Source organism: Zeugodacus cucurbitae, chromosome 2, assembly GCF_028554725.1.
Source record: "Zeugodacus cucurbitae isolate PBARC_wt_2022May chromosome 2, idZeuCucr1.2, whole genome shotgun sequence".
In the NCBI taxonomy this organism is placed as follows: Eukaryota; Metazoa; Arthropoda; class Insecta; order Diptera; family Tephritidae; genus Zeugodacus; species Zeugodacus cucurbitae.
The window spans coordinates 2,118,576-2,359,961 of NC_071667.1; the positions used below are offsets into that span (position 1 = coordinate 2,118,576).

Sequence of the window (241,386 nt, forward strand, 5' to 3'; positions counted from 1 at the left end):
CTCAAACGAGCGTATATTAAAAATTTCATTTGACTCACTTGTTCATTGGTCACGATGAAAGTAAACTTGAATGAGCTCGCTACGCTGATCGGCATGAGTGGAATTGTGACTTCGTAGCTGAGCACGAAAGTAAAGATACCCAGTGAGAACTTTGTCACATTACATGTTTCATTATTTCATTGAACATGCATTTTCGTGCGTCTTTATTTATTTTCAATATATTACTATTAAAAGAAATATATTAGAACCTAAAATTATTAACTTTACTGTCATTAATTAACTTAAAACATTAAATGTAATACACGACATCAAAGAACAAAACACATCGTTAGTCATTTCCCGCAGGGCACTTTTGCCTAGCGGCGGCACAGCCTTCGTCAGTTTTACTTTGATCCTATTCGTATCACTTTATTTATTTAGCTATACTATTGGTGTTATTTTGGTGGTATGGCTCATTTTTGTTTAACTTGACTGAATTATTGGCTCATGAGACAATTGAGCACTTCAACGATACGTATGAAGAGAAACTTACTCATTTTTCATGCTCTCGCTTTGTGTGCTGTGCGTAAATGTGTTTTAGTGGATCTTTGTGTTTGATGATTTTTGACTTATATGCACTAATACTATTTTTTGTGTTACTCAAGCAATGACTCAAAAAAGGGAATAATTGCAGTTCTCTGGTACGGAGTCCATAGAAGACTCCAATCACGTACTTTTTCACTGCCCTCGATTTTTGAACATAAGGGACAGGCTGAAAACTGCACTTGGGGGTAGTTTTACGGAGGAAGCCTTGACTGCACTTATGTGCCAGTCCTCTAATAAGTGGAAAGCTGTTAGCGAAGCGGCAGCTTCAATTATAACAGAACTGAGACATGTACAACAGGTTAGGCGTCTGTCTGGCCGGGCCATAGAGGATACCTAAAATTGTCTTGTCACTCCCACGAAGTAATACTTAATCCGGTGGTTCCGTGGGAGAGTCTTGAGTTGGGAGTAGGTTAGGTAAAACCGCCCAGTTTGTATAATATGTAACCACGCAACTAATTAAACTCGTTTAAAGCCCTTGCTTCATGCTCGTTTGCGGGACAATGAAATACCTTTGACAGTCGACTAACTAGGGCTTTGGCACAACTTGAGAACATGCTATGGGCAGTTAGCGTGAATTGTGTGCATTGCACATATTTCACTCAATTGAAAAGGATTTTTATTAATTCGAGAGTGAATTTATTTTCACAATTCTGCCGATGAAGCTTAAACTATTAATTTTGTTGCTATGAATTGCTTTTGTATCTTCCCACATGTCTCTTCTTATTTCTTACTTCTGAAAAACAATATTTTATTTTATTTATACACCTGGGTGTGGCTTTATATTAACAAGAAAGGGTTGAATTATTTATTAGTTTCCACTTCCCCATGCAAAACAGAAGTGGCAAACTGCATTTTAAATTACGCATGAGTTATGAAAATATCCGTCAAAAACAATTTCTAAAAACATATCAATTCGCAGAACACTGCCACCAACTGCTGCTATTCACATTTGACCTAATTGATAATAATCATAAATATATGATAATTTATGGCTTAGTTTGAGTGTAAAAAATTAGAATAATGACATAAGTAATTATTTTTTAGCTTTGGACAAATGTGTAAACTATTTAAGCGGAAATTCAATACGCCTACCGCAATTATTTAATTATACGTTTTTTGTGTTTTTTTCTGCAATTTATGAATGTAAAAAAGCAAATATGTACATGCATTCAGCAGGCCGGAAGTCAAACTACACTACATACGGTGCTGTGAATGAAAAACTTCAACAAAAAGGCTAAATGCTACACAATTTTACTCTAATTTAATTGGCTCGTTTTTCAACACTTCCAACAATTCAACCCATTGACCCGCCGGATATTGCCTCTACTGAATTGTTAAAAATGAGCTTGTTATATATGAGTTCAAACGAAACTTCAAATTCAATAACAAAAAATATGAAAAGATAATTCTGGTGCCCGAAGAAGAATAAGATAAATTTATTAAAAAATTTTAGAAAATAACAATTTGTTAAGTACCTTTTCACATTAAACCGTTATTATCGTAGAGAAATTCGAGATGCTTTATCCTCATTCTGAGGATTTTCGCTGCCTTTGCACGTTCAGGCGGCCGACAAAGCTTTTTCCGACAAGTGCTGAATTGTCAGATTGAAGTACAAGTGTAATACGATAAGGCAATAACAGCAACTATTCCATCAGAATTATCATTTTTAAATAGTAGCCATTAGAAACTAACATTAACGATTTCGCAGCAATCGCATTAAATGCGCCTTATTCGATACAGATAACTGTACAAAGGCACAATGAACAAAGCAATGACGACGAATGATGGTATAAATAGCATAGTGAGCATAAATACTAGTCAAATGGAGAGCACTAAACCCCTAAGTACATCCAATTACGTGAATGCTTAAAAGCTAAATACTAAAGTACTTGTTTGAGCAATCATCCAAACTACAAAGGAAATAACAAATATACATACACATCTATAAGAATATCTGATTACAAATATTTAAATATAATATTTATTCACGACTTCTTCTTTGCTTCATTGATCAAACCTCCATCACTAACTCTAAGCGAAAATTCCGAAGAAATTGTGTTAAACTTTGCCCCTAGTAACGAAATAGTAATTCGCTGCAGGCACAGCATTGCGCGATTATTGACTACAAACGGGACTCATAAAGGTAATCGCTCAGTACTGCACCTCGAGCCCGAAATGATTATATGAAATGGATTCGCTTTCCGCAACAGTGGAACGGGAAACTCAATTAAATGGAAATACAGTTGAATCAATTTTGAGAATAAATTATCTAAACAAGGCACGCTGTTGCGCACATATAATCTAATTTATGGCTTTATTACTAATATTGGCTTACATTTGTTCCTACACCTCACATGAATTATGAGCTTTGAATTATGGATGTTAACCAGCACTTGTGCAGAACTATAAAGTGCTTCACCTAAATTCGATTGCTAAACGTTTGCATGCGTTCATATTATAATAGTTCCGTCAACTGTTTGCCGTTATTGAAGCCAATTTGTAATTTATGATCAAATACATATGTATATAAGTGTGCATGTGTTCGTTTGTTCATTAGCAGGCATTTATATGTATTTCATTGCATTCGTCAGCGTTAGAAAGGTCTTTCCACCGGAGTGGAGGTCGTCCTCTTCCGCGGCTTCCTCCAGCGGGTACTGCATCGAATACTTTCAGAGCTGGAGTGTTTTCTTCCATCCGTACAATGTCGTCGTATAAATCGTACAGCTCATCGTTCCATGGTCTGCGGTATTCGCCGTTGCCAATGTTCAGAGGACCATAAATCTTACGCAAAACCTTTCTCTCGAAAACCCCAAGAGTCGTCTCATCGGATGTTGTCATCGTCCACGCTTCGGCGCCATACATCAGGACGGGAATAACGAGCGACTTGTAGAGTTTGATTTTTGTTCGTCGAGAGAGAACTTCACTTTGCAATTGCCTACTCAGTCCAAAGTAACTCCTGTTGGCAAGAGTGATTCTGCGTTGGATTTCAAGGCTGACATTATTGGTGTTGTTAACGCTGGTTCCCAAGTAGACGAAACTATCTTCTACCTCAAAGGTATGACTGTCTACAGTGACGTGGGAGCCAAGACGCAAGTGCGCTGACTGTTTGTTTGATGACAGGAGATATTTTTTCCAGCAATAGATTGAAGAAGTCGCACGATAGTGAGTCACCCTGTCTGAAGCCTCGTTTGGTATCGAACGGCTCGGAGAGGTCCTTCCCGATCCTGACGGCAGCTTTAAAATCGATAAAAAGATGGTGAGTATCGATTCTTCTCTCTCGGGTCTTTTCCAAGATTTGGCGCATGGTGAATATCTGGTCCATTGTAGATTTTCCAGATCTAAAGCCACACTGATAAGGTCCAATCAGTTCGTTGACGGTGGGCTTTAGTCTTTCACACAATACGCCCGACAAAACCTTATATGCGATATTGAGGATATAAGTCTCCACGGTAGTTGGCGCAAATTGTGGTGTCTCCCTTCTTAGGGATTGGGCAGAGCACACTAAGATTCCAATCGTCAGGCATGCTTTCTTCCAACCATATTCTACAAAGGAGCTGATGCATGCACCTTATCAGTTCTTCGCCGCCGTATTTGAATAGCTCGGCCGGTAATCCATCGGCCCCCGCCGCTTTGTTGTTCTTCAAGCGGGTAATTGCTATTCGAATTTCTTCATGGTCGGGTAATGGAACATCTATTCCATCGTCATCGATTGGGGAATCGGGTTCGCCATCTCCTGGTGTTGTACTTTCACTGCCATTGAGCAGGCCGGAGAAGTGTTCCCTCCATAATCCCAGATTACCTCCTCGGTCCCTACATGATAATTCTCCGGTTTTGAAACCTTCTGTAAATCGCCTCATCTTTTCATAAAATTTTCGAGCATTACCCATGTCGGCCAGCTTTTCAAGCTTTTCATACTCACTCATTTCGGCCTCTTTCTTTTTACGTCTGCAAATGCGTATCGCTTCCCTCTTCAGTTCTCGATATCTATCCCACCCCGAACGTGTTGTGGTCGATCGCAACGTTGCGAGGTAAGCAGTATATTTTCTCTCCACTGCGGTACGACACTTCTCATCGTACCAACTGGTTTTTCGGCGTTGCCGGAGACAAATTGTTTCGGCCGCAGCGGTATGCAATGAGTTTGAGAGTCGAGTAGAAAATCGTTCGGCTGTCGGTTGTGATTGTAGCTTTTCGACGTCGAACCTTCCTTGTGTTTGTTGACTGGCGTTCTTTGCTGCACAGAGGCGAGTGCGTATCTTTGCTACTAGATAATGGTCCGAGTCAATGTTTGGTCCTCGGAGCGTATGCACGTCTAAAACACTGGAGACATGTCTTATGTCTATCACAACGTGATCGATTTGGTGTCTGGTACTACAGACACATGTACTTTAAGTTAAATTCCCTCATTAATTTTGCATAGTAAATATTACGCTGTTCAGTTCAACCTTTTATAGAACCAATCCATAAAAACCACTTGTTCTTCACTTTAATCTCATTATCTTTTATTTATCCTTACAGAGCAACAACCGCTATGCAAATCAGAGTGCTGCTAATAGTGAGAATGCTTACGTCAACTTCAACATTCGTTATCCTATGTCAGCCATTGATTAGCACACGAGACATGCTCCGACCGCATTACATAGCTGTTAGCATACAAACACACCGATATCCTTCTTTTAGCATGGCGCCGTCAATGTCATTGCCAACATTTATGCTAATGAGCTTTGACATCCGATGGCATCCAAACGTCAGCTTAGCTACTGGTCAGCTAATTAAATTTGCTAGCGCGCCTATTAAGCAGAAGTAGCTGTGTCTGTACCTATGAGTTCGAGAAGTTAAAAATGAGCGCTTGCGAGAGTTGCTAAGAAAATTAAGCTCACATAATGAAATTAAGTAGAATTATCATCCGATGAATTTTCCAATCTTTTTATGGATTTGTTAAAATCAGCTGTGGATGACAATTTTAGAAGCAAAAGCTTCGACATTTTTGACGTATATTTCTTCTAAGGAGCTCTTGACGAGCACAGTTGTTGTGAATTGTGATATAATTCAGATTTGTAATAGCGTAATAATCCAACCTAAATCATTTCGAACAACGACACAATAAATCATTAGGTATCGCCAGCAAGGAGTTGTTTCCAGCGAAGCTTTCGTTCTTTTCTTGACATTATTAAAATTGCGCTTCGAAGAGCTTGTTGTGCGGAATTACAATATTTCGCGTCTATAATATCCTGTTGTTGTTGTATTCTTTTGTACTTTGCAACGTAGAACTTTACCTTGTTAGCGTGGAAGTTGCTTACTCTTGGCTATTATTTCTTGTTTACACTTGTCTCTTCACTTTGTTGTTGCCCGCGATACTCAACGCGTCCGCACCAACTAACTATGTTTTTGCGCCATTAACTGTTACGGCACCTTGTCTTTGTTGCCATTACAACTTTTGACGCTGCGGCAATGAGGGTTCGTGTAATACTCAACGAACATTCGGACAAGAGAATGAATGTTTGTGATAACTATAAATGATTCGTTGATGCAGTAATTGAGATATGTATCTGTATAGGCAGCAAACTTCCCACACTCATCCTTTCCTCATATTTATAGTTAAGCGCTCTAAATTAATATCAAAACTTCTTTGGCTGCTAAAGAATTACGCGTAATTTTACTTTCTGTGCATTTTTACTTAATTTTCTGTTTTCCTCAACCTTGAAGTCAGCGAAGTTCATTATCAAGGTTCAAATAATTATAGACCTTTACCCTCATTTTTCCATTCAGGAGTGAAACAATGCAACTATAGAGTGTGAGTATGTAAAAGGCTGAATTTAGTCCACTTTGCCCAGCTATGACTACAGGACGAGGCGTGAGTAACTAACTCACTTAGCCGTGATGGCTTCAAAACCAATAATGTGCTTAGCGTTAACATGAGCGCTCTCCACAGCGGCTGCCCTCATTGGACCCGCAACTGTAAGTGGCATCGACGAAACCACGTCAGCCACCACCAATGACACATTTAGCGCCGCTAACGCTATTATCCAATGTCAGGAGTGGCAGCTAAAACTACACACATGTACGCAGTTGCAGTAGTTGGCGCGCTTAAGCACACATACTTACGCAATTACAGCCAGGCTGATGACATTAACGAGCGTCAACGCTAACGTTGAGTGTTTATCAGGACTATATGATATATGGCAACATCCACTTACCTATACATATGCAAATATAGTATATGTATGTGTGAAGAGTAGCAACAATGCTTGACTGAAAGCACAGGCGTGTAATATACAATCTGATCAGTATTCACACAGCGTTATTGCGCAGCGCAATATATGTATGTCCTTTACCAATCGGCGGCGTTGCTTTCTCTATCTCTCCCCTTTCACTTCGCTTACTCTATTGTTGTTCACAAACGCACACACTGTCAAGCCGAACAGCCATCAATGACAAAGGGTTAATGGGGTTGGGTTTACGGATGTAGAAGCACAATACCTGAAGCTCATTTAAGTATGTGAATGTATAGACTATATAATAAAGTGCCATCAAAGGGTACTTTTCGCATAAATTTATGAATTAAGTGTTTTGATATGCAAGCGATATGAAGCATTGTGAGCTGTATCGAGTACCAGCTTCATTGTATTATACTTTTGTGTTGGCTTTGGGGTGCAAAGAATCGAATATTTAATATGCGTTTTGTTAAGCAAAAAAGTCAATGTAAAATTAAAAATTGTCAGAAAACTTACGCAATATACATTATCCCCCAGATTCGTGTCATTGCAGTAGAAGATAACTCAATACTGGCACAAAGCAAAGACTATCTAAAGATTCTAATGACTTTATGTACTTCAAGGTCAATGCCCAACAACCACAAATAGTGATAGTCTACTACACTCTTGGAAATAGGAGCCCTACAGGAATTTTAATTCCGAATTAATTATGAAGCAAAAATTCGAGTGTTTATCGCTCCCATATCAAATATCTCTATATTCAATATTCCTAATCTAAATATTTATACCAAGCTGTTTTCTAATATAGCCATTGGAGTAAATAATTGCTTTTGTCTAATTGTTCGCAACAATCCCTTTTGTCTTATCCCCTTAACAACTAATTGCAGCACTACAAAATTATATTTCGTATTTCGTATAATTTGAGTGTAAATGAGACAAAAAGTGGAGGAATAGAAGGATTATTTCAGATAAGTTTCTCGAGGGACACAATTCGTTGCATTGTTGGTTTCTTCCTTTTAAGTTTTCTTGCACCCACTCAATTTCCGTATAAAAGAGTTTTCTTCGCAACCAAATTAATAAACAAATAGGAGAGCATTATGAATAGTTTCTTCAATTTCCTGCACACAGTTTTTTGGATTTTTTCCAAATCGTTTTGCTCTCTTGTCTAAAGCGGTAAAATAGGGCAGCACAAGGACAGCTTGTTGCACAGCCAAACTACAAGTAATGAATGTAATATAATTAAGGATGAGCTAAGTTCGAAAAGAAGAAAAACACAACAGAGTATAGTATTAATAAACATTTTGGGGTGACTCCACCAGTTTATATTCAAACAAATATTAACTACACTCTATGCAGGCATGATTTATTATTTAATTTGGGACTGTCATAGAGAAATCCATATTTTTTCAATGGTCCAGCTCCCTCAGAGTATCAGGAAACGCATCAGACCTTGGTATATCTCAATTATTACCATAAGCTACATTTGGGCGGGCATTACTGTGCAACCGGCAATTAACTCATCTCATCACACTGATCACTTCGATAAATGGACCCTTTATCTATCTCGATTAAAGATTCCATTAATAAGAAACTATAATACTTCATGCAACATGATGCCAGAGTATAAAGCTCAGCGAGGTGAAAACATGGTGGAACATCTTCCAATGCGGTGGATGCATTTATCTTCTTTCAAGCTGCAGCAATTCAGTTGCTTCATTGTCCCTTGCAGGTTTCCTCTCCCACCTACGACGGTGTTCTTGTTCTTCATGCTGTGCTTGGTGGTTTTTGCTTATTCTTTGGTGTCACGTCCTCGTTGTTGTCGAGAAAAAATTACAATTAATTAGCGTTGATTTTCATTCAAGGTAAAGCGTTCAGCGTGCTGTTCACTGCAGGAAATTACGACTAAAAACGAAACTTTTTACGTTTTTGCTTCTCCAACTTCTGAGAAAAAATCCGCACGGACATCGTTAGCATGGAAATTTTGCTTTATTCTCTCAGCTGGATTAGATTAGATTACTTTCGCTAAATATTTGCAGCTTGTTTGTCGCTTAAAAATTGCGAGGTTTCTCCTACTTCTTATGTAAACAAAATGTTGAGTTTAAAAGCTCGAGTGAGGCCTTACATTCAAAGAATTTCAGAAAAGTGTACTCAGTAAAATTGTCGTTGCCCAGATATACTCTCAATTAATCAAAAAGTCGTTCAAGTTACTGATTCGAATCAAAAGCACTTGCATAACCTGTTTTCCATGCGTATAGTAGACACATGCAAGCAGTGTTTACTTGTCTCTGTCTATGATGAATAAATGTGTGCAACAGTGTGAGAAATTTTTACAAAACTCCAGCGCTTAGTATTGATTGTACTTTCCTTCCATTCGACATAGCATAAAAAACAGTCAGGCCGCCCACCGAGCTCGGCACGCTCCTTAAACATGCATGCAAACGTTACGCCTGCCGACCCTAACAAACAATCATCCGGCTTATCAGCTACTCGGCAACAATTGTGGCGCCTTTTATGGCAGTGAAAACTTTCTAAACTTCAACTCATATCTCACCACAAAGACTGTGCCGTTTGCTTGCCGCAAACAGCGGGGAAGTAACCGTCAGCGCGTCGGTAGTGATACACGCATACTCAAAAATTTCCACGATTCCACGCACGATATGTGTAGCTGATGTGGATGTGTGCAAAGACAGCAGCTTTCAATATGCCACAACAAAAGGTGCACTCGTTGGAAAAGTAAAAAAAATTGCAGCGGCTGATGATGCGGACACGAGCACTTGGAGAAGTGCTCATATGAATTTCAACAATATGTGAAAAAATGTTCTTGTTATATGCATGGAGGAGCGCCACCAACCAGCCACCTTTTGACCTATCAGGGCTGTAAAGTGCCCACTAAATATTATCCACACAATTAAGGGGGGCGCGGACAATGCCCCCTGCATCTGGCGCTCAAGTGCTCAATTACGAATGTTTACATGTGTCTATTCGAGTTCTAGTGGCCGGCTGCATCGTAATTCAAGTACGTAACGGATAACGAACCAACGTTTCTAGTTTTAAATTTTTTGTCTCTGCAACAGTGGCAAACTACTATTACTATTACTAGACGGCACTGATACACATAGATTTTCCGACTTTTTACTTTTTACCCAACAGCTGTTAGTAATTTCACGAGAAGCGCGTGTGAACTCAGCGAGCCTTGCATTTCAACTCACCCATCGCTAGCTCGGCGGTAGCTTATTAAGAAACCAGCCGACCGTTCCGGCTTCGCACGGGTTTAAACAAACATTTCAAATGTTATAAATTTGTATGTACTTCCCGTTTCTTGCGTGGGTTTATTTAAAAAAGTAAAATGAAGAAAATTCGAGCATGGAATTATATTTTATTTGTATTGAGCTAAATCTTGATTACGATGTTTGGTGTCCGATGAAGATAGCGGAATAAAACTTTACACCAATATCGATAACGATTACAGGAAACGGAAGTCTCATAACGGAAAACAGAAGCTGACGCTGCTTCCGTCACTAAGCACTTTCTGGAGAAGGGACGTTAACTGTCCAATTTCCATTTCCGTCATCCTCTATATCGAACATCCGTTTCCGATAAAATATTTCCGGTTGCTTCATTTCCGGGTCCGGCACATCATTCCCATATCTGGTTCCAGTTGGCACATTCTGTTTCCCGATGCCACACTTCGAGTTACTGTGAACAATATTCAGCCACCCCATTTCCGGTCCCGGCAATATCGTTATCCATATCCGTTTCCAGATGCCCCATTTCCGGTTCCGGAAACTCATGTGCGGTTTCCCAATTTCCTGTTCCTTCGTTCATATCCCGTTATCCCGGGTTGCCCGATGAGGTCAATTCGAGTTCAAATGATATTTTTGTTTACAGGTCAATGACCCTGCCCAGATCACGTGATGTCACATCAAGGTCACGTGATATTTTTGTCTACATTTTTGAGTGAGGTCATTTCAAGGGCACGTGATATTTTACATAGTTTACAGGCCATTGACCCCGCCCAGATCACGTGATGTCTAATATTTTGACGATTGAAGGTGAATGTAGTTTTCGAATGGTGAAAGAATTTTTGAATTCGGCACAATAGTTTTTGAGTTTATTCATTACAAATATACATACAAATGTTTCCTCTTTATAATAGTAGTATAGATAAGGGGCAGGTAGGTTCAAGCGAATCTATTAAAATTTTGATTTTTGTATTTTGAATTAGGTATTTAAGTTTCTCCTGCTCGACTGGTAGTATGTGGCGGAGTTGTTGTGCTCAACATAATTAGTAATATTGAAGACTCGAACGATATATTATTTCATGTGTCAGAATAATAGCCTACCCGTTACATGTTTCAATTAAAAATGTAATTAAACAATACTTGAACAAGCTCAACATTTGCAACCCCTTTCGGGTGAGCTGTTTATCAGCTTCAGAAATCTGTTCAGTGGATAGTTTTACATTTATGGCTATACAACCAAGCTATCAACAAGCAAGTGTGCTTACATGAGATCTCAATCTTTAACAGGAAGCCGTAAAATTGTACGTTTAGCTCATTTAAAAGCACAGGGTCAGCCTGAATAACTGCAAAACCGGCGGAGGTTTAAACTGAGCTAGAGTGGGTGTATACCGCAAGTTCAAGTACCTGAGCCGGGTTAATGAAATGCCAACCCTTCTTAATGGAATTAAGCAATTTTGGATGTGCATTGTATACCCAAAAGCTTAATAGCAAATTCAGAAGATGACTCCCTCCTTCAAAACTTCAATACTCACAAGCGCTAGCGTCAGTGACTAGGGCAGGTGAGTTGAAGAATAAAACAAAACACAAGAAATTATGGTGAAAATGTAAATCATGCTAATAACCTGGGCAGGATGGGCGTGCATAAAACCAAACAGAGAAACAATGCAGAAAGCTAGTACCCTAACAGGGAAATTAAGCAGTCGGTGGCTATTGGGCGAGCAGCATGGAAGCAATTAGCTTTCATTTCGTTGCTGCTTACAGTAGCTCCAAAGAGTCTGAACACATTTGATTTAATTCTTATTAGTAGCTATTTTGCGTGATAAAAAGGTACAACTACACAATGTTCTGAGGCAACGCTATGGAATGTAATTTCTTATGATGTGGCATATATATCCAACTTAGGTCCATACTTTTTCAAACTAATGTAAATATATATGTATATATATTAGTGGTTTGTTACACATTTTGGCTGAAACGGTCAACCACACTTCCCTCCCACACCGTCTTCCGCCAACGGATTTTAAAGTGCTAATCTTGATTAATCATTTCGACAGCTGGGTTGTGATTTTAATAAACTTTAGTCGGCTAATTTATGGTTATGCCACTAAGGTTGAAAACAAAATAAAATTGCATGAAACGCAAAACTTCCAGTCCTGGTGGAATATTTCATTAAACGCTTTTCTTTTTGGACAAAGCAAAAATTCATTTAAAAGGATAAACCACAATATATATTTCTAGGTGTTTTAAAGCTGTCGTACTCATAACAATAATATTTACCTCATCTGAAGAATTCGATAGATTTGTTCTGGTTGGCTGGAAATTTCAGCTGCTGCGTTAATTTTTGATTTTCTTAAATGTATGAATACAAGAATGAGCACTTTCTGCATAGCACATAAACTGACCTCAACGCTTCACACCTCATTCACTCGCTTTCGGTTCCATGAAATTTCGGCCAACTTTTTGTGTTCAACCACAAATTGCAATAATCGGTTTTCGATTTTATCGTTATGGTTTCAATGGCACTCGACGGAAGGCAAATCGTGTCATAACCGCCTTTTCAAGCTGCTGAAAGTTGCGACGACCAGCGGAAACCGTTATTCTGGGTAATTGAACTGACGGCACACACACACGAGCCCGTTACGTGTGAATTTCAGACTTTTGCCATCGTTTCCTACACGCTGCATCGTACCCTCGGCGAAAAAATTGGATGATGTTTACACAAAGCTGTGCTGCGATGGCTTAAAGCCGGGTTCATTGTTGTTGCTACTAACTTGTCGGCGGACCATCCGCTTTGTTGACCGAATTCTCATCGGCGTGTTGTTTATATTTTCACCGCAAAATTGTTGCATTGCCGCTAATAAAATCCGCAATTTATGACAAACTCTGAAAATGGCACTGAGGAAAGTTGACGCAGTGGTCAGCCAGGTTGAACTACAGCTCAGGTAAGAGTTGCGCATAATTGCGGAGCACACAGACGTTTACATTGCCTCTCACGCCGCTGTGAAAATTCAGCCAAACCACAATTGAAAATGTTCAAAATGGGGCATTGCAACGCACAATATCCGGCCGCAGCCATCCGACGGCCTTCCGGTCTCACATAACCGGATAACGGTACGCCATAGATACTTGTATATTTATATATATACTTTGGCTTATTTATAAAATGCGTTTTATAATGAGATAATGCTTCAACTGACAGTGTCATTTTTTAGTATATCAACTACATACATAAATATATCTATATGTGTATAGACTAAGTATACGAATTGACAGCGTGTAAAATAACGGTAAATTTTGGATGCCAATATTAATGTCAATAGAATTTCACATCACGTACTGATTATATTCTTGTTTATAACATATATGTATGTATAATCAAAACTGAAGCATCCAAAAAGATAAATCTTTAACAAAGGTCCAACTCTCAAACGGAACTACTTCAGATTAAAAAGAAAATATTCGGGTCCCATGGTACCTCGTACTCCTCTATTTTTTGTTAAATCAATTATGCTAACACTCGGTATACCCTTAACTAAAGGTCAAATGTTCAAAAAGCAACTGTTATCCAGCAACACAAAGTAAACTTTGAAAAATGAAGCGATCTGATTGAGGGTGTCAAACACTTAGCTAGATTGCAGTTTAATTCCATGCAGCAAAAGAGACGAAAACGAATAAGCAGAAAAAGCAAGGACAATCAACACAAAGCAAGCAAGGAGAAGCTGGTCGACAAAGAAACGTATACACACACACACACACAAAGACAACACATCACCAAAGTCACAGCAGCGGTTAAGTCAAAGCCGGAGCCATGTCCAAAGCTGTTTGCTCAAGTATTTGCCATTTAGATGTGCATTAAAGCTGCCTTAATGTGATGTGACGCGATGCCATGCCATGCCTTGCAGTGCACCCCGCTCGAGTGTTGCGCAAACAAAGCAATTGCACAGAGAGTTGCTGCAGACAAGTGTCGGTGCGTGCGTGTGTTTGCTTACGATTCACAAAAGCGCACAAATATTTATATTTTAAGCATATGTGTATGTTTATGCCAGTCCATCCGAGTATATTTGAGTTCAGTGAAATGCAACAGAACTTTTCTAATTCTTAAATTCCATGTGAACAATTTGGTTTTGCTTTGAAAGCTTGATAATAACTTGGAAAACAATTTGAGATTGTTGTCGAAGCGATTTTGATGTTGACCAAGCGTTCGCTGGTACTAAATCTTACAGAAAAGTGATTACAGTCAAATTAATTGTGAGAACTATCACCAAAGGACCGCACTAAGTACCTAGGAGTCGTCTTGGACAGTAAGTTACTGTGGAAACACAATGTGGAAGAAAGGGTAAGAAAGGCTAGTAATGCTCTTTATGCATGCAGGCAGTTGCTCGGGACTACCTGGGGGCTTTCTCCTTCTCTCATGCACTGGTGCTACACAGCGATAGTGTGACCAATCCTGCTCTATGGTGCTATTGTGTGGTGGACAGGCTTAAAGAAGTCAACTTACCGAAAGCCAATGGAAAGGGTTCAGCAACTCGCAGCGCTCTGTATAACGGGAGCTCTGAGAACCACCCCTACAGCAGCTCTTGAACGGATACTTAATCTGCCGCCGATAGATTTCTTTGCCGAAACTTATGCGGCAAAATCTGCGGAGCGACTACTGGCGGGAGGAGAATTTACGCATAGAACTTTTGGGCACAGCTCGGTGGGTAGGGGCGGTTTGGCAAGTACCGACTACTTGACCCCACTCATGAACTGGGAAAGAAGATTCCGGGTGAACCTGGAAAAAGACGGCTGGCGTAAGGGAATGATAAAATCACGCAGCACATTGAATATCTACACGGATGGCTCGAAAATGGAGGACGGGGTAGGTGCTGGAATATACTGTCAGGAGTTAGGTGTAAAGCAGCCTTTTAATCTTCCGAACCACTGCAGTATTTTTCAAGCGGAGGTATTTGCTATTGGGAAAGCCGCAGAGCTAGCCCTCAATACAGCAGCCGGCTACTCCAAAGTCAATATCTACGTAGACAGTCAAGCAGCAATCAAGGCAACAACCTCGGTTTGCATTTCGGCCAAAAGTGTTTTGGATACCAGGATGGCAGTGGAGAGAGTTGCTAGGAACACGTGTCTTCACTTCTACTGGGTGCCAGGACATAAAGGCATTGAAGGCAACGAAATTGTGGACGAAATTGCCAAGAATGGTGTAAAACTGTCTTCCAGAAACGCAAATAACATTGGCAAACCCATGCACTGTCTGTTCGATGATCTGGTATCGCAAAGGACCTAAATAGGTCTATGTGTGGCGTATTGGCCTACCAGTTTAACCTAACCTATATTAATTGTGGTATGTATTCACTCCGACAGTAGAGCGGCAATACTGGCATTGGGATCGATGACAGTACGCTATGGACTAGTTAAGGAGTGTCTTAGATCCTTATTAATAGCTTCTAGCTATTTTGCTATCCGACTAGTGTGGGTACCCGGCCACCGCAGGATTGTTGGTAAGGTCCATCTCAGCGGGATCATTGGTGTACTTAATCGACTTTGTCCAATGGGTACCCATGCGTTGAGACTTGGGATCGTGGCGGATGCAAGTTGCCAAAGCTGTATGGAGAAAGGCGAGGAGGAATCATCTAAGCATTTCCTTCTTCATTGTCAAGCTTTTGCCAGACTGAGGTTGAAACACCTCGGAAGGCCCCTTTTTGGCGATCCTAGCGAATTAGCTAGTATCGACATTGGCCGTCTTAAGAAATTTGTAACGGATTCCAAGCGTTTTGCTGAATCTTAAAGGTCTTTGATCCACAGGGAGTTTTATTGGTATCACAATGGACAGCGCCAGGCTGTCTAAGTGAGATTTTCTGTTTTTTTGCAGAGGTCTGTCTACAAACCTAACATAAATTAATTGTGGACTTCCAAAGTATTTCCAATTTAGTACACTTGGAAGGAACTGGCAACGGCCTCTCTATATTCCTCTTCTACTATGGACATAGTTGACTTCATTATGTATTTCAACTGTGTGTTGTACACTTAATTTTTTTCAATTCAATTCGGCAATTAACTGGAAATGCAGTAAACGTAACTACCATAGCTATTTAAGTGAAATCAGATGATATCAGGTTCTTTCTCTTCACTTATCACTCGCTGGTATTTTAAAAATCTATCAATCGCTTTTTATTGTACGGCAGTCTAGTCTATATCACAGCAACTGCCGTGGTAGGCTCCCCACATCCATTGGAATAACTCTTGGCATTGTCGGCAGAGATAAAATAATATTAGTATATTAGTCTGCCAATGCGAGCAATAAATTCTTGTATTCAATTCTTGGTTCGCAAGGGTTTGGTTGCAGCAGGTGGCAAGGTAAACCAGCATTACACACTCAAATTCACGCAAACGCACAATGGCAACCACACAATGGAAAGCGGTGGTAACTGTGTGTTCAATAAACAGGCGCAAGGAATAAGAGATATGTAATATAAATGTAGATGTATGTATGTAATTTTATGATAGCAAAGTAAATGTTCATAGGTATTACAAAAAAAAACTGTTTATTTTCCCACAAAGAATTTACCACATAGATCGATTGATTATTTTTAGTAATATTGAGAGATACGTTTCGTTTAGATCTGTTAGTATAACCGAAGAAATATGTATTTATTGTTTCTAAAAATACTTAAGGGGTTAGGGGTAGTCAGGATTAAAAAAAAAAAAAACATTTTTTTTTTTGCATTAAAAAATTTTAAGTTTATCCCATAATAGCTTTTCGAATTATTCGACAAATAACAAAGAGCGCTCGGGTACCCCAAAACGCTCTGGTGAAACTTTAAATGCGCTTTTCTCAAAACTATGTTTTTTGACCTGGTGACAACTGTAACTCGATAACCGCTCAGTAGATTTAAATGAAATTCATACAGATTTTAGAATACAAAATAAACCCAGGCCTGATCGAAGGATTTTTTTTCAAAAATTTCGATTTTTTAAGACCAATTAACTGTTGCTTTTTGCCCGAAAATCTAGAAAAAAAATTCCTGAGGCCGCCATTTTGTTAATTTTTGGGAAAAAAAGCTTCGATTAGGCCCAGGATTATCCATTAATAAAACTATTTTTTTTTATCCAATTGATTTTAGATGAATCTCCAAGGACTTATGATTGTCACCGTAAGGACCTTTTTTTGAAACTGGGCCAACACAGACAGCTATAACTTTGGAAATTAAAATTTTTTTCCAAATTTTCGAGACTTTAAGTCAAAACATTGTATAATAATGCCATATTATTACTTTTGTAAAATAACATGATTTGTAAATATATATATAATATATGAATTCTGAAAAATCTCATTTTTCATGTCTCTGACTACTCCTAACCTCTTAACTGCATACCTTCAGTTGTAGAAAATACGCACCGAACCATGGAACGAAAGCGGAATACAATACGTTGGTAAAAAAGTTGTAGTGCAAGTAACAAAGTTGGTCTGCAACCAGAGCCTCAAACTAAAAAAAAAAGAACACAAATATACACAGTTTGAGCTAGAACATTGCTGGTAAGCCAATAACTCACAGCAACTAGAAATGGAATGGAAAGAAATCTGGCAACAAATGAAAATCATTTTAACCGCAGATTTTTATCACAAATATGTTCGCAGCACCCGCTATATATATTTTCTATTAAGTCTGCTCATACATAAATAATAACCTAACTATACAAGACAATGCTTTTTGTCAGAATATTTGCATGTAAAATAAATTTTCACAAAATATCTGTCAAAAGAATTATTGCGTTAAAACCCACGATCCACCACCACGACCGAACAATGCTACAAAAATCAATCAACCAAATCCCAGAGCACAGCTGCGCACTCGACTTTTGGGTAGCAGAATTGTAGCTTCATCGCATTAAATCATCAGCCATCAAATTGCTAAACTGTGTGTCATTGCAAATGTAACAACAACAAAGTTTAAAATGAAGCATTCTGCACTGCCACAAAACAATATCATCAATAATCACCAAAAGCTGTAACAAATATTTACGGAATTTCATTGCATTAGTTTGCGCATTTTATTGCGAGTTAAGTCGCTTTCAGTGTCACACATATGTACGTATGTATGCGTGCGGAGATGCACCAACAGCCCAGCAGGGCGTATGAATGATATGAGCGCACACACACACACACGAATAATATAACATGTTGCGCGTCATGACCGCATAACAGAAAACACCATGACAATGCCACAAAACAAACAAGATTCTAAACACAGTTACTGTGAAAACAACAGCAGCTGCCAATAACAACAACAGCAACTGTGACAGCAAACAGTATCCGCATTTGCGCCAGTATAAGTGAGCAAAACAAGCGAGACATGTATGCATTAGGAGAGTTGCAGCGATATAAACGAGGGCGGATTCCTGCATTATTTATTAGGCAGCCACTCACCGAGCATCTATTAATTGCCACATGAAACGATTATCACAGACCTAATTATCAAATTTGCAACGCTTGTATATCGAATTAATGTGAAATAAGGCAGTTATTAAATCAATTAACTCAAAGACGTGCTTTAGCTTATCACTGAAATTCGCTACGGTTCTCCTAGTGAATTCTCTACGCTCTGACTTTAATTTTAGAAATCGAATGAGTGTGCACTGACTACCATTTAATGAATAACCCTAACTCTTCATAAACACTTTAACGCTTTCAAATAGTTTCAGTGTTTTCGTTTACACTTCATTTGGTTGCGTGTCTGTCAATTCAATTGCATTAGTAGCCTAACCAGTAACTAGGTCCATGGCGACGTAGCTGTTTTATCTGGTACCCTGTCTGCTTCGCTCGGCAGCTACAGTTCGTTGAGTGTCGCTGGATGTGTCCAGACAGTTTAAGCACTTCAACATTTTTGCGTACTTTTCAACTCTCCAACTCTTTCAAACCGTTGTATATCGCCCTTTTCCAATCGGTTGTTTTGTTTTGGCAAGCTAAACTTTTGCCAGGCAGAAATAATGAAATCACTGAAAATAAAAAGTAATTTCATATTCCTTTAACAAGCTCAGCAACATATCATGTTTGAAAATCACTTGTGTGAATGAAAAACAAAGAGCGGTTGGAAACCATACCCAAATCGAATGAAAAGCAAATTTTATGGTGAATAATTTCGAAACAAAAACTAACTGACTTCATGGAATTCGTCTTGTTATTTGTTTATATCAAGAACAACAGCGCTCTTCTCCCCTTCAGCGTGAAAAATGTCTGTATTCGCTGAAAGGTATACAAAATTTGCTTATTTCAGCTTGGCATTAACAAATAATTACTTAAGGCTGCCAACAATCGAGTTGCACTTGAAGCTTTAGAGAATCCTACTGTAAAATCTCACAACATGACAGTCATGACAGAATTACACGCATTGCTCTGCATGGGGGGAGAGCTTCAGTAAAAATCCCGGTGAGCATATACTATTTGCAATCATTAATACTCTTTTGTCAGCGCACCCACTGTGTGTTTCTGTTGTTGCCTTCGCTCAACATTTTGTTTTTGTTTGTACACAATTAAATGGGGTGACACCGACAATATGCCCCTGCCGAATGTTTAGCCTTTGAATAAAACCTGCTTCCTGCAATGTGCTGCTTGCGTGGGAGTGTGGGCGAAGGGCTGAGGATTTAAGCCGCGAAAACAAAGGATTTAACGGCATTGCGTTGCTTCCTGACTTCAGCAGCATTTCAAAGCAATGACTTTAAAGCATTTAGAACACTCCTTCGCCCAAAATTTAATTGTAGCCCTCAAACAGACGCACAAAAGAGAAGTGGGTAAATGTGTGCGTTCGTTAGCGAAAATTCCGTTTTATTCGTCGATTGTCATTCGATTGACTTTACCGAACTAAACTTTTCAGCCGCCTCGGCGTATACGTAACTTTTACGGAGCAGCATGTTCCTTTATATATGATTTTTTCATTTAATTTGCAAGTAAACTTGTGTCGCTGACAAATTTTATGCAATTACTTTACGAAAACACATACCGACCGTAAAGATCTGTAAGTTGTGGCGGCATTAGACATTTGGTTATACGTACTTTAACTTGAAAATATGTTTAAGAAATATATTAAAAGGAAAATTCTTCTTGAAATTTTAAAAGTAAATTTGATTACCTTATTAAAGGGCTAGTGTAACCCATTAAAAATTAGTTGATTTTCGTGTTTTTTTTTAGAATGTACTCGATCGAATGTTTCGACGTTTTTTAGACTTAATATAGTATATTTTCAGCTATATTTAAAGATTTTTTTACAAAGGTATTGAAAAATAACGAAGTTATGTGCTGCCTTTGGAGGTGCCAAAAAAAAAGTTTCCCAACTGCTGACATGATTCCGGCCGAATGAGTCTTTTTCTTTCTGTGTTAATTTGCTTGGCATGAAGAAAACGAAATGGAGATTCCATATTAATATATTTCGAGAATAATATTAATTCCCGTAAAAATTTATTCACCCAAAAAACGAGGTGCTTTGGCCAACAGAATAAAAGCCAGTGAAGCGTCTAACATGTTATCCATTCGCACCTTCCACCTGCGCACCAGCTCACTCAACTTGACGCAACCACCTTCATTGCACCTTGCTGGTAGGCGTTGCATCAAACTGCGCTGTGCAGAAACTGGAACAAACTGACTGGAATGGCAGAAACGATGAAAGGGTGACGCCGGCTAGCACTTAGCTAACGCGTAATTTACGACTTTGCGCTTCAATTCTCTCGGCAGGCTAACCTGAACTCCCCATCGAGTCAAGACTGCGCCTGATGCACGCCCTTTCCCTCAAACGGTATTGTGGGAATCCACATCCAGAAACTCTAACATGAAAGAAAAATTCACAGCCACAGCGCAGCCTTAAACAGCAGCAGCCGCGATTTTCAGAGTATTATGTAAATCTTATCGTTCTTACGGTGAAATTTTGGTGTGCGTGTGTAGTCGGTATGAAATAGCTGTGGAATGTTACAAATCATTTAAGTTAATATGCACTAGTTTAGTGCTACCAGAAGGTGGAGCTGCACTCGCTGTTCTACGTACTGCTTCACTTCATGACATTGAAATTACGCAAATGAAAATCCCATTTATGCCGCTTTCAGTTGCAGCTGCTGCACTTAATGTGGACATTCTGTGCAAATGTGACAACGCCAGCGGCATTGCCAACAACGCTCGACTCAACCGTTGTTTTGGTTTATTAACATAGTATGTACTAAACTCCAATGGGAAACTACAGCCTGGTTTGCGGTCAGAGCGTACGCATTTGATTCATTTTTCAATTACTTAAAACTCACTCGCCGCTTTTTCGACGCTCTTGGTATGTGCGCTTCACTGGCCGAAATTATAGTGTAGACAAGTGAGTACAAGTGAGCCTTTTCCTTACTAAGATGTCTTAATAGAGCACACTGAAACAGGTTGAAAGAAATTGCTGGTGAATTTTACATACAACACTTCGAGTGACGACTTTTTCAAAAGCCTTTATATGAACTGGACTACAATACGTACCTGTAGCAGAGAGGGAAGCCACCCACGAACAATGATGCCTCCATGTATCCAACCAACCTTTAGAGCCACTAAATATTGCAATTCGTTCAGTCTCCAAGCATGTTTTATAAAGCGCCAATCAGCATTCAACTCATTGCGTAAACAGCAGCGTAATTTGTTGACTCAAAGATATTCCAATGTGAAATATTTATAGCGCTTTTATTTGAAAAAAAAGAAACACAATCAAATTGTTAGTTCAGATGTTTGAGTAACACCCTTTCTAACTATTCTAATAAACGTTGAAAATTGCTGTGGTGTGATGTAATTAGAGATTAGTTTTGCGATTAGTTCGCTTACTGTTTAGTTCGGAGATAAGCACTGATGGCTGAAAGTTCATTAAAAATATCAAAATTGCATATTAATTTCCAATATGTACCACATCAATGAATATATTATATGATATTTAAATATTTTTTCCGCTATAATTATTTGTGGAATTCAAACAAATAATTGTGAATATGCAGGCAATAAATATATATGTGTGGTAAGCGGCTTAAGTTATATCAATATTTGTTATTACCGCACATTTGCTAATTGAATATTTAATTTGTCAATTGTGAATTAACTAAACAGAAATGGCTAACGGACTAATTATATTGGTTTTAGAGCTTTTACAGCACGAGTATTAATTCGGTAATGTTGATTCCCAGAAATTTTGCCAGACTTACATTCAGAGGGCTAACGCATAATATCAACGAAGCGAAAAATAAGGTAGCGAAGACGTCAAATCAATTCGTTCGACAACATCGACTGACTTTGCTGTCTAATATAGAAGGGTGCAATTAATTTCATTTTTGTTTCATTTATAATAGCAATTTAATAAAATTTTATTCATAAAAGTCAACAATAAAGAGCAAACTCGTTTCACCAGAACCACAAGCATATCCTAATATCGAATATTAATTTAAACCACTCGAGGCCTTATTTGAGATTTACATACTTTAAACTTTCGAAATTTGAGATTATTTTTAACCCGATTATTATTAGTGTCCCATTTATATTAACCTCGTATGTCTTATGCATGTCTAATCTCATTGCTAATTTACACGAGCAAGTACTTTGGTGGTCGTTTGGTGTTTCAAAGTTTGTTTGTTGTATTGACAAAAGTGAGCAAAAGTATATTTGTATGTATGTACATGCATTTTCCATTGAGTGTGATTTGCACAGAGAATTCCATCTCTCACTCACAAGACTTTCAACTCACATTGAGAAATATTCATAACTAGAGAGAATAAAGAAATCTCCCTCATAATGCCTCTTGGCAATTAAAATATTTATTTTGTTATGATTATTATTTATTTTATTTTATTTTAATATTTTAATAAAAACAGTTATAATTATATTGCCAGAGACACACAAGCATGTTCATACTTACATATTGGCATATTGGCAATTGGTTTAAAAATAAAATTAAATTAAAATGCATATCACGAAATAATAAGGCTTTTACAAAAAGAATATAAGCAAACAAGGTTAGTTGAATATCAGTTGAAAAGACAATCGTTTCATTATATAAGTGCTTTCACAATTCTGACGTTATCCTATTAACTCAATTTATCTTATTATTTTACATTAACGAGTTGAAAGCTTGAGTGAGGAATACGAAATAGATGAAGTAGAACCAATGGTTGCTTTAAAATTTTCCGACAAACAGAAGGGTATTATTCCTCAAAATAGCCTAAAGACAAGAAGCGTGGAAGCAAAACACGCAGCTCATCCAGAATCTTCAAATTTGCAAATAATTCACGCCTTGCCGCCTCTGACTCAATGATTTCGTTCATTTCAATGCCCTCCATAATGGCATAACTCAAGCAAAACAAAGATGAGATCAAGTAAAGACCTATTTAAGAAATATCATATAAGATTACAAGAATCCAACATCGATAAAAGCAGGCTTTACCCACCCCAGTGTCTGTAATCGTGCATCTCCGCCTTAAACTCGTTAACGGTAGGAATGTGCCCCTTGTATTGCACACTATGGAGAGTGTCTTGGAAATTCTGTACGTAATGATTAAGCAGTTCATCTACGTACTCCATCCTCATGCTCGGAGTGTACATCATTGTAAAAGCATAATACAAATCTATAGCGGGAGAGCCAAAAATGCTGACTTGATAGTCGAGCTGCAAGGAACAGAATAAAACGTATGTAAATGGATATGGATAGTTCTGATGTAAGGCCTGCTATTTTGCTACTAAATAGCCATTAGTCCATATTTAAATGTTATTAATTCTCTCACCAGCATCAACTCAGCCAGTTTATTGTCCACATATTTCACCATTAGATTCTTCTTATGAAAGTCACCATGGTTCAACACTTGAATTCCACTACGTTTACCGTTTCTAGGCGCGTTCAATAAGTCCAACATCTTGGGTATCAAAAAAAGTTCTGCCTTTTCGAAATGTGGTAAATATTTTTGAAGATCCGGTTGGTCACTGATTAATTCTTTCATTAGTTTGATGCCATCTCTTAGCATGGGAAAATTAGATATATCGATTGTATTGAAGTAGGTCTTATCGAATGTGGCTAATTCGTGGCGGTCCTGTTAGAAAGCTTTTTAAATTGTATCTTTTCAAATATTTATGTACATGCTTACCGTCTGTGCCATTTGAAAGCTGATCGCATGTATTTTAGCTAACTTCTTAAGAGCTAGCTTGATCTCCGCCAAACTACAGGAACCATTGTTTATGGGCGAATAACCTTCAACGGCAAGATCCTCGAACACTATGTAACTCGGCGCTTTCAAACTAAAGCAGACGATTCTAAAAATATTTAGTGTTTGGTCTAAAATAATTCTCAATGCTCAAGTTACATATTCTTCCTTCAGACTCTAATTAATTCAGTAAATATGTATTTAATAATTGTATGGCTTTTATAATAACCATATTATCTAAGAAAATACACCTGTTGTTACTCACTTTGGTGCCAGCACCGTTTCATCGCCAAACTCACGCAGCTTCGCTTCAATTTTCGGCAACACGTTCATATACATCTGAACTTCGGTTTGAAAGAGTGGTATTTTATTCAAATTATCCTTCTTCACACCTTCCACGAAGGGTTCAGTTTTCATCACAAATGATCGAAGTTTCTCCTGAGCAGGCTGGGGGTGTAGAGAATAATGTATCGTAGCACGAAACAGTACACTCGAGTAGTTATCAGTTTTACCGGTGCCAGAAGAAAGCATCAACTTATGGATCTGGAATATTTTTAAATATTTAATAAATATATTGACCTTTGTTGCTGTCTTTTTGCATTACCTTTACACTTTCGCTTTCGCATTTTTCGAGTATACGCTTGAAAAAATCTTCATTTATCCACTCTGGTACGCCGACGGTGGCGTCACCACAAAGCTCAATACTAGCATTAGACATGTTTGCTCTGAAGTGCACAAATGAGGCACGTCTTCTCAATGCCTGGCATTTATAGCCGTGAAGCCACTAACAATTATCGCGAATTCGAGAGCGGTGCTTATCAATTAAAGTTACATGCCAGTCGTTGAGAATTCTACTCATCTCTACGTTAAGCGAACTTTAAAACTTGCTCATATGTATGAATGTGTATACATATAGACGTACAGTGTGCAAAACACACGCTAAACACTGTCACGTAATTTATTCCACTACTAACTGTTTACACCCAAAGTAATTCGCAATATATAAAATATAATATGAAAAAAAAAATTAAATAAAGTACATGTAATAAGGCCTGTTAGAAATTGTACGACAAACTTAACTAAGATAAAAAAATGAATCGCTGAATGCTAAGCGCAAATCTCGAGAACAGCTGAACCGATTTGGCTAATTTTAGTGTTGAAACATTCGTGGTAGTATAACGATTTTAATTTGAGTTGGCAATATAAATAATAATAATATTTAGAAGGTTGCCATTGTTGCTTTGTTAAGACATTTTTGCCACAAATTAATTTGAATCATGATTGATGTCAAGACTCATGTATAAGTTGTGTTGATCGCACCAACATAAAAAGTTTGAAAAAAGTATATTAATTCTTAATGCTAAAATCAGCAATTCTGTTTTGTTTTTATGATTCCATAATATAGGCTCCAGACATTCTACCCAATAAAAATGTGTTATTTGCGTAAAAAAACTTAAAAAAGAAACGATTTTTATCACTTAGCAACACTTAGCAAATTTGTGACAAAAATCTTTCACTTTGGAGGATTTGTCAGCCGTGACGTTTAATTTCAGAGACTGTTTAGTGTAACCATTTTTAGAAAGGAAATAATAAATACTTTGTTTGCATATATACATAAATAATGAATACGCACAGTCCCACTGGGTTATGCAAATAGGTGAAGTATACGCCGTGTCGCGCAACAATGTTGTTGTTGCATAGAACATGTCGAGATTTGTATTGAAGCCGCTATGTTTATGGATAACTATATAGAAATACATAGAGAATAGAAAACTGCATAAGCAATTTGCAACTTTTTAGACCTTCACTTTAATATATCTCTGCTCAACTGCCACTATTCATCTTATAGACTGCTTACTCTTAACCCGCAATAAGCTGGCTTAGTCAGCTAATCGGTTCATATTGACTTAGCTGTTTATCTGGCTCCTTGTCTGCTTGGCTCAGCATCTGCAGTTTGTTCAGCTGAGCTGGACCAGACAGTTTAAGCAGTTCAACATTTTTGGGCGTTTTCTACTGTCCAACACAGCAGGGCCTTTACACAATATAAATACGCTTGCTATATAGCTGTAAATATCTGTGAGTTGTTCTAGCTGCACCTGCTACTTAATGATTTTAAAGTTAAAAAAGTGAAATGCGCTTTTCCAAAAACAATAGTTTTAAAATGATACTGTATGCAGTATGCACTTTTCATTTCTTTTACATATCGTAGTGCCAGCACTCAAAAATGTGCTAACCAAACTATTGTTTAATTATTTAATTGACTATTGTAATTAACATTGGTGCCTTAAGTGCAATTTGACCTTAAATTAGGGTGTTAATATTACTAAGTTTAATTTATAATTATTTCATTAAATACTATGTTTAGAAAATTCTTACGATCTAAACGGCAGGTCTAGAGGATGAAATATTTGCAGTCTTCTTGTGTCTTCGCTATTGTCTAATAAGTTTACAGCGTGTGTATTGGGATGATAATTTAATCTTGATATATACCTTGAGCTATATATATTTTTTCTGATGACCATAGGTATTCTAAGATTCTTGTGGAGATTTATATTTTTTACAAACCACGGTGCATTAGCAATTAGTCTAAGTGTTTTTGACTGATATCTTTGAATCACATCTACGTTGGATTTACTTGTTGTACCCCAGATTTGAATGCCATAAGACCATACTGGTTTCAATATAGCTTTATAAAGAAGAATTTTGTATTGCAAGCTAAGTTTCGACTTTGGACCAAGCAGCCAATACATTTTTCTAGTTTTAATTTTTAGTTGCGTTCTCTTGGCTCTGATATGTTCACGCAAAGTTAGTCTTTTATCCAAATGTAATCCGAGGTATTTTAAGCTATCGGATTTTGGAATTATGACTCCATTAAGACTAACACTGGGGGGCTCTTCTTTTCTTAGTGTAAATGTGATATGAACTGATTTTGCAGTTTCAGCAGCTTCGCTAGTCGAGTAGGCGGAATAGAGTATAGCAGTGTCGTCTGCATAAGTGGCAACCGTCAAGTTGTCTGAGATTTCATCTTGTATTTTAACGTAGAAATGCCTGTGACTCAGATAAGATCTAAGGAAGAGATAAAGCGGGGAATGTAGTATCTTTTTGATTTTATACAGTAGGCCCAAGTGCCAGACTCTGTCAAAGGCTTGCTGAATGTCTAGGAATATAGCACAACAATACTTCTTATCTTCCAAACTAGTAAGTATAGTTTTCACAACACGATGACATTGTTCTGGTGTACCGTGCATATGTCTGAAACCGAATTGATGGTCTGGAATGATTGATTGTCTTTCTAGCTCTGGAGAAATATTCGTTCGAATATTTTCGAGAATATTGTCAGTAAGCTTATTTGTCTATATGAAGGTAACTCATAACAATACTAACAGAAACCGAATGAAAAGCAAATTTTATGGTGAATACTTTCGCAGCAAATACCAACTAGCTTATTGGACTAAACTTTTAATATTTATTACAACAAGAGCCTTGTCCGAAAATAAATTGTATCACGTCACAGCCATACATGTATATGTGTATATATTGAATATTTTAGTTTAGATTGAACTCGTGTGCAAAGCTTTCACATTTAAGTAACTTGGAGGTGTTTACAAGAAAACAATAACAAATCATGAAAATAACGTTTTTGCACTAACACACACTTAGAAAGAAATATTGTATCAAGATATTTAAATTCCATATTATCATGTCATATTTTACTTCAATTTAATATAACTGACTTAATATTTTATTATAGGAATAACTTAATCACACTTAAATAAATCTTTATGTATAAAAAAATGTGTTATCAGTTTGGACGCTATATCACTATGTATATGGCCAATAGCAACTTCATCTTAAATCGTTAGGTTAACAGTAATGTTTTAACGAAATAAATAACACAATTCGTTCAAAGCTCAAGCTGGAAATTAAATATTCAAAATGCAAACAGCTTTTTCGCTTTTATTTAAGATATTTATTTATTTTATTTAAATTATTTATTTTATCTTATATATTTATTTTATATTTTATCTTACTTTATTTTATCATTTGTCTGTAAATCTTTATGAAGTCAGAGTTAAATACACAAAACATTTGATGCACAAACTGCTTCATATACAAAATGAAAATTGACTTCACGTGATCCCAGCTTGCTTTCACTTGACTATTCAAAATGATTATTCCGACCTTATGACCTTAAACTTGTCCATTGAAGCTTATATTTTTTTTTTCACAGAACTACTAATTCCAGTTAATATATTGACAATTGTAATGCTCCTAAGTCCATTTGCCACATCATCATATCATATATAGCATAATATACCCAGAACTAACCGATATGAATTAGTCAAACTAACCGTGACTTGGTTGACCTTAATTCCTCTTTATTTCATTATTTCAATTCCTACTATACGACCATTTGGCCACTTCTTCGCAGGAAATAATAATAAATTCCGCTTCTTGCTGGCTTTATGATTGAAATTTTCAGGGAAGTAAGAACTTATGCGAATGCGCACAATCTGTTGCCATAGTTCTCGCGCAATTAATTGAAAGAATCACCAAAGATGCCAATGCGACAATCGCGGCAAAACTAAATCATTCTTAGTACACCCATCCATGCCTTGGAGTCAGCCTGGCTCTTGGTATGAGTGTATGAGAAACTTTAGCTTGTGTCGCGGAAAACACAAAAAACTCATGCCTCGCCCGCACTCGCTAACAGCGATAATTCAAAAATTAATCAAGGGCAATTGCCATGTGAAAGCCCTGCAAAGTGTCGATAAGGCAACAGAGAAGTATGGTAATATGAGCACGAAATTACAAGAATGTCAGCAAAATTATGTGGAGATATATCGACGAAGCCCTTTGGCAGCTGGCCTCGTGGAAAAGTTATTGCAACTTGCCGCCGCAACTGCTGCCGTCGCTGTTGGAGAATGCACTCGAATGAAACCTTTTTTTTTATTATAAACCCAAACGATTACCCTCCTCCCGCCCAACCGACGCGTGGGTCACAATCCGCAAACGAGCGGAAATTGCCGAGTCATGAAAGGCAAGAGTTTTTAAGCATCGAGATCTCAAACTGCTCAGCTATAGAAAGAAAAATTTCAACCACTAAGATTTAAAATTTACAAAAAAAAGGTTAAAAATTGTTTAATTGGAAATCGGATTATAAGCACGCCCACCTCCCATACAAAGGTTACGTTGAAAACTACTAAAAATGCTTTAATTCAGTAAGGAAAACCAACAGAAACCTTAAATTTGTTTATAAAGAAGATACAGAAGAGCTGCACTCAAAAGAGTATACAAAATTTTAAATGGGCGTAGTTCCGCCCACTTATTGGTCAAAAACCATATCTCCGAAACTACTCGACCAATTTCAATGAAATTCGGTTTTTAATATACTCCTTGCATCCCAATGACGTGTTGTGAAAATAGGCCAAATCGGTTCACAACCACGCCTACTTCCTAAATACCAGAACTTTGTAGACGATCTGAATTGTTTACTTTACAATATATAAAGTAAGCACTAGTGAAGATATCGGAACAGAACTTTGCACAAATACTACATTTATAGTGTGTCAGCCCCTTTCTAAAAATCGTCGAAATCGGACCATAAATTTTCAAGGCCCCATATGTCGAACATAAAACTTCAGTACTTTTAATTTTTTTTTTACCGAAAATGTAGTTAAGTCTCTCAGATATTTGAAGAAATTCGGAGGAAATATCTCTACTTTAATAATATGTCTCCGTGCCTAAAATACGTGACATCGGGTCATAACTTCACCTAACTCCCATATACTTAATATTAGGGTTTTCAAACCTTCCATGGACTTTATGACGAATATGTGTTTAAAATTGTGTGTAATATTAATGAAATTAAATAAATAACTTGCGAGAGTATAAAATGTTCGGTGACACCCGAACTTAGCCCTTCCTTACTTGTTTATCATCCTCTTATTACTATGGTATTCCATTCAGAGAGACCAACTAAAAAATTAACACAACTTTATTTTAATTTTATTTTTTCTTAATCAAAGTTGCGCAATCGGGTGCATTGAGCGTGAAAATGCGAAAATTCGAACATTTTCAAGCACTTTTGAATTCACAAATACACATTTACTGATATTCGTATTTTTTTTATTTTTGCCGTGGTCCTTGCAATTTTATCCGTTTTTCTCCGTTTTCACTACCGGCACCACCTTTCGAGGTGGCCTCACGTGGTTGCAAAACTTTGTTACATTTTATATTACGAGTATTTCGACCTGGATTTTGTTGCTCTTCCATTTGCAACAACCGTGCAAAGCAATTACAGCGAATCGTCTAAAACTCTCGAATTCACTGGAGCGCTGCACTAAGTTATCGGTAGTGTAGCTGTAAAAATAACCGCAAAGTTGAGTTGAGAATGCGGCACTTCAGCTGACACAATTCACGCTTCTATTTCACTTTGGTGGCGTTAATTAATTTTTTCTTAAGCGTAATTGGCCATCTCACCTGAGTTGTTTGTGGTAAAGTTAACGCAGCGTAGAAGCATGGCTTACACATAAAATCCGCAATATCGATATAGTAAACGAAAGAGAGCAGCAGCATTTGACTCATAGAACTTTTGTAGTTTGCACTCGATCCCTCGATGGAAAATTGAGAAATGCGAATCTTACGATTTGATCACTTTGATTATTTGGCCACATATCCGGCCCTACGATGCTCCCACGTCCTCTCCTGTGTGGCCACGTGTAGCTATGTGCTTGTTGATTACGTAATTCATGTTTTTAACCGAACATTCAGCAATAGTGTATCTCCAGTTGTGCAGCATCCAACAAAGAAATCGGAACACACAATGCAGGATGCATATTTGCATTTTGACGAAAGCAAAAATATCAGCAAAATCGGCAGCATTACGAGCACCAACACAACGTGTGTCACATACAGATTCGACTGATTACGACTGATGTGGTTGTTACTGTTGTAGACACAATGGTGGCAGGCATTCGCAAGCCATCATTACCAATGCCACAATTTGTTGCTTCGCTGCAGGCAACATTAATGTTGCGCAGGAACATGTTGCTCACCGGCCCACCCCCGGCTCCCCAAATCGCCCGCTGTCATCCACACATCCAAAACTCTCTGCATATACAGTTTAGGCATCTTTGTGCATGTAGGAAGCGTAAATTTTCATTTACAGAAGGCATGCAATTTGTGGCGCTAAAGACTGAAGATGATGCCCTGATGTATGGAGGCTTAATTGGCCAAAATATGGAGCCAATAAAGATGAGCACTCCTTAAGAGCGTTCGAGAGAAAAGTCCACCTACGTGTGGACGTGGGTGAGTACCGGAGTCGTTAGAATGACTAATTGTATGAACTCTTCGGCTATATAGACACAGTGCGGCGCATATAATCCCATCTACTATTATGAGATGATAAAATCTCAAGCATCACTGCTTAACCCACCAGTTCGCCTAAAGTTAGTTTCATATACCGTTAGTTTAATGTCTGCAGCAAATTTCTCTCCCAACTCACAGAGGAAAAATAACGAAAGTGTCTTTCAAATGACACGCCAAAGTGCCAAATACCTGCCCGACACCACTCGCCAATCGTCGAAGTGTTCGAACTAAAAATTTATAACCGAAACTCGCCAACGGCAAGAACACGTAGTTTAGTTTATTGGCATTTAGGAATTTAGCGAGTTGTTATTTTTTGCTATCCTTACCACATGGTTCGTTGCGCAGTTTTAAAAACTTTTCCTGGAAATTCCGAGTTATGTTTTTTTTTTCAAATTCGCAATCGGTTTATTTTGGTTGCTACTTTTTGCTTCTTGCTGCAACGCATTTGGTTGTAAATTTTGAAAACACTCTGCACCAACTACCAATACTAGTTACGGGCAGTGCGTAGATTAGCATGGCAGCACCAAACTTTCGGCCAAATGGACTAAATTGAACGCATTGTTGACTTGGCGCGCACCAGTGCGGCCATTGTTTTTGCGCTGGCTACGGCCCACCATTACATTAGGCTATGCGGCGTTACCCCGCGGCGGCTTGCAACTGGCACACGCCAAGCTGATGCTTGTGGCAACAACATGGTTGTACTTAATTTACAGCGCTTTGCTTCTCCCTTTCTTTTTGGGCATTTTTTGTTGCGAAAGTTGTTGCCGTCGATTAATTTGCCACAACTTTTGCCGTATCCATGTACCAGAGCATACATGTGGTGCATTCGCTTTTTCCTTGTTCTTTCCGTGGTTGCGTTTTAACGCATTTGGTTTTTATCGTCCGTTTAGCTCACTAGCTTTATTGCGAAAATTCCGAAGCAGTGTGCTGCATTTAAGGCAGCCGTGCGCAAAAATTGTGAATAAATTCGCACAAAGCATGGATGGTAAATAAAACAAAATTAATTAAGAGGGATCAGAAAGTAAAAGAGCGATATGAGAAGGAAACCTAAATGGGTTTTAAATAAGTCAGGGAATGAGAGGGAAAATGATGCATAAATGCAGCATTCAAGAGGTGTTGGAGAATTTAATAATTTAAAATAATAATTTTTTGAGTCATGAACCATGTAGCCCCTTAAAATAAGAAATCTTTAATACATTTATCTGTTCGGAAAACTATTCACTTCACATTTGCCATTGCTTTCCTACTCAAACATTACGAGCCACTTGAACTGGCTTGGAACTGAATACAAAAGTAACAACCCATTAGCTTTCCAATTTCCTTTAATAGTGCACACAATTAGCCTCACGCCTATCTACAGCTACAACGCAGCTTTTATCATTCGAATGATAAAAGCCGGATACAAATTGAAAATAAAAATCGCTAAATGAAACGAGACAGTCAGTCGGAAATGGCAAAAACAAATAGAAAGAAGACATGATGTGAAAAAATTAGCAGCAATAAAAGACAAGGCCAGCAGACATTCAACTTCTTTTGAGTGTGTAAATGTACGAATGTATGTATGGAAACATATGTAGATACCCGGGAGTATCATTTCGTTTACTACCAAAAATTGGTTGAAACCAAACTAGGCTAGAAGTACTATTTCACCAGAAGGGCATGAGTTGACATGAGTTGTCGGTGCATTTTTCGACTAGTTTACTTGACTCCAACGATTTAATAAAATGAAGTACACAAACAAGTTTTGATTGTGATTCAATGCAGACATGCTGTTTAATGACGTCCCATTAGTTCAGCTTGAGATTCGTACTAGTTGTGAAGTAGTTTGTAACTAGTTGACTCAACTGCATGGACATATGAGACACTATCGGGTAAGTGCAAAAGTGCTGGCTTCAAACCTTTACTTTTGCTTGAACAATTTTCCAATTTCCTTTAAGCGGCCTATAAAAATAAACGACAGCCACTTACGTGAAGAGAACACGCACACTTGGAGTGCTCAAAGTGAGCGAATTGTGATATACAGAAGGGACATCTGTGCAGATTTGATTTTTGTATTGCATTGCCAATTCCAATTTTAAATTCAATTGAAGTTCAAACAATTTACATCGCTACACAAGCATACATATGTACATACACCCGTAAGTCTGAGTATGCATGTGTTTGTTCAAACCTTGAGGTTATGTAAACAGCAAAGTGGCAGACAGTTAATTAGGTTCAATGGCATACATAAGTATTTTGGATGGATTGGAATTTTTATCAGTATATAAGCTGAAGAGGCTAATAACTCACACACAATTATCCTTAAAGTTATTTAGACCATATATCGGGTTGATTCCTACGTCCCTGTAATCCTGTGTCCAGAAAAAATTCAGTTGGAAAAAAAAGAATGCAATGAATAGTGTAAGAATTTATAAGGAATTCAACCTGTGGTATATACTAGAGGCAAGTATTTATGAATATGGGGTGCTCCACTCTTGAAGCGATGCAGACCTATTTTTATCTCTGCATAAGGTTAAATATCTATCTAAACCGTATTTTTTTTCTAATTTAATATTTCTATAGCATCTGCGTCTTCCACACCAATGTCATTTAAATACCCTTTAATGCTAAGACTTTCCGAACATTGTTCAAATTCACTTTTCTCAAGCATGCGCTTGTTTTTCACTTAGCAATTGTCCGTTTATCTCATTACCATTTGTGATTTGATCTTCTATTCTATTTCTTTGATGGCTGCTTTTCGTAGGTCGCCAATTCTTTGACAGGCTATTTAAATTGCTGTTTCGATTATTTGCCTTTTTTCTTTGAAAACAGGCTAGTGATGCACTGTTAGCCAATTGATTGACCGGATTTATGGCATTGATGATATGTTACGATAAATCTCGAGCTTAATGCAAATGTACCATAAAGAAACTATCAACTTGTTCTACGTATCTATATATCAACATCTTTTTCAATCGTCTCCGACCTGCCATACTCTGAGTTAGTGCTGTGTGTAACATCACCTGAGTGTCATTAATAGTGGCCATAAATTTGGAGACTTGGCCCACAAGTCATTGTGCTTTACCTTTAAATCGATAACGCCCGCTCATCTTATCAGAATAGGCCTCAGCGGCTAACCGACTTCCAATAATGACAAATGTGTATGTTAAGTGCACAAAAAACGCCAACAGCGCCCAGAAGATGAATAGCCCATGACCAGTAGAACACTTGCGTATCCGGCTCCGCCTCACACGTGCGGACACAAAAGGGAATACAAGAAAAAATCTTACTTGAGAAAGCAACAAAGAAACTAAAACAACCCACTAACAAGTAGGGAAATGCTAAGTTCTGGCCCTGCCGACCATTAAGTACTCTCATATTCAGCGCTAAGCCGTATTTTGTATATGAAAGCATGTTCACCTAATTTCGTGGAATTAATATTGAACAAATTGCGCAATATAAAATGTACGTGGCAAAGCAAAGGCCAGGACCTTTTTAAGTAGTAAATAGTATGCCGGGATTTAACGAATTATTAAATGAACAAAGCTATTATACTCTGTCCAATACTTTGCGCGAGCATAAAAATAAATGTGGTACCTGCAATCCTGCGTCTGTATCTAAGTCACTTTATGCCACACATGGAAGAGCATTGCCTTTGATGTGGACTCATATTGTCGCGTGTTGGCTTGCAGACGACGGCAATGAAAATTTATTGTCATTGTCCGCCCTAATTGTGAAAATGTGCTCATGTATGTGTCGCATAAATTGCTGGCAGGAAACTTAAGCTTCACTTCTATTTCTTGCACACTGTTCGAACAAAATCTTGCTTGGCCCTCTTTTTCACTTCACTTACCACACAACACGGCGGCGGAAATATTCACGCTCCCGGCAAAAAAGGAGTGATTAATGCGTCTGTTAATAAATTCTACTACTTCTCCTTCCACAATACAGAAGTAATTATTTTTCACAGCGCCACTATCCGGTGAGCCTCAGTTAGTCGTTAATATCCTTGGCTGTAGAGATTGATTTTAGTTTTGTCGAGTGTGTTGAAAGTTATGAGAATTCACATAATAAAAAGCGAGGCCTCAGTATACACCGTGAAGTTTTTATATATTTCCGATAAAAATGAATATAAAATTGAATTAGAAAACCGTTATATAAATATGACCAATAAAATCACTTTATTTCCAACGCGACATTGCGATGATGAAAAAATAATAACAAAACCAATTGCAATGCGAACAAAGCTTATGAATTAAGTAGAGCCACAACCACGGCCAGAAAACCTAAACAAAATTGACATGCTGACAATATATTCGTTTACACAGAGTTTTAACTTTACAAGCCGCTTAGGAAATGTGTGAATGCAAAATTCCGAGAACAGCTAACTAAGAACATCCAAACAATAACTACACAATACGACTACAGAAGGAAAAGGAAACTACCTGAAACTGAAATATCATTAGATCGTAATGCATTTAACTTGTGCAACTCGCTTCACATTCGCCCTCGCCCTCCATCCAAGCACAACGGCATACGACCAATGTAGCTGAGTTTAAAGTTGACATAGTGTTTGCAGCCGACCAGCAGCGCTGTACTATCTCCTGTCAGAAGCATTTAACCGTTCGGTTTATCGGCAAACTAACTTTGCTCAATTGACTGCGTGCATGTGGGCGTTTATTGTTTGTCTAATCTTGTAAATGTCACATTCAAGAGTACAGCGCAGTTAAATCAAGTGGACACAAAACATTTGAACAAAAAGTAATAAGTAGAATATTCGAAAAGTAGATGAGGTCTGAAGGACCGATGAGTCTGTTGATTCCAAATATTCTACGGAGAACCGCCTTCATTTCTCAAATAATCAAGTAGAGATATTTCGAAGAGAGATATTGCAGCTTATAAGATTATATCCTAGATTTTACGTTTACTTATTTTTGCTAAAACATATCACAACTAACCGATATATACAACATAAAGTCCACCGGAAGTTTGAAAAACCGTTTGGGAGCTATGTGAGGGCTAGAGAAAATACTGCCCTGATTTTGCTCATTTTTGGCACAGACACGCGTTGTTAGAAAGAACTTCCTTTCAGCTTGCAAGAGAACTGTATATTAGACTTGAAAACTGATCATATAGCGCACGTCTACATCGGAGTTTAAGTCTCCACTAAATAACATTGCTCCATTTCACATACATTTCTTTTTAAAGTTCTACCGTTGCCGCAGCTTCAACGAAAATGTTTCATTACTCTCACATGATTGTGTCATCACAATCACTTAAGCTTCTTACATTGCCATTTGTTGTTCATTAAGCAAAGTAATAAGCGCCATAAAAATGACTTTGCTTACGCGCGCTTTCCTGCCAGCCAACACTTCTCCGACTCATGCGAAATATATTCACCAACTGAACACTGAATGCGACACATCACTATTTTTATAAAACTGGGTTCACACAAGAAACATTTTAGTCTCACTTAGAGCCTTAAAATCGAACGCAACCAAGAACCAAGATGCAAAATTAAAGGAAACGTTTTGTTTGAAAACGAGCAACTCGGCAAGCACCTCTTTCCTAGTAACAAAAGTCTTCTTGTCTGAAAACAGACTCAGCAGCAGCAGCACACCAGACAAAGAGGCGTAGAGGCAAAAACAAAAGCAACCTTAAGCGGATGTGGGGCACAGACGAATTTTGTAAAAATGAAAAATTCGTTGTGAAACTCACTCCACTCCTACTGATACACGTTGTACTGGATTACTGATTAAAATTATGGTTGTTCTTGTCTTGACATTATTATTTTTTTTTGTAACTCATATTTACTCATATTTCCATTACAGTTGACGCGTTCATTTCATGACGAGAAATGAATCAAGAATGTGTTGACAAGAAAATGTTTTTCAGAGTTCCGAGGGTGCGTGAGAATGCTCCAACGACCTCAAATGAAAAATGAAAAGGTCGTTAACAAATCCTCTATACGAGTATATGCGCACATGTGCTGTTGTTCCAGGCAGCTGCAAGACTAGATGTGGTCCTGTCTCAACCGTTGAGGCGTTGAAAAATTCATAAACTTAGAGATTGGCAATGCACAAGTAATTGTAGAAGTCTATACACATATAAAAGATTCTCTCTCGAGCGTGTTTTATACAAAATTAGGCATATTTACTTACTCGTTTACACATATAAATGCGAAGGTTATTCACTGAGGCTTGTGTGTTTCGACTCCACAAACAAGACTCTCGGCTGTAGACTGATTATCAGTTGTTAAACGGTGTTATTACATTCGACTTTTTGGCATTCATAATTTATTCGACAACAAAAATGTGTAATAAACACATAATAACTTTGTAAAGCTGCCTTCTTGTTTAAAATAATACAAACAGGAGTCATTTGCTATTCAATTGTTGCTATATGTACGCTTCACATAATACAATGCCGTTATATATATACATATTTATACATAAATACTTCATATACTGTTCAGTACAAAAAATACTCAACTTTGTTTTCTGAAGTAAGAGGAAATCTTAGATGTGACATAGCTTTCCATCTGATTATTACTGCTTATCGCTTCGAGAATCTATCTAAATGAAATATTCCTGTCTGCAACATCATCTTTTTTCCATCATAGCAGATCAGAAGCCAAATTTTTATTATCTCCAGCAAAGACAGGAAAGTAAACCGAAAGTCCTCCTCTCTCTCTCTCACTTACGTCTGTAAAAGTTATAAATATACACCTGAGCAACAAGAACAACAAACTGCTTTTGTTATGCACACAATATGGAGTATATCAAAAGTGCAGTTATTTCTTATCTTCCATCATCAACTATATTAAGGGACACATGCATGACAAGCAGCATAATGTGCGCAGTGGACCTGGGCGTATGAGTATTTTTTAATTGAGTTGCTAGGACAAAAACAAATATGTGGCTTTGTTCAAGCAGATTTGTATGGCTTTGCCTTAGTTTGTGAAAGCTACCCAAATGTGCTGCATTTGCAAGCAGTACGATTTAATGAATCAGTGAACATTCGTATATATCTGTGAATGTCTACATTTAAACTACTATTTTGTTGTTTTCTAGTTATTGTTACAAAGCCAATAATAACAAGTAAGGAAGGGCTAAGTTCATCATTTCATTTAAATTTCGTATACCTTTTTGAGTGCAACTCTTCTGCACCTTCTTTATAATAAAATTTAATGTTTCTCTTGGTTTTCCTTACTGAATTAAAGCATTTTTAGTAGTTTTCCACATAACCTTTGTATGGGAGGTGGGCGTGGTTATAATCTGATTTCCTTCATTTTTGGACTGTATAAGGTAGTACCTAAAAGAAACGACTCTAGAAAGTTTCCTTGATATAGCTTTAGTAGTTTGTGAGATTTTTTGAACTTGATTTGAACTCGTCACCCTGATCATTTTGATATATATAACCCTATATCTAACTCTTTAATTTTAGGACTTACAACCAACCGTTATGTGGACGAACGAGAGTATAAAAATTGAAAACTATTGACTAACTATTTGTACCGAAAATGCAATATTATCTATGTTGCAAATAATCCCCAAGTTATTCGAATTTTATTCGAAATTATTTTGTATAGTGTGTAAACTATATTTCGTTCTCGTATAAAACCGAAAAACGGTTAATTCTCGCTCATCGCCTAAAATAAACGAGACTTCAACTGAATGAATGCCTCAGTATGCTCAGCATACAGACATTTAGAAGCCACTTGGATGCCAGAACACTCAGGCAGTCGGAGCTACCTTCATTGCACCGGCGTGTGAAATACATACGCGTGCGTTGCATCAAACTGCGCGGTGAAGAAACTGGAGCAAAGCAAGCGCGCCGGCAAGCGCTTAGCTATCGCATAATTTACGGGTTTGCACTTCAATGCTCTCAACAAGTAAGTGATCTACCTCCCGACTAATTTCTCTCTCCACAAAACGCACACTTGCATAGGCAGGGTGGTAATGCGAGCCAGAATTTGGCAACGGCGGCATTAAAGAAAACTTCGCAGCCGCAGCGCAGCGATAAAAAGGGGCATCTCCGAATTTCAGGAAATTACACAAAACTGACGTTTTGACGGTGGAATTTTCGTGTGCGAAAATGTTGTCACTATGAAGTAGCTGAGGAACGCTGCAAATCGTTAAAGTTAACTTCCTCTCGTTATTACTGTTACACACTTTCTTTGCTTCACTTTATGCCGTGGACACTTTGGTGTTGGGTAAAGGACCGGCGATGACGGTTCACGGCATAAAAAAACACACAAATGAAGAAGCTCATTTTTACAATATGCGGTTGCAGCCGCTGCACTTAATGTGGGCATTCTATGCAAATGTGGCAACGCCAGCGGCATCGTCTATACTGAAATAGTAGACTACTACATTTGCGCTTGCTTAATTTTTCACTTACTTAAAACCTCACACACTTCAATTTTATAATGTTGGCAAATTAGCTTTTTCTTATTGATTTTAGCTAGCTATAGCTAGACAAACCTAAACAATACATAAGATAGATGAGAATCGAAAAAATTGTCGCACTCGTCGATTATCTAACTGGTGACCATAATGACCTTTGGTTGAACGAAATCAAATCACAGAATCTAATAGAGAGGTGCAAAAGTAAAGAAGGAGGGAACCAATTTATCCCTAGTAGCTGAGAATGTTGACTTTAATAGCAACTACTAACAGCTGGAACAATATCGTCATTGTCGATTGTCTAGCGTAGCAATCATATTATTACTCAGCCTTTAGACATATTTTCTAAAGCGCCAATCAATCAACGAATCACCCGACATGCAAATAATTGCAAAAGCTGTTGCGCATTTTTTAATTCATTATTATTTCACTGTGATATATAATGAAGACGAGCTTGTGTCGTTTCAGTTGTTGACTCTGCGCTAATCAAATATTCTAACTGCCGTCATGAATAGCAAATAACTGCAGTCATAAACAATTTATTTGAATTCGTACTTAAAAAAAATGCTTTTCGATGCTGCATTTACTCCATCATTCATTCGTACATATTTAAGAAACACTTGCATCAAACCGATCACTTTATTCCATACATTATCATATAGAATGTGGAAGCTGTAAAGAGAGTGTAATCTAAAAACTCAAATAATCTATAGAAACACTACTTCTTGACAGGCAAAATCGGAAGCCAAAGTTTCACTTGCATAAAATGACACTCCTGCAGCACTTCTAAACCAATACTTCTGCTTTCGGGTTTTCGCAACACAAAACTTCTTTTATTGCGCTCCGCTGCCACAACCCGTCATTGTGTTTGGGAAGATTTATGCCTTACCAGCAGCGACATTATGCGCGACCGGATGTCTGCTCAGCCTCGTCGAAGTCAAGGCATGTCAAGACTGCACAAGCTGGCCTGCTGGCACGATGTCAGCCATCAACTGACACTTCGACAAGAATGAAACGTCAAACACACGCATATTCCCACCAAAGAAACGGAGTGTAAATAGCATTGCTGAGGCGATCGTGGTGTCACTGCAATAGTGCCTCTTCACCGCAACTAATCCAATAAATACGGCACAACTACATACAATCTCAATCATCCGCAAGGATTTAAATTCTATTGCAAGGAGTTTATATGAATGCGGCATTTCTACATAAAGTTCGCATTAATTGGATCCACATCTACGTACTTTTAAGGCCAGGAAAAAATACAAATTGTCACAATTTTAGATTACTGTCTAATCTGCACTATAATGCATTTCAGAAGAAATTTTCCTAAAATATTACAAAGTTTGCATATTTCATGATTGCTGAAATACTCGTATTATTTCAGCATTACTTGCGGTGGTATTCGTTCGAACAATACTCGCTCCTATACTCGTATAGTAAATATTTAAGTACGCATGTATTAAGCGGCTTAAAGCTGTTTGAAGTTATTTGATTATTGTAGTTGTTGCACAGTTGCTGATTGAATATTTAGCTCTATTAATTTCTGGAAATACCAATAACTTTTGGCTAATACAGGTATTATTTGGCTTTTGAGCTTTTCAACAATTAAATCATTAATTGGGGAAAGGAGCTTTGATTTGATTGCGAAAGCGTATTTACTAAGTAGAAAGAAAATATATAGTATGATATGATAAGATTGATTCACAAATCACAAGTGTACTTTAAACAGTCAACTGTCCCAAAGATAGTCAGATAATATATTATTTGTTGTGAGTATATTCATATTTGTATATGCTTATTTATATTTTTACATATTTACATGTAGAAGAGTATTGTGCATACAGAGTAATGAGTAAGAGATACAGCGTGTCTTAGTTCTTTCGACTGCGAGAAATATGTCGTCAATAGCAGCGTTATCATTCGCAGCTACTCTCAACTCTCAACAAAACACTCAAAACAAACAGCAACACATAACTGATACACAGCGAACCAGCGAAGTCCACGAGTACAACTTATTAGTATATTACGTATGAGATCGGGTACAACGACCGAGTCACATCAAAATATGCAAGTTTAATTCATTCAATTTAAAGCCGAATAAAAATATCGCAGCTTTTCGTTCTTTTTCATTCAACCAAGGAGATAATAAGCAAGCTCCCAATTTATGATCTCACGATAATGGCTCGCCGTAAGTAAAGTATTGTTTGGAATATAAAATTGTTTTACTCTCTAAATTATATTGACATCAACAACTATTCATATGTGCATCTTGTAGGCAGTCGCTTAACGAGATTTATAGCGTGCAAAACGTGAGATAAATAATTTAACAAAAATACAGATAATATTGTGTGTACAATTAAAAAGAAACAAACAAATTTAATACACGCAATGAAATGTGGTATTGTAATTAAGTGGATATATACTTAATATATAATGAATGATACGTACTCATAAAGAGTTATAGGTGATACTTTAACAATTAAATTAATTACAATTACTTGCTTTTCACAATTATATTATAAGAATACAAAAGAATTTTCTAGGTTTACACGCACTCCGTTTGCTAATAGGAAGCCATCGGAGTTGGATCATCAAGCATCGCATGTCGTGCAAGTCCCAACAAATATACATATATGTATATAATTTAATTAATGCTCAAATGGGCAACAGAGATTACACTATCAAATAAAATCAATAAAGTGTTTAAATATTTATAAATAAAAGAATATCAAGAGCCGAACCCCGCATTATTTACACCTCTCTCTAATTCTCTTAGTTCAATTATGCGAAATTTCAGTTAGGCATTTAAATTTGAAACTAGTCATCCAGTGGCTTGCTTATCTGTCAGTACACTGAAATCGCTTCACACGCGTGCACGTTGCCAACATACATAATACGAGTAATGAGTTCAGAATACGACAGAGACGAGCAAGTGCCGCCACAATGGTTGAACACTGGCTTCTTTGAGCGCGTCTTTCAGCCGAAAAACAACGGCGAAAAAATGCAGATTATAAATATTAAAGTTCAACCCGCAACCAAAAAGGGTGAGCACTACGCCAGTGTAATGTTCCGCGTAAAGGCGACGTTTACATTTGCCGCCGACTGTGCCGCTGCACAAAGACCGCAAAGCAAGTCATTCATTGTAAAAGCGCTACCGGAGCTGGAGGGCGAGAAGCAGCGTTTGCTGGAAGGCTCAAAGCTCTTCGAAACCGAAATCGGCATTTATACCGACGTTTTGCCCAAGCTGGTGGAGGTGCTGCGATTGGCAGGCGAGCGCATACGATTTGGCGCCCAGTAGGAAATGAATCTTCCTTAAAACTATTTAAAATTTAAGTCAACTTGTATCTATATGTATATATTTCGTAGTTGTCTTCACCATGCTCTGACGCCCATTAAGGTATTGGTTTTTGAAGACTTAACAGAGATCGGTTATGAAATGGTGCGCGGTCGAACGTTGACGCTTAAGGAAATAAAGGCCGGCTATCGCAAATTGGCTAAGTGGCATGCTGCTAGCTATAAATTGGCGAATGATGTAAGGTTTTACATTATTTTATTACTTTGTGTTACAATTAAATTATTTAATAGCAACCCGGACTTTTTGATAAATATTACGAGAGTTTCATGACCATACCGTATGTTGTCAATAGCTCGTTCATATCAGGCGGAATCAAGAACTTTATCGATATGCTCGACACTGTACCATCCTTAAAAATGTACAAACCATACTTTCAGGCCATGCAACCAGGCTGGGCTACCAAATGTCGTGCAACATACACGGAATATTTCTATAATCCTCAACCCCACACTTGGTATGGCGTCTGTCACGGAGATGTGCTAGCCAACAATTTGATGTTCCGGCATGTACCTCTTACTGGCGAATTGGATGATGTATTGTTGGTGGATTACCAGCTTGCTTATATGGGACCTTTAGTCAATGATCTCATTTATTCTTACTATATGCTCTACACGCCGGAGCAACGTGCCGAAAATTATGAGGAACTCTTTGAGCATTATTTCAGACATTTCGTACAGACATTGGAAATGCTGGGATATCAAACAGAAGCGCTAACATTTGAATGTTTCCAGCAACAACTGAAACGGCAGAAAGTTTTAGGTAATTTGCAATTAAGCCACTAACCTTTCACTCGTCAACAAGGTTTATCCAGGAATAAAAGTATAAGTCCGAGTAAATTTCTATGAGCTTATCTTAAATACCTTTTGATTCTTTTAATTTATTGGAAAACAATATTTAAATTTTTTGATTACTTTTTGTTGTAATTTTCAGCACTTTTTCTTTTAGTCAGCTTTCTGCCAATACGCCACGCATTGCTTGCTGGTCTAATAGACAGGGATCACCTGATGGCCACCGATGATGAGCGGCGCGACCTCTACTATGACAAAAATTACATTGCCGAGTTGCACAGCATTCTACCAATGTATTTGAAATTAGGCTATTTGCAATAACATAATAAAATAACAACAATACTATAAATAAGAAATACATGTTGAGTCACTATTATTATTCCTCGAAACAACCTAAGTACAAAAAACGTGGTAGCAATATGCGCAGTTCATCCAGTATCTTGGAATTCGTAAGTAATGCACGTCTTGCGTCCTCCGATTCGACAATTTCGTTCATTCCAATGCCCTCCATGAAGGCATAGTTGAAGCAAAGCAAAGTGGAAACCAAGTAAAGACCTGTTTTGGAAATACTATATAGAGTGCAACATAAATAATAGCAGGCTTTACCCACCCCAGTGTCTATAATCACGCATCTCCGCTCTTAACTCTGTAATGGTTGGGATGTGCCCTTTGTATTGCACACTGTGAAGAGTGTCTTGGAAATTCTTTGTGTAATAATAAAGCAGCTCATCCATGTTCTCCATTCGCATGCTCGGGCTGTACATCATTGTAAAAGCATAATGCAAATCTATAGCGGGAGAGCCAAACATACTGACTTGATAGTCGAGCTGCAAGAAGGAAAATAATATTTATGATAATAAGCATTGATAGTTATGTGGCATGGTTTGTCTCTCTTAGTATTTCATCAATATCTTTTTTTTTTAATCTCTCTCACCAGAATTAACTCCTTCAGCTTATTGTCCACATATTTCACCATTAAATTCTTCACATGAAAGTCCCCATGGTTCAATACTTGAATTCCACTACGTTTGCCGTTTTTAGGCGCATTTAATAGGTCTAAAACCTTCGGTATCAAGAAAAGTTCCGCCCTTTCGAAATGTGGTAAATATTTTCGAAGATCCGGCTGATCACTTATTACTTCTTTCATTAGTTTGATGCCATCTCTTAGCACGGGAAAATTAGCTATATCGATTGTGTTGATGAAGGTCTTATCGAATGTGGCTAATTCATGGTTATCCTATTAGAAAATGTGATATTAAAGAAATTTTTGAACTTTCTGCTCTCTAATATGCGAGCGCTTACCGTCTGTGCCATTTGAAAGCTGATTGCGTGTATTTTAGCTAATTTCTTTAAAGCTAACTTGATTTCCTCCAAACTACAGGGGCGATTGTTTATGGGCAAATAGCCTTCGATACCAAGATCTTCGAACACTATGTAACGCGGCGCCTCCAAGCTGTACGTAATTAGCCTAAAAATATTTAGAGTTAGATCTGAAATAAATTCCACACTTGTGAATGTATAATAATTTCATGACTTTGACAATACTTCATATACACTGCAACGATCTGAGAAATGCTTCACTCCTTTACTCACTTTGGTGCCAACACTGTTCGATCGCTAAACTCTCGCAGCTTCGCTTCAATTTTCGGCAACACTTTCGTATACATTCGCACCTCGGTTTCAAAGAGCGGCACCTCATTCATTTTATCCTTCTTCAAACCCTCCACAAAGGGTTCAGTTTTCATCACAAATGAACGCAGTTTCTCTTGCGTAGCTTGGGAGCACAGAGAGTAATTTATCTTAGCACGATACAGTATACTCGCGTAGTTATCAGTTGACGCAGTGCCGGATGAGAGCCGCAACCTGTGAATCTGCATTTAAGAATATTTGTTTAGCCATTTTTAAATAGTTTGGCTTTAATTGCAGTTTTCTTACAGTACCTCCACACTTTCATTTTCGCATTTTTCGAGAATGCGCTTGAAGAAATCCTCATTTATCCATTCCGGTGTGCTGAAGGCATCATCCCCACCACAAGCCTCACTACTCGCATTAACCATGATTGCTCCCAAATATTCGAATAAGCTCCAACATTTAAATGCATCGCTTTTATAGCCCCAAAGACACATGCAATAATCTCGCTTTGGAGAGCGCCACCGATTAAGTACAAGTCTATTGAGTCAACAGCGTCACGAAATTTAATTCAGCGCTCGGTTCGTATGCCGATAAAATGTTTTGCAATAAATAATGCATACAAATTAAAAAAAAAATTGCCACTTGAAACTGATATGAACGAATGAATGAGCTAAAAAGTAACGCATGCAATGTTTAATAAAATATAAAGAATCAAAATATTCTCCGCTTAATTAAGTCTCGCTGAAAACGCTTGCAGCAATGTGAGCACTCAAATCAACATGTATGTAGAGATAAATATATGTATATTTAATATATTATATATACAATTATACGAGTATGCAAACAGAGGAGTATATGTATTTTCCATTGAAACATAGCAAAAAAGTACGAGTCGTAGACAGCTGCATGAAATTAGTATATTGAGTCATAAAAACTATAATGAAAATTCGCCATGAAATTTTATTTATTTTTTATTTTTTCAGAAATCCAGTTTACTACTTTTAGCCACCTTATGCCAACAGCGTTTCTGTGCAGTTACTGCTAAAACTCAGCACAAAATTTAGAAGAGTAAAGAGTGAGTGTTGTCTACAGCAAATAACGCAATCTAAAAACGAATATTAGATATCACAAATGCTTTTCCATTTAAGCTTGTTTGCTCTATTTTTCAACAATTACAAGTTTACTCTCCCACGCTTTTCATTTCCACTTCAATTCATGTCAATAAAAATATTCCATTTCCAATATCCACCTCACCTGCTCTAATAGTTCAGCTTTGCTGCCATTTCATATTGTGAACACCAATCACCAATCACAGCTCGAACGGCAACAACTTTCCTGTACCTGCACACGGAAAGCAACTTTTTTCAAATCATTTTTTAGGCAATAAAAACAACATTCTCGTACATAACCAGGGGAAGCAATTAAGAGGCCACCCGCCGCGCACAACAACAGCAATATGTTGGCAATCACCAGCCGCATCCGTGTTCGCTTCGATTGTTTGTTAAAAAAGTTGAATTGCCGATATTGAACGGTCCGAAGGAAAATAACTAAAATCAAATAGAAAAGGGAAATAAATGGAAAAGAGTTGGCAGGAATAATAAAGGGAACTGAAAGTGAACGTATTCATGCCTAAAACTCTAACTGAAACTAACAGATTGAATAAAAACCGCCCAACACAGCCGCTTCACTTTAGCTGGCATTCCATGTAAATATGTACACAGAACAATGAAAATAAAGTGAAATTCAAATTTGTACACGAGCCCAATCAAAATGAAAATAAGGATATTGCTGAGTATGGGAGAGTGTGTGTGCTGTTAGTTAAAGCTCGCGCGTAAATTTCGAATCTATTTTTCAATATTTTCTGTTAATTTACCATGACTGCGTTCGTTGCAATTGCAATTTCAGCACCCCTACTCAAGATTTATCTTGCCATGTTTGCATATTTGCCGAAAAAGCAGCAATATTTCTGCTTTTTTACCTATGTACCTCGGACGTCAACTACAGCAAAAATCGTTTGTCCTCGACTAAATAAAAAAGTTTATATTGGAATCTCGCAATTTCCACAGCCTCAGTTCGTAATATTTACTTACAATCAATCGAACGAAATTTGCAAATATTGTATATTTTAATCGTTCAGCTATAAGAGCGAATGTTTAATGTACAAAATCTGAGCAAGAAAGGGTAAAAGGTGATAATAATTCGAATAGCAGCCTTGGCAAATGCTAGGCATTGTCCTCAATTTGAACCACGGTCATTCTTTTCAGCTTTTAATTTAATTAAGTTTCGATTTGGCCTATAATTTAATGCACCTTTCAGCTTGTCACTTTCACTTGACTCTGCTCTCTGCGTCGAATTCAAATTCTTTTAATCCGCTATATCTAAGCTGACAAGTGCAACCAGTGAAGCAGTTGGTTTATCAATCAGGGTTTGGGTCTACCGCGACGTCAGCATTGCATTTAATTAAAATAGACAGATGAGGAGGCAATATAAGTCCAACAGAAGTAACGGTGGACATTTTGGAGCAAATATTTTCAAGCTTAAGTTTATTCGTCATTTTAAAAAGAAAAATATCCCAAATAGCTTTTTCTTAATTCTCATTCTTGTTATACGAGTGATGATACTTTTAAGTACAAAAACGCGCATAACTTTTGATAGGATTGGAGTAGAAGCTCGTTGATTCCGACAGAAAGTGAAAAAAGTAAAACAATCGCAGCACCTTTCAAGTATTTCAATCATAATGATTTTCATATTTGAATAAATTAACGGGGGAATTTCCTAAAAATTCCGCGCATTCTGAGGAAAATTACCGGAAAGTCCGTTCCCTGATGAAAACTATATCGACTCGACAATTATTGTACCTTATTTTGTTTGTCCTGAACATATTTGCAGCAAAAACTAACTAGATTCTACAAAGCTAATATTAGATTGAGCTTATTAGTTATTTATTTAGTTCTTGAACCTGGAACAATTTGTAGGTCGTATATCAAAGATAATGCAAAATAAACGGTACCTACCTTATCTCTCTAACGGGTGATAAAACACAGTGACGCGCACATGAAGAGAAAACCAGTAACTTTTAAGACTCTTTACTTACTTTGCCTTGTTCTAGAGGCGCTACATAAAAAGGGAGTAAATGTATCAGACAATTTAATTTGGTATAAAAATAATTATATTTATTTACAAACTGTTGTTGCGTGATTAGACAAGCAATCGTGATAGATAGTCTAGCATTGCTTGAGAGCAAGCATACATACATACATAAAAACTCATGTACATATGCGTCTAATTTCAATTGAACACAAAGAGAACTATCTATTCACAACGTTACGATCTAATCAAAATTCTTTGGACTCATTGAAGAGCTGTGTAGCCCCTTACACAGCCGCAGTAGCACGCTCAGCACTGATAAGGCACTGAAATATTAGCAGATGAATTTAGATAACTCAACTATAAAATGTAAAGCAATTTAGACGAGCGGCAGCTATATAAAAGCGCGACGCCCGGCACTTTGTTTCTTTGCTTCAATTAAGGTGTGCGCGTAGGTGATCAACTCGCGGAGCTTAGAAAATTTACATTGTGAAGACAGCAGTGAAATGGCAAATAACGAAAAGTATAGTGAGGATGATCTCACTTTCCCGGATTGGTTGAATGAGGCATTTTTCGAAAACGTTCTAAAAAACGTCGAAACTGAAAGCACGGAGGTCTGTGTATGGTGTTATTTGCAATTTAATATTAGTGAGATTTTCTGAAATTCACTAACAAAATATTGTTTCCAGGTCACCAATTTAGAGCTGAAACCGGGCACAATGAAGAACGATCACTACGCAAGTATTCTGTTTCGAGCCAAAGTCAGCTACAGATTGCAGTCGCAGCCAACGAAGGAGAAAGTCTCCTCGTTCATATTGAAAGTCGAACCTTTTGTGGAAGGTCGCAAAAAAGAAGTGGTGGGCAATCTGAATTTATTCGGAACAGAAGTACTCATGTATACTAAAGTGTTGCCGATGATCGAGAAAGTACTGAGACAATATGGCGACGAAACCGTTTTGGGACCAAAGTTAGTATCCAATTCCAAAAGCTAATATAAAGCCAATTAAATAAATTTTTAACGTATTATGGAAAAGGCTCGTCGCCTGCAGCGCCACCGCACCGTCGTATGTTGTTTTTGAAGATTTAGCTCTCAAAGATTATACCACAATTGGGTACCGCCATCCCAATTTGGATGAAGTGAAAATTGCGCTGCTGAAACTGGCGAAATTGCATGCGGTCAGCTACAAATTAAGCAAAGAAGAGGTAAGAAAGCCAAATTTAAGCGATACAAATTTGAATTCATACACTTGTTCGCAACATTTCAGGAAGATAATGTCATAATTTCCTTGGACAAGGGTTCAATGAACTCTTCGGACCCCGAAACCTTTCCATTTATTAAGAATGGCATTAGATTGCTCAAGGAGGTTATGAGCGAACACGATGACCTGAAACAATTTGTGCCGCACATTGAGGCAGTCGAACATTTACTGTTGCCGAAAACCCTCGAAATGTTTAATGCAGCCAGCAGTGGCAAGCGAGATGGCATTTTCGTGGCCAACCATGGCGACTTTCATTTGAAGAACATTATGGTCCAAACGAATGGTGGCAGACTAACTGATCTTATGCTGGTGAGCAATGCAGTTCAATTAATATTTGTTTATCAAACTTAGTTATTTTCGCTCTCCTCTCTATTCCTTGTGCAGCTTGATTATCAAATCAGCATATTTGGGTCACCGGCAATCGATCTTCATTATGCCTTCACTATGATGTATAGCCCTGAAATGCGTCGTGATCACTACGACGAGCTTCTCTATTTTTATATCACGAATTTTCAGGAGACTCTGCGCAAAACGGAATACAAAGGCCACATACCTTCACATTTCGAGATTCGTCAAGAACTGCAAAAGTATAGATATTGGGGTAAGTGAGGCAGTAATGCAATATTTCAAATAATTGCGCATTTTGGAAACAAAATCTCTTTTATTAAACACAGGTATTTTCATATTCCTCACCTTCCTAATATTCAACTACACATTTATCGACGAGGATGGAGACCTTGCGGCGGTGATCGAAAATCCGGAGGCACAAAAGAAAGAATTAGAAAATCCAAGATATCTGAAAGAGCTGCGAGAGATGCTGCCCAAATTTCTACACAATGGGTATTTCGAATTATAATGGAAAACATTTTAATATATTTAAAACTAATATTATCACTTTGTATACAGTTGTTTTTGTTGTATGTTTATATAAACGTAATAAAGTGCGATTACTATGAATGTTTCGAATGTATCTTTGAGAAATTCTTCAAATATTTTGGCAATATAGGAGTATAAGTAATACCAATGGGATAAACTAACCATTCTATATGCGAATGTAACGAGGCAGATCAAACAGAAAGGAAAACAGGAAACCTTGTTTGGAATAGGTTCTTACGAAACAGATTACTAAAGTAAGACTTTTGAGAAAAATTGCCTATTTACGTGTTTTATACAAAATTAGGCATATTTACTTACTCGTTTACACATATAAATGCGAAGGTTATTCACTGAGGCTTGTGTGTTTCGACTCCACAAACAAGACTCTCGGCTGTAGACTGATTATCAGTTGTTAAACGGTGTTATTACATTCGACTTTTTGGCATTCATAATTTATTCGACAACAAAAATGTGTAATAAACACATAATAACTTTGTAAAGCTGCCTTCTTGTTTAAAATAATACAAACAGGAGTCATTTGCTATTCAATTGTTGCTATATGTACGCTTCACATAATACAATGCCGTTATATATATACATATTTATACATAAATACTTCATATACTGTTCAGTACAAAAAATACTCAACTTTGTTTTCTGAAGTAAGAGGAAATCTTAGATGTGACATAGCTTTCCATCTGATTATTACTGCTTATCGCTTCGAGAATCTATCTAAATGAAATATTCCTGTCTGCAACATCATCTTTTTTCCATCATAGCAGATCAGAAGCCAAATTTTTATTATCTCCAGCAAAGACAGGAAAGTAAACCGAAAGTCCTCCTCTCTCTCTCTCACTTACGTCTGTAAAAGTTATAAATATACACCTGAGCAACAAGAACAACAAACTGCTTTTGTTATGCACACAATATGGAGTATATCAAAAGTGCAGTTATTTCTTATCTTCCATCATCAACTATATTAAGGGACACATGCATGACAAGCAGCATAATGTGCGCAGTGGACCTGGGCGTATGAGTATTTTTTAATTGAGTTGCTAGGACAAAAACAAATATGTGGCTTTGTTCAAGCAGATTTGTATGGCTTTGCCTTAGTTTGTGAAAGCTACCCAAATGTGCTGCATTTGCAAGCAGTACGATTTAATGAATCAGTGAACATTCGTATATATCTGTGAATGTCTACATTTAAACTACTATTTTGTTGTTTTCTAGTTATTGTTACAAAGCCAATAATAACAAGTAAGGAAGGGCTAAGTTCATCATTTCATTTAAATTTCGTATACCTTTTTGAGTGCAACTCTTCTGCACCTTCTTTATAATAAAATTTAATGTTTCTCTTGGTTTTCCTTACTGAATTAAAGCATTTTTAGTAGTTTTCCACATAACCTTTGTATGGGAGGTGGGCGTGGTTATAATCTGATTTCCTTCATTTTTGGACTGTATAAGGTAGTACCTAAAAGAAACGACTCTAGAAAGTTTCCTTGATATAGCTTTAGTAGTTTGTGAGATTTTTTGAACTTGATTTGAACTCGTCACCCTGATCATTTTGATATATATAACCCTATATCTAACTCTTTAATTTTAGGACTTACAACCAACCGTTATGTGGACGAACGAGAGTATAAAAATTGAAAACTATTGACTAACTATTTGTACCGAAAATGCAATATTATCTATGTTGCAAATAATCCCCAAGTTATTCGAATTTTATTCGAAATTATTTTGTATAGTGTGTAAACTATATTTCGTTCTCGTATAAAACCGAAAAACGGTTAATTCTCGCTCATCGCCTAAAATAAACGAGACTTCAACTGAATGAATGCCTCAGTATGCTCAGCATACAGACATTTAGAAGCCACTTGGATGCCAGAACACTCAGGCAGTCGGAGCTACCTTCATTGCACCGGCGTGTGAAATACATACGCGTGCGTTGCATCAAACTGCGCGGTGAAGAAACTGGAGCAAAGCAAGCGCGCCGGCAAGCGCTTAGCTATCGCATAATTTACGGGTTTGCACTTCAATGCTCTCAACAAGTAAGTGATCTACCTCCCGACTAATTTCTCTCTCCACAAAACGCACACTTGCATAGGCAGGGTGGTAATGCGAGCCAGAATTTGGCAACGGCGGCATTAAAGAAAACTTCGCAGCCGCAGCGCAGCGATAAAAAGGGGCATCTCCGAATTTCAGGAAATTACACAAAACTGACGTTTTGACGGTGGAATTTTCGTGTGCGAAAATGTTGTCACTATGAAGTAGCTGAGGAACGCTGCAAATCGTTAAAGTTAACTTCCTCTCGTTATTACTGTTACACACTTTCTTTGCTTCACTTTATGCCGTGGACACTTTGGTGTTGGGTAAAGGACCGGCGATGACGGTTCACGGCATAAAAAAACACACAAATGAAGAAGCTCATTTTTACAATATGCGGTTGCAGCCGCTGCACTTAATGTGGGCATTCTATGCAAATGTGGCAACGCCAGCGGCATCGTCTATACTGAAATAGTAGACTACTACATTTGCGCTTGCTTAATTTTTCACTTACTTAAAACCTCACACACTTCAATTTTATAATGTTGGCAAATTAGCTTTTTCTTATTGATTTTAGCTAGCTATAGCTAGACAAACCTAAACAATACATAAGATAGATGAGAATCGAAAAAATTGTCGCACTCGTCGATTATCTAACTGGTGACCATAATGACCTTTGGTTGAACGAAATCAAATCACAGAATCTAATAGAGAGGTGCAAAAGTAAAGAAGGAGGGAACCAATTTATCCCTAGTAGCTGAGAATGTTGACTTTAATAGCAACTACTAACAGCTGGAACAATATCGTCATTGTCGATTGTCTAGCGTAGCAATCATATTATTACTCAGCCTTTAGACATATTTTCTAAAGCGCCAATCAATCAACGAATCACCCGACATGCAAATAATTGCAAAAGCTGTTGCGCATTTTTTAATTCATTATTATTTCACTGTGATATATAATGAAGACGAGCTTGTGTCGTTTCAGTTGTTGACTCTGCGCTAATCAAATATTCTAACTGCCGTCATGAATAGCAAATAACTGCAGTCATAAACAATTTATTTGAATTCGTACTTAAAAAAAATGCTTTTCGATGCTGCATTTACTCCATCATTCATTCGTACATATTTAAGAAACACTTGCATCAAACCGATCACTTTATTCCATACATTATCATATAGAATGTGGAAGCTGTAAAGAGAGTGTAATCTAAAAACTCAAATAATCTATAGAAACACTACTTCTTGACAGGCAAAATCGGAAGCCAAAGTTTCACTTGCATAAAATGACACTCCTGCAGCACTTCTAAACCAATACTTCTGCTTTCGGGTTTTCGCAACACAAAACTTCTTTTATTGCGCTCCGCTGCCACAACCCGTCATTGTGTTTGGGAAGATTTATGCCTTACCAGCAGCGACATTATGCGCGACCGGATGTCTGCTCAGCCTCGTCGAAGTCAAGGCATGTCAAGACTGCACAAGCTGGCCTGCTGGCACGATGTCAGCCATCAACTGACACTTCGACAAGAATGAAACGTCAAACACACGCATATTCCCACCAAAGAAACGGAGTGTAAATAGCATTGCTGAGGCGATCGTGGTGTCACTGCAATAGTGCCTCTTCACCGCAACTAATCCAATAAATACGGCACAACTACATACAATCTCAATCATCCGCAAGGATTTAAATTCTATTGCAAGGAGTTTATATGAATGCGGCATTTCTACATAAAGTTCGCATTAATTGGATCCACATCTACGTACTTTTAAGGCCAGGAAAAAATACAAATTGTCACAATTTTAGATTACTGTCTAATCTGCACTATAATGCATTTCAGAAGAAATTTTCCTAAAATATTACAAAGTTTGCATATTTCATGATTGCTGAAATACTCGTATTATTTCAGCATTACTTGCGGTGGTATTCGTTCGAACAATACTCGCTCCTATACTCGTATAGTAAATATTTAAGTACGCATGTATTAAGCGGCTTAAAGCTGTTTGAAGTTATTTGATTATTGTAGTTGTTGCACAGTTGCTGATTGAATATTTAGCTCTATTAATTTCTGGAAATACCAATAACTTTTGGCTAATACAGGTATTATTTGGCTTTTGAGCTTTTCAACAATTAAATCATTAATTGGGGAAAGGAGCTTTGATTTGATTGCGAAAGCGTATTTACTAAGTAGAAAGAAAATATATAGTATGATATGATAAGATTGATTCACAAATCACAAGTGTACTTTAAACAGTCAACTGTCCCAAAGATAGTCAGATAATATATTATTTGTTGTGAGTATATTCATATTTGTATATGCTTATTTATATTTTTACATATTTACATGTAGAAGAGTATTGTGCATACAGAGTAATGAGTAAGAGATACAGCGTGTCTTAGTTCTTTCGACTGCGAGAAATATGTCGTCAATAGCAGCGTTATCATTCGCAGCTACTCTCAACTCTCAACAAAACACTCAAAACAAACAGCAACACATAACTGATACACAGCGAACCAGCGAAGTCCACGAGTACAACTTATTAGTATATTACGTATGAGATCGGGTACAACGACCGAGTCACATCAAAATATGCAAGTTTAATTCATTCAATTTAAAGCCGAATAAAAATATCGCAGCTTTTCGTTCTTTTTCATTCAACCAAGGAGATAATAAGCAAGCTCCCAATTTATGATCTCACGATAATGGCTCGCCGTAAGTAAAGTATTGTTTGGAATATAAAATTGTTTTACTCTCTAAATTATATTGACATCAACAACTATTCATATGTGCATCTTGTAGGCAGTCGCTTAACGAGATTTATAGCGTGCAAAACGTGAGATAAATAATTTAACAAAAATACAGATAATATTGTGTGTACAATTAAAAAGAAACAAACAAATTTAATACACGCAATGAAATGTGGTATTGTAATTAAGTGGATATATACTTAATATATAATGAATGATACGTACTCATAAAGAGTTATAGGTGATACTTTAACAATTAAATTAATTACAATTACTTGCTTTTCACAATTATATTATAAGAATACAAAAGAATTTTCTAGGTTTACACGCACTCCGTTTGCTAATAGGAAGCCATCGGAGTTGGATCATCAAGCATCGCATGTCGTGCAAGTCCCAACAAATATACATATATGTATATAATTTAATTAATGCTCAAATGGGCAACAGAGATTACACTATCAAATAAAATCAATAAAGTGTTTAAATATTTATAAATAAAAGAATATCAAGAGCCGAACCCCGCATTATTTACACCTCTCTCTAATTCTCTTAGTTCAATTATGCGAAATTTCAGTTAGGCATTTAAATTTGAAACTAGTCATCCAGTGGCTTGCTTATCTGTCAGTACACTGAAATCGCTTCACACGCGTGCACGTTGCCAACATACATAATACGAGTAATGAGTTCAGAATACGACAGAGACGAGCAAGTGCCGCCACAATGGTTGAACACTGGCTTCTTTGAGCGCGTCTTTCAGCCGAAAAACAACGGCGAAAAAATGCAGATTATAAATATTAAAGTTCAACCCGCAACCAAAAAGGGTGAGCACTACGCCAGTGTAATGTTCCGCGTAAAGGCGACGTTTACATTTGCCGCCGACTGTGCCGCTGCACAAAGACCGCAAAGCAAGTCATTCATTGTAAAAGCGCTACCGGAGCTGGAGGGCGAGAAGCAGCGTTTGCTGGAAGGCTCAAAGCTCTTCGAAACCGAAATCGGCATTTATACCGACGTTTTGCCCAAGCTGGTGGAGGTGCTGCGATTGGCAGGCGAGCGCATACGATTTGGCGCCCAGTAGGAAATGAATCTTCCTTAAAACTATTTAAAATTTAAGTCAACTTGTATCTATATGTATATATTTCGTAGTTGTCTTCACCATGCTCTGACGCCCATTAAGGTATTGGTTTTTGAAGACTTAACAGAGATCGGTTATGAAATGGTGCGCGGTCGAACGTTGACGCTTAAGGAAATAAAGGCCGGCTATCGCAAATTGGCTAAGTGGCATGCTGCTAGCTATAAATTGGCGAATGATGTAAGGTTTTACATTATTTTATTACTTTGTGTTACAATTAAATTATTTAATAGCAACCCGGACTTTTTGATAAATATTACGAGAGTTTCATGACCATACCGTATGTTGTCAATAGCTCGTTCATATCAGGCGGAATCAAGAACTTTATCGATATGCTCGACACTGTACCATCCTTAAAAATGTACAAACCATACTTTCAGGCCATGCAACCAGGCTGGGCTACCAAATGTCGTGCAACATACACGGAATATTTCTATAATCCTCAACCCCACACTTGGTATGGCGTCTGTCACGGAGATGTGCTAGCCAACAATTTGATGTTCCGGCATGTACCTCTTACTGGCGAATTGGATGATGTATTGTTGGTGGATTACCAGCTTGCTTATATGGGACCTTTAGTCAATGATGTCATTTATTCTTACTATATGCTCTACACGCCGGAGCAACGTGCCGAAAATTATGAGGAACTCTTTGAGCATTATTTCAGACATTTCGTACAGACATTGGAAATGCTGGGATATCAAACAGAAGCGCTAACATTTGAATGTTTCCAGCAACAACTGAAACGGCAGAAAGTTTTAGGTAATTTGCAATTAAGCCACTAACCTTTCACTCGTCAACAAGGTTTATCCAGGAATAAAAGTATAAGTCCGAGTAAATTTCTATAAGCTTATCTTAAATACCTTTTGATTCTTTTAATTCATTGGAAAACAATATTTAAATTTTTTGATTACTTTTTGTTGTAATTTTCAGCACTTTTCCTTTTAGTTAGCTTTCTGCCAATACGCCACGCATTGCTTGCTGGTCTAATAGACAGGGATCACCTGATGGCCACCGACGATGAGCGGCGCGACCTCTACTATGACAAAAATTACATTGCCGAGTTGCACAGCATTCTACCAATGTATTTGAAATTAGGCTATTTGGAATAACAACAATACTAACAACAATACTATAAATAAGAAATACATGTTGAGTCACTATTATTATTCCTCGAAACAACCTAAGTACAAAAAACGTGGTAGCAATATGCGCAGTTCATCCAGTATCTTGGAATTCGTAAGTAATGCACGTCTTGCGTCCTCCGATTCGACAATTTCGTTCATTCCAATGCCCTCCATGAAGGCATAGTTGAAGCAAAGCAAAGTGGAAACCAAGTAAAGACCTGTTTTGGAAATACTATATAGAGTGCAACATAGATAATAGCAGGCTTTACCCACCCCAGTGTCTATAATCACGCATCTCCGCTCTTAACTCTGTAATGGTTGGGATGTGCCCTTTGTATTGCACACTGTGGAGAGTGTCTTGGAAATTCTTTGTGTAATAATAAAGCAGCTCATCCATGTTCTCCATTCGCATGCTCGGGCTGTACATCATTGTAAAAGCATAATGCAAATCTATAGCGGGAGAGCCAAACATACTGACTTGATAGTCGAGCTGCAAGAAGGAAAATAATATTTATGATAATAAGCATTGATAGTTATGTGGCATGGTTTGTCTCTCTTAGTATTTCATCAATATCTTTTTTTTTTTTAATCTCTCTCACCAGAATTAACTCCTTCAGCTTATTGTCAACATATTTCACCATTAAATTCTTCACATGAAAGTCCCCATGGTTCAATACTTGAATTCCACTACGTTTGCCGTTTTTAGGCGCATTTAATAGGTCTAAAATCTTCGGTATCAAGAAAAGTTCCGCCCTTTCGAAATGTGGTAAATATTTTCGAAGATCCGGCTGATCACTTATTACTTCTTTCATTAGTTTGATGCCATCTCTTAGCACGGGAAAATTAGCTATATCGATTGTGTTGATGAAGGTCTTATCGAATGTGGCTAATTCATGGTTATCCTATTAGAAAATGTGATATTAAAGAAATTTTTGAACTTTCTGCTCTCTAATATGCGAGCGCTTACCGTCTGTGCCATTTGAAAGCTGATTGCGTGTATTTTAGCTAATTTCTTTAAAGCTAACTTGATTTCCTCCAAACTACAGGGGCGATTGTTTATGGGCGCATAACCTTCGGTACCAAGATCTTCGAACACTATGTAACGCGGCGCCTCCAAGCTGTACGTAATTAGCCTAAAAATATTTAGAGTTAGATCTGAAATAAATTCCACACTTGTGAATGTATAATAATTTCATGACTTTGACAATACTTCATATACACTGCAACGATCTGAGAAATGCTTCACTCCTTTACTTACTTTGGTGCCAGCACCGTTCGATCGCCAAACTCTTGCAGCTTCGCTTCAATTTTCGGCAACACTTTCGTATACATTCGCACCTCGGTTTCAAAGAGCGGCACTTCATTCATTTTATCCTTCTTCAAACCCTCCACAAAGGGTTCAGTTTTCATCACAAATGAACGCAGTTTCTCTTGCGTAGCTTGGGAGCACAGAGAGTAATTTATCTTAGCACGATACAGTATACTCGCGTAGTTATCAGTTGACGCAGTGCCGGATGAGAGCCGCAACCTGTGAATCTGCATTTAAGAATATTTGTTTAGCCATTTTTAAATATTTTGGCTTTAATAGCTGTTTTCTTACAGTACCTCCACACTTTCATTTTCGCATTTTTCGAGAATGCGCTTGAAGAAATCCTCATTTATCCATTCCGGTGTGCTGAAGGCATCATCCCCACCACAAGCCTCACTACTCGCATTAACCATGATTGCTCCCAAATATTCGAATAAGCTCCAACATTTAAATGCATCGCTTTTATAGCCCCAAAGACACATGCAATAATCTCGCTTTGAAGAGCGCCACCGATTAAGTACAAGTCTATTGAGTCAACAGCGTCACGAAATTTAATTCAGCGCTCGGTTCGTATGCCGATAAAATGTTTTGCAATAAATAATGCATACAAATTAAAAAAAAAATTGCCACTTGAAACTGATATGAACGAATGAATGAGCTAAAAAGTAACGCATGCAATGTTTAATAAAATATAAAGAATCAAAATATTCTCCGCTTAATTAAGTCTCGCTGAAAACGCTTGCAGCAATTTGAGCACTCAAATCAACATGTATGTAGAGATAAATATATGTATATTTAATATATTATATATACAATTATACGAGTATGCAAACAGAGGAGTATATGTATTTTCCATTGAAACATAGCAAAAAAGTACGAGTCGTAGACAGCTGCATGAAATTAGTATATTGAGTCATAAAAACTATAATGAAAATTCGCCATGAAATTTTATTTATTTTTATTTTTTCAGAAATCCAGTTTACTACTTTTAGCCACCTTATGCCAACAGCGTTTCTGTGCAGTTACTGCTAAAACTCAGCACAGAATTTAGAAGAGTAAAGAGTGAGTGTTGTCTACAGCAAATAACGCAATCTAAAAACGAATATTAGATATCACAAATGCTTTTCCATTTAAGCTTGTTTGCTCTATTTTTCAACAATTACAAGTTTACTCTCCCACGCTTTTCATTTCCACTTCAATTCATGTCAATAAAAATATTCCATTTCCAATATCCACCTCACCTGCTCTAATAGTTCAGCTTTGCTGCCATTTCATATTGTGAACACCAATCACCAATCACAGCTCGAACGGCAACAACTTTCCTGTACCTGCACACGGAAAGCAACTTTTTTCAAATCATTTTTTAGGCAATAAAAACAACATGCTCGTACATAACCAGGGGAAGCAATTAAGAGGCCACCCGCCGCGCACAACAACAGCAATATGTTGGCAATCACCAGCCGCATCCGTGTTCGCTTCGATTGTTTGTTAAAAAAGTTGAATTGCCGATATTGAACGGTCCGAAGGAAAATAACTAAAATCAAATAGAAAAGGGAAATAAATGGAAAAGAGTTGGCAGGAATAATAAAGGGAACTGAAAGTGAACGTATTCATGCCTAAAACTCTAACTGGCAACAGATTGAATAAAAACCGCCCAACACAGCCGCTTCACTTTAGCTGGCATTCCATGTAAATATGTACACAGAACAATGAAAATAAAGTGAAATTCAAATTTGTACACGAGCCCAATCAAAATGAAAATAAGGATATTGCTGAGTATGGGAGAGTGTGTGTGCTGTTAGTTAAAGCTCGCGCGTAAATTTCGAATCTATTTTTCAATATTTTCTGTTTATTTACCATGACTGCGTTCGTTGCAATTGCAATTTCAGCACCCATACTCAAGATTTATCTTGCCATGTTTGCATATTTGCCGAAAAAGCAGCAATATTTCTGCTTTTTTACCTATGTACCTCGGACGTCAACTACAGCAAAAATCGTTTGTCCTCGACTAAAGAAAAAAGTTTATATTGGAATCTCGCAATTTCCACAGCCTCAGTTCGTAATATTTACTTACAATCAATCGAACGAAATTTGCAAATATTGTATATTTTAATCGTTCAGCTATAAGAGCGAATGTTTAATGTACAAAATCTGAGCAAGAAAGGGTAAAAGGTGATAGTAATTCGAATAGCAGCCTTGGTAAATGCTAGGCATTGTCCTCAATTTGAACCACGGTCATTCTTTTCAGCTTTTAATTTAATTAAATTTCGATTTGGCCTATAATTTAATGCACCTTTCAGCTTGTCACTTTCACTTGACTCTGCTCTCTGCGTCGAATTCAAATTCTTTTAATCCGCTATATCTAAGCTGACAAGTGCAACCAGTGAAGCAGTTGGTTTATCAATCAGGGTTTGGGTCTACCGCGACGTCAGCATTGCATTTAATTAAAATAGACAGATGAGGAGGCAATATAAGTCCAACAGAAGTAACGGTGGACATTTTGGAGCAAATATTTTCAAGCTTAAGTTTATTCGTCATTTTAAAAAGAAAAATATCCCAAATAGCTTTTTCTTAATTCTCATTCTTGTTATACGAGTGATGATACTTTTAAGTACAAAAACGCGCATAACTTTTGATAGGATTGGAGTAGAAGCTCGTTGATTCCGACAGAAAGTGAAAAAAGTAAAACAATCGCAGCACCTTTCAAGTATTTCAATCATAATGATTTTCATATTTGAATAAATTAACGGGGGAATTTCCTAAAAATTCCGCGCATTCTGAGGAAAATTACCGGAAAGTCCGTTCCCTGATGAAAACTATATCGACTCGACAATTATTGTACCTTATTTTGTTTGTCCTGAACATATTTGCAGCAAAAACTAACTAGATTCTACAAAGCTAATATTAGATTGAGCTTATTAGTTATTTATTTAGTTCTTGAACCTGGAACAATTTGTAGGTCGTATATCAAAGATAATGCAAAATAAACGGTACCTACCTTATCTCTCTAACGGGTGATAAAACACAGTGACGCGCACATGAAGAGAAAACCAGTAACTTTTAAGACTCTTTACTTACTTTGCCTTGTTCTAGAGGCGCTACATAAAAAGGGAGTAAATGTATCAGACAATTTAATTTGGTATAAAAATAATTATATTTATTTACAAACTGTTGTTGCGTGATTAGACAAGCAATCGTGATAGATAGTCTAGCATTGCTTGAGAGCAAGCATACATACATACATAAAAACTCATGTACATATGCGTCTAATTTCAATTGAACACAAAGAGAACTATCTATTCACAACGTTACGATCTAATCAAAATTCTTTGGACTCATTGAAGAGCTGTGTATCCCCTTACACAGCCGCAGTAGTAGCACGCTCAACACTGATAAGGCACTGAAATATTAGCAGATGAATTTATATAACTCAACTATAAAATGTAAAGCAATTTAGACGAGCGGCAGCTATATAAAAGCGCGACGCCCGGCACTTTGTTTCTTTGCTTCAATTAAGGTGTGCGCGTAGGTGATCAACTCGCGGAGCTTAGAAAATTTACATTGTGAAGACAGCAGTGAAATGGCAAATAACGAAAAGTATAGTGAGGATGATCTCACTTTCCCGGATTGGTTGAATGAGGCATTTTTCGAAAACGTTCTAAAAAACGTCGAAACTGAAAGCACGGAGGTCTGTGTATGGTGTTATTTGCAATTTAATATTAGTGAGATTTTCTGAAATTCACTAACAAAATATTGTTTCCAGGTCACCAATTTAGAGCTGAAACCGGGCACAATGAAGAACGATCACTACGCAAGTATTCTGTTTCGAGCCAAAGTCAGCTACAGATTGCAGTCGCAGCCAACGAAGGAGAAAGTCTCCTCGTTCATATTGAAAGTCGAACCTTTTGTGGAAGGTCGCAAAAAAGAAGTGGTGGGCAATCTGAATTTATTCGGAACAGAAGTACTCATGTATACTAAAGTGTTGCCGATGATCGAGAAAGTACTGAGACAATATGGCGACGAAACCGTTTTGGGACCAAAGTTAGTATCCAATTCCAAAAGCTAATATAAAGCCAATTAAATAAATTTTTAACGTATTATGGAAAAGGCTCGTCGCCTGCAGCGCCACCGCACCGTCGTATGTTGTTTTTGAAGATTTAGCTCTCAAAGATTATACCACAATTGGGTACCGCCATCCCAATTTGGATGAAGTGAAAATTGCGCTGCTGAAACTGGCGAAATTGCATGCGGTCAGCTACAAATTAAGCAAAGAAGAGGTAAGAAAGCCAAATTTAAGCGATACAAATTTGAATTCATACACTTGTTCGCAACATTTCAGGAAGATAATGTCATAATTTCCTTGGACAAGGGTTCAATGAACTCTTCGGACCCCGAAACCTTTCCATTTATTAAGAATGGCATTAGATTGCTCAAGGAGGTTATGAGCGAACACGATGACCTGAAACAATTTGTGCCGCACATTGAGGCAGTCGAACATTTACTGTTGCCGAAAACCCTCGAAATGTTTAATGCAGCCAGCAGTGGCAAGCGAGATGGCATTTTCGTGGCCAACCATGGCGACTTTCATTTGAAGAACATTATGGTCCAAACGAATGGTGGCAGACTAACTGATCTTATGCTGGTGAGCAATGCAGTTCAATTAATATTTGTTTATCAAACTTAGTTATTTTCGCTCTCCTCTCTATTCCTTGTGCAGCTTGATTATCAAATCAGCATATTTGGGTCACCGGCAATCGATCTTCATTATGCCTTCACTATGATGTATAGCCCTGAAATGCGTCGTGATCACTACGACGAGCTTCTCTATTTTTATATCACGAATTTTCAGGAGACTCTGCGCAAAACGGAATACAAAGGCCACATACCTTCACATTTCGAGATTCGTCAAGAACTGCAAAAGTATAGATATTGGGGTAAGTGAGGCAGTAATGCAATATTTCAAATAATTGCGCATTTTGGAAACAAAATCTCTTTTATTAAACACAGGTATTTTCATATTCCTCACCTTCCTAATATTCAACTACACATTTATCGACGAGGATGGAGACCTTGCGGCGGTGATCGAAAATCCGGAGGCACAAAAGAAAGAATTAGAAAATCCAAGATATCTGAAAGAGCTGCGAGAGATGCTGCCCAAATTTCTACACAATGGGTATTTCGAATTATAATGGAAAACATTTTAATATATTTAAAACTAATATTATCACTTTGTATACAGTTGTTTTTGTTGTATGTTTATATAAACGTAATAAAGTGCGATTACTATGAATGTTTCGAATGTATCTTTGAGAAATTCTTCAAATATTTTGGCAATATAGGAGTATAAGTAATACCAATGGGATAAACTAACCATTCTATATGCGAATGTAACGAGGCAGATCAAACAGAGAGGAAAACAGGAAACCTTGTTTGGAATAGGTTCTTACGAAACAGATTACTAAAGTAAGACTTTTGAGAAAAATTGCCTATTTACAATATTTGGAATGGAATTCGTTTGACGCATCAAGAGTATATTTTTGCTTTTTCCTGCCTAAGAATACATTCGGCTTATGAGCATTATTAAGTTGACAGTTGGCTTGCATGCAAATATATGAAACTGTTTACTCTAAATTTGAAAAGTGTAACCAGAATTTACCTTATGCCAATATCTTAAAAATTCCGTTTTGATAAATTCGACATAGATTATATTTAACTACTTTAAATATTTTCGATCATAAATTCTGGAAATTCTATGTACTGAAAGAACAAGAAGTAACTACTTTCAAGCCTTATTAGGTGATGTCAATAACAATTATAAACTTTCAATCTGTATCTTCTTTCAATTTCGCCATTAAATTCGATTAAAAGGCTCTGCTGACCTCTCGCTTTAAATATATTGCTCGGAGAAGAGCCCAATTTAAATACAAAATTGAATTCGATGACAAACGTCAGCCCTCCTCCGTTACCCTCTGGCGGCAGAGAGTATATGGGTTTTGTTTTCGTATTCACTGTTCGCGACTAAACACATTTTAGGATTTCAAATATGCAAACTCAAATCTGATTATCAGTCCGACATTCGATTGCTGTTGATGGAAAGCTCCAACTAAAGCAACTGACCATGAAAGCGGTGGGGGAAGGAGCAGTGCAAGTTAGTTAATAGCAAAATGGTGAAACGTGTCAGCTCTGACTGTCCGAGGACACCGTCAGTCGAGCTGCAGCCCGCACCACGCGTCTTCACTGCGCCACCGTCTCTTCTCCAGCGATTCGTCGTATCTTTCGTTACTACAACTATGCAGCAACAACAAAGAGTTCGGTTTATCAGCAACATGAAAGCCATTTAGATGGTTCGTCTGTAACAATATTAAATTAAATTAGAATCGGGTATTTGGAGTTGTGCTGATTTGCCCCAATCTGCAGCGCGTCGAACGATGAATGTGAATGTGAATTTGGATCGCGAAGAAGCACTTTGGAAGGACAGAGGATTTTAGTTTCACAGAAAATGTTTTTTGTGTTTGTATTGAATTTGTATGCAATTTGCAAGCGTGGCAAATTAAGCAGTATCACCAGCAACAGCAACAACACTGGCGAGTAGCGCTAACTGAGTGCTGCTGATGAATAGAATTCAGGCATTGGTTGCTTATTGAGAACTTGCCGGGCACGCCGCAATCGAAATCAGCACGCGCCAGAGTCATCAATATCCTTGAGAATTGACTCTTCTCTGCGCTGCGTGGCGCTGCATATTAAACTGATGCCACTTGAGGAGCTGTCCATACGAGTTTTTTCGGGATTGGGTATAATATTTGTACGGTCCCTCGCGTATTGACACACACGCGCGAGGGGCAGCAGCAGGGCAGTTAATGCTGGCAATCGCGCGAAATGCATTTAAATAAGGACGACAAAAAGTGGAAATTTTGATTTTTAATTGCGCACATTTTCAATTCCAAAATGGCTGCGTGTCGTCCCGGCGGATGCCTGCCTTCTTGGCAATCGCCACGCATTTGATGGTGTAATAGCAGCTACGTGCAACCAAATTAAAATAATATCGAATCTAAATTGAATTTGGATTTTTTTGCTTTTTCGCCATCGGCCAAAGTGTCACTGTGGCATTAATTATTGGCAATGAATTTCGCAAAATTACAAATGTTGCACATTGCTAAAAGCGATTTACGCAACGCCCAAATGTACACCTATATGTATGTAAGTGGCCGTGAACGTGAGCCCACAAAAAGATATACAATAGCATTTGACCGTGCAGTTCGAATCAAATATCTGACAAAATGTACGAATATTTTGAAATTGGTTTTGCTTTTATTTTTTTTTTTTTCAATGGAAACACCTGTTCCTAGAACATGGCAAACACCGCTTTTCCCTTAGCGTCCTAATACATTTGCATATGCAACTGTGCCTCGTAACGTGTTGGCAATTAACTGATTGAGTAAAAAGACACAAAATCAAATTACATTAAACATAGAGATAGAGACAAATCTCAAATCAAGGAGGAGTTTTGTATTGTAATCAGGACTCTAATAAGAAACCAGTTGAAAATCGGAAATTTTCAGCACTACTTATAAGTGGCCTTAGTCTTCATAGAAAAGGCCCGCTAGAATTATCATTTGCTCATGTTTGTTTGCCTCTAAATATACGTAATTATTAAGTCATTACATTACATTTGTTTACGGTATAATAACTACTAAGCACTTAATAGTGCTAAGTATCCCTAAGGTATGACTTAGTATTTACCTCCACTGTAAGCTCAGTGACACCCTGTGTGGTTGGGTTATTGGGCAATACCGGGTAACGCAGTTTCCGCCAAAAATATTTCAATTTCTTTGCTTTAAACTATACCCTTCAGATGTCGCCCACAACAGTACATATGTGATAACCCTGTGTTTACTGTCAAATCACCTATACCAAAGCAAAGAATGTATAATATAAATAATAAAATTAAAATAAAAAACTTATGTAAATAATTATCATATTTTAAATAAATAGAAGAAAATTGCAAAAAAAAAATATAGGACGAAATTACCAATAATCAAATGAATAATAATTAATTGGAAATAAAATAAAATATAATAAAAACAAAAAAGTCAAAAAATATATTAATACTTCATGTAAGATTTGAACTCGAACAATATATTTGGAGTTGCAAAAGGTTGGGTTGCTAAGCACGCAGCACCAAAGTCAACTTTGAAACCAACGCATTTATTGTGATATAGTTACAACACAAGCGAAATATACTCCTCAACGCAATTTTTCCACCACTTATGAGGGAACACGACAAACTACACCTCATTAATAGAGAATATGAAAAATATCCAATTAGAAATCACAGAATTGTGTGCGAATTTGTGGTTGATGAGGAGGCAAATACGTAAATCTTGTGCGATTAATAATTATTTCTTTACAATACACATTATTCTAATTACCCCTTATGCGCATATCAAAGAACATCTGCGTGGGCAATTTCTATAGAGTAGTCCCTTATAGTGTGGTGTAGTTTCTCTGATGCATACATTTTCTGTTCTCATGTTCCTTTATATCGTGGTGCACGCAATTGATCAGTTCCCTGATAAAGTGGGAAACATCGGCTTGCTTCCCCTTTTGAATGGTGTGTTCCTTCATAGTGTTCGAAATTTTTTCGATGTTCCCTAATGTCAAATAACATTTTAGCACAGCTAACATTTGCTCCTTCTTATTATTATACATTCTTTGACATAAGTATGTACAGCAAATGTTAACAAAATGAGAAGGAACGAATGTTAAATCAGAGAACATGAATGAAAATGCATTAACATTCTCTGTCAATAACAATAACAAAACACATTTACCTAAGGCTACGAGAGAATCTTGAAAAGTTTTTGACCTTTAAGTGCTTTGTTTTTGCACCATTTTTGTTGTCGATTGTTTGACGGGAGCGTAGTTATTGCGCAGCTCTGCGTTACTACTACTACAATTAAATTGTAGTAAGACACGTGAGCCGCTCTCTCACTACGATTTGGGTGGTGGCTGCCGACCGACTCACCACTTTTCGTTTATTTCGTTTACCATCAATTTATATACATACATACATACATGAATGCATATAATATATGTATGTAGAGAACGGCTTGGCGAACAAAACAAACCGAGCAGCAAAGACAAATTGCAAGAACGTCGAGACAGTACAAAAATGCGAAATGAGCGACAAAAACAGAAGCAACGAATATCGGAAACAAAAAATATTTAATGTGCGTTTGTGGTAGTGTGTGTGTGGGATCTCTCTACAAATTATGCCATAAAATTGAGCACACTATACATGCATCATAAAGATACTCCTCGCGAACGATAGAGTACTCCAAACTTAAGCACATTTTATGTAAAATAAGTGCCCCATCTAGCATTCAGAATCACCTTCTCCATCTCCCCATGGAGTATCTGCCGGAAACTAGTTTCTCAACTACACTCCAATCATTACTTCTTGAGGTATTTACAAATTTTTGATGTTTTTTGTCGTCATTTTTCTTTTCTTCATACATACTAACATAATATGCCAGTTGTTTACAGCTTGTGTAGTGATGACCAACGTGGAATACAACGCAATGATCGTGTAGCAATTAGCAGATGCAGAGACACGAGTTGGACCACTACTGCATTAGATGGAACCACAGATGGGTCACATAGTCCAATAATTCTTACAAGAATATTTTGCCGCTGTTCGAATGGACTCGCTATCGACTGAGGGTAGAGTAAGAGCGCACGCCTGAAGAGAAAGCTGTTATGGCCCTAAAATAGCCGGTTTGCCATAAAGCAGATTTTTATACAAAACAACAATGAAAAGACAGTGTGCGCATTGCAAAATCTATTTAGATCAACTAATAGTGGGCATGCAACGTAGGACTGTTGCCATTGTTGTTGTACATAAATAACTTTCAGTTGCATATACAAACACATGCACATACTTTTAAGTGTGTGTGTGTGGTCACAAGTCTCTGCTGCGGCGGCGGTTCACTGCCGACTACTCGCTTGGCGGCGGCGCCACCCTAAATACTCGTAGACTCAGTCTGTTCACGACTTTGCGTATGAAAGGATGTGTGAGAGCGTCACGGACGCGCGCGTACCTACGGATACACCAAAATCAAACAGCAACGAATGTGAAAAAGGAAAAACAGTCAAAAACGGCTAATATTGTGAAATTCAAGAACGCTGTACTTCAATTGTATATACAAAAAAGAACAACAACAAAAGAGTATTAGTAAACAAAAATCTGCGTGAGCAAAGTGCGTGTATTTATGCCTCACATCCATACATACATATGTACATGTGAGAAAAGTGTTAAGGTAAACCAAAGAAGCAACGCGAAACAATGAATGCGTGTTAAACAGTGCTCGAATGTGTAAAAATACGCGCAATTACGCCTAAAACTGTGCAATAATTTTCAATCAAAAAACCTTTCGATCCGAACAAAAAAAACAAAAATTACACTATTGTTTTTCAAAATAAAAAAAAAACTATTTTCGATTGCTCCTATATATTCACACATTTATCCAACAGACAAACGAGCCCCCATTGATTTAGCACAGCATTGAGTGCGCGGACGGCGTGCAAGCAGATAGTAAATTGTAGTGGAATGCACGAAACGAAATACTACGCAGTAGAAAATTTATGCTTGGTTCATATCTACTCAATAAAAGTCCGCAGCAGCACAAATAAAAACACTTGGCCACCAAAACACACCAAACCAGAACCGTGAACGCAGGCGACAACAAGGACAACAACAACAACAGTGCAAATCGAAACGCCAAAGGAGTCCGCATATTTATCAAAGAGATAAGTCCATCCCTTGAAAGATATGTAAAAGAGTACGGTTCTCTTATTTCGCACACAGCGCAGTTCTCTGACGCTGGCAATAATAAATCTGCGTGAAGCAAACTCGTGTTATTATTGTTCTCAATGAAACCATTTAGTGCATAGATAATGGACGATGAATCAAAATAAAGCAGCCAGAAATAACCGCAGACAAAACAACAATTTTACCCAAATTAGAGTAAATGCATGTGTGTGTGTTTAACCTGGCAAATCCAAGTAAAGTGCAAAAAGTGCAAGCAACGAAGAAAGAACTTCAAATTGGTTGAAGAAATACAATACATAGTAAAAGAATAAAACCGATACATATAACAAAGGTCAACGCCAGGTCAGAGTGTGAACGCCTTGTCCTGATTTCTATTCCACTGTATTTATGCTCAAATATTCACTCAAGTCCGTGGCATACTCCGCGAAAGGAAGTGCCTTCCTTTAGTTGTAGTAAATAGAGAATACGTGAGTGAGGCAGGCACTGAAGGCGTCGCCGGGCAAGTAGTTGGAGACGCGGGCCGCGACAGAGCCCCCAACGGCAACTGAGGCCGTAGTGAGCCAAGAGTTAAGAAATCAAGTGAGTGGTACGCTCACGAGCGGAAGCGCAACTTCACTGGCCGGAAGTATACACGAAAATTGCACGAAATTGGAACACGGAAGTTGCCAGTTGTATCGGCGTGGTTCAAGTGGAAGGAGCAAACGAACGACATTGCGGACAATACTATATGCAAGATATTAAAATACATTCACTCCGGTTATTCTTTTAATTTTTACTTCGCATGCGGATTGTGAATTTTCCGTAACGAAAAAATGAGTGAACTGTGAATTTCCTTAAATAAAAACATCGAATAAGTGTGCGTGTGTTTAGATCGCTTCAAATTACGCTTAACAAGCTAGTGTAAAATAGCACAAGTAGAAAATTACTACATACAAATGTAAATCAATGTGAAGTACCCAAAACAAAAAGGTTTTTTGTATATGTATGTATTACGTGTATAGGCAAAAGTGCGCAAAAGAATCGCGTTTTTCAAGCGACAAAAATTAATCTACATACATAATCATAACGAAAGTGTCAGCTTTGTATTTATGAGTGGCGTTGTATTGAGTTAGTTAGTCTAAATGAATTTCCAATCACAATGAGATAAGAAATTTCTACGAAATGCTTTGCTAAACAAACAACATAAAACAACAAAACGTAGAAGAAGAAGTGTGTGTTAAAATAAAGTGCAAAGTACAATGTGTTGATTGCATGAAATTGCAACGGATGCTTACAGCTTATCCAGAAGGATCAATATTTCTGCCAAACAACTTTAAAGAAGGTAAGCTATACTAATATGTAATAAATTTCACTTTGTTTCATATTTATGTAACAGTGAATTAAGCAGAATTCAAGCTTGAAACGAAGCACCGTTTGTAGCTAATCACTCTTTGGTGAAAGTGAAATTCAAAATTTAGCTTGATTAGTTAACACATTATCATTGTCATCCACATTTAGGGATGACCTCCAATAATCTATTATTTATAATGTCCTGATCTCCTCATTTAATCAAAGAAAAAGCTCGTTTTTCAAACACTTGCGCAAAATACACTCAACAGAGGCCAGAGACAATCAAAATCAAATTTTTATTACAACCACGAGTTGGTCCACTACCGCTTTCCGGAGGAGTATCCTGTAAGTACTTCAAATTCTACAAATGGATCACATGATACACCAACTTTTACGGCAGCATAGTCACTGCCGCTACTTAAAGCAACACCAATAGCACTTGTGTGCGTGTTACGAGAATTTACTGTCTATAATTATTGAGACTACTATAATTGTTGCAGAACGTAAACATAAACAAAACAGACAAAAGCAAGTAAACAGGTCTATAGTGTGGAGATGCGAAAATATAAACCCACCCAGGGTGGCGAAAACACTACTACAGAGAATGGAAGAGAGGCCGATAGAGCGCGTGAGAATGCCAATGATTTTGTAAATACAAGCATGAAATACTCAAAAACACATACAGGCTTAGCGTAAGAGTATGTGTTTACAAATAAAATTGGACTCTTTCTCTAGCATCTACTCTTGCTTGCGCAAATTTGGTTGCTCTCGTGAAGTGCTGGTGTTTCTTTTTGGCACAACGGTCAATAAGTCATAGTTTCTCTTAGTACCCCAGTTCTTGCAATCGCATTAATGAAATACTTTCAAATTACTATAATGATGTAGACATCAATTTATACGCGTCTAGTAAAAATAGACTACACCTTTATCTAAAATCTTTACAAATTATGTTCTGTATCTTATGCACATTTTATGAATGTACTATATGTGCTTACGCCTCTACTAAATGCTTATCGTTACACATTGATGTAGTCCGTAGTTGAAATCGGTCACCGACGGCTCCTGATTTCTATTCGAAATTATTCGAAAAACCTTTTTATACAAGTCAAGAGCTGGGATCGAAACATGGGGATGAACTCAAACTTACATGTCATCAACAAGCTTAACTGACTCTGCAACATTTTGCAAGCAACATTCCGGTGTGCTATACGTACCCTCGTATATGGTCGGGGGTGTTGTGAAACTCCCATATGCTCTGCAGAACTTTCATTGAGAATTCATAGTGTCGAGCAAAACTAAAATCCGAATGCGTATGCGTTCATATACACATACAAGCGCTTACAGATACACAGGAAGAATCCATTTGGCAGCGGCGCATCTTGAGAACCACGTGTTTTGCTGTGAGCTTCACGTGCCCCTAGCCACAACGAATGACAGCACTGAGGTTGAAGGTATGGGCCATTAATACACGTTTGTATGTGCGAGAATGCATTTTGCTGGTGCTCCTTGTACCTGTCGTCGCTGTATATATACATATATCGAAGTCTATTGAAATTAAACGTTCATTGAACTGTTGCTTGCATTGATTCCAACTTTACAATAGACACCGTTGAGCATCATTCGTGGGCATTCCACGGTCATTACGGCTACATTGCTGAAGGGCGGTAAATTACCGGGAGTCCCCCCCTCTTCAAAACCACTTAATAAGAGGACGACGATTTCAATGGCTACTAAGCTGGAAAGCCAACAAAATGCTGTTTAAATGTATGCAAATATTATATATTGGGAGCGTTTTGCTTCGTAGCACCTTTGCAATCATAGATTTTATTAAAAAATAGAGATACATTTTAGATAAGTACCATGCAAACCTCTCAAAGCGCCAGCAATTAAATCATGTTTGGAGCGTATTAAAACGCTAGTGATGCTTATTACTTGCGACTCGTTTGTGCACGCACAGCTTCGCTTACTTTGTATGAGTGAACATACATACAAGTTGTGTTTTTAAATTGAGAATCAAAGAGAGAGAAATCACGGCAAAGCTTGATGAAAGTAATAAACCTTCGAACATGCAGACTGGAAAAAAGCGACCTGCTTCGGCAACAGAAGTTGAGGCTAAAGTCTTGTGTCTACGTTGGCGCCGTTAACACAGTTATGCCAGGAATTTTGTAATTGTATTTTTGCATAAAGTAACTGGTCTTTTCCATCTTTACCATTTATACTTGTTACAAAGTTAGAAGTCAACATAATTCTTTCTGTGGAAATAAAAATATGAAAAATGAATTTTTTATAACTAAGCGCTTAAAAACTCTTATTGGACTATTAAATAAATATATGAACAAATTATTGAGCTCTAGGCGACTCTAAAACAGAGCAGCCCTAACAGGTCACGAAACTCTGAAACTCCGCTCTATTTATTTCGCAATTATGAATGTCTAAGCGCGATGTCACTACCGTTCATCCCCCATTAAAATGAATAAATATGACGGAGCGGTGTTTCTTTTTAACATAATATTACACAAGCCTAGTTTTTTATAGGTTTACAACTATTTCGCTGCTGATCTACTTCAGCTCTCCTATGCATATGTAATGCAAATAACGGTAGCGCCATTTGAAGAATGTCAACCGCATCTGAATACACTCATGAAATCGGCCGGTTAAATACGAATTATGGAAGGCAGCAGTCGTTGACAGCTTTTATATGGGCATATGTGCGTTTGGCTTTTGTTTTATAGTAAATAACATCCACGAAAACAAAACAAAAACGCTCGTAAAAATATCGTAAAACTTTTATTACTGACAATGATACGTCAAAGCCACGGAAACTACAAGCAAGTCTGAAACAAAAATTTAAACGATAAATAGAAGTGGAATAAAAAAGTAAAACACGAAAACTAAATAAAAAGCTACTCAACTTAACAAAGCCGAAGTTCGGAGGGAAGGGTCGCTACAATGACTCGCCGCGGTACTAGAACGCCAAATATATGTAAGGCTTGCGTGCATATACCTATGTGCGTACAACAACACAACTGTACAGTGGCTAAAAGTGATCAATGCTAAACCAAACGACCTTTTCGAGCGGCGAATTTGCGGGATTTTACAATGCAATAGTTGGTTTTTTATATTTGATATCGATAAATATTAGAATAAGCATACAAAGCTTCAGAAGACAGTGTGGCGCTTAACAATATTTGTTCGATTCATGTCGTCCAGAAGAATAACTAAATCTTTTATAATTCGCTATTTGCTTTATGTGTTTGTTTAAAAAATAATTAGAAATTTCCCTCCTTTTTTACGAACACAACTGTGTGCCACTGTCTCGTAGCGATGCGTAACACCATTTATGATCACCACTGTTATCACCCTTATGACCTTTGCCCTCTTATGCCGCAACACAATTTCGATCCCTTTACAAGTTTGTCAATGTCATAACTGTGGTTGAGCTGTTTTCGTGCCACGAGTTGGCTATTATTTACAAGCATACATATAAACCGATTATAATAGTGATTATTATTATTATGCTCCTGTCCATGTGCTTCTCAATTTTTTTAATCAATTTAGCATTAAACTTTGCACACTATTCCTTATACATATATCAAAATTGGATGTAAACAATTTTCAAAATTTTTAAGTTAACCTAGTTGGCTGTATATAAGAGACCAAAATTCAAGAAGATATTGAAATCCCTCAGAAGCAAATTCACTAAGTTGAGGTGTGAAATCTTGTTAAATCCTTGCTATCAACAACCTTCAACCAGAGGTTCTATAACTAAATAATGTGTCAAATCCATGCCAATATTTCTTTTAATCGGAAACATAACTACTTACCTACAAAGTACCTAAGTATATACATATCCAAGCCGAATGGTGACTTCTATTGCAGTTTCTGAATTAAAAAAAAACCCAATAGGGCCAGTATTATGACCTGTTGTTATTTCACGAAAGCCACGAATGGTACATTTTGAAATTAAAAACATTTGCATACAACTCCGTACGCACACAAAAGCATACATACATATATACTAGGAATGAACATTTTTTACGAGAATTTTATGAACTATGAAAAAGTGGCAAATGGAAACATGAAGCAAATACCAAAACGCTTATTAGAGCTCGACTGTCGGAGTTAATGGTACCCACATGAGCACAAATGTAATGGAATTGAGAGTGTTCACATGTGTCCCATCACCACCGCACGGCCGCCGCCTTGTCTCTCAAAAGACTCCTTTATCGTCTATTCCCAGTTTTATGCCTAATTGGCAGTAAACAGTTAATAATGTGCATGAAATTTGTTGTCTGGCGACGTGTGACTTCATACGGTGATAATTTCGTTGAAAATTGCTCAAGACGTGTGTAACTTCAAAGAACAATTTATGTTCTAATAATTCAAAAGGCTATACTGAGAGTATTGCATATACATATGCACATGTATGGCGACATACTTATTGGCTTGATGATAGCAATACCTATTTCCCAGGATCAAAAACCACTCAAATCCCACAAACAAAAAGCCGGTCCTCAGTGAGTTTCTTCAATATGTTTTTATCTATATTTCTTTACTCAATATTGTTGGGTTAAATTTATATTCGATTCGCCTACGCTACTTTCCCCAGTATGTATTGGCTTAAGTATATTGTTTTTCTTACTATTTCGGTTTTAGTCAGAAAACTTCTCCGGACTGATTTTATGTTTAATTGGTGGATACCTCCAATTGTGACGAGTTCGCTGCATTTTACTTGTTTTTAACGTTTCATTGGTAAGAAAAAATTGCTTATTCTCTTTAAATAATATACTCATGTTCCGTTATTTCTTATTTTCATCAAATGCACACAAATTAACGTTGATGAGATAATTGAGCAGCTCATGCGACTTATCTTCGCTGATCCAAATTAAAGCTTTATCCTCGCAGTACCATTGCGTATATATGTATATATGGACCTGTGGGATTAGTGTGTTTGGACATACATATACATATATGCACAGCGTTAACGATTGACCATATTTTTCATATGGAGATCTATTAGTAAAACTCTTATCTGAAGGACCTTGCTGTAATACCATATGATAAATCTCCGCAGAGTGGTAAAATACGAATAAAATGTGAACGCAATGCCTTTAGTTTCTATTAAAATATATGTAAGTATAGAAATACCTTTGAACTGAATCAATGTTCTGTCCGTTATTGCACTTCTTGGCTTATAATTTTGCATTTGCGACGCAATTATTACTATTTTTGCTTCTCCTCTACACTGAAATCGACAATATAATACGAAAAGTAAAATCATTTGGAAATTCAGCGCACTTAAGCACACTCTACTCCCCAAATAAATCCTTTGTAGCATTAACAAATCGGTTTTTAGAATATATCTTTTTCTTTTTGCATTTAGTTTCTGGCATGGATCTTCTGATTAGAAAGGCTTCTTGATTGATTTTATACTGAAAATTTGTATAATACTTAACAGCGTAAATTATAATGGATACAACACCCCCTAATCTAATAACCCTAATAATAAATCAATCTAGAATTGTCTACCATATCGAGCAGATTTTTTGATTTTTGGTTTTCCATTTTCTCTGCAAGATAATAGTGTGACATTCCTGGCTTTGTACGTGCGCTTTTCCATGTTTACACAAGCGCTTGACTTGTATATGATCCATTGAACCGTGACCACAACGCCAAGAACAACAAAACAACAATCAAAGAAGACAACAACCAACACCGACAAGTTAAACAAGCGACTAAAGTGTACATATGTACATATACACATTTGTATCTTGCTTGTGCATAGTATAAGAAGAGAACTCAAACCGCAATGCGGAATCTTCACCTTCGAAATTGAAGGCTTGTGCGTTCGCACTCGATTTTGGTTGGGCAGGCCACGCTCGGCAGCAGCGTAAACAGCGTGTTCAACAGTTCATCCGTGGAATTGTGATAAATTTCATGTCACCGCTTTCACACGCTCCCAAAGAGACCCAGCAACACACAAATATAAATATGAATTTCATTGATAGCGCAAGCTGACGCCAAGTTATTGTACGTAAATATGTACATACATGTATGTATGTATGAGGCCACACTCACTTCTTTGACGTATGTAGAGGAAAATCGTATAACAATCAATAAACAGCGATAAATAAAATCGTGTAAAATAGTCTCAAACGTTTTGAGCGCGGCTTGCTTTTATTGTTTCTTTTCACTTTTTATTGCCGAGTCAATGCACTTTGGTTATATTTATTACTTTAAAATTGCTATTTGTGTACATTTCACACCGAGCCGCCTTTCACTGAACTTTTGCTTTGTGTAGTGAAATACTTGTAAAAACTAACTAAAACTTCCCTTAATTTCTAAACCAAACTTATTTAGAACATTCTTAATGATTTGTATTAAGAATGTTAAGACTTAAAGTTTTTTGAATGATCTTCATGCGCATGAGCTGATAGTAGAGAAAGCAAATAGTGATGAGGGAGGGAGGTGAGATATTATTGCAATAATTATGGTAGTACTGCCTACAAATTTATTCTGCTTTAGTTGATTACATAACGATTATTCTTCGAGAGAGTTAGAAACCACCAAGAGAATATTGTGAAATGCATGCTCTGTAGTGGCCTCAGCCACTGAACTGTTAAGGAATATGCGTAAAAGCCTATAGGCATATCCACGCATTGTCCTCATACTCTTACTAAATGCAAAATTAAGGGCAAGAACCCTTGAACAACAAACATGTTTATATGTTTTACAGTTACGAGCAACAGACAACTGGACTGTAGACGATGGTGGACAGTGGAGAGAAGCTCCCACTGTAGTACATCCTGGCGAAAAGTCGAAGAGGCAACAGCCGACTTCGCTTGACGGCCGCGTACCGCTAATGCGTGCGTGCGTATCCAGATATCTATGCACTTACACACGCATACAACGAGACGACGACCAGGCTCTTGTGTACATCCCCCACTTTGAAGTGTACTCTCCCTTCATTTTTTGCCAGGCTTTACACACTTCTGCGTCAAGCCTTTCCTGCCCTTTTGGTGTGTACGTCTGTGTGGCGAGGTGCTGCTGTCTGGTGACCTGAATTTCGAAGCCCCCTCACCCAATTTCTCTGCTAGCTATGTACTTGGAAAATACCACGTGTTCATTGACTCTCAGTTGGGACAATACTGTCTACCTCCATCCCATATCCATTTCGATATTTATCTGGGAAAGTATGTAAGTCTGGGTTGGGTGTAGTGCAGACACTGCACATGTTCACGCAGATATCACAATGGGTTCAGCCCAATTGGATGTTCATACATATTTTCACAGTTAACGAACCATTGTGAAACTTAGAGTTTTTGGTTTCCAACGGAACAGCCCGCGACCTCTTACCTTGTCACAATGTAGATTCTTATGTACTTATTGAAGTAAAAACTCGAGGGTTGAACTCTTAAGAAAAGCAGTAAAGCGTAGCGAGGAGCGTCTTGAGTGGAAGCTACTGTCCAGATTGGCATCAGGCAATACATTCGCTCAAGTGCCTTAATACGCTATTAATTGTGGTCTAATGTACAATTTGTTGATTTCTCGATGCGGTTAACGTTACATATTTAATTTCAAATAAAGTCATAAGCATTAGATAACTAAACCCCTGAATATATTTTATCTCAATATAGTACCCATCTAAACATCTTGGAAAATAGGAAGAAATCGTTCGGAAACTAAAATAGAACCTTCAAGGTTCATTCAATTGAAATCCACTTTATGGCTCTCCAGAAGGGCAGAGAGAGGTCTATTCTGTTATTGAACAGTATTTTTTTAATATGTAAACGAACCTCAACTGCCTGTGGTGATCCGTATCACTAGCCCGCAGTTTTATAGGGGCTGCTGAGCTTGAGCTACCTGCCATCTGATAGTTGAATGAACCAAAAAAAGGCGAACGCCCGAGCGATGAAAACATTAGGACGGCAGAATGGGATGAAACAAAGCCAACATCGCATCGGTGTGCTCACTTCCTCCTTCTGCAACAAGCACAAACCCGTGACAACAAGTGTCAGGGCATGTAGAATCTGTGCCGTTGTTTTGTTGCAGTGTCTCGGTATTATGCATACTTAAAGGATACTGAATATTCGTGGGTTTATGGAAGTACAAGCATTTAAAGAAATATATGTATGTACCTATGTATGTCCATTTGTGGTTCCACTATTGTGTGCATAAATACTCATTCCGAGTTGTTAACGACAGTCCAACAACGTCAGACACAACAACAAGCATCGCGTTACAACTGTTTTACGAGGCGCCTCAGTTCCATTCATTCATACATTTGTCATATTTTACAAATTTTACACATTCCTGCCGCTCGCCTCACACCCTTCCCACATTGTAACGAAGTACGCTTCGGGTTTGGTCGGATCAAAAGAGTAGAGCTGAATTGGGAAGGCAAGGAAATGCACCTCATGCCATTTTTGGCCAAATTGCCGTTGGTTTTACGAGTAGGCCAGCAGAGAGCAATGGAAATCAGAGATTTCTGCACACGAATGCATTCGCTGTTGAATTGAATAGGAAATGTTTGGTGATTCTTGAAAAGAGCAAGAATATATGTATATATTTTGCCAAGAGTACAGGTAGACGCCGACTAGACTAACAGACTTACCAAGTACACACATAACGACTTCTATTTACAGGCTTAATAGTATAAGAATACACGTATTTAATATAAATATGCAGCATTTGGTCTATTGATCATAATCGTCGTGGCTAAGTGCCACTAAAGCGCTTTCTAACATATCCGAAGATTACAAAAAAAAAACTTAAATCTATATACACCGAACACCGGTGTCACCGAACATTTTATCTCGCATCATTATTTATCATCATTATACATCTCGCAATTTATTTATTTAATTTTATTAATATAACAAACAATTCGACCCACATATTCGGCATATATATGGTATAAAGTCCCTTGAAAGTTGGAAACCCTAATATTAGTTATATGGGTGATAGGAAGTTATGTCCCGATTTCACTCTTTTTTGGCACGGAGACATATTATTAGAAGAAACATATTCCCTCTGAATTTCTTCAAAATATCTGAGAGATTTACCTATATCTCCTATAAAAAATTTGTTAGAAGCACTGATGTCTCATATTCGATATATAGGGTTTTGAAAACTTATGGATTTCAACTATATTTAGAAGAGCGATGCCACTTTTTAAATGCAGTATTTCTGCTTCTCTTCCGTTCCGATCCGTTCTAATCTGATATCTTCACTTGTGCTTACATTATATATTGTAAAGTAAACGTAGTAACGAAGTAGGCGTGGTTGTGAACCGATTTTGACTATTATCACAACATATCATTGGGAAGCTAGGAAGATATTATGAACCGAATTTCATTGAAATTGGTCGAGTATACCATTTTGCGTGCAGATCTTCTGTACCATCTTTATAATGAAATTTAAGGTTTCTGGGTTATGTGAACAAAACTATAATACTCTCTTTAGACACTTTGTTGCGAGAGTATAAATACATATATGGTATATATAACTTTTCTTCTACCAATTTATTTAGCAAATTACCAATAAGAGGGTTAGAAATGATTATATTACATATATGAGGATAACCTAGACCTCATGTTAATCGATTAAAACCTCCCCCCGCCTCTTCTTTTCAATCAATCCAAAAACGATGTCCACTTAATCTCAATCAGATAAACTACATTTTTTTAACCAACCCAAATTAATTTTCGATCAAAATCCCTGTATTTATGTGATATGGTCCAGGTATAAAAAATTGTTTACTCGATATCACTAATACGTGATTCGTTTAGCCGGGTCAAGACAAATAAAATTCAACTTTTTTCATATCTATTAACCGTGATTGCCTCTATTGTCCCGATTTTTTTGCACTTACTCAAGCGGAAGTCGATTTTCACTGTTTTCTGATGGATTGCAAAATGAGTTTTTTCTTATATTGCTTCCGATTGTAATTTTTTCCGTTGATAATTCAATTAACTATTAATATCGCATCGTGTTTTTAACTACGTATGGAAAAATGCAATTTTAACCGGAGCGAATAAGTAAATAAACAATTGTACAAGTCTACCAAAATAAGCAATTTTCATTGGCCTCCTGAAAACAACAATAGCGCGCAATCAAACATGGCAGCAACAACAACAACAATAGAATTACAAACAAATATGACGGCCCCAAGAGTCAGCGCCACCATTTTGCGTTGAATGGCAGTGACGGCGCACAAGCAATAAAATGATTAAAACCACACAAACACACACACACAGAAAGTTGTGCGCACAAACACATGCACATTTGGTAGATCTGTATTGGCTTTTGTACAACAAAGACTATAGTTTTGCCTTTATTGCTTCGACTGTTTATGTTTCTTCTTTCTGGCTCTCGATGTTTATTCGCGAGTCGTTTCACATACACATGTACTACTCGTACTACCACTACATACACATATACATATATATATATAATACGTATTTTTGAATATTTTGTATTTGTTGCGAAGTAAATTTAAATTGCGTATATTAAATGTTGAGTGCCTATTTGAAGAACATACCCACAAATGATATGTACATATCTTTGCACTGATAGTCATACATACATATGTTCTCCCTCTTAATTCTTCATTTACATATGTACGTATATGGTTTGGTAATCCGAATTAACGGGGGTCCACTGTCCAGTCGCTAGTTAAATTTATGTGCTCTCTCTATCTTCTGTTAGAGTGTTGCCGGATTGTCAAATTTAAATTTTTTTTAAATAAGTTGAAATGATATGAAATGTTTGGAATCCAAAGACATTTCGAAGTTTTAATATAAACATAATTTGAATTGTGTAAACAAATTCGTTTAAAGAGGTCTGAACAACAACGTCCTTAACGAAAGTTGCAAAATGAAAATGAAATGAAAACGAATCTTGTGATCGCATAATTTGTGAAGAAATGACCTTCCTCATGCGCAATGGGGTATCATCGAGGTCCGCGTTCATATCGGTTCAAAGGGAACATTGTGACGGAGTACATTAATGCACGCCATATGTATATCTCAGGCGCAACTCATTCAAAATAAAGTAAAAAGTGTTGAGGCTAAAATTCTCGCTATGTAGCACATATGTAAATATTTGATCTAGTGTAAATTTGACTACTTCAGGTCGCATAATCTCCAAATCCATTAGATGTCATTGCGATTGTATGTAAAGTTAATTTCAATTAATTAAAATAATAAATAAATAATCGAACTGCATATTTTTATACTCGCATGCGCTTAAATACGCTCTAAAAGTGCACAGATATTCCGGATTCAACATGCATATATTCACATCACACCATGTACGCCAACGAATCTTATAAAAGGCAACAACCTCTCCCAAATTCATAGACAATGCGGCATTGCAGGCCATTACCATTTTGTTTTGATCACTGTTGTAATTTTTGCCGCCACTTGACGAGTACGAGTACACACCACGGGAATTTCCATTCAGTTGCAACGCCTCGCATTCGTCTGGTTGTGTTGCCTCTTGCTGCCGTGCCTTGGCGCACATTCCACAAACAACGCATTCATGCAACAAATACACACATATATGCGCGCGTCTGTGTGTCTTCATGTGTGCGTCGTCGTACAGCGCCAGACCGAAATCTTGATTTACGAGGTGCGAGAAAGCCGGTTCCAACGATTTCGAATAACCGACGCCGAGTGAAGTCAAAACAAGCGCATTCGACACGCACACATTGTGGTCCGACTGCCGCTGTTGCTGTCGCTGTATTGGTAGTGGGTCAGGGAGAGTCTGCTCTCTTCTACTTTCGGCTGTTCCGCTGAAGCCAGTGCGACACAATGGCGCTGTAGTAAATCAACTCGTGAGAGAGCGCGTGCGAATGTGTGCGAGTGTGCGACAGTTCGAATTCGAAAAGGTGGTGCGGTGTGGTGTGTGTGTTCGTACAATGCGCAGCTTGTTGTTATTATCCGGTATTTTGTCTCACATCGTCATTTGTTTTTCTTATTTCATCATTTCCGCTTTATGAAGCTGATTCGCATTTTACGTTCAACGGCCCGCCGCCGTCACAGCCACTCGCTTGATAGCTTGTTAATTGTATTTCCTTTTGTGCGCCTGTTTGTTTATCAGAATTTAGTAATTGGTTGTTTTGTTTTCTAGACGATCCACTTCGGCGTATATTTACGACTTTGCAATTGCCCACAGGTTTGCCGAAGGCCGCTACATACATACATATGTACTTTAGTAATATGCTCATAATATTTGAAAATACTCAATATTAACGAATATCAAGCGAACAAATGTAAATAAATCGATCGAATTTCAGCGTAAAAATACACTTTTGAACCAACTTAAATTGGATTGGATTAAATCACCGAACAAACATGCAGAGCTTGAATTTATTTTACTACCACAAATGCTCTTCCATTCGTATGAATGTGTAAGCTCTCAAAATATTTGACATTCTCTTAACTTTTTGTTCTCTTTGTCTTCATTCTGCTTTATTCCTTTTCATTTTCATTTATGTATGTAACTATCAGTTCGTTTCGGGCGCATACCACTGACATATTGATTATTCTCTTTGCTTGCCCAATCCCACTCTCCCAACCCAATTAATTAGCGCCCATTTGTACACATCGTTTACTTACCATGTGCATGTGAAAGTACGAAAAAATTCCGCTGCCAATACTATCGGCTTGTTTCGCCGTTGACGCCATGCTCGCTTCTTTCGTCTTCATTCATCTTCATGCTTTTTCTGACTTTTTCGTAATACATTCACCGATGACTGGGCTCACTCATTTTGTACGAGGCGCAACTTCTCAGCCTCTCCTCCTGCTCTTTGCACTCATTTATCTGGAATAGCGGTCTCGTCATCAGTTCGATTTGCTTGATTTATTTGTGGCAGTTGTGGAAACACTTTTTTCTCGGTGTGACTGTGTTTTTATACGCCTTTTGGGGTCAACGCCATCTTGAGGGTTGTTTTCGTTCATGTTTTGCTCACTGCACAGTCGAAATCGTTGCAGTTCGTATGTGTGTGTACAAGCTAAATGTACATGTGTATATTTTGCCTCGCGTTGCGCAGTCTGTCCCTTTAGCGTTAGCATTGTACATTTTCGGCACTTTTCGGGGAAACAGTCAACATCTGCATTCAAAACTTGTTTCTGGAAATGTTTGAGTGTGTGTGTGTAGGCACGGTGTGCATTCCATCTCCGTTGCGGCATTCATCTGCTTACTGTCTCTCCACATTCTTTAACCATGTTTCCACACATTTTATGTGCTCTTTATTGTGCTGTTTGTTTTTGTGCATTTTCAATTTATTTCTCGTTACTTTGGTTAACTGTTCTAGATTTTCAAAATGTCAAGATTTTCCCTCAAACATTCAAATCAACACAGGCATTTTTCGTATGGGTCCATGTTGGTATACATACATATATATTTTCGCGGTTGATTCACTTACTTCTCTCTCTCTCCTACTTTTATTTCAGGTCTTTAATCCATTAAGTCAATTATTCTACTATCCACTCAATCTAACAACCCACAAATATCAGGTATCGTCTTGAGAATAATTAGATTACTACTCCTACTGGATGGGAAACCATTAGAGAAACTGCAGAAAACGAAAGGAAATGTACTTCTCCAATATAGAAGATGTTGTTCTCGAATCGCATTCTAATATATATAAGTATGTAGCTCTCTAAAAAATCTAATTCGAATTGGTAAATGTTTTTCAGTTCAGACAAACAATTCTTGTTTAAATACATATGTATTTACACGAATCTTTAATAATTGAGTTATGTGACCAGTCTTCAATAGGTTTCTGTTGTAATTCTCTAATATTACTGATAATATTGTAATTTAAAGACTAGTTTGAAACTCCCACTAAAGTACTAATCAAATAAGATTCTGTAACGTTCGAGTTAGAAAACACTGTCCTTACATGACTCTCAGACCTTTGTCTATTTTTGGAAACATAAAACTTGTTGGAATGAAAGTATGAGAATAAACATATTACACTCAGTAGTGTGCATCCTTCACACCATAAACGAACATACTGCAACTGGCGTACGAGTACAGTAGGTGCAATCCGCATACGTAAGGGTTTCGTTAACTACAATATAGGCAGTTAGCATCTCCAAAATATTCGTACAACCCGTATCTGCACCGTGGAGTAAGGCCGTCGTCGGCAGGTACCCACGTTAATCCCACCGGACGTTGTCCCTATCTACTATCTAGCGAAACCCGTATCTGCATGAACGCTGCATTTTCTGGGGTAGGTCAGTGTTGTCTTTGGATTGAAATCGAAAAATAAGCGTTGTGACAATAAGCCATTAAGGGTTCTTTACACATACATATATATGTATATATGTACGTATGTATGAAAGTAAAGATATATACAGTTAGGCAATGCATGTACACATATAAATAAGAAGATATTCACAAACAAATATATAACTATTTCAATTAATTCTACACACATACATACATATGTACATGGTCGGGAAAAATATTTGCGACTGAAACTGAGCCTCTTACTGACCGTTCTTCACCTGTAACCATTTTTATACTCTCGCAACAAAGTTGCTAAGAGAGAGTATTAGAGTTTTGTTCACATAACGGTTGTTTGTAACATCTAAAACTAAAAGAGTTAGATATAGAGTAATATATACCAAAAAGATCAGTGTGACGAGTAGATTTGCAATCCGGATGTCTGTCCGTCCGTCCGTCAAATAGTTGAAATCGGATAATAACCACGCCCACCTCCCATACAAAGGTTAGGTTGAAAATTACTAAAAGTGGCTTAACTCACTGACGAAAAACGTCAGAAACACTAAATTTCCCAGAAATAATAACAGAAAGAAGCTGCACTCAGATTTTTTTACAAAATAAAAAATGGGCGTGGCATCGTCCACTTATGGGTCAAAAACCATATCTCAGGAACTACACGACAGATTTCAATGAAATTCGGTATATAATATTTTCTTGACACCCTGATAACACGGATAAAAAATGGGCGAAATTGGTTCACAACCACGACTACTTTCCTTATAACTCAATTTTGAATTCCATCTGATTCCTTCACTTTATAATTTATACATTGAACCAATGAAGATAGCGGAATAAAACTTTATACAAATACTGTACAATATATGATCTGTGTATATACTGCATAGTATATGATCTGTGGCATCATATACCTAATATTAAGGGTTTCAAACTTTCAATGGACTTTATACTTTATATGTATATGCCGAATATGTGAGTCACACAATTATCTTAAAAAAAATATAGCAATAAATTGAAAGAGTATAAAATGTGCGGTTCCACCCGAACTTAGCCTTTCATAATCTGTCTTACTTACTTACTTACTTGTTATTAATTGTAATTGTACATAGTTCATTTAAAATTTTGATATTTATTTTTGCCCGATACCGTGTATATGGAAAAATATGCAATAATATTTTGGCGCAAAATATCTAAATTATAAGACATTTCAGTAGCCGTTTCAAAAGTTCAGCTCTTTTAGGCAAATGAGCGAAACATTCATCCACGTGGTTTGCTCATTAGCTTTCCATGGTGTTACTGTCGAAATATTATTGTATCATTGTTAATTGTCTATATGTTGTAGGCATATTTCAACGTTGCAATAATAGAAACAACTGAACAGCCAATTCCAGTATATATGTATGTATGTACATGGTTGTTGACGGAAAGTGTCGGACAGTGGCAGTTGCGGGTGACAGTAGCCCAATAAGTGGCCACAAGCACGCTGTGTGGCGCCAATAATGCTAAATCGCATTAACTTGGCGTCAAAAATCCACCTAAGGCAGTCTAGTTGCCGACGTCCCAAGAGCGTCAATATACCACTAAACCATAAATACTGGTATATGTTCGCATATGCAATTTTACTTAGTTTTGTAAAACCACGCAAAAGGTAATAGATTACATCCTATTCCTCGGCTAAAACACCAAGTTAGTTGGCAAATATAACAGTCTACAATCTACAGCCTTTTACCAATTATTGAACGATTGAATTTCAGAAAACCAATGGTTTTGCGACATAATCGAGCACTTCGAGTACTTATAACTGGTGAGTCACCAATATCAGTCGCTTACATGGGCCAAAGATAGTCCACTGACTAGTTTGACTTGTGGTTCATAGTAATTGTAAAGTAGTTTATATCTAGTTAGTTTGACTACTGGCCTTATTGTGGGCCTATATGCATATGCATATGTGCATACATGAGTGACTGCGGTGACATTGGATACCAGAAAATTTGTAAAATATGTTACTAATTTATAACACACATTCGCACAAATGTATGTAGTGTGTACAGACATTGTAATTGCTTACAATAAGAGCCGTGCGCTTTGCAAACAAGCTAAGCGCCATCCACTCTCCAACACCCCCCACTTCACTTTGACACGCTTTTATATTCAGTTCATATGCGCATATTTGTGGCGGGTACTCAACACGGTCACCACAGTCAGTGAAATAGCTCTGAAGTGTGTGATCGACAAGTTTATTTTATCATTTTCTTGAACAACAAATTAGCTGTTTCTAAAAATGCGACGATCTGATTGTAAAAAGATTTTTATAGTGACACAATTGGGCAGAATACTAGTCTAGAAATAAAGGTGTCTGTGGGCATTAATATTAATATAGCTTCGCGATACATATCATCCATGGCGATCTTGACCTATGTTAGCTTTTAAGCTCTCCTCAAGCTCACTCAATGCTGGGATTAATTCTTAACTTTTGATTTTCAATTATTAATGCAAAATGATTGCGATGGAGGTAAAGTCGAGTTTTCTGTACTATATGCATATATTAGGTAAATACTTTGACAAAACAAAAACAAATTATTTGATTTCAAATTTGGTGGAAACATATAGCATGTGTCGGACGTCTTGCTTAGACGTTTTGCCAATTTGTGGTATTCAAAGAATTTATCCAAACGCGTTTTATAGCTTCAGTTAAGGCGAGCTTTAAAATTGCTAAACTGGCAACTCTATTGTTGTCAATGATAATTCCCGCCTTGTCTGTCTCATTAATGTTGCTTTTGTATTGCGCTTTTTATGTTCTGCTTCTGTGAGCTACATATGTACGGTGAATCGTCCTCTCTTATGAGTTACATAAAGACATTCGTATAATATAAGTAGGCACCTGGCATGAGCGGGCAATCTCTAGCGATCGGCGCTACACGACCGTGCTCAAATTATGTGCGCTACATACTCGCATATATGTATGTTTGTATGTATGTGCGTTGGCTCCTTTCTCTGGCTACAGATAATATATTGCCCACAGTTGGTTTTTGGCTGTGTTTGTTTTGCGCTTTTCGCTTTTTATTTCAACTCTCAATTTGCTGTTTTGCCGATTGCGGTGATATTTGCCAGCATAGCGAGTGAGCGCCAACGAGGGGGACCTTCGCAGCTTTGTGCTTTAAGTATATGAATTTAGTCGTTACTTCACTTTCGTCGCGTATGTGTTGATCAAAGCGAATTCTTTTGTGAGTGTCAGGAATGCGCATGCGCTTTCGATTCATGCGAATACACACTTGCGTACGTACGTACATATGGTACTCGCACATTACGCATTTCAGCGCAGGCTTGCTCCTCTTAATTGCGATCTGGGCACTATCAGTAGTCAAACTTAAATTAAAGCAACGGAAATTCCAAAGTGAGAAATTAAAACCGAAAATGAAATTTAAATCGAGAGATATATGTATGAATATGTATCTGTGTACATATGTATATCTAAGTGAAGTGATTATCGGCTGAGAATTAGCATCAAGAATTATGCTTTTTCACCTCGCGTAATTAATTAGTTGTGCTCTCAATACTAAATATCATAAGTGCCTAAAACGAAAGAAACTGTGTTATATAGCAGCTCATTCTTTCTATACCTGTGACGTCACTTGTTTATTTATTTAATTTTTTTTCACGAGTTCGCCGTCGACATAATTGAAGCGCGTGTGACAAACAACAATAAAGTACCGTAAAAAACCGCACGAAGACGGAAAAAACGCCAAGACGACGGAAACGATGTTTCAGAGATAAAATAAGAGAGATAAATAAAAATATAACAACATATAAATGTGCGACGAATGCATAGTTCGGCTCGGCAGTGTAAACACGAAGACTAATAAAATAAGCACACACACAAGTGGGCGGACTTACACATGTATACATAAATGTAATAAAGTTTAAATAAAGCAAATTGGAATCAAATACGAAAAAATAAATAAATAAATTTAGTGCGAAAATCAAAAGAAATTTTCCATTTGTTATTCATATTTAAATTTGTTGTGATGCTAACACGACCGTAAAACAGTGAAATGGAAAGTGCCGGGAGGTGAAACTTGCAGTGCTAAATGCAATAAAGAATAAAAAGGTATTTAAAACACAACAACAGCAACACACACTCACACACATGTATTTGTTTACATATACACACGTGTACGTGTACGGAAAGTCGCTATATAAATAAGTGAAATTTATAATGTTGTACATTTGATTTCAACTATTTCTTGATTATTGGCCATATTTTACAGGCGACTACTCTCAATGAAAAATGTACGCAATCGTCCCTACATACCAAAGTAGGCATGGTTCATTAAACACACATTCGTTTCACAAAAAAAAAATAAATTATTCCATTTTGTGGAAAAGCAGACCATAACTTTTCCTAGCACCACAACGATAAGCATTCGGCAAATAATAGGAAATATAGGAAAAATATAGGAATGAACTTAGCATAAGCAAATCCAATACTAGAATTTTAACATTTTTTTAAATTAAGTTTTCCAGACAGTTCTTATAAATTTCTGGAGTTTATATGTAATATTTGCCTCCACACCACAACTTAGTTCCTCCTAACTTGTTTAACATGAAATCTATTCAAGCATATTTAATAACCCTGTTTTCTTTCTTTCTTTTCAGCCCGTTTTCATTGTCAAATGTACCGATCGTGCATAGAATTAAAGGCTTCAAAAGCTTCAAAGTGAAAAAGTGTTATAATTCAAAGTTATGTTGAAAAAATCAAAATACAAGTACTCAAGAAGAGAAAACAAAAGTTAAGAAGAGTTCAAAATTAAAACAAAAAAGAAGCAAAAATTTGAAAATACATAAATCAGTGATTTCGTAGTGCTTTGTGAGTATTTATCCAAGAAAAAAGTCGAATAGCTCTGAAGTGTGTTACAAATCGAAATAAAAATTGTTCCTAATAGAAAATTGTTCAACGATAGCAACATAATCTAAAGACAACTCCGAACAGGAGACAGGATATGGGCTAACAATACTGCGTAAAAAGGTACAAAATCAATGAAATATATCTTTCTTATTGCTATGTCTCCTATATCGACGAAGTCTTAAGAACATATAATGAACATTTCAGTCAAGGCATTATGGATATTATATCCGATCAATTTATTTACCAAATATGAGCACCACTTTACATGATTTTGGTGTTTTAAGTAGCACCTCTAAAACATCTGACTTGATTGCCTATATTACCTATATATCGTCCGCATTAAGGGAATAAATGAGCAGAGTGCCAAAATTAAATTTGAATAATGTAAATTTAATTGACCAGCAAATCTTAAATGTAATGTAATGTGTAGTGGGTGTGTATAATAAATGTGGCATTAAGTTACATTTACATATACGAGGGCTGCTATATATATTTCTGGCCTAATAATGAAAATAGGAATATTTATCAACGAAAATGGTTTTATTGTTTTTCAAAATATTCACCATCAAGATTTATACACTTTTGCATGCGCTCAAACCAATTTTCGAAGCACATTTTTTGAGTCTTTTTTTGAGCGATTGTCAAATTGTGCAGGATCCAACGAGAACAAACCTTTTTTACGGCCAGGTGTTCATGCAATATCGAATGTATGCTGGTGGGAGAAATGCATAGGCATGCCTCAATGCCTGAAGGTATGTTACATGACGGTCTTGCATTATCAGTTCACGTACGGCATCGATGTTTTCTGGCACAACGGCTGTTTTTGGACGACCTTCACGGAATTCGTCTTTGAGAGAGCGTCGGCCACGATTGAATTTGTTGTACCAGTTTTTCACAGTACTATAGGATGATGCTTCATAGCCATACAAAGATTTTAGTTCATCGATGCACTCTTGTCGAAAGTTGTGAAAAATGATCGCACGAAAATGTTCACGAGTTAATTCCATTTTTGGCCGAGATTAATTTTTTAATTCCCTGTAAATAAAACAATTCACGATTAAATGAAAAAACGTTCTGAGTGATGTTATGCTAAAAAATGTCAAACTTTCCAATGGAAATGTCAGATTGCACCTGGCAACACTTAGTATATATATATAGCAGCCCTCGTACATATTCATAAGCACCTGAATGTTTACGACAGGGTGTGCATTTAGTAGAGGGGTCTCAATGCTGCAATTATAATTGCGATCAAACACCGACGTGAAATTACTACTATGCCCATTAATTTCATTTAGACGCTTCGTCATGGATTGTTTCATCCACCTTCTTCTTTGTGTTCAGATGCCAGACTGATGGCTTACTATATTTGCTTTACTTTTCTAGTTTTCCACTTATTGCACTTGTTGAATTGTTTGCATGTAGCTGGTCTATGAACATTTGGCACACAGCCAAGTACAATGCAGATATAGCAACTTGTCAGAACCCCTTGGCCCCTATCGACTACTCTAGCACTTGGTCCCACGATTACAGGCTTGTCTGTTTACTAATTCACTTACCGTGTGATGTAATAATTACCTATTGAGTCATTGACTTGGCGTCGCTTGGTGTTGTGTACAAACATTGTGACTGCCTTGTGATAAGGCGATACACTGTCACTCAATTCAAATTTCCTCTGGAGCATTTGTTGATGCAAATGTTGATAGAAAAATGAGAAATTACCTGGACTTCATCTGTCAAATATAAATCTTCCGCTTCTAAAATATTTTCTTATAAAATTTTCAAACTGAATCGCAGCTTATTTTATCAGCTTAAAATATTCTACAACATTTCAAGTCATTGATCTCATTAAGAGACCTCCTGAATACTATCCGAAGTTGGTCTTACGTGTGTGCTTGTATGAATTGAGTTACACCTGGCGATCATGGCAAACACTTCACTGCAAGCAACGATCGCTTCTTAGAAACTCGTAAACAATAACAACGAATGGGCGGACTGGTGTCTTCTTCAGAAGTTGCTGTGTGTATCATAGAAAGTGTGCAAGAACTCTACAAATTTATGTTCAAAATTACTTACACACATAAGTATGTATGCCTTGAATTGATTTCGAGGCAAACCAGCACATGGTGGCTTACATTTACTATTATGTGTTCATTTATTAAAATGGAGGTTAATGGACTTATGCTCTACAAAAGGACACTCAAAATCTGTTTCTCATATACTTTTTAGAAAATCGAGATATTAGCTTCGTTCCGTTGGCCTTAAATCATTTAAAATAAAAAAAATGCTCGCTAAATCGAATATAGTATTCTAGCGATTTCGCAAAGTCTAGTTCAACGAAGCGCTTGGCAAATATGTGTTTATAAATATTATTCCCCTTTTTGCATATGACATTCCACAGCCTAAAGTCACAATCGAGTTTTGTGTAAACACCTGCTTCTTGGATGGCAGAGCGATCAACTAAAACTTGAAACCGAAAAATAAGCAAAGCTGGTCACTTTTAGTCGGTCCGGTTTGGCATGTCATTATCAAATAAATAAACGTATATTTTGTTCTTATTTGCTTGCTAAATTATCTCATGTTGAAAAAATGTCAATTTGGTTTTTAGGCTGCGACGTCTTTCCTTAAAAACACAACGTGTTCGGTCCGATTTGTGGTTTCACATTTAAGTTAGCACAAGTTTTCAATCAATCAAATGGAAACAAAGAGTGCGCCTTTCAATGAAAATGGAACGAGAAGTAACCTCTACGTGCTGCACCTAACTCCAGGCACAAATTTCCAAATACCTCAAACAATTCGGGGTTCAACTCATTTATAAAGTGGTTAAAAAGCAGCCATTAAGGTAAAATGTAACATATGTATGTATTGAAAAGTACATTGCCATACGGAATACTTAAAACAACTTGGCAAAATCAAAGTTCAACGAAAATAATGCCCATCCGCTAGGCTCATTAATGATCGAAGATTTTTATTTTTTCTATCCAATTATTGCATATTTCTGTACTGCCCGTAGCGTATGGGAATAGATGGGTTTTGCGTCCCAGTGTCTACGGCATTTCCTCCGGTTTGTCTACCACAGACCAGCCAATTTGTACAACATTAGCTGGTTTTGTAGGCCACCAAAGTAAGCCGCGTGTATAATTTACTTTGGATATTAATTGTGTTGTGATCATTAACATTCCTCACAGACATTGTGGCGACCCCAAAGGCCATTTCGAAATGCTCTGCGAACTTAGCTGAAAGCGAACCAAATACCAAACGCTTTAAAACATAAACAAAATCGAATAATATCCAACGATATTTGTTGTATTACTTATATAAAAGTTAACTAATTCCCAAATCGAACCGGTAACGCGAACATCGAAGGTAAGAGCGCGTTTCTACATTCGGTTATTTCATGCTTTCGTCACCACAACTAATTCTCTTTCAGTGCTCGCTCAGCACGATTACGAATCAAAAGTGAGGGGCTGGAAAAACAACACGCTTAAATTTGTTGAAGTTTATATGCAAACCTCGCAAGCTCTTTCCTCGTTCTAAACTTCATTTCATGTGTACGAATATATCCTTTTGAGCTTTGAATCATACATAGATGAAGTCTGAGAAAGTCCCAGCTCGTTGAATTATATACTCTTACACAAGCGTATGTATGTAAATATCATATACCGCACATAATGTTCCATACTTTGTCGTAAAATATGCAACTTGTCACGTTTTATGGGGTCATTGCTACCCAGCGTATAAGCGTATGCCATAAAAAGGGTGCTGCAAAAAGCAAAATGCACTTATTCGATAAACGTTTTAGCTATTATCGAGTATTTAATGACCACAAAACATTGTAAAGCAATTTTCATGATTATATTAATTGCCATTAGCTTGAGCAATGGAATAATAAACTTTCTGTGCGCCTTTTTTTGTTTTCTGTATAGGAAGAAATAGTCAAAGTGTTGATACAACCATTTTGGAGTTTAATATTTTTGGGCAAAAAATGTAAGGAATTCAAACACTAGTTCCACGCTCGGTTCTAACACACATTTAAATTTTATATTTCCGAATTGAAAAATTCAAACAAGATTTTTACAGTAAACCTTTGCAGTAAATTAACAACAGATGGTTGCTTGACGATTTAACAACTATAGCTGTTGATGAGTAATTTTGGAATAATTGATATTTTGCTGGTTGACCTTTATCGTTGTAGTTAGCATCTTCAATGAAGCACCTTGGTAAATTTCACCTGACTCCTTTGTACATTTGAATTTCTATAAATTTCTATAAACTCAAATCAATATGAAATTTGTATGCCATTCACTAATGTATGTGTAGCATCTTTCAGGACAAATTTCATTTTGTATGACAGCTTTAGTGACATTTGTGTGAATTTTCGTTGGTCTCCCCCGGTTCAGCGTTTGCCTACATTGTTTGCTGCACGTTGACTGCATTCCGACATGCGACATGTGGCAATTTTATTACTCCATTCATTGCAGTTTATTTTGTCTGCCATTTTACTACTTTTAAATGGGCCTTAATTAATTTGTAGTAAATTTCATAAACTTGTCGCTGCACGCGTCCCCTTTATGTTTGAGAAATGCTATATTTGATGTCTCTTTGTATAATACATACATATGTTAATATGTCGCAGCTAAAGTCAGCATAAAATAGAAAGAATTATGTAGGAGGGTCCAACGAATTTCTCCCCTTTGCTCTAAGTAAAATAGTAAAAAAAAATAAAATTAATTACATATGTATGTATGTATCATTTTAATTATTGTAAAATGGCTGATTGGTAAAATTTGAGAAGTCGACCTCATGTGGATCACATCTGATATGTATGTAAATTCATCCTTAAGTGGTTTAATCAAATGCTAATGGAACCAAGTTAAATTGTTAATATTTTACATAACGGATTTGTGTTAGAATAACTGATTCAGAGTGTCACCAAAAGCACGTAGTCCTAATGGTTTCCGTTCAAAGGAACTATTTTCAGAATTATATCCTCTAGTTTATATGTCGATCAAACTCCTCCCTTAAGGAAGTCATTAGCAAAAGCACCCAGCAATGGTACACTGATGGGTCTAAGACCACAGATGGCATAGGTGCCGGGCTCGCGGGACCACGTATCAACCTGTCGATGCCCATGGGACGCTTTCCCAGTATCTTTCAGGTTGAGGTCTATGCTATTAGCAAATGCGCTGAAATAATATCAGGCAGGAACTAGCACGGCGAACGAATTGCCATCATCAGTGATAGCCAGGCGGCTCTCCAGGCACTATCATACTTCGAAATAAACTTGGGGTTGGTCCTGAACTGCATTGGAAAACTCAATAAAGTGTGCAGCAACAACGAACTAACACTGTTCTGGGTACCGGGACACTGAGATATACATGGCAACGAACTCGCAGACCAGCTAGCTAGAAGGGCCGCAACTACCAGACCGGTGGGGCCAGAGCCCTTCTCTGAGAAATGGGCTACTCGAAGGCGAATTAGAAAGTAGAAATCGCTACTGGCTGCAACTGCAGGGACTTCGCCACTCCAACCTGTTATATGGGGGTACAACCGCAAAAGATTCAAGCAACTTATTGCGCTCCCAAGAAACAAAATGAGACAACTAATGGGACTCTACACTGGCCACTGCAGACTAAGGTGTCATCTGAACAAACTCGGGATCTGCTCTTCGGACCTGTGTAGATTCTGTTATTTGGAAGCGGAAACACCTGAGCACCTACTCCTGGAATTTCACGCGATTGCGGAATTAAGGAGGCAGGAAATGGGGTCTCCATATCCCCAAAGGGAAAATATCGCGACCACCAACCCTGCAGCTTTACTAAGTTTCTTTAGAGCTACAGGACTGGACGGTATTCTGTGATAAATAGGAGAGGGCACAATAGACCGTATGTCGCAGTGCGATCCTCTAATAAATCTAATCTAATTTAATGTAGATCAAAAGCACTTCATATACAGCTGCCCTTCTAGTGTTAAGGTGACTATGTCTATTGCCTTCAATTTTAATGCAAGCAGTGTTTGTTTGCCTAAATATTGTGCTACAAGCTAAAAACAGCACTCTTGTGAAATCTCCGCACGACGAATCTCCGCCAGTCATGCGGAACTTGTAATATTTATATTTGAAAAATTCCGATTAGTTGTGTAATGTAGTGCGTTCTGTTGATTTTGGTAACCCCCAGCCCCATTTTTTTGATGAACTGGCGACAGGCGGCTAACGCCAACCATTTCAAGTTAACATTTCCGAATTCTTCAGAAGCGAAGAAAAACAAAACATTTCCAACACCTACACATTTGCTTGTGCGCGGTATCAATAAAATAGAAAACAATAACAACATTCCGTTTCAATATGCCACATGCCTACTGATTACCGAGCGCCCTCACTAACACTTCTAACGAAAATCTAACACAAATGGCTGGAATGCGCAATTGAATCGACAATCCGCACACATGCTGTAGAGACTCAGTGCGTGCATTTGTTAGAGGATGCGAAGTGACAGCACCAACTGTTGTTGCAATATGAAAGAACAGGCGCGTTGTCATCGCTATTTTTAGCTAATGCCACACACACCCGTCCATCATTCACTCGCGCCCGCTCTCACTACAGGGGGCCGCTAAAATTAGTTGAAAGAAATTTTGAAATGGTTCCGGATGCGTGCCGGAACTATTAATGAGCACCACACGCGTGAAGTCATTTCGATCACCCCAAATGTGTTACAGATCGCGCCACACAAGCACAACAACAACACACCCTGTAAGAAAAAATGTATCCAGAATATAATTATGGAAAGGCTTTTAATAGTTACCGAAAAATAAAAGATAAGGAAAACTGAATCGAAAAGGTTTGATATTCAAAGTTATCAGTTAGTTATCTATTCCAGCAATTCAGACAAAGTTTGTCAGTTATGCCACATTTTCTCTACCGGGTATGTATCTATGGTGCAACAAACATAAGTGTGTCAGCGCATAAGTGCACTCGTAGTTTTTGAGCAATTCCATCTTGCGACGTCAACACTTCCTGCGAAGAGGAGGCTTCGTTATCACTTAACTTTAAAAGTATCGCGATGTCGTTGAAGGAATTTATGAATTCACCAAAATAAGAGTCACACATGCACAAAAAACACATGTGTATATGCTTACATTGGTGAGGGTTTTCAAGTAGTAAAACTAGACAATTTTGCGCCGCATGAAATTTTCCTCGAAACGCATAATGAATTTAGATTTTTAGATTTTTCGCTTTCGGTGTCTGCGTGCGCTTATGTGTGCTTGGTACGAGCATATTGTACTAAATGCTCCGTTTCAATTTTTTTTAGTTCCTCCTTCACTGAGGTTCTTACCGACTTATTTGTTTTCTTTCTTCTTTCATTATTAGGTATATTTGATAGAGAAAAATATATTTTTTATTTAATATATTTTCTTCTTTTGCAGGTAAACCAATCAATAATAATGAGTCCACCTTAAATCCGGAAAACTAAAACATCCATATATTTTAATATAAGTATTCTGTGGGTAATCGGAAGACTAAATCGTCAAGCAATCCCAGTCAATGCCGCACTTTCTATAATACTCGTGCTTATGTGCTGGAACGCGACTTATTGCCTGAATTGTTGAACCAACCATAATCATTAATGAATAAAGCATAGTTGCACGAGCGGAAGGAGAAAGACTGGAATGCAATCGGCAGAGAAAACACATTTATCAATAAATTATAATAAAATCAACATAAATTGCACTCGTAATGTAAGTAACACGAACACAAATGAATAATAGTACCGCTTTTTGCAGCACCTAACGGTATTCGAAAGTAGCCACGAACTAAAAGTTGCTAGACAAACCAAAACAGTTTTCGCAGTTCTATATTTTATTTGCTGTTGTCGTTGTTATGTCTGGCGGTGCCGCCGATCGCTCGGACCGTTGCAGCAATTAAATGCATACCAGACATTGCAAGCTAATAGGAACTAGCTGTTGGTCGTTCGGTCTGGGTGTGCACCTATTGGCCGATCGGTTGGCCGGTAAGCCGGTTAGCATTACCGTCACTCACTAACGAGCTTGTCGTCTCCAGTGAAGCCGCCACAAGCTCTAACAGCCGCTGAGCACATGCCTGAGATATTCATATTTGGTGGCATATAATTACGTAAAATGTGCAAAGCCCGTTTAGCAAATATCTCGTTCTCTCTACATTCCCACCACATGAAGCAAGCAAGCACTTGCGAAACAGCAATGTCATGGTGTAAATGTACACAACTGCTTTAATGGCCGTGGTAATTGGCAATAAAACTTAAATGCACTAAAACATCGAAATCTGTAAGCGACGACGCACACAGCGCAGCTACCGTTGCCCAGCGGAATATTTCTTAAATATCTGCCGGTGCAAGAATTGTTAAATACATTCATATAAGAACATAGATTTATGATCTTTATGGCTCTTTATTTCATGGCTTCAGTCTAACCCTTCGACTTGAGCCCGCCAATGCACAATATTAACTCGTATATTGCATGTTGTTGTTACTCAGACCAACTCACCATATCTGAGCAAAAAATTCATCAATATTGATGATAATATATTTGTCCTATCAGTTCGTATAGGAGCTAAGAGGCATGTAGAATCTGAGATCGCTCCATTTTCATTGATCGGTAGATCAAAAGATTCGTTCCAGTGGAAGGGATCTATCTGTCTGAAATGTCATTAGATCGACTACTCTTTCACTAGATTCAAAAATAAATATTTCAAATTGGACCCTGAAAAGTACAGTAAAATATTAAAAACCAATTTTTTTATTTAATTCGGTGGCAACTGTCTGGGACAATGTCGTTACCGCCCTTGCACGTCTTCGCCTTATGCGGAACGCCTTTTAAGTGCTTTCTCAGTGAAAAGAAATCACATGCAAGCAGCATTACATGATCGTGGACATAGCAAATTCCACAAAAGAGCTGCACGGCAATTGCATACATATAAACGAGTATAAGTTATGACTCGTAAAAGCCCCGTCGTAAGACGACTTAACCGCAGCTCTTGGCTACGAGGCGTAGAGAAACACTATTTAAATGTAACCAATTCGACTAATGAAGGTATTAGCAATCTTCATGTTACTTCCTATACATATTATTTAGCAGTTATGAACATTTCTTGAAAGAATAGTGAATTTACGAACACGCAATCAGTGTGCACAACCAAACATACATATGTACTTTATATATATATATGCATGGATTTGTAAGCATTTGAGTTGGCTAACCGGATGGAGTTCCAGGAATAGACAGTCTAAAAATAGCACACGTTTTTCGTAAACATTTTACAGCCGAAAGCCGCTTCTCTTTCCACACAGTTCCGTTTCGCTAGTTAGAGCCAAAATGTGCTCGTCATTTTGCAAGTGAGTACAACTAGTTGCATCGTTGTTGTCTCATGTTTGTTTGTGATGGCATAAATATTCGATTTTATACTAATGTAAGCTCTATTTACCTTGAACAAGACAGTGCACAAAACCTCATCTTAGTAAAATGGCCAATAGAAAATTGTAGTCACTCAGAGCAGATCTAGAGGAAACACATAAGTATGTGAGTGATATTTCTGTTTTCCCCTACCTCCACTAATAATAAACATCCACCCAAATTGCTAATCGTAGTCACCGGTATTTTTTCCACTGTCATACCGTCAGCCCGTGAATATTCTCGCAATTTTAATAAAAAATAACCCACGGCAAACTGCTGTTGTCGCTCTTACTACTCAACATGCAAGGGTAAAACATACTCGCAGAGCAGAGCACACATCATTGAAAATGCTCAGACTTTGCTCTTCAGTCCTGCATGCTCCATCTCATCTCGTTGACTCTCACTTGCGAGAGTGTAGGTCATGTATTCGGGACGCTTTGTAGAATCCACAAATAATATTTTGACGTCGCCACCGCTGCGGTGGCTTGGAATGCGGCTGGGTAACTAACACTGCTACCAAAGTGAACAGCAACAGCAACATCAACAGCATTGATCGCAAACAAGTAATACAACAACGGCAGTCATAACAATCCCCGAATCTTACCAACTAAGCGACTCACCAACTGAGCGAGATACTAGTTTCGCCCCTCCGAAGCGTTTTGCTGGTGAGCTGACTGACGGTTTCGCTCGGTGCTTCGGACCATCGGTTGACTTTAACGGACTTCGTTCAGTTAGTAGTTGCACTGGAACATACAAACATCCGTAGATACCTACAAAGGTATGCGACTAAATGTTGTTTAGTCTGTTGATTATTATTTTATGCTTACAATGTCTTTATTATAGTCAGTTTTTCAGAAAATATATGTGTGTATTTTGATATACATTAATGGGTATATATGTATGTATGTATGTTAGTTTCATAGTTTCTCTGCGAAACTCAATTTGTCAGTCACGTGGGGTTATTTGGCAAACAAAATTAAGACCATTATAAATAGACTTGCCAGACAGGTTAAAGATGTAGCCATAAAGTCTGATTCGATATAATATAAGCTAACTTAAGTACAAAATGATAAACTGAGATTCTAAAAGATTTAGTATGGACTTCTTTCGAATAATCGTATTTTCCTTTGCCAAACCTCGATCCAAAAGATTGCAGTATTTATATAATTTTCCCAAAAAAATGGGTTTTATAGCACCACATTACACTAAGAAAGCATAGCCGGAAAAGTGAGAGACTGAAAGTAGCAACACCACATTCCTTTGCGGACGAAGATACCGACTCTAGAGATAACTCTCAATGCAAAACAAACCCAAGCCGAAAGAGAGCATGCGGTTACTGCTGTCTTGCGAAACGGAACGAAATGAATGTGCCAAACCCAAACTGAGCGACCAGCAATCAAGCACGAAGACAAAATACGACACCAGCTTCGAAAACAACAACATAAGCAACAATAATATGAATGACCGCAGAAGTATTAAAACAAGAACAACAAGAACGAGCGAAACCACAACTATTTGGTAAGCCGCCAGCCGACAGACAGACTCACAGAAAGAAACACAACACAATGAAAACAATACCAAGCACAACAACACTACCATTGGCTGCAACTTTGTCTTAATGTGAGAGTAAACAAAAAACCTAAACCGCATTTAAATAAACTCACAACCGTGGAATAAAAACCATAAACAACAACTAGAGCCAATATTTGGTGTGGTAAACAAGCCACAATGATGATAAACCTCTTTTTTATATGATCGTTGTCGTACGGTTGCGGCTAACAAAGCCAAGAAACGTTAAGCTGTATGGCGCATGCGCAGCGGCGTTTTCTCTCTCCGTTCCAAATCTCCCACGTAAAGAGTCTTGTACAATATACAGTATGTATATATATAGAGCCGCAAAATAAGTGCAGTGTAATATCGACAATCGTAGCCCATTTTAAGTGTTCTGTTGCCATTCATGCTCAGTCCACAGTGTTCAGCATGTGGAAGAAGAACATCCAAGGAGTATGCTTGCTCAGTGCAAATTCCGATTTTATCCCACTTTGCAAGACACAATTGTACTGATGATTGAACAAAACCTTTTGTCTAATGTTCTCTGGAACTTCAATTATCATGAGTCCCGAACCATGCACTGAAACTGCACATTTACATTAACCCTAATAACAATAGTATAGACTTTGTAGACTTTTAAAAACCTTCGATTCTATAGCCGCTAAAAGAAATATATATATGTAGGTATTCAACGAGAAGGATATAAATGGTGAATTGGACAGGAAATCAAAAATTTTACTTCAAAAGTAAAATTTCATGCTACTCCTCGGAGGACTTAGTTCCTACACGGTTCAACGTTGACTCTCGTAGAAATCTTATTGATTGCACAATGACGAATGGCGTTTATAAAAATGAAACAGCAATCTGAAATGAAATAAACCACACAAACCCCAACAACAAAGAGCATGACGTTTCTATCGCCCAGTACTGTCCCCCGACCATCTCTGTGCACCATACGTACATACGTACATACATACATATGTATGTAAATCATGCAATGTGATCGTGGCGCTGCTGTATTTTTCCCATTATTCAATAAATTTCCATAGAATTTCCCACAATACGATGGGAATATGCAGTGACGGATGCTGGCGGATGCATCGACGTGCTTATGGATAATTTCGGATGGCGTTCTGTGTGTCTTGGCCCATTATTGTTGCTGCTGCTGTGCTATTTTCGCTGCTACGGCAGCTCGGTATGTTGTGCTGGTCCATGCTAAAGACTCGGAAGTGCTTTGCTGGTATGTGTGAGTGCTCGAAGAGCGAAAACCCTGCACAAACAGAAACTACGAATGCCCGCAGATTGCGGGAACACAAAAAGTGCGCTTGTCCAGTATAAAGGGGAATAACAACAAATTAAATAAGATTAACAAAAATTATGCGGAATCGCATTAAAAGCTGTGAGCCTCCGAGCCAAGTAAAATAAATACAAATATTATCAAGCGCTGAATCAATTCGATGTCACATATTTACATTGTATAATGTGTTGAGGGAATCGGGATTTTCTTTTGCAAAAAGAGCGCCAGCCTGATTAAGTACAAAGTGCAGCAAATAAGAACTGCGTACAGATATACCAATCTCTGCTCACTTAGTACTCAATTAATTTAAACCATTTTGAAGACCATTCCAAATTTTTCACGCAATCCATATCGAACTTGAACACTTTATTGTTTTGGTCTGATATCTTACCGGTCTTATTGCCGGTTTCACGCAATATTTCCATAGAAAAAATAGCATAGCATGCTTCGTTTTGCAATATTCACCGTTCTTCGAAGTTTTTACCTATGCAATATTTGCCCAGCTCTGGAAACAATGTATCGTCCAAACAATATGGACCGATATACATATGTATAGAATGTGAAAAAATCTATTTAGGAACTAACTTCTATTGAACAGACTCCACTCATTGGTTATATTGCGGACTGAATGGTGGTTGTAGCTTGCAGACAGATAGATATACTCATACACACATAAATTCAACGTGACGCAATTACCATAACTAACAACACCAACAACATAAAAATAATGTCGTCATGCCTTTCCACATTGCCACCTCCAACAATGTAGACATTGCTTCAACTTTAAATGGAATAGAAGCATGGAGGCACTCTCAGCAGGCTCATGTTAGATCAAATGCTGTTGGCGGTCACATTGGCCACATCGGCGCCTAAATGGCTGAAAAATTATATGTACAAACAAACATATCTATATTAGAAATTATGGCGCTCATATTGGAAATTCTTGTTTGTGTACATGATATGCGTTGGAGACTTACATCGGCAATAACAGCCGCCATCGATTGTAAGTACGACTTATGCCGGCTGTATATTGCATTAACGTTCCACTACTTCAGAATCAATTGAGCTAGTCAGGACACCAGCGGTAACACCCATGTAAACAGTTTTAAACATCTCAGTTTTTATGGTTATTATTTTCGCTATTTTATGTGGGTTTTCGAGTTTTATTCGCCTCCCCTTCCCTGTGGGGGGAATGTATATGTAAGTACTTGGTAAAGAAGTTTTATTTGAACATCGACTTTGTCGTTGAGGTAACAGCGCTTTTACGCTCGGGGTTCATATTTTGACATGCCGATACATGCAGGTCAGTTTAAGTCGAATCAACTGTAATTGAGCTTGACTTACAGTTTTATTTCAGCAAGTTCCGTTTTAGCATATGTACATATGTATATAAGATGGAATAGTATTTATTTTAAAAGATTGTCGGACAGTATTACCTTGTGATTACAAACATAGTTCGTGGTCAATGTTTGCGATTTGCTCTGTTAACTACTAATTGCCTCAACTACCAGCGATCAGCAGAGTAACTGACGTTGGACTCGTCTCGGTGAAATATTCAACTTACAAACCAAAACACCACATATAATACGAACGAACCGTTAATTTTTGAATTCAACTTCCAGTAGGAAATTACTGTATTTCCATTAAGTGCTGAAAAGGAATAACGAATTTCGAATCAAACGCTGTAAAAATATTTCCGTTCGACTCACTTATCGCATCACAGCTCGTAGAAATTTCGGAAATATATGGTCATTTGGCTTTGATCTTTATTCTCATTTTTGGCTTTATTCTCATGTGTAACTTTTCTGCACAAAACCACTCGCTGAGCACGCTATTAAAAATTAATGTTATGTGAATTTACCAATTCATCTCAGCCTTTTGATGATGATTTCACACAAAACCATCCACATTTTCATGATAAGGCATTTTTATTGGCCCTATTTGTGGTCTTGTCAGGAATTTTCACACAGAAAACACTTTTGCCATTCGAAGTTTTTACACTTTCTCTCCAAATACTTACCGTCAGCCAAGTCTCATGCCGACTTTCGTGTTTTTGCTTAAAAAACAGTCGTAAACACATAACAAACCACTCATTCATAATTGGATTTTGAATAGTTGTTCGTATGTAAGTGTTAGCGTTGCGTATGGAATTTCAATGGAATTTCAAAAATTACCGCATTTCCATTAATCAAAATATTTTCAGGTGTTATTTAGATATTAAGTGTATCGTTGAATGCTATAGGCGGTAATTGTAGCGCACGTGACAGTGAAAGCGCTAAATTATAGTAACTTCATACGTACGCACACACACACACATACTTACATATTTTCGTGTTAAAAACACCTTTGTATTTACATACATACATTTACGAGTATATGCGTGTACGAGTATCTCATAGGCGATAAACAAAGGCCCTAGATGACAAGCGAACTATTCAGCTAATACGTCAACACTAACTTTACTGGGTTATTTCGAAACGATCGCTTTAAGCAAACACACGCGCATACCAAACCTCTGACGTGTCTTCCCACTTATCATTGATATGACCGTAATACGATTGTTTTCAACGTGATAGTTATTTCAACACGTTGACAGCGATAAAAATACCAAATATAATAAAGAGACGTTTTCTTATCAACGAGTCGAATTTTTGCTGCTTGACTCCCATCTAACCTTTAGGCAGAATTCACAGAATTTTCCTTTGTGATTTTACTGTTGAAACTCTCCTTAAGTCTTATGAGGTACAGTTGCATTTAGAACTATAAGAATTCTAGTTTACGTTCTTAAAAAGGTACTTCATCCATACATAGTTGACCTACCTACCTAGAACGGAAGTCCACTATAATATAACATTTATTACTCCTCATTACTTTGCTACTTCTAAAGATGCTGAATGAATGAAGTCTTTGGTTTCAAGTTATTCCCAAAGAAACCTGTAATTTTGAGATCAGTACGTGACCTCGGACGGCTGTAACCTTTGTGACATTTTGTGCCACCTTGCTGTTAATGGATACATCAGTTGTCCAGTAGTACAACTAGTGTTAACTATACAATTCACACATATAAGTTAAATAACTGTATTGAAATGAGTTATGTCATCAGTACCGGTTTCCCGTCGAATTCTTAGAATATTTCATTTATGTGTGTTTCGGTTTCGTAAATACGTAAACAATTTCGTTGTAAATACGTTGTGTACGCACCACAACGCACAATTCGGCTGGTTCCACATTGCGTAATGCAAATGGAGTTCCATGAGCTCTTATAGAGGCCACGCAAAGTCCTGCAAATTTAATTTATTTCGATGTTTCGCGAATTCGCTCTTTTTATTAAATCTATGTTTCTTCTGTCTTCATAATTATATTTAGTGTATGTATGTACATATATACATGTGCACATCGGCACATATCGCATACATCTGAGCAGAAACGAGTGACTTTCATTCTATTATTATTCAATAAGCTTCGCGTGCATTTATTTGCTGTTTAATGTTGTTATTTCGGTTCGCTACATTCGCTTTGACATCTAATTTATTGTCGTTCTTCGCACTTTTATTTGCGCATTCATTAAGCATTTTTATGTTCGAAACTCGACTTTTTGATGCGTTTCGGACTGTTTCGTTGTTGTGGATGATAATCTGTATTTGTTCTCGCAAAGGCGAACAACATTCCATCGACAAATAAAAACGCGTTTGTGTTATTTGTTGTTTCATAATAATTAAAATTTGATTATCAATGGCTGGCGCTCAAATTTTCGTTCGTTCAAACGTTTTGTTCGTTATCAACCAAAACAACATACATCCACATACTTACCACACATGCAAGCGCCCGCACAATACACCATTAATTGCGTTTGGAAGCGAGCAAATTGTATTACGTAGAGTCCACAAATTCATAACAATATTGATACACCTAAAAAAATTTAAATATTATTTAGTCATATTTATTGCATTTCCCTTACGCGTAGCTACGTATACTTGCCGCGTTATGCTGCCGCTGGCGCCACAGCCAGCAAAACAAGGCACTGCCAATACATAATTACGGAGAGCAAAAAGCATGCAAAAGCAAAATATTGATAACGCCAACCATTTCTATAATTTGTTAGTGATGTGATGTGTATGCGTGTGTACTTAATTGTGCAAATAACATGTTATTGTTGAAAATTGAACAGACTTATTTATTATTGAATAACGTCACGTACAATAGTTGTTTACTGCAAATGATGAGCAATTAACTGAAGTATTTCGAAGTATTTCACAGAGCCAAAGAAAATGTCACATCGCTCGATTACTCGGAGGCAATAGTAAGTAAGCGAGCTAGTTTGTTGTCGAGTTCCGAAAGATCGAAACACTGATAGAGAACGTTTTCAATTCAGCGAATATCCTAAAACACTATAAGTCATTAAGTCAATACATCCTAAAGGGGTAACGGTTTGGAGCGGTGGCATTTGCCCGACATTTTTTTATTTATTTTTTATTTCCACAGTTTTTCTTATACAGAAAGCGACCTTGTACAGCTCTGCAGTATCTGCATAATATCAAGATAAGATCCTAAGTAACTGTAATTGTTTCATATATATTCAGAGATTAGATGTTATCAATAAAAAATAAAAAAAGTTCATGTATGTCTCAGTCTAATTGTCCACATTTCATTTTCACCAACCGCAATTCTTTAAACTTTATTTAAAATAGTTTGTCAAGGTTTTTTCCCCACTCTCGTTGTAAATCCGAAATGTTGTGTTTCGTATTTTGCTGACGTTCGGAAGTTTAAATGAGTTCATCCAATTTCACCCTATGACAATATGGGTTGTAATACAAAATATGTCGTTATTTCGTAATACAGTTATAACTAATTCTGGTACAAGTGTTGTGAAATTTTTATACAATATGCACGATGAAATTGGGCATATTTCTGCATACTCAACTCAAAAATCGTGTTTTTTGAGTTATGACACTAGTCATGTAGATGAGCAATATATTCTTTGCATATTGCTAATTGCTAACATACACGTGTAATGCTGAGCTCAAGAATCTCAATGAGCCCTAAGCAAATGAGAATCCAACAAATATAAATAAAATAATAGAATCGAGAAAAGTCGCTGTCTGGAAAGAAAATTGGTATATAGGATCCACATCACACTGATTAGCACTGTCAATTTAGTTCATTGTCGATTTCCAAAAAAAAAAATATTAGAGCTTGCGAAGTATTGCGAAGTATTGCAGGGAGAGATCGAAATCCCAAGATATTCATATTTTTCTGTCAACCATGTCATCTACTTGAAGATGTAACCCTGGAACGGGATGATGAACTGGAACAAAACTGTAACTAAGGGATTAGGGATGCGGGGACATATTTCTGAAACATGTGAAATTTTACGGCTACTAGATAAATGATGCTAATTATGCTTAAAATCAAGCCAATAAAGCACAACTCACTATAATTTAATTAGTGTCAAAAGTGAGTTTAAAAAGTATCGCCATATTTGTGTGTGGTAACATGAATGGCGAATTTAATGAATGAAACAACAAAAATTTCATTCAGTGAGTCACTATACACACTACACATACGTGTGTACTTGCTCTACGTAGGTTTGTGCGGTGTTTAGGAAGGCGAATGAGAACTGTGGCCAAATCGAATCCATCGTATCGTAAGTATACTGAATGAATGAACTACTTTAGAGCGACAGCTTTGGCTTCAAGCTTTGTCCGTCTGCGCAATTCTGATTAGAAATGAGCTAATCGATGTGTAAACAAAGTACAATTATGGCAACAGCACAGTGGAGCAAAAAATCTACGGCCAAAATTTGTAGGTAGGTATATGTGGGCAACCACTTAAACGTACCGCAATAAGTGGCTAAAAATGGCAATGCAACGAAGTATGACGGAAAGGCAACATCGGATAACAACAACACGAGAAAGTAATAACACAAACAAATTCGCATGCGTTCCATGAGCATTAGTAATATTTTTACATAAAGCAATACAACGAACAAACAACTTCGCCGGTCGCGCAAGCTTTCCACTTCCGGTGTAAACAAATCGCCGGCGCTGTTCCACTCAATACCTACATAAGAGTAAGCAAAGAAGGCGCAACGGCGTATGGTGGTAAGCGTCAATCAATTCATTAATATCATTACTACTTCCGCCTACGCGCTGTGCAAGCCAAATGAGCTTCCAGGTACGATTAATTGTATGAATGAATGAGTAAAGCGAAAGCCAAAAAGCCCACTCATGTGTTGACTTGGCGGCGGTCGAAATAATGCAAAAAAGGCATGAGAGCGTTACTCTTGCTTTCAGTTGTGGAGCAATTAGAAAATACATTGAAAGGGTTACGTATACGTCACGGCGAGTTTGTCATTAAGTGCTGCACACACACACACACATCCATAACAATAACAACAAGCAAATAAATAGTCTATATTTACTCATTAATTAACACAAATATAAATATATTTGAATTGCTGCTGACGTTTGTGACTACAATAAAAGCAACAACAACAGCTTGAATATATGTACATACATACATGGGTACATAAATATAAAGCATGCAGAACAGCAACAAACATTTATTTGCAATAGCTCTACACACATACATACATATTGTAGGAGGGCCAACCTCATTCTCCCAAATACGTACCCTCGCTTCCCCGAACTCTGTAAGTGACATTGTAGGAAGACAAAATTGTCTAAATTTAAGACATCTGAACTAAAGTCTGTCTTCATTTCTCAGCTCTTTATAACGCATCCAATGCAACTATTTGGACCGTATTGGAAAACATTGTTTTTAAAAATTCAACGCTTTCTTTACGCATTACTTTCATTCTATCCGCTTCTGCCCCTCTTAGTCAATTTTTAAGCTCCCGAGAGTACATTGACAGGATAAAAACTAATGGGATGACGTTATTTTTCTTACCGAAAGTAAGTTTAATTTGTTTTGCAGCGATAGAAGTACAATGGTGTGGCGTAAACCCAACACAATGCTTTAAAACTGAAACTTACTTCCGACCGTCAAATACGGAGGTAGACAAGTTGTGGTGTGGGGGTACATATCATCCAAAAGCGTCGGAAATTTTGGTTTTTGTTGATGGGATTATGAACCAGCACACTTTTCTGCAAATTTTGAGAGGTAGTTTGAAAGAATCCGTCTTCAAAATTGGTATTTATACTATGTTTACATATAACGAGATTATCTCCATTTACGAGCTTAACTCGATAATCTGTAATTAAGAAACGAGATTTCCCATACAAAATTCCTCTCTGGATAATCCGAGATTATAAAATTATCTCGTTTTATACAACTAGATTTTCGGTGTTATTCCTAGATTTATCGATAATTTTGCGAAGAAAAGGAGAAATGTCAAATCAAAATGTAAACAACAATGGACGACAGCGAGAGAAATCTGTGTAATACAACAACAAATGCAACACATTTGACAATTGAAAATCTTATTTGGCTATTTGTCAACGGTTAGATTATTGAACGAGCTTAGAACGATATTAGTTTCGTATGTAAACATACTATAATAGGATACATTCAACTTATATCAGGATAATGACCCAAAATATAAAGCCAATATCGTAAGGTCTTGGTTGAAAATTGTTCCAAAGTTATAGAAACGCCGACTCAATATCCTGACATAAATCCAATTAAAAAATTATGGACTGAATTGGACAGGCGTTATTTCAAAACCCGGTTTCATCCCTCGCTGCACTAAAAACACGGCTCCAGGAAGAATAGTATAAATAGGCAATAATTACATTTTGAAAATTACATCGAATATGTCAAATCGCTTGAGCGAAGTTATAAAAAACCAAGGCAATAACACAAAGTACTTAAAACTGAAAACAATTTGGTTTTTAAAACGCCTTTCTATTAATTTATCAAAAAAAAACCGAATATTAAAGTTGCGTGAATTTTTGACTGTTTTGTTATTTTTAATTATTTTGTGGTATTATTCCAACAAAATTTTTTTGATATATACATATATACTTAGCTACATACAGAGGTAGTCAAAATTATTTACACATCGGACGTTTTTTTTACAAGTTTCACACAAAAAGCGTTCGCTTGTTGTTGTTGTTGTCGCAGGGTAAAAAAATGCTATGTTGTTGTAAACCTTGATCTTTCCCGAGCGAATGAAGTCGGTTTAGAAAGAATAGCTGGAAATATGGCGGAGAAATAAGCAAATGAACTGAAGACTCAGAGTAGTCAAAAGTATTTACACAAATTGAACTCTATTATCCTGTTCTTATTTAATGATAACTTTAAAATTTTAATGTTCTGTATAAGTTTCTATTCTAAGGCGATAAATTCATAATTGGTTACACCGCTCTTGGCATCAATAACAGCCTGCTTTATGGTCCGAATTGATTCAACACAATTGTGCGCTAAGTTAACAGTTAATTTAGACCAAATGTCGGTAATTTCGGAGTTTTCGGTTATTATATCAATTGTCCTCTGATATTTAACGAAAGACCAAACATTTTGACTAAAGTTTTAGTCAGAGCTGTGCGGAGGTCAACTTGATTTGCTTCATTCAAAACTTTTGTAAGTAAAGATCCTTCATGAAATGGAGCATTATCCTATGGTAAAATGTAGTCAACAGTTGGAAAAGGCCAACGGACCTCTAGAATGGCATGGTGGTGTGAATTCTGATATATCCGAATGATTTAGGGTCCCTAAATTATACCAAATCTTCAAAACAGAAGTAAGGAAAATTTCCAAAAAAAAATTTCAAAAAAATCATAATGTCACTCCCGACTCTATTTAGCGTCTAAACTGCATTATTCTTCTTTTCACGTGGTAAATGCATAAAGCGTTTACTAAAGAAGCCCTGGAACTAGCCTTATCTGCACACGACTGGCTTTAGGATGCAATCAATGGCAAATGAGAGGCATATCGGTGTTTTGTTAGTTATCTTTAAATTATCCTTGTAATTGTTCGTGTCCTTCTTTTTAATAACATTATAAACAGTATTCCTTTAAATTCTACAAATTTTTGTTAATTTTGACTACCTCTGTACATATGTATGTATATGCAAACACATACAACACGTTTCTGTCTATTTTTGACTATCACAATTGTTCGAATTTGATGGGTGTCCGTCGTTATTTCAATATCGCTCACACGCTCCATTATCTCATGCTGTGCTATTCTCCCGCTTCTGAAGGCCTCCGTGCGTTCGAATTTCGTAGGCGTATGTTTTTCAACGCCAAATGTGGCGCCCGCTATAAATTTATAAATAGTTTGTTTACAATAAATCCAACCGGTGACATATAATGATTTAAAAATAGTGCGATTATCAGCTTGTGGCTTGTGGGTGTGCGTTTCTTCAAACCTTTTAGTCCATTTGAACGCAATTGCAATGTAAAGAATAACAGATATAGTATATGTAAAACGTTAAGGTTGTAGCTAAATGTAAATTATAGTTTTGTAGTCATGATTATCTGCTTTCCTTATACCTAGCATGGTTTTAATAAGTAACTTACTTTGTTGTGGTTTTACTTTTAATAATTTAGCAGATATTTTCACATTGAGCGGGTCTTTTGTTGTATAAACAGTAAGAATGGAAGTGATCCCTCAACGCTTAGGGATGTTAAATCAGAGCTAAAACTCTATATATCTAATACTATTCAGTTTGTACAAAGCTGACATTTTTATTTCTAGTTTGTCCGTAGTGAAACATCCTCATGTAAACTGTACGCATTGCTGAGTAATTTTGCAATTTTCAATCGTGCTTCAATTTCTCAGAACCATTGGTTATTGCGTTACGCCTTCATTGTCAGTTGCAATGTCAGCTTGAGAATGCAATGAAAGGAACTATTCAAGCGAAGTATCCTTCCGCTCAGACGCCAATAACACCATAGTTGAACGCAATACCACAAATGAACGAACAAGGCGAGTATGCACACAATGCATAGCAATGCACCCACAAAACACAATACCGTTACTTATTCAAATCAAGCATTAGCCGGTGGAAGTTACCCAATGTGAGTTAAGATGCTATCTGTTAAAAGAGAGTATGATGTAAGAACAAAGAAACTGAGAACCAATCAACGTTCTCCACAAATTTCCAACACAGCCAAGAGGGGAATTTCATTTAAAAAACGCAATAAATAAATAAATATTTCTTAAATCGTGCTGCATTTCACCTTCAGGAATAATCATTTTTATACTCTCGCAACAAAAGTTGCTAAAGAGAGTATTATAGTGTTGTTCACATAACGGTTGTTTGTAACACCCAAAACTAAACGAGTTAGATATAGGGTTATATATACCAAAGTGATCAGGGTGAAGAGTGGAGTTCAAATGCGAATGTCTGTCTGTCCGTCCGTCTGTGCAAGCTGTAACTTGAGTAAAAATTAAGATATCTTGCTGAAACTTGGCACACTTATTTCTTGGCACCATAGGAAGGTTGCTTTCGAAAATGAGCAAAATCGGACCACTGCCACGCCCACAAAATGGCGAAAACCGAAAACACATAAAGTGCCATAACTAAGCCATAAATAAAGCTATGGAAATAAAATTTGGTATGAAGGATTGCACTATGAAGGGGCATATTTGGATGTAATTTTTTTGGGGAAGTGAGCGTGGCCCCGCCCCCTACTAAGTTTTTTGTACATATCTCGCAAAGCAATAGAGCTATATAAACCAAACTTTCTGCAGTCGTTTTTTTAGCCACTTCCTAATATAGTCCAAAAATGAAAGAAATCGGATAATAACCACGCCCACCCCCCATACAAAGGTTAGGTTGAAAATGATTAAAAGTGGGTTAACTCACTAACGAAAAACGTCGGAAACACTAAATTTCACATAAAAAATGACAGATGAAAGCTGCACTCAGATTTTTTTACAAAATGGAAAATGGGCGTGGCGTCGCCCACTTATGGGTCAAAAATTATATCTCAGGAACTACTCGACCGATTTCAATGAAACTTGGTTTGTAATAGTTTCCTTACATCCCAATAATATGTTGTGAAAATAGGCCAAATCGCTTCACAACCACGCCTAATTCCTATATACCAGAACTTTGAAGACAATCTGAATCCTTTACTTTACAATATACATATAAAGTAAGCACTAGTGAAGATATCGATGCAGAACTTTGCATAAATACTATGTTAATAGTGTGGCAGCCCCATTCTAAAAATCGCCGAAATCGGACCATAGGTTTTTAAGGCCCCATATATCGAACACGAGGACCTCGGTGCTTCTAACCTAATATTATGGTTTTCAACTTTCAATGGACTTTATACAATATATATGACGAAATTATATTATATAATATAAATAAAGTTAAATAAATAAAGTTAAACGAATAACTTGTGGAGCATTTGAAGTCCAAATTTCTCGAAGTACGTGTGTGAAAAGAAGTGTGGAGCAAAAATTAAATATTTTGCTTAACATCTTCCGTCACTTCTTTTCATTAACCCTGCTAATTGGAGTGTAAGACCCAAATAAAAAAGTAGAGCAAAATTTGTATTTCCGCGTTGCTCCACCTACACAAGTCCATGCAAATTATGTGCATACGTAAGTGCGATCATATTGCATATATATATATACAGTTGAGCTCACAAAAATAGCAATGCCCATTAAGGTATGAGAAAAACTAAAAAAATAAATGTTTCTTTAGTTAGATAGCTGTATTTTCCCAAAATCGTCAGCAGTCCAATCACTTGAATTGATTACCGCTCTACAATTCGTAAATAGCGTTTATTAGTCCGTATTTTTTCGACAACATATTATATGCTATCTCCTGGTTATACGCAAACATAAGTGTGTTTTTCTGGTGTCTCATATTTTAAATTGGTAAATATTTTTGTGATTGGAAAATTGCTAGAAATAGACCAGGCCATAGGCGCTGCTATTAATATGAACACAACTGTGCATATTTGAAGGCCTATCACCGTCCGGCGTTCGCTCGTCCATTGTAAACACACCGACCCCGCGGTCACCAGATTTTTCAGCTGAGGCGTAGTTTTTATTGCGGTCAATATATGACTTGCGTTTTTCGTAAATTCTTGAAAATATCTTTTTTTATTTGAATTATTATCACCGTGTTTGCTGTTGCGACTGCCATTCCGGCATATATCTTGTGGTTTTATTGTTGGCGCACATGATGTATTATACGACGTACATACATATATATGTATATGCTCATCCCTTCAATGTTTGTATGTAAACACATTCTCTCATGTTTTCGCAAGCTCCCACTCAAGCTTTCATTAATTGCCTATTTATTTAACTCTACCGGTTAAAGTCATCGATTTTTACTTACTCCGTTAATCTAAGGAGCACCCTTTATTTTCTCTATTTTCCGCTTTCGGTTTTATGTTATATTCAAAAGCGAATTTATTGCTGTTTTGACGGCTCGCTTTTATTGCTGCTGCATCGCTGCACACCACACACACACGGTTGCGGTTGCCATTGTCGGTCTACGATAGACGACCGGCGGTGTGTGTTTGGTACGAAAGCGGTCACAGTCAGGGTATGCGAAATTGATGTCTTTACGACTTGCGGCTTTGCAGCGTGCAAACATATAGACATATAGATTCACGCCGATAAGACCGTGGTATGGCTTGGCTTAAGCAAAAATGTTAAATGGTTTCTCAGCATTGACCTATATTTCGTCAGCCGTTCTTGTTTATCAATGGAGAGTAGAGTTTTATTTATATGTAAAAACGTAGCACAGGCCTTAAGCCCTTACATACAGTTCGTACATGCAGTCAGTCTTCTAGACAATTGTCTGGGTCGAAACTTAATTAGTGTGCAGCTTTATTGCGCGCCACAAGTCTACTCTAAGAACGAGATGCATAAACAATCAGGTGAACGACACGCCAAGCATAAGTGAATACTCATATAAGAGGGGGTGAGCCTAAAAGCAAGCTCAACTCGAGTATTGTGGCATGAAAATCGGAAATGCAGTAGACAGTGGTGGCAAATAATAGGGATTCTATGCAAAGGCAGCTGGTGAAATGTTGGCAGAATGGTAAAGGGTACTAACAATCTGATTACGCAGCACTGCATCAAAGGCGCATATAAACGAAGCCAGTGCAATCGGTCTTATCAAAGGCGCCTTCCCCTCCTTCCGTTTTGTAAGCCAAAGCTATTTTTGTATACATAAGCACGCGAATGCGTTCATATCTATTGGCTATTTGACGTTCAACACCTAATTAGCATAATTGCGTTTACTGCTCTAACGGCTCCGGGTGAGACAGTGGTCTCAAATGATGTGAAATTAGTGAAAATTCCAAAACTAGATGCTAGACATTTCTTAGGGAATAAAAGAGAACAGACGAACCGAAAATTGGATGTTCTCCAACTATTGTGTCCTATTCTAGTGAATGAGCCGACGGAAAACAATGCACAAGATACATATTTATCAGTACCCCAGATCCCTCGGAGGATGGAGTCATATGTAGAAGTTCACGTAAGTGAGGAAAGTTTCTGACTGCCATTCACTTGGGAGTGGCCAGGAACGATTCTTTTACATGTGGCTCAAGCAGCTCACAACTTCCGGTCTTAGACCAAGTATCCTCTGGGTAGCCAACAGACATCCGTCTGGAAGCGAGCTAAAGTGAGAAGGCGAATCCCGCTTATGCGGTTGTGCGTAGGGCTTGGGACCCACCACATAAAAACGAATAACCAGTGAATAAGAAACACAGGCCTCGGATGAGAAACCCCCCTTTTGATGACGACCACGGCAAACGTATAAAGGACTATGATTTAAGGGCATGCACCTGGAATGTCCGGACCCTTAATTGGGAAGGTGCCTCTGCCCAGCTGGTTGATGTCCTCGTAAGAGTAAAGGCTGACATCACCGCAATCCAAGAAATGCGATGGACGGGACAAGGACGGAAGAAGGTGGGTCCTTGTGACATCTACTACAGCGGCCATATAAAGGAGCGCAAATTCGGTGTGGGATTCGTGGTGGGAGAGAGACTCCGTCGTCGAGTCCTGGCATTCACTCCGGTGGATGAAAGTCTCGCCACAATCCGCATCAAAGCGAGGTTCTTCAACATATCGCTGATTTGCGCCCACGCCCCGACGGAAGAGAAGGACGATGTGACCAAAGATACCTTCTATGAGCGCCTAGAACGTACCTATGAGCGCTGCCCCCGCCACGATGTCAAAATCGTGCTTGGCGATTTCAACGCTAGGGTGGGTAAAGAAGGTGTCTTTGGCACAACAGTCGGAAAATTCAGCCTCCATGACGAAACATCACCAAACGGTCTGAGGCTGATCGACTTCGCCGGGGCCCGAAATATGGTCATCTGTAGCACTAGATTCCAGCATAAGAAAATCCATCAAGCTACTTGGCTGTCCCCGGATCGAATCACTCGCAACCAGATCGATCATGTTGTGATAGATGGACGACATGTCTCCAGTGTTTTTGATGTGCGTACGCTTCGTGGTCCCAACATCGACTCGGACCACTATCTTGTAGCAGCTAAGATACGCACCCGCCTCTGTGTAGAAAAGCGCACACGTCAACAAACACAAGGAAGGTTCGACATCGAGAAGCTGCAATCACAACCGACAGCCGAACGATTTTCTACTCGACTTGCACTCCTGCTCTCTGAGAGCACTCATCAGCATCTCGGTATAAGGGAGCTGTGGGACGGCATATCAAACTCCTTACGTACAGCTGCAACCGAAACCATTGGCTTTCGGAAAAGCCAAAAAAACAGCTGGTATGATGAGGATTGTCGTCTCGCAGTGGAGAGAAAACAGACTGCCTACCTCGCAATGTTGCGATCGACCGCAACACGAGCGGGATGGGAAAGATACCGAGAGCTGAAGAGGGAAGCGAGACGCATTTGCAGAAAAAGAAAGAAAGAGGCAGAAATGCGTGAGTATGAAGAGCTTGACAAGCTGGCCGACAGGGGTAATGCTCGAAAATTTTACGAAAAGATCCGGCGACTAACTGAAGGTTTCAAGACCGGAGCACACTCCTGTAGGACCCCCAGCGGTGATCTAGTGGTTGATGACCAGAGTATACTGTGTTTGTGGAGGGAACACTTCTCCAGCCTGCTGAATGGCAGTGAAAGTACAACACCAGGAGATGGCGAACCCGATTCCCCAATCGACGACGATGGAACAGATGTTCCATTTCCCGACCGTGAAGAAATTAGAATAGCATTTACCCGCTTGAAGAACAACAAGGCGGCGGGGGCCGATGGATTGCCGGCCGAGCTATTCAAATACGGCGGCGAAGAGCTGATAAGGTGCATGCATCAGCTTCTTTGCGAAATATGGTCGGAAGAAAGCATGCCCGACGATTGGAATCTCAGTGTACTCTGCCCAATACACAAAAAGGGAGACCCCACAATCTGCGCCAACTATCGTGGGATAAGCCTCCTTAACATCGCTTATAAGGTTCTATTGAGCGTACTGTGTGAAAGACTAAAGCCCACCGTCAACAAACTGATTGGACCTTATCAGTGTGGCTTTAGACCTGGAAAATCAACAACTGACCAGATATTCACCATGCGCCAAATCTTGGAGAAGACCCGTGAAAAAAGGATCGACACACACCATCTATTTGTCGACTTTAAAGCTGCTTTCGACAGCACGAAAAGGAGCTGCCTTTATGCCGCGATGTCTGAATTTGGTATCCCCGCAAAACTAATACGGCTGTGTAAGTTGACGTTGAGCAACACCAAAAGCTCCGTCAGGATCGGGAAGGACCTCTCCGAGCCGTTCGATACCAAACGAGGTTTCAGACAAGGTGACTCGCTATCGTGCGACTTCTTTAACTTGATGCTGGAGAAAATTATAAGAGCTGCAGAGCTAAATAGAGAAGGTACAATCTTCTACAAGAGTGTACAGCTCCTGGCGTACGCCGATGATATTGATATCATCGGAAACAACACCCGCGCCGTTAGTTCTGCTTTTTCCCGCCTGGATAAGGAAGCGAAGCGAATGGGTCTGGTGGTGAACGAGGACAAGACGAAATATCTCCTGTCATCAAACAAACAGTCAGCGCATTCGCGTCTTGGCTCCCACGTCACTGTTGACAGTCATAACTTTGAAGTTGTAGATAATTTCGTATACCTAGGAACCAACATTAACACCGATAATAATGTCAGCCTTGAAATCCAACGCAGAATCACTCTTGCCAACAGGTGCTACTATGGACTGAGTAGGCAATTGAAAAGTAAAGTCCTCTCTCGACGAACAAAAACTAAACTCTACAAGTCCCTCATCATTCCCGTCCTACTTTATGGTGCAGAAGCGTGGACGGTGTCAACATCCGATGAGACGGCACTAGGAGTTTTCGAGAGAAAGGTTTTGCGGAAGATTTACGGTCCCTTAAACATTGGCAACGGCGAATACCGCAGAAGATGGAATGATGAGCTGTATGTGTTGTTCGACGACATAGACATAGTCCAGCGAATAAAAAGACAGCGGCTACGCTGGCTGGGTCATGTTGTTCGAATGGATGAAAGTGCCCCAGCTCTGAAAGTTTTCGATGCAGTACCCGCTGGTGGAAGCCGAGGAAGAGGGAGACCTCCACTCCGGTGGAAGGACCAGGTGGAGAAGGACCTGTCTTCACTTGGTATTACCAATTGGCGCCAAACCGCCAAAAGGAGAGATGCGTGGCGCACTGTTGTGGACTCGGCTATAACCGCGTAAGCGGTTTCTACGCCAGTTAAGAAGAAGAAGAAGATCCTTATTGCCATATATGGCATATGTTTAAACTTATGTACTAGGATGACTAGCTGATTTTTTGGTTTATCCCATTTAGGGATAAACTTTATCAAATGTCAGGGCTGTTACCTGTACTCAATGGATTTGATATCTCACTTAATACTTGAGTTATCTATTGCAAATAAATTTCGGCGGTCCACGTTTGTTATTTCGAATGAAATTTTGACTCTCATAAACACTGTACACACAAACCCCCGCCAATTATCTTCCTCCTCATCTAATGCAAACTTGTAAAAATTGCATGCTTTGTTTTGTAGCCGTTAACTCTCGGCGGTGGCATAAAGTCCTTCGCTACGGAATTTAAAAGCGTTGTGAAGCGAATGAAAACTGCAGACGTAAACTCGTAAATACAATGGAAGTGACAGTCTGACGTACTCATTTGCAAGTGGTACGACAGGTGATGTTGCAGCGCCTGCGTTGTAAATTATGAGCTGACAATGGACGGAGGTAGTTGGGCAGCTGATTGCTGCCCTCTTTTTATGTATGTGAGAGGACTTGTTGCTTTACGAATATTTCTGACTAAAATGTGAATGGCGAAGGTCGCAATTTCATTTGCATAGCCTTTGATTTGCAGAAACTTAATGAAGCTTATATGGCGTAATGTGGTGTAATTCCACTAATGGGATTATTTTTTGGTATATAATCCGACAAGCTCCTGCTGAAAGAGAGTATTTCAATTAAGTGATTAGAAATGCATTAAATGAAACATTTTAAATAATAATTAAGTATTTGATAGTAGTAATATGGTATATGCATCTTCAACCTCATATATCTATATGCATCATATAAAAATACTTTTTGATTTGAAATCGAACTATAACTTTAAAAAGCTCAAAGCTCCAGAGACCGAACAAGGACCTCAATGCTCGTGGCTTTTTTAACGAGAATATTAGTATATCTTTTAGATATCCTAAAGAAATTCCGAGTGTATCTTTCTATGTTAACTTAATAACGTCAAAAAGAAAAAAAAACAAATTGAAAGATTTTAAATCGTTTTTGTTTGCACTTCCACCTCATTTCAACTGAAATAACAAGAATGTGCATTTCTCGTTTTGCTCAGAGACTTAATGAAGCCATAAAATTTTGTGGTCACAATGAATTAGCATAGTAGCGTAAATATTGATATTATGGAAGCGTTAAAGCTATAAACCGCTACATTTATTGAAATTTATTCCTTAATACTTATTTATTTAATGGTAAGCAAAGATTCCATGCCACAGACCGTGAAATGAATAGTCGTCAAAAAATTCTAGTCGAAAGCTTGTTTTTCAGAAAACGGAAAAAGGCAAGTTTCATAATGTAGAATTACTAATTAAGCGTCTTGGTTTTAATTTCGCTAACTGCACAGCAACAAAATGGATGGGTCCCGGCTGGTAGTAAAATAAATCCACTTTATATGTTAGTAATATTAAACAAGTAACTGTTCTCTCTTTTCAGGTATGTGTACGGCTTAATAAAGGTCAAAGTAAATTGTATTCGAAAATTTAGAAATAATGTTTATGCAATTTAGATGAAGTATCAACCAACTTTGCAGCAGGTCCACCGCCACTCAAAACATCCAGTATAGTATGAAAGAAACATCACTTTGACAGTCACTCAGAAGCGGTTGAATGACGCGATGAGCGGTGCTAGTCGAAGCACCTGTCTTAAACTATTGATGCAAAGTACTCGTGTTTCATTCGCGCCCTGCATTGGTTTTGGGTGACCAGCGAATCAAGTGAATGTCGTAAACGAAAGTTAACAATCCTAAATTTCGCATACAAAGTGCCAAGAAAACCACTTTGAGCTTCTATGTTGCTAAGCATGTTGAAAGTTTTTGGCTTTGCTAATTCACTTAGCTTTGCTTAATTGATTTCAATGTTTTCGCAGATTGCCTCGAAATAGCCTGCTTATTTCGACAGATGGTTGATGTGAGCAAATACTAACACAAATCTACACTCACACATTCACCGGCAATAGTCGAGCCGTAATCGGCCGATTATAGAGTTGGTCATTCTTAAGTCAAGTCGAACTCTCGTTGTTTGTGTTATTTTGTTGACTCAACTGTTCGAATTCAAGCTGGGCTTTTTAACAGCAGCAATTAGTGATTAACATATTTATGTGGCAATAAAATTAACTATTAGTCGAAATATTTTTACGATACCACATTGCGTACAACCGTAAGATCGACAATGACAATAAACATAAATGTTTTCTAATGAATTAAAAAGCAGCTTTTCAAGTTTTCGAACCATACGAAGTTCCATTTAAAATAAAACGAGTAAATCAAACATCCGTCACATATTATATATTTCGCATGTTTTCAGGAGCATACCTTTCATTTAAATTTCATCCGCAGGCGCAGACTTATAACAGTCTGCACAGGTTGGTCCCACGAAGAGTCATTGCTGATTTTATTATTATATTTTTCTTAGATTATGGTGCTTTTGTTATTGCACATCTTGGCGACCCCAATGTGGTGGATGCTTTTAATAGAATTCTCGTGCTTAGATATTTTAGAACATACAGCAGGTATATATGTACATACATATTTGCAAGTATAAATAGCAGCAGAAAGTTGATGCGCTACTACTAATATAAGAGATCCCATCGTGTCTCCACAAAAAAACAAAACAGCATACGAGTATATGCATATGCCCTATAGGAAAATCGTTTTATTCAATAACTACATACATATGTATGTGCAATGACGAATTATATACATATAATATATTAGCATGCACCTCTAATCATCCGACAGAATTGATTTTAAGTACTACTGGATAGTAAATAACTCATTGCCAGTTCAAGTCTAAGTTATTGGTCGTACCAGGTCGTAGGTCGAATTGAGTGATTTGTATTTTATGCATTTTTTGCTCTCTGCGCTCTATCAGTGAGGCCCACAATCGGCTATATGTGTTCGCTATGCGGAATAATAAGAACGTCATTTACAACAAAAACAACAACAACAACGTGAACAACAGACGTGATACACACATGCATACACATTGAGCTGTGACAAGTGAAATGCGAACAATTTACAATAGCAAACAACGAATGACGGCAACAATTGAGATTGCAAGGAAAATGTTGTGAAAAATTGTAAACAGCAACAACAACAAATCACATGCTAATAATGTAAATAAACAACCGACGCTCACAGTGACACGTATTTATGTAATTACTTGTTGTTGTCGTTGTTGCTGTTGTTAGGGGAATGTAGGTGTCGCTCGAGTGTGTGGGCAGCAGATGGCTGTCGCGCTATTTGTGGATTTGGCATTTGATGATGGTAAACACTTTTAGCGTTGTCGCGCCTGTCACATGCAGCTCATTGCGTTGCACATATTGTGAATTCTCGGCGTTATTTGCAGCTGTCTGTGGCTTTTTGACATTCCTCAGTACCTTACCTTAAGGCGCGCATTGCTCGCTGTGTGGCTAACGCAATATCGTTGGAGTTAATGAAAGATGTGATTCATATATGTAAATGTACACATGTAGAGAGGCTTTCAGATGTTATCAAATTAAGTTTTGGATATTTGGAGTCCAATGTGTGAGTGATTAATGGAGTTTCCCTCACCACCTTGGCATAGTGACAAAATGGGTAACCACAGTCCTTCGCATTTAATAAAGCTTAGTTCATTAGTATAATGGATGAATGCAAGCTTGCCATGAACAACACATAATATGAACTTTGTTTGGCCTTTCATGCAACATTGTTGCAAAATCGTGCCTGTACACATTGTCTTAAAATCAAATGTCCTTCACTACGTTTTGACTGATATAGGAAATTGCGGACAAATTGATACAATAACAGTTTGGGTTTATTCAACATTCGAAGAGTAATGAAGGGTCAGAAATTCGGTTATTCAAAATTATGTTTTTTAACTCTTATTAATATGATTTACCAATCTTAAGTTTAGTTTAGTGAATGAGTGACAAATTATTTCAGTCATATACATACATACATATTTATGTATTACCTATTAACGATGAACTCATAAAAACATTTTCTTTTTTATTCTAAAAATTCCTCACAAATACATATGTATATACATAGATACAATAATCATCACTGTGGAATTTGTGGGAGTTGATGATTCAGCAGCACAAAACTAACAGCACATGTAGCCTCAGCATGCCAATAGCAATCGCCTCATAAACTATTTATACAAACAAATATGATTGGGCACCAGTGAATAGTGTTGACATGAGAATTAACAAGAAACTGTGAGTGAACAGCGAAACTCTGCGATCACCGACTCTATTTACTTGCTGCTTATTAAACGGTCACAAACACCAGACAGTTTTTGTACTATTTTTTATGATTTTTACGACAGTTTTTATATTGTTTTTTTTTTGTTATGTAAACATTTTGTCACTATCTAGGCAAAGTGGTCAACAATAAGGAATGAATAAATTTTCTTAATACTCAGTACATCCTTTGAACTCTGCTAGTTAGTCAAAGTGTGTATTTCTAATTATCTTAATTCATGCTTAATCGTAAAATCACTTAACCGAACGGATACAGATTAAAACACGAACTTATTTCATCAAAGAAGCTATTATAATTCATCTATATTAATATCAGTGTAATTCAAGCACATTAGGGATGTACATGTTCAATATCTAATATCATCAAAAAATTCATCAAATTCAACCACTTAACTTCATAGAAATTGTTTTCAAGGTATGTGTTTATAACTTCTCGACTCGGTATTGTTCTTGTTTCTCTGCGAATACATATACATATATATACTATATATGTATGTTTATATTTATATGCTCATTGGTAATTCCCATGTTTCGCTTCACTCCACAAAGACCTTGAAATTAATTTGTGTTTCGTGATTCTTAGTTCAATAACCTCTACGGCATTGCTCTCCTTTCTATGTTACAGTTTCGTAAAAAAACATACACGTATTGAGCAATATCTATTATACCAATACACACTCATCAATAAGTACCTGCGCACAGCCACTCACACAATTTATTTATTGCTGAGTAGCCAAAGCTGTCAGTTTTACGCATAATTTCTTCATTAGTTTTATAATAGCGAAGCGGACCGCTGACGTTGGTTTGGCCCTTGACTGGAGACGAACAAACACATATAGTATATACATACATATATACAAAATATACAAGAATATAGAAAACAAGACAAGATTTTGGTTGGTAAACTGTATATATGTACAACATGTTCTTCAAGAAATTATGTACTTCTGTATATACATATGTATGAATGTATGTAATAAAATTAATTAAATCTAGAGGTTGCTTCAACTCCAATATATTCATTGTTTTATATCGCTAACATCTGCATAGTTTTAGTCACCAATCTTTTGCAGGCACAACCATTCACCGTCTCGGAAAACGGAACTCTTTATACAAGCACACGATTTCTTTCTTAAAATTGAGAAAAAGTCAATCAATTAGGGTATTCACAAGGTGTCATATTGTGTCATATCGTCATATTGTCATATTTTTTATGACTGTCGTATCAACACTGTTGTTGTTTCACATGCAAAATTAAAATATGACTGATACACACTGCGTGGTATGTTTCTGGAGTTCGCTATTCTATACCCCTACAAACTTGCTGCCGAATTTTTTCGGTTTTTGGAATTTTTTTGGAACCGGTTTTTTTTGGGACACACTCGTGGCAGTGTGGGCGGTCGGTGGGTGGGGCTTTGGGGCAAAACTTCGACGAGTGGGTAGTCGGTTTTCTGTGAATAACCGGTTTTTTTGGGTCGGTCAGTGGTCGGTTTTGCTCGTGCCCTTCTGCCCGAACACTTCTCAACCGATTTATACCGCACATTGTATATATCTGGAAAATACGGACATATATCTGGTTTTGGCCTCAGCAAAAATCGCTATGATTAAATGTAGAAATATGACATACAACAGTTAAGGGTGCTCACAAGTGTCGTATTTTTTAAGAATATTAAAATATGACATAAGACATACGACATACGACAAAGCTTGTGAATTGCCTAAATATCTTAGTTTCGAGCTATTGTTGTTCATTTGACATGCTGTGACCAGAGAGGAGCATGTGTGTGAGACCTTTAAGTAAAGTTATAAAGAGAAGAGTCTATTACCGTATGAACAACTACATAGTGCGGAATTCCACTACAAATTTGTGTAAAATCCGACTTGAAATTGATGTTTAATCTTTTTGTTTTCGTTTTCAATAATCTACTATTTATTCATATATTTTGTATCTCCCACTGTTATTGTTATATACACATATGTATATATGTATACTCACACACATCGACATTGTGCCGTTCTCACAGGTTCGTAAGAAGTCTCGCAAAGAGTAATCTTTTTCGGTGGAGTAGCGTATTGCGAAAAGGGGGTGTGCAAGTGTGGAATCTCACTCTTCATTCTCACTTATGTTTGTGTTCTCTTTATAACACATCCCCCGCCTCTGCGCTGGTAGTGTGTGGTAGGAGCCAACCGAATATCAGCGGCGCCTACCTCGTGCAAAACAAAAACAGCTGTGATCCGCTGAAAAACGATGAAACTCACAATTCCCTTAAACACAGAAAGCTTTATAATATCAATACTTTGTCACTTACACTTTTAGCGAGCATTTGGTCGATCTTCCTCCGAATCTTTTATTTATATCCTGAGATCGTCGACAACTAAGAACTACAATGTCTCCAAATCAACTTTAAACACATTACTCTACACACAGATTGCCACATTATATATATTTTTCGAATATACATGTGTAAATTACTATATTCTTTCAAACCCATAAAAATTGGGACTCAATAGTCAATATAGAAAGATTTTATTTCTAAATGTATATATGCATAAGTAAATGTACTTATATACATATGTTATTTGTAATGCCTTATGGTGATTTTGCTAACCGGCATACTGCCACCAGCAGTTGCAAGTGGTTTCATCAATTAGCAAAGTCCACGGTGAGCTGCACTCATTGGTTGTAGCAAGCCTCGTTGATGGGTTTATTGCTTGTTGCGAGTTGTTCAAAATAATGTGCAGCTATTAAAATGCAATAAAGCAGCGTTAAACAGTGGCAGCATGTCACAAAGCCACCACGCCACGTCACACTTTGCCACGCCAATCACTCATTCATTCTTTCGGCGGCAAACGCCGGCAAACGCCGGCAAACACCGAGAATTAAACGATGTACGAGTATAAACACCGGCACAGCTTGCATACCTCCCTACATATGTGCACTTGCACACATATCCACCATTAAGAGTCCAACATATTGTCTTGGCTTCGCTAGCGCCATCGTCCATCGCCATGCCGCGTATACTAACTTTAATAGGCACTCGCATCTGGAACCACACTCGGAGCGTTGCATGCCACCACTCTGGCACCGCGTGGCATGCGCCGAAAGGGTTTGTTTACAGTGTTTCGCCAGCTGGTTGCTTGTCTTGCTCCATAGTCGGTCCGCCGGGTTTCGGCGATCTTATAATTGCTAGTATTAAGTGCTGTTTTATGCCATTGCAAAATACACACCCTCGAATGCACACAGGCGCGCGCCGTTGGAGCACGAGCGATTGGCTTTTGATTTTGTTGCATTTGCACACCAATTTAAAAATATATTAAATTTTTATGAGCATTTAATCCATTTGCTTGTTTTGCTTTAGTTATAATACATTTATGCATTTATCGCTGCCAATAAAATTGGCTGGTATTCGCGGTCGCTGGCAAAACATAAAAATTTAGTGGAAAAGGCTCCCGTTTCTCTGTTTGCAGCAATAAAGTTTTAACGATTTGTTATAAAGCAATACAAACATATACACTGCATGGATATGTGTATTAATAGGTGTCTTATTTAATTTTACCTCAGGATTTACTACGTGTGAACAGACGTTGTAAAGATATGAAAACAGGCGTCGAAAAGTTATTGGCCGCGTTTGACCACATTATTTCTGTAGTTGGGTAGTCAAGTACATCTATTAATCAAATTGGATTGTGAGCCTCGTCAGTTTTGGAAATTAAATTAGTGTCGCAGAGATGAACTTAGTTTCGGACAAGAAATAGAGGTTGAGAGGTGCAAAAACCATAGCGTGTGTAGTTAATAAACAAGATTTTTCAATTATTTTAACGAGAGAAGGAGAGCACCACCGCATGAAACTTTTTGGAAATAATGACCTTTTTAAAAGCCGAAATTAGCACGTTTATATTTATTGTATTTAAGGGGATTACCGCAGAACGGTAATTAATAACATAACAAAACGCCTTTGTATTGAGGGAAAGCCCCCAAACTAATTGCCTGTTACGATGAAAAGCAAATAGAAAAACAGCACAACCACAAGGGTAAAATGGTAAACACTGAAAAATATATACAGACATTTCCCTACTTCTCATGCGTCATATAGTTATAATTGAACTTAAATGTACATGCACATATGTATGTATGTGTGTATGTACATCTGTATATTTTGTAAAAACAAACTTGTATTATTAACTAATTTGCACTAAAGTATCTTCTAGTTTTTTATATCTTTACGCGGATTTCACACAGTTCTAGAATTAGCCATAATTCATATATAATTCATATATATATATATATATACACATATATTTGGCGTAGGAACCGCTTTAAGCGATTATAGCCGAATTCACCAGAGCGCGCCACTCATTTCTCCTTTTTGCTTTTTAGCGCCAACTGGAAACACCAAGTGAAGCCAGGTCACTTTGCACTTGGTCTTTCCACTAGAGTGGAGGTTGTCCTCTTCCGCGGCTTCCTCCAGCGGGTACTGCATCGAACACTTTCAGAGCTGGAGTGTTTCCATCCATTCGTACAACATGTCCTAACCAGCGTAGCCGCTGTCTTTTTATTCGCTAAACTATGTCAATGTCGTCGTATAAATCGTCATCGTTCCATCGTCTGCGGTATTCGCTGTTGCCAATGTTCAGAGGACCTCATCGGATGTTGTCATCGTACACGCTTCGACGCCATACATCAGGATGGGAATAATGAGCGACTTGTAGAGTTTGATTTTGGTTCGTCGAGAGAGAACTTTACTTTTCAATTGCCTACTCAGTCCAAAGTAGCACCTGTTGGCAAGAGTGATTCTGCGTTGGATTTCAAGGATGACATTGTTGGTGTTGTTAGCGCTGGTTCCCAAGTAGACGAAACTATCTACTACTTCAAAGGTATGACTATCAGCAGTGACATGGGAGCCAAGACGCGAGTGCGCTGATTGTTTGTTTGATGACAGGAGATATTTCGTCTTGTCCTCATTCACCTCCAGTCCCATACTCTTCGCTTCTGTATCTAGTCTGGAAAAATCAGAAGAAAGGGCGCGGTTGTTGCTCCGATGATATCAATATCATCGGCATACGCCAGCAGCTCTACACTCATAATTCATATAAAATATGAATATAACTAAGGAACGACAAAATACATACTTCATACTTTTCATTTATGTATGTAAATCAAAACATTAATTCATTTTCGAAGGAGAATTTATGCCAAGTGATAAAGGGGTACAAGTGCAATGTATGACAATAAGTGCATATGTTAAAAAAATTACTGGGTCACGTGTTTTTCCTATTGACTGTACTGTTGACGTCCTCCTTAGTGTCCCATAGATTATGCCCAATAATAAACTTGTACCCGGTACTCGTGTTATGGAGCTATTTATTTGCTCCTTTGTATTTCGATTTGCCTCAATTGGTGTCATTCAAAACGAATTGAGGAATATTAATGATACACTGAATTGTGGTGGCACGTAATGACGTCATGATTCACGCATACATAGGAACGGTGTCCATACTGATTGGAGAGCAATTCATTTCACGAAATGAGCTTAAAACGAAATGCGTGGTTCTTGTCGTAAGACGTTTCTTCTTCACGAATCTCTTCGCGTGACGAATAAAACTAAATCCTTTAATTTAATTACTTCACTTACTTAATTGCCTTCCCAGTTTCTTGCCTTCGTTTAATACAAGAAAATTAACTTTAACACAATAGAGATATTATCAATTCTTATACTTAATTCTTGGCTACATCGACCCTCATTTTAATGAAAATTCTAAATAATATTAAGCTTCAATCATGATTAAAATTAGAGAGTATAGGCAGCAATCGTCCCAAAAACAATCAACTATCAAATGCTTACAACAATTTTATACATATACGAAAGATGCACAAAGCAAACGATATGGCACTGGCTAGCGGCTAACACAAAAGCGAGCGCGCCAACAACCACTCGCACGACTGCAGTTACAACAATGGCGACATCAGCAAAAAAGGCAAAAACGAAAAAAAAACAAAAATCAAGCAGCAACAACTGCATTCTGTCTCGGTCGCCTCCACCAACGAACGGCGCATTCGCTCCAAGCCGCCCCAGCAATGTCATTGACCTTGCTGAATCGACACGAATGATACCTAGCGCCACAGCGCGTCATTTGGAGCCGAGCCAGCGCTAAACAGCGAACAGCAAACGTTAAACGCCAAACGAAGGGGCTGTAAACAAACGAGCAAAACCGACGTAAAACAATAACAAAGTGAAGCACCGCAAACAACGGCAAACAGAAAAATATGAAATTAGCGGAAATAACAACATAGCAATTCCCAAAGAGCGTAGCGCAGTGTTCCAAACTCAGAAATGAAGAGTAAACGTATTGGAAAGAGCGACGCAGAAGCAACAGCCCTCAAATGGCCTCTTGTAAGAGATGCCAGCTTTACAAAGTACAAAGGACAAAGCCACATATTGTGAGGATACAAAAGAGACCCAGCCTATCTCTCTTTGAATAGAATTGCATATACTCGTATGTACCCATTCCATACGAATTTATCTTTATTAATACTCGAAATATTACAAAATATTTCACCCAGTATATATACATACATACATGCATTCGTCCTATCTCATCCCCAACCTAACTAATTGAAATTGAAATTACAGCCATGGAAAATAGTTTACTTTTGAAATTCCTTGTAATAATTACAATTGCGTGCATAAAATAAGATAACCTAAAATTCCATTGGTTTGTACTTTAAGAAGAGGTTTGTACTTCCACTTTCCTTTGTGGATCGGCTACAGACAATTCGCGACAGTTATCAACTCGTTTTCAACTCGCAAGCAACAGAACACAAGACAAAACAAACGGACACAATTTCAGCGTGAAAATGCATTAAAACTGAAATATGCAACTGCAAATATACATATGTATGTACATCTGGCTTCCTCAGAATATCTAGAAAGGACTAATTTAAACTATTGTACAATCGAATACCACTCACCGTTGTCTGGCGAAAAGGAATTGCAGATACTATTTTCTAAAATGTTTACCTTTCGCATTTCAAACCAAAGTAGCTTACCGATCGTTATAGTAAACCACATAGACATAATGTAACTGTAACCTTCCTAATCACAATGGGCCTCCAAAAGGCCTAGGTGCGTCGTTTCGACAACCACATAACCTAACCATAACCTAACCTTCCTAATCTCGATTTCTTTCGTCGGCAGCTTTTCTGAGTTTCTCTTGAGAATTTTTTTGCGAATCTCGGTTAGAAGATAAGGAACGATCTACAGCCGCTCACACATCACACGTATGTACTTATGTACTTTCAGCCTTCTCCGCTTTGGGAACCATCGATTTCAGATTGCAGATTGTGGTATAGTACATATATCGACAAGAGCACACCTGTACTCCACCAAATTAAGCCCTCACTACACATACAATTGAATTCATTATAGACTCTTTAGGATTGACATACATACATATCTACATATGTATGTATTAGTATGTGCTACATACATACATTTGTATTAATATATATGTGTGTGTGCATGTTCGGCGCTTGTCTATCTCACAGATTATTGTTATTTTTATGACTTTATAACACCGATGACCGTGTTTGCCCCCCTCTCGCAACCGCTTGAGTAAATATTTACTATCAAATCGTACCGGAACAAACATTAAAACTATTTTATTACACGAATATGCCATTGATGGAATTTCGGATGTGTACGCGAGTATGCAACGATAATGACAAGAACGAAAGCAAGCAATGCGTCCGAACAAATGAGCATTTAATACCAACCGCTGAACGATTTCAAATTCAAATTTCGGTATTTCACTCACATTCTTTCGTTTAATATTGTTTATTCCACTTTGCACCTTATCAGCACATCAATCAAATAAACACATACATATACACATGCGAGTAAATACTTGTAGCAAATGCCATATTTAAAGCGTATATATGTATATAATAAGTTTTGAACGTAATCAATAAGTCAATAGTAATAAATTTCCATTCAATTTTTCGGTCGCTTGTGCCGCGGCACTCATCCATTCACGGATCTGTTGTGCTGGGCAACAAAGCTTCACTTGTTATCAATATACTTAGGAGTGCAGTCTATGAATGTGTGTGTGTGTGCACGTGTGTGTGTGTGTGTTTATATCGCAAAGAAAAGTGCATTCATTCACAAAAATTTTGTTAAACAAATAAGCACAAAATAAATAGTCAAGTGAGTAAATATTAAATATATGGCATTAATGGAGGCAGTAAATATACTCGTTCATATGGCGCAATCGGAGTAGAGGCGCGTCAGCATTTGTGTATGTACATATGTATGTATGTATGGCATATACATATGTACCTTCCACCAAACTTTTTATTATCTTCAACAAACAATAGATAATCTACAAACGTACATAGGCATGTGCTTAGTTTGATGGACAGTATTTGAATGCAAGAATGCACGCATGCAAGAATGCGAGCGTGTAAATTTGTAAGTATTCGAGTTTATTTGTATTCGGATGCCCTAAAAAACTAGACACTGCGTGAAGAAGCAAATATGTAAATAATTTTCGTATCAGTCGACAATGCTAAACCCAAATAACGTAAAGAAGAAGCATAAAGTGTCGAATCTCCACGTTCCTCGTCGCCATGACTTTTCCACAAACTTCTTATTTTCTATTACATTTCATTATTAACACTCAACACTGTAGATACATATGTATATTGTAGATAGATGTATATGTATAAGTGTAAATGTGCGTCTATAACATTTGCATTTCACACGTTTACTGTCGATGAGAGCGGTGGTTATGATTTCACCCAAAAAATTTGATTAAATAACGAAGCATATGGTCATACTTAAATGCCAACCTAAATAAATCGCTATAAATCAACATATGTATGTGCTTGCGCGAACTCATAGTGTCCAGCTCCGTTATTGGGTCATGGGTTCATTTCTGAGAAACAGGATTACTACACAAAATGATCTTCAGTAATGCTCCACAACTCGTTATTGCGCCTGCAACGTTTTCAACGTTCGTCATCACTGCACCAGGTCTAATCGACAGTGCATTTTGAGTACGAATATCAGAGTAAATATGAACATACACGTGATAAAATTTAATTCCATATAAACCAATGGAAGGTGCACCGCATATTTTCTATGACTTGTGGTAAGTTTGGAGTACCCTCTGGTCTAAGAAAAGTGCTTTTTTCATTAATACATTTTTTAACAGCGATATTCCATTAACGGAAAAAGTAAGAAGATATATGCACGCATGTGTGTAAGTACATACATACGTATGAATATAAATTTGTGTACAAACAGACTTCTGTATATATGAATATGCGTTGAATAATAAATATTCCGTGAATTAATGGGCGCAGACGTTTGTCAGCTAGTGCTGTCAAACATTTCCTACCAAAACGTGCTGGAATGTGTTAGGTCAATTTCGCTTTCGTCAATTTTGGCCGCCAAATTCTTTAACACAACGAAAGCACATATTTCAGCATTTACTTCCCAGGTCTTGCTATAGGACTACGCAGATCACTTTCTGTACATATGTATGTGTATGAATGTACTTGCTTATGTAGATATTAGAAATAACTGTTTATGAATGGAGGCTGTGCAAACTTACATGTATGCATATGAATGTAGATACGTATGTAAACACATAAATATTTATAATATGAGATAAATACATATATGTACGTATGTATGTATGGTAATACTTTTGAATCACCCTTGGTTACTTAGTCTCAGTAATGATCATCTACATATGTACATATGTATGTATGACGCTAGAAATGGTGCTTTCCATCACTGAACTTAGAACTTTCAGAAACTTGTTTAATTTTATTCATTATACTCTCGAAACATGTTGCTAAGAGAGTAATATAGTTTTGTTCACATAACGGTTGTTTGTGTCACCAAGAAATAAAAGAGTTAGATATGGGGTTATATATATATAAATGATCAGGATGACGAGTGGATTTGAAATCCGGATATCTGTCCGTGCAAGCGATAACTTGAGTAAAAATTAAAATATCTTAATGAAACTTGGAACACATATTCCTTGGCACTCTGAGGAGGTTCAATGGGCAAAATCGGTCCACTGCCACGCCCACAAAATGGCGGAAACCGAAAACCTATACAGTGTCATAACTAAGCCATTTTTTAAGTGGGCGTGGCCCCGCCTCCAAATAGGTTTTTTGTATATAACTCGCAAAACAATAAAACTATATAAACCAAACTTTCTGCAGTCGTTTCTTTTAGCCATTTCCTTATACCGTCCAAAAATGAAAGAAATCGGATAATAACCACGCCCACCTCCCATACAAAGGTTAGGTTGAAAATTACTAAAAGTGCGTTAACTCACTAACGAAAAACGTCAGAAACACCAAATTTTACAGAAGAAATAGCAGAAGGAAGCTGCACTCAGATTTTTTTACAAAATGGAAAATGGGCGTGGCGTCGCCCACTTATGGGTAAAATATCATATCTCAAGAACTACTCGACCGATTTCAATAAAATTCGGTATGTAACACTTTCTTGACACCCTGATGACACGGGTGGAAATCGAAATCGAAATCGGTTCACAACCACGCCTACTTCCCATATAACTCAATTTTAAATTCTTCTGATTCGTTCACTTTATAATATATATACATTAAGAACCAACGAAGATATCGGAATAAAACTTTACACAAATACTGTATTTGAGCTGTGACCTCACCTGTGGAAAAATTGTGCCTAAGAATAATTTTTCACCGAAAATATAGGTAAATCTCTCAGATATCTTAATGTAATTCATTCCCTCTGAATTTTTTTGTTATTACAGTTTGTCTATGTACCATGTATGTGTATGTGATTGGCGTTGCAACCGTTTAGCCGGTTATAGCCGAATCGACGATAGTGCGCCACCTGTCTCTCTCCTTCGCAGTTCGGCGCCAGTTGGAGATCCCAAGTGTAACCAGGTCGCTCTCCAACGGAGTGGAGGCCTTCCCCTTCCTCGGCTTCCTCCGGCGGGTACTGCATCGAACACTTTCAGGGCTGGAGTGTTTTCGTCCATTCGGACAACATGACCTAGCCAACGTAGCCGCTGTCTTTTTATTCGCTGAACTATGTCAATGTCGTCGTATAACTCGTACAGCTCATCGTTCCATCGTCTGCGGTATTCGCCGTTGCCAATGTTCTGAGGACCATAAATCTTGCGCAAAATTTTCCTCTCGAAAACTCCTAGTGTCGTCTCATCTGATGTTGACATCGTCCAAGCTTCTGCACCGTAAAGCAGGACGGGAATGATAAGCGACTTGTAGAGCTTGATTTTGGTTCGTCGAGAGAGGACTTTACTGTTCAATTGCCTACTCAGTCCAAAGTAGCACCTGTTGGCAAGAGTTATTCTGCGCTGGATTTCGAGGCTGACATTGTTCGTGTTGTTGATACTGGTTCCCAGGTATACGAAATTATCTACGACCTCGAAGTTATGACTGTCAACAGTGACGTGGGAGCCAAGACGCGAATGCGCCGACTGTTTGTTTGATGACAGGAGATATTTCGTCTTGTCCTTATTCACCTCCAGACCCATTCGCTTCGCCTCCTTATCCATGCGGTAAAAAGCAGAACAAACGGCGCGGTTGTTGCTTCCGATGATATCAATATCATCGGCGTACGCCAGGAGCTGTACACTCTTGTAGAAGATTGTACCTTCTCGGTTTAGCTCTGCAGCTCTTATAATTTTTTCCAGCATCAGGTTAAAGAAGTCGCACGATAGTGAGTCACCTTGTCTGAAACCTCGTTTGGTATCGAACGGCTCGAGAGGTCCTTCCCAATCATGACGGAGCTTTTGGTGTTGCTCAACGTCAATTTACACAGCCGTATTAGTTTTGCGGGGATACCAAATTCAGACATCGCGGCGTAAAGGCAACTCCTTTTCGTGCTGTCGAAAGCAGCTTTAAAATCGACAAAAAGGTGGTGTGTGTCGATCCTCTTTTCTCGGGTCTTTTCCAAGATTTGGCGCATGGTGAATATCTGGTCAGTTGTCGATTTTCCAGGTCTAAAGCCACACTGATAAGGTCCAATCAGTTTGTTGACGGTGGGCTTTAGTCTTTCACACAATACGCTCGATAGAACCTTGTATGCGATATTTAGGAGGCTGATCCCACAGTAATTGGCGCAGATTGTGGGATCTCCCTTTTTATGGATTGGGCAGAGCACACTGAGATTCCAATCGTCAGGCATGCTTTCTTCCGACCACATTCTGCAAAGAAGCTGATGCATGCACCTTATCAGTTCTTCGCCGCCATATTTGAATAGTTCTGCCGGTAATCTATGTACCAAAAGTGGTTAAAATCGGGTCATAACTTCCCCCAGATCCCATATACCTAATTATAGATAATATAAAATTAAGTGGGTGTATAGTCTTCGATATATTGCATCTTTGTGGTGAAAACGAGTGAAATCGGCACAGGAATTACCTCAATCCCCATATACTATTTATGATTATTTTCGTTATTCTATTGAACTTTATTCAGAATATATGGGTCAAATTGTGTTATCTTTATAAAATTACATCAATAAATTGCGAGAGTATAAAATGTTCGGTTGCACCCGAACTTAGCCTTTCCTTAATTGTTTTATTTAAAAATATTAATTTTATGTTAATAACTTCTTTCTTCTCTACTATTTCAGGTAAAAATTACTCAACATTTCCCATTAGTGGTAAGACTATTCCTTTATATATATATATGAAAACAACCTTTGAACATCATGGGTATTGTTAAATAGTGAATAATCAAAATGCTTGCATTGAAAATATCTGTATCTATACTATTATTATAAAGAGGAAAGATTTGTATGAACATTTGTATTGAATAAACTCGAAAACTAGTGTGACGATTTCAAAAATTATTTCACATTTGGAAAGCTACATTCACCCTGAATAACATAGGCTACATTTTTTGCTAGAATCTCAACTTTCTGGAAATAGTTCCCAAGTGAGGTTATCAAAAAGACTCCATGATGGAGAATCTTAATCTGAAACTGCAAATCGCTTAACAAAATGTCAAAACCTGCCAAGTACGCGCTTAGAGTAGAGTCGAGTACGGAGCGTGTGCAGTGGCTTGAAGAACAAAATATTAGAAATATGCAAGCTCGCACTAGGACGTCGAACTCTGAGCGTTCCCAACGCTTTCACAATCAGAAAGAAAGACAACGCACACCAAAGACTAGAGTTCGTAATCAAGTTTTAGCTCATTGTAAATAAAATATAATTTCATGGCCGAATTTTCTTCATCTTACTTTTTTAAAATGAACCCATGCAAGAAACGGCAAAGTACATACATATATACATATATATGGGCGAGTGTGTAAAAAATTATAACTTTTGAAATGTTTTCTTAAGCCCGTGCGAAGCCGGAGTGGCCTGCTAGTCGTTAAATAAAGACGAGTGAATAATACAAATTAGGTCACATTTACATTGTACAGAACAATTGAACACTTGTCACCGATTTCAAACACACAATTTTTAGTCTCAATGTCTTATTTGCCGTCGTATATACAAGTCGCAGCGTTTAGTCTTTGTGTAATATACATATTTTTCTTTGATTTGAGTAAGAGTTTGAGAAGCTATAAAAATATATAAATGGTCAATAAGTGGTGGTCAATTACTCTATTAGCACACGTTGATACGTACATTTACACCTTTACATGCACACCCTGCTGGAAATTCAATAGAGTACTAAACGCCATCACTCGGAGTTATACCTCTTGAAAGGGGTAACCGCATACTCTCTTGTAAAAGTGTATACGTTTTCACTTTTCATTATTCAATTTATTTGATTAATTTTTACCAAAGTGACAACAAAATTTTCCATGTTTGCTATGCACGAATAATGCAACATTGCTTCGGGTTCTTGCAGCCGTGTATTTTCAACCTAGTTTCACACTAAAAAATTCCTACAGGACTTCTAAGCATATGAATGCAGGCCTGTATGTATGAGAGTCGCGATTACTGCGAGTATTTTTATGCTTCATTACGTGTACGTAGGCAGTTTGAATTACGTGAAGTCATTCGCAAACAATTTCAATTATTCGACATGATTTTCTTACAAGTGTATGTACATATGTGGCTGTCATAATTCTTTGCATTTATGGAATTTATACGATGTTTGCGATTTGTCAGCAAGCCGACCGGCTAATGACGTGACAGCAATTGACAAAACAATTCAATAGAGCAAAGTTGTTTATCAACACAGTCGATTGATAGCTGAAAATTCTTTGGAATTTAACATGCGTTTCATTATCTGTACCCCGTTCCACTACTTGTACCTCCAAAACCTTGGCCGTCTGTTCGACGTCACAAGTTGACCATGCGAGAGAGCGAAATGCTGGTTGTTATTCAGTTGCCATTTAAATTTGACTCATTTCTTTGCCAGTATACATACATACATGTTCAATATAAGCAATAGCATATTGGAAAACAATTAGCGTCATCGATGCAGTCAAACTTCTCGCGTCGATCTCATGATCGCCATAGTCGCCATGTAAGCTGCAAATGCAAATAACAATCTCGCCGCCAAAGCTTCACAACCAGTGGCGAATCAATAACGAATATGAGCAAGTACAAGCCAGCCATAAATAAATGGGACTGCACCAACAACAAAAACAAAGCAGCCAAAGCAGTCACTCTTGCCCCACTGCATTCACAGTGCGAAAATCGTAAACAACTTAATCGCCGACGTGCACCCACACTCAAGCAACAGTGCAAGTGTATGGCATGCACGAGTGTGTGCATGCAACCACAGTATTTGTTGTCGCGCCATCAGCGTAAACAATAACAACAGCAATGACAACCATTCATCAGCTCATCACAACAACCAAAATCAAAGATCACATTGTTTATCTGTACCGCCAATATCGACAGTTGGCATAACGCGTCGATATGACAACGCATACATACATATGTACTTGCTGGCACTTAACAGGAAAAATGCGCATACAGGAAACTCAAATACACATATGTACATATGTCGGTTCTTCAAGTGTTTATGGAGAATGTTATAGTAGAACCGTAAAGGAAATCGAAACAAGATCAAATTGTATATGAATATGTATGTATGTATGCATATGAACAGAGACAGCAATAATTCCTGGAATTCTACATTTTATAAAACTGAAAACAATAATACGAGTACCAACTCAACAAAATCATATAGAAGGCGTACGAACTACACACATACACTTACATCCAAATGTGGGTAATGTCCACATGTGTGTGTGTGTGTATGTGCCCATGTAGAGACTGAATATACACAAACACACGTTTTCTAGAAGATTTCAAATCATAAGGAACAAACAAAATGTGAAAAGATAAGAAAACCTCAATTTATGAATAGAAGGATAACGAACAGCGAAGAAGGACTGAACAACTCACGCGCGCTCTCAGCGTTTAATCGTGCACCTCACCTACAGCTCTCCCTCTCTCTCTCTCTCTATCTCTATCTCTCTGCCAACCGTAATGTTTATTTCTCCACTTTCAAGCATTGCCGAGGCGCCAGCAGAGCTGATCATTAACAAACCACACATTAGCACCACCACCGCCCATTAGATTGTACCTAGGGCCTAGGCATCCATTTTCCTTGCGTTATACAGTTCATATTTTTAGACAGTTTGTAGTAACCGTAAGCACTGCGCTCACTTACTTTAATTGCTGAATTATCTGAACATATGTATGTATGTATATGTATATTGTATATATACCATGTACGTGTTTTGATATTTTTGTTGTTTCCTTCTGATTACTGGAAATGTTTTTCATTCATGATTTTAACAACGTCGTGTATAATTACGCGATTCGTGCGCTCTCCAACGCGTCATGGGCATACGTCATTGCGCCGTTGAGCGTCGTGAATCTTTCGCTGCGACTGCAAATCGTGTGTCTGATAAGTCGGACTGTGTCCACACGTGGATATTTTTGTTGCTAATTATCGGCAACTTCTCTTTCGCTTTTGCCCACTGCGTTCACGCGGATCGGGTTCTTCTTGTAATTCTTTTTCATATCATATATCTCATATACTTTATACGCTTCATTTAAAGGTACAAACATATATTTCATTAGCAAATTGTTCGTGTGTATATTAACCATTGAAAATAAGCGTAAATTCAAGCCATGTAAAGAGCTCAAAAGTGAAAAGGACTGCGAATTATGTAGTAGCGAACTGTTTCGAGGAAGAACAAAGTGTGTGTTGCCCGAATACAAACTACGAGTTGACGCAACTAAAATTTCCTCATCTAAACATACTCTCATTTGTTTACCCATGCGCTCGCTCGCATACTCACGCTCTCTTAGGTGGCGCTCGTGGTACACCGTACAAGGCCATATGCACACGAGTACATGTGTTTATTGGGTACGATTATTGCCGCTGTTGTTTTGATGACGACAATGTCGGCGGCGGCGGCGGGGGCACTGGTGTGTACCATTTGCTTCGTGTAATATTTTCAGCGTTTGCGTGCGCACATTACTTCTCCCTGGCTGTGTTGATTCATGCGGCTACATTATGCTCTTCTATTGCATACATATGCACACTGATCATTCGCTCACACACACCACTACGTCCGAATACAGGTATGGTACCGCTACGCATTGTTTCGGTCCAACATTTGCTCAGTCGTTGTTCGGAGCACGCGATCGGTGGTCGGAAACTCGCACGTATTGATGACAACAACGCTTGCTCGTTGAGTCAATTTAGGTAAACCATCTGTTTTCGCAAACGCGTCGTATTTTGTTTAGTGCGGGTTTCTCTGTGGTGCTGCCCGTTACGAGTTCTTCGTGTAGTTAAAAGCAACCTGCACATAACGTTGTCATAACACATTGGAGAAATTCTTCGCATAACTTAGTTAGTGTTCGGAAACCGCATACATATGCATATATACGACGTCGGTTATGCATTCGGTATAATTCGTATTTTTATGTTATTGAATCGAGCGCCAATTTAAAACAAAAAAAAAAACAGAAAAGTGGAACTAAGTGAAAGACAAAATAAAAAACTATGATAATAAGATTAAAAACAAATAAACCACAACAAAGTCGCTCGTCGTACAACAACAACAGCAGACCGTATTAATGCACACGCACACCAACTCCGCGGCAATACATACATACATACATATATGTATGTTAGTTGTAACTCTGTAAAACACGTTTTGGCGGTATTTTGAGTTTACTGCGTCGATCGCGCCCCCCTACCCATGTGTGAGTGTGAAATATATAATGGAATTAGTGAAATATTAGCTTGTAATTACCACAAGCGCAACTGCGCCAAGAATTGCTGGCTATAGCAAACGCATTCAAAAGATCACCGATCATCGCCTAGTGTTGTGTAAATCTGTAAAAGTGCTTTATGAAATTCTGTTTCCGCCATATCCGGGTCATTAAAGCCGACCGTGTGCTTCCAAGTTCTCATGCAACGGTTACCGCACTGCTGCCGGAAGTTGTGGTCGCACGAACGTGTTAACCGCCTAACCAACCATTTGTTGTTCGCAAAGACGAACCGCGTCCAGCGTCCAGCGGCCATATTAGCCGATCTCTTTATGCTAACAGCCATCAGTCATATGATAATAGCAGAAAATATATGTGCGACGCAGCAAAGGTGTTTTCCACCGCTAAATATGTGATTATTGATTAATAAAACGATAATTATTTTCGAACGCACGTCATTTTACACGCCTATGGGAGTTCATGTATTCAAGACTCACAAGTAATATGTGTGTATGTGTGTGTGTAGATTCGGCTCTACATATGTATGTATATTGCGGTTTGCAGTTCATTGAAATGATTGTGAAATTATACAATAAAATAAATAAATAATACAAAATTATTTACATATATGTATGTGCATACATACTACATTCATATATAATATTAATTGTGTTTCTGGGAAAATCGGAAGCAACAATGCAAACATAAATTAGTGAGAAATGATTGCGTAATTGTTTTGAATTGCAATTCGTAGAAGTGTAAAAATTTACCACATCAATTAGTCGAAATAAAAATTCGATTTGCCATCGAAATACTTAGCGCAATAGCAACACAAGCAGTTTGGAAAAACCACTAGTGCAAAGAGAAAGGTAAGGGCGCTTCGCTGTCGTATTCGGGAACACAATTTGCAAATCGTTTTAGCGTCAAAATTGTTGAAAGCTCGCGATGCAAGCGTAAAACTATGTGTGTGCTTGCAATATCCGTATCCGTCACTTGCAACTGTCATGACTCATTTCCGTGTACATGTGATTTTGCGCTGCTGCTGCGAATATGTACGTATGTATGTAAGTTTCAGCTTGTGATTCACCAACAAATGTTTACTTGTCGGACAATTTCTGGATTAAGCAATGAGAACGGTATTTCCGTAAAGTAATGTTATCATTGAATTCTAAGGATTCGATATATCGAATTCTGAGAATTCAATTCATTTATGTATCATTGTTTTGAATTGTTTTATGTATTTGTGTGTTTATGATATTTGTGAAACATGTTTATACACTCGCAATTTGTTGCACAGCGTAATATGATGTTCCGACAGAAAATTTGAAGTAATTAGAATACATTTAAACGCTTCACAAAATTACCCTGTTCTCACTGCCGTTGGAGATTTATAAATCAGCTGTTTTTGACTCATATACATACGTAAGAGTATTTGTGTACACAGCTTCTGCTGTGAAACTATGAAACACAAATTATGAGTTATTATAAAAATTAATTAATTTTTTATTGTCATTCATTGGCTTTAGTTTAAAATAACTTCACAAGTATTTTATTCAATATTATATTGATTATTTTTTAAAATATAATACGGTTGGTTTCAACATCAAAAACTAATTGAGGTAGATATAGAGATATGAAATGATCAGGATTACGAGGATGTCTGTCTGTTCGTCTGTCGTTCCATCCATACATGCAAGCGATAATTTAACGAGTTTAGTTACGTTGGTGTTGCAAGTGGACGAAATGGAATCATTGTCACGCCCACAGAGGGTTTTTTTATCGTAGAGAGGGGCAGCTCTCAACCAATTTTAATAAAATTTGCTTTCCGTCATATTTTCAAATATTTTAAAGGAGCTTTTGTGAATAAGGCGTAGTGAAGAGTTGTCTCTAAAGCAAGATAATAATAAAGTGGTATAATAGCTATTTGATCTTATGTAAAGTATTACGCATGCAAGATGGTTGTTCGAGTGGGCTTCTTCCCCTCTAACAATTCAAAGACGGTATGTGGATCTAAACTCATTTGTAAGTGGTAACTAAAACTAGTTAGTTTGAGCTATTGCATTGGCACCCTGGCGCTTAATATTTTTATCTGTTAATATACATACATACATATACATAAGCCAGGTAATACAGAAGTCTCGCCCCCTTTGATTGTGCCTTGATGAGCGCGCGAGTATTAGAGCATGAGAGCGCACAAAATGTCTAAATTACGCAAACCAAAAACAACAATAACAAAAATTGAATTAATTAGCATTTCGATTGTGCTAATATCTACATTCACATATACATACAGCTATTTACATATGTATGTATTTGTCCACATCTCTGCTCTCTCCACAACGGTGGCGCCATCGCCAGGTTGCTGAATGATGGTTGTTTACTCATTTGCCCAGTCGTTCGATTGTCCTCTAGTATACCAGCCTATGCTTCATAGCTCATACTATGTATTCTTTTCGATTCTCTCTGTTCATATTTGCTGCGCATTACCGTAAAGAGCAGCGACGCAGAGGTAGAAGTAGAATAATAAAACAAAACAAAACTAACAATATGAATAATATAAACACTGTGCAACAACAAATGCAACAACAATCCTACCAACCACAACAACGATGTAATTTGCGCGTTTACTTTTCTATGCTACATGTATGAGAGACAGTGCGTATACGTAATACACTGACAATCGTAACAATAGCTTTATGCTCTCAGCTGAGTGACAATAAATACATATATTATGTATGTATATGTATACCAATTAAGCGCCAACTACTACAAACATTTCTTAAAGTGAAACAGCAAAAGATGAAACACACTTTATTGCTGTCGGACAAAGAGTTTTTATATGAACCCATTGCTGTCCATAGCTCTACATTGTACTTATGTATGTATATAGTTATGAATGCAGCGGTATGCACTGCTGTCTCAAGTCACCTTTCCAAAAGCCAGCAACTAACTTGTTTTAGAAATATTTAAAATATTTGTATAGCAAATATGTGCCATATAGTTAGTACATTCGTACATATGCATACATTCCCACGTACAATGAACGATTCTTACATATAAACATTGCAAACGAAATTCTTGTCCATAGCGGTATGTGATATCTCTGGCGCAGAGCATACTTCTGAAGCAAACACTTGCGCCCAAGGTGTCTAATTTGGATCATATCGTCAACACCAACTAAAACAAATATACCCACTCGCCACCACTAGTCTATACATGTACGCATTCATATCAATTCTCTTTGCTTTCTTGGTGATTTCATTTTTTAAATGCGCAAAATGTCTTCGCATTTTATTTGGTCTGAGTAGTATATGTAAGTATGTGTGCATTTGTTTACTTTCTCATCTGGCTCGAATACACCGGAACACTTCTCTTCGTACGCGGTATCCCACCCAAAAGCGTCGCATACTTATGCCCCTCCATCCCAATGCGTTTACTCCTACACGAGGGCCTCTTTGTGTAATTTTGCTCACATTCACTTATGTTTCTACATACATATGTATATATGTATGATTCGCTTAAACAAAAACTGAAATTTGTACGAATTTACTGAAAAATTGCCTAGGTCCCATTATAAAGAATGTCTGGCGTCAATAAATTGCGTATTACAAGTTCCAAACTGCAGGTGAATTGGGCAGGCGGTGGTTAGGGCATCTATCCACCACAACAATTCGCTCTATCTACTTGTCTGCTCTCCAAGAGAGCTGCAGCTGTTTACAGTTTATTTAATTTACACTTCTGCTACGGCCTGATTTGAATGCCGCGACAGCTCTTAAGATGCACACACACTTATATCCACATATACATAGTATGTTCGTCAGTTATGTTGCCCACCAACACTCATTTCAGATTCATCTCTCATCCATTTGGGCATTGAGCTCACCAATATCACTCGCCCTGGTGAGATATCGCAAAGCGTTTTTCGGAGCTTCGACAAGAGCAACTTCTTTGGGTGGCTGGCGCTTTAAGGGTGGCTAGCAAAATTGCTTACTTGCAGCTATTGTTATTGCTCGCTGCTCTTTTACTTGACGTTCTCAGTACAACGGTGCAAAATATGTACATATGAGCATTGTTATACATACGTATTTGCTATTTGCTTTGTATTTATTGTTATTGTTGTGAGTGGCAAGGTGATGACGCCACTGTGTCGGTGTAGCTGTGTAGTGCGAACTTCCTGGAACAAAGAATTACATAAACATTCATTCATACAATCATAGATGCTACATATGTACAACATACATACATATGTACAGTGGCTCATATAAATATTTCATTTAACACCTTTACCTTTGTATTCAAAGTACTTTTGTGAGTCAATGTATATATGTATGTGGATCATTGCTTATATACATACATATGTACACATCGTATGTACAATCGAAGCGATCTCCAAAATGTTCGAAAGCCATTTCCTTTTTAAATGAATTCAAATTTAATGCGACAATGGCTGAATCGAATAGTAAGTACAAAGTTACATTTCTAAATAAATTTGTATCTGTGTTCACTGCTTATAATTTGTATCTATGTATGTGATTTCGTTTCTATAATTTTTGGGTAATTGGAGTTGGTTTGGAATAAATGAGCCTTTGAATACAGCTTTCCTTTAGTACAATTATTGTACCCCTTATCATTACTTGCGTAAAAGTACAACGTGTGAGGGTATGTATCCCTAAAGAATTTTTGGACATGTTTGTGTCTTCGAGCATAAATTATCAGTTATTTCTCTCAAATCACTTACACAGATCGGAGCAACCAAAGAGCGAATGACAGTTGAATCCGCACTATTATGTTAACCGTATCGGCACGTGACAAGTAGAAACTAGTTCAAGGTTGCATGGCTCGAAACTCAACAGCAAACAATTTGTACCCATAATTCAGCAAAATATTCAAGTGTGCCCTTTGGATGTGCATATGCATGCACACTTTTCCTGGTTTTCCTGGCATGCATTCGTATATGTACATATAAATTTACATATGCATAGCAATTATCTAGCACCATTCGTTTTAAAAATACAATTAGTAAGTTAATGAGAAGCGTTTGCCCGAAGCAAACAGAATGTATGCGAACTCTTCCTTCGTGTCGAACACTTCCAAGTCAACCTAAGTACAATCCCTGCAGTCTACTAGTGTCTAACTAATCAGCCGGTTGTCTTTTTGACATAAGTAACAGGAATATAACAGTCTGAGGTTCTTCTGTTTAGTTGAATTTCAGACACATGACTAATTTCGGCCCGCTACTGTAAATGTAATATCAGCGTCTTGTTATGTACATATCTACCGACTGTTCGGCTTCTATGATATGACCTGCAAGTCACTTCTCTTGAACTTGGCTCTTCTAACCTCAGCGGCGAACCTATGATGCTCGTATGATGTTCAATTTATTCGTGTATTTAGCAAACATTTTGCTCCAATGATCCTTTGATAAGCAAGTCCCACATGGAATACGTACCAAACACCATTCTCAAATGGCTGTCAATCATGATCTTCTCTTAAATTACTCGAAATCGGCTTGAATATTTGTACATATAAACATAAGTATTTAAATGAGACGCAGCTCATCACAAGGACCTCAACTTCTCAACCATTGCTACAATTATGAATGTACTCTTCTTTATTTGAACCGTTTGCATATGTACATATGTTCTCTCTTCTTTTATTCATTTTCCTTTGGTATCTGTAACTAGTCTGAACAAACCCACAGAAGTTTGCTTCTCCCTGCCTCAAGCAATGTTTGATTTCTACTTGTAGTACTACGTAGTAAAATTGCCGTCTTTCATTCCGACGCATGCGCATTTCCTTTTTGCGTAGTTTTCATTTAATATTGCAAAAACACACACACATCGCTATGTAAATCTATAATACTATTTACGCATTTTTGAGAAACATGTATGTATGTATGTAAACGCATGATTTTTATGTATATCGCACTGCAAAAACATACGCATATATACATCTAAACCCTGGATTTTAACTAATAATAAAATATATTTACTGATCATTTAACAGATGTACAAATTGAGGAATATTTTAAGCAAATAAATATGTTTCGAATTTTGTTCAAAAACGACTGTCTATCCGATTAACCTACATATTTATCCAACTGTAAGATACGAGAAACTGCGAAGCCACCGAAACTTCACTTTTTCTTCACATTATTATTATTACGGGCGTCAGCAATGTCTACAACATCAGTAGTGTGTGATTAGCGCCAGTTGCGCTGCGGTATGTCTGGAACTTAGACGAAGTGTGGCAAGTCAATGACCACCAGCTCACAGCTATCTGTAACAAAGTAATGCAACACCACATTCTTCTCTTGCATCGTAGGCCTCGTGGCGGAAATACAGCAATTGCTTTATTTGTTTGACACAATCTCCGTCACTGTCATTATTCAAGTGAGTGCTAGCGTCGCAGCACTTTGATCCTAAAAAGTTCACCGTTCAATTCTTGTGTCATATTGCATACATATTTTCAAAATGCACGCTATATATATATATATTTGGCGTAGGAACCGCTTTAAGCGATTATAGCCGAATCCACCAGAGCGCGCTACTCGTTTCTCTTTTTTGCTTTTTGGCGCCAACTGGAAACACCAAGTGAAGTCAGGTCACTTTCCACGTGATCCTTCACGTCCATCTGAGTGGAGGTCGGTCTCTTCCGCGGCTTCTTCCAGCGGGTACTGCATCGAAAACTTTCAGAACTGGGGCACTTACGTCCCTTAGAACAACATGACCCAGCGAGCGTAGCCACTGTCTTTTTATCCGCTGAACTATGTCAATGTCGCGGTTAAATCGTACAGCTCATCGTACCATCGTCTGTGGTATTCGCCGTTGCCAATGTTTAGAGGACCATAAATCTTGCGCAAAACCTTTCTCTCGAAAACCCCAAGAGTCGTCTTATCGGATGTTGTCATCGTCCACGCTTCATCGTCATACATCAGGGCGGGAATAATGAGCGACTTATAGAGTTTGATTTTGGTTCGTCGAGAGAGGACTTTACTTTTCAACTGCCTACTCAGTCCAAAGTAGCAGCTGTTGGCAAGAGTGATTCTGCGTTGGATTTCGAGGCTGAGATTGTACCTTCGCTATTTAGCTCTGCAGCTCGTATTATTTTTTCCAGCAATAGATTGAAGAAGACGCACGATAGTAAGTCACCCTGTCTGAAACGTATAGAACGGCTTGGAGATGTCCGTCCCGATCCTGACGGAGCTGTTGGTGTTGCTCAACGTCAGTTTACTTAGCCGTATTAGTTTTGAGGGGATACCAAATTCAGACACGGCGGCATAGAGGCAGCTCCTTTCCGTGCTGTCGAAGGCAGCTTTAAAATCGATGAAAAGGTGGTGAGTGTCGATTATTCTCTCTCGGGTCTTTTCCAAGATTTGGCGCATGGTAAATATCTGGTCCATGGTGGACCAGACGGACCGTTGACGGAGGGCTTTAGTCTTTCACACCATACGCTCGACAGGACCTTGTATGCAATGTTACAATAATACTACAATGGATTATATGCATAAGTTAATTACTATCCAGTTACTACTGACTTCTTATTTGAAGTTAATAGACGTCTTTGATTGGCCACCGAAACCTATAAATATGTATATACATACAGTATCCGATAAAACATTTGCAACTAGATTGAGGTGTTTGATTTTATTTCTCATACAATAACATTATTGCCTTCAATTGCTTTTTGAACAAGATTTACAACGTTTAAGTTAGATATAATACCTATTTCGAAATATTTATTGCGATCATTTTTACTTTTTACGGTTATATTTTATAACAATTTCAAATATATGCCAATTCGACGCTACAAAAAATTGTCAACTTTATTTGCTTAGCTATCTAAGAAATTCAACGAAATTTTTTTTACAAATACAAAATTGGGCAGTATTTCATTTCATCAATAATTTCGAACTATGTATACAGAGAACAATGGCGTTGCAGTAGTACATCGTGAAGGCCGACCAATAAAAAGCTTATAAAAAACTTACAATGAAGTTGTAAGAGAGGTGAAAAAGTTTTAATCTAAAAGCGCTCGCTAAAAATTATATAGAATTGCCGAAAATCTTAAAAACTGTTCCTTTCAGTAATGGGTCCAAATTTAGTTTGATAGGAAGGATGTTGAGTGCTACATTCGATGACCACGAAACAAAACTCTTATTATCTATTATTATCTAAAACCAGTCAATTATCTTATTATTCTTATTATCTAAAACCAGTCAAACATAATGGCTATGGTTCGGGTCTGTGTGGGAATGTTTCACTGCTTCCGATTCGGTCGCGTTTCATCGTATTGGTGGTACTATGGATCAGCGCGTCTACAAAAACATTATTCAGTGCCTAATGTGAATGACACTTAAATGAATCTTACAAGATGACCGACAACGACCGAAAGCATACTGCAAATGTCTTAAAATCATCGATCCAGAGGGATAAACTGTATGAATTGTAGTGATCCCCACAATTCATAGACCTTAACCTGATGGATAAATAATTCTTTCAGTCTTATTGAATATATAGATTATATCCATTTTGGCTTACATTCAAAGAATAAGCTGTGAAATTTTAATGAACTTGTTTTGTTTACCTATACATATCAATAATCAATATTTAAAGGCCTCCAGCTATTATGAACTGTGTAATCGACAATAATGTTATTATCATATTTCAGTTGCATTGCAAATGTTTTGTCGAATACTGTAATGTATGCATAAACATACATAAACTTCACGTGTATGGGGTGTGTAAAAATTGATGTTGCTCCTGCCGGCTGAAGTGGCAGAAATGTCGCCTGTAATGTAATTTCGCCATGTCTGGGGCAAAACCAGCTGAATTTAGGTCAATGAAACCGACGCATCACGTACACTCGCCCATGTGCATATGCATGTGTGTTCTTATGTACCATGCAGTGAAACGGCTTAGTTGCAACTCAACTTTGAAGCAGTAGGTAATGTTCTTCTTGTCAGATGGCTCAAAATTTACCAATTTCACACCAGTTAGAAATAACATCCTTCAACTTGATTCACTGTAATATCGACTATTTATTACAGTGGTAAGATTTACAGTTAGTACAAATATGGTCTAACTCGGGCTAGTTCATATTCGGTCTCTGTTCGGTACGATATCTCACTAAAGAGTTTGTTTACTACACGACCAACCCTCAACTGTAGGCAAATGTATATATCTCGATGGAAGTAAGATTTTAACTGGTGCTTGGCGAAATGGGTGGTATGTTTGTGTGTAAATGAGGGTATTTTTTGCATATTTCGAGTTCATTAAGACGTCGGATTGCATCAGTCGGCGTGTCTGCGAACTTACATGCATCAGACTAGACTAGACATACCCTACATGCGTAAATACATAATATATCATCAGATCATTGGTGAGATGGAAGATGCGTGTGTTAGGGGCACCGTATGCACCACAACTAACCGCAATATATCGATTATTTATGGTTGTTGCTGTAGTTGTTATTAAAACTTATTGTAAATGTTGCTGCGAATGATACCTTGTCGCATTGCACGACGATGTCGGTTTAGCAACGCTGCACTATTCCGTGTTCAATCGTATGGCGTCAGCCTTGAATCATAACAAAAACATTGGATGATCATATATGTATTGCCTAGCGTCAACACCTCATCCTCATATTACTCATATTATGTACACTTAGCGGTTCCAGGCACAGTTAGTATTTTTTCAGGTGGTTACGGAAAACAGATAAACAAATTATTGAGAAATAGCAAAGTATCTTTGGATTGAGCGCAATGCCAATTATGGCTTTATTTGTTTTCTTCGCACATTGGCAAAACAACAGCAACTCGCTCAAGTAGCATCAATCCATGCAACCGTGTGCATGCCGGACAAATATTTGCAAACCGCGCGCTTTCGATACGCAAAAACAAAACAATTAGAATCATTAAATAGCAATAAAACGATAATACTTCAAAGTATATGCATATATATACCTATGTACATATACACCCATACATATACATGTATGTACATATGTGTAACGTTCATTCACAAATACAAGCATATGCTTATTGAACACATTTTGGGTTGATTTACCCACTTGCCCATTTGACTTGACCTACTCCAATAATGAAAACAGCCGGTCTGGCATTGATATTACGTTGATTTTGTTTTTTAAAAGGCACTACAAAGCTAACCCATCTGGAAATTCATTTAAATGTCATATTTACAATTATATTTGCCAGTGGCAAGCACACACCCACTCACAAGTGCACTCCAATTTTGATGGAAAATGCAAAATGAAGATGAATAAGACCACAGCAAAAGAGAAGATTTTGCAACAATTGCGAAAAAACGGTTAATAAACTAACTACTACAACTACAATAAAAAAATAAATAAAAAACAGCATTGTTTTTTAGTAGAGACAATGTTATAACATCAAAAGGGCTCGATTAGTCATGCAAAACTGTTGTTGGTTGTTGTTTGACGACTTCGGCGCCAATTGCCTATGTACCTGAACAGCCCTGCTGACGTGAACCCACGCCAATGGTTGCGCCATTGGTGACGTTTGCATATGGATTGTTTGCAGTAACTGATTTCCTTTTTCATTTTATTTGCGCACATTCGTACGTACATACATTGCCATGCACTGGAATTTACGCAAATTAGTTTGCGTCCGTGTTGGCAAACGATGAATGAAATGAGATGCACGGCCATGGAGAACGACGAGTGTGTAGATAATTAAAATAAAAACAAAAAATATATCGCTTACACATACATACATATGTACATAGGTACATATGTACATAGAAATATTGTTGTCATTTGAAATACAAAACCTCTTCGATCATCAAATAGCGGAGAGCAGCGAGAAACTCACACCGCCTTCATTTATGGCTCTGTCTTATCAGTCTCTGTCTGCGGAAATTTGCATTGTCATTAATGCATTTTTTTTATATTTTTGGATTTCCATATTTGTTGTTGTTGGTATTTACACTATTTGTTTACAGTTTCCCTAGCATTTATTGTTATTTACTGTTCACATAATTATAATATGTTACTTCTCTTCTTGAAATGCGCACTTCTCCACTATAACTGTAGCTCTATTTTACTCGGTCCTACATTTGTATTAGGAATAGTACAAGCCACAGCCCTGCTAAAGTCTTACACTGGTGTAACATCGAAGTCAGTAGATGCTTATTTGGGGTAATACGGAGAACCATTGAGGGAAATAGTAGAACAGAAAATGCAAATACCGATGATTAGAATCCGTCCTTCAAGAATCAATATTTCAAGAGAGTGAGAATATATGTATGTATGTCAATAGGACGATACTCCGATGATCCAAATGAGTGGAATTGTGAACGTTTTAAACAACACTATAACCGAAACTTTCGTTTTTTTTACATTCATATGTTTATCTTCAGCCAAATTTATTTATTTTACTAAGAATTCGATCATATGTCTAGGCCTACAAAAAAGTATACTATACAGGAGAGTGTCTTCCAAACAGAAGCAGATAACACTTTATGAAGAGCATGCTCATTGTAACCTTTCCTGTAAATATTTGATAAAGTTATTGTGGTCGAAAACCTATCTATCTGTATATATAAAAATTTCATGTCACTTTGTTTGTCCCGGATTGGCACCTAAACCACCGAAATGATTTTGCTGAAATTTTGCACACGTCTGAAGTTTGATCAAACTTAAAGGATAGGATTGTTTATATTTCAAATTTTAGTCGCAATGTCCATCCGTCTGTCGTCCAGTCGTCCAATTGGTCAAGCGATAACTTGATCTGGATAACCTAATATAACTTGACACACTTACCCCTTGCCACTAAGAGAAGGCTGGTATTGTTGATTATGCAGTTAAACAAAAATGGGATACAGCAATGTTTCAAATTAAACTTTAAAATACGGAATATTTGATCACGGTATATCATCTGTGGTTTATTGCTGGGTAAATTGGTAGTATATTTATTTCCGTCTAGGGTAGAAGTTATTAAGTTAAGTTATATTATTTATCTAATATTAAATAAACATTAGCACTTACTTATAACTATTGTTAGCAAAAGTTCTGAATATAACTTACACAAATGTATCTAACACTTTCTTTATATTTCTTCCCTTTTTTGTAGTTGGCTTCAATGCTTGTTCAAAAAATTCCGAACTCCATCCGAAAAATCGAAGCGATGAATACGATGATGCCATTGAGCGGCACTTGACAAAACGCGAAACTCTAAAACCAAACCAACTCAGCACTTATTTTCAAACGAAAAACATACTATTTTGGAGCTCACAAAGTTTTCTAGACGCCATCAAAGCACTGAATTAAAAAGAAAGTGAAAGTAATAATAGATTGAACTCCCTTGGAATCTAACGAACCGCAAAGGGGAAATCTGAGTCAATGTCAAAATCGAGAAGCAATTAATTAGAATGGACGTTAATTGTGAGCGATTAATTTTGAGTGCGGACAACGGCCACAGCAAAAGCCACAGCAACGGTCGCGTCGATATGCCGAGGCTACGGCATGACAACAATGTAGTGCGGGCCGAGCGCGGTCGACGTTGGTCAGCGGCGGCAGCAGCGGCGCAGCGAACACAAAACTCTACAGATACGGGAGGGGGAGTGCAGAAGTTGGGTTCTGCAAGCGAAATGGCGTTGGCAATGGAGATCGAGACCAACAGTTCGAGCGTTTGTATCATCTGCCGTCAACGAGTGGAGGAGTGCTGCTCACGTTGTTGTAGAAATTACTCACCCCCAGCAATTGCTGAATCCAACGACAACACCATGCGACACCAGCAGCAAATCTTCCAGGATAACGCTCGCGCATGGCACAACAAAAGCGTCGACGGTTGTAGCCATCACTCAATACCTGCGCTGCCTGCAACAACACTAACAACAAAGCTAGTTAACGGCGATGAGAGTACACCAAAACCGCTGGAACGACAAGCAGTGCAACAAAACGAGCAACCCCAGGACACGCCGGTGTCGGTGTTTCAGTGTTGCCACTGCCGACGGCAACAGCGACGAACTCACGCCAACGATGTGTCACCTGCTCATGTAACTGCGGTAACTACACCAATCAGATCAGCAACGAAATCGCCACCATGTTCAACACCTTTTCATAAGCCGTCAATACAAAATACAACAACAACAAATATAGAATTGACAACCACTAACGCAGCGGCGTACACCTCATCATCATCATCATCACTGGCATCATCATTAGTTCTAACCACCTGTACAAATTGCATCGAGCAACATCAAAGCCCGGTTGCTGCAACAGCAGCAACAACAGGTATAAATTCACCAGCGCTCTTCGGGAAAGCATTGTGCACATTTCAGTTTTTAGTGTTGTGCATTCAAGTACAACTGGTGCAGCCTGTTTATGAAAAAATCCATAGTTTTCTTTACAAAAACAATAGTAACAATAGTAATAGCAATAGTAGAAACAACAACAACAATAATAACAAACAATATACAACAAATAGTAATATTAGCAATAGAAATAGCAAAAATGTTAATAATACGAATACGAATACGAAATACAATAAAAGACATGCAAATAAGAAGCCACAACTGCAAATGCTCGTATGGCAAGAGCAGCCGCAACAACAACAACGTCCTCCATTCTTAAGACTGATGCAACAAATTCGCTGTAATTCCTACTACAATAATAATAAAAATCATATTCGAATGAATATAGTCAATAGTAACGATAATTATGCAAATATATATAATACATCACAAAATGAGCAACAACAATACGCCAATGCTAACGCCAACCAGAATAGCTGTAATTGTAGATATTTAAGTAACGATATATGCTCGCAACCACAACATCACATTAACTACCGTACAGTACAACAAAAACCACAGATATTACAACAACATGTACATCACCATAATCTATCTATAATACCATCGTCAACGTCAACGTCAACGTCAGCGCCAACGCCAACGCCAACGCCAACAACATCCACATCAACATCACACCTACAAAACAATTTGCAGCAGCACAGTCACACCACAAATCAATCGAGACCGCATCACTACAAACGCAACTACAACAAGACCGCATCACTACAACTGCAACTGCAACTGCAACTGCAACATTTGCGTCACTTCAAAATGCCAAATCTAACATTTTTGTATAAGTTACTACTTATTCTATCGTTCCTATCACTGTCTCTGCCATCGATAAATGCGCAGACAGCAAACGCTATTGCGACATCATCGGCATCCTCGGCATCTTCGGCGCTTAACCGCAATACCATCCGCACATCACCGGTGGCTTTGGGTCGCAACGAGACTGGTAAGTTTTAATAAGAAACAGCATATACATACTAACATAATAAATGTAAATGACATCGCCTGATATGATATTCACAGTTGACGATTTCCTCTTCGTTGTTGCCTTCAATGGCTCTCCAAAAATCTAAAAATCTTAGATATCATATAGTCACACATATATGTATGTACATAATAATGTATGTTTAGCCGAAAGTCGTAAAATAACCAAAAGAGAGTTGACAGAAGAGATCAGCATCTGTTTTGGTTTCGTTCAAGACACATACATTACATACATATAATAGAAGATAATGGCCGGATAGACCGTAGTTAGTTAGAAAATGGTTCGAAAAGTTCAAAATACCACAATGGGGTACACGTTTCAGTAGCTTAGCGAAAATAATGAATAAATAGAAGCTCAAAAGCATATGAATGACAACAATATAGTACATATTTAATTTCTTTTTTGTGTTTTTAATACTCATTCAATCGTGCAACACCGGCACATTAAAATAATCTTAAAATTAAGTTAAGACTACGGACTTTCATACACCCAAAGCGTACCAAATATTCAACTATTTGCTCCAAGCTAAAATTGCCAAAGTCACACAAGATCATTTAACGAAGACGTATGGTTCATGGAACCAAACCATAACTCAAATTCATACCACCAAGGGGTCTAAGGGGTATCGCATATGTGGGCAGAAATGTGTATCGGAGGAAGCAACGCTACCTATTTGAAGTGCTGCCAATGAAATAAATATGTGCTTGTGCATCATACACATTCATACATATTGTACATTGATGTGTACAGATATAATTATATGCCGTATATTAATATGTTGGGGCTGGTAAAGCCAACGCCGTGATTTCACGGACTGTGCTGATTGGTCAATCGCCTGCTTTAACTTATGCACTCAATCAAGTTGAGCTGTATAATGTCGCCGGTGAGCAATCGCGTTTTGTCGCGCTATTCGTTGTTCTTATCGACTATTTGCCTGCGCTTTGTTGTTAGTAAGTCATTTTTTATTGTTGTTTAAAGATTGAATTTTTGATTTAGTTAAGCGTACATATGCTCTTGTTCACTTGCATATAGCCGTTGCTTTGTAAAACGCAATACATTTTGTACATACTTGATAAGAGAACTAGACGTCAGCTAATTGGCTTCTGTAGACATACATATACACAATTACGCCATTCAGCTACTATGCAGCCATTTTAAATGCTAACGTCAAAATGCATCACATATTAGTATTTACATATATGTAGTATACATTATAGAAGCGCCTTTCTCCGGCTTATTTAGATATCCATTCTTCGTATTGACATGCTGTGCTTAATTGATGGTTGTTTTTGGCTTTTCCGATTAATTATTATTGAATTACCTGCTGCGTACTCGATTAGACTGGACGACATGTCGCCTCGTCTAATAAACTCGATGCAGTTTAAGGTCTTTCCCTCCCACATCTCGCTTTGGACTTTGCCGATAACTTGTCTTTGGCTTTGGCGAACGATTCGAATCAATTGAAGGGCGTTAATTACCATGTGCTATTCGGATAGCGACAGTTTGGCAGCCCTTGACTTTCACGATTAACCTAATCGTTAATATTGTAACTGTCTTTATTTCAGCCAGTCAATATTTATCAATAATACTGCAAAACGAAATTATTTATTTTGTGGTTTTGTCCTTCAAATACTAATCGGTTATTCTCCGGCCTACTTAGACAATGGTTGGATTTGAGAGAATGGGCCTTGGTTGTTAACAAGAAAGGTTGTTAAACACAAAAGTGTATCGATTATCTGAAATTGACAAAATTTTCAATTTCATTCATATTTCAGCATATTGCTATAAGCTTCTACCAAACAAACTAAACCTGCAAAATCGCATATTAATCATCCTATATGTTTCAGCACTATTAACGCATAATACCCAAATAATGAACAATGAAATGTATAACATCTCGAAATAGTACTGAAAGTGATATCGTCACTCACCGACAAGTCGTTGACCACATAATCGTTGCTAAATAAATAATCGGTGAAGGAATATTTGCAAGTTTGCAAATAAGAAGCACACACACATGAAATATGTGCCAAAAACAATGATTTGACAGTAATTTTAAAAAGCAAGGCATTTTCGAAAATAACTCACGTTGCGATTGATATGTTTTCAGGAACATCTGTCAATGTCAAAATGAATAGATCCTCTGGCTTGCCAATTTGTGAACACTCAAAACTAACAGTTTCTAAATTTATTAATGATCCCCAAGAAACAAAATACGAAAAGAAGCTAAATAAAAGAGATCTGCAAAGATTTTGTTCACATCTGCTTTTCGAAAATTTTTTTGTCCATTTGGCAAATTCGCCCCTTAAACGCTACTGACCAACAACAACAAAGTTGAAATTACTATCATACCAGTTATCCTTCATTCAGAGAGAATTGTGGTATAATATGGATTGACGTAGAAAAGGGCTTGGTGAATGTCCGTATGAACTTAAGAAACTCTAACAAGGTTAGAAGCGTCATCACAAGACTCGTATATGCATACGCTGTGCTTCAATGCCGATTAATTTCACCACGGAGTACAAATCTCATAACCATTATACATATATGATATGCTATTTATTATTATATTTATGTACGTAAATATGGATATGTTTGACATATAGAGCTTCGTATTTTGATACCTTATCAAAGTTTTGGCGTACATTTGTATGATTTTAAGTGGTCTGCATTACACTCTGTTTAAGCTCAAGGAAAACAACAAAATCATTCATGCCAGTGGGATGCCAATTTAATACCCGATTTTCTTTATTATGACCAAATGCTTGTGATCCACACAAGTCTTGACAGTTGACGTGAGAAATTATCACATTCTCAACCCACGAAAACGTGTTGTTGAAAAAGTAATAAAATCTATTTTATGACATTTAAAAATCTCTTCTGCTCACATCTACTGCAGCTATAAATTGTTTTGCACGAATCCATTTTGCGTACACCACCCAGAGAAATGGATTTGATTTAGAAATGTTTCGCTAAGCGATTCTCTACACATAATGTGTATTTATAGGATTTATTCTCAGAACAAATATAGAGTTATGTGCGTATAGATGTATAGGAAATACATACATATGTTTAAAGGATGTTTAAACAGCGTTTGATAAAAAAAAACACGTGACTCAAGTGAGCCGTTTAGATACATCTCATTATGAGATTGCATATTATTATACCCGGGTCTAATTATGTTATGGAGCACTTGTTTTCTTACATATTTTTAAAGGTTCGTTTTAAATACCATCAAACTGAAAATTAAAACAAAAAACAACCACAACTTTTAAATGTCAATTCGTCTTCATTATGTCTTATGTTAATCTCCGAAATTGCAGAGAAATGCCGCAAATTATAAAATTAGAAAAATTAATGTACATATTTACGATTATATTCTCAAAAAATAGAAATTACAAAATATTATTGATTTTAAAAAAGAACTCGACCAGCAATACAAAACATTTAACCCACAAAAGTTAAGCGTATATAAATAATAGATAAAACGAAAAATTAATGATCAATATTCTGAAGACTTCAAATAATGTACAAGAGTTAGTATTATTAGAGTTAGTTTACAAAATGTATCGTAAACGAAGACTTTAGTACTTTGCACACAATTAACCACCAAGCTCTGTGTTTTGCGCATAAGGTCAAATGATTTAAATTTTAAAATCCCGCCCACAGAGAATAGTTTTGTAGTTATTCGTCGGGAGCTTTAGCGATTATAGTGTGAGCAAACAAGTGTCAAATAAATGCTCTTAAGGCTGTCAATTTTCCATTTATTCCAATGGCATTTACATGTATGAGTATGTGTATTTGAGTATGAATCCGCTACAACGCTACTTATCTGATCGCCAGCATGTCAGTTTTATGCATACGAATGCATGAATGCATAGTATATGGCCATAGTACCTCCATGTACAAAAATGAAACCTTTGCAAATGTAAAGAAACTAAGTAAATAAGTAAATACTGATTAAAGGTAGTTTCAATTCACTGTCCGAAAATGACATTATCCTTATATGGGACCGAGACAAACAAGGATTCTGAATTTCCGTTCCGTAGCTCATATTTTGTAACATTAACACGCTTGGCCAACAGCGGTCCGAAATACTGTACCTGGTGAATCGTTGGTTTTTTGGTCTGAGAATGCATTAACACCACTGCCACCGATGCATCGTATTGCACCCGGGCTGACACTGGCATCGCGAATTGCAGAAATCCAACCGCCATTGCCAAATGACCGCTGCAAGTGTATGTGACTTAAACCAGCATAACTCCCAATTGTAAAAGATTAAATTAATAACCATTCTTAATATTGTAATTAACTCCTTTCTGATAACACTATATTCAGCAACTACAATATTTAGTCCCGCTACAATATTAATCACCTCATACTCATTTCTATTATTCGCCCTATACCTTTTGATCATCTGAATAAAGTTAATTTAATTAAGGTTAAATTGTGTTTCATTTAATAACATCTTAACCTCTACATGTACAATACATGCATGTACACCGTTATATTGCTGGCGTCAAAGATCTACGAAATATTTGCTTTTACAAGTGGTCAACTAGTCACAAAGTTCTAAGAAATCTAGGCCCGCCATAAAGATAAAGGGCGACAAGTTAATCACCCAGCGCCGCCGCAAGACAAGTGGAAGTAGGTACCTCTAATGTACACATACATACATACATATGTATGTATATGCATTGAGTAGGTGATGAATTTGCACTTTTCAATTAAAAAAAAAATTGTTTTCTGTTGAAATTAACCACCCAAATGGACTACTGGCGCCAGTGCCGTAATATTTGCGCTTTTCATCAAATAGTTATAGATAAACACCCATTATACGAATATAAAAATTAATAATCTTATTCATACATATACATATATACATATACATATGTATTACAAGTGGTATACAATTGATGAAGCAACTGGACACTAAACATTTTGTATACACGTAAGTGCAAATGTATGTATTTGCATTTATTTGACGATTACTCATTCCTTCTCCCCTGCCACATTCCTCGCCTCCTACTTCGGGAGTACACATACATATACATACATATGTATATGTTACTCATTCCAAACAATCCGCAAATGTTTTTCACACTGCCATTGCACCGAAGAGTTAGTGAAGTAATAGTAGTTATAAAGTGCAAATTTGCAAATCACAGAATATACAATTGTACGCATACATGTCTAATTGTTAAAGGACCTGTGGGCCAATCACCATGCATACTTCTGATCCAAGTACTTGGATATATATACATACAATCTACATTCTAAAGTAGCGCGACCATCGAATATCGAGAGTTTTTGAGACATTTGTTTGCGCTTTCCTATTCTATTCTGTTGCAATTATTTGTAACATTACAAAAAAATTTCCCGCAAATGTCGAGAATTCGGCTCAAAAAATGACATTTTCAGTTGAGAATAAGTTTGGGATGCAAACCGATCTCTACAAATATTTTGTTGGGTTAATGTTGACACAAATGTCCAAGATCGATATAAAAAAATCGATTTAATCGACCAGTGTTTGACCCTAGAGACATCTATTGGAAAACGGCGGAAGCAAAGTTGTAGACCTATACATATTTCCAAAATGCCTATCTTGTTTTTCGTTGAGATTTCGTATGAATTTGATTTAGATGAAGAAGATAATTTTTCGGTTTCAACTTCTTCCAGAATTGATATTCATTGCACGAACTCACAAGTGTTGCTCACTCCTTTCCTGTAAGTCTTACTAAGTAAAACGTGAAAGTGTTCAATTCTTATTCTAAGATCACCAATAACCACCTTTATACCTACATATGTATGTCTATACCTCACATCATCAACATACTCATGCGTATGTACATACATACATGCACATTCGCTTCGTACGCAAATTCTCTGTTTAATAACGATTTTTCTGCGGGATTTGTATGTTGTAGTTTGTGTGTGTGTAGTCACTTGTTGCGTACGTGTAAATAAACTTTTTTATATTTGCTTATTTTATGCTATTATGAGTATTGTTTTTGTTTTTGCTCTCGTTTCTATTACGAGATATTTCTATTTATAAAACCAACACAAATCCGCATAAAAATAGCAAGCGGCGCAAAGAAATAAACAATCGCAATCACGACGCAGGGGAAACATCGAAAATTAAAAACAAAATACCTACACCGAAAAGCAGCGCAGAGCTTAGCAGGCGAACGTATAGATATCTCCGAAATATAAAAAACAAAACATTTAGAAATGTTGGCCATGAAAACAAATTGAGCAGTACACTTGTATGTACATATTTCCATAATGGTTACCGAGACTACATTCAAAGAGACTTATGAGGACACATACATATGTACACAGAGACACAATCGTGTTCATAAAGTTTCTTTTAGTGCATTTAAGCTTAAATGCTTTTGTAATTAGAATTAATGGTAATGTGTACAAGTATTATTGGCTTGATGTGCATAACGTAACTCATACGCCATGGTGTCAATTGTTGGAGATATAGGAGGCTACAATTTCTTTTCATAGGAGCGGACAATACTGATATCAAGTTTGTTAGCCAGCGATAGTTCGCGACCAGTTTTAACGCAATCAGCCAAAATATTCCACAAATTTCCGTTTCCTTTTTTGTTGATCATTTTTGAGTTGCAGTTGAAATTGACACACACAAACAGTAAATGGAAATGTGGAATTTTGGTACGTAAATTCCACAGATAACAGATGCCGATGTCGTGAGGCAATATCAACAGTACTGAACTCACCATGTCTGACGGGTTCAATTTGAAAATAGAAACAACAACAGCAATATTGCAATGGCCAGCGATTTCATGTGACCTACGTCACCTGCTCGCATTTCGATTACTTACGCCTGATTTGATTGAACCGCAAAACAGCAGGCCTGGGCCGGTGGCATTTCTGCTGCTTATGCCATGCCGTCAGCAAATCAGTGAATGTGTGTGCAATGATGCAAATGATGTCAGCAATAGCTGATTGAAGCCAATATTAGCTATTTTCGCGGCGATCCGGTAGGTTTACCAATTGAACTGTAATACACTCGTTCAAAGCTTGTAAAAATTGTGAAGAATTTGTCAATGACCAAAGTTATTATTTGAGCAATTCTTTTCATGCCATTGTCAGAGGGATATTATTAGCTACACATAAAGAAGTGGTCACGGCTTTTAATTTATTTATGCCAATTTTAACTTGTATGCCGCTCACGTATTAACGCCACTTCCTAACTATGGAATTTCCATCAACGCAGGCGCCGAGCCGCCAGAATCGCCGTCTATTAATGAAATTCCACACATTTTCGACGCGTCAATTCATTCATTCAATAAAATTACAGAAAGAAATATATACTCATACGGACCATGTATGGTATGTGTAATATACACATGAATTACTCGTAACGCATACGCCATGGCACTCTTCTTCATTGTAATATATATCTGATTATATATAAAAAGCAGTTAGTCGCTGGTTGGAAAAAGTGATCTTATGAAATGTAGGTCTATTCACGACATTTCCATCTACGAATCCTAATAATACTCACTTTCACCATTAACCGTTTCTTAGTATGTACTAATGTACGTTATTCATAAGAAATCATATGCAGAGACGACCGCCCTCTTGGCCATTTATTTAATTGGAAGTTTGAGTGAATATAGATTTCTAGCACCACATGGTACTACTAACAACAAAAAATATTTACGAACATTTTTTATGAGTTTTGTATAAAAAAATGTTGTAAAAAATGTACATTCCAAGAGTGACAAACTTATGACATGTGTTTTTAAAAGCCCAACATACTAAACGTGATCTGCAAGCTGAACAGCAGAGCTACACATACACACACATATCACCAACGAACCCAGTAAGACTTTTACAGCCCAAAGACGGCAAATTGTTTGGTGTGGATAACTGGCTAGACAGCGGTGAGCGCATTCTTCTCAATTTCATAACGTATGCAAGAGACATACACGCCCGCAAGGTTGCCTTAAATACATATCAAACTCATTTTCATATGTCGTTTCGAGTGGTCTTAGTTCAACCGGGCTTCGAGAAGACGGGATACAAAGCTCATATTAAAGTTTTGCCAACTTTTCTTATCTTTTATAGTATGATCTTCTTCATAATGTAATCTAGGGTAATTCTTTGGACGAATACCCTGGCCATATAATATATAGGTTTTCTTCCAACCCTTAGTCAACTTGATTCAACTTTCAAAGATGATTATAAATATAATTATAGATAAGCATTCTTTACTCAATAATTTAAATTATATAAAAGTTAATAACTGTTTGCACTTAACTGCATTCATCTTTACAGTATGCCGCTCCTTAGATATACGCAACTCACCCAGCGAATTGAGCCAGTTGCGCAACTGCACGGTCATAGAAGGTTTCCTACTCATCACACTCATGAACCAACACAACACGCAGGAGTTCACACAGACCTTTCCATTGCTAACTGAAGTCACGGAATTCATCATCATTTATCGCGTTCACAATCTACGATCGCTATCACAAATATTCCCGAATTTGAGTATCATACGCGGTACAACACTGTTTGAAGGTTATGCCCTCATTGTCTACTACAATCCTCATTTGGAAGATTTGGGCCTGTCGAAACTGACGACCATATCGCGTGGTGGTGTACGCCTTGAGAACAATATCGTACTTTGTTATGTGGAGACAATAGCCTGGAGGCGGATTGTAAATAGTGGCGCCGAAATAGCAATCGAGGTAAGTTGGAATTTGGTACTAGGTATTGCTTCTCGAAACTAACTCATTGAACGATTTGTTGCAACAGAATAACAGCAAACTGATTGAGTGTCCCAAATGCCCGGGAGATACAAAGGCTGGCAAAGAAGACGGTGGCGATACTGAATTGGTCTGCAAGGAATTTGATGGACAAAGGCGTTGTTGGAACAATAAGATGTGCCAAAAGAGTAAGCCCTTTTATCTATTGTCAACATAACATCAAACTATTTTACCTTTTACTGCACAGTTTGCCCCGACAGCTGCAAAAACAATTGCATTGATGAGCACACTTGCTGCAATGATAATTGCCTTGGAGGATGTTCACCCAAAAACTTTGACGAATGCATCAGCTGTCGCGATTTCTCCATCTATAACAACACCTGCATCGATAAATGTCCCCCTAATTACTTCAGCGTAAGATCAAATTGCCCAATTGAAAAATAAATGTAATGGTAATGCTAATGCCTCTCATTACATCAAATTCCTTTAGTACTTGGATCGTCGCTGCCTCACAGCTGAGGAGTGTATTGCAATTGGTACCAAATTCGAAAACAACAAACCACAGATCATTGTGCCTTATGACGGCAAATGCTCCACCAGATGCCCGAATGGATACAACAAAATCGGCTCGACCTGCCAAGCGTGCGGCGACAACTGTGTGAACAAATGCGATGGTGCTCACATCGACAGTGTGGAGCGTGCGAAGGATTTCACTGGTTGCACGCATATTGTTAAAAACGGGCTAACCATAAGCATTAAGCGTGGCGGAAGTAAGTCGCAATTAGATTCTTATATTAAACCTATGTTTATTTTCGAATCCTTTCCAAGAACACTTAATGGAAGAGTTGGAATCGGGTCTGTCGTCCATTCAAGAAATCAGCACCTTTCTAAAAGTACAAGGTACATACGGTTTGACATCATTGTCGTTTTTCAAACATCTAAAGCGGATTAACGGTACTGAGCTCAGTGAAAACAAGTAAGTACACGATAATATCTATTTGAAATATTTTTGTATATACAATTGATTTATTTCATTGGTCTCGTGTAGATTTGCAATATACGCACTTGAGAATAATGATCTCGAATCAGTTTGGGGCGAAAACCGTACCGTACATATTGAAAGGGGTCGTGTATTCTTCCATTTCAATCCAAAGCTTTGTTACAATGAGATCGAGAAGCTGCTTCCGATGATGAAAGAAAATGCAACGTTCGATAAAAATGAAGTGGCCACGGATTCCAACGGTCATAAGGGGTCATGTGAGTGCTTAAATAACAATATAAAATATATGTAGCTTTATTAATTGTAACCGAACAAAACTATACTTACTTATTACATGATTATCTGTCTTCTAGGTAACACAGAATTATTGAATGTTACGGTGTCCAGGATAGGGAGTCGCGTTGCGGTTGTGGAAATCATAAATCCATTGGTTTTTGATGATAATCGGACATTCATTGGTTATCAATACTTTTTAATGGAGGATAAGTACAAAAATGCCACCAAATATTCACAGCGCATCTGTGACGACGGGTAAGGCCAATTAATTAATAATTAGAAACCCGTTTTTACTGTTGATGTTCTCTCCGATCGCGTATTTTTATGAAATTTTATTTCATTAGTAGCGTCTTTAGGGACTTATTTTTACAGAGCAGATATTAAGAAACATATTAACATTAACATTAATTATTGTTGTAGCTGGATCGTTGGTGACCCAACCAAAGACGAAAAATATATCTTCGTAAATCTGCAACCATACACACAGTATGCATTCTATGTCAAAACTTGGACCATATCATCGGAGAAACGTAACGCACAGAGTAATATACATCATTTTAAAACGAAATCGGCACAACCTAAATTCGTACAAAGCTTAAACGCGTACGCAATATCGAGCTCAGAAATCGTAAGTAATATCGGGAATAATTGAACGAGAGACACATAATTGTACTATATATCACATGTTAAATATGTCCACCATATCTCTTCAGGCAATTACATGGACGCCACCCGCGAATCCGCAAGGTAATCTTACAGTATATCGTGTGCATGCAACTCTCGACAAACGGAGTCAAGTTCTGGATTCACGTAACTACTGCAAGGATCGTAAGTGCCTTCTAACGATGCTTATGTAAACGTATATGGGCATCTATTTGTTCGATATAAACTATGAAATTATTATGCTTTATTAAATAGCCGCCCAAATCGACAAAGACGATGATGCAAAGGATCCTACACGTGATAGTGCTGGTGGAGTGACTGAACCACCAAACGCTGCCAATTGCAAATGCGATGGTGAGAAATCGCCAAATCACAGTGACATCGATACCAGCGAGGCAACAATTGTTGCTGGCATTGACTTCGAGAATACGTTGCAGAATTTTATTTACGTAAAGTAAGTAACTTCTACAAGAAAACGCCAGAGAACAAATTTTCTAATTTTTTTTAATTTTACAGGCATACAAACGATACCAAAAAGCCGAAAGCTAAAAGTGATGATCAAAACAAGGCATCTCCCACTGATATGGATGCTAAACGACGTCGCCGACGAAGTGAAGGTAATCCTGAGGATAGTTTTCTTGTACGGCACATGCGTGCTGTGCCTGATAACCTCGAAAATATTATACTGAAGACAACGTCTGAAGACGGTAGTACGGAGGATGCGACCATTATAACCACAGTAGCACCAATCGAAAGAACCACGCTTGGCAATAAAAATGCATCGAACAATAGCGACATTCATATGGATTCGACTGGACAATTCTATGAGAGCTTCGTACGCAATGTATCGGTCACCACCAATAAATATGTATTCCAGAACCTCAAACATTTCTCCTTCTATACGATCGGTGTCGAGGCATGTCGAGAACCCGAAGATGGCGCCACAGAAAAAGAGTGTAGTGATATACGCATGAGGTTTGTGCGTACTAAAAAAATGGGTGGGTATACACACATACACATACATGTATATATTATATAGTTAACAATATTATTAAGCAATAAATAATCTTTGAATAATATACAACGCGTGTGATTTCAGAGGGCGTGGATAAAGTAGATAATTTGCGTGTTGCCTTGGTACAAACAAACACAACGCGAAGTGAGGTTCGCATAAATTGGGACCCACCTGCGAATCCTAATGGTGATGTGGTCTCATACACGATTTCCTATAAGAAATCCGAGCAGGATGCTGTGGAAGAGAAGCGTTGTATCACTGAAGTAAATTATCGCAATTTGACAAATGGCTACAGGATGCAGTTGCCGACCGGCAATTACAGTATTAGAGTGCGCGCAAATTCATTGGCTGGCGATGGTGTTTATTCAGAATTTGTCTATATTGACATTCCGGTAAGTAAAAATCCACAACCCTCATCGATAACTGTATTTCAAAAGTGTTAAACTTTTTTCACAAAACCATAGCCTGAGAAATGGTCTGGAGCCTTGATTGCCGGCATTTGTGTTGCAGTGTTTGGTATTATCTTGTTGATGGGTGGTGTATATTGGTACGTTCGACGAAAATACGCGCCTCCAAACGATATCAAAATCATTCCCACCGTCAACCCCTACTACATTAGTCTGCAATATGTACAAGACGGCTGGGAAGTAGAACGAGATCGGGTTATACAATTAAGTCCACTAGGTCAAGGCTCCTTCGGTATGGTATATGAGGGTATACTTAAAGGTTTAAGCGGCACTGAGGATACTCCTTGTGCCATTAAGACAGTCAATGAAAATGCCACTGACCGTGAACGAATTAATTTCTTAAGCGAAGCCAGTGTTATGAAGCAATTCGATACATATCACGTGGTGCGGCTACTCGGCGTTTGCTCAGTCGGCCAACCAGCATTAGTCGTAATGGAGTTGATGAAGTTCGGTGATTTAAAATCATACTTACGTGCACACCGTCCCGATAGCGTGCAAGGTGATGAAATGCCATTCAGATACCGCGAAACGGGTGTACAGCCCCCACCTTTAAGTCGTGTCTTCCAGGTTACTTGTTTGAGGTTTTGTTTTTGAAGAGTATCTAAACTTGATATTATTCCTGCAGATGGCTATAGAAATTGCCGATGGTATGGCTTACCTATCAGCCAAAAAGTTTGTGCATCGCGATTTAGCAGCTCGTAACTGTATGGTTGGTTCCGATTTAACAGTAAAAATTGGTGATTTCGGCATGACCCGTGATGTCTATGAAACTGATTACTATCGTAAGGGAGACAAGGGTATGTTTGCAAAAACTCATAAGCATTGAGAAGAAACCAATACTAAATTATAAGCATCTTTACACAGGTTTGTTACCAGTCCGTTGGATGCCTCCAGAAAGTTTACGTGATGGAATCTATTCCACTGCCAGTGATGTGTTCAGTTATGGTGTAGTGCTTTGGGAAATTGTCACACTCGCTTCACAGCCATATCCCGTATGTATTTAGATTCAATTGTTTCCAATTGCCTAACCATTTTTGTTTCTAGGGTTATTCTAATGATCAAGTATTGCGCTTCGTAATCGAAGGTGGTGTTATGGAACGCCCTGATAACTGTCCGGACAAAATTTATGAAATTATGCAGCAATCTTGGGAACATCGCCCCTCAAAACGGCCATCGTTTTTCAAAATTATACGCATTCTCTTGGATCATGTGCATACAGATTCCGAAGGATATCTTTCGCGTTTTCGTGAAGTGTCTTACTACTTCTCGAATGAGGGTACGCAAGAACGTGAAAAAGAGCGAGCCGGTATGTATATCACAGTGTGCCCATTTGTAATAATCTAAGATTACTACATAGTTTATTACGTATGCTGACCATTAGTTATTAGCAATACTAACATTTCTGGACCATTTGCCTTTTTTAGAGAGCATGCATCCCTCGGGTGATATATTCAGTGAGGAGAACGAAATGGATGATGCTACCACTCCCTTGCGGACTGACGAATTCAATGAATACAAACTCAATTTGGCTAACACTTCCTCAGTAGAACATGAAGGCGAAAGTCCAATGGCCATAGATGATGACCATCCACACTCTCCATATAGGTGAGAGCAAGCCAAGCAACATTCAATAATTTAGGTAATTTTTAGGCTATCAGAACAAATTTCTATTGCGTCAATAGCAGATATTTCAAGATATAAAGGGAAATCAAGCTTTAACATTCTAAGAAAGAAATTCCTAGAACATAAAAAATATGATACAAAGTATATATGTATATATTATATTCCATGCCTCCTTTTTATGAATTCGTAAAAATGGAAGTATTTTATGTTTTCAATAGAAAGTTTGAAGAAATATATAAGCTCCTAATAAAATTAAAACTTTTAGACATAACCAATTGGAAATTGTTCGGTTATAGCCCAAAAATTACAACAACACCATTAAAAATACTCCCATGATATTAAATTTAGTTGTTTTATAAATAAGCTCGCAATATATCAAGCAATATAAGCTTATTTATCGTAACAATGTTATGAAAAACATATAACAATTAGCACTCAATCGTGTTCGTTAACTCGTTAAATTCATTCCTCATCTATGTATCAACGTACACATACATGCAGTTACCATTAATGACTGATATGTATACATACATAGTATGCATTTAATGGAATTCGGGAGCTATTTGCAACTCACATATTATTTGTACAATAACACTGTCTTTAAAATCTCACAATGAATTTTAATTCTTTACAACAAATTCCATTCGAACAACAGCCACAGCCTTGTCTCAGCCAACATTATCAGCAGCACGCCCGATGGTCAGTCCAAAAATAGCTACAATTTCTCGCAAATGTCGCACAACAATCAAACTCTGCTTAGTTCGGTGCCATCGACATCGGCAGGTATTGTCAGTGGAGGTTCTCACTCGCATTCTCATCAGCTACATCAACCCGGTTCACAACTGCGTCAACCGCGATACAGCCAGTTTCCAACTGAAGAGACTGCAGCCAATTACGTACTTCCAGATTATGATCCTCGTGCAGCATTTGATACCAGAGATGATAGACAAAATGCCTTGACTAGTGCTAGGATTGAAACAGACGAACGCGGATATGAAATGTACGATCCAAGTCCGAATTACCGAGAGCATGGACCATACGACGCAGCTGTAGACGACGATGACTTTGATGGTATACCCGCCACTGGTCACAGCTCCAGAATCGGTAGCGGCGGCCAACAACTATTGCCACGACACAAACCACGACATCGTATGCCCACCATAATGCCAATGTCCAGTTCAATGCCAGATGAAATGACAGGTACACCTATTGCTTCGTCTTTGCATCCATCTACTGCATCAGCTGCTTCGTCAAATGCCTCATCAACCAACACGACAACTGGGCGCTACTCGGGTTTAAAAGCCGTGGCCGACAAAATGCGGTTTAAAAATATTAACCGTCGCATATTCAATCATAAGCGCACTGGTAGTAATGCCAGCCATAGAAGCACGAGTTCGAATCCGAATACCACAACTTCTTCGAGTAGCACTTCTAACATAGCAACAGGAGTAAGCATTGGTCACGAAAAGAGTATAAGCGGTCATAATTTGGGTACAATTGAGAGTGGAGGTAGTGGTAGTGCTAGCAGTTATGTAACACCACGTTTTTTTACTCCATCATCGGATATAAATGCCACCGATAATCCTAATTACCGTTTACTAGATGAAACTGCAAATACTTCGTGTCTTTCAGGCGCAGATGACGTCTGTGATTCCAAAGCAAGTGGAAATAGAAATTACAAACGCCTCGACGAATCTTTAAACTCCACATTAACACCTGGTAATCCTGGCAGTATCAACACCACATCCTCTCGACCGCTTGTACAATCTATTGATAACTCCCCTTATACTCTAATGGGTATAGCGGGGTCAGAGTCTACACTACGAACCACAGATAATCCTAACTATGTTGTAATGAATCAACCAACAGCGCTTACAATACCACCCGCAAAGCTCCCTCAAACGACTACCACCAGTCCAATTGCACTTGCACAAAGAAGTGAAGATGCCGCATATACAATAATGGGACCTACGTCATATGATCCAGGGAATAATAGATCATCGACATCATCCCTTGGCGATGATCTCAAACATGCAGATGATGACGATGATGACGATAATGATGATGATGAGCCAACTGAGCATATAAAAATGGAACTCCTCGGTGGCCATCGGCATGGCAGTGATAAAGCGCAACAACATCGCAAATCACGAGGAAAACGAAGTCGCAGCCAAAGTCAAAACAAACAACTGGACGAAAAACCGTCATCAAAAATTGACAACTCACCAGGAACAACTCCAACCAGTGGCTTCACTGCCACAGCTGAAGGTGGCAGCAGCTATGTAAGTTTAACCCCCATAGCAACAGCAATGACTACAACACCTTCACCTGTGCAGTCCAAACCCTCTGCCACGTACTCACTCAAAGAGAAATGGTTACGCCAGCAATCCCAGCAGCCACAACAACCTCCTCCAAATGGCTTCATAGGACGCGAGGCGTAGTGTCAACAAGCGAAAGAAAAGCGAAGAAAGAGAAAGACAAGGAAGCGCACACTGCCAATATAAAGCAAATGACGAATCTTAACGAAGTATAATATGTATAACACATAAGTGGTGAATATATTTAGTCCAAATTATGTTCAAAAAATTGTATGTTCTACGCGGTAGATATAAGTATATAACTTGGTTGATGCATGTACATACATACAATATAGATGGCGCTTGCTGAGTGCAACATTTTTTCCTACTGATATTTTTAAGACAAAAAGTTAATTTAATTAAATACCTAAAATATTAAAATGTAAAATTATATGTATATGTATGTACGTATGTGTGTATAAACACAGATATAAATATATATTATATATATGTATGTATATATATGTCAAACATCAGTTAGTTAATATTCACCTGATGTTCACAAACCAAAACTGTTGAGACGTTCACGCAGTCTACTGTCGGCATGAGAAATATGCGCTTAACTGAACATAGCAAACTGTAAAGGAATATTATATGATTACCAAATGTACATTTACTAGATAAATGAATGTGTATAGCACACATGAGCCTAAATTATTGACGAAACAACAACCAAACAAAGAATTTTATAATGAAGAGACGTTAGGATATAATTATTTAGAGGAAAAGCTTACAAACAAAGTGATTGGGAGATTGGATAGGGAATGGATTGGAATTGTGCGAACTGAAAAAACGGGTTTAGCACAAAAATTAAATGGGTGAATTATTTAAAGTATGAAAAATAAGTGCACACCTCCACTGGCCGTCAAAAATACCATTTATCTCAATGTTCATATTGTTCGATAAACTTTTTCCACAAATAAGGGTTACAGATTTTTATGTGATTCATCTACAATAAGTAAGCATTCCTGAGAGCCAAAATTGTATATTGTAAAAGCATGTCTCGAGTTATTTGATCCAAAATTAGTTTGATTTACTGACATCACATTATACATTATGATTATATATCGTAACATGGGAGACGCGAGATGAATTAACGATGTGTAACTGACATCCGAATGTTTGAATTATGATTAATACTTTGTTTGCGTAATTGCATCTCAGTTTCATTTTGAAATTGTTTACATATTATTATGAATATAAAATTTCACTCTGTAGAATACGTGTAATATTAATGTAATGTACTTATGATGCTTTTGGCTAAAAATAACAAAATTTAAAAATCTAAAACAAAAAAATAAATTCAATTAAATTAAATTAAATTATATTAAATATAATGTCAAAACTTAAGGAACAATAATCAAAAAAGAAGTATATTATTAGAAAATTGAATAAATCATATTAGGAAAAATGCATGCTAATGCAAATGAATAAATACGCATAGAACTGGAAAGATAGATTCAAAGTGTCAGTAAATAATAACTAAGAATTTTTTTTTTTAAATGATATTCTAATTGAGATAATTACAAATGTATGTGTTCAGCCAGAAAACATTTAACACACGAAAGAAATTTTTCTGCTCAGACTTATCAATTATTTACATATGTATGTATGTACATACAAAAAGTATAATAGCTTGAATATTTATTTTAAGGCAATAAGACAAAACCTTTGCAATTTCATTACTACTAATTTACAAAAGTGAAATATCAGTTATTAGATCTACAATTGTGGAGAGAACAACCGTGGTAATACAATAATATTTTTCAATGCAGCTTGGAAACAAAGTAACAAATCGCTACTAGACTTCAATAAATATTACATAACCATATTAACAACATACATATATACCGGTACATATGCATGTATCTCCTATGTATATTGAACAAGCAATACATTGAAGAAACGCAAAGTCACAGTTAAAACTCTAAAATGGAATAATTTTAAAAATTCAGTTCCACACTATTTCCAGTCATTTTTCTATAGATATTTTGACTTTAATCGAAGATTTATGCACGAATAACGATACAGGATTCACACACCCACGAAATAAAAAAGAATTATTTATAATAAAATAACACAAAGTACAAATTAAATGTAAGCGCGACACGAAATAATAGTAATAAATGAAGTAACATAGGGAAATATGTATGTATGTATATTGAAATAATTACTCTTGGCATAATTAATTGTAATAGGATTAAGAGTGAGAACAACAAAAATTAATTCACATGTACGTGTATAAGCAAAAGAAGACGTTATAATAAAAGATGAACAATAATTTGTACAGCCGACTATAAATTGGAAAAACTCTACTGGAAATAAGGAAATTACAAATTGTTTACAAACAAGTAACAAACAAGTAAATAAGATTGGTAAAACTACGAAAATCATCATGAAATTTTATTCAAAACAAATGGTGATTGTGCAAAAGTTTTGAATTTATCTATGTGCAACTTTTGAAAGTTATAATAAATATATTTTTTATTTAAACAAAAGTTTCGCTTTCGATTTAATATATTGTTCGACTACCACTATTTACAGAATCTGCTTATTGTAAACCAGCCATTTTCTTCCATAACAAACTTGGCTGCAAGTAAATTGCGATTCCTAAAAAATATGCGAAAAAATTAATTGTTAATTACGAAGAAGTTTTAACACGTTTTTCACTTGGTTTGTATGTTATTCGTAACTGATCCGGCGGCCATAAGAGATGTTCAAAGACCTTTACTGAAAATTACGCAGTTATGAGTATTTTCTTTGGAATAGTTTCAAAGTTCATTCATTCAAACTGCTTAAATTGTTTATTCAGTGGGATGCTGAATTTGTTTTCGTTGCATTGAATAAACAGAAGCATAGTTAAAATGTGAAACTAAAACATAAATATGTATATATAATAACTAAAAAGAAAATTCAGAAACGCCGCAATTTTTTCGAACATATTATCGATTTATAACGAAACAGAAACTCCATTATTTTTTATGCTATTTCAACTAATAGAAGAAGAAAGATTATATATATATTATATATTTTATGGCAATATTTCTCAAAATATTTTTATTATTACATGTAGATACGTGTTTACAGCATACATAAGCATGTGATTAAACTATGCGCATTGATCTGAACCTCTCGTTAAAAACAAAGTTGGTACTACTTTCGAGGAAGGTCTGAACTTTCGCTCGTATACGACGTAAATTATCTAGTCGGTAATAGTTGAAATACTTTTATATGTGTTGGATCTTGAATAATTGTGCTGCAACCCATATTTTTTCCAATTTCAAGTTTTAGTTGCTTCACAAACTCAGATGCTGTTTGAATATGCAAGTATTTCTTTAAAATTATTTTATTTAAATTTTATTTAAAATTGTACCTACAAAATGATTTTATTCATTCAATTAACTTCAGCTTAGTGTGTCATATACACTGAATGCATGAATATGGTGTAAAGGGATAAGCAATAAACTCTAATGTCCAGCATTTATGGGAATCTAAAGCATACACCTATACGCCAATAAGTTTACAGGATCGCTGTTTTATTCTATTAATTATGTATTGCTAATTTATAAATGTATTCGAAGCTAAGTATTTTTATACTTTGCAGGGTGCACATCCGCTGATGCAAATTACAAGTATTCCTTTGTCGCGAACTTACGAAAGATAAAACTGAAAAGTAGATTCTATAACACGTTTACATATGTATGTATATGTACATATGGATATATTAAGATATAAAATGGAGAATACTAAATATGCACAAGTTGCACTTGCTAAATGCACACATACATAAACAGAAGTAGCATATAGTTTAAGATTGAAATGCTAAAATAAATAGTTTAAATTAAATAATATTATTTGCATTGTAATTTTTACAAAATAGAAAAAGCTCTAACAACAATAATAGTAAAAAACGCAAAAAACGTTAAACATAAACAATAAAACAATAGATGTTGAATAAGCACTGGAAAGACTGAAATATATACATAGTTCCTTTGTTTTTATTGTAAAATGAGAATATAAATTATTCCAGCTTTATAAAGTGGTTACTACATGAAATATGTATAGTAAAAGCAAAGTGGAATATTAATTTAAGAAATCATCCTCCACAAATCAAACAACAATTTTATTATACAATAAATAGACGAAAATCAGCGAGACAGCCATACATATTCGTATGTATGTTTTATTATGAAAACGTAAAAAACTGAACTGTGCAACCATAAATATGTACATACATACGTAGGTAATGCTAAACATTTTTTTCGTAAAAACTCTGAGGCATTTGTTAAAGTTTCATTATGTTTTTTATTGTGTACAGAATTCGGAATATTTTACAAGGGTTTTTATTCATTAAGCACTAATAATATGTCAAGGAAATCGTTAAAGCTTCAACTTTTATAACATTTGGCAATTAGGTTAAATAGAAATTACATATGTATATAGTATAGATATGCTACATGTGTATATAAAAATATGTTGCTTGGAGAGAAATGCTACAACTAATGTGCTAAAGAAATCCAAAAGTTAGTCTAAATTTTGATAAGTATAGCAAATTAGCTTCAGATTTTTTACATTTACTTTATTACTAATAAAATGGAATGAATAACGTGCATATAAAACCCCCGCTTGGAATATACCGTCTTCTGAAGTAACTTATTGTAAGGAATATGAATGTAAACTATGAAAATGTAATTATAAACAAATTATACCTAAACGGATAAAATAAAGAAACGCATAATTACAATATATCGTAAAATATTTCATAATATATGCAATATAGACAAATACATATATAAGTAATTATATACAGTAATTGATGAACAAAAACAAAAGGCAGATTCTATTTAAATATAATTCCATACAAATAGAAAATCGTTAAGTGTTCTATAGCATTGAATTACACCACAATTATGCTAGATAACGAGTGTAATGTTCCCAGCCCAATAGTTTTTTTTCCGTCAAACGTTTTTTCAAACTTCGACTTTTTTGTGGTATCACCCTTTTCCAACACTGTGACAGAACGGATGACGGTAATAGGAAAAACTTATAACTGCTAAATATCAGTCGTAGTTAAACTTTCATGTAGTTGATTTAAATAAAGTTAAACACAAAATGGAAGGTGGATAAATAAAATACATTAAATAGTTTTTATATATGCTGTTGAATTGCCTTAACTTCAATCCCACTGAGTCAGGTGTTAAACTGTAATAAGGGCATCGTAATAGGCATTATGGAGTAAGGGCCCGATTTCACTCATTTTTTGCCACAGAGGCGCATTATTGGAAGAAAAACGTTACTTCTGAATTTATATAAAATATCTGAGAGTTTTTCTTATATTTTAGGTAAAAATGTATATTAAAACAAGTAAGGAAGGGCTAAGTTCGGGTGTAACCGAACATTTTATACTCTCGCAATTTATTTATTTAACTTTATTTATATTATATAATACACAATTTCGTCATATATATTGTATAAAGTCCATTGAAAGTTGGAAACCATAATATTAGGTTATAAGCACCGAGGTCCTCGTGTTCGATATATGGGGCCTTAAAAACCTATGGTCCGATTTCGGCGATTTTTAGAATGGGGCTGCCACACTATTAACATAGTATTTGTGCAAAGTGCTGCACCGATATCTTCACTAGTACTTACTTTATATATTGTAAAGTAAACGATTCAGATTGTCTTCAAAGTTCTGGTATATAGGAAGTAGGCGTGGTTGTGAAGCGATTTGGTAGGCCAACACAACATATCATTGAGGTGTAAGGAAACTATTACAAACCAAGTTTCATTGAAATCGGTCAAGTAGTTCCTGAGATATGGTTTATGACCCATAAGTGGGCGACGCCACGCCCATTTTCCATTTTGTAAAAAAATATGAGTGCAGCTTTCATCTGTCATTTTTTATGTGAAATTTAGTGTTTCTGACGTTTTTCGTTAGTGAGTTAACCCCTTAGTGAGTTAACCTAACTTTTGTATGGGAGGTGGGCGTGGTTATGATCCGATTTCTTTCATTTTTGGACTATATTAGGAAGTGGCTAAAAAAACGACTGCAGAAAGTTTGGTTTATATAGCTCTATTAGTTTGCGAGATATGTATAAAAAACTTAGTAGGGGGCGGGGCCACGCCCACTTCCCCAAAAATATTACATCCAAATATTCATAGGGCGATCCTTCATACCAAATTTTATTTCTATAGCTTTATTTATGGCTTAGTTATGGCACTTTATGTGTTTTCGGTTTTCGCCAATTTTGTGGGCGTTTGCTCAATTTCGAAAGCAACTTTCCCATGGTGCCAAGATATTTGTAAGTGTGCCAAGTTTCATCAAGATATCTTAATTTTTACTCAAGTTACAGCTTGCACAGACGGACGGACGGACGGACGGACAGACAGACATTCGCATTTGAACTCCACTCTTCACCCTGATCACTTTGGTATATATAACCCTATATCTAACTCGTTTAGTTTTGGGTGTTACAAAAAACCGTTATGTGAACAAAACTATAATACTCTCTTTAGCAACATTTGTTGCGAGAGTATAAAAAATTAGTAAGCACTGAGAGCCTCATGTTCGATACCTGGGGCCTTGAAACGGTGTAGTCCGATTTCGACAATTTTTAAATGAGCGATGCCACACCAATGTACAAATACTACAATGTTTTACTTCGTTTTCATTGTTTTTTGATATGTATGTATACCAATCAGGTGGAATTCAAAATTGTGTTCTATAGCAACTAGGTGTGGTTGTAAGCCGATTTACCCATTTTCCCATCATAATATCAGAGTTATAAAGTTTTATTTATTCAAGTTATCGCTTGCAGGGAGGGACAGACATCTGGACTTCAACTCGTATCGTCATCCTGGTCATTTTGATATATAGTACATAACAATAAATCTAACTCGTTTTGTTTTAGGAGTTACAAACAACCGCTATGTGAACAAAACGAAGATTGAACATATTTAAACTTCAAAACTAAAAAAGACTGTCACTTTATATACTATACCAAGGGATCATATAAAAAAACGGCCAGGCGTAAGGTATATACTGGTATACTAGGGTGTTAATTAGTTCTTTAATAAATTGATTATTATTATTATTAACCCAAACGATTACCCTCCTCCCGCCCAACCGACGCGTGGGGCGCAGTCCGCATACGAGCGGAATTTGCCGAGTCTAGAAAGGCAAGAGATTTTTAAGCGTCCGGTTCTCAAACTGCTCAGCTACAGAAAGAAACATTTCAACAGCTGAGATTTAAAAATTTATAAAAACAAAAAGTTAAAAATTTCTGAATATTATTTATTAAGAGAAGACAAAATAGTTTTTTTGATGCTAAATATTGAGTCAGATGGATCAAATGTGCTGGAATGCGAATTAAAATCATGACATATTCGGCAGAATGGTTCATTTAACTCAAAATTTGTTCTAGAAGATTTTAGAAATAATGGTCTAAACTGCCTGGATGAACGCAATGGGACATTAAACTTAATATCAGACAAAAGGAATGAACTACAAACTAAGCCATTCAGAAGTTTTACTAGAAAAATTATACCTAGCATTTCTCTGCGACTAGTGAGTGTGGGAAGATTTATAAGTTTTAAACGACTAGTATACGGGGGAAGATTCAATCTTGAATCCCAATGTAAGTGGCCTAAAGCAAAAAGTAAAAATTGTTTTTGAACGGACTCAAGCTTATCAGAATGGGATTGATAGCTAGGATTCCATACCACAGAACCATACTCCAATATAGGCCTTACCAATGTTGTAAAAAGAATTTTAGTAATATACGGATCACTAAATTCTTTAGACCAACGTTTAACAAAGCTAAGAGCACCTTTAGCTTTTAAGACAATTGAATTTACATGAGAATTAAAATTTAGTTTAGGGTCCATATTAACTCCTAAATCAACAAAGCTAAAAACTTGCTCTAAACTGAAGTTATTTATTACATAGGGGGAAAGATCAACAGTTTTACGGGAAAAGCACATCGTTTTACATTTTTTAAGATTCAGTGGCATATCATTTTTGTGACACCACGTAACTAAATTATTTAAATCCGATTGCAACTCAGTCCTTTCGTTATGAGAAGTATATGATTTAAAAAGTTTTACATCATCCGCATATAATAAAATTTCTGAAAACTTAATTACTGAAGGTATATCATTGATGAACAACAAGAACAGAATCGGGCCGAGATGACTACCCTGTGGAACCCCTGAAGTGACACTAATTGAATCGGATAAAGTATTATTAAATAAAACTTGTTGTTTTCTGTTAGTAAGATATGAGGATACCCATTCAAGAAGTCTTGGTTGAAAACCAAGAAGATTCAGTTTTTGCAAAAGAATTGAGTGGTTTACTCTATCGAATGCTTTACTAAAGTCTGTATATATAACATCAGTATTCTTATTATCCCTAAAACCCATTGACACATGGTTTACAAATTCAAGCAAGTTAGTTACTGTAGATTTCCCTTTACAAAATCCATGCTGAGAGAATGAAATTAAAGGAGAGATTAAGAAAGTTATTTGGTCAGTGACAATAGCTTCAAAAAGTTTGGGTATAGCTGACATTTTAGCTATCCCCCTATAGTTCTCAACAGATGATCTAACTCCACTTTTATGCAAAGGTAATATAAAAGAGTTTTTCCACATTGACGGAAAAATACCTTGTTTAAGAGATAGGTTAAAAAGCTTAGTTAAGGGCAGATAGATATATTTTGCGCAATTTTTAAGAAAGCTTGAGGGAATCATATCAGGGCCATATTTAAACGAATCTTTTAACGTAACTAAATAATTTAAGACATCTGTTTCAGAAATAATTGGTGTATTAATTACAGTACTCGGACATAACACTTGATGATATGGCACATTCATAGGGTAGTTTGAACAATAATTGGATTTGAAGAATTCTGCAAACATATTAGAAATAATATAATTGTCACATGACATTGTTGATTTATATTTCATCGCGGACGGAAAATTTGAAATCCTGCGTTTGGAGTTAACGAAACCATAAAACAATTTCGGATTACGAATAATATTATTTTTTACTTTGATTATGTAGTTTTTATAACATTTTTTGTTAAGTTCCTCAAACTGACGACGCAATTTAGAATATTTTAAATAGTCAACAAGAGCTCCAGTTCTTTTATAAAGTTTAAAAGCACGAGCTTTTTTATTTTTTAATTTACATAGCTCATTCGAATACCACAAATTTGAACTTTTTCTTTTGATAATAAAACATTTCGGAACAAATCTTTCAAAAATATTAAAAATTGTTTCATTAAAATGTGATACATTTAATTCAATATTACCACTATAATCAGGCCAAGTCAATTTAGAAAGTTCACAATTAATCTTTTTGAAGTTAGCTTTCGCAAAGTTGAACCGAGAACAAAGGTCCTGTTTGTTGCATACAAGTAATTCGTCTATGATTTCGATATTAATTTCCAAGGCAGGGTGATATGAGTCCTCTGGCAAAACTAAAGGATCAGATCGGACCACAGAAACTGTTGAAGTATTATCAACATAGACCAAATCTAAGAATTTACCAAACTTGTTCGGTATTAAGTTAATTTGGTTAAGACCCATCCCAGACATTTCTTCCAAAAACTCATTAAAGCTTAAACGAGTGCAAAAAGGGGTAATGCAATCGTCAACAGATTTCCAAGATACACACGGTAAATTGAAATCGCCTAGAACAATTATGTAATCAGTATTCTTAGCAATTGAAAAAACGTTATTTATTAAAGAAACATGCTGCGTATATACAGATAAGTCCGATTGAGGCGGATTAAATTGAATTATAATTGAAAAACCGAAACCGGAAGAACCGCGATATCGAAAATACTTGAAAATGTGTCTTTGGACAGTATATCGATCAAATGCTTATTCCTCAAAAGGACTAAGTATGCCACAGAGCTTTCATGAGAAGCAGTAAAGATTTACTTGTTATGTTCTTATTTCAACAGTTTAATAATTAGGCTGTTCCTCCTGTTTTCACTACTCAGTACACAAAATTAGCTTTGCATTAGTTTAACTCTATGCATAAGCTATATGTTCAGTATAATAATAACGAAATTTTAAATATATAATTTTTTATTACTATTTTTTACATTTCAAATAAACAACGTTTCGTCTCTTTTAATAAATACATTATATTTTTGCGATTATTATGAACTAGCGACTATTTTCAAAAATTTCGTAATATAACAGTGAACATATATAATAATGAATTTATAAATTAATAAAGTAAATTGTTATTTAGTTTATATTTAATATTGCAACGTTCTATATATATACATTACATTTAAATAATCAGGACAACGACACGGTCTTTAACATTAATCATTTTGGGTTGTAAACAGGCAAGCTATGCGTTAGAAATTGGCATTCCAGCGCAATCAATACAGTATTAAAAATTGCTTTTTTATTTATGAATATTCCATCTTTAATTCATGAGCATAAAATGAACGATTGGGCCTTTAGTCTTATATGTAACAGCATAAATATCTACACTGCTATGATGTACTCCGTTTAAGGCGAATCGCATAATTTCCAAATTTCACATTTATTTTATAAACAATTGATCACTTTTAGAACATGATGTATTTATAGGAATTTATACAGGTTGTACCCGGTCCACTTTAACACACAAAATCACAAAATTAATAATTAATACACAATACACAATACATAAGGAATAAATATTAGAAATATATGACCACATAGTTTCATGTAAAATGAAAAATAATATAATAACAAATTATGCTTTCGACCTACTTATGTGCAACGTGGTATGAACACGAATGAGACATTTAAAGTTAAATGAAGAGTTTACAAATCTATAATCTTCGCAACACTTTGTATTGGCAGCCAAGGGTTATTTAACTTTTACATCACACTTTCTCTATTGTGATAAATCTATTTAAATCATTGCAGTTGACTACAAATTCTTTAGATAAACGCTTATATTTGCCTTTTTTATAATTTACCTTAAGTATATACACATGGTTCTTTAGTTTAATTATTACTAACATTTCTTTCTGCATACGTGACTTTCACTTTTAACGATTCTCAAAACACCATACAATTATATACTTCGCGAATGCATTTGCTTTGCTTTCAGTTTGGTATTTCTAATGCTGTAAAAGCTACTATTAGCAGGTTGTTCAAATCAAGTAATGTAGTAACAAAAGTTAGTAAAAATAAAATTTAAAATCTAAAAGGTTTGTTAGAATTTAGATGAAATAAAAAGCACTGCATCCACTTAAAGGTTCCCAAACATAAGTACTTCATCATGCATCACTAGGATTTGCTATTAATTATCTGTTGTTATCTTTTGAGCGATTATACTTCAACAAGGTGTTTGTGGTTGGTATCAGTATTGTACATCAGGGTATCCTACGAGCCAATGACATCGCTTACAACACCCAATTATAAGTAGCATTGCTATCGTCATCGTTGTCGTTATTACCAAAGCTAATTGCTATGTAGTTTTGTGTTGACAATTTCATAAGTTTTGCAGGAACGCCAATAATTTCGTCTCATAATTTTTATTGGATTCTAAATTGCGCAATGAATGTCTCTCTTCAGGGAATATATGTAGATCGTAGGGCTTGTTTGCTCGATTCAAAGCCGATATTAGCTGTGAGGTATGGTAGAAGTGAACATTCTCATCGATGAGGCCGTGTATGAGTAAAAGGCGATTTTCTCTGAACAATGAAAGAACATCTGTATAATGTGGTTATCATAAAGCATTCATTTTCACTTACTCTTCGGGGAAAGCGTCTATGTAATTAAGCACAGAGCCACCTGAATATCCACGTTTATTACTCTGCGGCAAATCCATATAGCGCTCCGTATATCCGGTGTCATAATATTCCCAATTTGTAACTGGCGCTCCAGCAATTGCAACCTTAAAGACATCTGGATACTGCACTAGACCCATTAAACTTAGATAACCGCCTGTAAAATGCAATTATAGAATATTAAAAATCACAAAGCTTCATACTATTGTATTTATTACGCACCATAGGACCAGCCGTGAATGGCTACGCGATTCATATCAATGTAGCCCAACTGATCTGCCAATATACGTAATGCAGCCACCTGATCGTTCAGCTCCACTTGGCCCATACGGCAACGTATGTGAGTTTCAAATTTAAGACCACGATGTCGTGAGCCACGCGAATCGATGCAAATAACACAATATCCTTGCGCCGCCAACATATGCATACGCAACTGGTGTTTACCCTAAACATACGAATATGAATCATTAAACTAACCAATACTGGAATTTAATGTACCAACTTTGAATGTATTATTGACAGTTTGCACCTCAGGACCACCGTAGACATTAAGTACTGTTGGATATTTAATACCCAGGTGGAAATTATGAGGTTTAAATACCATTGCATATACGATTTCGCCGGACGGTAATTGCGGTCGGAACACTTGCGGACAAAATTGCGATTCAGGTTTGCCACCTTCATGCAGATAGCCCATCAGTGATAGTTGTATGCCATTGACCCCACCATTCTGGCAAGTTTGTGTAACGCGCATCACTTTGCAGGAGGGTAAACGCTGTATGTTGCAATATACTTGCAACATCAATTGACATGACTGCAAAATACCAATAATAAGAATGCTAATCGAATTATATTTTGATAAATACTATTACCTCATCAAATTCCACTTGATATGAATAGCCCGGTTCAGTTAGCAAACGAATGTGTTCTGGCCGTTGCAAACTCACCACATACAAGTGTTTTTCCAGTGGCGTGTCGCGTAATCCAATAAAATACACTAACTGTTGCGCTTTATCCACCCAAATGTTTCGATGCAAAACCTCCCATTCGCCGGAGGTAAGTGCTACCTACAAATATACAATCATATTCAAAAATTATTGAAACATTTTTCTCATTAAATAAACTCATCTCATTACCTTATTAATGATTCTTGGATGCAACGTCACACTATCGATAAAGTCTGTATGAATATCCATGTTCGCAGATGTTGTAGAAGACGTTGAATTTGTTCGACTATTTATTTCGAAATTGTTCGTATTGGTATGCGAGTCTTTATAACCATTCAGGGGGCCAGCATTCAGACTAGATGTGACCAGGTACAAATGTCTAAATCCCGTCTCCTCAGAGGCCCACAAAAAAGTCACCGTTGTATCTGTTAGTTCAAGAAAATAAAGTAAATCGTGCACGTTGACCCACGTATCCGAAGTCTGGGAGTAAATAACCTAAAATGAATATGTAGTCGATAGTTTCAGTGTATAAACGTAATAGAGTTTCTATAAAGGGAAAATACCTGTAAAGGTGACACGGCTCTGCAATATGGACTCTTCCAGCTGTGGTCAGCAGATCCTGAGGGTGACGACGCCGAGCTGGTGTACGTTTCGCAAAAATTATCCAACGGTATAAGTACCAAATCCAAACGTTGTTGTTTACGGTTCAAGCCCTGCATCCAAACGCTACAAAGACAATATTATATTTTATATGTATTTTATTCCACAATAATATAACCCACAACCGAAGTTCAGGCACAGCCGAATTTTAGATAAATTATTAACCTTTAAGACATTGGTGAAGTAATTGCCCTCTTTTTGGTATCCTTTCAATATACCGAATTATGCTACGCGTATTTGGATAATTATCTTGCTTAAAATCTACTTCACAGTAAACCTGATTAACAGAAATTATTAGTATTTTAGTGTGAGAGACTTTCTCAATTTTTGTCATATATTGACCGACATATGCCGTATTTTTAAGTAACAGGATCTTATAAGGTTCAAAATAGCTTTCTATGTAAATTAAGCGTTGTTCAAATAGTTATCACAATTTCCATAATAAATGCTCAAAACTGTAATCTGCGAATACTTGCGCCTGAACGTCTTTACTGTGGAGTGATTTAAGTAATACTCACTAATTAGAATCAGGAGTCCACCCAACACGCACTATATACTCCAGCCAAGGAAACACCACCGAGAGTGAATACGGTAAATCCTTTATACAAACGTCACTAATTTGCAACGACTCATTGAGAACGAATTGCACTAATTTAAGTTTGGACTTAGCATTAGCTGTGCCGGCACGCGGAAAACGGTATTCTTCTATTTCCCCAGGCATTGCTTGAGATGATGGGAATGTGTACAAACAAACATCGGATTCATCCACTTCCTCGTAAACAATGCGATAAACACCATCTTAAAAATAAGATAGATGATATACCAAAATATATTTTTATGTTTTCATTAATTTATTACCATTCGACTGCGGTTGCCACCAATAACCTTGGAAGCGGCTGAACTCCTCAAGCATTATATATGATGGCACACCTGCGCTAAGAGGATCATCTGCAATGGAACGACGACCATCATGTACGAATGTCAAACGCTCTTCATGCCCACTGACAGTATGTGTCACCCAAATATCGCTACCACTTATGTATGCGATTAAATCAGAATTTTGTGGACAGATTTGTGGGTCTAAGGCTGCCCATTGCGGACATGTACGCAATTGTGTGGGAAAAAGCGGGCTGGTCTGCAAAAATAAAGAAATTATAAGTAATATAGTAGAATCAAGGTCAGTTTTAATGATCTATAGAAAGAAATTATGCTTATTACTTTAATTTTAATCAAAAGAAACGGAGACTCTTACAATTTTATATTACAAGTGGAGACAGCTAACGAGATTCAAACACGATGCAATATCATATCATCGATGGAGTTATTAAACACAAGTTTACATACTAACATACATACATATATCACCATATAATAAGAATTTTCTTTTGTTATAAAAGCGACATTCATATGTAAGTATATATGTATATAAAAAATTTCAGTGATATTTTATAATAAACAACCTTAGGCTGGCTAGTAGTACAATCTAATTTTATAATCGCATATTTTATTTATAATAATAGCATATCACTCTTCTATACATACATACATATTTTAGTTCTCTATGCGAATGAGCGATATGTATGTATATACTACAAATAGGCAAAATCGGCAATATATAGAGATTATCCCATAAGCGAACGACAAATATTCGTCACCTTATCACAAAAACCTGCTAAAGGCCATTGACCAATAGCAATAAAAATTAAGATAATGTGCTACTTTTAAAAGCCCCCAATAAATTTCACGATTATCAAGTAAAGATGAAAACAGATTGTGTTATGACTCAGGAGGGACAAAACAATTAATCGATGAATCGATTATTAAATACAATATTATTAAACACAGTTTTGTACTTACATTATATCCCGTATCAAGACATTGGTAAAGATCACTAAAGCAGGGAAACACTATTTTGCCGCTTGGTTTATGTAGCTCAAAGGAAGTGATTCCCCACGTTGAGAGCCGTTTTCTTTCCTGCAGCAACTGGAATTCTCTTGACCATAAATTAACGCCTCCACTAGCTGCAGTAGCAGCCACACTTGACATTGGCTGTTGTAATACTATCTTCCACTGAAGTCTAATAGAAAAATACTGTGCCATTGAAATAATGAATTATACCACTGAAGCTTTGACAAACCTTTTGTTTGAATTACTTCTGGGGAAAGATGAACTCAAAATAGGTGATGAAGCTTGTGAAGAAGTTGGTGACGGCAAGCGAGTCGTTACACTCCCAAGGGAATCAGCAACATCAACTAATCCCCCGTCCGAAACTGCCGTAATATTGCTACCTACGATTACGCCATCAATACTACCATTTATCTCAGTGATAGGTGAATTACTTTGAAATACAGTTTCTTCTTCAGCATTCATATTAATGTCTGCATAGAGCAATGTTGGTTCCCAGGCATTAGGTGGTGTACTTAGAAAGTAACATCGCACCCGACCGTCAGATAAGGTACGAAACTGTATATTAGATGGCATCATACTGGATAAATTTATTAACTGTTTACGCATATCGTTAACAATCGATTTAATCTCTGACCATGACTTCTTAGGTGTTGGAGCTGGTACATGGCGATCGTCGTCTTCGTCGTCCTCCTCACAATCTTCATCATCATACAGCCCATCCATATTAGGAGGTGTTCCACTTGTTGGTGAGCTAAGATGATTCGATAGTGCAGAAGCTGCAGCTACAACAACAGCAGCAGCTTCAGCGGTTGTCGCATGGGCAGCAGCAGCAACCGTAGAGATAGGAGAAGTCAGTGAGTTGAACGCAATTCCTAAAGAAGAGTAGAAGGCATTTGCGGTGTTACCCAGAGAACTAATGCTACTAGGGGTACTGGCAGTGCTCTGAGTACGATCGCCCGATACACGCGAAGTAAAGCCATCTAAGAGATTCGCTAATGATGAAGTTGTGGTTATACGTTCCAACGATGAAGATTGTGATGATATCTGAGATAATGGATTAATAGGTATTACCGCACCAGAATTTGCCATAATGGTAACGTTAGCACTTCCAACACTTCTATTTGCATTGACAAGTCCAGCATTGTTGCTGATATTATTATGAGTTGTCAAAATTGCACTGGTTCCACTCATGCTACTACTCAGTGGCGAGGCATTCGCTGCAGATGATGTCGTTGTAGTGGGTGCTGATTTTAAACGATTTCGCTGTTGTGCCAAAGGTGTGTCCATCTTAATTTTAATGAACTTGATATTAAAAAAAAGTCTTCAAATTGTTGTAGTCCTAGGGACATTAGCATTCAATTATTTATTGCAACCTTTATTTGCCTTAATTTGCAAACTTCGCAACACGAATATTATATTCTGTACTTTATAACATTGCCATGAGATAGTCTGGAGTATTTTTTAGCATTAATAACTCAATTATTTTTATGATTTTTACTTTTAGAACTCTTAACTTAGTTTGAATTGTTTTATTGTTTTATTGATTTATTTGTAATTTATTTATTTTTTACACTTTGTTCCAATCTGCATTTTTGCAAGTAAATATAACCATATATATGCACTACTTTTTAATAATGTTTGCTTTTTATTACTACATTAATATTAACTATTTCTTTTAACTATTTCATTTACAAGTCTTTTTCATTTGGGTAAAATGCTGTATATAAATAACAAAAAATATAAATCACTCTGTACGTGTTAAAACAATTGCTTTGCGAGCACTAAGTTTTTTAGTAGATGAACAATTTCTCTTTCTTATACATTGCAATGAGACATGGAAACGAAGAGAAAACAAAATTGTAAACACATTAGATGGTTAATAAAAAATAATTTTTTTATAAGAAATTACATGTAAAAATTACTGAGAATCCTATATATTTACTTAGACCAAATTTGAGTATGACTATGCAAAATAATTTCGTTTACTGTTGCCCTACTCCAAATACAAGAAACTTTGCCAAGTCATTTTTTCCATAGGGTACGGCGGTACCTCTTCTGTGAGATGTGATCTATGCATTCTGATGCGTTGTTACATTGTTGTTATTGTCACCACTGCTCTCTGTCCGGCCAAGTACTCAATTATTGTCATATTGACAGTTGGACTTGTTATGTTTTTTCAACTGACAGTAGCTCTGCTATTATTCCAATAAGTGAAAGCCAGAAATCCAATAAAAACCCAATAAATTCTTATGCACGCAACTTTACATTACAAATTTAAAACTCTTTGATACATATTTGAGCAAAACGGAACAACTTCCAAATCTAATTAGATTCTCCGGATTTCTCCCCAATAATTTGCACAACCAACTCGACTATGCCTTAATTTCCAGTCCCACAATACCAACATATTTATACATACTCTCGTATAAAAACGAATACCTTTAAGCACTTAATGTAAACACTTAATATTCAGCAAACAATTTCGGCTTTTCTTGAACATGGCTCACATAAATTCCATTTCTTCTCTCTTTCAATTATAATTTTTCGATTTTTATGATAATAAATATATCTACAATTATTTAATTGCGTATTTCCAGTTGTTTTTCACTTCAATTGCCAGATTTCTTTAACTCATATTGACATTTCACTAACACTTCTTCTTCTTCCTTGCCAAACAAATCACATTAAACCTGATTGAAATACGTTAAAAAAAGCTAAATAATTTTGCGAATGGAATATATGCAGTATATTTTATAACCTAACAATGAAAGAATCGAACACGAACATATAATGTTTTAAACTAAAAATAAGTAAGGCAATGAAGTAATTTAAGAAAAATAAATGTGTTAACGTACGTTGAATACGCATGAAAATTGTCACGTTAACGCAAGAACACGATGTATTCATTGTGACGGCAATGAACGTATAATAAATTATTTTATTATATTATAATTTATTATATGTTCTTTGCTTTGGTCAAAGAAAAATGTTAAACCGATCTGTTCTGATTCAATGTTAAAACAAACGAAAGCAGCTGTTAGAGAATTTACTTTCGCCCAGTCATTCTAAACAAATAAACAACTGATTATTTAAAAATATCAATGAATGTGTTCTCTCACCTTAACTTAGGTCAATAGTGACAACCCTTATCAACCAAACGAGCGGATATTGCTTGTATTTGTCTATAGTTCCAGGGGCCTGTGTGCGCTGCTTACTGTTTCTCATATAAATTCTCTGCTCACGAAACTTATTTTGCCTAATTGAAACCATTGGATTGACGCAACACATATCGCCATACATTGATTAGATCATTGAAAGATGAATATATTTAGTTCATTTCGTGTTACCGCGGGTATAACATATAGAAAAATGGCGTATTCAAACACAAACGACAAATATGACTTTGTTATGAAAGGTAGAAAAATCCTTGGTGCAGCGCTTAATTATATGTATGTATAATATAAACCAAATTATTTAACCAAATGTACATGGTAATAATTCCAAATCTCTTCAGGGATATTGTCCGCACACGGAACGTGGAGGTACCAAAAGAACCACTGCTATTCCTTAAGCCGACAACATCATATGTAATTGAAGGCAATCCAATTGTTGTATGTATTTTCAATGACTATAATATATTTTAAATCTTATACATTACATATGTATATATATATTTAAAGATTCCTAAAGTGTTTACCAAAGTTGCACATGAAGTTGAGTTAGGTGTCATAATTGGAAAGCAGTGTAAGAATGTTAAAAAAGAAGAAGCTTTCAACTACATAAGTGGTTATTGTCTTGCTCTTGATATGACTGCGCAATGTAATTTGGGATTAGCAAGAAAAAATGGTCATCCGTGGAGCTTGGGTAAAGGTTTTGACACTTCAACTCCGGTTTCGGGTTTTATATCTAGGAACGACATTAAAGATCCTCATAAAGTTCCACTATGGTTAAAAGTGAATGGAGAGCTACGTCAGCAAGGCAATACTGAAGATCTTATTTTTAAAGTGGACGATCTTATAGCTTACACTTCAAAGTATATGACACTTGAACCAAACGATCTTATTCTCACTGGTACACCAGATGGTGCGGTTCCTGTTAAAGCTGGTGACGTAATTGAGGCCGGTATTGGAGATGACTTAAAGATTGTATTTGAAGTTGTAGACGAATTTTAAAAATCATATTGTCGCTAGTAAATTATGTATATATTAATTAATTAAATATACATATATACTAATAGAGGCATGTACAAAATTATACTAAACTATGTAATAAGTTGATTAATTTGTTATCTTAAATTTATTAAAAGTTTGTTGTTCATATCAGTAACATTCATATTGTTTCGCGATGTTGCTTAAGTCTATCAATATTTTCCATTACTGCAAGAAGTTCACGTTGCACATTCGCACTCTCCAATACTAATTCTAAACAATTTTTGAATTGTTCAGACGCTGTTCGTAAGCTACTAGGTGGTAACAAAGTGAACCAATGCATCGGCTCAACGAATCCTTTGTCTTTATCGACGGTATGTCTCCTGTAAGTTAAAATAAAATTAAATTATTGTATCTGGTTTCGTATTACAATTCAAAAATGATATAAGATACTTACATTAAACTGTACTCCACACTTGATATTTTTGTATCATTTTTCTTCTCTTTCAATCCACAAAGTGCATTAAATGTGTTACTATTTTCAGTAGGAATGTGTGCCGAACTAATAGTTTGAGATCCTTGAAGGTAGCGTGTTTTGGCTAACATCAACTGTCCACTATTCATTAATCTTTCAATATTCACTCGACACGTTGTGTATTGTTCTATCAAATCCAACATTTCTAAATATAAAAGGTCAAGTAAATTTCCAATTTCTGCTTTATTTGATGACATTTTTAATAGATTATTTATTTAGACAAAATAACTTGATGGTTCGTACAATTTTCCAATCAGACGAATCAGATGTAGATATCTCCATTTGTCAACATATCATATGACTGCATTTTGATATCGATTCATTCACCATTGAACGATAAATAACACTATTGTGATCTGCTTATTTGAAATCCATGTGTTGATCGCAATTAGTATGTACATTTGTATATATTTATAGTTGTGTTTTGGCAGTTGAAGTACAATTTGTTGAATGGACAGTGTTCCTGTAAAATAAAATTAATCAAAAACATATTAAAAACTAAAGTTAATACGCATTGTAATTTATAGGTTTTAATTCGTATAACACGAATTTTGAATTTAAGGTTAATATGTTTTGTAATTTATAATTCGTAATTAGTACAATGGGAATTTTGATATTATAATTGAAGGTAAGATTTGGGAAAATGCGTATTGATATGCTCTTTAGATAAATTTCTTGAAAAATATATAACATTTCCATAATAATATGGTGAGAATAAATTGATAACTTGGATGTAGTAAGTAGTAATCAATGAATCTTGATAAATAATGGAACTAGTGTACGCGGACTATGTGCGCTGACCTAAATTAACACTAGTGGAGAAGTTTATATCAGTTATAGTTAAAGCTTTTAAATTTAATCATTTAACATCATAATAAATAATACTATACAATCTTTAATAATTTTATTCGACAGTGAGTAGTGATGAAAATGGAAAGCGAATTAAATCATGATTTACCTCCGAGTTCAGCTTCGAAAACCGAGTTGCGTAAACGACCCCAAACCTTGGAAAAACAAACTAAAAAGTTTAATTTTAAGGCAGATACTATTGAATGTAAGGAAGAACGACACGAACAAAAAAATGGTCATCTGGGAAGCGAATTTTTTCTAATGGTATGGTACACATTCGTCACTTTCTATTTTTTTTTTTTTATGTAAAATTGGTTTACTAACATTACTGTATTCCCAAACTTTCTCAAAAACACAACTTGCTTGTTCATATCTACTGACTAATGTTCTGCTACTAGATTCAGTAATAACAATTGATCTTTCACCTTATACTGTGCAAAAGATCAATAATAGTAACTATCAAAAACATATTTGTGTGCATTATTTTGTATGACTTTGTATACATATAGTAAGAATTCTCAATAAACTTTTGACATACATTCATGTTGTAACAATGTTTAAATTTATCAAAAAATATTCACAAGAATAACTTTCTATCTTTTACCCTAAATACATACATATCTGCAAATAATACGTTGTAAGGTTTTCATGGAGTTATGTTAATGTTATTCTCTTCTGTCCAAAATACATCTTATCAGCATACTCGATTGCCTCAGATAAAAGCACCGATTGCAATTACGTCAGCAAAAAAGACAACTGAAGTAACCACAGTACTAATGAACTCTAATCGGAATGTTGTTATACCCACGAATCGGCGTTTCAGTGAAAGTTCAGCAGATGAGTTGTACAGAAGTGAAGAGCCAATTAAGCAGGCTGGTTTAAATGAAAGCATGTGGTGCAACGATTTGGTTAATACTAATAACACTACCGCTCAGCTCTCCAATAGCAGAAAATGTCCGCGATTTTATAATGATGACGAGGATGAAGGGGACAGTTGTTGTTGTTTTTATGGAGGCCATAAAAGAAAACGTTTAAGTGACGCTATCGACGTTGGAATACGTGTAATGCTAGTATTTATTTTTATGTAAGTATTTACTTCTTTTTATAGTTAAACATAAGCTCCATATTACAAACTAAAATGTTTGTTTTATTATTCGGCAAATATTTGTATGTACATATAAAAAAAAATCTGATTAATATCAAAGATATCGCAGAATGATTCATAACTTTTTCGCAAGTCACAATTAATCTACAATTTTACCTATGTACATGTTTCTCTTTAAGATCGCTGGAGACAACAAAGCCATTTAAACGAAAAGTTCATCCCGAGGAGATGTGGCTGTATAAAAATCCTCGTACTCCAGACATAGTTTCAGCTCAAGCACTCATATTATCTGTGATATTTGGCCCTTTATTTGTGACATTATTCCATTTGTGGCTGACGGGGAATCGGCGTGACTTTCGCGCTGCAAGCTGGGTTTGGACTTTGGCGCTTGGATTAAATGGGCTGGCAACAAGTCTCTTAAAAATAACAGTTGGACGTCACAGACCCGATTTCTTTTACCGTTGTTTTCCTAATGGTATTGTAGTTATCAACAACGCGACCAATTCAAATGGTTCACTGGACTATTATAATTGCACAGGTGATTTACGTCAAATAGGTGAGGGCCGTAAAAGTTTCCCCAGCGGCCATGCATCATGTAAGTATAGACTTGCAAACAATTTCTAACTGTTTGGGCGTATTTCTATATTAGACATTTTCTTCATTATTACAGTTGCTTTTGTTAGTTTCGGCTTCATTGCTATGTATATTGGCGCCAAACTACATGCTATGAGTGCACGCGGGCGCGGCCAGTCTTGGCGTTTATGCGTCTCAATTTCACCATTAATTTTAGCAGCATTAATAGCAGTTAGTAGGACTTGCGATTATCATCACCATTGGGAGGATGTTGTTGCCGGTAGTTTAATTGGATTGTTTTGTACTTATGTAGTTTATAGACAATATTATCCTTCATTATACTCGGTTCATTGTCATCGCCCCTATTTGAGAAAATGTGGAAGAGTGTCACATGCTGATAATCAGTTGAATCCACGATCAATGTCAAAAGAATATTTATCTTCAAAAGAAAATAGCGAAGTGAACGATCTTCTCGAAGATGAACGCCGTCGACTTATTTAAATATAATGTGTGTAAAATACCTTTGTTTTCTATATAAGTAGAATATTTATTTGAAATTCCAAAAATATATTTAGATTTAGTAAATATTGTAGATATATCGAAGTATTCAATTCAATTTTAATTTGTATTATATAAATGTGGATGTATTTCTGACAATTGTACTTAATCGTTCAGAGTTAATGGTTGTTGTACCGGTTATCTGGCCCTACTTGAACTGGCACGTATGAATCAGTTGCCATCGAAGTCATCTTGGGAGGCCCAAGAAACGAGCTGTTTAAACCACATGGAACCAAACGAAAAAGGGTGTTAGGTGGGCGGGGTTCATTGATCATGCAAAGAGGTGGTTAATGTCTTGCGATACTTACGTAGGATATGTCGGTGTCCAGTCAGGATAGGTAAGATTTTAATCTACTACAGTATCCAGAACAAAGTTCCTTTCTAATTCAAATATTCCATGACACTGGGGTGATTCCAGAAAGTTTACTATTGTATTAAAATCCCGATTACTTATTTATTTTTTTTATTGTTTTACCCAAAATTTATTTTCAAATGAGTATATATTTTTTTATCATAAATGTTCATTACTAAAAATGTATTAATTAAGAAAAATTATGAATTGAATGATTGTAAGAGGAGCTGTTTCTCACGTTCCTTCTTCTTTACTATATCCAAACTCCGTTGTTTCCATGTACTTTTACGTAGTTTTATTGGTCTACTGCCCACGTAACGACCATCCATTTCCTTCATAGCACGTATAAAATCTGCTGGCTCTCGAAAACTAACAAAACCAAACCCTTTGCTTTTTCCAGTCCGCTTATCGCGGATAACACGTGCTCGTTGAAATGACGGATACTTATTAAATGTTCGGGTTAAAACTTCGTCATTTACATCGTTACCCAAATCACCGCAGAATATGCGAAAATCATCATCAGGCCAATCTGCTAATGAAGAGTCCTCCCAGACAGTTCCACCCGCCACCCGTACAGTCTTGCGATCTTTCTTCTTCCGTTCTGTTGTTTGAAATGACTGTAAAGCTGATGACGCTCTGGCAGCTTTGATTGCTTCCTCTGCTATAGGATTGGGACCAGATTTTTCAGCTTTTAGCTTCTTTAATTTTTGAGTGACATCAAATTGTATGGCATTAATGTCGATATGCGGTGTAGCTGATATATTCACCGATTGTCTGCTTTGGTATAGTTTTGGGGCACTACTAACCACGACCGGTGTGGCTGTAATAGAAGTAGTTGACGGTGTTGCAGTTTTCAATTGTCCACTATTATTTACTTGCGTAGGAACAAAGGTGGACATAAATGTTGGTGGTGGAAGGACAGTCGGAGCTACGGCTACACGTGGATTAACTTGCAAAGATGCAAATGAAGATGTAGAAGTGGTCGAAGATGTTGACATGCCTTGGGGGTGTTGTTGTAACTTTTGCTGAACTTGGTTATACGTATTCGCTGCAATTATTGGTCTTACTTGGGAAGGAACAAATAAATTCCTCGTAGGCTGTGATGCAGGTTTAGATATTTCTGCCTCGAAACGGGAGAGTTCATCCTCAATATATCTGCGCTTAGTAGCCATTTTATGAAATTAAATTAATAATAACTACGGAAACCTTTATTTTCATTAACCATATAACGTCTATATATCAACAAAAACTTGACAATTTGTACACTGAACAAATAATATCGCTCATACATTACATTATTGTGACCTTAATTGTCGGAATAGTGTTGCAAAACAATAAATTGTTCTATCATCACTGTTGTTCTGTCAGTATTATAATTATTCAGATACCTGTGGTGAATTTTTGGGTAAAAAATATCACATTATGAGGTTATATTTTAGAAACGATTGTTTTTAACTAAAAACATAGATTCGAAAATAAAGTAAAAAATGAAAACTTATCTGCCATACTTTTTTTTGAAGTAACAGTTAAAGGTTTCGAAAATTAATATATAATATAAAATTATTATTTTATTTCTAAAGTAAAACGTAAAAAAAGATACAGAATACAATAAATGTAGAATAATTAATTAATTTTCTTTTAAGTAAAGAAGTTAGAAGACACATTCAGACACATGCGAATAGCATTAATATATTCACAATTAAGTAATGAGCAATAATTTATTTGATAACTACTTATTGTGAATTAAACAATATTAAAGAAGGAAATGCTATATACAAGTATTTTATATTATTGATATCTAGACGCTCTTTTGTATTTATTTGTTTGCATCGAAATTATATTTGCAATGAATATAACAAACGGCGTAAATGTTTCAGTAGAAACAACTTGTGAAAATCAAATTCAAGAAATAACATACGACGGCACAGAAATTTACCAACCGTGAGTGCGTTGAACGGTCTAAAGAAAATGTAATAATAATAAATTTTTTTCAATAGTCCTCCAACTTTATCCGAAACATTAACCCGCTGTGCTGCCCGGATAGATTTTAGTAAAACATCATTAGATGACTTAAAAAAAGAAGATAAATCAGTTGAAGATGAGGCAAAAGATTCATCACAATTTCAACCCAGTCTTTGGCCATGGGACTCAGTACGAAACAAACTAAATGATGCTTTTACTGAAATTTGCGTTCTATCTGACGTAATTTCTATAGCCAAAGATAAACGTTATTTAGTTTTGGACCCAGTACCGGAAGATCCCGACGAGGTAAAACCTATCGTGCAAGTTTATAGTCGTAAAAAAGCTTTAGGTCAAGCAGCACAAGTTCTTTTGAGTGGTGCTGAAAGACTGAGAAACTCCCACAGCGAACAACGCAATCGCAACGTAACAGACTTTCATATAGAATTGTTGCGGTTAAGACAGAATTGGCGACTAAAAAAAGTTTCAAATGCGATTATTGGAGATTTAAGTTATCGAACAGCTGGATCAAAATACGGAATGAGCGGTACATTTGAGGTTACTAAGGCCGAAGATTTAGCTGAAGAGGATGCGGCTGCTGGTAGCACAGGTAGTGGAAATAATGGTTTACCGACTCAATCGCCAAAAACCACATCATCCCTGCGCGTAATCGTACCAGCTGAGCTGCAAGGAGTAGCATATATAAAAGTTATAACTCAGAAAGACCAGGAAGATTTATGTACTGCGAATGTAAATTTGATGGGACACGGACCGAATATAACACAACAGGTAAAATTTCGGTAAAAAATTAACCATACAGATCTGTATCTTAAACGCTTCAAACAAAATTATCTTAATAAAAATTAATAGGCCGGTGTGTGGCAGAAGACATTGGAATTCGCGCAAAATGTACTTTTTTGTAAAGAACTTTTCAGTCAACTTGCGCGAGAGGCAATTCAATTACAAGCTCCCATACCACATGTTGTAATTGGTAATCAAATTCGTGCCACTTTACTACCAGGGATACAGCTTATCATCTCACTTTGTCATTCTACAACGTTCGATTCAAGCCAACCAGGACCTATTAACGATCATGATCATGTACTTGAACACTCGTTGCATCAACTTTTACGTGAAGTGCATCACAAGAATTCACATCATCCTTTTCCCCATCCCACCAGTGGCCCATTAGGACCTAGTAAGAAGCGTATGCTCGCTGGCCCGAAAGCGGCAGATCGTGAAAGTTTATTAGAAATGACAAAATCACAAACGATACTGGAACAAATAATAGCCCAAGCTCAACATATATTTATGCGAAAGCGCACACAATATGTTTTGGACACTTTGGCACGGGATGTAAAGGACCCTCAGATCGTGTCGCATTGGAATGCGATGAACAGTCCTATAATGTCATGTGTGAAAATCAATATTGTAACACACGGGTAAGAAAAATTAATTTGTCTAAATTTTAATGAACTCCTATGTACATATAAACTGTTATATTAAATAAATTTCTTTCATAGATACGACACAATTAACCGGACTTCGTTGGTAATACATGTTAAAGAGCGTTCACTAAAATGCATTTGCCGGGATGGCCGTGTAATGCATCTCTCTTATGAACCACAAGAATTGCGTGACCTCATCCTGTGTCAGATCAATTCACATCAAATATCGTGTCTTCTGAATTTGGCACGATGTATGGCTTGGACGGTACTATCAAACAGCAATAATCTCGGAATTGGAAAGGTGGAACCACTAGGCAATGCTAGTTCATGTTTATTGGCATCGCCAAATGGTGATCGCATGATTGCGGTACAAATACGTTGTGACCCACAAATTGATGTCAAAGTTTATATTGCCCGTAGTCCACGTCCAGATTTTATTCCAAATCCACTAGTACCAGAAAAATTCTGGGAAAATTTGGGAGGCCATTTTAAGGAGGTAAGTGAAACTAATATTATACATCACATGTATACATATATTAGCGAACATTTTTTACTAATATACTTCAGGTGCGTTTCGATAAAATCGAAGGCAAGAGTTTCCTCAATAAAATGGAGTTTGTAATGGCCGCTCTTACTAGTAACTCTGTCTGAAATTGCTGGTTTGTAGAATGTTTTAACAGATACTAATTTAAGTTTAAAAATAAAATAAAGTGAACATAAATACCATTGGTTTTTAAATACAAAGTATATAATTTAAGTTATTATCAGAATAACATTAGAGAAATTCTGTATTTTCCATAAAACATGTGTTACTCACAGATAGAAGCTGACAACATAACAACAAACTTGACACGTAACTAAGGCAAACAAATAATTTGCTAAGCGCTCTAAGAATGTTAGCAAAGTTGAACAAAGGAGTAACTAACATTAATAGTATGTACATACACATTTCTCGTAACTTCATTACCGCATAACAAACTGTTGGGCTTTCGCAAACAGCACTCTTCAAAAACTTGGTGGCAATATTTTATACTTTTACTATAACGCCAATCGTTCTAAATTTCATAAAACAGGAAATAAGTGAATAAATCAATAAAAACATATATATAAAGTATGCTAAGGAGAGGAGTCGTTATATAAAATTATACAAATAGTTTTATTGAATGGCACCTTGGAATTGGAGAAACCCTTGTACATCCGCAACAACCGACAGTGATGAATCAACACAAACACCTCCGCCTACACGAAAACGTGCACAAAATGATAATACCTTAAGTGCTATTCAAAATAAAAGTTGCAAACAATCTGATAGATGCGCTCAAAGTGACACAGGCACCGGCAACAACAGCAATCAGAATCAAAAAAAAAGTGCAACACCCATTTTATTTTCCACAAACCGGGGATTGTATTTACGTGTTCCTAAGTCTATGTCTAGGTCCTGTATAACTACCGGAGAATGCATACACGGAGGTGGAACGTGTACTCGAAATCCTACGCAAGACATGACAGATGGTACTTTAGTTAGTAATGGTGGTTCTGACTTTTCTTTGCCTTCCAAAGGTGCCTACGAAACACACTTTTGTGATTTGGAGCGTTGGGTGAGTACCAAATAAATGCTATCTATATACTTACATATAAGCGCATAATAAAATTTACACTGTACAGAGTACGAAACGTGCCAACACTATCTGCCTAGAGGATACCTTCATAGTGTCGCAACATAATAATCTACATAGTCTAATTGAACCGCCGGGGGAGAAAAACAATGTTTTCACCAATAAAATTCAACGTAGCGGAAGCATATTTTGCGTACCTAGCGGCAGTCGGCACGCACTGGTAATACCGCATAGAAGTCTCTACCAACGAAGCACAAGCATTCAAAGTACTTTTGAACGCTTCGGTGTGCAATAAATTTGTATTGATATAAGTTAATCTAATTAGGCTTTCAGATATCTATAGTGAATATGATTTATAAGAATCACGTTATATTTAATATATTTTTCTATAGCAACAAAGTTTTTAAATAAAGTATTTATCTACAGATATTAAAACAAAATTAAGCTTCTTTTTACTTTTTACAAATATTTTTGTTTTAAAACTTTATTATTTTCACTTTTATATTTTTTTTTAAGTTTTTATGTATTATATTGTTATGCCATTTGCAAATTGTATATAATTAACACTAAAAATACTTATTTTAAACATATTTGCATAATTCACCACCACATTTCAATAATTCGTTTTTATTCAGAATTAATTTTAAGTTTTCACCTTTATATTTGCAATTGCGATTTTATTTATCGTTTCATGCATACAAAATGCATAAAAATTCAATACTCATCACGAAATATTACCACGATGATCACATTCATCATCGACGACTGCAATGACATTAATCGCAAAAGTGTGCATTACATTCATTGTCCATTTCTTCTTTCATACTTTTTCATACTTTTTTTTTATTTTGCATATGTTTTATTTCATATATGAATATATAGATATATAATTATTTTATATTTATCCTTATGATATAAAATTTAGAAATTACTACTGGTTTTCATATTAAATATTTGTTGAAATATGCAACTGCAGTTACATTGTGCTTTATAAAACTAATTTTCGGATACTAATATAATTTCATACATATACATATACATACATATGTATGTATGTATTTCAAAAAATGTAGCTCAATATGAAACACTTCTTAATACCTTTATAATGCATTTATGTTTTGATTCTCTTCCGATCTTTTTAAATAAAATTAATACATCCAAAAGGACTAACCCTAATTTTTGGGATATGAGAAATAAGTAAAAATAAGACTTAACCGATCTAAGGACGCAGTAGTAAGGAAATTATACGCGTTGCAATAGAAAATAAACGTGAAGAAAATACTACACACCCATATATAAACATTGTACAATATATGCCTACGTAATATAATATATATTCATATTTCTTTACTTACATTGTACTTATTGACTAATTTATTCAACCATTTTTTGTTTTTAAGAGTTTTTCGCTTTTTATGTTTTTTTTTTCATTTATTTCTTCTTTACATCCCCTTCTGCTAATGATAACTATAAAGACTCTTAAGTTGTAATGTGCTATCTTATGAAATACTATTTTATTTATATATAAGTAAATATTTTATTTAATTACATATGATGTATTTATAAATTGATTTTTTGTACAATATTACATATGATATATTGATATATATACACATATAGCTTATATGTATATATAACGATATATAGGCATATTCAAAGAAATATTTGTATACTTATGTTACATATGTACGTGTCAGCCGCACAAAATCACTCTTTCAATAACTTATATGCATATGCATGCTCAAAATTATCATATATTACTTCAATGGATATAAATATATATTTTACATATTTTTATATCCAAACCAAAGAATTACTTCTATATTTTATTGCATATATTTTGCTGACACTCCGACATCATCGATATTATATACTTATAACATCTTTTGTAACGCTTTCAACTGTAATCCGTTTAGTTACAAATTTTGGTTGGCTATATATATTGAAAATATTAAGAGCACGTGATGTTTTATCAGAATTCATTGCTTTAAAATAAATTCAATGATAAAGTTGTAAATCAAATGATTTCCCAGAATTTGGAAAATTGAAAAATCGAAACAAGTACATGTAGTATATGACTTCAATGAAAATGAGTCTGTATTGCCTTTAGTTAACTTTTGATAAGATTTAACTAACATCTGCGGTTAATTTGTGAAAGCGAAACAATTTAGGACGAATTTTGTTGGTTTTAAATTTGTTGAATTTAAACCGAATATTTTAATAAAAGAAAAGAAAGTAATTATAATAATAATTGAGGAGAAATAATTCGTTTTACGTCGCATAGCATTCAATTGTGCAAAACTAATAATTGTGGGGTGGGACCCATTGCTTCTCCACCATTTCGGCTTAGAAGAGCTTTATTTTCGCCTAACCATCTTCTATATACTTAATGCAACAAAAAAGGAAACTTTATAAAATTCGAGTGCTACTTTTGATAAATAATTTTCATATACCCTTTTATTTATATTTAATTTTACATATTCCATATTTTAGTATATTATACATTTATATTTATGTTTGTGCAGTTATTGCAGCATCCACAGTATAGTGCTCCATTTACCGCATTTAAATACTCTTAAATATGCACGATTGTTGCATTAAAGTATTTCCTCATAGGTGCTATCGTTTTTCTTAATTGGTATAAGTTTTAAGATAATAACATATGTATATCTGCAGCTAGCATTTAGTAATATGTAGTCGTTTAATTTTTATAATATACAGTTTAAGTTTGCTTCAATAAGTACCATATTATTTTAAATTTTTTTTTTGTGATTAACAATTATTGGTATATGTATACTTTTTTACAAAAAAAATGTCTTTACAGATCTTTTGTTAATCATGCTGTTTAATATTTGTTTCATGTTTAGCAATGATTAAAGACTGAATGTATAATTCGTGCTTCACAACTGTAAAATTTTGATATCTTAACCATTCTTAATTCCACTTTCGAAATTAATTATTTGCATTTGTAAAATCGACTGTGCATGGTATCTATTGATTTATTTAATTGCGCTTTTCTTTTGTACAATCTTAATACTTTCTGCAAATTTTTAAAGGTAAAAGTTACTCGAAGATAATTTTGGGTAGCTGCCCTCATTTGAGATTTATCGGCGTTATTCGCGCGTTGTCAGCTGAAATAAATATTACATTTTTTGGACATTTTCTGTTACTGTTTTGGAAAGTTGGCCTCATTTCCAACCTAATAATTTTACAATACATGTAATCCGAATTTAGGATTTTTTTCTTACTGTAATTGCTAATTAAAAAAGTGTGTACTTTTTTGTATCATCTGACACTGTATGAAATTAATGGTAATCAAGAATTATTTCTTTAAAAATTAAGTTCCTTATGGTAGTGCGGCGTTAATGCAGGGGGGCTGTTGGCATTGTTGATGAGATTATTGTTGCCATTGGAGTTGCTAGTATTATTGGTGCTAAGATTGTGAGCAACGGCAGCAGATTGACCGCTCAACATATTAGCTCCTAAAGCCGCCGCCGCTGCAGCTACCGCCGCTGCTGCTGCTACTGCAGCCGTTGTCGTGTGCGTCGTGGCCGGGTTGTTGCTACTATGTTGTTATTGCATAAAATAATCCGGGTGTTCAGAGTCTTTTTCAAACCTTTTGGCCTCTTCATGCATACTTTCTTTTATTTTAAGTATAGCTGCTGATTCGTTTTGATCATTTTCCCCCGGACCTCCAAAACCGCCCAGATTGTAATCTCCCATTCCACTTCCAGAATCTTCACGAGGCGTACCCGGACCACCATTTGCTGGTGAATTTTTCATACCATCTAATCCGGTACCATCACCGCCGCCTCCATTAAGTACAGGACCCATCGAATTAGGACCCCCACCCATAGGACCCATTCCTCCTGGACCCCCTCCACCGCCATCTGGTCCTCCTCCCATTGGGAATTCAGGTTTCATTATCGAATACATATTATCTCCTGGACCACCTGGCCCAGTTTGTGTATTATCCTGAGGCGATGGCATTATCGGTGTTCCGGGACCAGGTGGCCCATTCGATCCGGGACCAGGGCCATAGTTCCCAGGCGAAGATGATGAATAAGCGTTCATTGGTGCTGTTGCGTTTGGTTGCCACTGTGGCGGTCGACCACCCGCTCCCATACCCATACCAGGTGGCATTCCACCTGGTCCTGGTGCTGGTCCTCGCATACCTCCAGGACCGCCGTACCCCATAGGACCCATTCCGCCTGGCCCACGAGGAGGATTCATTCGTGGATTCATTGGTCCCATTCCTCCAGGTCTCGTTGGATCCATACTATTCGGCATCATTGGTTGACCAGGAGGGCCGTTAAATTCATTACCCATGCCCTGCATGCGCACACCAGGACGGGGACCTCCAGGATATCGAGGTCCGCCCATAAATGGCGGTTGTCCAGGCATCATTTGTGATGGTGGTGGCTGTGGACTCGACGCATGAGTCGGTGGTGACGGTCGCATTGTGGAATTTGGAAAGAAATTAGGACCCATTGGCCCACCCGGCCCCATTGGACCATCCCCACCTGGTGGCATTTGACCCAGTGGACTAGGAGCTGGACCTCCAGCACTATGCGGACCTCCGGGTCCAATCCCATTTACTCCGTATCCGGAACTAACAAAACCATAGTCATGAAAGGCCTTTGCCTCTGATGAGTGGTCACATTGATCACGGCGTTCTGGTGCAGCGCAATAGAGATCCCAAAACACACACCACCAAGTGTGCAGGAACCCGGGTGGCTCACCTAACGTAATGTTCTTCTCCCATCGAATTTCTGATAAAAATGTTTGGGCTGCTTTCTGGGCGCCAACGTGTAACAGGTATTCATAAACATATAATGCCAATTTTTCACGTGCCTGTGCATCTGAGGGCACTGACGATGTCTTAGCTTTTCCATACATTCTCTGTTGTGATGTGTTACAGTTTTTTACTTTCAACTATTTTTTGCTGTATTTGGTTTAGTTAGACACTTTAATTATTATTGTAGATATAGTCGGAAAATTTACCAGAGTCGTTTGTTGCGGCTTGTTCGTGTTGTTTATAAGTTTATAACACTTCTGACCGGTATTACTCCCTTTAATTGTCGGAATAATGTATATCTAAATGTATTCAACTATATGTTATTATTCACTTTTATATTAATCGCACATAGTGTTCGTAATCGGTTTTCCATTTACTTTTTTGTAGTTCTTTAAGTTTTGAGGCCACCACACAAAATTTAATTGGCGCTCGCCGCCACTGCGAAGCTCACGCAGTCATTCTCTTTTCTTTTTTGACTTTTAACATATTTTATGTACTTTCTGTTATATCAGTTGCTTTCGTGGGTAATTTGTGCGTTTTGCTCGTACTCCTGTATTCGTGTTTTTCTTTTCTTTAGTCACTGTTGCTTCTTCTTCCACAATACCTCGCCAGTAAATTCAATACTGTTGCTGCTGTTACTATTACTGGTATAATTTGGATTTCTTTTTGTCTTCTTTATGTGCTTCACTCCTAAACTATATTCCAAATTTCACATTTATTTATTTTTTGGATCTTAATAACACTCGCCAAAACACCAAACATGTGCCAATGTGAACTTTTTGCAATCAAAATGTTCGTTTCTCGTCTTGTGCAAAATTTAGTTCATGTTTGCCTTGCTTGCTTCTTCTTTTTACCGTTTTTTCTTTATTTTGTATGCTCTTGTTGCTACTTCTGCCGCTTCTTCTGCTTTTCACAACCACTTCACTAAATAAACGTCGTTGCGCTAATAATCTTATTTGTGTACGTTCAAATCTCTGATGTAGCAGCAGTCGTCGTCGTTGTCGTCGCCGTCGTTGATACACTCGTGCAAAATTAATATAAATATTGCTTTGGCTGCGCTGTCACCGATTGCTGCCACTGCTACTGATATCCGCTCTTCTTTCCTTTCTCTCAAAATACAAATAACACAGAAACCAGCACACAACCTGAAACATATAGCCAAATAAGAAAAATGGGATAGTGAGTAAAAAATAAAATCAAAATCGAAATCGAAATGTAAAAACAGTATAATGGAGGAATTGACAAACTGTTCAGCATGCGATGACGGCGAACTTGATGGTAATGATGATTGTGATGACGATGTCGTCGTACACGATTGTAGCAGAATGAGAAACTACAATAAAAGAGCGCATGACATAGGAACGTGACAGGGACGGAGAAAGGGACAACGCAAGGTGCGTTTATGCTACCCGTCGTACCTTCATCGCGATCAACAAACACTTTGCAATGCCAAACGGGCGCAAAATCTATGAGGACAAGTAGAAGGTGGCGAGAATCCGAGGACTTGCGCTTACGTTGATGTTAACGCCGCTACAATATAGCAGAGGCTGCAGCCTTTTGCCGTATGCGCGATTTTGAGACTTGATGAGCAGATTTGCACTTGAAGAGTAATCGATTTTCGTTTTATTTCCAAAGATGCGCTTCGGTGCACAACTACAGTTGCACTCGCAGTTCAGGCAAATTTAATGTGTTCACAAACAAATGTTACATTTGCACATCAATGTACATGCATACATAAACGTCTTTATATAAACATACATTTATGCAAATAAAAAAATAACGAAATGTAAATGTTTGCTAAAGGGACAACAGCATAGGTTAATTGTGCGGTACCAATTCCGTTTTTTTATATTTCAGATATATAACATTAAAACAATTATTGTTTGTAATAATTTGCATATTCCGTGCAACTTATTTGTGGGGCGGCATAAAAACATATCGTCCGTTTGGCTTATGGCACAATTCTTAATCCATTTATGATTAAATTTCTTTCGGCGTATAAGTTGTCCTTAGGGCATTTATGCATATCCATCTTCCAATCAGACTAATATTCCATTCTATACAATTAAATGGCCTGTATATCATATAGAATAACAAAGAAAAGAAGTTCTTATGTTCAAATTTCTTCATCATTTAAGCCTATATCTCATTTGAAATATATATCGATATTTCTGAACTCTCTTTTCAGTTTTCCAAAATGCAAACCATTTATATATTTTAAATTAAATATCTGCTAGAATTTTTCAGATAAGCCTTATTTCGCGCTTTCTTTAACAACTCGTATATGTACATCCTATGTGGTTTAAAAACTTATCTGTTAAATTAATTAACGTTCAATGATTTGTATTATAAATATTTTAATTTCTCTGTCCAATACCATCGTTAGATATACTTAAAACAGGACTTTCCTTTTAAATATAAAAAGTTTGGTTCAGTAAATTTAATTGAAAAAAAAAATTAAAATACTACAATGCTAAATAAGGTTTTTAAATAAGTAAAATTAATTGTAAAAAAAATTAAAATAAAACAATGCTAAATAAGGTTTTTAGAAAAACATTTAACAGTATTAAACCAATTAATTTGTGTTCATGGAAAGTTAAACTTAATAAGTGCATGCGCATTTTCTTCAGAAATATTATTTTCAACAAAGTAGTATTTAAATACCAAAACCTTGAGAAAATCCAATAATAAAAATATATTACGTTATATATTTGTGACTTCTGTAATTTCTATCCAGCTGTTTGATAAAAAAAAATAACTTGGAAAGATGCATAAATATATATGAGCGTATGTAAGAGGAAAACAAAACAATGAAGAACTAAAGACACGCTTAAAAGAAAGCAATATTCATGCACGTTATATTGGTGATGTTACGTTTCTACCATAAAACGTTTACTGATACACTTACTATTGCTTTGCTTAGCACAATACTGGAAAACTGCACACCAAAATTGGCTGCTGTACCCAGATTTTCAATATTTCACATTCGCTTTTTCACTCAAAGTTCGTTTTTACGTGATAAAACTGTGTATGAGTAGATCGACTAGTTTTCGATAATTTGTTGTTTCTTTTCCTTAACACACTATGTTGCTTCTTCTTTCTGTTTTAATTACAACTTTAGATTTTATGTATTTTCCGATATTCACAATTTTATTTAGTATACTTTTATGGTTTTGTTATAGCTTATGAAATGTCTATCGTTTTGAATGGATTAGTTTTAATTATATCTTATTAATATTGTTTTTAACAAATGCTTTTTTGTATTATATTTTACACTGTTAATCATTCATACACGTACGTCGAACAAACATTTTGTCGTCGTCGCCGACTTTACGTCGCTGCCGAATTGTCACTTTTGTTGCTGACTTTTTTGTTGTTTGTGTATTCGCTGTTTCTGTTTTTTCTTCTTTTCGGTTTTTCGCAATCACTGTTCTCTCACTCTAGCTGCCGTCTCTGTCACTGCTTCTTTTTTAAATCGTCTCTTTTTCTTTCCCTCTTTCGTTATTGCTCTATTTTCGTGCAATTCTATTCGCTTAACTTGAAAATTTTCCCATAGAATATTTTCACAAGTAATTTTCAGATATAATTGCATCTTCGTTCACTTCCATTTTATTCTCAAATTCCTTTATTATTGTTATAATTTTATTCAATTAAAATATATTATAGGAATTCACTTCACTGTCAAAATTTAATAAATTTATTTCCAACTCCTAACCACAAGTGTGTCTCGCGTTATTAAATGGCTATTATATGCTGCAAATACGAAACAGAGACAGAGTTGCCAAAAAGCGGGTAACCAAATATTTAATTGGTCTCAATTTTAAATGGATTATGTTAATACCACTATAGTGCATTATATTGTTATTCATTTTTAAAAACTTATATTCCTTTTAAAAATGTAAATTTTTTAGAGATTTCATCCTCCATCGAACAACTAGGGGTTTTCAGTTTGCATGTGTTAGAAACAGTGGTAATTTCCCTTAGAAAGGCTTGGCAACTTGGTCGTTTATGGCACAAACTTTTACCGTGGCATCAGGTAACTTTTAGATCACATTCTAATAGAATTTAACATTATGCTTTTCTAGTATATAGTTATTTCCCTTTAACATGCAGTATCCCTCATTTTGTATAGTTCATTATTTGAAGCATATATTTTATTCCTTCATCAGTATTGGTTGCTGTTGCAACATATTGCGCCGTGCAATGCTATTATTGCAATGCTCCCGGCATTTTCGCTGATTCTTTCAAATAAAAATACTAATTAAATTTTCTATTATGCTTTTGTGGTTTTACGAATTTTTCTCTCATTTTACTAGAAGTGTTTCTCTCATACTCTCCAATTACAGTGACAAGTGCTGCATTTACTATAGGTGTTTGCTAATCTGGAACGGTGTATTGTTTAGGTGAGTTGTGCCATTTAAATTATAATTAAATGAATATTAAGCAATTAAATAAACAATTTTATTCTTATTGTGAACATTGCGTGAAGAGACACGACATAATTTCACATAAAATCAATATTAAAGTGTTTGATGCCGAAGCTTGAGACATAAATTCTCTTGTAGGGTTGTCGGGTAATAATAAATACTAAATGTGAGATTATGGAATAGCCAATTAAAAGCACGGAGAGTATACCTAACAGTGGGCGCGAAAAATTAACGTACTACTTTTTTTAGAGAATAAATATTTTAAACGTGTTAACGATATTGTATTTGCAGTTGTCATGAACGTTTATCATATATAATAAAATATTGATTGAAATTATTAAGGCTGGAACTATTTTATTAATATCTTTCTATGTTTATGTCAACTCTCAATTATTATTAAATGAACATTTGTTGCTCATAAGAAAATATGTATTCTGTCAAAGTAGGGCATACGCTTACGCGTGTTATGTAGTTTCTGCTTTAGACAGAACCAACAATTTAGTAATACGCTCTGATTTTCGTTGTTGTATTCGTTTTTCTCCTCAAAATAAACATATATATTTTTTCAAAATGAAATATTTTTCATAAATCCACGATATATCCACAAATAAATTAAATCCTATAATATAGCTTACAATTACGGTAAATCCAACCGTTTAAGATTCAGATACATACATAGTTGCGTGTAAGGTTATTGTACTACCCGAATCTTAAAAAGTTCCGCTTCCAAACCATTCATTATTATATAGGACCATAGACGTTCAGCACTTCTGCGTAGCTTAAGTATTTAAACTGAAAATTTAACATTTATTCTCCAAATCTAATAGCTTTAAGTACATATGTCACAAACTACTACATATGTAGCTACATATGCATGTATATCAGTAAAATTCTATGAAAACACGTTTCTCATGATACATTTTAAAAAAGTTAACAAATAACCATCAATATTTAAATTTAGTGAATGTCTTTTCTTTGGTATAATGTAATTCAGTGTTCTAAATGAGTAAAATTCATCCATAAATTACTCTAGTACTCATATAATACTTATAGTAATTCGAGTATATTTTAGTTTCATATGCAATATTTTTCAAGATTTGGATAAGTATGATACGTTGCATAAAATGCAACACTGTTTATGCAATGCAGCTACTCTTCGCTTTTAAAGGGATATGTCGAGCCAGTTGCTATACTGTTAGTGGAGCTGCGAATCGGTGTCAATCAGTTAACAGTACCAACTAAGTATTCACCTGTAACGGAGTTCAGTGTTTGCGCGTAAACACATGCATACATACATACATCTTTGTTTATGTTGAAAATAAGTATATTTACACATATTTGTAATTTAAATTGCGGGTATAAGGAGATATTTTAAATAGTAAGCACTTAAAAATGTGATAATTAGAAAGTTCTTAGAGAAAGTGGTGAACATTATCTCAACTGATGCACTTAATTAAATAACGATAATAATAACGATATAAACAAGGTATGTATTTGTACATAAGTATTTATGTAATTTTATATGTGTTTATTAAATATGATTCAATTAATGTATGTGAATATTGAAGTAACGTGCGCCCAACTATGTAAGTTTCAAACGTTTACATGATAAATTAATTAATCCCTTTATACAACTATTATATGTAATGATTATTAATACATTTGAGACGAAATTAAAGAAATCGTTGGATATACAGACTTACCTATTTAATACGCGTCATGATATATATATCGTTCTGCTTATTAAACTCAACTATGTGATCATTACTGAGATATAACTTTTGTTCGCCATGACTCTGAGTTAAAGATGCAGTAATAACATTTAATAACATAATGTGTATGCACAAACTTTCGACACACTCATCAAAATCTTTTAGTCTGAAAATGTCGTTGAGGTTATATCTACATCAGCTGCTTGCTGCATTCGACTTCTTACGCCACTTTCAACTTATTTCAAATACTACGAGTACTACATTATATGACCTTACCCTTTGGGCTTATTTAAAAATTCTATTATCATATTATAACACGATGAATTCATTTTTAATGTTCATAACATGTACATGCAACATAATTGCGCGAATATACAGTATATCTACTGCATTAATATATTACGTATACGCATCGTCGTACTATTAAGTGTATGTGCACTTACACTTAGTGATTGGCTAAGCAACTTTAACATCAAACGCAATGAACTATGAATTATAACAAACTGATACCAATTACTGTGTAAGTTGACGTTGAGCAACACCAAAAGCTCCGTCAGGATCGGGAAGGACCTCTCCGAGCCGTTCGATACCAAACGAGGTTTCAGACAAGGTGACTCGCTATCGTGCGACTTCTTTAACTTGATGCTGGAGAAAATTATAAGAGCTGCAGAGCTAAATAGAGATGGTACAATCTTCTACAAGAGTGTACAGCTCCTGGCGTTCGCCGATGATATTGATATCATCGGAAACAACACCCGCGCCGTTAGTTCTGCTTTTTCCCGCCTGGATAAGGAAGCGAAGCGAATGGGTCTGGTGGTGAACGAGGACAAGACGAAATATCTCCTGTCATCAAACAAACAGTCAGCGCATTCGCGTCTTGGCTCCCACGTCACTGTTGACAGTCATAACTTTGAAGTTGTAGATAATTTCGTATACCTAGGAACCAACATTAACACCGATAATAATGTCAGCCTTGAAATCCAACGCAGAATCACTCTTGCCAACAGGTGCTACTATGGACTGAGTAGGCAATTGAAAAGTAAAGTCCTCTCTCGACGAACAAAAACTAAACTCTACAAGTCCCTCATCATTCCCGTCCTACTTTATGGTGCAGAAGCGTGGACGGTGTCAACATCCGATGAGACGGCACTAGGAGTTTTCGAGAGAAAGGTTTTGCGGAAGATTTACGGTCCCTTAAACATTGGCAACGGCGAATACCGCAGAAGATGGAATGATGAGCTGTATGTGTTGTTCGACGACATAGACATAGTCCAGCGAATAAAAAAACAGCGGCTACGCTGGCTGGGTCATGTTGTTCGAATGGATGAAAGTGCCCCAGCTCTGAAAGTTTTCGATGCAGTACCCGCTGGTGGAAGCCGAGGAAGAGGGAGACCTCCACTCCGGTGGAAGGACCAGGTGGAGAAGGACCTGTCTTCACTTGGTATTACCAATTGGCGCCAAACCGCCAAAAGGAGAGATGCGTGGCGCACTGTTGTGGACTCGGCTATAACCGCGTAAGCGGTTTCTACGCCAGTTAAGAAGAAGAAGAAGAAGAATATACCAATTACACCTATGCATATGAACCTAAGTATGTTCGAAAACAATAATAATGTACCAACCAGGCTGACGGGTGTGCCCTTGAATGCGTGCAGAGTTGGCAACTCACAAGATGCAACATTTAATTAGACATCGAGGCATCATAAAGCGCGGCAAATGTGTGACAGAAGTAGAGCAAATCAAGTGCGATTACGATGCAGATAATATTTGTCATATAACTGCCGTGCTTCCGCTTTGTGTTGGTATTTACACATCAAAAAAGTTGATAAACGTTAATCAATTCCTAGGGAATAAACTATACCCTGCGTAGGATATTCACACGAAAGTAGTTTTTTTTATTCACGCTGTAAGTGATTGCTTTATGAATGAAATTGTGTGAATATTTTTCCTCTCTCTCTGCCCCCATCTTTACACAATCACAATTATTTACACCACAGCAAATGTATCGCCATGTAAATGTAATCTAAAGGCTTCAGATTTTGCACTCGCTATTGTAGTGATTGTTTGTTGGACCATGTTGATGCAGCTTAAAACTGTACTCGGATTATCTGTCGTTGCGTGTAAAGGGAATGTGGCATAAGCAATACATTTCAATTGATAGACGCACCCGCTTCCAGTATTGTGCAAATATTTCTTTATACGTCCATTAGTATTCATATGTATTCTCCACAATACCAAAATTTCAAGGATTTAAGGATTAATTTAATCCTATTTAATAAAAATAATGAAACCAAACGACTTCATCTTCATTTGCACACGTAACAACATATCTCCTATACAACTTGCTGTTACTTGTGAAAAAAGAAAAAAACAATTTTTTTTCTTTGTTGCAACAATTTCTGCGACTAAAGAAGAAGTGTTTCAGCACTCATTAAGTGAAGTGATATTTCATGCTCCGCGCTGTGCATGTTAGGTGCAAGAAGCAACATGGATCCGCAGGTGCTTATACCTTAATACTCGTGTACATATACAAGTGCTTGTGAGCGCATCATATAATACCAACAACACGCACAACTGTTATAACCTAAGTGATGACGCTTCCTTCTTCGACTTTATATCTGTATAATAGTCAAAAACGTCATAGTTGAAAAGAATAGCTGCAACTGTGCCCCTACAATGGTAAATGGGCTTCAACAGCATCTACTGCCGCAACTGCAGCGTCACGGAGTTCGTAAATATCAGGGACAAAGTAAACAATAGTGAAAGCCACACAAGCTATTCGTCATCTCTCATCATCTTCACAAAAGCGTTACAAACATCTTGTACATATACATACATATGTTTCTTTATGTATGTACACTAACATATGTACAACAAGTAAGGAAATTCAAAGTTAGGGTAAAACCGAAAAAAATGTTGACTCATACATATATTCGGCATAAAGCTCTAAAGGCAATATTTGTGTAAAGTTTTGTTCCGATATCTTCACTGGTGCTTAATTTATATGTTATGAAGTAAACGAATTAGATACAATTCAAAATTATGGTATATGGAATTAGGCTAGGCTTAATTGTGAACCCATTTCACCCATTTTCAAACTATAGCTTTGGGAAGCCAAGAAAATGTTACGAAACGAATTTTGTGAAAATTTGTCGAATAGTTCCTTAGATATGTTTGCCATGCCCATTGTCCATTTTTTATACCAATCTTAGTGTAGCCCTGCTGTACCATCTAAGTTAAAACACTTTTAATAGTTAATATTTGTATGGGATGGGGCGCGATAAGTCAATTAATTCCTTGGCACCCTGAGGAGGTTGCTTTCGAAAATGGGCAAAATCGGACCATTGCCACGCCCACAAAATGGAGAAAACCAAAAACATATAAAGTGTCATAACTAAGCCATAAATAAAGATATAAAAGTAAAATTTGGAACATAGGATCGCATTAGGGAGTGGCACATTTGGATGTAATTTTTTTGGAAAATTGGGCGTGACCCCGCCCTCAAATTGGTTTTTTGTATATAACTCGCAAACCAATAAAGCTATATAAACCAAACTTTCTGCAGTCGTTTCTTTTAGCCGTTTCCTTATATAGTCCAAAAATGAAAGAAATCGGATAATAACCACGCCCACCTCCCATACAAAGGTTATGTTGAAAATGACTAAGAGTGGGTTAACTTACTAACGAAAAACGTCAGAAACACTAAATTTTACAGAAGAAATAGCAAAGGAAGCTGCACTCAGATTTTTTACAAAATGAAAAATGGGCGTGGCATCGCCCACTTATGGGTCAAAAACCATATCTCAGGAAATACTCGACAGATTTCAATGAAATTCCGTACACAATATCTTCTTGACACCCTGATGACACATGTGAAAAATGGATGAAATCGGTTCATAACCACGACAATTTCCCATATAACTCAATTTTGAGTTCCATCTGCTTCCTTCACTTTATAATGTATACATAAGGAACCAATGAAGATAGCGGAATAAAACTTTACACAAATAGTGCATATCATCTCTGGCTTCACTTGAGAAAAAATTGTCGAAAACGGACTATAACTTTTCAAGGTCCCTGTTATCAAACATGTTGAACTCCGCGCCTAAGGGTAAATTTTAACCGAAAATATGGATAAATCTCTCTGATAATTTAATGTAATTCAGAGGAAATTGTTTTCTTCTAATAGTGTGTCTCTGTTCCAAAAATTTTTAAAATCGGATAATAACAGCTCCCATATACCTAATTATAGGTTTTTCAAAAATACGGTGGGCTTTAATCTGCATATATGTATTGGTTAATATGTGAGATATCTTAGCGAAATTAAGTGGGTGTATAGTCTTGGATATAGTGTACCTTGCTAGTGAAAATGAATGAAATCGGGGTAGGAATTACCTCAGCCCTCATACACTATATAGGACGATTTTCGTTCTTTTATTAAACTTTATGCCGAATTTATGGCTAAATTTGTGTTATCTTAATAAAATTTCTTATGTAAATTGCGAGAGTATAAAATGTTTGGTTGCACCCGAACTTAGCCTTTCCTTACTTGTTTTATTTACATATCTAATGTATCTACGTACATGGATATAAAATTTGCTCTGCTCACAATATCCTTTAGGCTAAATGTTGGCCTGAATGCCATTTTTGGGGCTGATTCTTCTTAACACATTTTATAAAATGCAGCTTTCTGCTGCTGCTTATAGCAACAGATACCATATAAGTGGGAAAACAGTGCGAACACTATTACCTCATTGGTTGCTGAATCGTCTCGGTAGCCTAAAACTGCACCGCAAAGCAAACATTTCCAGTATACAGCAGTAGCGAGGATAGTGTAAAGTAGCGAGAAGGCCATTAAACATCGAAGTAAACAAAGTTAAACACTTATAAAAAGCAATGCTGCAGAATTTTGAGTCAAGGCCGTATGTACAAGTGGCATGTATTTTACATAATTAAATTATGAGGAATATATGTAGATAAAAATACAGAAATGAGCTTAAATTAAGTTAATACGAAAATATAATTTTCTAAATAAGTTTAAATTAAAACAAGTATTTTGTGGGCATTTGAATTCATTAAAAAATATTGAGTTGTACAATATATTTTATATTGTTTAATTAGTAAAACCATACGTTTTTATATAACTATATGTCTAGATGCAATCCAATTGCCTTATTCTGCTTTGGCGTCGCAAACTCAGTGGAATCCTTATCGTCTCCAGTCTGGCGCTTTTCCTCCTTTGGACTTGGGTGTTTTTCATTTCTAATAGCGGGGACATACAGATAGATGGTGAAATTAATGTTAGAAGGCTGACACTATATGAAATCATCTATTAATATTTAATTTGTGTTTAGAATCTCAAACAAACAGATAACCCAGAAAAGCACGTATATTTTCTGCAAAAATTAATTTCGCAAGCAAATCGTGTTTTACGTTACCAACAAAATCAGCACAACACTACCACCACCAGTCACAATTACAAGTTGCTGCAAGCGCGCCGGCCAACTGGCGGCATACCTGTACCAGCAGCTGCGCATAGCGGCAAAAACTCCGGCATTATTCGATTCGTTAAACCAACCAACAAACCGCCTTCTATTGGCCTGCTTGAGGACACTGGGCAGAGCCTTTCATTAGTGCCGCGTCGCAAAAAAATACCCGTTTTTGGTGCAAATTATCTATTTGAAGACGAACGTCTCAAAATACTTGAGAATAAACAACGTGTGCGTAACGCTGGTATAGGAGAGATCCAGAACAACATGGATTATGATCGACTTCTTACATCCGCTGAACGACAGTCGCAATATGAGCATGAATTATTGCGTTTGGGGGTGCCAACAATTGCGGGCATCGGACCGAGTGGACCTCGTGGACCTAATGAACGACTCGTGCATTTAGACCTGAAGGGTGCGCCGCCAAAGGTGTCTTTTCAAATAAAAACGTAGAAGTGTATTAATTTTTTTTTTTCTAATTTTAGCTCGCTTTTTTAAAACGATTGTTGCCGATGTTGAAAGCATTGGGGGCAACTGGTCTACTTATTGAGTACGAAGATATGTTTCCTTACACAGGAATTTTGCAAACATTATCAGCTAAAAATGCTTATAAAATGGACGAGCTGAAGGTGATTTGCACTTCTTCTACGTATATGTTTGTAACATAATTCAGTTCGTTAGTTTCTTTTTTCTTAATTTAAAGGAATTTCTGGCAAGTGTTGTATTGCATGGCTTAACTATTATGCCTCTGGTGCAAACATTTGGACACATTGAATTCGCTTTGAAATTGCAAGAGTTCGAAAATATGCGTGAAATACCCGAAAGCCCACAATCCTTATGTCCAAGTCTACAAGATTCCATCGTATTTATACAGAATACGTTAACTCAAATTATAGAGTTTCATCTGAGTATATCCGATGCGGTTATAAACAGTAGCAGTACGTCAGCCGATGGACCCTCAGTACACTCTACTGCATTTACACATATCCACATTGGCTGTGATGAGGTGTCACGAATGGGCGAGTGCGTTAGATGTCGACAACATGGTCGGCACGAGATCTTCCTCACCCATATAACCACTATTTCCAATTTCGTGAGAACACACTGGCCTCAACTTCAGGTGGTTATTTGGGATGATATGCTCCGAGACATGATGCTAAGCGAAATGCAGCATGCTCATATTGGTAGTTACGTAGAGCCGATGATTTGGGTATACGCCACAGATATTTACAGATTCATCCAGCCCCAATTATGGGACATGTACGCGAAAGTTTTTCCGACAATTTGGACAGCATCTGCTTTCAAAGGCGCATTTGGTGAGAGTCTAATGATACCGCCACTACAACGACATTTAGAAAACAATATGAGATGGTTAGCAGTCATTGCGAAAGAGAGTGGACGGTAAATGCAAACTATTTTTTATGTAAAACCTTTTTACGTTATTTGGTGAATAGTTTTTCCAAAGGCATTCGCGGTCTAGCGTTAACAGGTTGGCAGCGTTACGATCATTTTGCAGTGTTGTGCGAATTATTTCCCGTTGGTATACCTAGCTTAATCACCTCGCTATCTACTGTGTCAAAGGGTTATTTCGTTACTAATCCGAAAGAGAGCGATATATTGCGGGTGCTGGAGTGTGCGTTTCATCCAGATAGCCGGTGAATGGCACTATAATATTATTATGTTTCTCCTTTTTCATGAAGTTTCTATTTAATTTTTAGGCGGTCCGGGCATCCATGGATACAGCTCCACCCGAACTCACATCACAGTCAACTATTCTCCGCGTGCTCATATCCCGGCAGCATGGTTTACAAATTTGCGTTGCGGCTATTCGAGAAATTGTCAGAGTCTCAGAATTATTTGTTGCATGTGCAAGATCGTAGTGCATGGATGTCGGAATATAACGTCCGTCATAATTTCTCTTCACCATTACGTGTACACGAATTAACCCTGAATACCCCAATCTATATAAATGAATTATGTGCTATGGCCAGAGAAGCACATGAGGTTATGTTCGACGTGTTTGATGAGGTATAGGAAGTTTAAATGAAAATATATATGTAAATATTTTATACACTTTTCTTGCGTTCCTCAGTATACTATTGTAGAATTTGTTGAGCAAAATATTTATCCAACGATTGCCAGTATGCAACAACAGTTGGGAAAAGGACAAAGATTGATGCAGCGACGAGTGTGGCCACAACGCCCTCTTCCATTCAGCGCCGAATTGGTTGAACTAAATTTGGTGCCTGCTAATTTAATAAATGTGGACAAAGTTTGCTCCGATATTGTAAGCAGCGATGATCGATCACATTAATAGCTTTGTACACATTCAAAAACTCCTCGATAATTTTGTAAATATAGTTTCACCCATATTTTATCTCGACTAAAAGACTAATTCTAAATATTTTCCTTAAACTTACGAGGATATCAATGTTCTATGAACAAACGCTGTTAACATTTTCTAAAATGCTTTGTAATAATATTATATAAATGCATTTCATTAAAATAATATTTTTCATATTAAAAAATTTGCAACGGGTTCTGTTTTTCTTCGCAATTTGTTGAAGTCTAACTTTTACTTTGGCGTGCTCAATTTTGCATCTAAATTTTTGTACTGATGTTTGTTCTAACATTTGTTCAAACTAATTTATTAAAAGATAAAACGTTGAAACGTTAAATATATATGTTTGAACAAATGGTGAAAACAAAACTACGTTTTTAGTCATTTTTTGAAAATAGGGCAAAAATCGTTACCGAATGTATCTTATGTGAGCCTGTGTATGTAATTAGTTCCTTATAAAGAATTTTGTCGCTAGAAATGTGATAAGTATGGGTGCACAAATCCACATTGTGTAGTTGCTGTTTAATGAAACATTGGACGTTTGTAAATAAGTTGCGTCGGTGGTGTAATGGTTAGCATAGTTGCCTTCCAAGCAGTTGATCCGGGTTCGATTCCCGGCCGACGCACATTATTTTTTTTTTCAATATTTTCATTAAATTTTTTTTTTTTGATTATAGTTGGAGTAAATAATTGTAAATGAAATAATTAGAAATAAAATATACGTTCCCATGCATTTATGTATACAGTGGAACTTCCATAACATGAACTTCTATAGGTCGAAGATCTCTCTCACTCGAACTTTTGAATTGGCAATAGCGTTTAGAAATCAAATTTCATACAAATTTGCTTCCATAACTCAAACTTCTATAACTCGAGCTCTGGAATGGGCAATAAAAGTCAAATTTCATACAAATTTCCTTCCATTAATCGAACTTTTCGACCAGGGCATAATACAAAATTAAAAATTTTACTATCAAGGAACAATTATGGAGGCGAACAAAAAATATATTACACTTATAGATTTCATAAATCGTGTATAGATTTCATAAATCGTGTAACAAAGGCATAAGAGCTAAACAATAGCAAAGTGCAACAAACATAATTACAGATTACATGTTTTAATGTATTTAAATTAAACTTTTTGCGAAGTAAATAACTAAAACTGTGGTAAATCAATATTTTACAGCTTTTTGAAAAATTTATGTTTGATGAAAATTTCTATAACTCGAAGTTTTTTGTGGATTATGGTGATTCGAGTTAGAGAAGTTAAACTGTATTTCTAAAAATTAGAGATTATAAGGCAATTAAACTCTGTCAAATTCTGCCTATTATACTAAAATAATTTGCATTATTTTATTATCTAAATATTGAAATAAATAAAAAAATAAACATTGTGGACAATTAATTTACTAGAAGAGTTTTACTCACTTAATTTATCGTTTTTAATTCGTTAAGCCTAAAAGTATGCTCTATATTTAGAAAAGTTCTGCATTTAAATGACATATTTGTTCCGATATGGTACCACTGCCTGAAGCGAAGGATAAGTACTATGAGTATACCGGAAATTGACAGTAGCAGAGAGCAGAGGCCGAAAGAAATGCATGTAAATTTCATTCACGAAACTGACAGCCACTTAGCCATCCCTAGCGGCCTGCACAGTTGTCAAATTTCAGCAGAGAAAATCGATGTAAGAAATTCGCGAAAGCATCGAGAACGTCAAGTGGACGATTGTAATTGTAACGCAACTAAAAATTGCGAGTATTCATACGCAAACTGTTTTTATTGCTTATTAGTTAAAGGTGGAGTTTGTAATATATTTTGGCGAGCAAATTAAATTGGTTTAATAAAAATTGATATTTGTTAAAACAACAGTTTTATAAAGTCAAGTGTAAAGATATTCTAATCTTCTATACTTTTAAATATTCTTACAGTTTTGTATAGTCTTTGATTCTACTCAGAAAATAGTTCTAAAAATATGGGAGTAACTGATACGACTCCAGGAGATAGCGCATGTTGTTCTAATATAACACTGGAAACATTTCGGGAGATTTTTCGAGATATAGAGCCGGAAGTACAAATCGATGCATTTGAGGTTTGTACATATCTACATCACTGAATATATGTATATGTGTATATGTTTGTAAGTACATAAGTATCTACATAAAAGTGTTTGTAAGCACAGTTTGAACAATAAGACTCCGCATGAGAATTCAATGTTACATCACAAGGTGACTGCAGTAACCGCCCTATGCAACCTTACATGTGGCTGGCTAAGTTAGTAAAATAAATAGATCAATTAAACTTATTCCTTATGTTTAATAGTTAACAAAAACATATCGCGTTTCGATATATTCAGTTGCTTTTTGCATTGTTATGTTTGGTTGTATTGCGGTTAATGCAAAAATTGTGGAAACATAATTGCAATGTAGTCATTGAGTTCGTTGTATTTCTGTACTTATGTATGTACATACATATTTTTTATTTTAGTAGCTTTATTAAGCTGCATTGAACCTTGTTCTAGATAATTATTTTTAATTGTAACTTGGCCGGTAGGAGGAGCAGGGTTCTGGGCGCGGTGACAATTACACGGCGACAATATATCGTACACATCTCACTGGTCAACGGCAGAGCTCACCGGATGGTAAAAAACAAAAATGGGAAAAGAATTTAATTTGCAAGAGAATGCCGGAAAATGCACAACTTCGAGAAGCTTATAAGAGCGATAAGTTATTTAGGTTAGTGATTGAGAAAATTTTAATTAATCGTATGTATTCCTATATATCTATACATATATATACTGTTTAAAATATATACACCTAGACATATGTATAAAAAATTCTTCTTAAAAAATAGTGTGCGTCGGCCGGGAATCGAACCCGGATCAACTGCTTGGAAGGCAACTATGCTAACCATTACACCACCGACGCCAACATTTTATAATTGCTACCATACTTATTAATGCCAGATATTAATATATTCAAAATTAATAACGTTAATATTTAAAAAATATGACTATTAGTTACCGTTATGTTTGTGTTAAATTAAACTACATAATTCTGAAACTGCAAATTATTATAATCAACAAATAACAAATCTTCATACGCATCTTAAATTCCAGAAATGAGGTGTTGTTTTACACGGAAATATTACCAGAATTAGTTAGATTTCAAGAAGCGAAAACTTCTCACGTGTTTGGGGCTACTCCTAAATGTTTCTATGCGCGAGACGATATTCTGATAATGGGTATTGACAAAGAAATTAAATAAAATAAAAAAAATCAACTAATCACTTCGAATTTTTTAGAGGACTTGCGAGTGCGTAACTTCCAAATGACGGATCGGCAAAAGGGTTTAACATTAGATGAGACACACTTAGTGCTGAAAGAGGTGGCTCAATTTCATGCTCTAAGTTTGGCTTATAAATTCGAAAATCCTGATCATTTCGACCGATTACGTGAACTTATTACCGAAGGTCTTTTCTGTTCCTCAAATGCGAATTGGTACAAAAATTACTATGAAAGGCTTACAAAGGATGCCATTAAAATGGTAAGTGTTAGAATATCCAAATATTTCTTTTAAAGTACAGCTATACACATCAGTAATCACAATCAACAGGTTTCTGATATCCTTCCGGAAGATTCAAAATATTTGGAAGCCCTGAAAAAATTTGCGGGATGTTCGACTTTCTTTTCCCAAATGGTGCATTTAGTCAGTGCGGAATCGACACTTTCTGCTATTTGCCATGGTGATTGTTGGGTTAACAATTTTCTTTACCGTTACGAATATACCGGAACTAACACAGAACAAAAGAGAGCCGTTGATGTGAGACGTGTTCTAATCTTATTTACTATTATTCATATAAATACTTACTGTTAACATTGCTCTTTTTAGGTGTGTCTGGTAGATTTTCAACTGATTCGGTACAGCTCTATTGCATTGGATATAGCGAATTTGTTATTTTGTTGTACAACTAAAGCAATGCGCGATGAACATTTAAGTGGGTTTATTAAACTATATACATCAGAAGTTTTTGGTTGGCTGAAATTATTATGCACAAAAATACCTGAATTCTGTGATAGTGCAGAGAAATTTTCAAAATTGTATGTTTTCTTCAATAATATATTATATTGAGCAAAGTTTATTATCATTTTCTGTATTATTCGTAGATTTCGCGATGAATTGAAAGAATATGGACGTTTTGCCCTTGGACTAGCAATGGACATTATACCCATGTCGACGTGTTCGTCTGAACATGCACCAGATATGTACTTAAATATGCACCATGAAGACATAGAGACTGGTGCACCAGTTTTGAATTTTCCTCCCAACGATTTGTGTCGTCAAAAAATGTCTGATATTGTTATCGATATGGTCGATAAGGGAATGCTTTAGTAATTTGTTCTCGTAAACTACCGGACTACAAAGGATACAGCGGGAACACGCATTACTTAATATATAAAATTGAAGATAAGTTTTCTTGCAACCATTTTTGACTATAGCGCAACATACATATATAAATTTTTAATATGAAGTTTAAGAGAAAGCGTACATAAACATACGAGTATAATATTTATTTAGATATGTATCGAAAATTAGAAGCCATATATTTCCATTCATATGTGAGTTTAATAAATATAATTTATTGCAGAAAAATGAGTAAATTGAGGGAGGCAATGTAGTTGTATTTTATAAATGCTATTGTATGAAGTAGGTCAGTGAGGCTTAAAATTGTCTTATTAAATTTTCCAAAGAAAATTACGTACACATTTTGCGCAAAAGTATTACTATTAATTTTAATAATTTAGCACGAATGGCTTATATTTATTTATGACTTATATTTTATTGGAGAAAATTATTTTATATATTACCAAAAAATTCATACTGACAATAACAATTTGCAACAATATTGTTTATTGTCGCTCGAATGAATTTGTATAAACAAAATAAAAAATGTTCCATACTTGTTCGATAAAACAAGCGAACGCATATGATACACACATACATACGAGTAAATAAATTTAGCTGCTTAAAAATAATGTGTTATCGATATTTATCATTACATACATTGGTATGTTTGTAGGTAACATTGGTTTTCGCAATTACTTAATAATCTGCCTTTGCTGTCCAAGAGGATTTGGTTGTCAAATTTCCTTTATCACAATTGTTACGTAGAAAACGTAAACCTGCTTCAATAGAACTTTCAAGTTCGCTACTGGATTTTAGTTTTTTGGTATGCGGTAAAGAAACGTAATCCAGGTCAACAGGTGGTGCTATGGCAGCTCCTAACTGTTTCGATTCCACGGACTCAGCACCGTAGCTGCGTCGTTGAAACGTCCTATCGCTTTTAGATGATTGATAACTGACGAAATTTTCAGTTTTAAAGGGATTGTCTTTGTTGGATTTGTCCCTGAAAACTAGGTTTTCAGGTGGGGGCATACTGGTGAAATTTTTGCGTTTTGGTTGGTATTGATTCTGTATTTGTGAATCGCTAACAGGCCCAAATTCTTCTATCCGTTCAGATCTTTTCTTCTCATTCCACTGCTCCTGACACATCGGCAATTTCTCTGGCTTATACGACCATTTTGGCTCAGTCATGTCATTGTCTATGGCTGAATTGGTACTTCCTGTGGATACTTTTTCCTTGTCCCATGGGCGTACATGATTATTACGCTCTAACTCTCTTTCTTTTTCATACTTTTCTTGTTTTCGTTTAATTTTTTCTATTTGTTTTCTAGCTTTACGCTCGTCCTTTGTCTCTTCGGTTGTATTTGCATATTTTTCATTTTCCTCAACTTTCTCAAGAGGGGGCAGGCCAAGCCGGGCTCGTTGCCTATTTTTAGCTGCAAGCACCCGTTCTGAAATAATCTTTTCCCGATGGGCACGAAGCTGTTCACGTCGGTTCTGTTCTTCAATGGTAGATTGTCTAGCATCTTCTAATTCTTTTTGCTGTTTTTTACGTTCTTCTTCGTCTGTTGAGAAGGTGTAGTAACCGACACCATGCTGTCTTGCCTCATCAAAGAAAACATCCTGATAGTGCACATCAATCTTGTCGAGATTTTCCTGTTCCTTGCGCTCCCATGTGGCCCGTTGTTCGTCATGTTTGGACATTAAGGAAATCGCATCGCCATATAAACTCTGACATGTTGTGGGACCGTAAGATACATATTCTTTATCTTTTTCAATTTGAGTGTCCGTCGTATTTATCATCCAATTAACTTTAGATTGATCTAACCGTTCCGGCATACTAGCTGCTAATTCAGCGTCTCTTTTTTTCACGACTTCCAAATCTTCTCGTGGACATTTTCTGGTACGTCCCAAACAATCTGTATATTCGACCCAATCATCTTCTTCATCCGACGCGTTTTCGTCCTCACTTTCGCTTTCATTGTTATTTGAATTATTTTCTGTACATTGCTCAACATATTTCTTGGAGTAACTATTGTCTTTGCATTCTTCTTGATGCTTGCGATTAAATAACACTAAGCAATTATCATCTGAGTTTAATTGTCCTCCAGTGCGAGTCATACGTTCGTAAAACTTGCTTTTTGCTTCCAGTACACGTTTTGACTTTTCCACCAACTCGCTATCTTCGTGCTCGTAAACAGTAATATCATCACCAGCCTGAACGGCTTTCATTCCAGACTTTTTATTCCTCTGGTTTATTTTGGCTTCATCCGCGGGCAAGCAATTATTAAATATGTGCGTTTTTTTAGATGAATATTCATTCTGTTGATTTTGAACTTGAATAGTTTTTGCTTTGTTCACTTCTGCCTGTTTACGTAATAGTTCAGCCTTTAAACTTAAAAGCGAGGACAAATTTACGTTGATAGCTTTATTGGGATCATTCATTTTTAGTTTTTAATCTAACTTGTGAATTTATTTAGAAAATGACAACAAAAATCAAGATGACTGACAGATATCAAAATCACGAATAAAGTTGCCAACTAAAATCAATTTAATGATCAAATTATTGCAATAAAAATTTTAAACCGATTTGTTTTGCATATATTACCTAACATGCTTATTAATGGATTTTGTTCTACAAAATAATATGAATAATTTTGTTGTTCTAATATTGGTTTCCTCAGAGGTAAATGAATATAATTTTTAATACATACTTAACATTGGCAATCATAAATATTTACGAATAGAGTCAAAGAAAATTAGATGACAATTTAAATCTGCATCTACAATATATCATAAAAAGAAAATAAATATTTATTAGTAAATATTATTGGATATCTTTCTTTAAATTCCCAAGAATTAAATTAAAAGTAAATACATATATAAAAGATTCTTGAATTTATTATATACGAGTTTAATTTTCGAAAAATGTTCGGATTTTATCGCAGAATTTATAGTATTTAACAAATATATATTTTATAAGATGTATGTAATTCAGTACAACGCATAATTATTTTCTAAATCATAAGAATTGGAGATTATAATTTTTCTTAGTGTAATAAGATCAGTTTTTATTTTAGATTTGTTGTTTTCCTAATTATATAAAAGTTTCAATATATTTACCTTCACTGTAGTTATAAAACCTTCAGTTGTTCGTTCTTTTGTGACATTTATTTTTGGTTATGCTTTACTTGCAACTTTTGCCGTATGCCTTTTTACTTTCGGCGAGGTGCGACAATTATTTAAAAAAAATATTTTATCAGTATCCTAGATAAAAATTAAGTAATAATTCGAAAATTGTTATCAAACGATTAGTGAGTTAAAAAGTGCGTGAAACACACCTAAAATATTGGAAAAATGTGTTTTGTAGCAACATATTGACTTACATATTTTGTGTATTTTCATGGAAAAAGTTGGCAACAAAAAATAAAATTTAACTAGCCGGTACTATCCAAGATATTGTATAAAAAAGTACTTTTGTTAGTTTTTACGAAATCTTCACCGCATTGACTTTCGTAATAACCGAAATAGCACAGTTCTACAACAATCTACATATATATGTATGGTCTTATGAGTAGAGGCTGTGTAAAAAGTGCGAAAAGTTGAGGATTGAACCACGATTAGTAAATCAAGGACTTGTAGAATATAAAACAATTTGAAAAGAATACGGCTGTATAAAGGCACGAGTGTTTACAAAGGAGAGATGTCGCAACAAGTGCATGACGCTACCGTCTTTGAGAGGCGCCTACGACCAATATATGGTAAGCGATTGATGGCACGTGTATGAATTAACATGTGCAAGAATTCACAAATGATTGTATGCTATTTTTAATATTAATTCTATTAAATATATTTGTATATATATTTAAATATAAAGCATTTTATAAAAATGTACAACTTAAGCATATGTTTGTTTTAATTTTTAGATAGTTTGGAAGTTGGGAACAATCGTAAGGCTCTTCAAGAGACGGAAAAGCTTCTAAAAAAACATCCAAATATGTGGTGTGCTCGTGCATTAAAAGCATTAGCATTACTTCGACTGGGGCGATATGAAGAGAGCCAGATCGTTTTAAAAACTGTGAGCAATGAGAAACCAGTAGATGATCCTACATTGCAGGTGTTATCATTCTGCTATAAAGAATTGGAACAACGTAAGTTTAAATTATATTATATTCTAAAAATGTAAGACTTTTTCAAAAATATTTCTAAATTTCATTTAATTTTCGAAAGTGCTATCTCACTTTTAAAAGTGAGTGTTAAAAATTAAATAAATTTATAAAAAATAATTTAAGTTTAAACTTTAGAAATGAAAATTTAAACTCGGTATGCAATAGAAGGAAGGATTTCTTTCAAACTAACCTTTATTACTAGTAATATAAGTATAAAGATAAAATAAAAACTCAGTCCACGATCTCAACTCTAGCTCGCCCCAAAATTTCTTCCGACGAGGCGTCTTTGAGTTGTGTTTCATTGAAGTGTTATATATTTAATTATGCTGCATAGTTTGCCCTAATGTTACAATACATATGCACTGATTAGGTCTTTAAATGTGATAAAAATAATTGCACCCAAATGGAATGAGTAGATTTTTATTCTGGTACATATATGTACATACATATGTACGTATAAGCGTAAGTATGGATGCATATTTATTTCTACACCCTACATTCGGTGCAGTAGAAGACAATTTGGATTTTGTCACAAAATACCTATGATTTCTTAATTATTATGGTTTACAAAGATTTATGAAAAATATGACGGATCGAGAAAATTTAAAACTTAAATTACATGAATTGATAAGAAATTACGAGTTATATGGTTCGTGTGTGTGGTATTCAGTACAGTCAAATCATTATCGAAGTATAAATACTTGCATTAGTACAGTTCATATATGTACATCTGTACAACTGCAATAAATGTGTAGAATCGGTCTAAAACTTCCCAAATTACCGAATTAATATATGTTGTTTAATTTTAGACATTTTAATCAAAACATATTAACCGAGTGTTTTGTCGGTAGCATTCCAAGCAATTACGAGTTCGCAGATATGTTGTTGCACTCATTAAAATATAATTTTAGTATTTTGACTGCCGCCAAATGCACATTATTCATATCAGGCATGCGACGAAATTCATGTGGGCATATGTAACACTACATATCATAAATATTGAGGAGACTAGAGTAGAGCTATTAATTCATAATTTAAAATATTTAATTAATTTGAGGGAGAAAACATTACTTAAATACTTACTAATACGTTCGTGTATCTTATTTTTAATAAGGGAAATATGTACATATTTTTAATTTGCAGTGGACAAAATTGTATATTTGTATAATAATGCGGTAAAACAATCACCCGGTAATGAGGAGCTCTTAGCCCATCTTTTTATATCTCATGTGCGCTTGGAGGATTTTAAATCGCAGCAATCTGTTGCGCTGCAATTGTATAAAGCCCAGCCAAAAACTGCGTATTATTTTTGGGCTGTGATGAGTGTTGTTCTACAGGTATGCAAATAATATTTCGGTTTTAATATGAATTACAATGTCACCATAATTTTAGGGAATTCGTGGACCAGAAAGCAAATTTCCGGAAAAGACCAAAATCTATTTAGCGCTTGCGCAGCGTATGGTGGAAAAAATGATCGATGAAAACAAACTCGAGTCGGAACAGGAAGTTTTTCTTTACTTGCACATTTTAAAGCTACAAAAAAAATATAAGGAAGCTTTAGAATTCCTTAACGGTGCTCTATGTGAAAAATTATATCCCGGCGCTCCCGTTTATATGAAAATTGATTTGTTAAAAGAGTTGAATATGTGGCAGGAGACAAACACCCTATTAAAAGATTTGTTAAAGGATGAGTGAGTAATTGTTATCACTAATTGTTATCTCTTATCTTAAAAATAATCACAATTCCCATAATGTAATTTTAAACTTTATTTTAAAAAGTCGGGACCGTTGGGACTACTATCAAGATTATTTGGGAAGTTGTTTCGAATTACTGAAAAAAACTTCACAAGATACACTGGGCGAAAAAACTAACGACGAAATAGCACTAAGTACCCTAGATGAATGCCATGATTTCCTTTGTCAGGTGCGCTATCCATGTACATACATATATCATGGATACAAATTTTACAAAACTGTTACTGTATTGCTATATTTACACGATAGATGATCGAATCCGCCGAACGAAAAGTACGTGGCCCGTATCTAGCCCGCTTGGAACTGCATAAACGGATGCGCGCACAAAGTATGGATGCAGAAGCATTGCTTGGTGATTTTTCTATATTGATTAATGAATATTTTCGGCTGTTTGGAGACAAACCTTGTTGCACTCACGATATTGCGCTTTTCCTGCCCTCTATTAGTCTGGAATGTCGTCAGCAGGTAGCTAACAAACTGTTACTGGAGAGTGGAATTAGCTCCACCACACTACCACAAGATGTAAGTAAAATGACATAAATTGCTTTTTCAACGAACTATAAAACAACGTTATCTGTAATATTTCAGAAAGAACAAATGCAAAAGCACATATGTGCTCTACAGATTTCACGCATTTGTGGTTCACATTTAGACTTACAGACGGATCATTTACTTGCATTTTATACAGCTCTAAAATTGCATTACGAGCATGGTTTAAGCTCTTTTGGTAAGAACTTACTACACACCGATATGGGTCCATCTGATCCGTACGCGCTGTTGGCAGCAAATGTTATGTATGATATAAGCTTAAGAGAACAGAGATCAGATAGAATTTTCGAAGCACTCTGCCTATTGCAATATGTACTACGTAATAGCACCAGTAATTTCCATGTAAAATTGCTTAGTCTAAAGATTTATCACATGTTTGGTTGTATGTTGGGTGCGCAGGAAATGTACGATTACTTGGATATCAAACAGATACAGCTTGACTCGATGAGTTACATTCATTGTAATTTATTGCCATTATGCGGTCGCTTCTCTATGGCGAGGACAGTTTTTGATGCGACATTGAAATTTTTCACCAACAGCTACAGGGAACGTTTAGAGTACATAACATTGACATATCGGTTTTGTACATTTTCTAAACTTGAAGAGTTTATGAATTTTAAAGAGCGTCTTACCAACAGCATTCATTACGTCAGCACCTCTATAGAGGCTCAATTATGTGATTTGGTAATGCTGTATGGCAATGTTCGACAAAATCTAGCAGCGTACACTGCCATGAGCATTGAACCTGCCGAGGATCGCATTTCATGGCATGAATTGTCGGACAATCGCGACTTGGGCGCTCTCATACGCTGGGACCCGGTGCATTTGGTCAATGTTGACGAGGAACGCAAAGAATCGTTCGATCAAGAGGTAGAAGTGTTGCAAATACGCCAACTTCTGTTGCGTTTAGTAGCCTCGTTTGTCGACATTTTCCATCAAAAGCCAAACTTAGACATAGCAAATGCCACAGAAGAGAAACAAAATATCGATGGCAATATTAATAGCAAAAAGAGCAATCAAAATCCCGCTAATATAAACAGCAATAGCAATAATTCCAATGATTTGGAGAGCGCCAGAGAAACCGATACGATTGAATTGCTTCGCGAGTCATGGACCGGATTATTTCAGCGTCTGCGTCTCATGAACTACAAACCACTGTCGAATCGTTTTCTAGTCAATTTGTTACCAACTAGACTGCATTTGTTGCTTGAAGTGCCGTATGAGGAGTTCTTTAGTTCGCTTGCACAGCTAGTTCTAGAACTGTACACCGGGGCAAGTAATTTACCAATTCAATGTAAAGTGGTTACCGATAATGTCACTAAAATTGTGCAACTGTGTGTACAAGTTATATCCGAGAGTGACTCAGCGGTGGACGGTCTTTGGCGTCGACGCGAATGGCAAAATAAGGTGTCTGCGTGTTTGGAAGTAAGCGCATGTCAAAACAACAACAAAAAAAGAAAACAAATGCTAACTAATTTGCTATAATTCTAGATACTGTCGTTGTACGCTTTTGTGTTGTCGGTAATTTATGAAAAGTTGCAACAACCTGCCAAAACCAAACCCCGGAAAAAGGCCGGCCAGGAAGGCAATAGTGACTTGGGTATCATAAATGAGAAGGAACGCAGCCAGTTGGTGATTGAGTTGATGCGCCATCTGAGAAAACAATTTCAAAGTTGTGAAACTGCCATAGGTATGTATGATTAAAACAATTTCCGATATATATGTACATACATGCATAATGATGGGTATTTATAAAAATTATTGCATTTGTTGTTGTTTTAAAGGTAATTGGAAAACACCAACGTTGGCTCGTGAACTGAATTCGTTTATGGCGGATATGTCGCTTAAGCCAGAAGTAGAAGCAACTCTCATTGGTGATGTGGCGTCAATATTTAAGGAATCTCATGAGCTTATGGTTGCGGAACTCAGAAATTTAATTAAAGATAAAATGCGTATGTTGAGCAAGTAAGCGAATTGTTGCGACTCACAACTGCGTTTTCTTTGCTGTGCAAATCAAACAAAGTACATACATATATAAGAAAAAAAAAAACAAAATTCAGAAGTTTTAAAAACAAAAATTGGAAATTAAATAAGAAAATGTATTTAAAAATTGGATGCACGTTTATAATATGAAATTATAACATTAGGAACGTTTGTTTGAATTTGAAACAACAAAAAATTTAATGGAACTATCTTCATGCTTCCATATCATTTTTATTTTATTCATCCACTCTTACCATTATGTAATCCAAGCGTTTGCGTACTACTTATGAACAATAAACGCGTATGTTTTGTTATTTAATTTTTAGTTAAAAAATAAACTTAATTGGGATGTTTTCAACTTTGATTTTTCACATTCTAGAAGCATAACAAAATAGAAAATTAGTACTGTTTTTCACCCATTGCGGGTGTCTTTATTATTTTCCACTGCATTTCCGTAAATTTGATACAATAAAAGTGAATATTGTGTGTATAAAAAAGTAGTGTCTTTTATAAAAATTTAATTAGTTCCACTACTATGTAGCGAAATTTCTCTTAATACAACGTGGAAAAATAGTGTTATTTTGTGAGCCAATGTTCATTAAATAAAGATTGTGCTTCATATTTAATTGATATTTGTATCAATCAGATTAAACAGTAAAAAACATGTTTAGAGGAACAACTATTTTCAAAATTATTACATGGTCCAATTGATATATATTTTCAGTGTTATAACCAGCTGGTAGATTTAGGCAAGCAAAATTATTGCTTCAAGTATTTCTACACATTTTGTGAGCTAAGATCATTTTTGAAATTTTAATTGTAATGATATATTAAATATAGCAAAAGAAGAAATTAACATATTTACTACGTTAAAACTTTAAAAACTTAAATTTTGAGTTAATTGGTTTTAATAATACAAGTGCGATATATTTTACATTAAATAATCTCTACACTCAGTAGCAAGACAACGATATGAAAATGTTACATTACGAATTTATTAATTCTTCACATGCGTTGCCCAGATCCTCTTCACGCTTTATTTGTTTGAGGAGTATTTTGGAACGAGGATCACTTTGATGCAATAGTGTTTCCAAATGCGCTCGAAGGTGATGAGCTCGGGAAAATCGTTTGCCGCAAATGCCACAGCTATTTGGTAAAGGAAAATTTGGGTTTTATAAACCATTAGTAATTAGTTAATAAATATTCTTATTGGAAATATTCAGGATAAAGACTTTCTAAAAGTTATCCACGAATAGATACGTACATAAAAGGTTTTTCTCCCGTATGTGTTAGGGTATGTACTTTTAAAACACTGGAATAGGTAAAGCTTTTTCCACATACATCACAGGTATAAGGCCGTTCATTGCGATGAATCCTACTCGGGAGAAATTTAATAAATAAAATGTATATAATAAGAAAAGTGAAAAATTTACCTTTCATGCTTAAGCATTGTCGATCGATCAGCAAATGTCCGTTTGCAGTACTGGCAAGCATAAGGTCGTACTCCAGTATGTTTGCGGATATGGCGTGTTAGTTGAAAATTTAGATGAAATGATTGCGAGCAAATTCTACCAACAGTTAAAATTTTTATTTTTATACAATATTTTTTAAATACAAATTAGCAATTTCTTCAATCTAAACTTACTCGCACTCATATGGTCGTTCATTACGATGTCGCCTCATATGCGCCTCTAGCGCATATTTACGCGGGTAAACATTACCACATATGTCGCATATGTGTATTTGCTTTTCTTTATTTAGGTGTCGTTCATTTCTCACACGTATAACAGCGGCACCGTCTGACGATATACCCAATGTTTTCTTAGAAGGGCTAGGGTTTGAAATTTGGTTTTGGGGGTTTGGAGAATGCTGTGAACCATCACCATGGTCTTCAACAATCAGATCATCCTCGTTTTCACCGTCTTGCAACCACATTTCTGAGTATATTGCCACTTCCTCATAATCAATTTCCGCTGGTGTTTCGTCGATATTGTGACCACTTTGCTGCAGAACTTGTGTATCTGATGTTTTTGGACTGTACTCACTTATGTATTCTGAATTACTGTCATCATCTTCGCAGTTATCGGAAGATTTGCAAACAAATTCACGTAGGTAATCATCTGAATTTTTGCATATTATACGAAATTTATGTGCAATTGTAAGGAAAGCATTGCATTTCTTGCAAATACGAGTTGGAAGTTCTGGTTCGGTCAGAATCTGAAAAATAAACAACATTCTAAAATATTTAAAGATATTTAAGGATTTCCAAAATTTGCCTTTATGCCTCCACAACTCTCGATTTTTTCGTATAGGCAAACCGATTCTGCATCTTGGTCGAAAATAGATGCCATTTCTTCACCTTCTTCACTATTTTGTAGGCATATCCGACACATTGATAATGTATCCACTTCCAGCTTTACATCCATCATAATATAAAAAACCTTAACTTTTAATACAATATAAATTAAGATTAGTTGATTAATATAACATAACTATAAACATTAAAACTGATTTAGACTCCAACATTTGTCAAAATGTCAGAAAAGATGGCGGTGCTGCCAATTTATTTCTAATTCCTCAATGCTCAATACCAAATAATGCAACACTTTGTTTACAAACATATTTCGAAATGAGAACAGTTTGATAGAGCATATGAGAACAAATAAATTGGCAACGAAAGAATCCATACTTACTTCATTGCCAACTATATTATTAAAAGTGATCATTCGAGTCTTGTAAATAATAAATATTATTTTGTGCGCTTTTATAAACATAAAAACCATGGACGAGCAACGTGTTAGTAAATGGATTGTTTGTCGGATCTGCTTGAAAACATCCGAAAATGAAATGACTGCTATATTTAATACAGAGTCAAACCTTGCTGAACGAATAGCTGACTTTGGTTCCATTGAAGTGTGTATTTCTGTCAATAATTTAAATATGTATAGAATTATGTTTTGTCTAATTTAGTTAAATGAATTCAAACATTGGTCAGATCGAATATGTAACAGATGCCTTTTATTGTTACAAGCGGCAGAAAAGTTCCGTAAACTTTGCCAGCAGTCTATCAAGCAATGGCAGGACTTTCTTCACTTAACTAGGTGCAATCTAAAAATACGTGATGATAAACCTGAAGAATCAATGGATGTTTTGAATAATGCCAGTTCTACCAAACATCTGGTTGAAAGCACAAAGTATGAAAAATCAGTGATACTGCTTGATGAACAAGAAAGCCAAGAAGGAGGCGATGAGGATAATTTTGTATTCGAAGTTATAGAAGGTTTTGTGGAGGATTGTGATGAGGCTGATGATAACATATTACATTCAAATCAACCCGAGGTTTGTATATTATCAATTCTCACCCATCCTGGTGAATTACTAGGTTTGGAAATACATGTAAAAATATTTAAACATAGCGTTGCCATCGAGCTTTAAAAAATTGAGCGTTGCCAAACTTTTTGAAGGAAGATCTTCAATTGGCCGTTATTTATGTTTTTTTTTTTAATTTAACTTCATACTTTTTAGTTTGTGGACATTGAGGATGATCGAATGGATTTTTTGGAAGATGCAAATACAAGACATTCTGATGAATTGGCATATTACTCCAACACGCAATACGACGAATTGAAAGATGAAGAAACGTTTATCTCGAAAGGTCCTATTGAAAAACTCGTATGCGCGGAAACAACACAAAAATTAAAACAGTATCAGCAAAAAGTTAGCGAAGGAGTCGAATGTGATTTTGAAGTTAGTACCAAATTTGTTTCCTTAAAAGCTCCAGTGGCAAGAGGGCGTAACAGAAACACTAATGTAATATCACCCACCTCAAAAAATAAAACTGAAAACCGAGGAAAATCTGGCAGCAACTGGGAAAAGAAAACTGCAAATAATTTTATTTGTAGCTATTGCGGTAATGTTTATAATGAAAAGTCTAAATTAACTTTACATTTAAGGATACATACCAAAGAGAAACCACATGAATGCGAGTAAGTACAATATATTTCAAATAATAATGTATTTTAGATAAATTTATATTATTTTTTTAGAATTTGCCATAAACGATTTTCACAAACTCCACAATTGGCTCGTCACATGAATTCACATACAGGTAATCGGCCTTTTAAATGCAAGTTTTGTGAAGCTAGTTTTGCCGATCCATCTACTTGTATTAAGCATCAACGGTATGTTCGATTTATTTTATATTGAAATATTTTTTAAAATTATTATGTAATGCTATATGTAGGATTCATACGCAGGAGAGGCCTTATATTTGCGAGACGTGCGGTAAAGCATTTTCATATTCGAACGTACTTAAAGTTCATGTCATGTCCCATACAGGAGAGAAACCATACAAGTAATTACTTAATCGAAATTTACGTATGTAATTAATAACCATTTTTTTAGTTGTAAATATTGCGGAAAAAAATTTACTCAATCACACCACAGGAGGACCCACGAGCGCACTCACACATAATGGACGAAAAAGGATAAATACATGTAGATATTTATATGTGTCAAGAGAGTGTTGATAAAAATTTATTTACTAATAATCTTATATTTCTCTATGCAAACGTTTACTCCTTTTACTTAACTTGTTCACATTAGACAAATTTTGTTATTGAATATATAGTATAGACTTAACTTATTGAAAAGAAATATACTTTTAAAAGTTAATCAGTCTTTTAATTTCATTGTTATCAATATTTATACATTAATTATAAAATAAGAAACTACGTCACGAATTACAGCGAAATAAAAAAAAATATTTACAAATTGTACCATTAACATGACTTTCAGAGTTGCATTAAGTAAGAACTTGTATGTATGATTATTAATATATGGGCTTAAGATAGTATCCGTACTTATGCAATAGAGTGCAAAATTAGAACGACAAATAACAACAATCGAGAATTCCACATTTTTTTTTTATTTAAAATAAACCATATAATTTACAGATTTGCGGCTTACATGAGATTTTATTAATTTTTTTTATAATTGTTCGTTCTTAATCAACCCTGTATATGCGCTGCCAACTGTACCCGAAACTTTTCGAAGATTGACATATGCATTCGTTCGTGAGTCAAAGTGTGAAAAAGCAGACCAAGCAGACTGGCATCGCGTCACAGCGTTCTCGTATTGTAACATTTTCTTAAAAACAAAATATATATTGGGTGCATTGGCACAACCAAGGATCAAAATAGTAAATATTAAATTATGAAGTCGAGTTTAAACGAAAAATGGATTGTCTGCAGGGTTTGTTTAAAGCAACCCGAAGAAGTGATGACTACTATATTCGATAAGGATGACGAAAAAGACATGACGCAAATGATTTTGGAGTGTGGCGGAGTACCAGTAAGCATTTTCCGCGCGCAGAATGATTTTAATAATTAGCTCTGCCGTTTTTTTATTTTTTATTGAAATTACCTGTAGTTAAATATATTTTTATGCAGATTAAACGTTTTGATCATTATCCGGACAAAATATGTGGCAAATGTATAAAATATTTGCGTGTGGCGTACAAGTTTCGTGTTACCTGCCAGCGGTCACATAAACATCTTAGTAGATTTATAGCACCAGCTGAAGTAGATACCCAGGTTGATGAGGAAGTAACGGAATATATACCCATTGAGGCGGATGAAGTGGAGGCTTTGAAAGTTGAGCCTGATCTTGCTGAAATTAAGCAGGAGTTATCAGATCCAGAAGAAGCTGAAGTTTTAGATATTTATGAACCAATTGATGATGGTGCGGAGGTATTTGAAGAATTCGACACAATAGATGTAAGTAAATGCATAGTTGGTTATGACATACATATGGTTATTAAAATATTTATAGCGCTCAGGCTCGGCTATGTCAGACGGTGCCGAGTACCTGGAAGATATTAATTATGAATTCCAATATTCGGATGAAGATTACGTACCAATCAAAGAAGAGGCACCTAAGCGAGGTAGAGGAAGACCACCAAAGAATTTGAAGAAAGGAGTGGGAGTAACATCCAAGCAAACAGTAAATCGAGAATTAATTAAGAAAGAGAAGACTTCACCTGCAAAGCGAGGACCAAAACCTAAAAAAATCAAACCAACGTCATATATCTGCGATATTTGTGGCAACATTTATCCGTCACAAGGCCGTCTTACTGAACATATAAAACTGCATAAGGGTATTAAGCCGCACGAGTGCGAGTAAGTTTACATAAACATACATTACATAATATTTCAAGTAGGTTTTAAATAATCCATTACAATTACAGGATTTGTGGGCATTGCTTCGCACAGACACAGCAATTAACGCGACATATGAATACTCACACCGGAAATCGACCATACAAATGCAGCTATTGTCCAGCAGCGTTTGCAGACCTCTCCACGCGCAATAAACATCATCGGTATGTCGTTACTATAATTTATTTGTTACATTTATTATCAATATAATGTATATTTACTTTCCGCATAGAATTCATACGAATGAAAGGCCATATGTTTGTGATGTTTGTGGAAAATCCTTCACATACACCAACACTTTGAAATTTCACAAGATGATACACACGGGAGAAAAGCCACATGTGTAAGTTTAATAATCGCTACCTTGCTAAATGTGTTATATTTATTTTAATTGTTTGTTTATGCAGGTGTGATATTTGTGGTAAAGGATTTCAACAAGCCTACAAACTGCGTAACCACAAAATGACACACGAACGAAAAGGCGTTGGGGTAAAAATGGAACCGATAGAAGTGGAAACATTAGAAAGTTATCATGAAGTGGTAACCGCCACTACTCAGATCTTAGAAATATAAACTATTAAAATTTTTTTTTTTACATAATATTCCGTACTTTTATTACGTTTATGCAATAAATGTAAAGTTATATTTAAACTGAATTTAAAAAATGCCACCTTTTATTTAGTTGCTTAATCAAAAACGGAATATTAAAGTAACCAAGTTAGACCTCGGATATATGTTTTAACAATTATGTAGTAGCCAAGTATGATTATTTGATTTTACTGTAAGCCTTTGAATAAACATAGAAAAAAATACCAATATTTGTGTTGCTTTTTGCATATCTTTGGGGTTTAAGATGGAGAAATATTTCAATCCTTGCGATTACTTTCCTTTCCCCAATCATACGCATTTAAATTTTAATGTTGTATAACATTCCACTAACTTTTAAAAGATCATCATCCATATTAAATCCCCACTTAGAGCTCGAGTAACCTTCCCATTGCGTTTTAGATACCGTACATATTATTGTTGACCCTAACATATTTAACATACATTGCACTGTTAACCGATTCTTCACTGGAAATAAACGATTTCACATAGATTTAGGATAGGGGAGCGATTCTGTCAAAATTATAAGAATAACATATGGTTTGTTTTGGTAATCTGTTTTATTTAAATAAACACATAACATATCCATTTGGTATTATACATATAGACATATTAACTTTTCATATAATATATATACATACATTTATATGTTTATTTCTATATATTTATGTAAACAATATTAAAAATATTTATTTAGATATTAATAAATATATGTATGAAACTACACATGTATAGAATATATATGAAACTTTTTGAGGCAAATAATATTTTTCTTTTTCTTTGGCTGTAACGCAATATCACACAAATCATTATTGAGAGTTAAATCTCTTAATTTAAACAATGGAAACTGGGTATGATCATTTGCGGATAAAAACAGTATACATATATGGCATATCTGTGTGTGTCTCTATGGCTTTGCGGAAGCGCAGTTTAATCGAGTTACGGGTGATGCAAGATGTTGCATCTATTACGGTATTTTGGCTGAAACAGCTTAAATTCAAACGAAATTGACTTTATCTTGGAATTTTACTGTTTTTATTATTTGACATTTCTAAAAAATACAGATTTATTTATACAGTTGATCTCCTTTTTGCACGGTTAACTGGGACAGTAAATTACTCGTGTAAAAAAACCGTGCAAAAAAAATCAAATTTTTATATAAAACTCACTATTGGAACCAATTTAAGAAAAAAATCGTGCAAAAAATAGCAAACGTGTAAAAAAGATCTAAGTTTACATGAAATTTTATCTATTCGTACAATGACAATTTTCACTGTTGTTGTTGTTATAGACTTTTCTGGTATTATATGTATGTCCATATTACTGTTAGAAGGAACAAACAACAACTATTCTGGGAATGGTAAAAAAATAATAATTTTCAAAGTTCCGTCATTAATCGCTGTGTCTTCTTTTTTCTTACTCTTCATACAGCTTGATTTATTTGTTTACGTATTGAAATTGTTGCAACCTTTTCACTGGCTTTCGAATCTAAGATTTGTATTTTTTAGTTTAATTTTAAATTAATTTTAATTTAGAATTTATTAAATTCTATTAACAGCAATGGATTTGTGACGTATTGACGGATGGAATTTTGATTTTATTGCAAAAAAGTATACAATTAAAATAAAAAATCCGTGTAAAAAAAATAAAACCGTGTAAAAATGGTAACTGGGAAGTGTTCAAAAACACCGTGTAAAAAAAACCGTGCAAAAAAAACCGTGTAAAAAGGAGATCAACTGTATATACTATATAGATATATCTACAGTATTAAGAAACAAATCAATTATTCCTTTTATTTTAGCTTATATATGTATATCGGTGTTTTGATACCGTATATATACGAATTATTGGAGTAGTTACCCAAATTGACCACCTATCGAAGGAGAAACAGTATATAGTGTTTTACTTGTCATTATCTTTATGCGTTGCCTATTGTAAAATATCAGGAAATTTTTTGTTATTTTGTGTTTCCGTGCAGTAAATATGTATTTTTGTGCGTGTGACTATGTGCTCTCCGACTTTTACACGCTACTACTACCAATTACTTGTATTTATATAATATTTGTATATAAAGTAATGCAATAGTTAAGTTCCTTCATCAATCAAATGGAAGTTTACACGACATACTTATGCCTATTCATCTGCTCCAGGCAATATTGTAAGCTAGCATTTCCTTGTCTTGTAATGTTATTTGTTTATAAAAGTTTCCACTTACATATATTGTGTATGTATGTGTAGATCAGTAAGTATTGTAGTATACATGTATATTTAATATAAATAATTCAATATTCTTATTACATTAATTAATTAATTAATTTATGAATTTGTTAAATTATCTAACAGTTAGTATTTGGTACCTTGCATAAACGCCGGAAGGTCAGCCGTTCTAGTCTGAATTTAGTATTTTGCTCACAATCAATTCTGAGAAACTTGAAATAAACTACGTAAAAATTGGCTCTTGAATTTGAAATTATTTCACCATACCATAGTGTACTTCTTCTTCTACTAGCTGTAAGCACATTTGGATAGTAGGCGTACAGGAAGCCGAAATGCTTGAGTTCCAAAAGATATTGGTTTGTAAATGTCCGTGTTATCATACAGCTCTTTACTAGAGGAGGGGAGGAGGTATGCAAAGTGCGCCTTTTGGCTTATAACATAAGCTATCAGGTTTCATTAAGGCCATGGAGTGGTATTATGGTCAAATCTCTTTTGAGACTTGTTGTTGAAGCTCATAAGATTTGGCAATTTTCACTATTTGTTTTTATATATTTTGCTGATGCATCCAACCACTACTTCCATATTGGAGTGTGAATCAGTGTGCACATGTCCAAACCACTATATGAGGTTATAAAAATACCCATGTGCATTGACATCA

At 36.4% G+C, this 241,386-nt stretch overlaps 23 protein-coding genes and 2 non-coding genes across 45 annotated transcripts; 15 read left to right on the plus strand and 10 right to left on the minus strand.

Annotated features, from left to right (window-relative positions):
- Window positions 1–23,040: 23,040 nt before the first annotated feature.
- LOC105221674 (uncharacterized) lies at window positions 23,041–24,979 on the minus strand. Its single transcript, XM_011198822.3, has 6 exons — window positions 24,819–24,979; window positions 24,480–24,757; window positions 24,158–24,323; window positions 23,801–24,103; window positions 23,468–23,684; window positions 23,041–23,403 (listed from the first exon to the last, which is right to left on the minus strand). The coding sequence occupies exons 1-6, from the start codon at window positions 24,930–24,932 to the stop codon at window positions 23,225–23,227; spliced, it is 1,257 nt and encodes a 418-aa protein (XP_011197124.1). The 5' UTR covers window positions 24,933–24,979; the 3' UTR covers window positions 23,041–23,224.
- Window positions 24,980–42,250: 17,271 nt separating this feature from the next.
- On the plus strand, window positions 42,251–44,474 carry LOC114803534 (uncharacterized). 2 transcript variants are annotated; one of them, XM_029037750.2, is made up of 4 exons: window positions 42,251–43,269; window positions 43,342–43,507; window positions 43,561–44,089; window positions 44,261–44,474. In XM_029037750.2, the coding sequence occupies exons 1-4, from the start codon at window positions 42,878–42,880 to the stop codon at window positions 44,437–44,439; spliced, it is 1,266 nt and encodes a 421-aa protein (XP_028893583.2). In that variant the 5' UTR covers window positions 42,251–42,877; the 3' UTR covers window positions 44,440–44,474. The 2 variants fall into 2 exon arrangements, with proteins under 2 accessions (XP_028893583.2, XP_054084618.1); XM_054228643.1 differs by having other exon boundaries at window positions 43,708–44,089.
- LOC128921340 (uncharacterized) lies at window positions 44,392–46,363 on the minus strand. The gene is made up of 6 exons (XM_054228633.1): window positions 46,059–46,363; window positions 45,712–45,989; window positions 45,421–45,586; window positions 45,053–45,355; window positions 44,729–44,945; window positions 44,392–44,673 (listed from the first exon to the last, which is right to left on the minus strand). The coding sequence occupies exons 1-6, from the start codon at window positions 46,242–46,244 to the stop codon at window positions 44,495–44,497; spliced, it is 1,329 nt and encodes a 442-aa protein (XP_054084608.1). The 5' UTR covers window positions 46,245–46,363; the 3' UTR covers window positions 44,392–44,494.
- A 2,885-nt stretch (window positions 46,364–49,248) lies between these two features.
- On the plus strand, window positions 49,249–51,053 carry LOC128921344 (uncharacterized). The gene is made up of 6 exons (XM_054228649.1): window positions 49,249–49,451; window positions 49,527–49,804; window positions 49,872–50,040; window positions 50,103–50,405; window positions 50,481–50,697; window positions 50,771–51,053. The coding sequence occupies exons 1-6, from the start codon at window positions 49,344–49,346 to the stop codon at window positions 50,950–50,952; spliced, it is 1,257 nt and encodes a 418-aa protein (XP_054084624.1). The 5' UTR covers window positions 49,249–49,343; the 3' UTR covers window positions 50,953–51,053.
- A 4,762-nt stretch (window positions 51,054–55,815) lies between these two features.
- LOC128921894 (uncharacterized) lies at window positions 55,816–58,038 on the plus strand. Of its 2 annotated transcripts, none has more exons than XM_054230820.1 (4): window positions 55,816–56,834; window positions 56,907–57,072; window positions 57,126–57,654; window positions 57,826–58,038. In XM_054230820.1, the coding sequence occupies exons 1-4, from the start codon at window positions 56,443–56,445 to the stop codon at window positions 58,002–58,004; spliced, it is 1,266 nt and encodes a 421-aa protein (XP_054086795.1). In that variant the 5' UTR covers window positions 55,816–56,442; the 3' UTR covers window positions 58,005–58,038. The 2 variants fall into 2 exon arrangements, with proteins under 2 accessions (XP_054086795.1, XP_054086799.1); XM_054230824.1 differs by having other exon boundaries at window positions 57,273–57,654.
- On the minus strand, window positions 58,032–59,786 carry Rv0769 (uncharacterized). Its single transcript, XM_011198823.3, has 6 exons — window positions 59,625–59,786; window positions 59,278–59,555; window positions 58,987–59,152; window positions 58,619–58,921; window positions 58,293–58,509; window positions 58,032–58,237 (listed from the first exon to the last, which is right to left on the minus strand). Exons 1-6 carry the CDS (start codon window positions 59,739–59,741, stop codon window positions 58,059–58,061), a joined length of 1,260 nt encoding a protein of 419 aa, XP_011197125.2. The 5' UTR covers window positions 59,742–59,786; the 3' UTR covers window positions 58,032–58,058.
- A 3,028-nt stretch (window positions 59,787–62,814) lies between these two features.
- On the plus strand, window positions 62,815–64,618 carry LOC105208456 (uncharacterized). The gene is made up of 6 exons (XM_029037751.2): window positions 62,815–63,016; window positions 63,092–63,369; window positions 63,437–63,605; window positions 63,668–63,970; window positions 64,046–64,262; window positions 64,336–64,618. The coding sequence occupies exons 1-6, from the start codon at window positions 62,909–62,911 to the stop codon at window positions 64,515–64,517; spliced, it is 1,257 nt and encodes a 418-aa protein (XP_028893584.1). The 5' UTR covers window positions 62,815–62,908; the 3' UTR covers window positions 64,518–64,618.
- Window positions 64,619–69,373: 4,755 nt separating this feature from the next.
- Window positions 69,374–182,910, plus strand: LOC105221673 (insulin-like receptor). Of its 6 annotated transcripts, none has more exons than XM_011198817.3 (21): window positions 69,374–71,480; window positions 90,404–90,773; window positions 153,230–155,409; window positions 163,762–164,177; window positions 164,245–164,383; window positions 164,443–164,609; window positions 164,686–164,965; window positions 165,024–165,171; window positions 165,244–165,452; window positions 165,549–165,726; window positions 165,892–166,099; window positions 166,185–166,299; window positions 166,390–166,588; window positions 166,651–167,132; window positions 167,234–167,541; window positions 167,614–168,183; window positions 168,242–168,413; window positions 168,481–168,608; window positions 168,661–168,922; window positions 169,041–169,221; window positions 169,895–182,910. In XM_011198817.3, the coding sequence occupies exons 3-21, from the start codon at window positions 153,528–153,530 to the stop codon at window positions 171,678–171,680; spliced, it is 7,830 nt and encodes a 2,609-aa protein (XP_011197119.2). In that variant the 5' UTR covers window positions 69,374–71,480; window positions 90,404–90,773; window positions 153,230–153,527; the 3' UTR covers window positions 171,681–182,910. The 6 variants fall into 6 exon arrangements, with proteins under 6 accessions (XP_011197119.2, XP_011197123.2, XP_011197118.2 ...); XM_011198821.3 differs by lacking the exon at window positions 69,374–71,480 and adding an exon at window positions 88,898–89,855 and having other exon boundaries at window positions 169,041–169,255; window positions 169,895–170,092; XM_011198816.3 differs by lacking the exon at window positions 69,374–71,480 and adding an exon at window positions 88,899–89,855.
- Dpp8_0 (dipeptidyl peptidase 9) lies at window positions 182,549–189,572 on the minus strand. 7 transcript variants are annotated; one of them, XM_011198814.3, is made up of 12 exons: window positions 189,361–189,572; window positions 187,151–188,208; window positions 186,871–187,090; window positions 185,872–186,148; window positions 185,532–185,811; window positions 184,917–185,079; window positions 184,543–184,848; window positions 184,279–184,473; window positions 183,909–184,220; window positions 183,629–183,851; window positions 183,371–183,563; window positions 182,549–183,310 (listed from the first exon to the last, which is right to left on the minus strand). In XM_011198814.3, exons 2-12 carry the CDS (start codon window positions 188,206–188,208, stop codon window positions 183,109–183,111), a joined length of 3,429 nt encoding a protein of 1,142 aa, XP_011197116.2. In that variant the 5' UTR covers window positions 189,361–189,572; the 3' UTR covers window positions 182,549–183,108. The 7 variants fall into 7 exon arrangements, with proteins under 7 accessions (XP_011197116.2, XP_011197115.2, XP_054092145.1 ...); XM_011198813.3 differs by having other exon boundaries at window positions 187,151–188,260; XM_054236170.1 differs by having other exon boundaries at window positions 187,151–188,370.
- Window positions 189,573–190,047: 475 nt separating this feature from the next.
- Window positions 190,048–191,247, plus strand: LOC105221672 (acylpyruvase FAHD1, mitochondrial). Its single transcript, XM_029037899.2, has 3 exons — window positions 190,048–190,370; window positions 190,436–190,532; window positions 190,602–191,247. Exons 1-3 carry the CDS (start codon window positions 190,240–190,242, stop codon window positions 191,091–191,093), a joined length of 720 nt encoding a protein of 239 aa, XP_028893732.1. The 5' UTR covers window positions 190,048–190,239; the 3' UTR covers window positions 191,094–191,247.
- On the minus strand, window positions 191,191–191,987 carry LOC105221670 (uncharacterized). 2 transcript variants are annotated; one of them, XM_054236171.1, is made up of 3 exons: window positions 191,848–191,987; window positions 191,527–191,749; window positions 191,191–191,452 (listed from the first exon to the last, which is right to left on the minus strand). In XM_054236171.1, the coding sequence occupies exons 2-3, from the start codon at window positions 191,745–191,747 to the stop codon at window positions 191,251–191,253; spliced, it is 423 nt and encodes a 140-aa protein (XP_054092146.1). In that variant the 5' UTR covers window positions 191,748–191,749; window positions 191,848–191,987; the 3' UTR covers window positions 191,191–191,250. The 2 variants fall into 2 exon arrangements, with proteins under 2 accessions (XP_054092146.1, XP_011197114.1); XM_011198812.3 differs by lacking the exon at window positions 191,848–191,987 and having other exon boundaries at window positions 191,527–191,820.
- A 61-nt stretch (window positions 191,988–192,048) lies between these two features.
- On the plus strand, window positions 192,049–194,793 carry LOC105221669 (phospholipid phosphatase 5). Its single transcript, XM_011198811.3, has 5 exons — window positions 192,049–192,232; window positions 192,520–192,717; window positions 193,152–193,537; window positions 193,738–194,153; window positions 194,229–194,793. Exons 2-5 carry the CDS (start codon window positions 192,529–192,531, stop codon window positions 194,630–194,632), a joined length of 1,395 nt encoding a protein of 464 aa, XP_011197113.2. The 5' UTR covers window positions 192,049–192,232; window positions 192,520–192,528; the 3' UTR covers window positions 194,633–194,793.
- A 397-nt stretch (window positions 194,794–195,190) lies between these two features.
- On the minus strand, window positions 195,191–196,327 carry LOC105221668 (RNA-binding protein 42). Its single transcript, XM_011198809.3, has one exon. It carries the CDS (start codon window positions 196,211–196,213, stop codon window positions 195,242–195,244), a length of 972 nt encoding a protein of 323 aa, XP_011197111.1. The 5' UTR covers window positions 196,214–196,327; the 3' UTR covers window positions 195,191–195,241.
- A 444-nt stretch (window positions 196,328–196,771) lies between these two features.
- On the plus strand, window positions 196,772–199,407 carry LOC105221667 (mediator of RNA polymerase II transcription subunit 17). 2 transcript variants are annotated; one of them, XM_054236119.1, is made up of 6 exons: window positions 196,772–196,982; window positions 197,039–197,789; window positions 197,871–198,442; window positions 198,524–198,944; window positions 199,016–199,107; window positions 199,268–199,407. In XM_054236119.1, exons 1-5 carry the CDS (start codon window positions 196,888–196,890, stop codon window positions 199,097–199,099), a joined length of 1,923 nt encoding a protein of 640 aa, XP_054092094.1. In that variant the 5' UTR covers window positions 196,772–196,887; the 3' UTR covers window positions 199,100–199,107; window positions 199,268–199,407. The 2 variants fall into 2 exon arrangements, with proteins under 2 accessions (XP_054092094.1, XP_011197110.1); XM_011198808.3 differs by lacking the exon at window positions 199,268–199,407 and having other exon boundaries at window positions 199,016–199,163.
- A 197-nt stretch (window positions 199,408–199,604) lies between these two features.
- On the plus strand, window positions 199,605–200,505 carry LOC105221665 (uncharacterized). Its single transcript, XM_011198806.3, has 2 exons — window positions 199,605–200,046; window positions 200,114–200,505. The coding sequence occupies exons 1-2, from the start codon at window positions 199,612–199,614 to the stop codon at window positions 200,357–200,359; spliced, it is 681 nt and encodes a 226-aa protein (XP_011197108.2). The 5' UTR covers window positions 199,605–199,611; the 3' UTR covers window positions 200,360–200,505.
- Window positions 200,506–202,490: 1,985 nt separating this feature from the next.
- On the minus strand, window positions 202,491–207,915 carry LOC105221663 (single-stranded DNA-binding protein 3). 2 transcript variants are annotated; one of them, XM_011198800.3, is made up of 2 exons: window positions 207,771–207,915; window positions 202,491–206,007 (listed from the first exon to the last, which is right to left on the minus strand). In XM_011198800.3, the coding sequence occupies exon 2, from the start codon at window positions 204,961–204,963 to the stop codon at window positions 203,638–203,640; it is 1,326 nt and encodes a 441-aa protein (XP_011197102.1). In that variant the 5' UTR covers window positions 204,964–206,007; window positions 207,771–207,915; the 3' UTR covers window positions 202,491–203,637. The 2 variants fall into 2 exon arrangements, with proteins under 2 accessions (XP_011197102.1, XP_054092096.1); XM_054236121.1 differs by lacking the exon at window positions 207,771–207,915 and adding an exon at window positions 206,110–206,238.
- A 599-nt stretch (window positions 207,916–208,514) lies between these two features.
- On the plus strand, window positions 208,515–218,862 carry LOC105221664 (hexosaminidase D). Of its 3 annotated transcripts, XM_054236111.1 has the most exons (10): window positions 208,515–208,654; window positions 208,774–208,898; window positions 209,209–209,265; window positions 216,155–216,298; window positions 216,353–216,916; window positions 216,973–217,116; window positions 217,191–217,888; window positions 217,942–218,142; window positions 218,206–218,515; window positions 218,580–218,862. In XM_054236111.1, exons 4-10 carry the CDS (start codon window positions 216,155–216,157, stop codon window positions 218,799–218,801), a joined length of 2,283 nt encoding a protein of 760 aa, XP_054092086.1. In that variant the 5' UTR covers window positions 208,515–208,654; window positions 208,774–208,898; window positions 209,209–209,265; the 3' UTR covers window positions 218,802–218,862. The 3 variants fall into 3 exon arrangements, with proteins under 3 accessions (XP_054092086.1, XP_011197106.2, XP_011197107.2); XM_011198804.3 differs by lacking the exons at window positions 208,515–208,654; window positions 208,774–208,898 and having other exon boundaries at window positions 209,007–209,265; XM_011198805.3 differs by lacking the exons at window positions 208,515–208,654; window positions 208,774–208,898; window positions 209,209–209,265 and adding an exon at window positions 210,362–210,775.
- A 520-nt stretch (window positions 218,863–219,382) lies between these two features.
- Window positions 219,383–219,454, plus strand: Trnag-ucc (transfer RNA glycine (anticodon UCC)). The gene has a single exon. It is a non-coding gene; the product is annotated as a tRNA-Gly (tRNA).
- A 974-nt stretch (window positions 219,455–220,428) lies between these two features.
- On the plus strand, window positions 220,429–223,389 carry LOC105221662 (uncharacterized). Of its 3 annotated transcripts, none has more exons than XM_054233454.1 (8): window positions 220,429–220,515; window positions 220,760–220,920; window positions 221,382–221,563; window positions 221,947–222,071; window positions 222,132–222,373; window positions 222,443–222,649; window positions 222,719–222,927; window positions 222,994–223,389. In XM_054233454.1, exons 2-8 carry the CDS (start codon window positions 220,804–220,806, stop codon window positions 223,217–223,219), a joined length of 1,308 nt encoding a protein of 435 aa, XP_054089429.1. In that variant the 5' UTR covers window positions 220,429–220,515; window positions 220,760–220,803; the 3' UTR covers window positions 223,220–223,389. The 3 variants fall into 3 exon arrangements, with proteins under 3 accessions (XP_054089429.1, XP_011197098.1, XP_011197101.1); XM_011198796.3 differs by having other exon boundaries at window positions 220,469–220,627; XM_011198799.3 differs by lacking the exon at window positions 220,429–220,515 and having other exon boundaries at window positions 220,782–220,920; window positions 221,350–221,563.
- Window positions 221,684–221,755, minus strand: Trnag-ucc (transfer RNA glycine (anticodon UCC)). The gene has a single exon. It is a non-coding gene; the product is annotated as a tRNA-Gly (tRNA).
- A 287-nt stretch (window positions 223,390–223,676) lies between the features above and the next one.
- On the minus strand, window positions 223,677–225,758 carry LOC105221661 (coiled-coil domain-containing protein 174). Its single transcript, XM_011198795.3, has one exon. It carries the CDS (start codon window positions 225,674–225,676, stop codon window positions 223,931–223,933), a length of 1,746 nt encoding a protein of 581 aa, XP_011197097.1. The 5' UTR covers window positions 225,677–225,758; the 3' UTR covers window positions 223,677–223,930.
- A 657-nt stretch (window positions 225,759–226,415) lies between these two features.
- On the plus strand, window positions 226,416–232,184 carry LOC105221660 (phagocyte signaling-impaired protein). Its single transcript, XM_011198794.3, has 9 exons — window positions 226,416–226,992; window positions 227,158–227,382; window positions 228,544–228,737; window positions 228,793–229,091; window positions 229,180–229,324; window positions 229,405–229,677; window positions 229,744–231,129; window positions 231,196–231,394; window positions 231,489–232,184. Exons 1-9 carry the CDS (start codon window positions 226,935–226,937, stop codon window positions 231,671–231,673), a joined length of 2,964 nt encoding a protein of 987 aa, XP_011197096.2. The 5' UTR covers window positions 226,416–226,934; the 3' UTR covers window positions 231,674–232,184.
- A 405-nt stretch (window positions 232,185–232,589) lies between these two features.
- LOC105221658 (zinc finger protein 8) lies at window positions 232,590–234,259 on the minus strand. Its single transcript, XM_011198793.3, has 5 exons — window positions 233,964–234,259; window positions 233,333–233,904; window positions 233,121–233,255; window positions 232,952–233,062; window positions 232,590–232,833 (listed from the first exon to the last, which is right to left on the minus strand). The coding sequence occupies exons 1-5, from the start codon at window positions 234,114–234,116 to the stop codon at window positions 232,674–232,676; spliced, it is 1,131 nt and encodes a 376-aa protein (XP_011197095.1). The 5' UTR covers window positions 234,117–234,259; the 3' UTR covers window positions 232,590–232,673.
- A 95-nt stretch (window positions 234,260–234,354) lies between these two features.
- LOC105221657 (zinc finger protein 286A) lies at window positions 234,355–236,361 on the plus strand. Its single transcript, XM_011198792.3, has 6 exons — window positions 234,355–234,600; window positions 234,658–235,026; window positions 235,213–235,673; window positions 235,734–235,868; window positions 235,931–236,041; window positions 236,092–236,361. Exons 1-6 carry the CDS (start codon window positions 234,469–234,471, stop codon window positions 236,159–236,161), a joined length of 1,278 nt encoding a protein of 425 aa, XP_011197094.2. The 5' UTR covers window positions 234,355–234,468; the 3' UTR covers window positions 236,162–236,361.
- Window positions 236,362–236,753: 392 nt separating this feature from the next.
- On the plus strand, window positions 236,754–238,721 carry LOC105221656 (zinc finger protein 12). Its single transcript, XM_011198791.3, has 6 exons — window positions 236,754–237,039; window positions 237,138–237,464; window positions 237,520–237,866; window positions 237,935–238,069; window positions 238,138–238,248; window positions 238,313–238,721. The coding sequence occupies exons 1-6, from the start codon at window positions 236,902–236,904 to the stop codon at window positions 238,476–238,478; spliced, it is 1,224 nt and encodes a 407-aa protein (XP_011197093.1). The 5' UTR covers window positions 236,754–236,901; the 3' UTR covers window positions 238,479–238,721.
- Window positions 238,722–241,386: the final 2,665 nt, after the last annotated feature.

Excerpts from the sequence above, each read along its gene's own strand:
- LOC105221674 (XM_011198822.3), bottom strand. The coding sequence starts at position 24,932 with ATGTCTAATGCTAGTATTGAGCTTTGTGGTGACGCCACCGTCGGCGTA. Across the intron at positions 24,758-24,818 it reads GCGAAAGCGAAAGTGTAAAG|ATCCATAAGTTGATGCTTTC; the intron begins GTAATGCAAAAA and ends AAAATATTCCAG. Across the intron at positions 23,685-23,800 it reads AACTGGCTGAGTTGATGCTG|CTCGACTATCAAGTCAGCAT; the intron begins GTGAGAGAATTA and ends TGTTCCTTGCAG.
- LOC114803534 (XM_029037750.2), top strand. The coding sequence starts at position 42,878 with ATGAGTTCAGAATACGACAGAGACGAGCAAGTGCCGCCACAATGGTTG. Across the intron at positions 43,270-43,341 it reads CGCATACGATTTGGCGCCCA|TTGTCTTCACCATGCTCTGA; the intron begins GTAGGAAATGAA and ends TATATTTCGTAG. Across the intron at positions 43,508-43,560 it reads GCTATAAATTGGCGAATGAT|CAACCCGGACTTTTTGATAA; the intron begins GTAAGGTTTTAC and ends ATTATTTAATAG.
- LOC128921340 (XM_054228633.1), bottom strand. The coding sequence starts at position 46,244 with ATGTGTCTTTGGGGCTATAAAAGCGATGCATTTAAATGTTGGAGCTTA. Across the intron at positions 45,356-45,420 it reads GCTTTCAAATGGCACAGACG|GATAACCATGAATTAGCCAC; the intron begins GTAAGCGCTCGC and ends ATTTTCTAATAG. Across the intron at positions 44,674-44,728 it reads GCGTGATTATAGACACTGGG|GTCTTTACTTGGTTTCCACT; the intron begins GTGGGTAAAGCC and ends TTTCCAAAACAG.
- LOC128921344 (XM_054228649.1), top strand. The coding sequence starts at position 49,344 with ATGGCAAATAACGAAAAGTATAGTGAGGATGATCTCACTTTCCCGGAT. Across the intron at positions 49,805-49,871 it reads GAAACCGTTTTGGGACCAAA|GCTCGTCGCCTGCAGCGCCA; the intron begins GTTAGTATCCAA and ends ATTATGGAAAAG. Across the intron at positions 50,406-50,480 it reads GACTAACTGATCTTATGCTG|CTTGATTATCAAATCAGCAT; the intron begins GTGAGCAATGCA and ends TTCCTTGTGCAG.
- LOC128921894 (XM_054230820.1), top strand. The coding sequence starts at position 56,443 with ATGAGTTCAGAATACGACAGAGACGAGCAAGTGCCGCCACAATGGTTG. Across the intron at positions 56,835-56,906 it reads CGCATACGATTTGGCGCCCA|TTGTCTTCACCATGCTCTGA; the intron begins GTAGGAAATGAA and ends TATATTTCGTAG. Across the intron at positions 57,073-57,125 it reads GCTATAAATTGGCGAATGAT|CAACCCGGACTTTTTGATAA; the intron begins GTAAGGTTTTAC and ends ATTATTTAATAG.
- Rv0769 (XM_011198823.3), bottom strand. The coding sequence starts at position 59,741 with ATGGTTAATGCGAGTAGTGAGGCTTGTGGTGGGGATGATGCCTTCAGC. Across the intron at positions 59,153-59,277 it reads CGAACGGTGCTGGCACCAAA|GCTAATTACGTACAGCTTGG; the intron begins GTAAGTAAAGGA and ends AAATATTTTTAG. Across the intron at positions 58,922-58,986 it reads GCTTTCAAATGGCACAGACG|GATAACCATGAATTAGCCAC; the intron begins GTAAGCGCTCGC and ends ATTTTCTAATAG.
- LOC105208456 (XM_029037751.2), top strand. The coding sequence starts at position 62,909 with ATGGCAAATAACGAAAAGTATAGTGAGGATGATCTCACTTTCCCGGAT. Across the intron at positions 63,017-63,091 it reads TCGAAACTGAAAGCACGGAG|GTCACCAATTTAGAGCTGAA; the intron begins GTCTGTGTATGG and ends TATTGTTTCCAG. Across the intron at positions 64,263-64,335 it reads GCAAAAGTATAGATATTGGG|GTATTTTCATATTCCTCACC; the intron begins GTAAGTGAGGCA and ends TATTAAACACAG.
- LOC105221673 (XM_011198817.3), top strand. The coding sequence starts at position 153,528 with ATGGACGTTAATTGTGAGCGATTAATTTTGAGTGCGGACAACGGCCAC. Across the intron at positions 164,610-164,685 it reads GTCCCCCTAATTACTTCAGC|TACTTGGATCGTCGCTGCCT; the intron begins GTAAGATCAAAT and ends AAATTCCTTTAG. Across the intron at positions 168,923-169,040 it reads ACGTGAAAAAGAGCGAGCCG|AGAGCATGCATCCCTCGGGT; the intron begins GTATGTATATCA and ends TGCCTTTTTTAG.
- Dpp8_0 (XM_011198814.3), bottom strand. The coding sequence starts at position 188,208 with ATGGACACACCTTTGGCACAACAGCGAAATCGTTTAAAATCAGCACCC. Across the intron at positions 187,091-187,150 it reads AGAAGTAATTCAAACAAAAG|ACTTCAGTGGAAGATAGTAT; the intron begins GTTTGTCAAAGC and ends TTTTTCTATTAG. Across the intron at positions 183,311-183,370 it reads ATAGACGCTTTCCCCGAAGA|AGAAAATCGCCTTTTACTCA; the intron begins GTAAGTGAAAAT and ends TTCATTGTTCAG.
- LOC105221672 (XM_029037899.2), top strand. The coding sequence starts at position 190,240 with ATGAATATATTTAGTTCATTTCGTGTTACCGCGGGTATAACATATAGA. Across the intron at positions 190,371-190,435 it reads GGTGCAGCGCTTAATTATAT|GGATATTGTCCGCACACGGA; the intron begins GTATGTATAATA and ends AAATCTCTTCAG. Across the intron at positions 190,533-190,601 it reads TTGAAGGCAATCCAATTGTT|ATTCCTAAAGTGTTTACCAA; the intron begins GTATGTATTTTC and ends ATATATTTAAAG.
- LOC105221670 (XM_011198812.3), bottom strand. The coding sequence starts at position 191,801 with ATGTCATCAAATAAAGCAGAAATTGGAAATTTACTTGACCTTTTATAT. Across the intron at positions 191,453-191,526 it reads AGTGTGGAGTACAGTTTAAT|GAGACATACCGTCGATAAAG; the intron begins GTAAGTATCTTA and ends TTTAACTTACAG.
- LOC105221669 (XM_011198811.3), top strand. The coding sequence starts at position 192,529 with ATGAAAATGGAAAGCGAATTAAATCATGATTTACCTCCGAGTTCAGCT. Across the intron at positions 192,718-193,151 it reads GAAGCGAATTTTTTCTAATG|CATACTCGATTGCCTCAGAT; the intron begins GTATGGTACACA and ends ACATCTTATCAG. Across the intron at positions 193,538-193,737 it reads ATGCTAGTATTTATTTTTAT|ATCGCTGGAGACAACAAAGC; the intron begins GTAAGTATTTAC and ends TTTCTCTTTAAG.
- LOC105221668 (XM_011198809.3), bottom strand. The coding sequence starts at position 196,213 with ATGGCTACTAAGCGCAGATATATTGAGGATGAACTCTCCCGTTTCGAG.
- LOC105221667 (XM_054236119.1), top strand. The coding sequence starts at position 196,888 with ATGAATATAACAAACGGCGTAAATGTTTCAGTAGAAACAACTTGTGAA. Across the intron at positions 198,443-198,523 it reads ATCAATATTGTAACACACGG|ATACGACACAATTAACCGGA; the intron begins GTAAGAAAAATT and ends TTTCTTTCATAG. Across the intron at positions 198,945-199,015 it reads TGGGAGGCCATTTTAAGGAG|GTGCGTTTCGATAAAATCGA; the intron begins GTAAGTGAAACT and ends AATATACTTCAG.
- LOC105221665 (XM_011198806.3), top strand. The coding sequence starts at position 199,612 with ATGGCACCTTGGAATTGGAGAAACCCTTGTACATCCGCAACAACCGAC. Across the intron at positions 200,047-200,113 it reads TTTGTGATTTGGAGCGTTGG|AGTACGAAACGTGCCAACAC; the intron begins GTGAGTACCAAA and ends TACACTGTACAG.
- LOC105221663 (XM_011198800.3), bottom strand. The coding sequence starts at position 204,963 with ATGTATGGAAAAGCTAAGACATCGTCAGTGCCCTCAGATGCACAGGCA.
- LOC105221664 (XM_054236111.1), top strand. The coding sequence starts at position 216,155 with ATGCAATCCAATTGCCTTATTCTGCTTTGGCGTCGCAAACTCAGTGGA. Across the intron at positions 216,917-216,972 it reads TGAAGGGTGCGCCGCCAAAG|CTCGCTTTTTTAAAACGATT; the intron begins GTGTCTTTTCAA and ends TTCTAATTTTAG. Across the intron at positions 217,889-217,941 it reads ATTGCGAAAGAGAGTGGACG|TTTTTCCAAAGGCATTCGCG; the intron begins GTAAATGCAAAC and ends TTTGGTGAATAG.
- LOC105221662 (XM_054233454.1), top strand. The coding sequence starts at position 220,804 with ATGGGAGTAACTGATACGACTCCAGGAGATAGCGCATGTTGTTCTAAT. Across the intron at positions 222,072-222,131 it reads AGACGATATTCTGATAATGG|AGGACTTGCGAGTGCGTAAC; the intron begins GTATTGACAAAG and ends CGAATTTTTTAG. Across the intron at positions 222,374-222,442 it reads CAAAGGATGCCATTAAAATG|GTTTCTGATATCCTTCCGGA; the intron begins GTAAGTGTTAGA and ends CACAATCAACAG.
- LOC105221661 (XM_011198795.3), bottom strand. The coding sequence starts at position 225,676 with ATGAATGATCCCAATAAAGCTATCAACGTAAATTTGTCCTCGCTTTTA.
- LOC105221660 (XM_011198794.3), top strand. The coding sequence starts at position 226,935 with ATGTCGCAACAAGTGCATGACGCTACCGTCTTTGAGAGGCGCCTACGA. Across the intron at positions 227,383-228,543 it reads CTATAAAGAATTGGAACAAC|TGGACAAAATTGTATATTTG; the intron begins GTAAGTTTAAAT and ends TTTAATTTGCAG. Across the intron at positions 229,325-229,404 it reads GCCATGATTTCCTTTGTCAG|ATGATCGAATCCGCCGAACG; the intron begins GTGCGCTATCCA and ends TTTACACGATAG.
- LOC105221658 (XM_011198793.3), bottom strand. The coding sequence starts at position 234,116 with ATGATGGATGTAAAGCTGGAAGTGGATACATTATCAATGTGTCGGATA. Across the intron at positions 233,905-233,963 it reads AGAGTTGTGGAGGCATAAAG|ATTCTGACCGAACCAGAACT; the intron begins GCAAATTTTGGA and ends TTTATTTTTCAG. Across the intron at positions 232,834-232,951 it reads ACGGGAGAAAAACCTTTTAT|CTGTGGCATTTGCGGCAAAC; the intron begins GTACGTATCTAT and ends TTTACCAAATAG.
- LOC105221657 (XM_011198792.3), top strand. The coding sequence starts at position 234,469 with ATGGACGAGCAACGTGTTAGTAAATGGATTGTTTGTCGGATCTGCTTG. Across the intron at positions 234,601-234,657 it reads CTGACTTTGGTTCCATTGAA|TTAAATGAATTCAAACATTG; the intron begins GTGTGTATTTCT and ends TGTCTAATTTAG. Across the intron at positions 236,042-236,091 it reads ACAGGAGAGAAACCATACAA|TTGTAAATATTGCGGAAAAA; the intron begins GTAATTACTTAA and ends CCATTTTTTTAG.
- LOC105221656 (XM_011198791.3), top strand. The coding sequence starts at position 236,902 with ATGAAGTCGAGTTTAAACGAAAAATGGATTGTCTGCAGGGTTTGTTTA. Across the intron at positions 237,867-237,934 it reads ATTAAGCCGCACGAGTGCGA|GATTTGTGGGCATTGCTTCG; the intron begins GTAAGTTTACAT and ends TTACAATTACAG. Across the intron at positions 238,249-238,312 it reads ACGGGAGAAAAGCCACATGT|GTGTGATATTTGTGGTAAAG; the intron begins GTAAGTTTAATA and ends TTGTTTATGCAG.